The 275,795-nt window shown below is 42.8% G+C and overlaps 7 protein-coding genes across 22 annotated transcripts; 5 read left to right on the top strand and 2 right to left on the bottom strand.

Moving 5' to 3' along the window:
* Positions 1 to 4,285: 4,285 nt before the first annotated feature.
* On the top strand, positions 4,286 to 26,632 carry LOC125709474 (uncharacterized). 10 transcript variants are annotated; one of them, XM_048977977.1, is made up of 16 exons: positions 4,286 to 4,477; positions 21,192 to 21,259; positions 21,362 to 21,439; positions 21,706 to 21,786; positions 21,921 to 22,019; positions 22,110 to 22,157; positions 22,354 to 22,434; positions 22,615 to 22,740; positions 22,909 to 22,958; positions 23,128 to 23,197; positions 23,362 to 23,448; positions 23,545 to 23,643; positions 23,743 to 23,823; positions 23,915 to 24,016; positions 24,107 to 25,662; positions 26,171 to 26,632. In XM_048977977.1, the coding sequence occupies exons 1-15, from the start codon at positions 4,348 to 4,350 to the stop codon at positions 24,257 to 24,259; spliced, it is 1,353 nt and encodes a 450-aa protein (XP_048833934.1). In that variant the 5' UTR covers positions 4,286 to 4,347; the 3' UTR covers positions 24,260 to 25,662; positions 26,171 to 26,632. The 10 variants fall into 10 exon arrangements, with proteins under 10 accessions (XP_048833934.1, XP_048833935.1, XP_048833930.1 ...); XM_048977978.1 differs by lacking the exons at positions 21,192 to 21,259; positions 21,362 to 21,439; positions 21,706 to 21,786; positions 21,921 to 22,019; positions 22,110 to 22,157 and adding exons at positions 4,834 to 4,901; positions 5,004 to 5,081; positions 5,313 to 5,393; positions 5,528 to 5,626; positions 5,717 to 5,764; XM_048977973.1 differs by lacking the exon at positions 21,192 to 21,259 and adding an exon at positions 4,834 to 4,901 and having other exon boundaries at positions 4,287 to 4,477.
* Positions 26,633 to 30,519: 3,887 nt separating this feature from the next.
* On the top strand, positions 30,520 to 48,497 carry LOC125709479 (LIM and senescent cell antigen-like-containing domain protein 1). Of its 4 annotated transcripts, none has more exons than XM_048977991.1 (11): positions 30,520 to 30,821; positions 39,701 to 39,860; positions 40,888 to 40,954; positions 41,357 to 41,477; positions 42,264 to 42,413; positions 42,949 to 43,099; positions 44,685 to 44,777; positions 45,416 to 45,464; positions 45,982 to 46,057; positions 47,154 to 47,328; positions 47,695 to 48,497. In XM_048977991.1, exons 1-10 carry the CDS (start codon positions 30,718 to 30,720, stop codon positions 47,290 to 47,292), a joined length of 1,110 nt encoding a protein of 369 aa, XP_048833948.1. In that variant the 5' UTR covers positions 30,520 to 30,717; the 3' UTR covers positions 47,293 to 47,328; positions 47,695 to 48,497. The 4 variants fall into 4 exon arrangements, with proteins under 4 accessions (XP_048833948.1, XP_048833949.1, XP_048833946.1 ...); XM_048977989.1 differs by lacking the exon at positions 30,520 to 30,821 and adding an exon at positions 36,124 to 36,407; XM_048977992.1 differs by lacking the exon at positions 47,154 to 47,328 and having other exon boundaries at positions 30,522 to 30,821.
* A 2,040-nt stretch (positions 48,498 to 50,537) lies between these two features.
* LOC125709464 (E3 SUMO-protein ligase RanBP2-like) lies at positions 50,538 to 66,914 on the top strand. The gene is given in 30 exon segments (XM_048977943.1): positions 50,538 to 50,772; positions 51,225 to 51,292; positions 51,592 to 51,703; positions 51,801 to 51,953; positions 52,050 to 52,280; positions 52,376 to 52,518; positions 52,709 to 52,904; positions 53,067 to 53,367; positions 53,490 to 53,671; positions 53,827 to 54,008; positions 54,572 to 54,695; positions 54,949 to 55,110; positions 55,210 to 55,347; positions 55,432 to 55,563; positions 56,185 to 56,406; positions 56,550 to 56,633; positions 56,733 to 56,877; positions 57,018 to 57,112; positions 57,207 to 59,048; positions 59,050 to 61,273; positions 61,729 to 61,806; positions 62,618 to 62,815; positions 62,931 to 63,008; positions 63,214 to 63,407; positions 64,697 to 64,892; positions 65,076 to 65,159; positions 65,269 to 65,417; positions 65,550 to 65,823; positions 65,934 to 66,268; positions 66,376 to 66,914. Coding segments are annotated over 30 exon segments (8,700 nt in total). The 5' UTR covers positions 50,538 to 50,700; the 3' UTR covers positions 66,682 to 66,914.
* Positions 66,915 to 79,089: 12,175 nt separating this feature from the next.
* LOC125709473 (tumor necrosis factor receptor superfamily member EDAR-like) lies at positions 79,090 to 108,372 on the bottom strand. 2 transcript variants are annotated; one of them, XM_048977971.1, is made up of 13 exons: positions 108,161 to 108,372; positions 106,770 to 106,839; positions 100,306 to 100,367; positions 98,864 to 98,986; positions 95,039 to 95,220; positions 92,860 to 92,945; positions 86,965 to 87,045; positions 86,068 to 86,193; positions 85,901 to 85,975; positions 83,467 to 83,539; positions 81,847 to 82,033; positions 81,614 to 81,668; positions 79,090 to 81,259 (listed from the first exon to the last, which is right to left on the bottom strand). In XM_048977971.1, the coding sequence occupies exons 3-13, from the start codon at positions 100,354 to 100,356 to the stop codon at positions 80,925 to 80,927; spliced, it is 1,374 nt and encodes a 457-aa protein (XP_048833928.1). In that variant the 5' UTR covers positions 100,357 to 100,367; positions 106,770 to 106,839; positions 108,161 to 108,372; the 3' UTR covers positions 79,090 to 80,924. The 2 variants fall into 2 exon arrangements, with proteins under 2 accessions (XP_048833928.1, XP_048833927.1); XM_048977970.1 differs by lacking the exon at positions 106,770 to 106,839.
* A 2,283-nt stretch (positions 108,373 to 110,655) lies between these two features.
* Positions 110,656 to 219,129, top strand: LOC125709467 (E3 ubiquitin-protein ligase SH3RF3-like). 3 transcript variants are annotated; one of them, XM_048977949.1, is made up of 11 exons: positions 110,656 to 111,097; positions 111,307 to 111,795; positions 183,753 to 184,028; positions 191,373 to 191,468; positions 199,766 to 200,107; positions 202,788 to 202,900; positions 204,281 to 204,451; positions 206,001 to 206,284; positions 207,444 to 207,739; positions 214,708 to 215,045; positions 217,782 to 219,129. In XM_048977949.1, exons 2-11 carry the CDS (start codon positions 111,433 to 111,435, stop codon positions 217,948 to 217,950), a joined length of 2,448 nt encoding a protein of 815 aa, XP_048833906.1. In that variant the 5' UTR covers positions 110,656 to 111,097; positions 111,307 to 111,432; the 3' UTR covers positions 217,951 to 219,129. The 3 variants fall into 3 exon arrangements, with proteins under 3 accessions (XP_048833906.1, XP_048833907.1, XP_048833905.1); XM_048977950.1 differs by having other exon boundaries at positions 110,656 to 111,795; positions 214,711 to 215,045; XM_048977948.1 differs by having other exon boundaries at positions 110,656 to 111,795.
* Positions 219,130 to 225,871: 6,742 nt separating this feature from the next.
* septin10 (septin 10) lies at positions 225,872 to 239,738 on the bottom strand. Its single transcript, XM_048977985.1, has 10 exons — positions 239,580 to 239,738; positions 238,356 to 238,473; positions 237,986 to 238,181; positions 237,253 to 237,439; positions 234,757 to 234,918; positions 234,459 to 234,555; positions 234,147 to 234,315; positions 230,430 to 230,562; positions 228,486 to 228,670; positions 225,872 to 226,825 (listed from the first exon to the last, which is right to left on the bottom strand). Exons 1-10 carry the CDS (start codon positions 239,607 to 239,609, stop codon positions 226,810 to 226,812), a joined length of 1,293 nt encoding a protein of 430 aa, XP_048833942.1. The 5' UTR covers positions 239,610 to 239,738; the 3' UTR covers positions 225,872 to 226,809.
* A 278-nt stretch (positions 239,739 to 240,016) lies between these two features.
* On the top strand, positions 240,017 to 243,512 carry LOC125709470 (ankyrin repeat domain-containing protein SOWAHC-like). The gene has a single exon (XM_048977952.1). It carries the CDS (start codon positions 240,311 to 240,313, stop codon positions 242,105 to 242,107), a length of 1,797 nt encoding a protein of 598 aa, XP_048833909.1. The 5' UTR covers positions 240,017 to 240,310; the 3' UTR covers positions 242,108 to 243,512.
* The last annotated feature ends 32,283 nt before the right edge of the window (positions 243,513 to 275,795 follow it).

Here is a 275,795-nt window from a genome sequence, read left to right as displayed (position 1 = left end):
ACTTTTACGAGGAGCCTTTTCCCAAAGCCAGAATGAAGCCACTGATCGCCAAATGTAATTGTGACACTGATTACATTTGCACAGCTTGGCCAATGGATTCAGTTAATACCATAACGGCACACTGTGGTCAGTGAAGTCTTGACCTTAAACTGTTCATAAAACTCCATAATCTTTGTCTGAAATGATAGTCTCAATTCAAATGAGTGAAAGTGAGCCAAAAACATACATGATTGGGACAGCCTGAAATGGTGGTTGAGTGTTTCTTTAACTTAGCTTGCTCTCTTGGTGTCGTCGAACCCTAATTGTAAATGGCTCAATGAGTTGTAAGGAAAACACTGGAAATCTGCAGTGAAAAGAGGCTATTTATTTAACATGCAGTTGTTGAAGCATCAGATTGGGGTCCATCACAGCTGACAGCATCATGGAACTGACGGAAAAAATCAGACTCATCAGCATCTGTAGCCAGGGGTGTGAAATTAGCTGGGAGCCCCCAGACCCCAAACACTGGCAGTCAGTGCAGGCTGAAACACTGCATTACGTCTAGGGTGGGGCCTTTGTGCATGTCTTTCTGTTTCAAGCAAACTATTGTTGTCGGAGGTTACCCACAATATGAGGACTGCTTCTTCAGTGTGTGTGGTTCTGTGGGTTAGTTTGCTGTGCTTGTGATCAGAAACTTCAGATCCTGTGGCAGTCAGGGTATTATCCTTTGGATGAAAGTATCTGCGAAGTAAGTGAAATGCAGCCCTGTGGATGTTTATAAATGCATGTCATTCCAGCTTCACATCCCATCATGAGCTGCATATTAAACACACACCAGACCTCTATTTCAGCAAGTTACTCTGTCCCTGTTAGACCTCTCACACTGTGTGTAGCTTTAGTCTATTTACCATCTAACACTCATCCATCCATCCATTTCCCAAACCGCTTATCCTACTCGGTCGCGGGGGGTCTGGAGCCTATCCCGGAAGCAATGGGCACGAGGCAGGGAACAACCCAGGATGGGGGGCCAGCCCATTGCAGGGCGCACTCACTCACCATTCACTCACACATGCAATGTAGCAAGTCCAATTAGCCTCAGCATGTCTTTGGACTGTGGGGGCAAACTGGAGTACCTGGAGGGAACCCCACGACGACATGGGGAGAACATGCAAACTCCACACACATGTGACCCAGGCGGAGACTTGAAACTGGGTCCCAGAGGTGTGAGGCAACAGTGCTAACCACTGGTAAAAGGAAAGTGGTAAAAGGAAATTTCCATATGAAGTGATTATGATCTCTGTGAAGTCTGATGAGAAAGATGAGCTCATAATTCTTATTATTGTATTATCAGATGGAAAACAGGAAATTCATACATTTGTTCTGGTCCATTATCAGCATGGAGGGTTCATCTGTATCATTACTGTTCTATTGTCCACTGGAACTGGAGTTGTTTAAGGAATAATTACTCCCCACACAAAGTGTGTGAGTTTAGACAAACAGACAGAGTCCACTGTGACAGCATGCATGCAGGACACCCTGTGGAGCCGAATTTGTCATCATGTTCCTTGGGGCTGGGTAATCAGCACTAGATGGGGAGGGTACTGCGCCCCAGTGCGGGGTCATGACTCGCTGGTGACTCCCCCACCAGACATCGCTCAGAGAGGAGGTGATTGGCTGCAGCCAAAAAGGGGTGTGGCTTACGCTGCCCTGCCCACTTTCCTGTGCTGGTTCTGTTTTATTCGCGGTGTTCCTTAAATTACAGTCCATCCTCTTCTTGTCTATGTTTTGAACAGCTGACTGAAAGACAGTCTTCCAGCTGGAGAGGAACAAACAGCAGAGATCCAAAGAAGGCACCGGATTGGGCTGAACCACAGGCTCAGCGTTTGTGACAAACTGCAGTCACACATCTTGTTGTTTTCACATGGATAGTTTGACCATATTTGAATGGTCTGACTGTGGGATGTGACCCATATCTTTGCTCTCTTTTCCTGAGTCGATTGACCATTCTGTGCCCTAACCGTATCCTAACCCTAACCGGAACCCTTGCCCAGTGTTTGCCACATGGGGCCTGACTCCTCTACTGGTTTCTTCTGTTGTCAGACACCAAAACACCAACCAGACCACTGAATGAGTTTACTATATTTCAGCTTGTAGTTCAAGACAAACCGCCCAGCAATAAAGTGGAACACTGAGACAAATTCTCAGATATAAATGATATAATCGCCAGACAGGAATCGCGCCCCCGTTCTCTCAATAATTGATGGATATATGATTTGCCCCAGCTTCCACCTCCAACTGCCGTTCATACGACGCCAGTTTCTCGCCTCTTTGAAGCATATTGCTTGGGGGACTTGGGAGAATCTATTGGCTTTTAATTAGATCAGATCCATGTAACCGAGGGGTGGTGGGGGTGGGGTACTGGTTTTTATTGGTAGCCATTCTCTCTTATTAGGGTAGACCAACAGTTGATCAGACTACTGACTGCCACTTTGGCTCCCCCTATTGGAGGTGGCATCTATGGTAAAAGCCCGCATTGCTTGATCAATGCGTCAATGTGTCCAGTGGACATCTTCTACAACTAAAGCACTGTAGGTCCTTCAGCATCATGCCCAGGAACAAGAGAATAGATCAGCAGGGATGTTGCCTTTATAGACATCAGCTCCCTGAAAAGAAGTCCAAGGGCCCTGGGGGTGAGTCTGCTGTCCTTCAGAGAACTGAACCTGACCGGCTGCAGTAAAGCAGGCTGACAGTGTAATTAAGGAAGCTGTGGGCATGAAGATCCATTCGCCAAGTAGGAAAGATCAAATAAACACAGAGGTATCATCATTCTGCTAGTGGGCAGCTGCATGTGACACGTATGACCTGACCTGACCTGGGTACAGCATCATCTGAGGCATAATCCAGCATCCTTTCATAGCCAGAGTCTTGCTAACATTCAGGGTCACATGCTGATTTATAATACATGCACTATGAAGTCACTCTCACACCCTGTAAATGAAGGTCTAGGAACAGACATTGGATGCTCTGTGTCTTGCAGGTTTAAGATCATCACATGACATTTTATTATCCTGGGGAGTTATTTCATTTTTTCCTACTTAGTGGGCTACTGGTCAGATTACAGTAGCAACCCAAATACCATTTTGAAGAAGAGGAAATCAGCAAGACTGCTGCATGAAGGTTATTCGTAAACATACATGCCCTCACGCAGAGGCAGCCTTCATGCACATGCAAAGTGATGTGAGCATTTCCATCTTTCTCGGACCCATCGTTTGCACAAGGAGTGTTTTATGGTATCTACCTCTATTTTTGCACGAGTGTCCAGCAGTCGTTTAAAGCAGCACTAGCTATCGCTCTCCTGTTACATTGTGGCTGTTACATTACAGCTGCAGAGCGGGAACCATCTCCATAGAGATGCCTATGGATTTAGAATGGGATGTCATAAAAGTTCCTCTAGATGTAATGGCAAGGTGTCCCAATACTTCTGAAAATATACTGTGTGTGTGTGGTCCTCACAAAGGTCTGTGAATGCAATCAAAAAAGTAATGATGCCAAAAAAGTTATATTTGTTTTGGTTACTTGTGCAGTGGTTAGCACTGTTGCCTCACACCTCTGGGACCCAGGTTCAAGTCTCCACCTGGGTCACATGTGTGCGGAGTTTGCATGTTCTCCCCATGTCGTCGTGGGGTTTCCTCCGGGTACTCTGGTTTCCCCCCACAGTCCAAAAACATGCTGAGGCTAATTGGAGTTGCTAAATTGCCCATAGGTGTGCATGCGTGAGTGAATGGTGTGTGAGTGTGCCCTGCGATGGGCTGGCCCCCCATCCTGGGTTGTTCCCTGCCTTGTGCCCATTGATTCCAGGATAGGCTCCAGGCCCCCCGCGACCCAGTAGGATAAGCAGTTTGGAAAATGGATGGATGGTTAGTTGTGGTTAAGATTAGGGCTGGGTAGGGGTTAAGGTTCTTATATTGGGATTATAGTTTTGTCCAATAAAATGAATGGTGAGTCCCCATAAACATATAACAAACCCGTGTGTGTGTGTGTGTGTCGGGTGAGCATGCGTGAAATCCATTATATACATCCTGTTCAATCATTTCATTTATAGGTTGTAATTTATAGGTGATAATCCCATGATGGTAAACTTTAAATAAGGAGAGTATCGAAACATTATAACGTTTACATTACTTGAACAGATTTACATTTTATGAAATTTTATGAAAGCATTTTATGAATGCTTCCTGAACACGTTTTACACCCTTTTTGAAAGATGCGAAAAAATTATTGCTGCGCTACTATTTATTTATTTTCAAATTTGCTTTATAACTCCCGCTACAAGCATACACCGTACATTTGCTCTCTGATAGCCGAACGATGGCGTGTCTGAGATTTTTGCGCAACTTCCGAACGAGCCACTTGCTCTCTGCCGCTGGACTGGTGGTTGCGGCCGCCGGGACAGTGTACCTCGCTCGCCGATTCTGGAGAACGGCGGAGCTGGAGGAAGGTACGCGAACAGCATTCGCCTTAGTATGTGGGAAATACGTAGCGGGATAATAAAATGCGTACGGACCGAAGTTTAAAATCATCTTCATGTATTCTGTTTAAATATGTGTGTACATATGTATGTTTTTGATCTCAGGGAGCACAACGTACTAACATTCGAATACAATTATTTGTCCAATTCAGTTAAATTTCATTTTATTTAGGTCCCAAAAACTTAGACCCAAATCACTTCTCCGGAGATTTAGCAACAGCATCATGAACTGACATGACGTCTAATGTCATTAAGCTATACTAAAAGTTAAGTGGTTAGAAAAGCCAGGAGACAGCAGAGTCCTGACATTAAATATTCTGTTTCAGACCAACAGCATCTGCTGGCATTAGAGGACTCTGATGCCAGTGCAGACCTGGATCTCACGCTGGATGAGGTACATTTACACTCCGATTTATTAGCTACTAATGCTGTTCCATGCTGAAGGAAAAAGTACATCAAAATATTACTTTTAACTGGTTTTTGTCTTTGTCTGAAGATTGTTAATGAAGACAATGGACAGGTCATGACCTGGGATTTCAGCCCGTTGTTCTGTGGACCCGTTGCTGCAGTGAGAGTAAGATCTGCCAGACAGTCACCTCTCCTCTTCTGCTTGGTTCAAAATGTTTAATTTCTTCATTTATTTATACTATAATGTTTTTACTATAATTATATATCAGTATTTGATCTACTATATATATATATTTACATATTCCTGTATGTACACCAGTTTACTGTTATAATTTTTTCTGCATTGGCCTAAAAGCAGCCTTAAGGTCTTTTCTGGGTCTCACTTTCTTCTGTCTAGTACTGCCAGTCTGCCGAATGCCCGGCACCGACGGGGAGCACCACCTTCCACAGCCATTATGAGCTGAGCCTTGACATGCTGGTACAATATTCTTTTAAATTTCAAAACAGACACTGCACTGAGATATGCCTGTCATCTGATATGAACATCGAATCGTGACTTTGCCAGTTCTAAGCAGCTTTTTATTTGCTTGAAAATATATTGTGTCTCATTAGGTCATTAAGGACTCACTGGAACATTGTACCAGCGTTTGTGGCAATCAAGTTGATCTCTGGGTGAAGAATACCAGAGGAACAATGGCAGTGAGTCCGGATGTGAGTGCCGTCTCATCTGTGCTCGTTAAGACTGATGTTAAAACTGTTCTTTCCATTCACTCAGCACCACAATCTTTTCTCTGTCTGAAGGGCTTGTCCATGGTCACCATGACACTGCAGTCCGTCACAGGCTTCAAGGTGAGGGTTCCGTGCTGCTCACAGAGGTTTTTTAGGCTCAGATCGTTCACTTGTGCTGGGTTCATGTCACTTTTGGCAGCCCTCAGCATTGCAAGTTGGTATGAGAAAGTATAGTATTACTGTTTGTCCTTCCTGTGCATTTACTGAGCTCCTGAGACTAAGTGAAAGCTTGGTGTTTATCTTCTTGTGTCTGCAGCTGGTAGCTCGGAAGGTCGTGATGTACGCGTCCTTCTGCATTCTGGACGCTAACCAGCTCACCAGATACAGCGACCATGTGGTAAATAGTCACTTCTTCCATGATGTTATGTGCTCCTCTATTCTGCCGTCATTCTGAACAGCTGAAAATGTAACTTTTAAGGCATCAGTGAATGGCGGCATACTAGGGCATAGGATTTAGCAGGACGGCCAGCTCCTTCGACTGCCGCATTCATGGGTGTCAATGTTACCTTTTGAACAGCAAACAGTCTGGATGGGGAAATATTTCGGCATGATCCTGGGGCTGGATGGATTACTGTCGACGTATGAATGGAAAGACAGCAAGAATGAGGACCAGCCGACGGAGCCTTGCCAGTCTGACCATGAGGTAAGACACTGATAGTGTCCAGCACATCCACTCATACTGACATTCTGAGTGCCTTGGTTGGCTCAGTCCTTAAGAACGTGCAGGAGGCTGCAGTAACGACATTGGTATCGTACAGTGACGCCAGTGGCTTTTGCAGTGAGTCCCTGATGACTGAGTCCTGTCTTGCAGGCTGCTGATGAGGAATTGCCACCTGTGGCCAGAGAGATGCCCTGCTTATAGTGAGTACCAGTGTCTTCCCATACTTTCTCCTTCAAAAAGCCTTTGGTCTGGGGGTGGGTGGGGGGGTAGGAAATTAATCATAAAATTGGTAAAAAAAAAAATAAATAAAAAGGATTATTATTTGATTTAAAAATCAGGATTTATTTCCACATTGCATTATATTGCAGCATCTATCTCACCAGAAGAGGGTTTGCAGATGTTCCATGCAAACTGGCAGCCCTTCGCCAGGCGTTCTCAGTGAGTACATTCACACCTCAGTTACTGTTAACATTAACGCATCAGTCTTTGGTTTGTTGCAGGCTTTTTCATTCAGGAAGATTTTCTTAGTCAGCATTTTGCATCATACTGTAATGTTCCAGTAATTCTGTGTCAAATCTATAAATTCTGCTTTCGCTCTATAGACACTCATCAGCCAAGGATTTTACCAGAAAGATCTGATCCGAGCTGGTAAAATGATTCTTGGTGGACTGGCCCAGATCAACAACAGGGTAAGTGTCATTAACTACAATGAGGTAATGGTACGACAATGGGCTTATTCTCTGTCTTGATTTTAACCAATTTGTTTGTTCTTTGTTGTGACAAAGGACATCCATGCCTTTGAAACGGCATTTGAGCAGTTCCTGGCCTTCCTTGGCGACCCAGCGAAAAGAGACATCATGCAGAGGGAACTGGCCGAGGCGGGGGTAAGTCAATGTCATCAGCTAATGCCTTGGTCATTTTATGTAGAACCCTGTAAAAAATTAGAGTAAAATGACTCACTGGATGTTTCAATATTTTTTTAGATCTGCCAATTTGGATTTGTGGACGTTGCGTTGGAGTTCGTTGTCTTTTGGTTTCTGGGTGTTCGCAACGTCCTGAAAATGGTAACTAACTCCAAGATGCAGAATGACAATGAAATTTTATTCAGATTCAGCCTTATTGTTCTTTGCTATAATCTCAAAATCTCTTCCTCAAAAGGAGTCCGGCGGATTTGTGGACTATTGCTCCAGAGTCCTGGAGTCTTTCAGCCCACTCGGTGGCTGGAAGGCGAAAGACACAAACTACTGGGAGATAGTCATGGTAACATCTCACTGCCGCACTCGACAACTGAGTCTTGATTGTATGTACGTCCTCATGTTTGGTTGTAACAATGCTGTGTCGTGTCCTCAGGTCCAGATACTGTCCTTCTTAGATGAAGTCTTCTTCAAGGACACAAGCATTTTCCAGGATCCACAATATCTAGAGGAGGAAGTGTGGAACAGCACTGAAGACCATCTTAATATCCTTTTAACATGGCTGGGTTCGCTACACTCCAGCCCTTAAAACTTACTATAGAATTAGATACATAGTGTAGGTCGTTTCTCTGCCTTTTGGCAATGGTCAGGGTACATGGGGTGAGCTTGGGGTCTTGGGCTATTTTGATTCCTGTGTTTTTATTAGTCTAGACATCCGAATGGGAAACGTCGACCCCCCCGTGCGACTCCCAAGGACCTTCCCACCACACCATCGCCAGGATGCCCAGGAGCCCAGAGAGGACCGCCGTCGTCATCCGGCGCACTGCAGCTTTCCTCTGGACTTACTTGAAGGACCTGGAGAGCATCGCGGAGAGAGGGATCTTCATCTGTGAAATTCTGTCCAGTCTCCTGGGGTTCATCATGGAGGACATCACCTGTGTACAGCGGAACGGGCCTTCTCCTTCTCCTACGTGTCCTCTGTGTGTTTGGTTCAATGTGATTTTGCATTTGCATTTGCAAAGAGTGTGACATTTTTAAAAAATGTAGAAATTTAATATTACATATGTATAATACTTGTAGCAGTATTACTATTATTATTGTTGTTGATATTGTTATAATTTTTTATTGTTTTGCATTTTAGTTCTTTTTAACTAATATAACCTAATAACATTTACCAACCATTGGTGTCTTTGGAGTAAACTCTTGAGTAGAGCTTGCTGTGCTGTTCCTTGGCTTGTTTGAAGACTGAGCTACCATTCCTGTTCAGGTGTTTTCATTTGTGATCAGCAGCCATTTTGTTGGTGCATTATGGGAAATGTAGTTTGACGGTGGTGGCAACCTTAGACCTTCAACTGTTTAGTTATAACCCAACAGTTATCATCATTTTTCTTTTTTTTGTTTAGTTCATTTTATTTATTTATTTAATCTTTATTTTTATTGTCATGACCCGGCTCGTCGGCTCCTCGTGTGTGCCACGCCCCCTGATTACCCACATGTGCTTCCCTGATTGTTTCCAGCTTTGTCTGATTACTTTGCTTAGTCTTGTCCTATTTAAGTCTTGGTCTTACCTGTTGCCCTCGTCCGTCATTGTGGATTCGGTGTGGTGTATATTCCCTGCTCCTGTAATGTTAATAAACCCCAGTTTAGCCCTGATCACTGCCTGCCTGCCTCTCCTTACCTGCCGACCCGCACTATCGCCGCTTCCCGCGAACACGATCGTGACACACGGTAGTAGGGTGGGTGAATTTGGAGTGGCCACCCTATAATTGAATATGTTTATATTGTAACTTTAAAAATAAAGTTGTCCTCCGAAGGGGGGGGGGGTGGAGGTGGGTAGAAAAAAAAAAGAATTTTAATATTGTTTGATGTTAGACTTATCCGTACAGGGGTCCTCGGGTTACAAAATCTTGACATACGATGTTTTGAGTTTACGACGCTCACTCCCATGACAACCTTAAAAATATTGAGATGTGAGTGTTTTGGTTTACGCCGTTAGTGTCGTAGTTATGGACGATGTGGGCGAACTAGTTTGGTTACCCGTGGTGGAGGAATACGCAGTAACGCGGCGTACGAGTGAGTTAAGCCATCACTATGGAATTGAAATTAGACAACGTAAAGAGATCATTAAAGGAACATTAAAACTCTGACAATTTCAGTTACATTTCTGTCGTAGGAACGGAACTGTCGTAACCTGAGGACTCCCTGCAGTATATTTGGATAGTCCTGTATTATTTAGTGGTTCTATTTCTTTTTAATTATTTCTTAATGAAGGATTTGTTATTTCTTTGAATAAATTTATTTCAAAGAAAGGTTGGATTTTTCTATTTTTTTCAGTGTGAGATGGAGCTACTTCACTGAAAGGTCGATTTTTTTTCTATGTAGATTTTTCTTGATATGTATTAGTATGTTTAGTTAGTGAATAAAGTAAAATTAAAAAGTAGCCGAGTGTAGTTTGTCAGTTATTTAGCCTGATAGGTGAGAGCAGAAAAGGTACATATAATGTGTAAATGTGTCACACAAGGTACATCCCCTATAAATCCTTAAAGCGTTTACAGACTTAACATAACTGTCTGGCCAGTGTAATGAAGTAAGCTGTGGGCATGAAGGTGCATTAGCCAAGTAGGAAAGATCAAATAAACACAGAGGTATCATCATTCTGCTAGTGGCACAAATATCAGCCCATACCAACATGCTTTCTTGGAAGACTGAGGGGTCAGAGATGAGAGTAGCATTGAGGACGGCCTCGCTCTGGAAGGGGCAAACAGTCTTGCGACTTCAGCTTTAAAAGAGGAGAAGCAAAATATTTAAAAATATTTAAAAATTCAAAAAGTTTAGTTCCAATGCAATTTCATTTGCAATTAATGATTATACCCACTGACAAGATCACTAAGTTGAACATTAAAATTGCATTACTGATTAAAAAGCTCATTTTTGATGTGTTTTTGAGAAAAAAAGTAATTATTTCTTAATGAAGGATTTGTTATTTCTTTGAATAAATTTATTTCAAAGAAAGGTTGGATTTTTCAATTTTTTTTCAGTGTGAGATGAAGCTACTTCACTGAAAGGTAGATTTTTTCTAACCCTTTTTACAAATCTTTACAAGTGGGCCAATAATTGTGGAGGGCACTGTATCCATCTCTTATTTCTTCATATAGTTATTTATTTCATTATGTCATATTTATGTATTTAATTTTTAACATTTTGGAGTTCCATATTGGAGTTCCATATTTATAGAGGATGATGGCGGTAGATTGAGAAAACCCATACAGGGACATTCCACCCCCTCCCCCGACTACCACACACAAACCTACCTGGTATGAACACATGGCCACATAAATGCAGACCCACAAACATGCGGATTTGGCCACAAACACTCATACACTCAAGCATTTGAGCCATTAATGCTCTCTGAACCACGTACTGTCATGTTTCTAATTCATTCATTCATTCTTTCTTAATACACATTCCTGTTAAAAGCATATTTTGAATAGGTAAATATTTATGCTGTTAGATTCTGTGTTGAAAAAGATGGAAAAATTAAATTTAGATGCCAAAGTGCATGTTTTTGGACTGTGTGAGTTGCCTATGTTTACTTTTTAATGCCAGATTACTTCACCTGAATGCATGTACACCCTTTTCTGACAATTAGGAGTGTTGACGTCTGTTAGGTCTATTACAGTGTGGTAAGTTAATTGTCCTTTTTCAAAATATAACGCTTGCCTTCTATTATAGCTCATTGTAATTGGTTAATAGACCATACTTTTTCTGATATTAATATCATAAAAATATTGGTATTTGGAAACATCTGTGCAATTTAGATGTTATTGATCATTGGTATTAAACGCATAAACCATGGAAACTGAAGTTTTCTGAGTGACTACAGAAAATTTCCCCCAGTTGCACTTCCATCTGTTCTCCAGCAGGTGGCGAACACCCCTCTTTTTCTTTCCTTCTCTTATTGCTGTGTTCTGTTTTTTTGTCTTGTGAAATAGTTGATGTAAGTAAAAAATGTTTTTGGTTTTATCAAGACATTAAACCTTTTGCAAATGCAACCATTGAGTTTGTTATATTCATTAATGTCATTGGTATTAAACGTTATAACAATCAGCATAAAAACCTGACAAAGTCATATGGCAGTAAAAGTCTGAGCGAATAATAATAATACGAGGGTTTAGGTTGCTGCAGTCGCTCAGATGTCAGCATTAGCACTGCCAGCACCGACATAACTGCACCCTTGCAGGGTCTCAACCTCCTGAGCCACACACTGCCCCAGAAACTAAAGCTAATCCTGTGTTCGATTACCTCTCTCTGAGCCAGAACTTGGATGAAAACGTCACGAAAAACATCACTTCCCATCTGAAACGCGCCTCTTTTATAACGTTGATGTCGGACAGAATTTCGGCTTTCAGAGTGAAAAACACTTCGTCTTGAGAGGAGCCATTGGGAGGTTTAGCCATGCGCAGGCCGTGTGCCACCTGTTGTTCCCATGATTTTAGACACCCTCCTGTTCCGTCTCTCCAGTGCTGTGGCCCGGATACAGTTCCGCCTCCCAGACGGCTCTTCTTTCACCAACCAGTTCCCCTTGGAGACGAGGCTGCGGGAGGCCAGGGAGTTTGCTGCCCAGGTGTGTCCATATCTCTGCCCCATTGTCTCATTGGCCAGAGCATTCTGGGGGTGAGGTGGGGGTACCTTAAGAATGTCAGGTTAAACAATGACTGATTCCTGTTTCCCTGTCGCATTCATGGGTCTAGTAGCAGCACCTTCTCCATTTTTGCTGTTAACACCTGGTATTACAGATCTGAACAGGACAGTCAGTGTTTGTAATTTTCCTGAATGTTTTTCACACTGTCTGATGGTCTGTAGCTGTGCAGAAACATCCACAAGTCCACATTTAGATGCTTTTACCTCATTTACTTTCACAGCAAGCGGTGTGGTTGTCAGGATGAGTGCTGTGACCCGCTCGTCTTGTAACATCGTGCTCCATGCTTAGTCAGTCCTCCCAGCGTTCATCCACATCAACTTCCTGTCTCTCTCCGTGCAGGAAGTAGGGAACCGGTACGGAAACTTCTCCCTGGCCACCATGTTCCCGAGGCGGGAGTTCACACGGGAGGACTTAGACCGGACCTTGCTGGAGCTGGAGCTGGTTCCCAGTGCCTCAGTGGTGCTTCTCCCAGTAAGTGGTGTCCCCCTGAATTCCAGTGTCGGTGTCACTGCAGGCTGTCCACATTCTGTCACTGGCGTTAGAGCAGGACAGGTGGGTGTAGGCTGTCCCCCTTTAAACATGCCTCTTGGAGGGGGGGGGCTCCAGCTGATAATGCGAAGGGCCCAGCATTTAGCTTCCAGTTTCACTGTGATCTGGCCCCCCAGTGCATGGAATTGGTGGGTTGTCACTGCCCCCTGTGTACTCCCTTCTCCCCCGCATCTGCCTAGGTGAGCTGATGTCTCTAATTTGCTTGCTGTGAGTGTCCGTGTTCCCTTCCTGGTTATTTCTGTATACCTGATTCCCGGGACAGACTGCAGTTCTCAGAGAACTTGAACTGTAGGGCAATTTATGGCAGATGGATAATGTGTCACAACTACGTCACGTGGGCCAAACGCCACACTTAAGGCAACCGGGGCAATTATTAGCACTATTTTAACCCAATGGTTAACCTAACCATAAAGCCCCCCAATAAATCTTATAAGCCCCGACCACGCCACCTGATGTTACCATAGGGCACCAGGACCCTCCAATTTGGTTCAGACTGGTTGTGCTGGTATGAGTTGCTCCACAGACACCCAAACACCCGATGGTTTGTATTTTACCAATTTTACAAAGAATAAAAACGTACTTTAAAATGCCAAGGCTAGCCGATGGCATACAAAAACGTCATAAAATTTAGTCCGTTCAGGGCCCACTATCAGATCAGCGGGGCCAGGCGATGTCCGTGCAAAAGATGATCCCCACAAGCCCGGTTCCGTCCGCCCCAGCCTATAAGGACGACACAAAAACAAGGCGAGCAAACAGATTCTACCGAAGCACGACCCGCAATCGCCGTATAGGGATACCGAGAGTATCGCGGCAAAGGCACACTACCGCACACTTATCACCCCCACAGGGCACCGCAATAATCACACACACAAATCGAAACACCCGTACACACCCACTACAAACGACACCATATCCCGGTATCCACTACAGGGAGGATTGATATCCTGATTTCGAACACCCGCCACTACATCAGCCTAAAACAGATCCCAGATCAGACGCCGACCCGATATTTGGCTCTGTCCAAGCGAACAGAGTTTTCACTTAACTCGCTGCGGGGGGAATGCCCAGTTACTCTCCCCCGCTCCAGCGTCCAAGCGACTCCTTTCCCGCCAGAGCGTCTCGAGGCGCGATCGCCACTCGGGGTGTTCCGCTCTCCAGTATCGGCTCCCCTGTCCACTCTCCGGTGCGTCTTTTCCCGATGCCTCGTCCGGTGTCTCTTCTGTCCACTCTCTGGTGCGTCTTCTCCCGATGCCTCGTCCGGTGTCTCTTCTGTCCACTCTCTGGTGCGCCTTTTTCCGGTGTCTCATCCGGTTCCCCCCTTTCCTTTCTTCCAGGGTGCCTTTTCTCTAATGCGGTCCTCCCCCTTCACTTTCCCAACCAATCCCAAACATTGTTCCAGCGCCGCAATTGTCAAGGCAATTAATTAGTCCCGCGATCCCGGCTGACATACCAAAGGCACCAGGATATAAACAAAACCTCGCATGCCCATAATACCCACGTGACAAATGGACTTGCATGTATAATCATGAGCTTCACATAACAGTAATAGCTTTACGGAGAGTTCTGGGTACTTGCGTGTGGATTACACACTTTCCTGCCAGTCACATGTCCCAGAGTAGAACCAATGAAATGAGACTAGTGTCAGGCAGCCTGGCCGATTGGAGGTAACCGTTAACCAGGGAGCCCTCTGGACCAACTAAAGGTGGACAGTAACTGGTGCCGTTCTGTGACCCGTGTCCTCCACTTGCTTCCTGGCGCAGGTGGGCCGACCTGCCAACACAGTGGTGCCCTCCTCGGCCGGGGGCTTTTGGTCGGTGCTGGGCACCATCTTTTACCCCCTGCTAGCTGTGTGGAGATTCATCAGCAGCTTCCTCTTCCCTACCCCTCCGCGCCCCGGCTCCACTTCCAGCGTCCCGCCACCGCGCCCCGGACCTTCCACCGTATCGTCTGGCGAAGCAAAAAGGTGATGCTCAGATTAGCAGTTATGATTGAGCAATCCGCCACCGCACAGTTTAGGTCATGAGGTCACTTCTTGTAATCCACGCAGCACATGAAGAATGACATAACTGTACAATACCACAAAGTCAGTAGACCTAGAAGCCATTTATGCCATGTTTATTTTGTGTGTAATGGATAAATATTTAATAGCTGCATAAATTGTAAAAAAAAGAGGTTTCTGCATTTATTGTGCCTGAACTATATTCATGATTGTCATGTCTGCCCTCAGGGAACCCATTCGCAAACGAGTTTTGGAAAAGCGAGCAGATGACTTCAAAAAAGATGGGAAGATCTACAGACTGAGGACAAAAGAAGACAGTGAGGACGACAACAACACCTGGAATGGCAACTCCACCCAGCAGATGTAGCTGGCTGGCCCTCAACACTGTGCAATAACCAGTCTCTCTCTTGCGCTCTTTCCCTCTCTCTCTCCCATTGGTGGAAACTGCTTACTGGCCGCACGGTGCTCCAATACACTCACGCCCCGGGCGTCACCTGCATGGGCACTTATTATTGAGTCGTGCCCAGTAGCTTAAACTCCGCCTCCATATCTTGTCATCGTTTTGTGTTTGTGGACTGAGCTGGTCTGGAGCGCTGACGTATCCTGGCCTGGAGACCGTGGCTGTGGGTCTATCAATTGGAGTGCTTGCCTAACCATGTGACCTGCTAACAGCATATCGTAGCCATGACAGCGGTTTAGTTTAACGACGACGTAACCCCAAAGCCTCCTGGGTGGGTGTCCCTGTTTTATATCCAGCTTTCTGTTGCCCCCCCCCCCCTGCATGTATAGTCTGCTACAGCAGCAGTCTTTCTTTTAGGTGAAAATGAGAATAAATTTACAGCTCATTTAATATGAATAAAAATTCAACAAGCCACTTTGATTCCAATTTGCATGATGAGATTTAATCGTGGCAGAGAGAGCTCGTATCACATTTTTGGAGCACATTGACAAGCAAATGAACTCCCTTTACCTTGCAAAAGTGCTGCTAGATTTTAAGGTTGCTCAGCATATTAAGAGAACAGAGGGTGCCGTTACAACAGGGTAACAGGGTAACGTTGCAAAGTTTTTTCCAAGAAGAAAAGATATAATTAGAGTAAGTGATTGGAGAGACATCTACTCTGCATTATATTTCATAATAAGGTGTATTTTTAAAAATGAGAGTGAAAAACATGTGGGAAGTATAAAACTCTACGATCTTTGTCATGTGTGACATCGCTATGAATTATGTCCACTAGGTGGCTGTACTTCTTGAAATGTACTTACCAACAGAAAATGTTGGTTTCATGTAATGGAAAAGGGCCGTTTTTATCCTCCCCAGACGTAGCATGAAATTGCCTCCTCCATCTTGCGAGGTAAATTATGTAGGGCCATTCAACTGAAATTGATTTTTACAAATTAATTTTGAAATTGAAAAACATTTGTTTGCAGAACTCTCTGTGCATTATTTATGAGCAAGTGATTATTCTTGGCAATAAACTGGTCCACTGTGAGTTATTCTCTTGCAGTAAATCAGTTTGTTGTCGAACAAGAGCAGTGAGCTTGGCAGGTTACAGGTGGGTGTCGCTCACGTTTCTGTCCCCATTAAGCTGCCCTAAGGCACGTCGGACGAGATACGCTTAAGTCGCTCATATCTCTGCCTTCATCCTTCAAACCCTGAGACCAGCTCATCTTCAAAGAGCCACAGGGCACAAAGATGTGAGGCATTTAATGTGACTCGGTGCTCCCTGAGTGAGGTGTGATACAGGGTCCTGGTGTCACAGCTCTGCATGTCTGCCACACACTGTAGTGTCAGGCACACACATGTGCATCGTGCCGTCTGCACAATGCTCTGGGGTATTTATAGCCCCTGGTCCTGGAGGAAGGTCACTTCAACTCCCCCTAATCCTGCACATAGACGAAAGATGGCTTGATTTGAAATTTGCTGCGAGGCGACACACTGGACCAGAATGTCCCACTGCCGTTTATTGTTGGGGTTGTAAATCATCTCCCTGAAAGTAAACTCTATGATCCATTCAGGGAGAGGAACTCCAGTCCAGCATACAGCCCTCCCCAGGACTGATAGTGTCTTCTGTGCAGAAGAATCATCTCACCATCTGTTTTCTTGTGAGGCGTCCGGGCTGTGACTTTTACGAGGAGCCTTTTCCCAAAGCCAGAATGAAGCCACTGATCGCCAAATGTAATTGTGACACTGATTACATTTGCACAGCTTGGCTAATGGATTCATTTAATACCATAACGGCACACTGTGGTCAGTGAAGTCTTGACCTTCAGCTGTTCATAAAACTCTATAATCTTTGTGTGAAATGATAGTCTCAATTCAAATGAGTGAAAGTGAGCCAAAAGCATACATGATTGGGACAGCCTGAAATGGTGGTTGAGTGTTTCTTTAACTTAGCTTGCTCTCTTGGTGTCGTCGAACCCTAATTGTAAATGGCTCAATGAGTTGTAAGGAAAACACTGGAAATCTGCAGTGAAAAGAGGCTATTTATTTAACATGCAGTTGTTGAAGCATCAGATTGGGGTCCATCACAGCTGACAGCATCATGGAATTGACGGAAAAAATCAGACTCATCAGCATCTGTAGCCAGGGGTGTGAAATCAGCTGGGAGCCCCCAGACCCCAACCACTGGCTGTCAGTGCAGGCTGAAACACTGCATTACGTCCAGGGTGGGGCCTTTGTGCATGTCTTTCTGTTTCAAGCAAACTATTGTTGTCGGAGGTTACCCACAATATGAGGACTGCTTCTTCAGTGTGTGTGGTTCTGTGGGTTAGTTTGCTGTGCTTCTGATCAGAAAGTTGGTAGTTCAGATCCTGTGGCAGTCAGGGTATTATCCTTTGGATGAAAGTATCTGCGAAGTAAGTGAAATGCAGCCCTGTGGATGTTTATAAATGCATGTCATTCCAGCTTCACATCCCATCATGAGCTGCATATTAAACACACACCAGACCTCTATTTCAGCAAGTTACTCTGTCCCTGTTTGACCTCTCACACTGTGTGTAGCTTTAGTCTATTTACCATCTAACACTCATCCATGCTTCCATTTCCCAAACCGCTTATCCTACTGGGTCGCGGGGGGTCTGGAGCCTATCCTGGAAGCAATGGGCACGAGGCAGGGAACAACCCAGGATGGGGGGCCAGCCCATTGCAGGGCACACTAACACACCATTCACTCACACATGCAATGTAGCAAGTCCAATTAGCCTCAGCATGTCTTTGGACTGTGGGGGCAAACTGGAGTACCTGGAGGGTATTTAATTACTGGAGGGTATTTAATTACTCCCCACACAAAGTGTGTGAGTTTAGACAAACAGACAGAGTCCACTGTGACAGCATGCTTGCAGGACACCTTGTGGAGCCGAATTTGTCATCATGTTCCTTGGGGCTGGGTAATCAGCACTAGATGGGGAGGGTACTGTGCCCCAGTGCGGGGTCATGACTCGCTGGTGACTCCCCCACCAGACATCGCTCAGAGAGGAGGTGATTGGCTGCAGCCAAAAAGGGGTGTGGCTTACGCTGCCCTGCCCACTTTCCTGTGCTGGTTCTGTTTTATTCGCGGTGTTCCTTAAATTACAGTCCATCCTCTTCTTGTCTATGTTTTGAACAGCTGATTGAAAGACAGTCTTCCAGCTGGAGAGGAACAAACAGCAGAGATCCAAAGAAGGCACCGGATTGGGCTGAACCACAGGCTCAGCGTTTGTGACAAACTGCTGTCACACATCTTGTTGTTTTCACATGGATAGTTTGACCATATTTGAATGGTCTGACTGTGGGATGTGACCCATATCTTTGCTCTCTTTTCCTGAGTCGATTGACCATTCTGTGCCCTAACCGTATCCTAACCCTAACCGGAACCCTTGCCCAGTGTTTGCCACATGGGGCCTGACTCCTCTACTAGTTTCTTCTGTTGTCAGACACCAAAACACCAACCAGACCACTGAATGAGTTTACTATATTTCAGCTTGTAGTTCAAGACAAACCGCCCAGCAATAAAGTGGAACACTGAGACAAATTCTCAGATATAAATTATATAATCGCCAGACAGGAATCGCGCCCCCGTTCTCTCAATAATTGATGGATATATGATTTGCCCCAGCTTCCACCTCCAACTGCCGTTCATATGACGCCAGTTTCTCGCCTCTTTGAAGCATATTGCTTGGGGGACTTGGGAGAATCTATTGGCTTTTAATTAGATCAGATCCATGTAACCGAGGGGTGGTGGGGGTGGGGTACTGGTTTTTATTGGTAGCCATTCTCTCTTATTAGGGTAGACCAACAGTTGATCAGACTACTGACTGCCACTTTGGCTCCCCCTATTGGAGGTGGCATCTATGGTAAAAGCCCGCATTGCTTGATCAATGTGTCAATGTGTCCAGTGGACATCTTCTACAACTAAAGCACTGTAGGTACTTCAGCATCATGCCCAGGAACAAGAGAATAGATCAGCAGGGATGTTGCCTTTATGGACATCAGCTCCCTGAAAAGAAGTCCAAGGGCTCTGGGGGTGAGTCTGCTGTCCTTCAGAGAACTGAACCTGACCGGCTGCAGTAAAGCAGGCTGACAGTGTAATTAAGGAAGCTGTGGGCATGAAGATCCATTCGCCAAGTAGGAAAGATCAAATAAACACAGAGGCATCATCATTCTGCTAGTGCACAGCTGCATGTGACACGTATGACCTGACCTGACCTGGGTACAGCATCATCTGAGGCATAATCCAGCATCCTTTCATAGCCAGAGTCTTGCTAACATTCAGGATCACATGCTGATTTATAATACATGCACTATGAAGTCACTCTCACACCCTGTAAATGAAGGTCTAGGAACAGACATTGGATGCTCTGTGTCTTGCAGGTTTAAGATCATCACATGACATTTTATTATCCTGGGGAGTTATTTCATTTTTTCCTACTTAGTGGGCTACTGGTCAGATTACAGTAGCAACCCAAATACCATTTTGAAGAAGAGGAAATCAGCAAGACTGCTGCATGAAGGTTATTCGTAAACATACATGCCCTCACGCAGAGGCAGCCTTCATGCACATGCAAAGTGATGTGAGCATTTCCATCTTTCTCGGACCCATCGTTTGCACAAGGAGTGTTTTATGGTATCTACCTCTATTTTTGCACGAGTGTCCAGCAGTCGTTTAAAGCAGCACTAGCTATCGCTCTCCTGTTACATTGTGGCTGTTACATTACAGCTGCAGAGCGGGGACCATCTCCATAGAGATGCCTATGGATTTAGAATGGGATGTCATAAAAGTTCCTCTAGATGTAATGGCAAGGTGTCCCAATACTTCTGTCCATATACTGTGTGTGCGTGGTCCTCACAAAGGTCTGTGAATGCAATCAAAAAAGTAATGATGCCAAAAAAGTTATATTTGTTTTGGTTACTTGTGCAGTGGTTAGCACTGTTGCCTCACACCTCTGGGACCCAGGTTCAAGTCTCCACCTGGGTCACATGTGTGCGGAGTTTGCATGTTCTCCCCATGTCGTCGTGGGGTTTCCTCCGGGTACTCTGGTTTCCCCCCACAGTCCAAAAACATGCTGAGGCTAATTGGAGTTGCTAAATTGCCCATAAGTGTGCATGCGTGAGTGAATGGTGTGTGAGTGTGCCCTGCGATGGGCTGGCCCCCCATCCTGGGTTGTTCCCTGCCTTGTGCCCATTGATTCCAGGATAGGCTCCGGGCCCCCCGCGACCCAGTAGGATAAGCAGTTTGGAAAATGCATGGATGGTTAGTTGTGGTTAAGATTAGGGCTGGGTAGGGGTTAAGGTTCTTATATTGGGATTATAGTTTTGTCCAATAAAATGAATGGTGAGTCCCCATAAACATATAACAAACCTGTGTGTGTGTGTGTCGGGTGAGCATGCGTGAAATCCATTATGTAAATCCTGTTCAATCATTTCATTTATAGGTTGTAATTTATAGGTGATAATCCCATGATGGTAAACTTTAAATAAGGAGAGTATCGAAACATTATAACGTTTACATTACTTGAACAGATTTACATTTTATGAAATTTTATGAAAGCATTTTATGAATGCTTCCTGAACACGTTTTACACCCTTTTTGAAAGATGCGAAAAAAGTATTGCTGCGCTACTATTTATTTATTTTCAAATTTGCTTTATAACTCCCGCTACAAGCATACACCGTACATTTGCTCTCTGATAGCCGAACGATGGCGTGTCTGAGATTTTTGCGCAACTTCCGAACGAGCCACTTGCTCTCTGCCGCTGGACTGGTGGTTGCGGCCGCCGGGACAGTGTACCTCGCTCGCCGATTCTGGAGAACGGCGGAGCTGGAGGAAGGTACGCGAACAGCATTCGTCTTAGTATGTGGGAAATACGTAGCGGGATAATAAAATGCGTACGGACCGAAGTTTAAAATCATCTTCATGTATTCTGTTTAAATATGTGTGTACATATGTATGTTTTTGATCTCAGGGAGCACAACGTACTAACATTCGAATACAATTATTTGTCCAATTCAGTTAAATTTCATTTTATTTAGGTCCCAAAAACTTAGACCCAAATCACTTCTCCGGAGATTTAGCAACAGCATCATGAACTGACATGACGTCTAATGTCATTAAGCGATACTAAAAGCTAAGTGATTAGAAAAACCAGGAGACAGCAGAGTTTTGACATTAAATATTCTGTTTCAGACCAACAGCACCTGCTGGCATTAGAGGACTCTGATGCCAGTGCAGACCTGGATCTCACCCTGGATGAGGTACATTTACACTCCGATTTATTAGCTACTACTGCTGTTCCATGCTGAAGGAAAAAGTACATCAAAATATTACTTTTAACTGGTTTTTGTCTTTGTCTGAAGATTGTTAATGAAGACAACGGACAGGTCATGACCTGGGATTTCAGCCCGTTGTTCTGTGGACCCCTTGCTGCAGTGAGAGTAAGATCTGCCAGACAGTCACCTCTCCTCTTCTGCTTGGTTCAAAATGTTTAATTTCTTCATTTATTTATACTATAATGTTTTTACTATAATTATATATCAGTATTTGATTTACTATATATATGTATGTATATATATATATATATATATTTTTTTTTTTTTTTACATATTCCTGTATGTACACCAGTTTACTGTTATAATTTTTTTCTGCATTAGCCTAAAAGCAGCCTTAAGGTCTTTTCTGGGTCTCACTTTCTTCTGTCTAGTACTGCCAGTCTGCCGAATGCCCGGCACCGACGGGGAGCACCACCTTCCACAGCCATTATGAGCTGAGCCTTGACATGCTGGTACAATATTCTTTTAAATTTCAAAACAGACACTGCACTGAGATATGCCTGTCATCTGATATGAACATCGAATCGTGACTTTGCCAGTTCTAAGCAGCTTTTTATTTGCTTGAAAATATATTGTGTCTCATTAGGTCATTAAGGACTCACTGGAACATTGTACCAGCGTTTGTGGCAATCAAGTTGATCTCTGGGTGAAGAATACCAGAGGAACAATGGCGCTGAGTCCGGATGTGAGTGCCGTCTCATCTGTGCTCGTTAAGACTGATGTTAAAACTGTTCTTTCCATTCACTCAGCACCACAATCTTTTCTCTGTCTGAAGGGCTTGTCCATGGTCACCATGACACTGCAGTCCGTCACAGGCTTCAAGGTGAGGGTTACGTGCTGCTCACAGAGGTTTTTTAGGCTCAGATCGTTCACTTGTGCTGGGTTCATGTCACTTTTGGCAGCCCTCAGCATTGCAAGTTGGTATGAGAAAGTATAGTATTACTGTTTGTCCTTCCTGTACATTTACTGAGCTCCTGAGACTAAGTGAAAGCTTGGTGTTTATCTTCTTGTGTCTGCAGCTGGTAGCTCGGAAGGTGGTGATGTACGCGTCCTTCTGCATTCTGGACGCTAACCAGCTCACCAGATACAGCGACCATGTGGTAAATAGTCACTTCTTCCATGATGTTATGTGCTCCTCTATTCTGCCGTCATTCTGAACAGCTGAAAATGTAACTTTTAAGGCATCAGTGAATGGCGGCATACTAGGGCATAGGATTTAGCAGGACGGCCAGCTCCTTCGACTGCCGCATTCATGGGTGTCAATGTTACCTTTTGAACAGCAAACAGTCTGGATGGGGAAATATTTCGGCATGATCCTGGGGCTGGATGGATTACTGTCGACGTACGAATGGAAAGACAGCAAGAATGAGGACCAGCCGACGGAGCCTTGCCAGTCTGACCATGAGGTAAGACACTGATAGTGTCCAGCACATCCACTCATACTGACATTCTGAGTGCCTTGGTTGGCTCAGTCCTTAAGAACGTGCAGGAGGCTGCAGTAACGACATTGGTATCGTACAGTGACGCCAGTGGCTTTTGCAGTGAGTCCCTGATGACTGAGTCCTGTCTTGCAGGCTGCTGATGAGGAATTGCCACCTGTGGCCAGAGAGATGCCCTGCTTATAGTGAGTACCAGTGTCTTCCCATACTTTCTCCTTCAAAAAGCCTTTGGTCTGGGGGTGGGGGTGGGGGGGGTAGGAAATTAATCATAAAATTGGTAAAAATAAATAAATAAAAAGGATTATTATTTGATTTAAAAATCAGGATTTATTTCCACATTGCATTATATTGCAGCATCTATCTCACCAGAAGAGGGTTTGCAGATGTTCCATGCAAACTGGCAGCCCTTCGCCAGGCGTTCTCAGTGAGTACATTCACACCTCAGTTACTGTTAACATTAACGCATCAGTCTTTGGTTTGTTGCAGGCTTTTTCATTCAGGAAGATCTTCTTAGTCAGCATTTTGCATCATACTGTAATGTTCCAGTAATTCTGTGTCAAATCTATAAATTCTGCTTTCGCTCTATAGACACTCATCAGCCAAGGATTTTACCAGAAAGATCTCATCCGAGCTGGTAAAATGATTCTTGGTGGACTGGCCCAGATCAACAACAGGGTAAGTGTCATTAACTACAATGAGGTAATGGTACGACAATGGGCTTATTCTCTGTCTTGATTTTAACCAATTCGTTTGTTCTTTGTTGTGACAAAGGACATCCATGCCTTTGAAATGGCATTTGAGCAGTTCCTGGCCTTCCTTGGCGACCCAGCGAAAAGAGACATCATGCAGAGGGAACTGGCCGAGGCGGGGGTAAGTCAATGTCATCAGCTAATGCCTTGGTCATTTTATGTAGAACCCTGTAAAAAATTAGAGTAAAATGACTCACTGGATGTTTCAATATTTTTTTAGATCTGCCAATTTGGATTTGTGGACGTTGCGTTGGAGTTCGTTGTCTTTTGGTTTCTGGGTGTTCGCAACGTCCTGAAAATGGTAACTAACTCCAAGATGCAGAATGACAATATTTTATTCAGATTCAGCCTTATTGTTCTTTGCTATAATCTCAAAATATCCTCCTCAAAAGGAGTCCGGCGGATTTGTGGACTATTGCTCCAGAGTCCTGGAGTCTTTCAGCCCACTCGGTGGCTGGAAGGGGAAAGACACGAACTACTGGGAGATAGTCATGGTAACATCTCACTGCCGCACTCGACAACTGAGTCTTGATTGTATGTACGTCCTCATGTTTGGTTGTAACAATGCTGTGTCGTGTCCTCAGGTCCAGATACTGTCCTTCTTAGATGAAGTCTTCTTCAAGGACACAAGCATTTTCCAGGATCCACAATATCTAGAGGAGGAAGTGTGGAACAGCACTGAAGACCATCTTAATATCCTTTTAACATGGCTGGGTTCGCTACACTCCAGCCCTTAAAAATTACTATAGAATTAGAAACATAGTGTAGGTCGTTTCTCTGCCTTTTGGCAATGGTCAGGGTACATGGGGTGAGCTTGGGGTCTTGGGCTATTTTGATTCCTGTGTTTTTATTAGTCTAGACATCCGAATGGGAAACGTCGACCCCCCCGTGCGACTCCCAAGGACCTTCCCACCACACCATCGCCAGGATGCCCAGGAGCCCAGAGAGGACCGCCGTCGTCATCCGGCGCACTGCAGCTTTCCTCTGGACTTACTTCAAGGACCTGGAGAGCATCGCGGAGAGAAGGACCTTCATCTGTGAAATTCTGTCCAGTCTCCTGGGGTTCATCATGGAGGACATCACCTGTGTACAGCGGAACGGGCCTTCTCCTTCTCCTACGTGTCCTCTGTGTGTTTGGTTCAATGTGATTTTGCATTTGCATTTGCAAAGAGTGTGACATTTTAAAAAAATGTAGAAATTTAATATTACATATGTATAATACTTACTTGTAGCAGTATTACTATTATTATTGTTGTTGATATTGTTATAATTTTTTCATTGTTATCATAATTTTTCTTTTTTTTGTTTAGTTAATTTTATTTATTTATTAATCTTTATTTTTTTGTATAATCACGGTGTCATGACCCGGCTCGTCGGCTCCTCGTGTGTGCTTCCCTGATTGTTTCCAGCTTTGTCTGATTACTTTGCTTAGTCTTGTCCTATTTAAGTCCTGGTCTTACCTGCTGCCCTCGTCCGTCATTGTGGATTTGGTGTGGTGTATGTTCCCTGCTCCTGTAGTGTTAATAAACCCCAGTTTAGCCCTGATCACTGCCTGCCTGCCTCTCCTTACCTGCCGACCCGCACGATCGCCGCTTCCCGCGAAAAAAGAAATAAATAATAAAAAAAGAATTTTAATATTGTTTGATGTTAGACTTATCCGTAAAGGGGTCCTCGGGTTACAAAATCTTGACATACGATGTTTTGAGTTTACGACGCTCACTCCCATGAAAACCTTAAAAATATTGAGATGTGAGTGTTTTGGTTTACGCCGTTAGTGTCGTAGTTATGGACGATGTGGGCGAACTAGTTTGGTTACCCGTGGTGGAAGAATACGCAGTAACGCGGTTTACGAGTGAGTTAAGCCATCACTATGGAATTGAAATTAGACAACGTAAAGAGATCATTAAAGGAACATTAAAACTCTGACAATTTCAGTTACTTTTCTGTCGTAGGAACGGAACTGTCGTAACCTGAGGACTCCCTGTAGTATATTTGGATAGTCCTGTATTATTTGGTGGTTCTATTTCTTTTTAATTATTTCTTAATGAAGGATTTGTTATTTCTTTGAATAAATTTATTTCAAAGAAAGGTTGGATTTTTCTATTTTTTTCAGTGTGAGATGAAGCTACTTCACTGAAAGGTAGATTTTTTTTCTATGTAGATTTTTCTTGATATCTATTAGTATGTTTAGTTAGTGAATAAAGTAAAATTAAAAAGTAACCAAGTGTAGTTTGTCAGTTATTTAGCCTGATAGGTGAGACTGTGGCAGTATGACTATTTTAAGTACCTGTGCCTTTAAATGTGCGGGCCGATTTTGTATCGTAATTCGTGGTAGCGCCCTATAAAAATGGCAGTGGTTGGCTGGGGGTCGAATGCTGGCAAGGTTCTTCCGGTTACCTGACTTCGTGGTAAAGATCTGCATACGACGGATTTATTGGAGGCGGCTGTTTGGTAGGTGGCAGCGGGTACGTTTTTATTCCATTCTGTTTCGGCTCACTCGTACTCAACCGGTGGGTGCACGTTGCTGCGGGTAAATGGTGGGGCTGGTGACCTGTAATGGGCTTGTGTAAAATCGCCCGTAAGTTCGATTTTTGGTTCGTGATTGTGGGTTTTAATTAACTTGTTTTGCCTGGCGCCATCCTTTGCAGGCAACGTGGAGGGAGTTTTATCCGGCTGGTTGGAGATCACTACGTCATAAAGCATTGCTGCTCTGCCTGCTTTTACAGCTGCGGTCTGGATTGCCTGTCCTGCAGTTGCTGCTGCTTTGCCTCTTTGCCTCTGCTCTTGTCTTCTCTCCTTTTTGTATTGAATGTGGGGATTGGTAGCCTTTTATTCCTTGCTTAACTGCGAGGATTAACTGTTTAAAGTGAGGGATTTTATTTTGTGTGTTTTAAGATTCTTTGGGGTTGGGATGCCATTAGGGAGGAAGGGAACTTTGTGGTGGCATGTTGTATTGTGTGTATGCATGGGAGTTGTAGTGTTTTGTTTCAGGATGCCATCTGCTGTTTGACTGTTTAACCTCCTACCCTGTGTGGACCAGCCCCGAGGTTTTATTTTGTCGTGTGGATGGTGTTTTATTAATTTATTTGTAATAAAAGATTGTAAGTGGAGTCACGTCTCCTGCTGCCGTGTATAACGGACCTGAGTACCTTTCTCTTAGAGTTTCATTTAGCTTAGGAACTATTTCCCTGGGTGCAATTCCCAGGGTGGCGTAGTCGGTGTCTTAAGGGGTGGTTCCCCTGAACTCTGAGCCCAGCGCTGCGACAAGAGCAAAAAAGGTACATATAATGTGTAAATGTGTCACACAAGGTACATCCCCTATAAATCCTTAAAGCGTTTACAGACTTAACATAACTGTCTGGCCAGTGTAATGAAGTAAGCTGTGGGCATGAAGGTGCATTAGCCAAGTAGGAAAGATCAAATAAACACAGAGGTATCATCATTCTGCTAGTGGCACAAATATCAGCCCATACCAACATGCTTTCTTGGAAGACTGAGGGGTCAGAGATGAGAGTAGCGTTGAGGACGGCCTCGCTCTGGAAGGGGCAAACAGTCTTGCGACTTCAGCTTTAAAAGAGGAGAAGCAAAATATATTTTTAAAAATTCAAAAAGTTTAGTTCCAATGCAATTTCATTTGCAATTAATGATTATGCCCACTGACAAGATCACTAAGTTGAACATTAAAATTGCATTACTGATTAAAAAGCTCATTTTTGATGTGTTTTTGAGAAAAAAAGTAATTATTTCTTAATGAAGGATTTGTTATTTCTTTGAATAAATTTATTTCAAAGAAAGGTTGGATTTTTCAATTTGTTTTCAGTGTGAGATGAAGCTACTTCACTGAAAGGTACATTTTTTCTAGCCCTTTTTACAAATCTTTACAAGGGGGCCAATAATTGTGGAGGGCACTGTATCCATCTCTTATTTCTTCATATAGTTATTTATTTCATTATGTCATATTTATGTATTTAATTTTTAACATTTTGGAGTTCCATATTGGAGTTCCATATTTATAGAGGATGATGGCGGTAGATTGAGAAAACCCATACAGGGACATTCCACCCCCTCCCCCCGACTACCACACACAAACCTACCTGGTATGAACACATGGCCACATAAATGCAGACCCACAAACATGCGCATTTGGCCACAAACACTCATACACTCAAGCATTTGAGCCATTAATGCTCTCTGAACCACGTACTGTCATGTTTCTAATTCATTCATTCATTCTTTCTTAATACACATTCCTGTTAAAAGCATATTTTGAATAGGTGAATATTTGTGCTGTTAGATTCTGTGTTGAAAAAGATGGAAAAATTAAATTTAGATGCCAAAGTGCCTGTTTTTGGACTGTGTGAGTTGCCTATGTTTACTTTTTAATGCCAGATTACTTCACCTGAATGCATGTACACCCTTTTCTGACAATTAGGAGTGTTGACGTCTGTTAGGTCTATTACAGTGTGGTAAGTTAATTGTCCTTTTTCAAAATATAACGCTTGCCTTCTGTTATAGCTCATTGTAATTGGTCAATAGACCATACTTTTTCTGATATTAATATGATAAAAATATTGGTAGTTGGAAACATCTGTGCGATTTAGATGTTATTGATCATTGGTATTAAACGCATAAACCACGGAAACTGAAGTTTTCTGAGTGACTACAGAAAATTTTCCCCCAGTTGCACTTCCATCTGTTCTCCAGCAGGTGGCGAACACCCCTCTTTTTCTTTCCTTCTCTTATTGCCGTGTTCTGTTTTTTTGTCTTGTGAAATGGTTGATGTAAGTAAAAAATGTTTTTGGTTTTATCAAGACATTAAACCTTTTGCAAATGCAACCATTGAGTTTATTATATTCATTAATGTGATTGGTATTAAACGTTATAACAATCAGCATAAAAATCTGACAAAGTCATATGGCAGTAAAAGTCTGAGCGAATAATAATAATACGAGGGTTTAGGTTGCTGCAGTCGCTCAGATGTCAACATTAGCACTGCCTGGCGTGCATTTAGCCCCCCCGCCTTATTCCCTGTGCTACCTGAGGCTAAGCACTGCGGTAAGCGCTTATCGATAGATCGTGGCCTTCAGTATGTCTAATTTTGTCATCTGTTCAATTTAAAAAATGTAAATAATGTTTAATTATTTTATCAGATCTTATATTAAAATGCATAATATTATTAAACAGGCAGGTACTGGGGCACTGAATACTAAAAAGATATATATATATATATATACTAAATATGATGAATTGCTGGCAGTGAAGTCCGATGAGGTGAGGGCCAAGCAGGGGGGCATGCAGCTGCCGACGCCGTGGGGCCGCTGGTGGGCAGGAATGCGGCGTGTCTGGACAAATCGAGGTGAGAGGCTGAGCTCACCGGGACGTACATAACTTCACTTATGCCTGAAATACACCTAATATCTAGATAGCAATGACGCAAATTCAAATATTGGTAATATACACGTCAAGTGAGAAGTGTTATTCACCTTCTTCATATTTTACAGCAATTTTTTGTGAGTGCAATATCTCCGTTTGTTCCTTGTATCTGAGGTTTGCTGATTATTATGGACGTTTTATAAAGAGCTATTTAAACCCACGAAACACAGAAGTGGGCTGTTTAGCTAAATTGCTTGTTAAGGGACATTTTCATGAACTATACAGACGGGCCTTATTAATAATCGATTAAAAGTTTAGTTTTTTTCTGTCAATACTTATCCTGATGTAGTCGCTGTACTGTCCCATTTCAGTACTGTCTTTGTAATATTTTCACTTGACAGAAAGGACTATCCTTATTAATTATAACTTTTTGTAAAACCTCATGAACAATGCAGTTTAGAGTACACTAGCTGGTTAATCACATTCATATTTGTGTCCATCGATACGGAAAAACACAAACGACTACGAATGCCTCTAGCCTCTGTCTCTGTTATTGATGACTAATTGTTGATGACTCTGTTTCCTGGTGGATAAATCTTGCTAGTTGCCAATATTGCGGCATCAGTTTTCTTTTCAGGCATTGATTTGGATGAATGAGGTTGATAGGAAACAGGCAGGTTTGGCTTGTAATTAACATGTCCCTGAGCCCACCACAGGGGTCCCGTCCCCCCCCCCACTAATGGCAGGCTGTTGTCCTTCTGGTGTTTGAAGGAGCTGTTTCATTCATATTCATGAGGCCTCGGTTTGTGGTTTACTGGTGATTTTCTCACATGTGCTTCAGGCTTTGGGTGGGATTCCCCCACCACCCCTTCCAAAGGCGTGGGTGCAAGCAGGAAGTGGGCAGATGTGGAGGGAGACTCCTGGCCCCCAGGAAATCTGTCTCCTCGGCATAGGCATACTCCAGCCTGCCTGCCATTATTCTTGCGTTTGATGAATTGATGAATGTCATAAAAGGCAGAAAATGTATTCTGACATCTTTACCAGGTTTTTTTTTTACCGTAATAAGTGGACTTTTCCTTGGCTAATGTTACCGACAGCAGATACACAGCATTACAGGAGAGTTTTTTTCCCCTGGAATAAACTGCTGTTTTCATTAAGATGCTCTCATTCCTAAAACTGAAAGTGGGGGTGCATGACCAAATGGGGCTTTATTAGGTTCAGGATTTTTAAAAGTAAAGTCAATGCATGACTTTGCGCTTGAAGCAGTGTCTGGTAGTGCATTAGTTTCAGGAATGTCGGTATATGCATGATGAAAGCACTTCTGTGTGCTTGACTATAGGTTTGAAAAAAATGTGCAGTGAAGGTGTGAGACACGTGTTAAAGGCCAGGATTTTGGCAGGAACTCCAGTCTGAACTATCACATATCTGTAGAGTGGATGAGAAATTCTTTCTTTTAATATTAGGATTCCTGTATACTAGTAATCTGTCACTGGATTATCACAACCCCCTCACCCCTCCCCCCCCACTTTGTACCTGCACACCTCTGGGAGTGGGCAGTGCTGGGAGTAAAAGGGAGGGGCTAAGGAGCTGAGAAGGGAACTGCAACCGAGCCCCTGGCCTTAAGCCATTCCACTGGGCGTGTGAGCCGAAGGTGCGTCTGAAGGCGCTGTAGCCATCAGCCCTCTGCCAGGCACAGAAGATCATCTTGGGGGAACTCAGGTGTGCGTTCCTGTGCGGCTGGGGAGGCCGGTGGGCTCGTTCAGTCCCAGCCTTGTGTTCACGTACAAGGAATTACTTTTTCATCGCTGCTGGCTGGGGAAAGATGAATTTCCTCAAGCTGAAGGAGCTATCCAATTCGGACCTTTACCGGCGCAGGCAGGAGCGACCGGAGAGCTACGGAGGCCACCTTGTTCAGGATCCGTTCAGGTGAGCATAGGAGGCTTCTGTTAGCCAGCTTATGTGGTGCTGGTTCACTTGGCAAGAACCTGCCTCGGATGGACCAGTTTGATAGCATTTACAAGTTGGTAGGTTTTTCCCTGTCTCACGTTTCGAAACAAAGACATAATTCTGAGAATCCCACAGCAGTATCATTGGGAAATGTGAAACTGCCTTGCTTTAACCTCTGAAGTTGTTCACGCCGGTCTTGTGGTCTCGCCAGCCGTGTGCCGAATCCCTCAGCGATGGTTCGAAGTGAGGCGATGTAAAGGAAGCCCCAGTCAGTCTCTGCTTGAGGTGCTGAAGGGGCTGCCAGGAAACTGCGTCTGATCTCATACCTCAGTGATTGATGCTCTGTGGATTAGATGGCTAACAATCCAAAGCATGCTGGCAAAGCCACCAGCGGACTTACCTTCAGAGATGGGAAACAAGCTCTCAGATAGAGCGATTCCAAGGCAGTCTGCATACTGTAACCTCAATTTCATTGCATTAAAAACTATAATGCCTCAAAAGATGTAGTAAAAACTATTTTTATCAGGAGATATCCACGAGATCTACCTATTTATAAATGTTTATAACACTTCAGCTCCTGTTGTGAGTCTAGACGGTAAATATAAGATGTTAAATTCCTTATTAATAAGGTAAGAATTATGTATGTACATTTTAATCCAAACATTACAAAAGAAGGAACTCTTATTAATATCTTTCAATTTGCAAATAAGGATATAATATGTGGTTTGCGCATTACTTCCTATGTACCTTTTGCGATTTTTTAAAAGTTTTTGGTTTTTCCTGTTTTTTTTCCTGCTCATCCTAAAACGCCAGCGAACATTTGTCTTAAAAAGTGTCCCAACATGAATATCAGCAAGATCAATATTACTTCCACTTTCTAAATGGATCTCTTTATTAGGTTAAGAGAAGCTGTTCATTTGGAAAGCCAGTATTGTAAATACAATTTCCCCATCTTTGTTTTTTTGGTTATTTCATTAATTGGGCTTATCTACGCTACATTCAGACACCGTAAACAGTGATGCACTTCTGGTCATCTTACGGAGAAGCCTTTAACTTTTGCGTATAAGGCAGTCCACGTGCTTCCTCTTAGAGCACTCCCCTTTAAGGTGTGCTGAGACGTTTGGCTGCGATAACGCCTCGCAGCGGCTGCACAGATCGCAGTGGTGATCTGCAGCTGAAAGGTCTGTAGGAACAGGTAATCAGAGCCTCTCTGAGAGGCTCTCAGTGTCAATCTAACAGTGCCTGGGAAAGCAAACAACAGCTCAGACCATGGTTTCAGTGCCTGGCCAACTGTGATCTTTGTACCTTGTAACTGGAGACTTTGGGAGCATAACGGCAGTTATCGCATGCATGCGATTACCCAGCAAGCGTGGCCTTTGCCTTCTTTCTCTGGTATGCAGTGGAGCATGCATTCATTTATTGTTTACGTAATGAGGTGAAACAATGAGGTGCCTTCATGGTCCCTTTCATGTTGCTCAGACTCTCTTTATTACCTGTCCTCAGTTTATTATTGGCAAACATAACGATGGGCCTAGAGATGCGTCCGATTTACTCACTAGAATTGACCCCTGTGAAGTGAAATGGGATTTTACGTCATCTTGGATTTTCACATAAACTTTAATCCACTATGGTGGCAATAAAATGCACGCCGGGGAGATTTGCACAGCTGAGTTTGCAGGTAATTAAGCTGATCGACCTGCCGTTAAATCCCGCGTAGGGCAGACTTGTGCTCCGCCGAACACCGTATCATAGCTTTGTGATTTGAATGTGAGTAAAACAATAGGAGCATACCTTCTATTTAACTTGTAAGTTAAACGCATAATATTTCTTCTTGGATAAATCAAGTGCATAGTGTGTCTTTGTTAGCTCTTCATTTCACACTATATGTCTATATCTGTCCACTTTACCTCACTGCTCTGTGGGATCTTGGGATGAAGAAAGCCTCATCAGCAGTACATGGTAGATGTTTTGGAATCCTCTCTAAGATGTAGTTTACTGTGGTATAACTCCAGAAAAAACTCTTGTAGGAAATACGGTATATAATGATGGCGTGATGTGTGACATTATAGATATGTGAAGTTCGGTCACAGTGGACATTGTCATCTCTCAATAGGGGGCATTTCCATTGGTCCATTTTTAGCACATTTTGAAGAAACAGACTGAAAATTCACTCATATTCTGATAAAACCCACAAATATTGCAAAGAATGTTTTTACATTTGCTTGACCTGGTGTCTGTGGCAAAGTCGCAGAACTGCAATGGAAAGAGAACTTGCAAATGAGTAGAATAAGATGATAATAATTTCTTCTAGAGGTATTGACTTACAGAAAGCCTACTCCTTGTTGAATTGCGAGACATGGGTGTTTAATCTCACACAATGTTAAATTGCAGGTATTATTCACAAGATCGACTACTGGAAACATCCTAGTGCCGATTTCACCTTGCTGACTTGTAATTTATGCAAAACTGTTATGCAAATGCAGTTATTGAACCTGTCATTGGAGTTGGTGTTTATTTCCCTGTTTCCGGGGATTACTGCTCTGGCCATGGTCACGTGATGCACAGGAGGAAGCCCCCCCCAATGACACCAGCCCCAGTTCCTATTGGTGTAATGTGTCTGACATGGCCTCCGTACAGCAGTCATATTTAGGATGTCTAATCCCCTTGGTAGCCTACCCCCCTTCCGGTCATTACAACCCCATCAATTAATTATAGGTCGCTGAGAGGCACCAGGCTGTCCCATGTGCATCCTGGATCAGTGTTAGCTGTGCTGCTTGCAGACGTGTCAGCTGATACCCCAGAGCGGCTGCTGCTGCCTACAGCCAGGCTATTTACAACCTCCAGCAGCAACTCATTAATCACCACAACACGTTAACTCAGATGGGGACAATAAATATTAGGGTATAATCTGTTGTGATTATATAATGTAGTAAATTGATGCAGCAATTTCTTCTGTGCACACTTTTGAGATGGCATTTACAAAGGATATCTATTTGCTTTGTAAAGCATTATTGCTGATATGCAATGTTTAAACCAAGTATCTGCTGTCGAGATTTTGCTTCATCCAATCAAACAGTCCGAACTGTGAAAACGAAGCTGGATGAATCCGTCAGGCTTAATAGATAAGTGTAGATATTAATCAGAACATGATGGATGAGTGACGTTTCAGCTCCTGATGCTAAATAAACCGCACGGGGCTGCCCCTGGATGCCTTTCACTCGGGCAGGGGGGGGAGGGGGGGGGGGGGGGGGACCTTTCAGAAGCAGACTCTGTGAGGCCCCACCTGTTGCTGTGGAATGTGAGATATGCAGCCCGGAATGTGCGTCCCGCTGGTGACGATGATGCAGACCACCAAAGCCCTACTGAAGCTCTTCCCTTAGCCTTAGACCGCACTGTGTGTGACTGCAGCTGCTGACTTTGCCCATACGAGTGTTTATTTGCATTTACATGTTTATATTTAAGTAAGTAAGTAAGTGAACTTTATTGTCATTCACACCATGCAACAGTAGAATAACAGATGAACGAAGATACATAGCTGAACGAAATTGCATATCTCCAGGCTCAATGTGCAGACATAAAGAGACAAGAGCATTTGGCAACATACGGACATCACAACAAAATTCCACTTTTTACACAGAAGTAAGACTGTGAAAGACAGCATAAGGCATCACAGGACAGACACTAAATATAGAAAACAATATACATATACAGAAATGTAGAACCAGTCAGTGGTGAACATGTGATTATATTATTGCACTACATAAATAAAATGTAAACATAATACCTATTGTGGTAATAAGTAATAAGTGGTAATGTGGTAGTAATAGTAATGTGGTAATAAGTATTTAATTATTTAGAAAATGTATTTTTGTCCAAAGCAATGTACCAGTGAGGAAAGCCTGAGGTCATGGAGCAAGGTCAGTCTGTATCCCTGGAGTAGTTGGGCTTGAGGGCCTTGTTCAAGAGTCCAACAGTAATATCTCTCTCTGTAGGCCATGGGACTTGAACCCGTGACCTTCCGGATCTGTGCCTTTTAATCCACTGAGCTATTCACCTGCCCCTGATTGTCTTTAAAAATGGGTTTGAAGTGATCAGACCACAAATACAGTTTAATTATATGAGCGATATATATAGAATTATCAACTTAGCCACATGGGAATCCACTGATATAATTTTCTTTAATCCTGTAAAACCCTGGCCCTTGGATTCTTACCAGTTTGGGAGCTCTCTGGAATCTGTCTGTGGTTCTGTAAGTGGAGTATGTGATCCAGACCTAGATTAGGAATGAAGGAGGTGTACGTAACCTGCTAGAGCTGCCCATCATGACTGTCTTGTATGGGAATGTAGGGCAGGGAGAAACTGGCCCCTACCCTATAAACACAGCCACACACACACACACACACACACACACCCACGAGGCAGCTCCCAAAGCCAAGTGCCTAGTTTGGAGATGTAACACCACAGGCTGTCTATTTGTGGGAAGATGAGAGCATGCAGAAGGCTGTAACAGAGCATGAATGTCTCTCCTGTTTAAAAGTCCCATGGTAGGAGCTGCACTAACCGCAGCCGCAGTGGAGATGGATACCCGTGGCCTTTAGCATATTGACGCTACACCTATTGTACAAGAAAAGTTAAAAGAAAAGGAAAATCACGAACATGAATTGATGAAATACATAATTTGCAGTTGGAGCATTATCAGAGAGGAAAAACATTTGAGTAGAGGCTTGAAGATTCTTTCCCTTCTTAAAATGCGAATGTCATGACAGCTAACAGAGTGCTGCTAACTGGCGAATAATCGCGGCAAAGAAACTGCCGATAATGCAGCACTGAACTGAACTGTTCATTTCTGCCTGTGGGCTTCCTGAAAATGAGCAGCAGGCTGATATTTACAGCCGTGCACATCTTCTGACTGACATTAATGAAGTTCAACATTTCCGGTTTTCTGGACTCCCCCAGATCTGGACCGGTATATCTTCGCAGGATTCTTGGTGTAATGCTTTTTTGGAAGCTCATCAATTCAAGGAACAGACATATGACAACAGCAGGGAGAATTAAAACATTTAAACTGTGTAGGCTTTGAGCCCTTCCCTGCGAGTCTTTCATTCATCCATTGGTAGAGTTTAGTATGTTGTATTTTACAAGCAAGGTCTCCTTGTAATGCCCCCCCATGTGCAGCAGAGTAGGACACTGATAACCTTGAGCTCTCAGCTCTGCTTCAGACTCTTATTTTGAAGGAGTCATCCAGCCCATTCCTTACTGAGACAGGCAGTCTGATTTAACGGGGCATAGAGTGCTCTGCCCCTGGATAAGCAAGGTCCCTCTCAGTCCATCTCCCAGTCCCTCTGCTCTCGCGCATTACTGGACGTCTCGCTCCCAACGCAGGCCAGCGGACGATCAGGGCTGAATGATTTCCCAAGGAATCCCCCAGAACGGGGAGCACCAGGCGGAGGAGAACAGGGGACACCAAGTGAATGGGGGGCAGGATGAAATTCCCGTCTCCAACTTGCAGAGGAGGCGCAGTGACATCAAAGTCTACAAGGAGTTCTGCGACTTTTATGCGCGCTTGTAAGTGCCCGCCATGCCAGCCGCACGAGGGACAGGAGTAGGGGCTCATGATATCTCAGGGGTCTTCGCCAAACAAAGACTACGAGCTTGAATCTGTCAGCAATAAGTGTTCTCAAGTAGAATAGATCTCACTCTGGGTCGGATAATTAAAGTGCTTGAAGTATTTAACAAATTCCGGATAGCTGAGTGTTAGGGGATGGTTCTGAGACTCTTGATAAATTAGAAAGATGGTAACTGTAGCACGGCAAGAGAGTCCTGCTGATGAACAAGTGGCTGCTGACCTGCTTTTTATTGAGATTTCTCACTTTAATGAAGTGTTTATAGTGACTAGATAACAGATTAAATTAAATGGATTAAACAGGTTAAATAATGGAAACGTCTGGTTCATAAAACACCTTTGTTGATAAGGTAATATGTGTATTTCTAATCTCGACTGATGTTAAATTTCACAATGTATTAATTCATAATTTATATACAGTGGCCTTTGCAAGTTCTACAAATGTGTCATTGTTGCCCAGGAAAGTGAAGACAGCTGCAAAAGAATGAAAGAAAACAATAGAATTGATCTGGTAAAAGATGGGTGATAATGAAGCTGATTATCGGAAAACTGTGTAGGATGGAGTTCCAGGAAAGGAGTGTCCTTACACTGAACAGGGAGAGGCGACCAGCAGAGAGACCCTCCTGTCGTCACCAGCAGTGGGGAAACCTCACTGTGAAATGAAACCCTGCTTGGGCACAAGTCACTTCTGTTACTTAACACACTAATACGCTAATACTCATAATCTCTCAAGACACTTCCTTACCTAGAAACAATTTAGCTTTCAGATATTTCTAAATATACCAGTGGCTTCACAGGAACCCCCTCCCCAAAGACCGCTGATGTATAGAGATTCTCCAGCTCTGAGTTGAATATAGAGGAGCACCTACTGCTCTGTGATGGCTGAAATTCTTCTGGAATGAGACACAGGGAGATGCTTGCTGGCTGCAGTGGAAAAACCGTGCAGTGTGTGATCATTTCATCCGCTCTCCAGAACAGACTGTCTGGCCAAATCCTTTTATAGTCCTAATCAGCAAAGCTGAGCTGTGGATTCACAGAGGCAAGTCCTCAACAGTATAAAATGAACTAAATGCTCACATTAAAGGTTTTTCCTTCCATAATCTTTTGACAAGTCATGGCTTCTGCATTTTCACTGCATGCTGTCAGGGCTTTTGTGGTTTGGGAGAGACTCCATGTTTCTATGATCGTCTTAGAGGACCGTCTTCTGCATATTCCAAAACTGTTGTGATGTTTCATGCACCTTGAATTGCTGAGTTGATTTTCAGCGTTTAGTCACTGTTGTTGAGTAGGGGTAGCCATTAGTAGAGACCTCTCAGATTGATATTATAGCAATATTTGTTTGCTGATTTCATATGTATCTCAGTTTTTAAATAGTTTTTGCAGAAGAACAGTTCAGGTCTAGGTTTAAAGTACAGACGGGGGCTATAATGGTGATGTATTCTTCATGTGCTGTTCAATTGCACTATGTTGCATTTGGAATATATAGTGAAATTAATGAATACATTCCTTATCATGGACGAAACCTAAATTCTCTAATTCAAGTAGGTGTTCAAGTAGTGCCGGAGAGCTCCGACTCTGTGAATATTTTAGTTTCCTAGCAAACCAAACTGGAGAGCAGTTGATGAAACCAAGATTATCGACTTTGCCATACTGAACTCGCAAATATCACTGGAAACACGTCCGACATGCTAATTCGTTTCAGGCGACATCATCGGAGTGTGTGTGTGTGACCTGAGCAAGGCAGAAACAGCCTCTGCATGTTTGGTCTCTGAAATGATCTTCTGCAAATCTATTTAAAAATGTACATACAAATCAAATCAGCAATTAAGGCGTTTAGCTAGGAAATTCAGACTGGGCTAAAAAAAGAACATTTTATGAACTGTTGTGTTTGCAGTTTTAATAATATATTTTTTTAAATAATCAATTTCCTTGCTGTACCAAAATTGCATCAAACTGTGAATCCAAACAGATGGCCGTACTCATGTATAGGTATCAATTTACTGTACAAAATTCATTCATCCATCCATTTTCCAAACCGCTTATCCTTCTGGGTCGCGGGGGGTCCGGAGCCTATCCCAGAAGCTATGGGCACGAGGCAGGGAACAACCCAGGACGGGGGGGCCAAAATCCAAAGTTTGCCCATGTGAAAAAGATTCTGTACATGCTTGCTCATGGATCATAGCACCATTGCAGGCTCGTGTAAGCTCCTTAACAAAATCAGGCCATGTGCAACTGAGCAAACACATTGCTAGTCATATTTCGTATTTCTAAGACACAATATGGCAGGTTCCTACTGCATAACATTTGTGTTGCAACTAGACTGTAGTCATGTGACATGGCCCATTTCCCAAGACTGCGTATCCTTTCAGCTTCCATGTCCCTGTTACTGCTCTTTTAAAAGCGTAGCTTTGCTGCTTAGCAGAGCCATAAATGGTCTCCCTGTGTATCTGTTATCCAAGAGACAACCCAGGAATTTTGACCTTTGAAACAAAACAGTAGAACATCCTGACTCATTCTCCTTTACCTTCTTGAAGCCAGCAGAATGATTCAGAGTTTAGATTTATTAGTAAATGCATGTTTGTGCATATTTACACAGTAGTATGTCTTGTCCTGTTTATTTTTTTTGGCACATGTACCATAACCATCAGTAATTCTTAGATTTTTGAATTTTTTACTCTGGGATGCAAAAGGCTTTTATGCTAGTTATGAATTTTAAGTTTATGAAAGTGGAATTTACGTTTTCAGCAGATGGCCTATATTTTCATGATCATAGTATCAATATCTGCCATATCACCTTCTGTCAATCAGTTTTTAAAACAAAGTATACAACAATCTATTCGATTAATTCTCCTGTTCTGTTCCCAGGAGTACATGGACAAAAGTTAATGGTGTGTGTCTAGTGGCAGTAGTATAGCAGTTTCACTTCAGACCAAAAACCTATAAAACAAAACAAAAAATACAAGTAATTTTATTGAAGAGCTAATTTTGCAAATGAAATTTGAAGCAGTATATATGCCTATTACAATAAACCTTTTAATTATGTGAAATTCCCACATGGAATACTGAGCTTACTCCAGCTTTGCTAAATGTATTGTGCAAGCGTTGCGTAATCATGGTGCAGCTCTAGCAAATGTGGACTTGTTAAAACACGTGTTCTTTTGGTAAATTCTTTTCACTGCGCTAAGAAATGAAGCAGTAACAGCGAAGGTGGTGTCTTTTTTTCTCCGGTTCGCAGCAACATGGCAAACGCCCTGGCAAATGCCATCTGCGAGCGCTGCAAATACGGCTTTGCCCCGGCAGAGAAGATCGTCAACAGCAACGGGCAGCTGTACCACCAGCAGTGCTTTGTGTGTGCACAGTGCTTCCAGCAGTTTCCCGACGGCCTCTTCTATGAGGTACGCCTCCCTCCGTCCTCAGCTCACATTCTGCAGCACACATTTTGTTCCTTGTGGAATTTTTGCTCGATTAGCCTGCATGGTACTTAGTATCTGAATTATGACTGGCGTTCTGTCATGTTAATCGATAGTTTATTAACAATGTTGTTAGTGATGTTGCAGTTTAATTTTGAAAGACTTTGGTCTCATTCACAACCATCTCGGCAAGCGTTTTCAAAACCTTTCAGTGATTTTACATCTTAATTTTGCAAAACTCGGGAATGATTACCGTACAAAGAGTTCAGCTTGAGCATGTTTTATCAGAAGTCTGTTTAAATGCCAGAACACCATTAGCTTTGTTCAAATACGAGTCACGTGAACAGAACACTGAAGGTTAATTTTGGAGATAAGGAACTTGGTGTACATAGTTCACTGCCTGATGCAGGTTTTAGTCATGGCTACCGAGATATGTTGAAGTATTTATTTTGGATTAAAGATGCAGGAATCCACTTTAGGATTTAGCTGCTGTGGTTATCCTGAGTTGTCCAGGAGTTAACAGGTGGCCTGTGAGACACAATATCAAAAGGAATTTCCACTAAGGAATAGTGCTTCACAGGAAGTAAAGCCTATGGATGCAGCTCCATGGCAAACACAGATCAGTGCTGTCCCCTAGAGGTAATAAAAATGTTGCAAAGAGAAGTACAACCTGATAGATCTAGGAAATATGGATGAATGATGTAACATAGAAATACTCTGGACTATTTTTATTCATTCAGTAAACTGTAGAAATTTAGTCTAGATACCACCAACATGATTTGACTGATAATCTTGCTTTATCTCACTGTCGCTGTGTTTCTGATTTTGACATAAACAATGTATTTCCTGTGTATTGCTGCATGCCATAGTGCATCATAGCCTGCTTTTGGTTGGTTTTCTATTATGTTTTAATATACAGCCTGGTGTAATATATCTATGTTCAGTGATGTATCTGTAAAGCAGTGTGTTCCATTGGGATGACGTCTCTCTTTCACGGTTTCTGTGATTGCAGTTTGAAGGCAGGAAGTACTGCGAGCATGACTTCCAGATGCTGTTCGCGCCCTGCTGTCACCAGTGTGGTCAGTACAGGAACGCTTACACTGTGTGGTCCACCCTGATCTGTGCTATTGGATGCCTTCACAGTATCTGCTAAAGTTATGAGGTTTTATGCATAAATGCTTTTGCTCCGGCCTGCCGTAGATGACGTGCAAGTCCATCATAGGACAAATGCTAACACACAAAAAAAGGAATATTTATTGCATTAATTACTTATTGGGCATTATATTTAGGTATTTATATTATGAGTGGGAACCCAAAATATCATCAGTATCTTGTACATAATTTTTACCTTAAAGCCATTTCATGAAAGCTATCGCTACATGCATGCATATGTATCACAGATGCATTGTGTGCTTGTGTTGCCCTGTCTGTCCTGCTGCATCATCTCTCACCTTTGATTCATTCCCATTTTCGTCCTCTAGGGGAGTTTATCATTGGCCGTGTCATTAAGGCCATGAACAACAGCTGGCATCCCAACTGCTTCTGCTGCGACATCTGCCAGACGGTGCTGGCCGACGTGGGCTTTGTTAAGAATGCCGGCAGGTAAGCCCCACCTGTCAGCATAATGCACTGTCCTTACCGAGATTCACTCAGCGTAACTTACCGCGCTAACAGAATCTGTGCTAGCGGAAAGCAAGTTGCCCTTGAATCTTCCTTATGTAGGCATGTGTCCTTGAAGTCTGAAGTTCCCGGAGTCTTGAGCAATGTGTTTAATCTGAGTTGTCCTGTTACAATGGCTTAATGCAGCCACTCCTCCACATTCGTGAATCCGACATTTGCGGTTTCATTTATTTGCAAGTTGGCCATAATCAATTAAACTGGAACGCATTTGGATCGGCCCGAAAGATGATGCATAAGTCATAAATATATTAAGATTGTTTGGATAAGATTTGGATCATGCAAAATCATATCATATATTAATGTTAGCATTATTTAACATTTGTTAGTGTAAATGCATACTATATTAATATCAAAAGTTGTTTTTGATAAAAAAAATATAACTGCGGAATCTACACGTCTTAGCTTGCGTGTGCCTTTCACCTTGGCAACCAGCCTCCCTCGCACGTTAGCTGTCCTTGCTGACCATGGAATCTTGCTTTTCTCACATCAACTTTTAAATTTGTCAGTGACGTCACTTTTGCATTTTTAATGATGGGCCCAAGTGTCATTTGCGAGTTTTCACATTGATGGGGATCTTTCACCCCTAATCCTCGCGAATGAGGAGAGGTGACTGTAAAACTGCTAACTGCACACTGTGATTAATGGCCGTCCTTATTGGCTGTGGTCATGGTACATCAGTCCCTTACTTGCTGCGACCTGTTCCCATAGGCACCTGTGCCGCCCATGTCACAACCGGGAGAAGGCGCGAGGCCTGGGCAAGTACATCTGCCAGAAATGCCACGCCATCATCGAGGAACAGCCGCTCATCTTCAAGAACGACCCGTACCACCCCGACCATTTTAACTGCACCAACTGCGGGTGGGTGCCTTGCCGACCCTCATCCTGGCATTTATTTGGGGCCGTAACCTGAGCACGCTCATACATCACCGCTCTCCTGGATCGGGGCACATCGGGCACTACAAATACTGCGTGTCAGAAGCCTCCTCATGGCCCAGGCATGTCAATAAAACTAGATGTTTATGCAGGAAATCACTCCTCATTTGCCCAACTATGCACTTAACCAAGACATCTGCTGCTCAGTCACTGTGCGAAAGTCACCCAAACAGAAAACCGCTTGGTCCACATCTGGCATAGAACTTTGACAGACGTCTCTTGATCACTTGCAAATTTTCCATTACCTAACTGAACCTTTTAGTTCACCTGCTGGACCCTAAGCACAGGAAAGTGATTCAGTGCAAAAGAAAATATACTGCCATCTAGTGTTGAAAATGAGTAATGCCCTCATTCGTTTAGTAATGTCCTTTAATGTTTAGTCATTTTTAAAATACCGTATCCAGTATATGGATGCAGGCTTAATCTTCTATGACTCTAATTTCTCTTTTTTTTTTCGCAGTAAGGAGCTGACTTCCGATGCCCGGGAGTTGAAGGGAGAACTGTACTGCCTGCCCTGTCATGACAAAATGGGGGTGCCCATCTGTGGAGCTTGCCGTAGGCCCATCGAGGAGCGGGTGGTGAATGCCATGGGCAAGCAGTGGCATGTGGAGGTCTGTATGCTGCTGTACCCTCCGCTGCTTCATTACATCCCTGTCAAGTCCAGTAATGGCATTGATAGGACGCCTATAAGGACTAGAGTCCAGACATGAGAATACTTTTGGGCATTTAATGGATGTGATGTTTTTCCAGTTGTTCCTTAATTATTTGGATGTGAAAATAATAAGTAAGGGATAAACCACAACGAGGTGCATGTATATACGGAAAAAAAAATCAATGACCCCCATTTCACATCAGGCCGCATTACGCCAAGTTGGAGTTGATTATTGTCATATAACCGCACATCTCGTTCTGGTTTATCCCACTTAAACCACAGCTAATGCACAAAAACGTTTAATAGAATAAGTAACTTGCGATAAATTTTTCAGAAGTGCATGATTTCGATTAGCATTTAACAATGTTCCAGTGTGCTCTTAAAAATATAATCCCTATAAACCGAGAAAGTCTAGTCCGGCTACTGGATGCAACAAGTCCGTTAAGTTACAAAACTTGCATTTTGATCATGAAGGAAACTGATGCTGATATGAATGACTGCTTATGAGTAAAAAGTGACACAGGTGTTTATATTAACATGTGTAATGAAACATAAAAATTCACTAATATAGATTAATATAGTATGTATTTTTGTCAGGGTCAGCTCCTGTTGTTCCAGTCTGTGTCCTTTCCCTGTTTTGCCAGCGGCTGCTGGTCATCTCATCCCTCCTGTTGTCAGTCTTTGTGTTTTACCGAGTTCCCAGTTGGCTACATGGCTCAGCTCGTTGAGCACACGGCTGTCTCTGCACCTTTCTGTTGCGTGTTTGAATCCTGCTTCCTCTGTTTGTAATGTTTTGTTCCTAGGGTTTCTTTTGTATCAGTTTAGTCCTGTGATTTTCGTATTCAGTTTTGGTTTCTTGCTTTGTGCCTTAGTTGTGTTTTATCGGTTTCTGTTATTCCCAGTGTTAGATTATGTTTTCCCTGTTTCTTAGTTAGTTCTTAGTTTCCCTTTTTAGTTCCTTTGAGTTAATTAATAGTTTCACCTGTGACCTGTTTTCCCAACCCTTTGTTGATTAATCTCACCTGCCCTTTGTTAGTCTTGTTACCCCTCTGTATTTAAGTTCCTGCCTCTGTTCAGTTTTCCAGTGGTTTGTTGATTGTTTGTGAAGTTTGTATGTTGTAGCTGCCCTGGTTTATAATTAGTCTTTGTTTATCCCCATTTACTTTTGACCCCTTGTGGTCCTTTGCTTTGTAAGTGTTTTTTTTTTTTAAATTCAATCAATATAAACCCCGTTTTGTCCTGTGAGCCACAAGTGGGTCTCCGACGTCCTATCTGCATGTATCATGCCTCAGCCTCGCACCAAATCTGCCCGGGTCCATAACAATTTTATTTACCGTACAGTTCAGAAATACAATTAACGACAATAATATTAAACAAAAGCAACAATGCAGTAATAGTTTCAGCACTTCATATTCCTTTCTAAATCTCCTGTACTGCCATATTTAATAACTATAATTGCAACAGTAACCCTCATGTCTCAGCTACTCTGTCTCAATGATTCTGACAAATCACTGAATTGACCTACTGGTGCCGTGCGTTTGCAGCATTTCGTGTGTGCAAAGTGTGAGAAACCATTCCTCGGACATCGTCACTATGAAAGAAAAGGATTGGCTTACTGTGAGACACATTACAATCAGGTAGGGTTAATTTTTTTTGGGGGGGCGGCATTTATTTCCATTAAATAATAAGAGAAAAACAAGTTTTAGCAAATGACTTGCTATACAAAGTTTTGTCCACTGATATAGTATTATTGAGAACAATGATCTCATGGAACACTCTAATCAGCATGCAAAAAACTGTTTTTTAAAGTGTTTTAACTTTTAGAAACTATAATGCAGTTCTGTAAGTCTCTGACAAAGAAACAAAATTATGATATTAATTTATGATGTTCATTTTCTGTTTTGGTACCATACCGTATTTGCTACCACATTATGCTCAGCTTTTAGCTCCATGTGCCTCTTTTTAGCCACCTGTACTGGTGAAATGGGCATTGGCACTGTTAGTGCCACACTCCCTCAAATGCAGAGTTTCAAACTGCGATCTGTGACCCTGTCTTTATAGCAGTGGCGTGGTGTCAGTCATGGATGTATTATAAATGTGACCACACATTACAGGCTCCCTAGTTTAAGAAGGGTTGAAAATCCCTGCTCAGATGTGTGCTATTCTGCCCTCTATTGGTGATATAGTACTTAGCTGCTTTCAGTTCAGATCAGCTTAGAGTCAATAGCATGTAGCAACCTATTAAATTAAACAATTGCTTTCCCATGTCTTGCAGCTCTTTGGTGATGTCTGCTATCACTGCAATCGTGTGATTGAGGGAGACGGTGAGTTTGCAAAATTGATCCTACTGTACAATTAAGCAATGCATTCTTACACTATACAGTATACTTAATGTGAGAAGCTATGAATCTTTGGCAGGATTTAGCAAGTTTGTAAACCAATACACCTAACACAGTGTTTTCAGTTTTTTTCAGTAATATTACAACATAAAAATGCTGCTTCAGCAGTTGAGATGACCAACAACAGAACCTTAATTGGTTGTCTGGGTTCCACAGTTTGCTCCTTCTCTCTGGGTCCGTAACCCTGAGTCATGTCTGACTTAAATATTATCTGCATAATGGCCGAAGGGTACTAGGGTCGTGAATCATCCCAAACCAAGACTCACTTGGCCCAGCCTCCCATCATGCCCAGCAAGTTCCCATCCTACAGAATCCGTAACACATGAATGTCTAAATACAATGTCATGGGTCTCGATATTATGCATTTGTATTTAACCAGGCCAGTCATTGTAACGATGGCAACGTCCGTCAGTGAGATTAAAGCTGTGATTCTGTCCCCCAGTGGTTTCTGCACTCAACAAGGCCTGGTGTATTAACTGCTTTTCCTGCTCCACCTGCAACACCAAACTCACGCTCAAGTAAGTAATGAGGGTCATAGTTTATCTTTAAGGGGATATTGGAATCTCTTCATCGTGGAATTAAAAAAATCTCAAAAACAACGTAAGAGACAGACAAGTTATACACCCTTCAAATTGGTTCCAGCTGTGTCTGCCCGAATGCTTTAACATTTAACATTTTATTTTTGCAATTTTTTCCCAATTGCTTTAAGGGAATTAAAACCAGCCTACAATAAGAACCAGTGTTCATTTTATAAATGTGAAGGAATGTTATATTTGAATTTACGAGCCATCATGGACTACATTACTGTAACAATGTAACATCTGAGGAATGGTATTGGTCTCCAACTGACTTATTATAGATGCATGGAAATGCTGTACAGTGGTATGGTGATGAGTCATGTTATCTTCTGTATGATCTTCTATCTATTGGTAACCTGTTACAGAGCAGCATGGGGCAAGTGAGAAAAAATGGTGATGATCCATTGGCGGCTCTGAGACACATGGGGGTTTATTGAAGAAACTAAAACACACAGGACCGCAATGGGTCAGAAGTAAATGGGCAAAATAACAGGGAACCATAAATCAACATACTAGGGAAATCAGGCAGCAAAGGGATCAGGAGATAGAAAAGAAACAAGCAGAGAGGCAACACACAGTAACATGCAATGACTTACTAGAGACCACACACTCAACCAAGTAAGCTATGTGACAATCCAGAGAGCAGGCGAAACACACAAGGACTGAAGGAAGCAACAGGCAGGCGGACAGAATGGCAAGAGCAACACCTGCTGGACAAATGGGGAGGAGACACGACAGGCAGAGTCAGACGGGTGCTGAGCCTGACAGTAACCATGGATATCGACTAGATGGAGATGTTTCTCCTGGCAGTTCAAGACTGTGTGTAATAATCAGCAGGGATGAGGAAAACATTTTTGTCTTGTCTTCTTTTCGCTAACAGCACGTCTGTCAGTTCCGAGTAGCCGCCGTGTTCTGTTTTGCCTGTTTCCTAGCTGTTCTATCCGCCTCGAAGTCTGTCCTTTACATTTTCTCTTGTACTCCCCCCCCCCCCCCCCCCAACACATCCCACTCTGTCCACACCCCATGCCTGTGTTAGGGACAAATTTGTGGAGGTGGACCTCAAGCCGGTGTGTAAGCACTGCTATGAGCGATTGCCCGAGGAGCTCAAGTTCCGTCTCGCTAAGCGGGAACGTGACACCAAAGACAAGAAGAAGAAAGCTGGCATCTGTCTCTAAACCCTTCTGTCCCCAGCTTCTCATGTCACATCTTTGGTTAGTGTCCTTCTCTCTGCCTTGCTTTCCGTTTCCTTTCCATTTTCCTCTTGGTGTGTAAACGTCTATTGATGAATGTATTCATTCATTATTTCCCTCTCACAATTGTGGTCAACCCATCAGGCGACATGGGTGGCTACCTAGAGTATCACTTTTCTGAGTGGGGTGTCGACTTAGCAATCCACCTCAACAGTCCAAGACAAAGCGAGATGGCCCCTAATTCCTCTGATTCTGAGAGTCTGGGGGGCCTTTTCATACACTGTAATGCCTGCAGTCCATCGGTGGTCCATTTTGTGCATAATCAGCATGCAAGACATACTCTGTGAACCCTCTGCATGTTGTCACACTGCAACCATTTGTGTCCAGGAACAAGTTTGTGGAGTTTGACATGAAGCCAGTGTGCAAGAAGTGCTATGAGAAGTTCCCCCTGGAGCTGAAGAAACGGCTGAAGAAGCTTGCAGAAATATTAGGTCGGAAGTAAACTGCTACCTTCAAAGCGGGCTTCACTGACTAGCTTGGCTGCAAGCTCCTGTGATGATGAGCACAGCGCTGCAATGTCAATCAACTTTAACAAAAGGAGCACATTTTTCAAGATACACCTTTGCTGTGGAACAAATAACAATGGCTTTGTTTTCTCCAGTGCATTGTATCTTATAGTACTTTTCATTTGAACGTATGCGTTTATCTGATCTGGATGCAGTGACTAGTTGGTTGTGTGCATACCACAAGCTTCCAAAATATGTCACTGGCCGATGGATGCAGCTAGTAAATATTAGCAATAATTTCTGTTACACTTTAAGATTAGCTTAAATAAGCACCTTAAAGACTGGTGTTTTTTATGTAGCCTTCACTGTGGAGTATTTGCATGGTTCCAATGGATTAAATGTTTATTATTGTTTATGTCATATAAGTTAAAACCCTGTCTCTTTTTAAACCAATAAAGTGACTTAAAAGCAAATGCAAACATGCAGTTTTTGCCATATAAGGATTTCTAAGAGGTTCTATAAAGTTCAGAGGATTGTTAGAAAGATGTGATGCTAGGCTCATTTTCCAAGCTGTGGTTCTGCCACTGATAGTTGAAATGTTACTTTTTGATTCAAAATTAAAACATTCTTGTAAGTTTCTTTCTTGTCACATATCTTATATAAATAAAAGATATTTCTACATGACGATATTTATTCTTTTATGGTCTGTACTGTGATGGGCTGGCCCCCCCATCCTGGGTTGTTCCCTTCCGGGATAGGCTCATAACTTTTTTTTAAAATTACATTTATTTTTTTGTGTTTGTCAGTGAGCTTAAAGCCATGATTCTGTCCCCCAATGACTTTTGCACTCAAAGTTTTTTTTTCTTTCTTTTTAAAAAGAAAAATGTTGTTTTGGAGCATTTTAGGTGCTGTTGTATGACAGAGATAAGCCCCTTAGCAGCAGACTCTTCTTTATCCAATCATTTTACCAGAGGCTATGACAATGCAATTGTGAACAATTGCAATTTTCTAACTTCATCACTTTGAAGGATATTCTTTATCTTGACTGGCTACCAAGACATTTAATCCCCCATTTAATAAGAATACTTGTACAATGTATTCCATCCATTTTTGATATCAGCTTGTTCTACGTAGGATCATGGCACCTCCCCATCACAGGGCACACAGTGCACACCTATAGACCATTTTTTGGACTGGGGGGCGGGTTCTGGAGTACCCAGAGACAACCATAAGATGATATGGGTAGAACATGCAAACTCCCAGCACATAGTTCCAGGGTGGAGACTTGATCCCCAGTCCCAAAAGTGAGAGGCAACCATGCTAACCACTGCACCACCCCCCAGACAATATATTAAGTAATCCATCCATCCATTTTCCAAACTGCTTATCCTACTCGGTCACGGGGGGTCCAGAGCCTATTCCAGAATCAATGGGCACAAGGTAGGGAACAACCCAGGATGGGGGGCCAGCCCATCACAGGGCACATTCACACACCATACACTCACACATGCACACCTAAGTGCAATGTAGCAACTCCAATTTGCATTTGCAATGTAGCAACTCCAGCATGTTTTTGGACTGTGGGGGGAAACCAGAGTACCCGGAGAAAACCCTACGACGACATGGGGAGAACATGCAAACTCCGCACACATGTGACCCAGGTGGAGACTCGAACCCGGGTCCCAGAGATGTGAGGCAACGGTGCTAACCACTGCACTACCCCCCAGACAATATAAGTAATCGCTAATACGAAATTTTATAAATGGGTTATATTAAACACATACGGTTGCTATATTAAAAGACACAAAAGCTAGGGTTATGCCCTATTACGTTACACAATGGCACAGAAAGTCCTAATGAAATGTAGCACATTTGTGCCCTTGAGAGGTAAAGTGGGCTATCCCACAAAAACAAAGTTTTGAGAAAATGAGCTCCAAAGTTGAACGAATCTGACGCTGTGACATTCGAAACTGATTTAAACTAACTAGACAATTAAATCCGAGATCAGCAGTACATGAACTGAAAGTACCAGATATTATGTAGGATACACGCGAATGTAGATTCTGACACTATGTCATGAATTTGTTTTGCAATGTATAAGTAACGGGACAGTGGGATATGTGGTAAACCCACTTTCTGGACTACGTTCCGGATTTGGGATGTTTGGTTTTGCCAAAACTTATCGGGGTAATTTGTCGGATTTAAGGTAGTCTGGGCAAAATGTAAGTGAACGAATATAAATTCAATTTAAACTGTGGTACCTTAAATCCGACAATTTACCCCGAAAAGCCCCACTTCGTAGTACAGGCCACTGTATTCGAATCCCCGACTTGATTAAACCTGCCTGGTAGCACATGCTCCAAGAAACTGCATCAACAGTAAAAAAAAAAACAAACAAACAAAAAGAAAAACAAAACGACGCAACAGATAGTATTATATTAAAGAACTTTGCAACCAAATCGTAACTTGGTAAACAAATGTCTATGCAACTATAGGTTAAATTAAAATAAGTACAATTTGGATATGTGACGATTTTTTATATAATCTGTCATATATGTTTATTCTTTTCAACATAACTTGTAAACGAAAACATCTTATCGCGTTGACCAGCCTAACCCTACGACGTTTATGTCAGCTCGGGCTCATCGGTTTCGACCAACCGCCGACGTGTGCGAGGCGTGACGTCACCGACTGAGTGTCCGGAGTCTGCGCATTGGAACCGTATGTCTGAGTTTGCGTAGTGAGGAGATAATGGAGGCCGTTAAGTGTGTCGGAGAAGTGTCGTTATATTGAAGCTGTCCTGTAGTTTATTATTCTTTTGTCTTTCTTTTTTGGTATTTTATTTATAGAAATAGCTGAATAGACTGAAACGCGTCTCCTGAAAACCATGCGCCGAAGCAAGGCCGAGGTGGAGTGCTATATTTCGGCGGTTCAGAGCGCCTCGCCGTCCCTGAAGGAGGTGGGTTTGACATAGCCGGTAGGAGCGGCGTCCGGGGCGGCGTGGCGCAACCGGCCTTCGCCGCGCAGTCCGTTACTGGACTGGCTTTACACAGGCAGGAACGCAACTTCGGACGTTCTCCTTTTTGATTTAAACGGACGCCCTTATGGAAACCCGCAGGCCCTTGCTGTTCCCGCGTACGCTTATTACGCAGTAACCTGTATAGCAATTGACTAATTGCTCCTTTTAATAGTGTTTGCCTTTAGTTTCCGTGCTGGAATTAAAGGTATTGCGATTACGGGTTTTTAGTTGTTACTGTTATTGCATTTTGAGTTTGTTTTGTTTATCACTCTTTATTTCTGCCGATTTCTTTCTTTTATAATAGCCGAAGCTGTCACTTAATAATACTATCTGTCCATTTTATTTTACCGCTGAAATAATACGCACATTGTTGTTGTTTTTTTCCCCCGCAGAAACCCGTGAAAGGATTCTTATTTGCAAAATTGTATTTTGAAGCAAAGGAGTATGAGCTTGCTAAAAGGTATGCATGTTTATGTTTTATGAAATTCGAGTACCGTTTTGGTGGTGTTTTACACATCTGCAGGGATACTCCCCGGTGTGTTATGATCAATACCTGCATTTATGTATTAGCACATTTGAGTTGTCAGAAGTTGTACATGGAATTTTAGAACTGTTTTTAAATGTTGTCAGCCAGAGTGTTTTTTTACGTAAATTTATTTGACTTCAGATAGAGCGAGTTTGTGTTACTCCAGTGTGTGTTTGTACGTTACGGTCAATGCCATTTTCTAGATATTTAATTATTTTATGGTTCTTCTTTAGGCATGTGTCAGCCTATTTGACAGTGCAGGAAAGAGATCCCAAAGCACATAAATTTCTGGGCCAACTGTATGAGAAAGAGGGAGACATTGACAAAGCTGTGGGATGCTACAAGGTAGGTTTCCATTCCACGTTGATTGTTTTAGTGAAAGGGTACACCTCTCCCATGGACACTGCATAAAATGTCGTCTTTTTTTGGTTGTGCCCCACAGAGGTCTGTTGACCTGAACCCGGCTCAGAAAGACCTAGTTCTGAAGGTTGCAGAACTGCTCTGCAGCAAGTCTGAGCCAGACAGCCGAGCCAAATTCTGGGTAGACAAGGCAGCAAAGCTTCTGCCTGGAAGTCCAGCTGCCTTCAACCTCAAGGTCAGCTTGTGTGTGGCTGTGTGGACTGGTGTTTGCCAGATCACCTAATGCCATGGTAGCTTCACCGGAGGGCTTCTCTCCTTCACATCCCTACAGGAGAAACTGCTTAGCAGGCAGGGCCAGCAGGGATGGAACCAGCTGTTTGACCTCCTGCAGTCAGAGCTACAGCTGCGTCCTGATGATGTACACGTGAACATCAGACTGGTGCTGCTGTATTCCTCAGATGGACAGCTGGAGGCAGCGGCCAGACATTGTCTTGATACTGAGAAGAAGGGACTCCTTCGTCATAGCCTGGATTGGTACTCAACTGTCGTGCAGACACTTCAGGTATTCTCAGCTCCCGCCTGCAAGACCTGGCTTGCACTTTGTGTGATGGGGGATGTTGACCCGACTGCCTTTGTCCATGTGCCTTGTGCGCGCAGGAGTACACTGCGCAGCCCAGCGTGTCGGCCAACGCCGCATGGTGTCGGGAGTTGCAGAGGGAGCTGCTGCTGGCACACTGCAGCCTGCTGAGGCTCACACTCTCAGAAAAGGGTGTGCAGCATGGGGTAGAGGCCCTGCAGAGGTGAGGCACTGCAATCTGGTGGTATTTTTATGTGAAAATTGTGTTGTCAGATTAATTTGAGACTTTGAAGGGGAAAAAAGTTGTATTTGTAAGTGAATTTATCTTATTATTACTTAGTGTTTAGAAATGGATTGGACTCCCGTCTGTGTCAGGTCTTCAGACCAAAGTCACACTTTTGCCTGTTCCCCAGCTTTGATCACGCCATGCAGTCCGCAGAAAGGCTGGCCACAAACACCACGGATGAGCTGTCTGAGATATTCTCGGAGCTGCGAGGCCACCTATACATGTATGCTGGGGTGCTCCTGCTGAAGATGGCGCACGACAAGATGCAGCAGTGGAGGGCAGTGGTTGACCTGGCAGCCCTCTGTTACCTTCTGGCTTACCAGGTGAGAAAACAGCCGGGCTTTTGAGCGCAAGTCTTTATAGGTAGTGTTGCATAATGGAGGCTTGGACAAGCATGAGTGAAGTTTTAGTTTTGCGTGTATGCAGAATGAATTATCGATGGTGCTATTTGAAACACATGGATCAGAGCAGTGTTTTGCTTACAGGTACCCAGGTCGAAGTGGAGGCCCTCCAAAGGCGACCAGTCTTTCCACCAGCTGCTTGACCACCTCGCTTGTGACCGCCAGAGTCAGTCGGGTCACATGCTTCTGAACCTCAGTGGGCAGTGTGAGACCTTTGTGAAGGATGTGGTGGAGGCCTTTGGCAACCGGAGTGGGCAGGGAAGTCTGTTTGAGATGCTCTTTGGCAACTGGGCCGCCGTTGCCCCCTCCTTCATTGGCAATGATGACGTCGCTATTCTTGGCGCCCAGGTGCCCGATATGGCAGACCTCTTGAAGTGGGACAGTGGTATGTGCACAGTTTAAAAAAAATATATTTCTTTTATTTGAAGTGAGTGTCTTTTGTATCTTCTTAGTGTGGTGGTAGGAAATTATAATGCTAAGGCTCCCTGCTGTTTCTTGTGCTAAAAGGTGCGATTCTGTACCATTCGGGGGACCTGCAGCACCTAGCCTGGCTGGGTCTGCAGTGGACCTTAATGGACCGGCAGGTGGCCCTCAGGGATTGGCTGATGCAGCTCTTCCCTCGGCTCACACTGGAAACCTCTAAGTTAGACACGGATGCCCCAGAATCCATATGTCTGCTTGACCTGGAGGTAAGGCACAGTTGTTGTGTGTGGTTTTTTTTTTTTTTTTTTTTTTTTTTAAATATATGGTCTGTTTGGGTTTCAGCTGTTGCTGAAATGATTCTTAATAATGCCCCTATTCCTGATTTATTTGTTCTTTCTAAAGTCTTTGTGCTCTGCTGCAGGTTTTCTTGTCTGGAGTTGTGTTTACCAGCCATGCTCAGCTACAGGAGGTTTCCAGGATTGCAGGCAGTTCCCAGCTACATGAGCCCAGATGTCTCCCACTGCCTATTATCAAGCTGCTGTCCACGGACAGGCAGAGGAGCTGGTGGGATGCAGTGTACAAACTCATCCACAAGATGGCCCCGTGAGTTATTCCTGTGAGGTGGAAAGCAGGCTGGGCCCATCAAAGAATAAGAGAACCATTCTTTCTCCAGAAGAACAAATCTGGTTACAAAACTTAAGCAAATTAGGGCTGCCTGTGAGCATTAAGGGTGTTAAGAGCTAAACCGTGGTTTTGGTTTTATTTATTTTTCCCCCTCCTGCATTTAAAAAAGTATTAATTCCAAGCTATTTAGTTTTAGATGCATTCTTCTAAAAACATAAATGGAAGATGGCAACTACTACAGAGTATTTTCTACAGCTCTGATATTCTTTCTCTTTTTAAAGACCGTTGAACATTGTAAACATAAATTGCTTCGTACATAACACAAAACATAGTAAATGTATGGGTTTTTTTAATGTCAGTGTACAGATGAAGTTTAGTTAAAATGAGACCTGATACCCTTTTAAAAAGTATAATGCGGTAAGAGATGTAAATAAGAACTGAAGTCCATGATTTGTATTGCGATCCCAAGCTAATTTCCTAGTTAATAATCAAACTGAAATGAGCATGGAGAGTGCTTAGCTAAAGTGTTTGCATTTCCACAGGCCAGGGATGTCTGCGAAATTAAGGGTGACAGTCCAGCACGGTCTAAGCACCCTGAGAGCTGGAGAGAAACACGGCCTGCAGCCAGCATTGATCATCCACTGGGCTCAGCACCTCAGTGAAATGGTACTGGTCACGCCCTGCCAGTGCTATGTTAGGGGACCAGTTTTGCATGTGACGTTTCAGTGTACAGCATTTTTGTAAACTCTTTTGTGCTTCTCCTGAGTCGCTGTGGAAAATGTATACAATTTGGCTTTTTCTGTATCGCTGGGATTTTTTGTAGCATCTTTGTAGTGTATAGTGTACTTTTCTTGGATATCTGTGCAAGTAATTGTATTACATTGACCCTCTCTCTTGGCTTCTCCTCATGTTTCTGCAGGGAGGTGGATTAAACTCTTATTACGACCAGAAAGAGTACTTTGGCCGCAGCGTTCACTACTGGAAGGCCGTGCAGCCGCTCCTGGAGAAAATCAAGAGACGCAGGAGCATTCCTGAGCCGCTCGACCCCATGTTCCCGCACTTTCACAGTAAAGACATTCAGGTAAATTTCCTCCAGCCCTATAAGTTTCTGTTTTATCCAAAAGTGGATGGCTAGCACTGTTTACTTTGAGTTAATGATAACTGTGTTTCTCTGATCCAGGTCTCTGCTGTCAAAGGTTATGAAGATGAAGCCAGTATTGCTTCAGCATTGCATCTTGATATTGAGGGCAAAACTGAAGAAGCAATCACTGTGCTTGAGACACTCGACACTGTCTCCTCCAGCTGGCATCTTGCCAGGGTATGCGGGACGCTGTGGCCTTTTCAGCCGAGTGTTTGTTCTGCTGTGTTTTGATCTTGCCGTCATGAACTGGTTCCTTTTCAGATCTTTCAGAGGCTTTCTGAAGAAGCGGGCAGTGGGTTGGAAGAAACCAAAGACCGGTGCATCGCATTCTTAATGAGCTTCAGGAAACAATTAAGGAGAATTTCTCGTGCCAGTGCATCAGAAACCGAAAAGGTTAGACTTTTTGAATTTTGGCCACTCTGCTTTGCCAGGTTCATGGAGGCAGTATGGGGGAGGGAACTGTACATTTTACAAAGAATCACAAGGGAGGTATTAGAGACAATACTTGGCAGTATACCGGTTTTAATTTCCTGTACAGTAAGAATTTTTTTCCATATACTTCCATACCGTAGCATAGCTGAAACAGCTGTAATGTATTTGCCACTCGAAGCACTTTGGAGCAAAGTGCATTGCGGTGACCCCTATTAACTGTGGACACCCTTCTTACCAACGGTTATAACTGTATAACATAATTCTCCATAATGTGTTATCACAATTGCGTCACTCGCCAAACAGCTAATTGACGTGTCACAGGTGGCTGGAATTTGTATAGTACTACGTACTCTTCACAGTAGAATAAGCCACTACAAATGTATACAAATGCCCAATCGTGCAAAAAAATTAAAGTGAAACTGCCAGAATCTTGGAAAAAAAACCATCGTACAAGAATCTCACTTGGGGTACTTCAAGTACACCTTGATCTCTATAGTTTCGTTATTGTAGATTATATTTATTTTACTATCAAGTCAGTTTCTTGTCTGGTGGGAAGGTTTTGACCTCTTATGTTCTTTCCAGCTTCCTGTTTCAAGGGAGGAGGTTATGGACCTTCTGAATGACGTGAACCAGCAGCTGGGGGAGACTGAGGCTGATATTGAAGGGGTTGGCAGAACTCGGCCAATGCAATCCAGCCCCTGTCAGATGAGCCAGCTGACCGAGCCCAACATGTCTGTCTCGCACATCAAGTTCTCCAGTCCATCCCCAAACAAGAGCATGTCATCGCCCTCTAAGAGACACATGGTAATATCGACTAATGCCTTTTTGCAAGCTTTCATTTTCTCAAAGCATCTCTTAGTTTATTTAGTAAGACTGTATTTACCAACATTGATGCCTGCAAAGTTTCAGTGGGGCAGACTTCTTAGTGTGCATTTCCTGTTTAAAAGTTCTCTCCTAAGACGCCACCTTACTGGGTCGAGGACCAGAAAAATCTCCTGCAGATGCTCTGTCAGCAAGTGGAAGCTCTTAAGGTCAGACTGTTGCTTCTAATATACTACGAATATTAATCCCATTTTTTTGCCCATTTGTTAAATGAAGAAAATGTTCATTGGATTACTTGTGAAATGCAGAAAGAGGTCCATGACTTGAAGCGCAACTCTTCTGGGTCCAGAGTATCCCCTCCTCACCCCAAGGCGTATGGGGATGGGTACAGTGCAGAAGCACTTCAAGACTCATTCCCAGCAGCACAGAGCTTTCATGGTGCACCTCTTACAGGTCAGTAAGGAAAATGTCAAGCTTGGTTAATTTACTTTTACATACTTCCCACCAATTCCTAAACATTGAATCAATACCTATGGCTTTTTGTCACATTAAATAATTATAAAAATAATGATGTTTTTTTTTTCTCCCTCCAGTGGCCACTACTGGTCCTTCTGTATATTATAACCAATCCCCTGCTTACAACTCACAGTATCTTCTACCAGCAGCTACCAATGTCACTCCAACCAAGGTAAGCGTCAGGGTAATATGACTAACATTACCAGAAATATAGCTCTGTTGTGAAATATGTTGTGTTGATTGTTCCTGCTTCTCATCCCTTTCAGGCTCCAGTATACGGTATCAACCGTTTCCCGCCACAGCAGCACATGTATGCCTACCAGCAGCCCACACATACACCTCCTTTGCAGGCAACTCAACCTTGCATGTATCCCCAGGACCAAGTGTATGGAGCTCCTCTGCGCTTTGAGTCTCCTGCCACTAGCCTACTTTCCCCATACAGCGAGGAGTATTATGGCCATGCAGTTCCTCAGCCCACCACCAATCACCCACTACCTGAGCCTGGTTATTTCACCAAGCCTTCTGTTCCTGTTCAGCCACCAAAAAATAGCGAAACAAAGTCTGTGGACTTTGGCAAGATGAGCTTTGGTCAAAAACTTCCCGTTGAAACTCCTAAGATTCCTAGCTTTGGAGCAGGGGCAGTTGCCCAGTCAACACCTGTAACTGCAGCATTCAAGTTCAACTCAAATTTTAAATCCAACGATGGGGATTTTACATTCTCATCCACTCAGGCAAAAAGTAACAGTGAAAGCCTGTTAGGACTCCTGACATCTGACCTTCCCCCTAGAGCCGAAGGATCTTTAGGACAAAAGACTCCAACTCAAGACCAGGCACAGAATCAGGGTGGATTCATCACCTTTGGTAATAAAGGTGGTGTCCCTAACTTTTCCTTTGCGGATGTATTTCAGAACCAGAATAAGTCTCATCCTTCTGGGAAAACTCAGCCATTTAGTTTTGATGGAGCCAAGTCAGTTTCCAGCATGACAGCCAAGGATGCGCATGAAGAAAAAGATGTTGAAAGCGACAGTGAAAGCACTCGTGTTGAGGAAGATGAAGATGGCCCTCACTTTGAGCCCATTGTGCCCCTACCTGATAAAGTGGATGTTAAAACAGGTGAAGAGGATGAAGAGGAAATGTACTGCAACAGAGCAAAATTGTTCCGCTTTGAAACTCAAACAAAAGAGTGGAAAGAGAGGGGGATTGGCAGCATTAAAATCCTGAGGCACAGGGCATCAGGCAAGGTACGCTTGCTAATGAGAAGAGAGCAAGTGCTAAAAATTTGCGCCAATCACTACATCACTGCAGATATGGTATTAAAGCCTAATGCTGGTTCTGATAAATCCTGGGTTTGGTATGCGATTGATTATGCAGATGAAATGCCCAAGCATGAGCAGCTGGCCATCCGGTTTAAAACTGCAGATGAAGCAGCCCTTTTTAAGGCCAGGTTTGTGGAGGCCCAAGAGGTGGTGTCAAAGTCTCCTCAGAAACAGGAACAACCAGCTGACAAAGAACTTTCTTCAAAGACCTCTCCTTCAAAACCAAGAGGCAAAGAAGTAGGGTTTGGACTTCAGTTTGCAAAGAAAGAAGGGGAGTGGGACTGTGATGTATGCTGTGTGAGGAATAAGCCTACCGCAGTTCAGTGTATTTCCTGCCAGAGCCCTAACCCAAATGCTAAACCGCAGCTGGATTCAGCCACTAAGGGATTTTTAGAATCCACCTCGGGGTTCAGTACTCCGAAGAACACAAGCTTTAGCTCTAGCGCACCCGCTTTTGGGTCATTTGCTCCATTGCCTACATCTTTTAAGTTCGGGACAAGCAGTCCTGCTGCCAGCCAGTCAAGTTTTGGTGATGTGTTTGCCAAGAAGGAAGGGGAATGGCACTGTGAAGTCTGCCTAACTAAAAATGCTGCAGCAGTAGCAAAATGTGCGTCATGTCAGGCCCCCTGTAAAGTACAGGGTGACATGGCAACTGCTTTGGGGTCTGGGGATTGTAGTACACGCCCAGTTAAAAATGAGTCCTCCTCAAATCCTGATGCTAAAGGCACAGTTACAGCTACACCATCGGTTTCTGCCTTTAATTTCAACTTTGGTGGTAAAAAGTCAGTACCCGCAACCTCTAGCCACTGGGTTTCAGACAACTTTCAATGCTAGCAGTACCTTTACGTTTGGCCAAGCTGAAGACAGCTCCACTCCACTGTCATTTAAGTTTCAGGCACCTTCACCTCAGGTGGATATTAAAACTCCCAATATGGGCTTTTCCTTTTCAATGCAAGTACCTGCTCACGGATTTAAGTTTGGTACTCAAGAACCGGCTAAACAAACCTCTCCAGCTGAAAGTCAAGAAAGTGGAGGATCTGCTTCTGCGTTCCTGAAAAATATAGCTGAACAGCACAAAGAGAAGGAGTGTAGTACGGAAGTATCCAGCTCTGCACAAACAGTCGATAAGCCTGAACAAGATGACAACCCCCTGTTTTCTGGGAAGATAAACGCATTTAGTTTTGCAGACTTGGCGAAATCCTCACAGGGCGAGTTTCAGTTTGGTCAGAAGGATCCCAATTTCAAAGGTTTCTCCCGTGCTGGAGAGCAGCTGTTTTCCTCGTTTCAGCCTGAGACAAAAGCAGACACCTCTTCAGATCAAAATGAGGAGGGTATGTACAAAACCGAGGAAAATGATGATATTCAGTTTGAGCCTGTAGTTCAGATGCCTGACAAAGTGGACCTTGTCACTGGAGAGGAGGATGAAGAAGTGCTTTATAGCCAGCGTGTCAAGCTCTTCCGATTTGATCCTGCTGCTAGTCAGTGGAAAGAACGAGGTGTTGGCAATATTAAATTCCTTAAGAACAATCAAAATGGAAAACTAAGAGTACTCATGAGAAGAGATCAGGTCCTCAAAGTATGTGCCAACCATTGGATCACCACTACTATGAACTTGAAGCCCCTTTCTGGGTCAGATAAGGCTTGGATGTGGCTAGCTAATGACTTCTCCGATGACGATGGCAAGTTAGAGCAACTTGCAGCTAAATTCAAGACATCAGAGTTAGCAGAAGAATTTAAGCTGAAGTTTGAGGAATGTCAAAGGCTACTTTTAGACATACCTTTGCAGACCCCTCATAAGCTTGTTGAGAGTGGGAGAACTGCTCATCTTATTCAGAAAGCTGAGGAGATGAAGTCTGGTTTGAAAGATCTGAAATCGTTCTTGACAGATGAAAAACCAAAGCTCAAAGAAACTGAAGGTCGTGTCAGCACAACTGCTGATAGTTCAAGCTTTAAAATGAATGCAGAGGTTACTGGTACTACTTTGGAGTGGGATAACTATGACTTGCGAGAAGAAACCCATGACAATAGTACAGACACCTCAGTCTATGCTTCTCCATTAGCAAGCAGTCCTGTTCAAAGAAATTTGTTCCGGTTTGGAGAATCAACTTCTGGTTTCAGCTTCAGTTTCCAGCCTATTCTAAGTCCATCCAAATCCCCCACAAAACTGAATCAGAGCAGAGGTTCTGTTGGTACTAATGAGGACTCTGACGTGACTCAGGATGAAGAGAGAGATTGCCAGTACTTTGAGCCAGTAGTTCCTTTACCTGATCTTGTAGAAACATCTACTGGTGAGGAGAACGAGCAAGTGGTGTTCAGCCACAGAGCCAAACTGTATCGTTATGATAAAAACTTAAGTCAATGGAAGGAGAGGGGCATCGGAGACATCAAAATCCTACAAGACTATAGTACAAAGCGTGTGAGACTTGTCATGAGGCGGGATCAAGTGCTAAAACTGTGCGCCAACCACTGGATTAGCCCCAATATGAAGCTTGAACCAATGAGTGGAACAGAAAGGGCATGGATTTGGAGTGCTATGGATTTTACAGAGCCTGAAGGGAAAATGGAACAATTGGCTGTTCGTTTTAAGCTTCAAGAAGTAGCCAACTCCTTTAAAGAGATTTTTGATAAGGCTAAGAACGTTCAGGAGAGTCAGTCTTTGATCACTCCTGTCTCCCCAAGAGAAACCACCCCACGTGAAACTCGCTGTGGTGAAGCTGCTATTGCTGTTCTTGAAGAGATCATTAGGGAACGCACTGACTTGACTCCTCAGAGTTGCCACTCCATAGAGAGTACTGCCTCTACTGCAAAAGTAGTAGTTTCTCCACCAAAATTTGTTTTTGGGTCTGATTCTGTCCAAAAAATCTTTGGAAGCCCTCCATCTTCTAAAGAAAAGGTGCCTAGTGTGAAGATTACCACCACGAAGATGACCGGCGCCAGCTCATCAGCTTGTAAGGCTGATGGCACACTGTCCCAGCCTATTCCAGTCCAAAGGTCCCCGTTTAAAGTTCCTGAGAGAGGTTAGTTGGAGACTATAAATGTAATGTTTAAGGTGCTGATTCCAACTACAAATGTTTCCTTTTACCCCATCAAAAACCTTGAAATCCAACCTTCCCCCCTTCCAATTTATAGCACTGTAATACTCCGCTTCATTTATAATGCCAGTGGTGACCCTTGCACATTCCTAGCTTATTTACTGTTTGAATGCCACTTGCTCGGTAGCTAAGCCCTCATTTCTTTTAATTGTAAATTGCTATCAAAATACATTTCAAATGTCATTTGTTTTGTACAATGACAGCAATAGGAGTAATATGCTGCAATATTTAATACGCCCCACATTTCAGAGCAGTGCGGTGAAATGTGCTGTATATCTGAATACATCTTCTGGTGTTTGAATATAAAATTGCTTCGAAAGAGATTTATATTCAAATCCAGGAGTCATTTAGCTTCTCTCCCCCTCCAACTTATTTTTTAGGATTGGATTTTAGGCTTTTCAAAGATAACCCTATGGCTTTTTGGACCAGCACATCATTCAACCAATTTGAACCCCAAGGTATTTTGTCACTGCTCTGAGTGTACTGTGACATGTCACCCACTGGGCTGTCACTAGCTGGCCACTGCTGCCGGGTTTAACCAGGCTGTTTGGTGTGAAACCACACACATTTTGTGCAGATTCCTAACATGTTGCATGCCCTTCCTGTTTGGACCAAACCCACTTTGCAGTCAGAGTCCAACATGCCAAAACCAAATTTATTTTGCTATAGCAGCCAATTTGTCAATAGATGTACAATACTCCAGAGAATTCTAATGTAAGGACAAAATAAGGAAAGACTTCTGAATGGAAATTTCAAAAATGGAAATTTGCTGTACTCCAATGTAGCTTTTGGACTGACGTGATTGGTGTGTATTTGCAGTGAGTGAATGCGCATATGTATTCTGCTCAAATTCTGCAGGAGAGGAAAACTTAATTCATTTCCATGTTTTTTTTTTTGCGATAGGGATTTGATCTTAATGACTTTCAAGTTCAGTTTCTCTTGAGAGCATGGGCAGAAATTGCTGCCGCTTTTGTGTGAGCAGGCTGAAGTTTTGTGGTGAAATGCATGCATTTTAAGTTTTTGTGTGCATGCATCTGTGTGGAACTATTAAGTCGGTGTGTTCGATATTCAACTATGGAGGAGGAGGCGTGTTTCTTTAACTGACAGCTTCAACACTTCAGCTGTAGTCCTTTTGTTAGTAATCTTGAATAGCTTTTCTGGCCCAATTCAATCATTGTTTAATAGTGTCTTAAGCAAAAGTATTGCTTTCTACCTAAAGTCGTAAAAGCCTCTAAATTCTGAACATTCATTGTGTTTTGCTTTGTGAAGCTACTGCCGGTCAGGTGGCAAAAGAAGCATTTGCGAGAGGGGATGCTGTAGAATCTGCTGATCCTGAAGAGGTCCAAGTTGTTTTTGCGCGGGAACCTACGGCTGAGCAGAAGAAACTGGCCCAAGACCTTATGCTGCCCCTCACCTTCTTCTGCTACCAGAACGACCCTAGCTACTGCAGTGATGACCAGGAGGATGGTGAGGTCCCTAGGCCCACTTTGGCATCACATCATCATGGACTTGAATGAAATGACTCCTATTTGGATTAAATGCATTTTTCATAAAGATGGTTTAATCTTGCGTTTTGGTACAGATGAAGACTTTGAAACTGCCGTGAAGAAACTTAACGGGAAGTTGTATCCTGACTCGCCTCAGGACACAAGAGCCACAGGTCAGAGGATGATTTAGTCAAAAACATGTGTCAGAAGTCAGTTTTCTTTATCATCGTGCAGCTTTCTCCTATTTAGCCCAGTAGCCTTTATCTGTTTTGCTAAATGTTTATCAGTTGTACCTTTGTTTACCGTGTGTAAATTTTGATTGTCATCGACTGAACTGTACAAATGCTTTTGTGTCTAATGGACTAATATGTCCTACAGTGTCTCAGCCTCGCTTGCAAGAGAAGGACCCTGATTGTCTTGTCATTTGGGAGAAAAAACCAACCCCTCAGGAAGAGCAGAAGGCGCGACGTCTCCAGCTTCCTCCCACCTTCTTCTGCGGTCTCGGTAGCGACACAGAGGCCGAGAAGGATAAGACAGAGGACTTCGAAACCGAAGTCAAACGAGTACAAGAAGTATGACGTGCCTTAATTTAACTTCACTTTTTATGACCAGCTAAAGATTCTTGAAGTGCCTTCTAGGTTGAGGGTTATTCCCACCCATATATGTGGAGTTTGTATGTTCACATGATCCAAAATCATGTGGTTTAGGTGAATTCACACACACACACACACACACACATACGCATATTTATTTCACTATATATTATATAGTGAAAAATAATATTTCACAAGCGCACACACATGTATATATAATATACATACACACATGTTGTCAGGTTCGGGTTTGGACAGGCAGGCAGGCAACGGGTATGGAGGAGGCAGGAAGGCAAGGATGAGGGAAAACGGGTTTATTGACAGGATCGGAACGGGAGAGATGGGGCAGACGGCGACAAACTAACATTAATGACGAGTCTGGGGTAGACGGACTGAGACGCGGACTAAATACACCAGACATACCAAAAATAACAGAAAACAGCCGGGCATGATCAGGGAAGCACACGTGGATGATCAGGGGGCGTGGCACACACGAGGGTCGGACGAGCCGAGCGTGACACGCGTGTGTGAATAACATATTAATCTATTTTACATATTTGCAGTTCTACAGTTTGACATTTTTTGTGTTACCGTCTCTAACAGTTTTCTATAACTTAACTGGTCCCTCACAGAACATGCTGCAGTGTAATGATGTTTGTCTTTTGGTTCTTAGTTTGAGTTTAACTGTAATATTGGCTACTACTCGTTTGTACCAGTGTGCATATACATACTCAGTGTATAGAGCAGGGCAATGTTAATATAGACATTGCATATTATAGGGCTGGAAAACAATTATTTTGGTAGTTGATTAATCATGTGATCAGGCGAAAGGGTTTAAAGAGAAGTGCACATGCTTTATTTAAAAAATATCAAGAGGTATTTAAGTCGCAGTTGTAACTAAAGTACTTTTGCTGAAGAAAAAAAGTTGAATTCAGCCTCTATTCAGTGGTCAGTAAATTGACTTTAGGTTGCAAAAAATTCTTATTGCAACATTTGAAAAATTTTCAGTGTAATTTCAATATAATCTGTGGTGCAGTCCTTCAAAGTAACTGCAGATTCACTCTTGAATTTATTAGTTTAATTATTTTCGTATTTATTATTCCTGAAAATGATTTCATGAAGACATTTATTGATGATTTCTTACTTGGATATATAATATTTTTTCCCCTCTTTGAAACCTATTGGTTGATGTGTGTAAGTGTTGACTGTGTGTGTATATTCCCTGCATTGTTATGATATTAGGGTCCTGTTTTTATCTTGTACTTCAGGAGATGCAGAAGCAGAAGGGAGCCGTGAATGTGGAGGCTACTATCTCCAGCAGCATTAGCACCAGCGCAGATGGCAGCTCCTCTGTGGTGCCTGTCCTTGAATGTCGGCCAGATTTCTCTAGTGCTGCCCTGCCTGTCCTTAGTCCAATCGATCTGTCCACCAAGAAGAGTGGAGAGCCGGACTCTGGCAGCTCTGGTACAGCACATATGTATCTCAGCCACAATATTCACGCAGTCCTCCTGTAGTTCATTTATTGAAAATATGTAGCACAATTTTTCACTACTGTTGAAGTTCTACAGATTTTGTGCATGCTGGTCCAAGTATTTGTAGAATTTAGTTGTAATATTGCGTTCCATTTCGATGTCCTTCCTTTCACAGAACCTTTTGGATTTCATTCTGCTGGTGGGTTTTCATTCGCAGACCTGGCTAAAAGTTCTTCTGAATTTGCATTTGGGAAAAAAGGTTTGTACCAATTCTAGGTTTCATGCTGAATCTGACCCGAATGTAAGCTGAAGGGATTTCTTCAGCACCAACTTCTGTCTGCTAATGAGTCTCTCCCCCCCCAAACAAGATTCAAACTTCACCTGGGCGAATACTGGAGCTGCAGTGTTTGGGGCAGCTACTATGCCCCAAAAGGAGGGGGAGGATGAGGCCAGTGGTGATGAAGATGACACCAGCAATGTGGAAATTCACTTTGAGCCTGTTGTTTCATTGCCAGAGGTTTGGATTATTGCCATTTGACATTTTATGCACCAGGATCGGCCAGAACTGCGTAAATGCCTGACAGTGTTGGCAGTTATATCAAAGGCTTTTGGTGACATGAAGTTTCCTTTGGGGTATTCTACCCAACAGGTGGAGACCAAGTCTGGTGAAGAAGATGAGGAGATCCTGTTTAAGCAGCGGACTAAGCTGTACCGCTGGGACAGAGACCTGAACCAGTGGAAAGAGCGCGGTGTAGGTGACATCAAGATCCTCTTCAATCCTCACAAGCATTACTACCGGGTGCTTATGAGACGTGAACAGGTGCTCAAAGTGTGTGCCAACCACACCATCACCAAGGCCATGGACCTCAAACCCATGAATATCTCCTCTAATGCTTTTGTTTGGACTGCCACGGACTATGCAGGTACAGTGAATAAAATATTCTTTTTAAACACATCTTGATATCATGACTGACTTTTTGAAGTTTGCTGAAGATATCATTGGGCAAGTAATTTCATGTACATTTTGTTCCAGAGGGTGAGGCAAAAGTCGAGCAGCTGGCTGCCAAGTTCAAGACTCCAGAGCTGGCTGAGTCTTTCCGGAAGAAATTTGAGGAGTGCCAGAATCAAATATCCCAGGAGGAGACTTCCCTGTTGTCCTGTGTGCAAGAGTTGTCCCAAGAGAGCAACCCAGTGGTGTACTTCACGATCTCTGCAGACGACCAGACACTGGGCAGGCTTACCATGGAGCTCTTTGCCCATATTGTCCCCAAGACTGCAGAGAACTTCAGGGCACTATGCACTGGAGAGAAGGGTCTTTCTTACCGCAACTCCATTTTCCATAGGATCATCCCTGAGTTCATGTGTCAGGTGAGCAAGTCCTATGATGATATATGGGCATTACGCTCGACCAAACATTGAGTCAATACATTCTTGATTTAAATCACAAAAAGTAAGCGCCTTGTTTTGATTGACAGGGAGGTGACATCATCAATCAAAATGGCACTGGTGGAAAGTCCATCTATGGGGACAAGTTCGAGGATGAGAACTTCGACGTGAAGCATACAGGGCCTGGTATACTGTCCATGGCAAACCGGGGCCGGGACACCAACACCTCCCAGTTCTTCATCACACTGAAGAAAGCAGAACATCTGGACTTCAAGCACGTGGCATTTGGTTTCGTTAAGGATGGAATGGATGTACTAAATCAGATGGGAAGTCTGGGCTCTGACAATGGCACACCAAATAAAAAGATAGTCATTTCTGATTGTGGACAGCTTTAGTAATTAGCTGAATGAGCATTTTGCTAAATCAACACTTAGGGCTCTGTGTCCCTTTTTGTCAATTTCAGATGTATTTGTGTGTAAAATGTATATGGATCACTATTTTTTATAATTAGGTTTAATTGCATGTTGTAATAAGGCCGGAGATAAGTTGTTCAGAATCTCCCTAATCTTGTTGAAGTCTTAATGCATTTCAATTAAAGGATGAAACTGCTTTTGAGGTTGAAACTTGATATGGGTTGGTAGTGTCTTCTTCTGATCTGCTGTGTTCTTCTGATTTATTGTGGTTTCTACCTTCACCCCCAGTGACCTGTTAGTGGATGGTGCGCGTGCGTGTGCAAATGGTGCACTTATAGTATTTACTTGCCATTTACATGTTTTTTGTGTTACACTGGGATACACCTGCTCTGGGTCACCGTTAGTTCATCCTCAGTGGGTGGAATAGCACAAAGCCTGCGTTTATAAACTGACCAGCCATAACATTAAAACCATCTGTCTAATATTGTGTAGGTCCTCATTGTGCCATAAAAACAGCTCTGACCTGTCAAGGCTTGTACTTCACAAGACTCTGCATGTGTTCTGTCGTTTCTGGTACTAAGACATTAGAGGCAGATCCTTTGCCCTGTAAGTTGCAAGATGGGGTCTCCATCGCTCAGGCGTTTTTGTCTAGCACATCCCTGAAATGCTCGATCTGACTGAGATTTGGGGATTTTGGAGGCCAAGTCAACACCTTGAACAATTCCTGAACGATTATTGCAGCGTGGGAGGGTGCATTATCGTGCTGAAAAAGGCTGCTGCTAACGTGGAATACTATTGCTTTGAAGGGGTTACTTGCTCTGCAACAATGTTTAGGTGGGTGGTATGTGTTGAAGTAACATCCACATAACTGCAAGGTTTCCCAGCAGAGTATTGCCCAGAGTATCACACTGCCCCCGCCGGCTTGCCTTCTTCCCATAGTGCATCCTGGTTCCATCCCTTTCCCAGGTAAATGACGCAGACGCACCAGGCCGTCCACATGACGTAACACAAAATGTGACTCATCAGATCAGCCTGTAGGCACTTTCAGTGGTAGACAAGGGTCAGCATGGGCTGTCTGACTGGTCTGCAGCTGCACTGCCCCATAAGCAGTAAGCTGCGATGCAGTTTGTTATAATATCGGTCTATAATAGCCAGCATTAACTTTTTAGCAATCTCTACTACAGTAGCTCTCCTGTGGGACCTGGCCAGATCGGATAGCTTTTGCTCCCCATGCAAATCAGTAAGCCTTGAGCACCATGGGTGTAGGTACTGGCCACTGCATACCAGGGACACCCAAATCCTCCTGTGATGGAGATACTCTGACCCAGTCGTCTGGCCATCACAATTTGGCCCTTGTCAAAGTCACTCTTGCCCTTACTGCCCATTTTTCCTGCTTCCAAGACATCAACTTAAAGAACTGACTGTTTACTTGCCTAATATATAATATTGTATCGAGAAAATCAATATTCCACGCCTCAGTGGTTTCAGTGTCCTGGCTGTTTGGTGTGCATTGTGCTAAAAGGCTGATAAATTCCTCAAAACAAACCCAAGTAAATGGCTTTCCTTGATTTTACTACGTGATCCGATTTCCTTTGGTTTAAAAGGAGGCTGAAATAATTTCTTAAATTTCCTGTGAAATATTTAACTTGCTATTATTGGATTTTTTTTATGTCCACTGTGGGTAAGTGATATCGCTGTATAACACCAGGGGGCGCTCTGGTTATGACTGCAGAAGCACTTCAAGTAGTACAATTATGATGTCTGTTTAAAAATGAAAGAAGTATAGGCCCTTGTTATAGTACCAATGATTGACATTGGTCAGTGAGAATTGTTTTTGGAGAATCTGATCTTAAATGATTTAATTTTCCTCCTCTTTAGTTTCTCACTCATCACACTTAAATGAAATTCCTTGTGTGTCATGTCTTGTCCTTCAGGATCCCTGTTTATTCTTCACATGTAGTTTATTATGTGCTTGATATTTACCATTTCCCCACTGTATCTGAATTTATATTTTGCTTTTTGCAACCAATCTACATAAAAGATATGTTAAGCTTGATTTTTTTATGTGGGAAAGAAAATCACAGGTGTGGTTATGTTGATTATTTTTGTTGAGTGATTTTGCACTTAAAATCATGGACAGATGATAGATTCATTTTTTCATTCGTCTTTTATCCATCCATTGGTGTATCTATTCAAGATGTTATTCAGTGTTCAGTGAATCATAGTAAAAATCATACATTGGACATGATACAGGGAACACTGATGAATATTAGGCATCGTAATGTTGTCTGATAAATGGAAAATCAGCTGTAGATGGAACTACAAAGCTCAGATGGCCCTTTGACATGATTCTCTTCACTTATAGAGTTACTGAGAGGTCATGTCCTGCTCATTTCAATGATCTGGTTAAGGTGTACAGATCTTTCAGATTACAGCCTTGTGATTCCTTGTGGAAGGGACAAAATTATTGTCAGAGATGGAGCTTCTATTTTATGGACCAGTCTGCCATTTAGTGTGGAGTGTTTCTGCTGTCAGCGTTATAGTTTGAAGTCCTGCTGTTTTAGTTAAATACCACCGCTGTGCCTTTATATCCGTCACACTTAAGTACCAAACCGTGGAATCCTTCCTCTCCTCCATCCGTACGTGTTAATCTTCATCTGTGGTGAGCATCAGATGAATGCAAGCTGTGAGTTCAGCTCATGTCCAAGGTTACAGACAGACTTGCTGACCGTCGCTGGCTGAAGACGGGGCTATGCACACCCCTCTCTTGTTTAAGTTGAACATTCTCTGAGGATGAACAGATGCCCCCCAAAGAATCTTCTCCAAGCCGCCTTTATGTTTTACTTTCTTCTCTTCCTGTTCTATCGTTATCCTTTGCACTGCTGCGATCTATTTCCTGTGGCAAATGATGTGCTTTAGGTGAAGTATATGGCAAAGGCCATACATTAAAATAAATGAAATTTGAAACTGAAGGAATTCTTCTGTTTTATTGTTGCACTTGTTCCATTGATCTACATATATTCCCTTATATAAGCTATTTCTTCTCGAACCGATAATTTAAATGCTTCTTTAGTGTATCAGTGATTTTTTTTTGTAGTCTTTTTTCATATTTTGAGAATGGAAGTATTCATACAAGTTTCAAAGAGTGCGACACAGCGCATACGTACACTTTTAGTAAATAAAGGCACTTCCCGTGTCTGTTCCATAGCTGTTAGCACTGTTAACAGCATTCTCCTGCACTTATATCAGGTGGCATTAATCGGTCAATAGCCCCAAAGCATTTGAAATGCCAGGCTGGGTCCACAGCGCTGACATGAGGAAGGAGGTGCTCGTGTGCGGGCTTTGGAGCAGAGCGTGAGCTGCAGGGACAGGGCCAGGAGCAGGGCTACCTGGCCTGTTACTTTATGCTAATGTGCCTCCGTCGGGGTGAATGTTTATGCTGTGTATTGGGTTTCCTCGCCCCGCGCTGCCAGCACTCTGCCGCCTCGTCGTGTCTCAGCCTGCTGAACTCAATGACAGCCTTTGTTTTTTGAACAATGGCTCTTACAGCAGGGTGATTTGTTCATGTCATTCTACAGGCTGGGGGAGGCTTCAGGTTTATGTAGCTCTGCCGCAATCCCTCCCCCCCCCCCCCCCCCCAACCTTAAGAGCCACACCAAAGTGGCTTCAGTACGGACTGCAGAAATTTCCCCCCCAATCCACTTAAAAATAAGGTTCTATCTGCATATTCATAAAGGCTATTAATTAAAAAAAAACATAAAATATAAATCAGATTTCATCAGATTGAAGTGTTTGGAAAATGGCTGAATGTAAAATGCTAATGTGATCAGTTGAGATCTTCAGGCTTGTAGCTGGCGGCTTTGTTTTGTAAGCCAAGGCTGTTTATCGGACCCAAACAGCAGTAGCCTTTCTAACCTTAACCCCACTGCTGCAGTAAAGTTTGCTGTTGTGTTTGTGTTGTCATGTGGAGTCTGGTGTAGCTGACTGCAGGTTATTATATGACCTGTCCTCCGAAGCTGGGTGCACGCATTTCCTAAACATTTTGTTTTTCTGCCAAATTTCACAACCCTTTGATGTGTCCAGTAGATATAACTAGTCAAAGCAAAACGCTGCTGCGCTTCTTCCTGCAAACTTCACAGGAGGTGTGACTTTTTAATGTTATTATTTTGGAGTATTTCGGTGTAAGTTTCCTTTTCGCAAATCCCGTTGTGCGTTGTGTGTAATTCTTTTGAGTTTACTGAGTGAATTACTAGGGCCCAGTCATTTTACGGCGCTTGGTTTTGCTGAAACTCAAGTTCAGACCTTTCCTTCACTCTCAAAAAAGCACCAATTTGCGTTTTGAGGGGACAGCTACTTATCATCCTAACTCTAGGTAAATATACCTTTAAAGGTACAGAAATTGACTCATGAAAAACATTACTGAACCATTGGGTGTACATAGTTGTTATTTGTACCTTGGGTAACAGAACGATACCAGGGCTGTACCCTTTTTCTGACAGTGTAAACTACCTGTTTGCGGATAATATCAGTAATCTAGCATTTGTTGACATCCTGTAAAATCACACCCCCAGTGATTATATAGTGTACGTCAAGGGGTCATTTCAATAGCCACAAAACTAGTATTAAACCATTCAGTGAATGACGCTAGTGCAGCTGTAACATGCAATGACTCGAGCTGCACAGAAGAGGACAGCGTTGCTTTTTTGTGACAGCAATTTTGCCTGCACTGGTGCAAGTGAATTCTGACTGGTGAGACTCAGTGCTCTTTGAACAGACTGCCAGTTTTTTCAGGTCATTGTTCATTTTCAGTCCAGCTTAATTTTATCACAGAACTGGCAAGAACTGAAATAAGTTGTTAGTTTAAACCTCCATCCAAGTTTAATGAGTGTTTCACCTAAAATGCCTTTAGCTTAGAATAACTGTAACATTAGACCTAATAACCATATATAAAATTGCATAATGAAGTGAAATAATAATAAAAATGAATTATCTATGTTCCTCTTGCAGGCTGCCCCCCCAATGTTGTTTTAAGTTTTTATCATTCTCTGGTTCTTTTTGGTTTCATCTGCAGAATCCACATTTTCTGAATCCCAACTAGGGCTGCAGGGGGGACCAGAGCCTATCCCAGGAACAATGGGTGCCAACCCTGGGCAGTCACTCACAACTACAGGGCCAGTTTTCACTCACCAATCAACCTATCCTGCCTGGTTTTGGTTCATGGGAGGAAACCAGAACCCCTGGTGAAAACCCACATGAACATGGGGAGAGCGTACAAACTCACAGAAAGGACCCGGGAAAGAACCCAAGACCTTCTTGCTGTGAGGTAGCAGTGCGAACCACTCAAGCGGAATACGTAGAACCTTTAGAACATCAAGACCGAAAAAGTGTAAATTATACTTAATTGTTGCTGCTTTATAAACACGTATTATAAATATAAATAATTTTATGTTATAAATAAATGCTTAATTTTATTAAAAAATAATAATAATTTGAGGAAGACACTTCTGTGTCCTGTTGTAGTGTGTTGAGATGTCTAAATGTTGAGTTTTGTCAATTCCACTCTCTGTCCTGTTTTGTAGAGGTGAGGACTACATCACTTTCTTCTTCTGACTTTGTCCTTTGGTTCTCTGATGAGGGTCCTGTTCTGTTCCTAACATGATGTGATGTTTGGTGATCAGTGCAGGATTTCATGACAGTATATCTCTCTCATGAAGTTGTATATAGGGTTCTGTAAGTATCCAATATGATCCTTCATTGGATTAACACTGTGGCATACAATGTTACCACAAGCACATGTACAAGACAGTTAAAACCCAGAGCACAAAGAAAGACAGCGGTTTACCCGGGACTGGACAAGGATGTAAATAATGTCGCGAGCTGTGATGAGGCTATGCTCATTCTTTCAAGCGATCATATCTTCAGATGGGACCTGAATTAATGCTGTTATCAGTTCTGTACTGTAACCATCATGATTAGTCTACTGTCTCTCTCTGATTTTCTGATTTTTCTCACACCATCTCCATGCCCATAATCGAAGTCACTTTGGATTCTGGCAGATGACCCGAGGAATCATATGAGAGTGTTGTGCTCACTGTCCAATTCTTTTATCTGCTTCACGTTTGTCATCCTTCAACATGAGACTAGTTAGACTCTAGGTAGATGTATTCCACGTACTGGCTCGCATAATTTTATGTTAGTATTTTGCATGTGACATTGATGCGGCTTGGATTGCTTTTGATTTCAATTATATGGCTTATATTGTGAGAAATATTAGCATCTGTTTTTTTGAACGATTCTTTGCATTGAAACTACTAATAGAGTAGAAAATAAACATATTCCTCCATTTTTCTTTTATCTATCAATTCCTTACACAATTAAAGCATGAACTGGTACTTCTATACGGTTTGGTTATTTCAATGTATTTTATGTGCTCTAGTGCTTATTCCTATATATGTTCTAGATATGTTATAGATTTTCATACTGAATCAAGCCACTGAACTGTTTGCCCTTGGTGCGGAATGCAGTGAAGTACTCAGACATTTCAGATTTTCACGTTTTTATAGGCTGTTGATTTACGGGACTTAAGAAATATTCTGTAGTTGACTGTCGTGACAGAGCCTGGCCAGTGAATCAGTCTGCTGGAATTCTGAGAGGCAAACTCATACTTCATGGATCACAACAATTAAACTCTAATGAGGGAACAATTACTGCCAAGGGACTGCAGTGGCTGGCACCTGAGGGGTGCCCTCTGACCCCGATAACCACCCTGCTCCTGCCCCGCCTCCGCCTCCCATCCACGGTTAAAGGGCTCCCCTCATTGCCCATTAATGGATGCCATGTGGCTGGGAGGGGGAAAGCTGAGGCAGACCTTTTAGGAGCTCCGCGTGACACCTTTGAAGTCTGACCTTTATCTCACACATGACCTACCCGCCATGCCGTAAGGGAGCAGATGTGCAGCCGTCGCAGGATTTGCCCTCTGGCATATGGGGATGGACAGGTCACGCTAGAACCTGGAACCTCAGCTTCCATGCTGGTCAAGGCAATGGATTTGAAGGCAGTTCACGTCTGTCCGTATCATGACCGAGACGTGATAAGGACATTCCACCCGCATCAGCATCTCCTATCCTTTAATGGAATGACTCTGTCGGAGTTTTTGAGGCACAATCTAACATTGGATGCACACCTGAACTTATGTCTTACTCTTACTTAAACTTCTTTAATCGGCATCTTGGTGATCGTGTGGCAAACAGATATCATCTTGATTAATAAAACGACACAAACATGTAATGGATGTGTATAGAAAATTATTTAACAGTTTCCTAAGTCTTCATGAATGTTTTGTTGTAGTTTGCAACACAGACATATGTCCAGGAGCTGGACCACAGTGGTTGATCATGGATGGGATTCCTGGAGTGTTTTCACCTCTGGCCAGGATTCAATGCAATTTCTGGACAAAACATTTTCAGCTCAGGAAATGTTGTCCTATTTGTGAAATAGCATGAGTAAATAGATACAAATGTAATCCAACTTAAGTCAGTAAGTACTACATAATGTAATACTGCGTACAAGCAATCATTGTATGCTTTCATCAGTTTGTCTTGCACAAAGAAAGGAAATCTGCAATTTCCCAGAGGGCGATTACCATGGGTCAAAAATGTACACAAGTTTAATCAAATGAAGAGTTGGGAAATGAAGTATTTTAAACATGTTAAACGCTAACAATACAAACTGCAGTTCTTATTAAATCTGAAGATCCTCTAATCAGATGATGCTTACATCTGTTTCATTGTTCCACTAAGCTACTCAAAAGAGATTACAGCTCCATCAACCAAATGAAAAACAGTGTCTGTATAACTGAGTAACACAGCACTGTACTGACTACATGCTCTACCCTCTAAGAATATCAGAACAAGACTAATGCATTTGTTTTTGCTTTATGCTGAAGACGTTTTAGTTTGGAATCAAAAAAACGAATGTGAGATGAGAGTTCGGAATTTTAGCTTTTATTTCTGCGTATTTACATCCGCATGATAGAAGTACGAGACCCAGTTTTTAGGCAAAAGTATACAAAGAAATAGTCTGCAGAACAAGTCCAGTCCAACAAACAGGGGGTATTTAATTTTTGTTTAATTACGGTATGTTAATTTGGAAAGGAATGAAATGCTTCAGATCCAGCAATTCTACTAATCAAGAGAGCACTAGTATTTTCATCACTTTATCTGGGGGCAGAGAGTTTAAATTCCAGGTTAGTTTTGTTGTTTTCATTACCAAAGGCACTAAAACGGTCAACTGTACTTAGACTTCATCTAAATGGCAACTGGGATTTATTATCTCCTGGGCCTGCTGGATTGGAAGCTGTGCTGATGATGTCTATCTCCTCGTAGAAGTTTACTTACTTCATGTTTACTTAAACCATAGTTGTACCACCTTACAGTGATCGACTGATGCTACATGATTCCAGGCTGCAGCTAAGAAAATGTAGGTGTTAAATAAGGCTCAAATTCCAAAGCAGAGAACCATGTAAGCACAGAGGTAACCTAATTGATCATATTTAATCGATGATATTTAAGGCCAGTTGTCGTTTCACGTTGGTCTACTTCATCTCCATTTACTTACAAAAATTTCTAAGCTTGTTATTATAGTTAAGTATAGTTATAGTGCTAATAGTCAAATAGTTCTAGTGCTAATAGTCTGAAACCATACTTGCAGAGTGTGGAGATTAAGAAGAAATATCACACTTTAATTAGACCATTGTTAGGATGTCATTGTTATTAGACTAGATTGTCTAATCGGCTTCCATGTCATCGAGAAAAAGCAGTTTTTTCTGTTTTTGTTTAGAAAGTGACCTGGAGTCAGATGCAGTTAATCATGCTTCTGCTTTATATTTTATATGCAACTTTTTAACAACAGAATTAAGATTATATGCAGTAACTGTTTGAGGTAGAAGCTGGTTTACTTAGTTTTCTTAAAACATGTTCAAATTAATAGTGCTGCTTATGCACTGAAAAAAAAATTGTTTTGCTTTCTGGTGTTGGCTCAAACTGTTCATCCTCAGAAGTGGTTTCTGATTTTTATTGCCACATTTTGATAGCTTTGAAGTGCTACTGCAATTGCCCTGGTCAAATTGTCAAGCAAACAAAGAAAATTGGATGTCTGTAAATGCTTTTAAAATCTTTTATCCTGTGTCAAGGGTTTTAAATTTTAATTTTCTCCAGTCTGTTTTCCCTTCACTTCTACCTCAGAGCAGGAAATCATTTTCCATCATCTAGTCATTTATATTTTTAATGAGACTTCTTAAAAGTTGCATATGATTTTTCAAATGATCTGTTAGGGCTGTATTCAGTTATTCCATATAATTGAACTCTTCAGGGTTTAATGTGCTGTTATATGTACTAAAAATAACAGGGAAAATATTTTTTATGTAATCTGGCGTAAGTCGTATTTTATTGACTCTAATTGTGATTAAAAAAAAATGCTTTTGGTGGATACCTGTTATTACAATTATATTTACTTATAAATTGTTCCAAAATTTAATTTTATGTTTAACAGACTTAAAACCACTCATATTATTCTGCTTAGGGTCTTGAATTACACAGTGCAAAAGTCCATCCATTCATCCAATTACTTATCCAGGACATTCTCACTGGGGTGACCTGGAGCCGATCCCAGTCAGCGCAGAGCACAGGGCTGTGCACCCTGGATGGGATGTCAATCCAACCCAGTACAGTCTGGGAATTATTTCGTGCAGCGCAGTGGTGGGACACACCATACCTCCGACAGCACAGAATCCCCCGTCTGGTAGGTGAAAGCCTCACTACTACTCTAAAAGTATGAATAAAACACAAGCATAAATCTTTTTTTCAGACACATAAAACTTAATACTTAGTTTGGAGTGTTCTTTAATTTAAATGAATGAATTAATTCTACATTAATTTAAAAGATGATTTAAATAGCTGATAATCCAAATGCTCATATTATTATAAATTAACCAAGGGGCCGTGAATTAAATTTTTAGTTTATATATATATATATATATATATATATATATATATATATATATATATATATATATATATATATTTTTTTTTTTTACAAGTTTAGCTAGTTTAATCTAGCTGTTTTTGTTTGCTTGTGTTGGCACTGCCCCCGCTGCTGTCTGTCTCAGGTTTCCCTCCCTAAGCTGATTTGTTGAATGTGGTCATGCTATGGGATCAGTGTTGCATATTATTTTATTGGAATAATTCAATGGACTTGAATTATACGCAACCTTGTTAAGACTATCAACAGTGGAGCTTTTCTCCTTTCTCTCTACAAATTTTGGAAGATCTTCGCTTCAGACCTCCAAGGTTGTACCTTGGGGTCTGCTTCATTACTTTCTGATGTTGTTTAAATTTTACTAATGGCATCCAGTGGATTACATCTATCAAGCTTCAAGTTGACCTTTTCCTCCTACAGTATGTTGACAGGTTATTATACGTTATTTTGGGTCTAGACTTTATACATTTCAGATGCTGTTTATTTGGTCTGAGTGCACTTTAGTTTTGATACAGGTAATGGATTGCAAATTAAATAGCTACTATTCAGGGTTTTTTTCTCTGTGCTGAGGTGAACATTACAATTTTTGCAACATTCACTGTTCGCAGGATGTGAGATCAGCAATAAAGTGAGCCGAAACACAATTCTGTCTCCACCATTCTGCAGATCTGATTGGCTCAGCACAGTTGAGGTTGAGGCGGTGTGTGTGTATGTGTGTGGTCCTGTAAATGTGTGTATCCCTGCTTTCCACGAGCAAGGTGCTGCTGACTCACATGTCAAGCCCTCCTTGACCGTAACTTTCAGAGAAGAGCAGTTGACAATCTGCATTGCTTTTTGGGTCAAACCTGACCAGGGCAATAGGTACTTTTTTAAATTCTGTCAGTTATAATAACAGACAAACGTTTGAGGAATAAACCATTTTCATGATGATTGCAAAATTTTCCCCATCTACTATATTTCATATGTCTATTGTTTCCTATGTATGGCTTTATTCACTGTGGACATAAAGTAAAATTGACACATTTATGTGGTTAAGGAGTGGCCTTTAGTGTTCTTTCTTTGGTTTGCACTGACATATATTTACTCACAGGTGTTCAGCAGGGAAGCACCACCCACAAACTCGAAGATCACTCCCTGTTCTGTTGGACTTTAATGTTATCTATCCCACCCTGCACCTCCTTATGAATCCTCCCCCATTTCCCACTGCTTCTCTCACCGACTGCCAACGGATGAAAAGGAAGCGCAGAGACGCGTCTATGAGCTTACTGTCGACCGTAGCCACATGGCAGGTACCTTATGGCATGATAAATGCTCCAGACTGCTGCTCCCACAGACTGTCAACCCCTGAGTTTCCTGCTGTGTGAACGAAGGTGGGTTTTCTGTGGAGGTGGGAGTCCTCCCCAGGGGGTCAGCGGATACACTAATCGTGCCGCTGTAATTCCTGGATTTTCTGCCAAGCACACAGCCTCTGAGCTCTCTAATGAACCATGGTTCCATTTGAAATTGAACATCAGAATTTTCAAGTTGGAGGAACCTCTGCAACCACGACCTCAGAATTCAAGATGGCTGCCCCCTTCATGAACACAAGTGAAAGCTTTAGTTATATACTGTTTATTAGCACTTATGTCTTTTTGTGTCTGATTAAAATGCTCGTACACACAGTACAGTCCAACCTCTATCTGTGGACATGTTGCTGTGGTGTTTGTAATGCACAAAATACAATGTAAAGCGTTGTTATCGACTGGTATTGCCAACAATGGCTAACATTGAACCAGGCTAGAATTGGTTATTGCGAACTGGCTTTCTGACTTGTTCGTACTGGAACACGGTTAACTTGGGTGTGATGCTATTCCCAGGTCCAAGTTCTGACCTCCGAGGTAAATGGAACACAACATAAATGGGCACATGCAGTGACACGGGCCCCAGATGTCATTAAATGCCTATTCTGAGCACATTGAGTGCAACTGGCTGTGATAAACCTGTGCACTGGCATCCTTACGGACTGGACCTGGTGGCACCATTTGGGCTTCCATACTTACAGTCTGGTTCTGTGGCCAGTGCTGGATGTAAACAGAAACTTACAAATGATCTTGCTTTAGATTCAATATCCTACAAATGAAGACAGGTGACAATCTAAAGAAAGACCCAAGTACAAGATCATGCATGTAAAGTTCAATCATTTTAAATCATTCATGACTGAAACACCTGCAAAATCACTCCTGTGTAGCAAAACCAAGAGAAATCCTTCAATATTCTGTCGCCCACAAACTCACCTGTCTAAATGAAAATGAAGTGAAATCATCGTAGAGGTAATGACAATAAGCAAATACAATTACATCAAATTTTATTATCCATGAATTAGATTCCTGCAAAATTACCCATGTACGGTAAAATCAAGCAAACCCGTTCAACGATGTACCAAACTTACCCAAGTAATTTTATGTAGCATTTTATTGATACTTTTCTACTGATGCATATTTACAGTACAATAATAAGTTATATATACACTTTTGGTACATATGTGGTTTAAATTGTTATTCATCTTGTTTCCCTTAAATTCTTCTCTGTTACTCAATATGCAAATGAGGTAAGTGAAACTTGATTTGTGTCATTTTTGACAACTGACAGTACTGAAATGCTCTGATCCTCCTTAAGAAATGTTACAACCTTCCACACAACCTTCTTTTCAATAGACAACTAAAAAGTGTCGCGAGAACATGCTATAATAATGAGTCAAGGCACACGGAGAATCCAGCTAAATGTTTGGAGACCTGCTCATTGAATCTTTACAAGCCATAAAGAATCAAATGACATAGTACCTTGCTAGCTGCTCCTAGCTCACAATTAGGGAGCCATACAGCGGTTTGCACTGGCTACTTTAATGGTCAGTCTCTCTGTCTTTATTGGCTAGTGGGTGTTAGCAGTCAGGAGACTCTGCACTATATCTATAACCCGAAACCGTATTTTCAGCCAATTAAGACCAGCGGCAGTAACGAGCAGCAGTAGGAAAGCATATTTAAACTCGTCAGTTCGAGGATTTATGATGAAGAAATAAACTCAGAAGAGGTAAACTTATAAGTAAATAGAATATAATTAGTTTAGGTTCTGCTTAGCTGTGCCTGGTTTTTGAAGGCATTAGATCAGATTGTACATTTTCCTAGTGATCTAAATTATAACTGAGTTCCTGTTTTTAATGTTCCTGATGGGCTAGGATGAGTGTCCACAGAAGCTGTACCTGACTGGTACCTGGTCTGACATTGCCCTGCTTACTAGCAAGGCCCAGAAGTGTGACTGAGCTGAGCTGGTTGCATCACCGCCACCTGATTGGTTTAAATGCACGGAGATAGTGGTGTTCTGTGTCGACATGCATGGGTTATTTGAAAGGAAACAGGGTATATTATGTTCATTATTCATTATTAGTACCATCGCACATCGCAATATATTGAGGGATTTGGAACTTGTAAATTTCCAGCTGCCTACTTAATAAAAAGTACTATAGAATGGCCAAATGGAATGGATTCTAAATGCAAAATCTAACGTTAATTCCGCGAACACTTGATGCTAACAAAACACAGCGATTCTCACAGGCATGCTAGCAGAAATTAGCACTTAGTAAATCATGATGTACACCATGTGAACAGTAAATAAGAGTCTCCTCAGTTTCACGTGACTGTCGCTGTCGCTCTCCAAACCCGGCACCTCCTTTACTGAACCGACCCTTCTGCAGCAGAAAGCCAAAGCGAGCTGGAACTGTGCTGTAAGTAGTCTCTCTTTGCAGTACAGCTTGAGTATGGCCTGGTTCCTGCATTCCAGTGGAACTGTCCCATTACACTGAATATCTCAAACTGTAGGATTTATTCATACACGCAACTAACCACTGTCACAGTTCAGAAAATCCTGGAGTGAACACTGATCTGAGCGTCCTGCGCCAGAGTTTACCAACACCCCTGTGCTCCGTGTGGGACTGAAGACGAAGAAAATCTGTCAGGGGAAGAGAGCCAGATTTCCACTGTCTTTTGTTTGCGTAAGTCCGGCCTGTCTCAATAGCCAAAATATGTTGCATGGAAGGCTTTTAACAAGCAAGAAGGCCTTATGTCTTTCTCTGTGGTCCTGGTATTGCCTCTTCATCTATGTGGTACAATTCTTTATGCTGTTGGGGGGGGGGACACAAAGCTGGGCCGGACTGGATCTCACACGCTGGCACACCGAGAGGACAGGGTCATGCTGGCAGGGGGGGTCTCCTCAGCCGCACCCAGGATATTGGAGCAGAGGGACTCCACGGCATCGAGCCGCTCGATCTGCACCAGCCTGGCGAGCAGGTCAGGGATGCTGTACCCTGCCGTGCTGATGCGGTCAAACAGCTGCAGGCCGTCCGACATGCCGCCGATCTCGTCCCGCTTCAGGCCGAAGCTCTCCGCCAGGTGACGCCACGTCTTCACCACAGCCTTGTCTGTGTTGTACGTGGAGCTCAGCATGCGGCTGGTCTTCTCCAGGCAGTCGAAGGGCAGCTCTGTGGGGCTTTGGCCTGCGAGGGCACAAGGGCACAGGAGCCAAGCGTCTGAATCAGCCTGTTTAAGTGATGGAAAATGCCTAAATTCTTCATTTTCACTCCCCAGTTCAGAGATATATGAGCATATTTCAGTGGTCTGGGAGGATATCAATCAAGTTCAATTTCTTGGTTATAGATTCTGATAACAATGACACTACAGGTTTAAGAAACAAGAGCAGAGACCAATACAATCACTGTAGTAGCTAGACTAATGTGTTGAGAGTTGATGTATATTGGCGCCAAAATATTATACACTCATTTGTAGGAGGCTCCTATCTTCTGTGTATAGATGTGACCAAGAGGTACATTGTTGTGTCACCAGCCACTTACCCTCTGAAACATTGCAGGCTTTTGTATAAAGACCCAAAATCTTTTTCCTTCGGCTCTGCATCAACAGAGACAAAGAGACGCAGCTGAGAAACTCACACCGAAAACGTTGCATTCTGTAATCAGTCTCATCAGTGCATACACATTAACTAGAAAAAACAGGCTGTGATTCCAGCAGTGTTTCATTTCATTTTGTTTTTAAATATCTACTGTAGGTGGCGTGAGAGAGCACATACTCCGGTGAACTTGCTGCTGTAGTTGTTGTTGTTGTTGTTGGCAGAGGAGGATGCTTTGTCCCTGGTGAGGTGGACCAGCGAGAGCAGGCACATATCGGTGGCGCCCTGCTTCTCCAGGGCCGCCTCCTCGTCGCTGTCGATGCTGCGGCTCAGTAGCTGCTCGTTTTCCGAAGACGCGTCGTTCTCACTGCCGGACAGGAGAGAGCGGCCATTCAGCCGGAGTCAGCGCAGCTCGGGGGAAATTCCAGCACCGCTGGAAGGTCTGTGCCAATGTTCGCTGCATTGTCTGTGTGTCTACGGTTCTATATGAATGGGTATTATTTTATGCTGGCATCCAAAATTTTGACGAGTAGCTGAACCACTCACGGTCATTATGGGGTCACGTCTGTAAACACATCCAATTTTCGCAGCATTTAAAAATGATCAGATATAATAATTCAGTAATATCATTGGTTTTGACCAAAGACCATTGTGTGTCTATCCTGACAGGCCACTAATAGGTAGCACCCACCCTAACCCACCAGCATATGACAGAACAAAGAGGATCCAGGGGATAATCCTGCCTGTACTCCGCCTGTCCCCTCTCCTACCGCACGCTCAAAAAAATGCACCGGCGACGCGCACAGAATGTCATTGTTTCTCCGTCACCTGATATGTGCAGCGTTTGGCAACCCAGTCTGAATTTTAACACAGCTCATGGCATGCAGACGCTGTGTACCCTCCCCACTGGGGGGGGGGGGGGGGGGCACAGGTATGGTGTAACCCAGCGATGCTGCTAAGACCTGTTTATCAGAGTGCAAAAGGGAGGCATTCGCTGTCAGAACTACTGACCCCAGGGAGGATGCTCTGGTGCAAATGACCACCCACACATCTTTTAAAACCATCCAGGTAGATGCTCTTACATCCTGTACATCCACGTGGGCCACATTTTGGGCTGTCAGATATCGGCTGCGGTGCCGCTGAGCCTCAGTCCAAGGCCCATCTGCATATACAATCACCCCATCGCTCGAAAACCACATATTGTTTTCAGTAAAATCATTCGAGTGAACCTGTTTTTTTCCAGCCCCCCCATCTTCACATACCAAACTGCTCTGCCCACTAAAGGGACTAGCGAGAGACTCAACTGCTAGAACTTGTCCTTTGGTGACTTAATTACCAGCAGATCCCAGCGAAGATTGGCTCTTTGAGATCTTCATTCAAGTAGCAACAGACTCTACTTGTCCTACTTGCAATATGTATAACATGTTTGTGTCGTAAAGTAAAAAAAAAAAAGAGAAAACATTGATTTTTTTCCCCCCACATTCTTTGTAAAGAGCATTTTTGGTAACACTAAACTTGAGGGGGCACAAGTAAATCATAAATTTAGTAAGTGCATTAAATACATGAAGCGTTAATGGCCGATTAATGATGCATGAACATTGGATCTGTACGCAACTAAAATTTTATGGCCAATTAATTCATTAAGTGAGAGTGTACCGCTACGTTATTTGTGCTCCATTAAGTAAAGTTTTACTACATTTTTGGCGCATAAATTAACTGAATCTTTGATTATATGAGGTTATAAACCTATTGAGAAGTACACTTTAGCAGACTGAACATATTAAAGATGGGTCTGCTTACCTTTTTGGAGATTTTGGGGGACTAGGTTTGAGTTTGTCGAATTCATCCTTTTCTGCGAAAATGACCACATTTTCTGTAGGGAGAGGAAGCAGAATGGGCGGAAATCTCTTAATAGCTCCTCACAAAATGACAGCCTACTGTACAGCAGCCAAAGTATATAATGCTCACATTTCTCTGAACTTTGTCAAAAGGCAATATATTATTATAGGCCATAAAAATTCAATTAAGAAAATCAATCTATCGAAATTTCGACAAGGTAAGGCTGGTAATAAGACTAGTTGATGGTTTCCTCTACAGTAAACTAATGTGTTCAAACATGCTGTGGATGGGGCGGCATGGTGGTGCAGTGGTTAGCAGTGTTGCCTCACACCTCTGAGACACAGGTTCGAGTCTCCGCCTGGGTCACATGTGTGCGGAGTTTGCATGTTCTCCCCATGTCATCGTGGAGTTTCCTCCGGGTACTCCGGTTTCCCCCCACAGTCCAAAGACATGCTGAGGCTAATTGGACTTGCTAAATTGTCCATAGGTGTGCAAGTGTGAGTGAATGGTGTGTGAGTGTGCCCTGCGATGGGCTGGACCCCCCGTCCTGGGTTGTTCCCTGCCTCGTGCCCATTGCTTCCAGGATAGGCTCAGGACCCCCTGCGACCTAGTAGGATAAGCGGTTTGGAAAATGGATGGATGGATGGATGGGATGCTGTGGATTTGATCCTTTGTGTAAAACCATGACCAGACAGGTACTGTGCAGCAGAAAATGAAAGTTACTTCCTAAACCGGTCCTTAAAGGCACAAGTGAGTAATTGTTAACTGGGCCGAGTGAGTATCGAGTATTTCGCTGCGTTTCAACCCAGTCCCAGCTCCCAGTAGCAAAAATTTGGACCTCCTGCTGGTCCCTGAGGACCGAGTCGAAAACCACTGCAGTAGAAGCCTTTGCAGGCGGGCAGAGATTGAAAGTTCTACTGTTATTCAAATGAAGGTGTGTTTTTCCATTTGCAAAGGCAGCGCAGGCACTGGTGTGCTGAACAATACCAGCAGATCTGCAGGGTTAGGATCTCAGAACTGCAGCTGTCGTCATTTATAACATCTGCTTTTATTGTTCTAGCATGATTAAAAATCGTAAAATTGCATTAGTGCACAACTCAACTATCAACAGACGTCTTCAAAAAGTACCAAGGAATTATGAAATAACTAAATAAACCCTAATAGTTGTTTCAAATATGGTTTAAATTGTACTGAACTACCTCAAAAATTTTCCTTTTAAAGGGGATTTCCACTCAAAACTCTCCCCTGAAGAATTCCTCTCCCAAGGTAATTGTATTGCCTGCTCCTGAACAGAGAACTGGCTCTTTGTCTTCTGGAAGCCTTCTCCCTCTGATCAGGAGACCTTTGATTTTTCTCAGAAGACCATGCAGCAGAGTTTCTCATATATAGTCCTGACTAAACATGGAGTTGATGGGGGAGGGTGGTAGCTGAGGTGGCCCCTTTTTCATTGGCTCCAAGTGATGTCAATCATACAATGCAGAACATAGTTCTCCCATGCACACACAACTATAATTGTAGTTCCCAGAAAACTTCCCAGAATTGCACAACTCCTAACATTTCCATGTGTGTAAGCCTGGGGATTCCATAGATATGGGTGTTAAGAATTGAGGTACTTTATTCATCCCAGTAGAAAATCTCTTTTTGCCTATCCCATTTTCTGTTCTATGAGACACACAGACGGGAGGGAGAAAGCCTAGGGTTGGTGTGTGTGCATCACAGCACAGGATCCGGTCCACGTGGGGCTTGAACAGGTAACCTTCTGATCACTGGCCCTGAGGATTAACCCAATGAGTCACGCAGAGTGCTGACTAGCTGGTAGGTGAAAGTTCTCCCATTTCTCTATCAAAGGCAAACATGACTCATAAAACGTTGTTACTTTTTGCTGCATATTATCTATTAATATCTCCATATTATCAGTTTTTCCATTAGAGGCATAGACACTTATGGTAAAATTTTCATTTTCATTGTTTCTGTGGTTTTGCAATGGTATTTACTGTAATGGGTAATGGAGCAGAGAATATTGAAAAGAAAAAAAAAACTAAATTAAGTTATAATGTCCAGTTTGTTTTTAGAAGAATATATTTTAATATAACTTTTCTGATTAACACATGAAAAACATGACATCATAGCCATAATTATCGTGTATTTGAAGAAAATATGTTGTCGGCGGTCTTATGCCCCGCCCCCGTGCCCTCCCCCGAAAATAATTTGAAACTACCCTTGATTTTCAATCAAAACAACATTTTCAGCTTTATCCACCACTGTCACTTATATCTTACTATAAAGAATTAAACCTTTACCTTGGTAAACATTGTCTCCTCTTTGAGCAAAGTTCTGAAGGTTATGCCTGACACATTGGCCCTGATGGGTCACAGTATGTCAGTAAACATCTTACCTTGGATGTCCTTCTTCTCCTCCTGCCTGTCTGACTGAGGCTCAATAGTCTTCACCACCTGGCCAGAACAACAAGCTGCGGACAAGCAAAGATCAGCTTTCAGTATCCTTCTGTGTGTGTGTGTGTGCATGTGTGTTTAAACATATCAGCAGAGGTAGCAGTTTCACCTTGGCTGCTGGGCTTGGCCTTCAGGATGTAGAACATGATGATCAGCACTATGGCGATGGCCATGATGAAGATTATTGACATGGCAATGATGAGGGCAGTTGCCAAGTGACCCTGCCCAGTAGGATCTTCAACACAAAGTAAAAATGCATTTTATATACAGACGCTCCTCTACTTATGAACTTTCAACTTACGAACTTTCAGACATACGAACGAAGAGGACTGTACGTCCAAATTGTCTTCCTTAGCCAGCTGTTTCATGTCCGCAACATCAATTTTTTTTCCTGTGCGCCAATTCCGCCCAGTACGACTTCTGGCCGCTACTCCCGCCGCGCAGCAGCGTAGCGTGCGTACTCCCAGCATCCTAGTTCTTTGTATTTGCGTATACCATTAAAATCATGTTGAATAACGACTTATAAACATTTCAAGTTACGAACGGCTGTTCGGAACGTATCTCATTCGTAAGTAGAGGAGCGTCTGTAATCAACTTTGGCTTGCAGATAACACAGTCACCATAAGGTGAAAGTTAAAAAGGCTTTTAAAATGATGTCGTATGGATTTGCAGGTTCTATAAGATGTTTTTTAGGAGGTGGTTTGTCGCTCAGTGGCTGATTGAAAGGTTGCTGGTTCAAATCCCATGGTCAGCAGAGTGATGTCACTGTGGGACCCTTGAGTCAGGTCCTTAACCCTCAATTGACATAGGGACTGGCTGGTCATGAGACTGAAACACTCCGAAGCGACACTTTCTACTACAATAAATGCAAAGATAATATATTGCTGTTTGTGAGCTATTACACACAGTAGGTATGGTGCTGCTTGTGACTAACATCTCCCTTGCCGATTACATCACACATTTCCACCTTGTTTATGTGCTCAGCGCATTACAGCAGGTGCCCAACCTTTGTGTGGGTGTGGAAAGATGGTGGTACTGGTTGACATGCTGGTACTACGGCCCGGTGACTCCACTGCCGCCCGCATGCCTGTAACACAGAACGTGAGAACAGGATGTTACAAAGAGGGGAAAGTAATAGACCACACAGCACAACACTTACAGTACAAGTGCGACACATCCAAGGGACGTGATAACTGTGGGTCCCTCTGCTTGGCATGCCTGCAGCCTGTAGGATCAGTGCTGGGCAGGGCCAGTTGGAACCCAGATCTTAGGGTCTCCTGCTCCTCAGGTCATAATTCATATCCAGTGGACCATATCCAGATATAAAAATACTCTTTAAAATGTACTGTTTCATTCGACCCATAAACATGCTGCACCTGAGAGTCTGCTAAATCTCGGGCTCAGCATTCCGTCTGTTTTCAGCATAAACAAAGCAGCAGTAGTTATAGAGATCCTGATCAATCAAGCTGCATTACTAAGTCATTAAGTCTGAAAACAGTCTGCTTTAAGAGCTTCATTTTCCCTTATTAATGTTAAGATGTCTTCTCTTAAAAACAGTCCCAGGTAATCACATCTTTTATATCTGGTTGTGACAATTTCAGGGAGGGGAAAGGATGCAGGTAGTTGGTTCTCCTGGTAACGAAATATAAGATTAACACGGATTCCTGTTGTCCTGTTGGCACATGGCCACTGAGGACTACTCAGCAGAAATACATAAGCACAGAGTTTCCACTGAAAAAGTCCTCTGTATCTATCTGTAAAACACATCAAAATGACTTCATGCAGCACTCTGCCCATTCTCCACTTCAACAGCTTAACAATTCTGCTTCCTTCAGTTCCACTGTTTGTTACCATTGAATTTTGCTCAGTCTTAAAATTTAACGAGCCGCCTTAAATCACTGTTGGTTATTAAGAATTCTGGCAACCCAAGGCCATCGATTATTACCATCTATTAACTTCTAACTGCCTCGTTAATTCCCTTTTGTGTGAGAGTCAAGCAAAACAAGACTTGACTTAATATGTACAGTGTATATATATATATATATATATATATATATATATGAAAACCATTCTGCAGCCCAAAAAAGTTCCTTAAACTACATGAATGTTATTCTCTTTATACTGATGAATTACGAAATAAATAAGGTCACAATTATAAATTATGGGTCAATGTTTAAAACTGATGATTACAGCTTCAGTGTATAATTTAATAAAAAGAAAAAATACAGGAACGGAAGAAACAAACAAGCACATTAAACATCTAACAAATGTAAAAAAGAGACTGAAGCTTGTGTGCTGGCTGAAAGTTCTGGAAACAATTAGCGAGGAACAACATAGATGGAAGAAAGACAGGAATGAGCAAAAACCAAAATACTTCAGACAGAAACTCGCTAATATTCCCCTTTGCTTTCCTTCTGCCTCCTACACTTTTAATTATGAGACCCAAAGCTGCGCTCGGCTGTGAGCTGTTTGTAAATCATTTGGCAAGTGGAAGCTCGCCTGGCCTTCAGCAAGTGACTCCATGTTTAGCATTTTAAACCTTTTTATGGTTTGGCATTTTTAAACATTTCCGTAACGCATTTAATTACCACCCTCCCCACCCCCAAACACACATACTCTCACCTGCAAAAGCACTAAGAGAGATGAGAAGCCGTTGACATGTATATTTGCACAGCTACTCATTAAAATACTGTTGGCAATGAATTTGAAGCCAGTTTCAATGTTTTGTTTTTATATTATATATAAATCTTCACAAAAAAATCGACTAACTATAGTTTAAGATAAACTTAATTATATTTGTCATAATAATGTGTTAAGGTAGTGAAGTTAATTCAGTAATCATAAAATATAATTTAAGAGTCATGCAATGTGTTTTGAATAATAATAATAATAATAATAATAATAATAATAATAATAATAATAATAATAATAATAGGGGCGGCATGGTGGTGCAGTGGTTAGCACTGTTGCCTCACACCTCTGGGACCCAGGTTCTCCGCCTGGGTTACATGTGTGTGGAGTTTGCATGTTCTCCCCATGTCGTTGTGGGGCGTCCTCCGGGTACTCCGGGTTCCCCCCACAGTCCAAAAACATGCTGAGGCTCATTGGACTTGCTAAAATTGCACATAGGAATGCATGTGTGAGTGAATGGTGTGTGAGTGTGCCCTGCGATGGGCTGGCCCCCCATCCTGGGTTGTTCCCTGCCTCGTGCCCATTGCTTCCGGGATAGGCTCCGGACCCAGTAAGATAAGCGGTTTGGAAAATGGATGGATGGATAATAATAATAATAAACAAATAGACTAGTTCCCATTGGGTATGCATTTGGCCCTGTCCACTGTTAGATTATTACTTAATCGGCCGAAGACGCCACCAGCAGGTGCAAGCTGGGATTGTTCACTGGGATTGCTGAAGTCGCAGTCTGAATGCTATATGTAAACACACATGTTTGTATTCAAATATTTCCATGGGCATAAGCCTAATCCAATCAATGACAACCTTGAACCCTACCCAGTACCAACCTTAACCATAAGTAACCAAACAAAATTCAAGGCTTTTGTCTTTATTTTACTTTGATTGCAGTGACAGATTTTTACAGATTTTACAGATTTTTCACCTTGTGGGATATAAAAGGATGGTCCCCACAGTGTCAAAATAACAGTTTTTTTTTATCACATTGTGGGGACCTTTGACCCTCACAATGCACTATATACATACCCCCCTACACACAGGTATCTGTCGATTGCATCTGCATTTAGGACTGAGACCACTGGACACAAGTCAATTTGGGCATAACTCAACTCACTAGTTACGGGGGAGAGGCAAGACATTAAGACCGAAACCAAATTTTCAGTTTCATTCATTTCCTAATTTACGAGCCTGTGTAAAATATACATTGTTTTGCAAACTCCAGCTTGGCTCTTCCCTGCTTCTCATTGATGAACTATATATGTTTGCTTCCTTGCTTTATACGTCTTCAGTCCTGCTTCTAGAAGCCTGATACGAAAGGTCCTATTAGTGTATTACCCACCACTGAATGTTTCCATTCTTGAGATCATCCTCTGATTTATGAGGCACTGCCAGGTAAGTTGATGATCATCTCTGGCATTACAAAGTGGTTTCTCCCCTTTTCCTGGCTGGCTTATGATCAGTCCCAGTGTCTGTCGCTTCACCTTGTTCTTGTCTTAGAAATTTTGTACCTCGAGGCAACCTGCCATGTAGCCAGGATTTAAAGATAGAGACCCATCCATCCATCCATCCATCCATTTTCCAAACCGCTTATCCTACTGGGTCGCGGGGGGTCCGGAGCCTATCCCGGAAGCAATGGGCACGAGGCAGGGAACAACCCAGGATGGGGGGCCAGCCCATCGCAGGGCACTAAAAATAGAGATTTTTTTAAAATATAGTCGTCTCTTATTTTTTTTCCAGAGCTGTATGTGTGTGCATTTATATATGAATAAATGAATAAGAAGAAACAACCTTCTGAAATTTTATTAGGTGATTTGAACAAACACTTATGTTACAGCCTTGTCCATGTCCCGATTGTAGTTCTGTGTTGCTGTTTGCTATTGGTGCTCAAGTCCTTCAGAGGTGCCCTGTAGTTTGTGAGTCGGCCATATCATGAATCATATAGCAAACGCAGGGTTGAAACCAGGAGTGTTGTTAGGTCCGTTTTAGCTTGGCGTGAGCCTAGCTAAAATGTTTTTAGACCCCCCAAATAAATGTGTATTTATTGGCTTAAATCACAAATAGTTTGCCATCAGCCCCCCCCTCGTAAAAACTCAGCCCCCCGTCCGTTCATCTCTAACTATTTCCCTGGTTGAGGCAAAAGGCAGACGATCGTTAAACTTCTTTTCAGCCGCAGTAAACAATTCATTATAGAAGCCTCCTCATTAACCTGAGAAACTGGTATCGTTAGTGATGAGCTGATTTTGCTTTGGTTCTGGTTGGGTTACGCTTCTGGCCTGCTATTCACGGCTTCATAAACGGTTAGATAGCCATTTACCAAAGTACAAAACTAGACAGGATGCTGTTCGAATGATGGCAATACAATAAATGCCCTGGACAGACCCTCCGCCTACCTAATCCTTACTCTTCCTACAGCCCTCAACCTCTACAGATTCTGGAATTACTGGATGGATCAACTGGAAATGTAAACGTGAATGGTATCTTCTGAACTCAAAAGCTAATCCTAGCTCTGACATGCAACTTTGAAACTACACCTATTAATTTACTGTACATTCTACTTACATGCCAATTTGCACCAATTGGTTAGCCGTATTTGTTTGTGTATATCTTAATGGTCATGCCATAAAGTTATTTTTTGTTATTTATCTTCTTATATCTATCTAAATATATATCTAAATATTTATATTTCATTTATAATTCATTTGCACTCTGACCAACATCTTCTGTGATATAAAAGTAAGAACAGATACACCGATGGCAGATATGGGGTCCAGGAGGCCCGTTTTTTCTTTATTTCGTGTGCACAATGTACTATATTGTGTGCACATTTTTTTGTGGTCTCAGTTTGCTATGTAGTGATCTTGACTTAATTAAGTTATGCTCATGTTCTGGTTATTTGTGTCCTTGTCTAAAGAAATCATGCGTGCGAAGAAAGAAGCTGAAGCGAAATGCACAAATACTATGGGTTTTATGGTAGTAAACTTATTCGCTCAAATCTTTGTAATAAAGCTGTGTCCCTTTCCAAATTTGGACATACACTGTTAGATCTGCCATTTGGGTTTATGGTCATCTAATTCTCAATACTACACATGCTAATAAGCAATTCATTTATGAATATCCTAACCATTCCAACTTTCTTCACCTGTACTTTTTTAATGGAAAAAACTACACATGGTAGTTATTTAGTTACCATTTACATATGTACATATCATGAAGGTTCTTATGAATATGCTTTGTATTTTAATTCAGTAACAATTTATTTATTACTAGCATTTGCACACTTCAAAACGACATGTGCACAGCTTGACTGCACTTCCAAGACTTTTGGAGTGATTTGTCTCTTTATTGTCTGATTTGTCTCAAAATTCTTTACCCTTGCAATGTGCCTGCAGTGGTTGAAAAACCACTTTTACAGTTTCTGTCTCCTCACGTCCAGGTGTCTTCTAGAGCCTCCCCTAACTTCTTTTGCTGCCGCATGATGTTGCAATTTCATATTGGGGGCAATTTTCCTCAAAATAAAATAAGGTGTAGATCTTAAACGTTTTTCTGAAGCAGTAATAAGATCTATCAATACTTTTTGACTGATCACGTCCAGAAGGTTAAACGTCATCTGCTTTCACTTTACTCTTTGCTACCACTAAGCGGCATTGCTTCAATTTTGGGAAAGTTTGTTTCAAAATTTGTTCAGTTCAGTTTGTCACCAACAGAATGTGTCTACAAACATCCTTCAAAAACTTAGTGAGTAATCATGTTAACAGTGTCAAGTGTCTGAAACCGCCCTTTTCCTTTATATCACTATATGATGTTGATTCAATCTTTGTGCAATCTTTCTCAAAATATGATGCAAAATGTGCCTGCAAAGTTTGAAAAATACCCATGAAATACTGTTAACAAGTTAATACTGTTATCTTGTTAACAAGAATGCATCTGCGGCAGCGAACCAGTACAAAAACATGTATATATTCCCTGTCTGGGGAACACGATAACATATATAATACTATATACATATAATGTGATATACAATAATTAATTAATCACAATTAGTCATAAATTGTTTAGCAAGAAAGTCAATTAATTACAAAACGTTGTGTAACTGCAGCGACATATTTTTGCTTTTATAATTTATCAATATATAAATAAATTTGACTTGTAAGAATATTATACGTAGTGGAACATTGGAATATAAACTGACACAGGGCAGCCAAAGTCAACTTACAATCCTTGTTGTTTTTCGGAGCATTCTGACAGGAGTGACACACCATCCCATAGATGTTTCGTGGGCGGTTCTCCAGAATGTAATATCTGTGGATGGGGGGGGGGGGGGGGGGGGGCACAGCAAATTAAAGAAGGGCTTGGTAACGGCGTGGAGCAGGATTTTATGGACAGTTACTATTGGATAGTGCATCAGATTGTTTACAGCCCTAAATTGGACTTTTGTTGGAAGCACTTTTTTCTTTAGCCAGCTTTTCTCATTTACAGAGTTGTTTTCCCAGAATCAGTGGGAGGCTATAAACCTTCACATGGAGATTGCAGTTGCTACTTGCCACATACATGGAAAAAGCCTAATGAATCTGTTTTCTTCCCTAATAGAACTGAATGTCAATGTCCAGCTTTGCAGTAAGCAAATCCTGAACTGTATACACTTTGACCACATTGAGCCTTAACGATGTTGCCATTTGATTGCAATTCTGCAAGTACTCCTCTTGTATTATGCTTTTGTGAGAATCATTACCAACTCAACAGGGTTTTTTTTAACAGAGAAACGGCATTGATTATTTTATTGGTTATTGCTTTAATAATTGTTTCTATGTCGATGGAGCCGACATAGAAATGCAGCTATTTGTTGGCTAGAGAAGACCCGCCTGAGTATGGTGTCTGCAGCAGAGGTTGATCACTGTTCCCGTGGAAACCATTTCTCAGCCCTGGAAGCCTTCACGGATTTAGGAATTCAATACAGAAATGGAAAAAGCAGAAAATACTAAGCACTATAGTGAATGTAAATTGTGTTTTCTCTTTGGTAATTTACAACTATGGAACCAAGGTGAAAACATTGTTTTGTCACATGCTGGTTTTTACTTATAGTAATGATACAGCCTGAAATAGTACAAATCTAACTGCCATGTTTTTAAAAGACACTTTTGCAAAAACAGTTTGGGGGGAATTCCGAGTGGAATATTTAGAACCCCACCATTCAATTTTCCTAAAAGCTTGGCTGTATATATTTACTATTAAAGCGAATTAAAACCAGATCTTGTGATTTAACAGGGAACATTACAGTGCTCTGACATGGCCCTTGTGTAACTGCCTGTGTCAGAGATACAGAGGCTTTGATCCAGTACAGCCAACTCTTTTCTATTATTACCATGTCCTCCTTTGAGCACATAAGAGATGGAAAACTGAAGCTGGTACCGTGACCAATTGAATGCGTGTGAGTGTGGCATTGGTCACACCCCCCCCCCCCCCCCCACCCCGTGGCTGCATGTGGAGACGCGGAAGGTCCCGACAGGGTGGTCTGCCATGTCATCTGTGATTCATGGCTCAGACGGGGTCGCGCTGCATTTCACAACCAGCGCATCACTGCACAGAGTAAATACATGCCAATGAGCTGGAGCGCGCGTTCTTCACAGTGCAGAGCGCGTAGCACAAAGGATTCTGTGTCTGGGAATCGCAGTCCAGATTCGTGAAATTATGATTGACATAGGACTCCAGATCGCTGCGCTTTGACTTGTTTTGAAATGCTAAAGACTAAATGCAATAAGTAAACACCGAACATTTAAGTTTGCTTTGCATTTATGGTCTTTGTAATTTGAGTTTTGTAAAATAAGATTTATTGCTATAACAAGAACAGCGTCCATAGACACGCCAGCGTTGGTTTCCCACAGGCAAATGTGTGGCCATTCACTGGAAGCTCAGTCTAGCTGCTTTAATTCCTAGTCGACTCATTCACAGCATGAATGTTTGTTTTTTATCTAATTTAAAATGTCGCTTTGGACAAAAGCATCTGCTAAATAAAAATAAATGTAAATGAAAGCTTTGGTTTTATCAGTAGGGGCCCTGCTGAGTATCACTGGCTGACTATACACAGGGTCTTTTGGAAGTCTATCACTTTTCAACCATGAGTATACAGACTTAATATGGGTAAGCAGGACTTTGGCCTGACACCAATTTTTTTTTGTTTCATTCCCTGTTCTTTGTCGTCCAATTGTATGTCATTAAATACTGAGACACTTATTTTATTAACTTGTCTGCATGCTGTATACATAGGAACAGAATCCAAATGACCTATTGCTCAGTACAAGCGCAATACATCCTGCCAACATGCAGAATATTCATAAAAACAGATCTCTATGATTAGAATCTTTGGGAGCTTATTCTCGCAGTGGGGGGTGAGTTACCCTGGCAGGCAGGATCCGCACTCGGCGTCGCTCTCCATCGTTCCCGGCGTCAAAACGGTGGCACGGTACAAGGCGTCACAGTCCTTGTGTCGCCTGCAGATCTCGTACTTCCCCTTGGAGAACTTGCCCGCCGGACACGGGACACAGTCGTAGTCGTCGTCTTTCACACCGTAGCCGCAGTTCTGAAAGGGAACCACAATGACAGCAAGGCTCAGTGGAAACACATACCGTGCATAGATAGTATTACACCGACACATGACTGCAAACATCTTCATAGATGGGCAGAAAGAAGTAAATAACAGACAAACAGTGAACTATTTGCCTCCTTTGTATGACACTTTCGACAAAAGTCTGCTAAATAAATAAATGCAAATGCATAATTTTGTCAGTTACATTCAGATCCCAGAACCAGAGTGAATTACACCAGGAAATGTTTTTTGTACAAAATATATAATTGTAAACATTCCGAAAGCTACTCTCAGTGGAAATGCATTTATGTTAATAGAGGTCTTCCCATTTGAAGGGCATCATCGGCTTCAGAGATATGTTTTTTTAAATCCAATTTGCCTTGTAGATCCTGTACTAACCAAGGACTGCTTAAAAAGTCACCGTACCCTGCACACATCCTAAAAACCAGATGGAAAGATCTCTGAGCATTTTGGTTTTACCACGTTTTGGTTTTTGACAGCCACCCAGATTACATCCACAGTGTTAAATCACTTTGCAATTTCCGGTGCTGTAAGTGTGTCATTTAAAGAACAAATCCTTCAATTTCTGGTAAATTCAATTTTATTATCACAACATAGTTCCATCACTTTTGTTTAATAAATTGACTGTCATTGCAAAAATGTTACCCAGGTTTACAAAATGAGGTAGAAAAAGTGCCAACAGATAATGTTGTTTCCTGGTTTCTTTTTCCTGAGATGCTTTAAATATGAGGTATTATAAAAACATTAGGCGGAAAATATTTGTTTGATGACTTTGCCAAAGTGTGTATCGCGGTATAGGAATGGTAAGTATCTTATCTGCAGGCTGATTGATCACGGGAAAACATGACTGATCACAGGAGTCACTGTAAAGAGAAATGTTTCCTGGCCTGGTATTCATTCCCTTATAGTTCCGCTTGAAATAATATTCTTACAGCCCTGTTTTTTCCCTTGACATCTTGATATATTTGGATTTAGTTTCATACTCTTTAAAGCTTAAAATAAATAGCAAGATCATTGCAAAAGCTACATATCAGCCTTTCATCCATATTTTGTTACCTTGTATTATTGACCTAAGCAGAAATACAGCAATTTGAAGTTGTTTTAAAATTCCATGCTCTGTTACTCTATGTAATTGGATATAAATTAAGTAAATGTTAAATATGTGGACTGTTCACAATAGTTACTTGCCCCCCCCCCCCCCCTCCGAGTGCCTGAGGTGCCACAGCTCACAGTGAACTGTGTTTACTATATGAATGATGACAGCAGCATGGTATCACCTGTAGTTAACACAGGCGGTGTCACTACCTGCAGACCTACCAGGCACATGGGTGATGATGTCACTGAGATAATGACCTGACAGTCCCTGTCAAAGCTGTCGACCACAGACAGCTAGTGTCCCCCTGGCGCACAGGCATGTAGGTATTAACCACACATTTCTGGCTAGACTTTCCATGTGTGGCTCAGCAGGTTAGGATGCTGTACTTCTGATGGGAAGGAATTTTGTTTGAATCCCAGGGCCGGCAGAGTAATTTAATACTTGGGCCCCTGAGCGAGGCCCTTATCCCCCAATTGCTCTAGGGACTGTCTGACCTGCTGTATCAAAATACCAAATAAAAGTGGTTGCGAAATAAATGCAAACAGTCATCCGGGAGAGTTTCCTAAATGAGAATGCTATAGCTATTATTTAAAAATGGAATGTTCAAACTGCTGGCCGGGCTTTATGTTCCTACTAAGGAATCACGTATTAGGCCTTTAAACTTCCTTAAATCTGAATATATGTAAAAAATACTACACTTTGCAAGATTCTTTGTAATACAGTAAGTAGGGGGACAGAGCAGTTATGAACATAAGCTTGAGACCGGAAAGATGTTGGTTTAAAACCCATGGGGGCGTTTTGCGGTATCCTTGTATAAGGAATTTCTTTGGTATAATATTCAGGTTTAGAGTATAATTGCTGCCTTGTATGAAACCATGAGGTAAGCAGCTTAATGTAAATATGAGAAGCGAAGAACAAGCTGTTGGGTCTCGGCTGCCTATGTAGAGGCGGCCTGCCGTGCAGCGTGCTGCCTGCCGTCACACGCCTGGCCTGCTTTCTAATTTACATCACTTTTCATCAGCACCATTTGATGTGCAGACACTGACACTGTTTCACAGAGACTTTAAAGGCAGGAAACCTGAGTCTGGCTTTTTTGACTTACAGAGTAACAGGAAACAAACATTTTAATGAAAGGACACTAGTTCAGCACGCCTCTCCGGAGTAATTTAATTTCACAAGAAAGAATTTACCTATTAAATAATTAAGCCTAGATCATTTTCCCCAGAAACGTCTGCTCTAAAATAACTTTTTTTATTATTTAATTCACATTCTACTATATTAATTTTAATGACAATTTGGTTCAGTCTGGGGCAAGGTTGAAGCCATGGAGTCAACTGGAGGGTACCAAGGTTGTAATTATAATATATATTAGGGAGGACATTGTGAGCACATCTGAATATTGGGGTCACCCCCCCCCCCCCCCCCCCACCAGTAAATATTATAATTACAGCCTTGGTCTGGGGAATTATAACTCAATTTGTGTATACAATAGTATCAGAGAGAGTTGGATAACGGGGGGACACACAGCTTAATCAGATATAGACAATGGTTTATGTATGGGGGGGGATGAATGAAACCAAATTAAATATTGCGGGGTACATGTCCCCCCTCATGCCCCTGTGCATGTACTTGTGCCAATTGCAAAACAAAATGCACGAATATAAATTTCATATACAAGTGTAAAGCAACACTGATTCACAATATTTCTTGATTTTAAATGAGCCACGTCCTTGTTTACGTCATGTTAACGCGTGCTTTCAGTTTTGCACGTCACCTACAGTAGACCTAACACTGCAAAATGAATCAGCTTTGGAAACTGCACCTGCCTGACACCAGGATATCTTGTGCGAGACGTGACTTTAGTAAAAACAGATTTAAGAGCTGGACTCTGAGGCCTGGGAATCTGCGTGACCTGCGGAGGGGAAGATAATCTGAAGCATCATTTATGGGTTTCTCAGTAGGGTAACCCGATGATTTTCTTTTGAAGAAAGAGTTACGTTTTAGTCTAAAACAGGTTAGCGCTTCTTGGGTGGTCTGTGAAAATTGCTCTGAGGTGTGGGCCACGATTATCAAACACATCTTAGCGAAAAGACAAAAACATTCACCATTTCTCCGTTCCTTCAAAAAAGCTTGCAAAATAATCTGTATCTGGTGCCTTGATTCCCCATAATCGATAGTTTGTACATGACACCAATTACGACACTCAAATCCAGTCGCATAAATAACCAAGTTTTTGCAAGGGGATAAATCTGATTGGCATTTTTGTTTAATCTTTAGTAGATGAACAGGCTCAAAACACAATTCAGTTTGCAGCTGTGCAGTTACTATGTACTGCTGGATGGTTTGCTGAAGGAAGCTGTGGTTTGCTGGTTAAGGGTTTAAAAACAGGCTGAGGACCTGCCTGAAGCCGCTTCGGTTCATTAACTACACCACTTCAGGCGGTCTGCAGGGATGCTAAGCAGGGACGTGTGAGGGGACACGCCAGCCTTTGTAGAGGCACCGTAAGCTGGGGCTGCTCACCATGTAGGGCTCCTGGCCTGGCTGGCAAGGTGGACATGGCTGACAGCTCCCACTGGTCTGGTTGTAGAACTCATTCTCTCCGCAGCTGGAATACTCTGCTCTCAGGCAGGGCAGAGTGGACACCTGTGTGCATGGAGATGGTGAGGGAGCGGGCAGAGGTGCAGACACGCCTTAAAAATATCTCACGCAGCAGCAGCGGCTTGCTGTGTGGCTAAGTGGGTTGGAACTCTCTGATTGCGATCAGATGGTCGCTGGTTTAAATCCTGCTGGCAGAGTGGTAGCTGGCAGAGTGATTTCATTTGTGGGTCCCTGACTGAGGCCCTTAACCACCATGGATTGCTCCATGGATTGGCTGACCCTGTTCCTCAGTTGTATATCGGTTTGGATGAAAGTGTCTGACCTATAACGAAAATGCACGTGATCTGGTATGGAGATGTTTTACCCTTTTAAACCCCCTGAATTTTTTACACTTCATTAGTGGAGTATACTTCCATTTTTTATAAGCTGGACTATGTATATTTAATCGGTAGCAGTTTAAGTGATAAGGTTAAGTAAATCCATGGAGTGGTTTTGAGCTGACTTTAAGAAAACATTCAAGGTATGAAACTTCTCTCACCCTGACATACCCACAGACAGCAAGGAGCATAGCTACTGCTCAGATCCTACTATCGTCCAACCTGACCAATACCAATGCCCCCCCACCCCGCCCTCACAGCTTGTTCAAACATTCTCAGAGATACACGGTTCCTCAAGAAAAAAATAATGCTTATTTTATTTGTACCGTCTCAGCTGCATGTATTTAACAGATGCTTGAATCCAAAGCAACATGCATTTTTTTTTGCTGAATCGCAGCACCCTAACCCACATGCCGCCCCCAATCTTCAGATTTATCATTTCACAGAGAAACATAGCAACTAATACGCTCAACATGTTTGCTCTGCCTGGGTTAAGCGACAGACTTTGAGAGTTCCTGTGGAAAACACTGAATATGAACCACAATTCAGAATATCAACAAACAACAGATTAAGCTGGTCACCAACCCTGGACCCTGCACAACACGTTGCATACATCTGCAGAGCAAATCCCCTGATAAAGATATTCTCTTCTGACACTAAGTTTAAAAAAAAAAAAAAAGTTGATGCATGCCTGCCATAATAATCTCACGGCTCCCGAAGATGCCATTTATAAGTTATAATTACGAGAGCATAAAGTAAAATTAGATCTTGGGATATATGGCAAAATATTTCAAGTCAGCATCTGAAATAAAGACTGGAAGATTCACGACAGGTTTAAACTGCATGCTGATTATGATGTCAAACCTGCTTAGTTATTTGACAGCATTACGGTGAGGATCATCTAAACAGCATATCTGACCTTCTCAATCCTCTCACCTGGATCTACACGCTTCCTGCCAAAGCAGGTGAAGTTAGTGTGGAACTCACCAAGATGAAGAAGAGGAAGCGAGGCTGTTTCTGTTCTCCTTTATGAACCATCCTCCTGGCTTCTGAAGGAGAAGGAGAAATGATAGATTGAGGTAGGAGGTTATCTTGCTCTCCTTCTCCGCAGCACGGACTAGCTGAACGTTTACGTCTCGCAAGGAGACTTACAGCAGGCATCAATGAGGTCCACCGACTCTCTGGAGGTCATCAGGCACGTCTCCTGATCACCTTAGCGTTCAGGCGTTCAAGTACCTCTGTAATTCTCTACTCTACTTCCCTACAGCCTGACGTTTCTTGTTCATCGTTAATCTTCTCCGACACTATCAGACCGACCAGAAGAAAGACAACGTTTGTGCGCCCACACATGTGAGCAGAGCAGTGATAATAAATCGTCAAACAGGATTAAAACGCAACGCAGGACATCAGAGCTTCAGGTCTGATTGAAAGGCTGACTATTCATTTCCTGCAGACTGCTTGATGTGGCTACTCTGTTGCCTGTTGTATTGGCCCCATCTCTACCTTGGATACCCTAAGAGAAATCAAAGTCAGACAGCGTGACGCCGCTTTGACGGCCCGCAGCGCAAAATTAAACCCTGTTACGCGTCTCTGGAAATAGCAGAAGAAAAAAAACCTTCCTCAGTTTACCAAGAGAAGATATAGATAGAAATGTGCAGCCATTCATTTAATAAACATTCCTTTGATAAAAAAGTGAAAAAAGGTTGAAGAAATATAACACACACACAGGTTTGTAATTATATAATTATCATCTTTGTGGGGACTCTCCATCCATTTCTATGAGGAAAACTCTAACCACATCATGACGACCTTAACCCCTACCCACCCTAACCTTAACCATAAGTAACCAAACAAAATACGAGACTTTTGGCAATTTTATTTTTTTGATCGCATTCACAGACCTGAACAATGGTTCCCACAACATCAAAAAACAGGTTTTTATTACATTGTGGGGGCCATTTAGTCCCCAAAATTTAATATGAACCTAATACACACACACACGCACGCACCCACCCATTCCATGTGTTTCATAAATTTTACCACTAGCTAACTTTAATTAATTACACATTATTAATTCTACATTATTACTACTATTATTTCTACATTCCATATCCAAATAGGCCAATCGTGGAGACACACTTTTCATTAATATTTCAAAGATTGCACATTATATTCTTTTTAATGGTTATTAAATCATTAAAAGAGCATCACTGTTCTGTCCACACTAACGTGCCTAAGATGATAGATGGAGTTTGACTGGGTTCTAGTGATAATTCAGTATGTTGCACTAAGCTATTTGCACATTCTCGTGCTGGTGTTTACGGTAACGCTCACTGGGGTGGCAGTACAAGGCAGCAGGGGGACGCGTCCAAAATCTGACAATGCCGATGGCTCTTCATCCTCGCCCATGGGAAACTCGCTTTTCTTGGAAGAATCGCAGAATTACAAACAGTGCTGAGCTCTCCACTCTGACATTAACGTTCGGATGATTGCATCAGCTTTTTTGAAACAAAAGGATTTCTCATAAAACTGAGCACTGATAGGATGCCTTGGTTTATGTTACAAAATCATGATTAACTGTACGTAGGATGGACATATATATACACAAATTCAACGGGGACACCAGCTAGATTGTGAAATTTCAGTTTATGTCATTGATGTTTAAGAATTATTAACGTAACTCAGCGTCTAAAATGGAGATTATGAATGCAATAATAGGAGGCCTAAAAGCACGACTAGCTTCTTGAACTTCATAGTCAAGTCTCAGTAGTGAGCAAATATGGCCCTCAGGCTAGAACATTCCAACTCCTGTCAGTCCTTATGGACCCAGCAAAGGGCACTGGTGCTCTCTTGGACTTGGTGTACCTGTTACAGGGGGTCCACAAAGACATTTCATAAATATTAAAATATTAAAGCCCCTCCAATCCTTAGTTATTAGTCACTTAGTCCTGCTGTTGTATATTTCTAGTTGGGGGGGGGGAGGAGGGGGGCTGGTGATTTCCAGTTGGGGAGGGATCTTTGCTCTTTTATTCCCTTTCTCTGCCTTCCCCACCTATCGCTTAACACTCTACTGAATGTTGCTCCAAATATTGCTGAGGTAAAAAAAAAAAAACTATTAAATGTAGCAGATTAGCAGATTTTCCAGCATCTTTGCTCACTTGTGAAACCAAAACTTTAAAACATCGGCAATGCCTTCACTCACAGCTGCCGGCCTGAAGTTTAAAGGTGGCCCCAGACACCAACATCTGTTATGTTAATGTATACATAGCTGCAGCCATTTCGAGAAAACATTATTTTCGGACAGCATCCCAATCCAACAATCTCAATCTATCTGCCTTTTTTGATCAGTGGGATACTTTATGACTTCAGGCGCAATAAATAGAGTCTATTTGTGATAAAAATGTATACTGAGAAAAAAAAAGATATCAGGAGAAAAGAGAGACCCCAGTAAACATGAAGACACCCCTTATGCCTTATGAAGTCTCTCAATACTGTGCTTTCCCAAACCCTGTACAATACTATACACCCCTTCTGCTGGGGCAATATATAACTATTCTTCATAAGCCAGTCCCCCAGAAGAATAGGGTGATGAAAAAATGCAATCATACTGCAATAAATCATCCGATTCCGAATGCCTTCAGTGGCACATCTGTGTGCCTTTCACAGCACGAAAATATAGCCTAAAGATGTTCGCAAAAAAAAAAAAAAGTGAGCGTTATTACGACAGATATGATAATATTGAAACATCATGGACTATGAGGGAGGGGCCTGCGTACAACCTACGGGCAGTGCATTGCGTAGTGTGCTGCAAAGTATTTGTAAATTGTTACTGTGAGTAAGGAGCAATGGTAGGGTGTGTAAAATGCGCCCCAAGCCTCATGATGTGTGGTCGTTAGTGCTATATGCATTAAAAATCTTAGGGACACGGGAGAAGGAATAATTGCTCATGAATGCAATTTTTCTGCATTTGCCATGGGTAATAATAATTAGTCTGTTTCGTTAGCATATGCAATTAGAAACAGCTATTGGAGGAAAGGTGATCAAATGGGCGAATTAAATGACTGTATGTCGAAGGACACATTCCTTAAATTCCAGTTATCGGAACGCTTTACTGTTGCCTAGGAGACTGTCACTGTTGTTGCGTCATGTTCTCCTAGTAAATGGTAGATGCTTTGGTGGATGACTGTAGTGGATGCAAGAAAATACAAGTCTACACAATGTAATTACAAACTCATGTCATTCAGTTAGAGAATGGACCGGGGAGATGGATCAGGCCACACATGCAGCTACTGTAGTATTTTAGAGGACGTCTACGGAATATCTATGCGACTGTGGTCTGAAAGTCAAGTATCTTTCTTTGCATCTTCTGTAGGCTCTGAGACAATCAAGCCTTATCTGAATAAGAGAGGCTGTCTTACCCTCATCCACACCACACCGCAGTATATGCGGATTTTCGCTGCAACTCCCTAATTAGATTACTAATTAGAGGACTGATTGGCTGAAGAGTCCTCACACCTGGGTGTGAACAACTGACCTACAGGTTACCCCAAAAACCTGCATATACATCAGCCCTTTGTCAATAAGATTGGCAACCCCTGCTTTTGGGCATTAAACATTGTTTTTTCGTTTTAATATGATAAAAATTTTAATTGAAAGAATATAGCATATATACATATATAATAGCTTCTATCTGTACTTTTCTCAGTAAAAAAAATACAGAACATCAACAATTGTTGATTTTTTTCCCATTTTCATTTTTATAAAATGTAGAAAAATGACACAATTGAGAAAAACATTTCTTCCTTTCATAGTAAAGTTGTACCAGTTTGCTAAACGTCAGTGGTGTTTGGGGGAATCTAAGTTATGCAGGAAAATGACTGAGTCCCTGTGAACAGCGAACCCCAATCAACAGTTATGCTCGGCCACCACTATATTCCCGAAGTGTATCCTACCATTGCTAGAACAAAAGCAATTACTGCTGGTGGAGTTTCTGTTTTGTAAATATGATGTTCTTCATACCATATTTTTAGTTGGTTAGTTTGTTGTTTTGAGTTGGTTACCTTATTACCTAATGCAATTTTGATTGAAACACGGTCATCATAATGCGACGATGTTCCTCATTTTTTTGTAAAGATACGTAATACCTAAAGGCACCCTATAAAGATTTCAGTCCATTTACCACCTAAAAGTAATTCTGGAGAATTAAACTCTTACTAAGCTATTCGAGATAAACGGCACGATCCTTGTTAAGTCAAGTTACAAGGAGCCAAATAAAGGACAGAGGGTGTCTGTGAGATGCAGGAAAGGAATATGCTTTTGACGTGTCTTCTACAGGAAGTGAAGGGGCCACCATGGCCCCGGGCCCCCCAACCGCGGACACACGCCCCAGCGCAGATACAGGCTCTGGAGACGCGACTCCTCGGGGCTGGAATGCGCCGCCGAGCGATTGAGGAGGCTGTCAGATACCCGAATGCTCTGCCTGGGAGGCCCTGTCGGGACTTGCCATGTCTCAAAGGCGACCACAGGCTCCCGCGCCTCAGGTCATTAATCTTCTAACGACCGCATAATCTAAGCAAAATAGACAGAGTATCATTACCCTTATCATTAAGAAGCTTGAAATGTCTATTCCTTGGGGACGGATTAGAGGAGGGATATTATTACCTCTGTGTTAATCGGTACCTCTCTTCTGTTGTCAAATGAGAGTCCCAACTAAGAGTGAATTAATTGTACATATATAGATCTCATATTTGTGTTATACATGCCTTCCTTGGGATCTTCTGTTTGATATCATTCCTTTTACTTTCAATTAAATAAATTAACATTAATTAAATATCAGTCAGGTTCTCCTTTGTGAATGTGTTCCTCTGGGCTGACTGGTCACACTGTGAAGCCTCATTAATGGTTTCTGTGCCTCATGTTGTCAGTAATGATCACCATCAGCATGCACCTGCCGTGAAATGCTGCAGAACCATATTCTTTGACCTGATAATGCATTTTTTTTTTTTTGCAAATCGTGGAAATGAAAAGATCTCTTGAAAAATCTCAGTGAAGAAACCCAGTAAAATGTGATAGGTTTTCGCTCTCACATGAATACCACTGCAGCATTCACAGGGACTGGAATTTCAAAAAGTTTTGCTTCTAATATCATGTGAACACAAAGATCATTGTATTGATGAAAAGGATCAAACCTGAGTTTTGATCAAATTTAGGTTGTATAAGTCCTTCAGTTCAATGTATGAAGGTACCTAAACTTCATTAGGCAACTGAAATCCTTGCCGCTGTTAATTGAAGGTTAATTGTTTTTATATGAAATTGTTTAATGTTATATGCAGAGACCTGGGGAGAGCCGCAGTCCTTATTGTTACTGATTATATAGATAAATCAAGGGTCTTTTGTTGTTTCCATTTTAATGACATAATCTGTCCCTTTCCTCAGATTCAACCATCCTCAGTAAATAAAACCTTCAATGGCTTGGAGCAGATACTAATCCTGGCATGTTTCAAGAATTCCAACACAACACCTGACCTGTCCTTTGCCACGTTTTACCACAGCAGTTCTTCAAAATACCAAAAATGTATTTTGTGGGTCTAATTTTAACTGCTTCAGTCCTTTAAAAAAGCATTAGGTGTAAGATATAGAAGTTGTCTTGGATAACGCTCAGCTAAGCAGATGCAAACTATTTTCTGGCCTTGAATGTTTTTCCTACTATAGTAACAAAATGCAAACACATAAAAGATGACCAGTGATTGTTGCCATGTAATATTTACTAACTGACTAAACATGCGAGCCTGTCAAAGGAACTGAAACACCATATTTATATTTCTTCTAGCTGTACAAAAGGCCCATATTGTTAGTGCTACACTGCAAAATGCAGTGCAGCTAACGTTATTTGTCAGTAGCTCCACTGTCATACAACACAGAAGGCACAGAGAAATCCTGGTATATTTATTTAAATGCAAAAAAAGAAAAATAATGTGGTTAAGCTTCAGCTCAAGGAATTCCGCACTGATTTAATGTGTGTCCCTTAAGCAGAGAAACTGTGAATGTGAGTTTTCAGAGAACAGTGGCCAGTATTTCCCCTCCTAAAACAGATGAATTTGCTAAATATATTCATAGCTATGATCTTTGTTAAACATACATCAATATACAGCTTAATTATAGTTTTTCACTGAACTTCATACAACCGTAACATCAAACTGCATTTGTCTGTAAATCTGGGGACTGTCTAATTATCTAGATATTATTGAGTCCCGTTTTCTGTTTGACTTGTGATAACTGTAATTACAGTGTCTCCGTCGACTTCCCTCCGCAAAAACAAACGAAAACCACACATGAAAAGGAGGCGCAAAGCCTCCCCCCACCTTGAACTGTAGCCCCTGTCAATAATCTGTGTGTATCTCCTACAGCAGCTGACGAAAGAAGCACAAGTGCGTCTTTCACTGCTGTCTTACCGCTTGATCCCGCTGACTGCGAGCTGGCGTGAGGCCTCTTGCTCCGCCGGAATACTGCACTGAGCTTCTGCTGTTAAGGACGGCAGCAGAGATGTCTCTTTAGTGACTGTTGGGGTAGCTCTGGTTACTGACTCTAGCTCAGAGGAGAGACATACTAAGTTTTTGCTTTTGTCAGTCTGCAGAAACGTCATGATCCGTTCAGCAGGCATAAAAGTCAACAAAGCCATTTTGCGACCGAAACCCTAGGTAATGAGAAGCGTCTGTGAAATGTCTTTGCTAATTTTACGTACTAATGTCTCTTGGATGTTCAGTGCTTAATTTTGCAAACAGACCTAAAGTTATATTACATTCGAAAATGTATAAAAATGCAGTCTGTTCACTTTATTAAGCACAGGTTATTTATGTGTAGCGAAAGATGACATGGGTCTGTGCCAAATGTAAACATTTAATCTATACATTTCAGTTTCTCATATTATTACGACTTGATTGAGGACTGATTTTTTTATTGAATCAATTTACATACATGTGTTTCCTGTATGTATGTAAACTATATTTCCCCTAACTTGGAGCTTGTTAGATCTATAGCCTACTACTGTGTTTACTATTTTAAACATAAAATACTCCAACAGAAAGAGTCCGAAATGGACGGTTTCCATCGTTATTGGCATTTAAAAACAAAGAGACATCATCACAGGAGCAGCCAGACCGGGTTTGGTCTGTGTCCAGCACCCTGCAGGTCTTTCCCACCGGAACTTTGCTGAAACTGGACAATTATCCAGCACCATAGGCGATTCTATACCCTATTTAGAGGGCTTCAGCTACCCCCCCCCCCAAGTTATTAGCCCCCCAAGGGTGAAATCGCCCCTGATGAACACTACCTCGGCTGCACCGTCCTTTCCACAGGTGCGAACGGACCCGCAGAGGAAACACGGTTCGGTTCGGTTATATACCACGAACGCACCAGAGGGTCACTGTATTTGCTGTACCAGTCTTTTTCTATGCAGTCATTCTGCCAAACTGCATATATACCATAACCATACTCTTCAGAAAAACGTACACAATAAAACGGCTAAGCAACAGATATAAATCCATCCATCCATTTTCCAAACCGCTTATCCTACTGGGTCGCGGGGGGTCCGGAACCTATCCCGGAAACAATGGGCACCAGAAATAAATCCTAATATTAAAAAAATAACATTGTTATTAACAATGATGACGACCCTGATCGGTTACAAAATTTCAAAATACAATTTACTTAAATTACTGTAATGCACGAAATCGTTTAATGCGTGCACAGAATTTTAGCCTGAACACCACATTGTGGGTATCTAACATGAATTATCTAGGAAATTCCCTTTCAGTAATCCAGCCACATTCCATAAACGCTTTACCTGCAAGAGGGCTTTCCAAGGGATTGTGGTATGTATTTCCAGAAGATTTTCTATGGCGAAGTGATGAATTACTCCCACTGCTCCTTGGTGTTTCTAAGAATCTCAGTTTAAAGTCTGGAACTTCATCTTTAAGTTTTAACGTTGTATGGACTGGACTGAAATTCTACACTTATACGCAGAAATCAGCGACCGACTGTAACTACATGCATGTTCCTTATAGTTATAGCTCCTCCTAATAAAAAAGAATCCCCCTCCGCCCTAGAAATAAGTAACCTGGTTCAGGTAGAGGCGGCGGTTTGTTACTTTACCGCCATCTAGTGGCTAAACATCCCAAAGGCGCGTTTCAAACGCTCACTAGTAATGATTTTTTTAATTGAAACGCGTATGAAGGTTAGCATCGAATTTTCCCGATCCGTTTAGTACAAGTTAAATAATAAATGTCGAGGTGGATTGCCACTGAGGCCATACTAAAGTAATAAAATTCATCCCATATTTATTTGAATCACAGGCAGAATATTAAAATATACTGATTTTTAGGGATAAAATACAGGCACAGCGTAAGCAAGGTCGATTAACGGGCATTGATCAGTTGTAATGTTCTGTTGAAAGCGTCGATTATCCAACACGTTACGTGTGATAAATTGGGGCCGGGGGGGCAGCAGAGGTATCTGGACTGTATGCCAGCTGGGCCGATCAGTTAATCTTACAGGCAACATAGGGTTAGGGTGCCAACTTGCAAGTCAATTTCACTTTGCCTCTGATGGGGAGTGCTGGGGGTGATGCTCACCTTGGCTGCCACAGAGGCTACGACTAATGCTGGCTGGCAGTCAATCGCAGGAAAAATTAAAGATACAGTAAGACTAACTCTGTGTCAGTGAACCACAGAAAGATACCTATGAGGCTTGGGGAGGCCAGATTCAGAGCCCAGACGTGGATGTGTGCAGTAACTGGCCACGCACTGACCCACTCTGCCATCATAAAGGCGTCACACAGAGAAAGTTCACACTCTTTGAAAATCTCACCTGTCAATAGAAATCTTCCCGGTTCAATATAATCTTAAGAAAAATGATGAATCTCAGTATTCAGTAACCAAAATATCTCTCTAATGTGTAAACAATGACTGGCAAGTTCTGTAAAAGAATCAAGTGACAAGGTAACAGCCTCCCCATTTGCCTTACTCTAGAAGCAGAGGCTAGATATCTGTAAAACTCAACTGACACAGCCTTTAACAAATGCTATACGTCTTTTTCAATGCAGTTGTTGTACCAAACTGCATATATTTCATACCCAAGGGCATAAGTTTGGGTTGAGCATTGAGGGGCTTCAGGTTTTCACCCATTTAAAGAGTTCCAGGGTTACAAGCCCCCCCTCCCCCCCCAACACACCCACTTCCATGACCACACCCTAGTTGGAGTGCTAGTTATAGCGTTTGTTAGAGCAGGTTCAGGCATAGCTGGCACAGGGATTATTTACAGGGATTTAATCCAATTACTGTATATCATGCCACCTGAAAATCGGAATTTAAGTAACCTCTTCATTGTGCATGAAAATGAAAATAAACAAATAAACCTCAACTGAACTTGTTTCCCATATGTTATGCTGCAGGCAGTTAACCTATCTTGCAAATGCATATACAAATGCTGTATAAGGTATATTGCAAAGCACTTGTCATGTGTGTATTTTTAATTATTTTTGGTTTTGGATTAAATTATTAAGGTCAATTCATGGAGAAATTATGGCCTAATTTGTGTTTCTATCAATAGATATGACAGTTTCCAATATGTAATATGAAACTCTTCTCTTACACTTCTCAAACGTAGTTTCACTAATATACCCATGCCTTTTCTGTGCCGCTAATAGTGACACTAATTTAGATTTACTTGACACCAGGTCACTTTTAGTCCAAAAGACATAAAGGGGCTCAAAAACGCAAATTTTAAGAAATGAATTTCTTTTTTTATCACCTGGGCAGTGATAAATGTGATATTCAAAAGGTAGTTTCTGCAGGTCGCCCTGAATTAGATATCGTCCAAGGGTATTGATTCTATTATAAGCTTACTGTACTTGCACAATGCATTTGCGTAGAATTGGACGGGATGACGATAGCAAATTTGCCGCTAGGGGGTAGTGGATTACAAAACATTCACAAAGCCTTAATTGCATTGTCTGCTCACTCCGCCCTGCGTTTCTCCGACTGCTCCCGAAAGTGGTTCGCCAGCTACACGTTGGATCGTTTCATTGACAACGCTGATGGCAGGCATCAGATATGTTGATACCGATGCATTTCGACGTGTGGAGTATGGACTTCTTAAACGGTTACTCTATTATAGCTGTATGATGCTAGTCTGATTTATTTTTCCCCCTAAATTTCCATATTATTATTATTATTATTATTATTATTATTATTATTATTCATACTACTACTGCTGATACTACAGCTACAGTTATAGAAATGTATGCCGGAGTACTTTGGCATTGCGTTCATTGTACTTATTGTGCGATTCCAGGATGTTTAACTGTCGTGCACCTAATCTGCATCTGGAGTAAAGTTAAAACCCCGTTGTAGGGTTGCACCGCCAAGGTGTCGGCACCCTGGTGCAGGGTTTGTCGCACGCTAATGGAAAAGCGAATGGCAACTTTTCCCTGTCATAACCAGATAAACATGAAAATGTGACACCGGCAGGTCTACAAGTGACAACCAGCGACTACAATACCACAGCGAGCGATAATAATTCAGTAATATCGCATTGATTGATTCAAGTCACTCCTAGGGAAAGATCTTGCGCTTCTTGTCTGGCTGGAGAGGGGAGCAGAGGCGGCGTGCAGTCATTCATTCACATGATGATGTGGGAGAAGATCGGGGATCCGATGAGCAGCGGAACAAAGTCTCTGGGTTGATTTCACAATCACTGAGATCATCTGCAACATCAGACCGGGGTGAGCGTCATACCATGTCTGCGAAACAGCGAAAAAAAATACCCGATGCATAGAGAGGGGTCGGTGTTGTGGGATTTTTTTAAGCTTGGGTTTAAAAGTCTCCCAGACCGTCTTTCAGTGTAATTCCAGATCACTTTGGTGCATCGCTGCGCTGATACTACGAGCTGATGGTGTTGAATATCTGACCTCACTTTTTCCCCCCTGCACAGCTGCGTGAGAAGCGGCTCGAAGCCTGGAAAGGGGGGGGGGTTCTCTTATGAAAGTACCGCCAGCATGTACTGGTACGCCGTACGTGGACCGGGCAAAAGCGTTTGCTGGTGTCAGTATTGCTGAAAATGGACGAGTCGTCGCTCTTGGATTTACTGGAATGCTCCGTGTGCCTGGAGCGGCTGGACACCACCGCCAAAGTACTGCCCTGCCAGCACACCTTCTGCCGCCGCTGCCTGGAGAACATTCTCTGCTCGCGCAACGAGCTCCGCTGCCCCGAGTGCCGGATACTGGTGGATTGCGGTGTCGACGATCTGCCGGCCAATATCCTCCTGGTTCGCTTGCTGGATGGGATTAAGCAACGACCCAGGAACGGGGGGAGACCTGCGCTGACCGGGGTGTCTCTTGGATGTGCGGCCGGCATTGCAGGTTCCACTCCAGGGACACCGATCCGAGACCTACCGATTGCTTCTCGGGGCTCTCCGGTCAAGGTTTGTGGACTTTCGTCATTAACAACTTTGATTTGGATCTTATAGGAATTGTCCTAACTAATGTTGATCCAGATGTGGAGGTTATGCATAACTAATGACAGTTAATAAATGCGAAGTTGCGAATCACGCTATTGGTTTACTATTGCCACATCGGTGTTACTATGTAAATAGGTGATATCTGAGAAGCGGGTATATGGAAATTGGGACAGCAGGTCATGCAGAAGGAGGTAGGTGGTTGGTGTCTGCTGGCAGGTGTAAGAGAGGCCACCTGTAAGACCTGGGTGTCCCAGAGACCTATCAGTGGAGAATATCACGTACTGATATGCGTGGTTGAAGAACGTGGGCTGCTAATCTATTTCTATAGCGGTGCCTGTGGGAGTATCCATGCTTATGCAGCTGGGTGGACATAAAAGTTCTGCTCTGTCAAGCAGCCATGGTTCAGTGCCATGAAGAACCTATAGTTATGTCTGTGGGGAGCATGCTATCCTGGGCTGTTTGTCAAATGCATCTGTTGCAAAACTAAACAGAGATATTGCAGATTCAAATCGATGGAAAACACCTGCAGTTCCACACCTGATTAACATCCCAGTTTAAATTAGCCTCAAGGTGTCAGTCAGTAACCTTGCCTGCTTTATATGGGGAACCCAGGTCTGACGACGCCTTACTGAAAGGTAACCCAGGTATCCGATTGAGAAGCCACTTGCTTTATATGCTTTTTCAGATGTTGTATAAAATTTTGGTTGGTCAGATGATGCTTTAATGATATTTCACATGACAGCTGGACATTATTAAGATATTTTCAGGTCTTTCTCACTTTCCCTAAGAGAGGCTTTGATGCAAAAAAAAAACACGTCTAACAGCATATCGACGTGCTGAGCTGGTTTCGAACCCTTAAGGCCCATATGCTTGGGGATATAAGTAACTGCCTTAGTACTACATTAGCTTAAGACACAGCTGATTGATACATATATGGAATTGTTATGCTTCTACATTTACATTAGTTTTTTATATTTTAAAGAGAACATTTAAATTAGCTTGCGTAATTCTTTAACAAGTTTTCTTAATTAGAAGAGAGGTAAAGGTTGGTATATGTTATCCAGATTTTTAACAATGGGTTATAATAATAATAGCGAGTGATTGGCAGAAGGCAGTACCTATGTATTGAAATGTATTGCCTTAAAAACAAACAGTAGTCCTGTTTCTTTGGCATTTTCCCCATGGTTGCTTAGAGGAGTCAGACTGTACTTGCACAGGTGTGACGGGATTGGTGGTGATGAGCGAGGAAGATCTGTAGTTGTTGGCAGTGACCCTTCTGCTGACCGTCCCTGATTGATTAGACACCCCGTGTGGTGTGCTGAAAGTTACACGTGGTGCGCACTGCTGCCCCAGACAAGCCTTTAATTTATGCCGCTAAACTTTGCCCCTGCTTCCCCGAATCCTTTTGTCAGTTTGAAAGCACCAAATAAGCATCTACGCTCCAAACAAATGTGCACAATCGGGTATGTTTCGGAGTTGAGGATTTTCCTCTAGGATTTACTCCCAGAACTTCACTGCCTTTTGTTATGACACAAACCATTTATTGCTGTGGCCTCTGGTTTTCAGCTGTGGGGGGAAAAAAGAGAGAGAAACGTCTCTGGGGCTGACGAGGAACCTTTATGGGAGACTTTCAGTAGTGGCTATTCACTAGCTTGTGTTCTCTTGTTACTAGGGTTCATTTGCTAGCTGGACACATTCCCAGAAGGGGAAGAAGATCTGCTTAGACGAACAGCTTTATAAATGCACAGGCCCACAGCAACAGAGGGAAGCATTTCTTTCAGTGTACTATGCTCCCCTCCCCTTCTCTCCTACTTCCCACCTCCCTCTGCTGCTTGCCAGTCCGGACTTCTTTATTTCAAATCAGTAAGCAGTCCCACACATTCCCTGTTCTGCAGCTGCTGAAGAATGTTTACAGTGGGAGCTGAAAAGAAACGCTTATGTTAAAGAGTCTCTGTTATCGTTATTTAGTTTCATTTGTCAGTTAGTGTTACTGGAATTCGTAGTGCTGTTGAGTGCATATTCTCCTCAGTGGCTGGGTTTTCACGGACGTCGGCAATAGGCACGTGACCTCCTGCAAGTAGGAAAGCCAATTTCAGTTTGTAAATTTGGGGGGTAAAATGGTCCTCGAGTGGATTGCCCCCAATGTCAGCTTGACATAATCCCACAAGGAGAAAAAGCGCATTGATTTTCCCCTGGTGTGCTTTTGTGTGGCGGGTTCTCTGTCATGTTTATACGAAGACAGGAACGCCTCAGCCGAGGCCAGGAGTAGAGCAGATGCGCGAGACGTGGAAGGGAACCAGAAACCTGTCTGCGGTCAGAAGATGCCTTCAATCCCAGGCCAGGTGGACAGCAGCCATTAAACATTCACGGGCTCTTTGCTTGCTGAGAAAGTGCAGAGTGGAAGATTTGGAAAGCCATAGGGGTCACTAGCATCATGTCATCAACCGCTAATAATAATTGGAAAACGGAGACGGACTCGCCTGCATTGAAGATTGGTGTTCCTCATGAACTATCTGGTCAGGGATCTGGTATGTTAATACGAGGTCAAGAACCTGATACCTACTGTAGATTTGATGGAACTAGAGAACCATTTAATTTACCTTGTAGACGCAACACTAACAAATCTTCTCTTAATTTCTTACCTTTATAATCATTTGGAAATTCTGTCTTATACTTTAGTTGGGGGGGTATAGGTCCAGGTTAAACAAAGCAACACTGACACAGTACATTGTGAAAGAAAAGTAAACTCCACCAAAGAAAAATGTTCCAGAGTACATCAAGGGGTGATGTGGCAGTAACACATATGACTGAGTGTGTATTTTGGGAAAGGCTGTCAAGTCTGGGTGTGGAACGTGCCATTATGGCGTCTGGCTCAGTCACAGAGGCGCAGGGCTGTAAATTTCAGGAAAGGCTGAGAGGATGTGAGCTTCATTCCTGTGGACGGTGTTCAGCACAATGCATTCCATGGTCTGGGGATGGAGGGCTTTCTTTGCAGTCGTCAGAGGCTCGGGAAACATCAGTAAGGCATTCGTGGAACGTACCAACTGAAGCAAACAGGGCCGATTGCATTTGCACGAACACAGCTGAACTCACTGGAGCCAGTCGCTGAGTTTTAATCAATCACTGGAAAGACTGTCGTCAGTAGTGAGCTTAACAGCTTTAGGTGGATACACAGGTTTCTGTCTGAGTGCTTTACATGGGCCTGTCTGTAGCAACGATTGTGAAAGAGGAATTCCTTCGCTCAGAAAAAAGGAGGGAACCATCACTTGTGGCAAAAGAGGATGCCCTAAAGAGGATTAAAGTTTTATTAGTTATCAAGTGTTGCCATGGCTTTGAAGTAAACTTCACACAAATTATCTTAGCCTTTCGTTGGTGTAATTAAATCAGGCCCATTACATCCAGTAGATGTTGCTCGGCAAAGCCAGGGGGGAGTGGCTACAATGCGTTTCCTAATCAGTACAAATGGTGATGCTAGTTTGTTTGCGGGATGCTAAATGTCTGCCTCAAAGCAGGATCTTCCCCCTTAATGCAAGTGACGTGACAGTGTGTTGTTCAGTTTAAGGATTATATATTGCCTTAGCATTATAGCCAAACTTTTTATGTCCCCTAGATTGCAGGTTTGGGACACCTGGTATGTAGCACTTCACATAATGCCGTAGGTGACAATTACTTTGCTGTATATTCTGTTATATGTCATTAAGCTGCTTAGACACGTTTACACTCTGGACACTCTGCTGATTTAGGTTATATGACTTGCTTCAGGGTAATGCAGTGATATAGTATTTGGGTTGGGGCTTTTTATGAAGATAATTGCTACTTGTTAAAAGTGTAAGGAACAGGTTTTAAGTGTTGGTCAGGGTTAGTTAATTAGTTACAGACAGAGAATTAAATACATCGCTTTGGGTGCCCTTAAGTTACTGTGTGTGCACACGTGTCTATGAAATATATAAATGTTGTTATTGGATGGCATTTTTAAATGCCACGCAGATGGTTTTTGTTTATTTTTAAAGCAGAGTTTAATTCAGATGTGTGAATGTAGTTTTGTTCCATGTTTACGTAATGCTATTTTTTTTTGCAAGGCCCTAACCATTAAGAAAAGGAATAACTGAAAATAACACTCACTACACTTTTTGATATTTATTAGACCAGTTTTTTTTTTAAGACAAAAAGTCTCCTGATTCTGTAATGGTAACATTTTGCCTCCTTTTGTAAAGGTGCAAACCATAGATTCTCATAGACTTGGTGGGTTGGCAGTATTTCAGCCAATGAGAGACCAGCAGAGTTGTGGCGCATGATACCTGCACCACAACTATGGTTATGAATATGAATTAATTGTTACAATGAATAGATTAATTGTCAACACTTTTTTTTTTTACATCATGGAATTTACATGAGCATGCACACTATTCTAAGGGTGGCTAGTGATTTAGTGTTTAAATAATTCACGTTTTCTCAGCATTAGGAATGGCTGTGAGGAGTGCGATGATGTGGGAAAGGGCGGGGGGTAGAATGTCTGTCCAGCTTTCTCTGGCAGGGCGGGAGGCACCAGCATCACCCTCTAAGGTGTGAATCACGTAACTGGAACTGCAGTCTCTTTCTCACTGTTCAGTTTTTGCTTCCTCGCTCCGTTTTTGCTTCCTCGCTCCGTTTTTGCTTCCTCGCTCAGTTTTTGCTTCCTCGCTCCGTTTTTGCTTCCTCACTCCGTTTTTGCTTCCTCGTACACTTGTGATGGAGGATCGAGGCGTCTTGGTTTTCAAAGGAAGTCAGAGTCAAAGCTAGGTTAACCTGAATGTCAAATCATCCCTCCTTAAAATTACAGGCTTGGTAACTGAAAGCGCCACAAGTCGTAAATAATATAAAATTGCAGAATGAGCAGCTTGTATTCATTATATTTTTGGAAAGTTTCTTGGTCCTTAATATTTTTTTTTGTGATTAAAGAGTTGATCGCTACCGCATCATATCCTGAGATATTGCCGATGTCTTCTACATCACTAAGCCTGGGGAGGGGGGGGGGTTCAGGGTCAGACACCCATACATCAATGTCATTGTCAATTATTTTTTTCCCTCCCGCCTCCTTTTTGTTAAAATGGGTGAGCTCTAACATCTGATTTTGAAAATTGGTCAGTTGTAAGATAATGTGATTTCCTAGAACAAACGGGGTTTATCAGAAACCCAGAATATTATATTACAGAAATGGGAGCTAAGATACATATTTCACCCCAAATTAAGTTAAGGTTGCATCTGTGGTTGTAAAGGATGTTTATTGAATCAGACATTGACAAATGCTTGGACTGAACCTCTAAAACCACTGATTCAAAAGCAGATGTTAGAGACTCCGGCGCTGCTTCTCCAGATGTTGTCCTTGGTTCCTTCTGAGGAAGGAGACCAGAAGTGTAACATGCATTTCTGTTTTTAAAGGTTTAATTAGATAATCAAGTTCCCATGTTTCCAGGATGTATCTGCTGATTGAACCTACCTTGGTGCTTTTCATGTGGTCCATTTGAGCTCATGCAAGATATTGTTAGATGTTATTTTTTATTTCCTTTGTGTGTGATTAGATCCAGGACGCTTGCAGAGCCTTTTTCACAGCTGAGTCTGTAAACCTGGAACCTTCAGTATTCACATTCCCGATTGTTCATTAGCCGGTTGGTTCACCGTGGCCTCTCTCCAGCCATCATTGTTCTCGCGTTTGACTTCCTCACACAGGGTAAGTCTGGATGAAGGAGCGTGATCATCTTGCCAGACAACTTCTTGGCCCCAGGAGTACCCAAGACGCTGGATAAGCTTGTGTTAGGAGACATTTGGCCAGTTATGCTATGGAAAAGCTGATGGGGTACAATGCTGAAGGGAAGCTAATAGGTTCTGCAGAGCTGAGCTGCAGTAATAATGCCTGCGTGGAATGATGTACACATCTGTAAGGCCTAATAAGCTTGAATTGTGAAGGTGTTAAACAGGATAGTGAGTATTATGTCCTATTGAAAATAGTTAAGGAAGTGTCACAGAATCAGACGCCATCTGCAATGAGAATGTTGTATAGGATTCTCTGATGTGTATTTTTAGGTCTGCCGGGGAAGCAGGTGTAGACAGTGTTTCAGTGAGTGGATTGGGATGTTGGTCAGCTCTGACCTTTACTGTGCTCTTGGTGACGGGACCCGTGTGTGTAGAACCTTCCCAAAGAACTCCGTAGAGCCTGCCTGCCAGTTTCCAAACACTAAACGGGCCTGGTAGTTCCATAATGATGTATTTTCCTGGCATGGCTGGGGTGTACCAACTTAATTAGGAGGAAAGACTGGCAACATTACTGTTCAGTGCAATCATTTTTATTCAGTTATATGGAGTGTCCTTCTGGTCTGCTTACCAGGTGATTTCAGAAGAGAAAATCTGGCCTCGTTCTGGCTGCCGTTGTAAGTAGATGAATCGTATTTTTCCACTCCAGCTAGTGTTTTCTGTCAGATGACTAAATAGGAACATAACCTCCATGTTCAGGGCCCAAAGGGTGGTGTTCTGTTTTCAAAGGTTACAGATTCTGACAGGTGTAACTCATATTCAAGCCAAGGGTAACAAACCAGTTAAGATTTACAAAAAGCAGTCCTGTTCACATTAATCAATTATACTACTGATTAGAAGGTCACACTCATGTTCAGTTGAATGAAGTTTCCGGGGAACACTGAAGTCTGTAAAAAAAATAGAAAACGAAAAAAACATTTTGGTTGCAATTCGTCACGAGAGAGTCTTGATGGCGTTTGGCCTTTGATGATATATGGAATAATATTTGCGGATAATAGTCTTCCTGTTGGCAATTATGTATATAGAGAGCAAATGTGAATCATTTCCTGAGGCTGTCTGAGGTACGGTTTCGGCCAAAGTGTTTAGTCTAGAAAGCCGACAGAATAGAACTTGATCGCGGTAGATCAACTGAGACATGAATCTGACCCCTCAGTTCATAATCTGCCATGCAGGCTCACAGTCTATTTTGATTATATTTATCTATGATCTTTTTATGAATATATACTTTGCCTTCTTTTGGGGATTACAGAGCAATGATTAACCTTATTTGTATCCGTTGGGATGTTGGTGTCCTGAAACGTAGGTACCTTAACTAGTTCCGAAAATGTAACTATTTTAATATCTGATATGATTAAAAATGCATGTAAAGCCTGTCTGCATAACCATCTACATAAACAAAGAGTTTTCCTCAGCCGTTCTGTTTCCCCGCTATCAGAACCTGTCATATTTGCGTTAGATAAACACGCTGTTTTGATTGTACGGCATCCAGAAAGGAAAACAAAAACATCACTAGAGGCAGAAAATGTCTATAGGCAGATGAAATAAAACTGCAAATACTACAAATGTGCAAAACATGTAAGCAGCAATTTCCTTTCCTAGATATTTTAAAAGTTTCAAATCTTTTTCTAGTTGACATCCAAAAATTGCAAATTGGGTTTTATTAATCACCAAAACTACAGAGGGTTTGTATAAAAAAATACAGTATGAACCAAATTGTGGTGTGAGAATCAAGGTGTTCGCCATAGCACGTCCACGGCAAAGACATAACCACTTCATCAAATTTCGGTTTTGAACTCCCTCCTCGATCAGGCACGTAGCCAGGTAGTATAAACCCCCCTCCAACATTTGCTAGACCCCGCCTTTGAAATTCATTTTTGGCTACATGCCTGATCTGCAGGATACATTTTCGAGAGAATTCCTGTGAACTTGGTGAGTTTGTGAAATTTAATGAAAATTCCTTGCTGGATAACATGAGGTTCCCAGTATAGTAACATATGGCGAGGAATCTCAAAAGCACCAAGAAATTTGTTCTTCAGTTGCAGTCTTAGCATTTCAGATGGATTTTTCGCATTGTGGTTCTCCTCCAAAAGAGCAACATGGAGTTTATGTAAAGTCAGAATGGATCTGAATTGCCTGACCGGCTGCACCTTGCATCCAAAAATAATTCTATGTACTTCCAATATTATTTTATTATGCTACTCTGTAAGTCTTACTGTAGGTGCATGGTATGTGTGTATTAGTTAAATGTGTATTCGTGTATATTTATTAAACAAACATACTACATATATGGACAGATGCAAGCGAAGCCAGAAAATATCCATCTGCCTTGCAGGTGAGGAGGGGTCTGGAACCCATGCCATGCAGCATAGAGACATGGCTGGAGAGCAGCCTGGATGGGAGGCAGGTCCATCGTCATACAGTACAGACAGCTGAGACATACCATCTCTGGCCTGCGTGGGGAGAACATGCATACTTTACACACAGAGTGGCGGTGGTGCGATCAAACTGCAAGTGTGAGGCAGCACTGAGTCATTCTGTCACCCACTAGGAGACAATGGCCGTGCTAAATTGCTTTTGGGGGTAACATCAATGTCCACTCACTGGTTGTCTTTGTAGTTCCAGTACTGCTCATATCCTTTTGGTGAGACAAATGCTTGTGGCTAGCAGCATGTCTGTTTCTCCTCCTGTTTTTCCTTTGGCTTGGTTGTTACTAAGCTCTTATGGTATTAAAAATGGAGTGGCGAATGTCTGCACCTTGACTCACTGTGTTTAGCTGTTTTACGAGGCCTGTTTTGGACGCAAGATGAACTTCTCACAAAGCCCTTGCTCTTACTTTCTCAGTGTTCCCTTATGCACAATATTAACAGTTGGCTCCTGGCTTTTCTGGAAGACCTTTGAGTAAATCTTTTGCAACTGTTTACTTGTACTCTTTCACACTTTGTTAAGCTTCCAAATGCTTCCTTCATTCTGACGGTGATAATTTCAGGAGTCTCATATTACCTTGTCTCAATATATTCCTATTAACCATTTGATATGCTACTACACTGCAATTTCATTTCAGTTTGCTGTGTCCAAAGTACAGTTTGCTGTGTTGCAAAGTACTGTGTCCTTTGAATAACCCTGATGAGACATTGCATTGTAGCATATCACTACAAAACCATAGGGCCTAATCGTTCATGTGCTCTGTTTATGCTTATGATTCGTATCAGAATGACCCCCCAACCTAATAATTCCTGACACGGATCTCAGTAGCTAAAAAACAACAAGCTGAAGTCTGTCCAGTGTTATATTCATCATATATGCAAATAACCTGTAGATTACCCATCAGGCATCAGCTAGTTTTTGGAATTTTGGTTTTTTGTTCTAGTAAGTTATTTATTTATTTTAATTTATTTTAGCAGGATGGTATAGTGCTTTTGCTTTGTTTGCAGCACCCATGACAAGGCTGTTGCTGTGAGTGACCTTATCTGATGTGTGAAAGAAACCCACCATGGTGGAGTTTCAGAGCTGGAGGTGATGAAAACTGGCAGGTTTTTATTCTTCTGTCCGTTTTTCGCCTGTGGTTTGGTGGTGCGTCTGATGGGGGAGGGTCTAATGTTTATCACTCTGTTTACAGACCAGAGTGCTGCAAAGTAAGACAAGCCACTTTTCTGAATAATCTGTCATGGCAATGAAGTACATCAGAGGGACTCGTATGTTTGCTTGTTTATATGCACATGCATCAGAGCCGGAAAACAAAATAGAAAGACATCATGTGAAAAAAACGAAGAGAGGATGAATCAGTAATCAGAGCTTTAGGTGCCCACAGGAGTGATGTGCAGCGTCTGCGTTCGTGCCCGGGCAAAGATGCGCCTCAGCAAAGGGCCATCTGCGGGCTATTATTTCTGTGGGCATGGAGAATTCATTTCTCTGGGGTGCTTATCACAGCTGCAGTGTGAAGCACACACATGTTGCATAGACGCGTCCTTTTATTTTGGTTTTGTTTGTAATTGGTTTTGTTCAGATTTCCATTGTAATGGCAGTGTTATTAGTGTCATGTACAGTATTTGTTTGTATGTATCTTCAGAAGCTGTGCACTAGGGCTGGACAGTTAATCAAATTTTAATTTCAATTATGATTTTGGCTTCCAACTATTACCAAAACAAAATAAGCAAGATAATTATTGTGCCTCATTTTGTTTCGCGATGATGCTCCCATGGTGCAGTGGTTAGCTCTGTTGCCTCACACCTCTGGGACCCGGATTCGAGTCCCCGCCTGGGTCACATGTGTGCGGAGTTTGCATGTTCTCCCCATGTCGTTGTAGGGTTTCCTCCGGGTACTCCGGTTTCCCCCCACAGTCCAAAGACATGCTGAGGCTAATTGGCTAAATTGCCCGTAGGAGTGCATGCGTGAGTGAATGGTGTGTGAGTGTGCCCTGCGATGGGCTGGCCCCCCATCCTGGGTTGTTCCCTGCCTCATGCCCATTGCTTCCGGGATAGGCTCCGGACCCTCCGCGACCCAGTAGGATAAGCGGTTTGGAAAATGGATGGATGGATGATGCTCCCATTTTGTCTTGATTTTTGAATCCAGCGAACCATTTTTTTATTTGTGTTTCAATTGAATTATTTTTAGAGTTTAATGAAAATCTGTCCGTCCGTCCGTCTGTCTATCGGACTTTAGCAGCTGCATACACCAAAGGACTTGGGTCTCCTCAAGATATGAGAGAAGCAAACTTTTTCTAAGGCAGTTGTTTACCTTGAAATATAGGAACTGAAACTCAAAGGAGAAGTTATTATTTGCAACTGTTTTAGCAGATTTCTGCTACAGACAATGACATTGCTTGAAAGGAGAAATCAGCAAACAGGAATGGTGACGGTGCTGTCCCCCGGGGCGCCCCACTCATGTTCAGCGCCACATCAAACATGCAGTCACTGATGGCAGCAAACTGCTGGTAACCTGTGATCCAAGCAAGCATGGAGTCCCCACCCTGCATTAACTTGAGTTTCTTTCTCTAGGGATGGTTGGATGATGCTAAATGCAACAGAGAAGTCAAGGAAGGGAATCCTCATGATGTTACATCATCTACACCTTTGTGTGCCTGGTATGCACATCGTAGAGGTGTCTGGGAAGTTCTTTATGAGTGCTCTGAGATGCTGGAGGACCTTTTCGGGGTGGGGGGTGCATTCTCAGGGAAAGACTGCTACACTGAGGGTTTTGACCAAACTACCAAAAGATTTTCTGTGAGCTGTTTTATGTTTAACTCTGTTTGAAACAAATCAAACACAAATAAAATCAAACACAAGAAGAACTGAACTATTTAGCCAAGCATAAGAGCCTTTATATTTTAAAGTGTTTTGTAAAAGCTGACGTAGCTTAAAGTGTCCCCCCGACATGCATTCTGACTAGCATGAAGTATTTCAATGAACGCCACAGGAAATCCTTCCTCCCCACAGCCATCGGACTCTGAAACTACCCCCAATGTCACTCATCCACAGAATAAACTGCCCCCCCCCCATGTCTTTTAGTATATCTTTTATATACGTACTACTGCGATGTGAAATAACTGGTCTGCTGCTGCTAATTTATGCAATAACTTTTTCAGTTTCTCTGAATGTGGAATTCCTCGACATTATGTGTAATATTAATCATGTAAAACACTGACTCTGAGAGCGACAACTGTGAGCACAAAATGCACCTTATCAGACCCTATTGCTACTTAGGATTTTAGCTAATTTCACAGTGAACTGGTCACATTGCAAACTAGTTAACTAACTTAACTAACCTTTTGAAACATCTCCGAAAAATAAACATGACTTTATGTAAAAATTTGCTTGGCTAGAGAAACATTAAACGTCAGACGTTCAGAAGCATACAGACCCAGATGTTAAAGGGCTGCCATTAATAAAAAGCAGAAAATGCAGTTGAAGAGCTATTTTGTTTTGTTCGTGTGAAGTATGATGTCTAATGAAGCTCTCGATCCTCAACGATTATTAGGCTCCAGGATCAGGCAGCTCAAGTGATTTGGCTGGGCCTCTAAGCACTGCTGACCCAGACTCTGTCCACGGCTATATCCTGTGTCCTATTACACTCATCAGCCAGCATATGGAGTTAAATACTGCTATGAAAAAAAGGAATGTTTTCTATATCATGGGCATATAACTAAACAAAAGTGGGTGATAAATTTTTTTGTCATTTATGGGGGTCCACTAAAGTGTCAGTTTGAGGCTGTGCAGAACAAAGACTGGATCGTTAAATGCCTTTAACTGGATTCTTTTTGTGATGCATCAATATGTCTTCGGCGATTGCAAAAAGGGAAGTTCTCACGCTGCACTCGCACTGCAGAAACTTTATCCATTCGTAACACTTGTTCAGATCTGTCTACATCACAGACACCGTCTGTTACAATCACACCTTGAAAATGCCTTGTTTGAATAGATAAGAAATTAAAAAATCTGCTAGATGGTAGGGCCACAAAATGAGAAGACATCTCCTTATCATTAAGGATCACAGACTGGATGTTTTTTTAACTATAGTTTGTATTCCTGAATCTGGAGATCCCACTTTCCCCCAGTGATCAATCCCAGTGTAGAGACGAGTAATAGTGCGTGGTTTCATTTTCTTTGCTTGCTTTCTGTCACACAGCCCACTATAGCGAGTGCTGGTTAAGGTCCATGGCGCTGAGATCCTAGACTGCTATGTGCACTATGGCTACGGATCATGTTACGTAAAGCCGGGGCACAGAATACTGCGGCCTGTGCACAAGTGAGTGGTACTGCCACGCATGTGATCAGGCACAGTGACCTCTACCTTACCCCTCTCCCCTTGCCCCTCCCCCCCCCACCCCTCATTCCACCATAGACAGCAGTTCTCTGGGTCTCAATGACAACAAACTGAATGATCATAAATGGTAATGTAGCTGGGCTTTTCCTGAGTTACCAGACATGCTGGGGTCCTCTTAGTTGTGTACGGTGACTGCAGGTGTGAAGCAGCGTTGGTGGGTTCCTGTCACCTTTTATGCAGGAGGACAATCTCTTGGAATCTGCTTTGGTCACAGGGCTGACTGTGCCAAGAATGGCCAGCTGACCCCCCTGCGAAATAACAGCATGGCGACCATTTTTAGACATATACTTGCTTTCATAACAGTATTTTTAAGAATGCTAAAAAAAACTGTTGCACGTAGGGCTGGGCAATTTATTGAATCTTAATTTCAGTTATGATTTTGGCTTCCAGGGTGGCATGGTGGTGCAGTGGTTAGCACTGTCGCCTCACACCTCTGGGACCCGGGTTCGAGTCTCCGCCTGGGTCACATGTGTGCGGAGTTTGCGTGTTCTCCCCATGTCGTCGTGGGGTTTCCTCCGGGTACTCCGGTTTCCCCCCACAGTCCAAAAACATGCTGAGGCTAATTGGAGTCGCTAAATTGCCCATAGGTGTGCTTGTGTGAGTGAATGGTGTGTGAGTGTGCCCTGCGATGGGCTGGCCCCCCATCCTGGGTTGTTCCCTGCCTCGTGCCCATTGCTTCCGGGATAGGCTCCGGACCCCCCGCGACCCAATAGGATAAGCGGTTTGGAAAATGGATGGATGGATGGATGGATGGATTTTGGCTTCCAAAGATTATCAAGACGAAAAAAAAAAATGATTGAGATTAAACGATTATTGTGCCGCATTTCACTTTGCAATGACGCTTCCCTATGGTTTAGTGCTCTAAATCCAGAGCACGCCTCTCCAGACTGTTTTTGTTTGTTTCTCAGTATAAAGTATATTTATAGTTTAAGGAAAATGCACTGTTGAAAAGATAAGTTTTTTTTGAAAGTCCAGTAAATGTATGATTTTTGCAAAGTCGACGAGTGATCGCTGTCATATTGAGCGAAAAAATCGTGATGTTCGCATGTTTGACCTCCAAAGTCCAGTTTGTTTGATTAGTATGAGCGCTTAACAGCCTATTGTCTGCCAACTATTGTCAGCCATAAAATGAAAACTGAACCACCTGTTTCAAGTTTTACTTATGGAGAGTGTCTCTCTCCTCTTTTGCTTTTATGAATTACATGAGTGCGAATTGCCATACAGACTGCGAGACATTCTGTCCTAAAAATAGGTGTTTAGTCTATGTGAGTCATTAGTGTTGAGTCAGCCATCCCTTTAGTAGATTTTCGACACCCATGAGGATGATAAACTCTGCTTGTGCATTTATTTACACTCTTAATTCTCAGAAATGAAACTCCTCCTGTAAAATGCTGCGAATCCTCTGTCTACAGTAACATGCATTTAAGATGTAACACCAGCTCACGCTGCTGAGTTCTTAAGAGGCGAGGCGCCATAATTTTAGAAATGTTCGCAAGCATATTTTAATGTCTCTCTTTTCCTCTCACGCGGCAGCAAAGTGTTTGTAGTCGGTGAGGCTGTGAGATCTGATGATGTTTGATGTAATGAATACATTGTCTTTCAAATGAATGTTTGCTGTTTCCTGAACTAGTCGCAGAGAAAGGCGTGTCTGCAGATTCCCGATGAAGCATGTGCAGATTTGATTTTCCTTTCCTTTTTTTAGGAAAAGTATGAAACCTTAATAAATTCAACAACCTCTGTGTCCAAGGCACATCTCATTTGTTCTAATAGAGAAAAAAAAAACAAAATGCATTTCTAAGCATATTTTTCAAAAACAATGGAAATAGCCCGATTTCTGCTTTTCTTCTGTGACTTGTGAACCACATTGTACTGGCCATGGACATTATTATCCAGGAAGTGTAAGTTGCTCAGCTGAGTGTGGAATGTGCAGAGCTATTCCCTGGGTGGGCCCTCGAATCAGAGGAGGGTGTGGGTGGAGTGGAGCAGGTGCTGAAGCCAATGACAGCCCGAGCTTTCAGCTGTCCCATATGAATGATGTCATAGGGCAGCTGGAGCTGGGCTTCGGCCATTATACAATGACATCACCGCTCATGGGCTGATCAACGGCCTGGCCCACGATTCGCAGTGCGCCAGTGTTGACACGTGTTGGCGCCATCATCACCATGGTTACCCTGGATGCTCAGACGGAGAATACAATTTGGACAAAAGACACTCCTCCACCAGTTCCATTCCATGTTGAATGCCTAGAACAAAATGCATGTTCATGGAAAGTTTATGTGAGAATCTCATTGGCTTGGATGGTGAGTCAAACTATGTAATAAAGACGCTGGATAAAATCTCAGTTGATTAGGGTATTGGGAATTTCCATTTCACCAATTATGGGGCAAAAACTAACTGTTTCATCAAATCAGAAATAAAATTAAAGAAAGGAGTCAAGGACCAGAATAGTAGAGACCAGTACAGGTGCTGGCTCTGATTGACATAGCTGCAGTTACTGGAGACCAAACAAAACACGCCACACCAGATTTTATCTTTTGTGGAATGAAAAACAGGTGGAATTAATCGACATGAAAACCAGGATCACCTGACTCTTTGTTCTGAAATGGCCTGCCCAGCTCTTCTCGCTGTCATACCTCTTAAAGAAGCTCTGAGAGAGTGTTACAAAACACAGTAGACGGGTTTTGGCTCTGAACTATCCAATTATTTCCAACTATGATGGTCTTCGTTTAGGTTTGGAAAAGTCCAGTCCCTATAGGGGATGAAAAAAGAAAAACAACTCAGAGAATATTACAAATAGGCTTGAAAGCGTATCGTTAGAAAACTGTTTAAAAAAAGATTTGGGGAAAAAAGTAAACGGAAAGAAAATAAAAAGGAGATGAATATTCGTAATGAAACAAAGTAAGGAAAAAATTGAGGATGTTCAAATGGCAATTTATCACTCCTGCAGTTGGTAATTTTGCATAGTTAAGCAGTACGTGATTGTTCCTTGGTATGGCCTTCCAAATGAAATTTTCCACTTGGTAGCACTGGGTATTCCAGAAGGCCAGAAGTTAGGAGCACAATTGCACATTTTGGGGGCATTTTGGAGGAGAACATATAGAGATCAGCAAAATATTGATTTGTGTGTGACTTCTATGCTTTTATTAGAATGTATTTAATGATTGAAGTGACTGGTGACCATGGGAAACCACAACATGGACAGTACATATAGTAACAGCTCTTCATTTCAACTGCTCGTAATCCATTTTTATGACGTGGTTTTTAAATAGGCTTGTGGCCTGTAGCATTTTTAGTTGTGCATGTTTTGTCATCCACCACCTGGCTATTTTTGAAGTCTCAGATTGACCTCTTAATGTTAGGACTCTTGATCTTTGGCTAGTGGGTTATATCATTTGACTGTACGATGCCAGCAGTTGTGAGCTACTGAATTTTTCCTCACCGTCTAGTGAGTAGCTGAGGATGTATCAGCTAATTTTAAACCAGAAGTGAATTAGACGGGAAATTTTATTGACATATCAAATGGTCAATAAAAACAAGTCAAGTGTCATAGGGTTAACTAGGTGCAAAAACATTAGTTTTATGGGGAAACGTAGCTCAATTTAGCCACATAGCAAAAGTGTAGGTCATGAATGAAATCAAATGGCCACAGACTAGTGAGAAGACTAATCCTGAAATGAACCTGAGCCTGTCTGTTAGCATCACCTTCTGGAGGTCCATACTGACCTCACATGGGTCACATCTTCATTGCATTTGGCCATACCCTGTCCAGAGGTGATCCGATACGCCTCATCTTCCTCCATTTTCCAAACCGCTTATCCTACTGGGTCGCGGGGGGTCCGGAGCCTATCCCCGAAGCAATGGGCATGAGGCAGGGAACAACCCAGGATGGGGGGCCAGCCCATCACAGGGCACACTCACACACCATTCACACACGCATGCACACCTATGGGCAATTTAGCAACTCCAATCAGCCTCAGCATGTTTTTGGACTGTGGGGGGAGACCGGAGTACCCGGAGGAAACCCCACGACGACATGGGGAGAACATGCAAACTCCGCACACATGTGACCCAGGCGGAGACTCGAACCCGGGTCCCAGAGGTGTGAGGCAACAGTGCTAACCACTGCACCACTATGCCGCCCTACACCTCATCTCTTTGCCTCAATATCACCGTATATTCAATAGCTCTGGAAGTAGGGGTGATGAAGATGCTTTAGCACCCTCTGTGGTTGTTGGGGGTAATGCAACATCAGAATATTGTAGGGCGGCGGCTATGCCTGTAGTTTTTGTCAAAGAAAGACATAACGTTATGTCAAATATCTCGCAATGGCCAAGAGTTGAATTTATATTATTTCTCCAAGAAGAATACTGAGCCACAACCAAAACAACGGTTTGACAATGCTGTCACCAAGACCTCCCTCTCATGGTTCAGGTTGCTGAGGCAGTGAGAGTGGTTGTTGCTAGCCTGTGTTTTCCTGCTTCTTATCTCGTTGTTAGCTGTTGATAGTTACCGATGATACGAAAGAACTTCAGTGAAGTTTATTTGTCGTTCCCACTTTCAGCTCAAACCGTCTTCCTACGCCTACACATATTGTCAATTATATACAGTCAATTTTAGCCAAACTGTTGCAGTCCAGCCATAGCCTGCTCTGAAAATCCCTCTAGTTTTCCATTTCACTCATTTGGTACTAAATCTATGGTCTAAAAACCTTTTTGTGAAAGTCTGACTAACATGTAACTGAGTGGGCGGAAAACAGCATTAACATAAGCTCAACTGCCAGTGCCTCACGCCCGCTGCTGCTCCTGTCAGTCAGAGCTGGCCATATTAATAGCCCCGCCTGCCGGCAGCTTGTTGAGCCCCTGACTGAAGCTTGGCTGTGACCCTGTGTTATGTGTTTGTTACCTAAACCTTTTGTTGCATTTTGCTACAGACATGTTGGCCAAAGCAACGGTGAATTATTGATACCATCAATGTCAACATAATGCCTTTGTTCCTGAGAGCCACAAAACAAACAGCTATGGAATAAATTTGTGAATGAAGATGATCAGTTGGTCTCCATGGTTAGAACTCTTGGCACTAACCTTCCCTGCTGAAAAAAAAACTGAAAACTGGTTTTAGCTGGTCTAAGATAGTCTTAGATGGTCATATCCCATCTTTCTTGCTTCTTGCTTTTTGATGGCTTATCTGGGTGGGTTACTGGTCGGTTATGCTGGTGAGGTCAGCCTATCAAGCTGGTCATGCTGGAATGACCAGCTAAACCAACTACAATGACCAGCATAAGCTGGTATGAGCAGCAAAATCATCAATCCATCATGCAAAAACATACCATAAGCTGGTCAGTTGTCATAAATTGGTCAACCAGCTTAAGCTGGTCAAGCATTTTCTTTTCAATAGGCTTGTTAAGCTTTAAAATCTTTGACCAAAATTTGATCTGTTTAGCAGTCTCCGCGTCATCTGTTTTTGAAAAAGGAACCGTTTTAGGAACAAAACGTTGATATCCAAGTTTTGTTTGGGGAACCTGTATGATTTATGCTAATGACATTCAAGTTTTCATATGAACCTGCCATTGTATAAACTGTTCTCTGCTGGCGTTTTCTCCACCACTCTTTGAACTCGGGCTGCACACGGATGAACTTCTTGGTGAGAAGGAACATATGGTGCATCACATCTGTGACACGAGCGCAGAAGACTAAGGGCACGGCATTCACACTGCTATCGTGAGCGGCGCTCACGCCTGGCGGGGTGTGAGAAATTTCATTTGTGTGACTGAAGGTTTGGAGCACGCTCTATCATTTTAGCTACTGGAGGTCTCACTTGTTTTGACAGTAAATCTCTTCTTGGTGATCTTTATTTTGAGTGCAGAGACTGATGGCTGAAGTGCTTGTATTTAGAGCCATATCTGCCATGGCGCTTAAGACTGAGCGAAATGAGAATATGATTAATAGATGGTGTACAAAGAAAACAAGGTTGGTACCTAAACTACTATAAAAGCTATTTTATGTGACCGTTTTGATAGAGAACTATGAATAGGCAATTAAAGGAAAGATGTGTCTTAATGTTCAACCAAAACAACCAATGGTTAATGTGACAAGATTATGTACTCTTTCAAAGTGTTACATCTAATTAGGACAATAAATTGGATACATACAGGATTTATTTGGACCGTCAGTTTTGCTATTAAGATCAAACTCAGGTCTCAAACTGAGTTAATCTGGAGGCCATTAGCTAGGATTTGATTGGCTCTAGCAGTTTTAGCAGGCCACTAGAATTGTTATTTTGTTTTGCCGCCTTTGGTGGGAGGGGGGGGTGGTTGGGGTGGTGATAGAGATAAAATTTCAGAGCCAAATTATACCACTTCTGATTAGCAGACTGACGTTATATCATTTTCGAGCGATCGATTTTGTGGTCTTCGGGTCACATTTAATGATAATTGAAAAACCCATCGCGCACCGGTACTTTAAGACCCGTGAAATAAATCAAGTGATCTACAACATTCCATTTGCAAGTGGTGAAACTAGCTATGGCAAGAATCTGATCCATAGCTAAGAGGGGACTGGGGTCTGGGATGGGGCATACTCCTGTGTAAATGATCAAGGTACTTCACTTGACAGTCCTGCATAAGTAAATGCATTTTTGCACAGTGAATAAAACTGCAGTCTATGCCAGTCCCGTAGGTTCAGTAAAATACATCTGCTGTACACCTAAATTTGCACATAAACATGGCACTATCTTTAGAGTTCTCATTATATAACGTACATTGCTTTAAGTCTGTCCTTATCTGCTTTGTGAATACATCATGTGTAATGTGCCTAAGATTGCAGTCTGTAAGTTCCAAACCTCAGTGCTAGAGGTCAGAGCCTGACATGCTTTTGTAAACACCGGGAAGCGTCTGGGTTTGATGAAAATTATTACTTGAAAGCTGTGCGTTGAGCAGCGTTCCTTGGAACGAGAAATGCGGTCCAGGGCCCAGTATTTTCTGCTCGCAGTTTGTCATCCTGCAAAAATGCGGTTCTGAGATTTTCATTCAACTGACAAAAAAAAAAAAAAAAAAAAAAAAACAGCCAGCGATTAAAGTTGGTTTTGGCGTGAAAGTGAAATTTTGACACCCTTTATTTAATTGCCACTCTAATGGAAAGCACTTCTCAAATCTCGACTTAATCCAAAAAGTCATGCCACTAATGCAACACTGTGCCGTGTCCGTACAAATCTGGAGAACAGGCCTGACCGTCTCCTGGCTGGACTGAGTCACAGCTCTATAATTCATGGAGATATGTGGCTAGGGAAAGATCTTCAGCATTTATCATTTGAAAAATTTAAGATATAAAACACACATGCTGGATACTATGAATCTTCACATGAACTTCATTTTATCCTAAAATGGGACATAAACGTAAGTAACCCTAAGCCATGCAAAACGCATTTTGAACAATTAAAATGTGGTGGGCTGGGTTATATATGCTGGTTTATGCTTTATTCTGAGAAGCTTGGAAATGCTCAGTTCTTATGCTGATACATCATAGGGGTCCTTCATTAATTTGATGCCTCCAAATCCATCTTTTTTATATAAACCCTTATTTGAACCTGGATCTTAACCCAAGAGACAAGGGACACCCTGGACGGAATGCCAGTCCATCGAAAATCAGGGGACACCCTGGGCGGAATGCCAGTCCATCGAAAATCAGGGGACACCCTGGACGGAATGCCAGTCCATCACAGGGCACACAGTCCCACACTAAGAGGAATGTAGAGATACCAGTTCACCTAGCTCTATGCATGAGGTTTGAACTGCATTAGGGAACTGGAATCACCATGAAAATGCAGTGGGGATGCAAGCTCAGTATGGTTAGTGTTGGAATCAAATATCCTCCTTGATTCTTTAAAGATCTGCTGAGCAGTAATTAGTTTGGGCCATTTACATGTGTTTTTTTCCACATTATTTCATTTAATATGGTTTTAATTAAACATTTCAACATTGCATAATAATTAGCACATCTGGCGGTATGCTCATTGCGGTGGTGTCCCCTGCCTGGGTCACCTGTGTAACACAGCAGGGCACAGCCCTGAATGGGTGCATGGAGCCACCATGTGGGCTGACCATCGGCAAGGTTCAGTGCTATTCGAGTGCCAGGTATGAGTGGGATAGATTAGGCCTGGGCCTTGGGCACTGCGTTTAGGGACATGGGACATCTCATCTCTGGCCGGGAAAATATATAGATAGAAATGTATTGCCTAAGTATAGACCAGGGGTCTCCAACTCCGGTCCTGGAGGGCTACCCTCCAGTAGGTTTTCTATCCTACCTGGCTTCTGATGAGCCACACCTGTTCTCAAGTAAATCCCAGGAACAGGTGTGCCTCATCAGAAGCCGGGTAGGATAGGAAACCTACTGGACAGTAGCCCTCCAGGACCGGAGTTAGAGATCCCTGGTATAGACTGTCTTACCTCCATGCACAGTATGGACTCTGGATCCAGATCTCTTTATTGAAGGTGGAGAATCTCCTTCTCTGGGTTTCCCCAAGGTGAAAGGCCACAAGCAGGTGTGGGGATGTTCACAAGTTCCAGGCTGAGGTCTGCACAGCTAGAGTTTTCCCTGCTAGGCTAGAAGGTTGCCTCTGTGCATCTGAGAGTCGCAGGTTTCGAGGGCCTGTGGTCTGCTGGGGTAGGAAAGTGCCGACTAACTCCAGCAATACCGTTGAGCGGTCCAAAGAACACTTTGAGGAAGTTCTTAACTCTCTCCAGGCACAGGTGCTGGAAGCTTCTACCATTCCTGCCACTGCAGCTGAAATTGCTCGAGCAGAGGCTCCCATTGCTTGGTCAGGTGTGGATGAAATCTGTCTGGAGATGTTGAAAGCACTGGGAGCCTCCTGTGTGACATGGTTAATGGATGTGCATACGGACACTTCTCAGCCCACCTTGGAGAAGAGATGATGGTCAAACTTAGGATTCTAGGGTAAAACAGTCGATTTGTGCTTTGTGAACTTGGAGAAGGCATAGGAATGTTTGATCCCTGTATGAGTGCAGTAGGATTTCACAAGAAATGGCAGGAGGTAATGTGAGATTCACAGGTGGATGGCTTTGGTGATTGCAGTTTTCTGGGCACTGAGGAGGTCCATGGTGGTAAAATGGAAGTTAAGTTGTAAGATGGGATGTGTGATTTATCAGCCAATATTCATCTATAGTCACGTGTCTGATGATTTAAAGAATGGCCGAAATGAGGTTTCTCCGCGCAGGTGCTGGACTCACCATCCATGACAGGGTGTGGAATTGGGAGACTGGGATGGACTCTGAAATAGTGCCGCTGCTCATTGGGATGGAGAGGCCCTGCCCAGTCAGCTGCCGCTGCAAAGCTCCCTGGGAAAATCGGCTCGACGATGACGATGATCTGCTTCAGTCAGAGCCCATTCATACACATTAACTGAAATCCTTAGCAGACAGTTTTATTTGAAGCAGCTTATAACGGTTGTATTGACTTTCAGCTTCAACTTTTCTACGCAGTTAGTTTATATAGCACAATATCCACTGGCACCATTCAGGAGTCTTATTCAGGAAATAAAAGTTGGGTATGGTCTGACAGGTAGATAAATTACTGCCCTAACCGATAACTATAACCTTCAAATGAATATGTGCTTTGATAAATGGGTGTGTAAATGGTCTATATAGATGCCATAAAGCAAAATATAGGCACTGCTTCTTACATTCTAATGTCTGTGTCTGTAAAATGAAACTGTTAGTGGCAAGATGGTATATAATGTTGTCTCCAGAGACATACAAAATACTGTGTGCATCTGTCCTTCCAGTCTGTGTTACTACAAAAGGAGACATGGGGTGGAATCTCTCCCCGTTAAAGTCTGCAGGTTCTGCCATCAGTCTCTTGACACCAGACACACAGGAATCTCCATGTCACTGGGCTGATTGTTAGCAACGGCATCGTGAGCAGATGCAGGTCTTAATGAGAGCCGAACCTCTTCCTCGGTAGCTGAAGCAGTACAGATGGCTGCAGCCGCGTGAAACTGGCTCCCCATAGTTGCCCGAGTGTGTATCTGACCAGGGAAGAGCTGCATCCATATATTTTAACTAAGCTTTGCCTACCTCTGTTTTTCCTGCCAGCCGCTCATTCCGTCAGGGCCTGAATCGGCTCACGCAGGCATAATTCGAGGCTGTCCGACGCACTGTCCACATGCACGAGGTCGCCGTCCTCGCAGGCGAAAAGAGCAAGGACGGTGGAAAGTAGATTCTTGCTGTGGCCGTCTTTCACACCTCTGGCAGTTCGCTGATAAGGCCTGGATCAAGGTGAGGCTTTCATGAAGGACACTGAAAGGATGCAGGGTACCTAGGAGTTCAATCAATGCTGCACCAAGAATCATGCGGCGCTCTTAAATTAAAGGCGGATGCTTTCCGCAGGCATCTTTTGTTTTTGTGCCTGTACATTACGTTTATTCATCAATGCCAGACAGGAAGTCATCCTTGTTACTGATGTGTACCTGAGGGGCTGCGGGGACCCATTTGTACAGACAGTGAAGAGTGATGTTCATTCTCAGCATCTGTACGGCGTTGAGGCTCGGGGCCGACTGTAATCTTCATGATAAAACGGGAAGATCCGGTGTTAGCATTGAGGTTTATAAACGTCAGTGCCATAGCTCAAGCTGTGAGCCTGTCGCAGGAGATAAAAAAGGAAAATCAAAGATTAATTACGGTTGTGAAGTGGAAATTGTATTGCTGCATGACTGTTCAGTCTGTTTGGAATTTATTTGGCAATTATGAGCATCGCTAATCAACTTCAAGGCATTTGTAAGGAATAACAATGCGGACTGGCGAGAATCTGGCGGTGAGAAACTGTGAATGATTAAACTTAATTTACAGCTCCAGATGTAATTTGAGGTGATTGTAGTTTTGGAAGATGCAGATTTTTCTGACATTCTGCATTATTACCTTGAATGAGTGGAATTTGATTAGAACATCCTAAGTCATCAAAAAGGGGAGAAGTCATTAAATATATTAGATATTAAAAACGAATGTAAAAATGAAATGAATGACTTAAAAAAATATATATAATAAAAGGATTATAAGATCAGTCTGCCATTCTATCAAGTAATTTAACGTACATTTATTTTTCCTTCCAGTTATTCTTAATAATGGTGTCTGTGTGACTGTGTAATTTAAACAGGCATGAGTTACACAGACTCGTGTATTTCTCACCTTGGCCGTGAGAGATTAAAGTTTAAAGCAATCTAACCCAAACCCTGAGTCTTAATGAAAACTTCCACAATAAGTGCTATATAAATAATAGATAGTTTAATTACGACATGCGTGCGATAAGATGGCAGACTATAGGGGCCGCCGTAGAGGGATTCTCAAGCTCTGGGTGCATTTTCACCTGCCCGTTTAAAAAAAGAACTCAGGATGTCGCAGATTTGACATTTTTATTCGGTCCACTTAGCCTCTGTTTTGTGAGTTGAACATGCCATTTTAAATCAACGACCTCTGCTGATAATCACGTTACTGTCGTTCCTGCAAAGGTCCCTATTAGCATATGCTGCACATACAGCATCGCCAATGCTTCCCCGATAACATTAAACTTTTAACTCCTTCAATAATGTAATCACATCCGGGTAAAACTTTTTATTAGTATAAAATTATTACTTTACCAGTTAGAAATTGTTATTACTTTATCCGGTTTATGACCCTTTTTGCTGGGTATATGACATTAGCATGAATTATTATGAGAGCTGGCAGTTATTGCTTTATTAGTTGCAGGCAGCTCATAGTTGGAACAATGGGGGTCCGTGGAAGACAATCAGCCTCAGCTCACTTATTTCTCATTGTCTTTGCCTCTCAGGGTTTGGGAGGCATGCAGCCAGGGCGTCCTGCACATTAAACAGGACAGTGCTGGACCGTCACTTAGGGGTGCGGCTTGTTGCTGCCGCCCATGGTGTGTGAGCCAGACAGTGGCAGAGCTGCCTTCCTGACTTAATTAAGGCGTAGACAAGCCGTTCGTGGTCTCAGTTGTGTGACAGGTGCTTTCAGGAATTAAAATTCTCTGCCACTCTTGGATTTTCCTAAGTATGGAGTGAGAGGCGCATGCACGGAACAGTTTCTCTGTGTGAAAGGTCAGGGAGCCCAACAGCTATCCCATAATCCTCCTGGATAACACTGTAATGAAGATGTGCCATCCAAGAGAGTGACACATTTATCACCGTGTGGGTAGGATGGTCTATTCTGCTGCAGGGCATTAATGATGGAAACGGAATTAATCGACTGTGATTACACAGGGACTACTTTCTAAATAGCATCTGATTATGAAGATTTCAGCTAGGCAGAGGGATTGGAATAGCTTGCTCCTTAGCTGTCCCTTTCACAGTCCCCACAGTGCCTTTCTCTGTTATCTGTTTTCTTTTTTTAAATTTTTTCTTGGTCACATTTAATTATGTCTCTTAGGATTGTGTGTGTGATTACGTGTGCGTTTTCATGTGTCTTGACCACATGAAATGTTGCTTTTGAGGGAGGTATTTAAACACCAAGCTAGCATTTTGGGAATGAACTTCAGTACATGGCTTACCCAAATTACCCAAATGTACCCAAAAATTGAGACTTATGGTTCGGTATGTTCCCCCTGCTGAGCTTTGAAGGAACGACCCTGCCACACTCAAATCACACCCACATCTCAATATTCTGTTCTGTTGCATTTGCAGCAGGGATGCTGCTGGAGAGGATTGCTAATGGGGCTCTGAGGATCATCAGGAGCACGTCTGTGGTGTGGTTGCTTGGGGGGATTATGTGAAGGTGTTCTGCCTCAGTAGGGGGGGTAGTGGGAAAGGAAGCACACCGCGCTCCAGTATGTTAGCCAAGCAGACCCCAGATAGGAGGTGGAGCAACAGAACTTTGCAATGTCTGATGAGAAAAGAGTTAGTGACACCTTTTGTTTTTAAGATAGAAATGCGCCGATTTCTCCACACAAAGTGCAGCTCAGTGCCCGTCAGAAAAGTAACTGGGGTCATGGGGATGAAAGCTCACTGACATTCACATGACCTCCCACCCAAATGCTGTAACCTTTAATATTCTGACAATCATTTGCGACTCCAAAAAAAATCAAGAGGTAAGTATTTTGCAGTGTTACAATAATGATTTTTTCACGAAGAAACGAGAGAAAATGTGTTGACACAATAACAATAGCATTTAAATAATGGAATTTTTTCAAAGCTACTTGTTTCATAATTTATTATCAAAAATAGAGGCGGTAGTACCTTCCCTACCTCTATGAACTAACTGCCTTAGGTGAAAACTGCGAATAAGATGGGGTTTGAGGATTGAGGTTGGAATCCTCTCTATCTGTGTGATTATTCTCTGTATCTGTTGTGGATTTCTTCCACGTCCTCTGATTTTCTCTGCAGTCTAAAGCAGTGTCTCTTAACCCACTGCTCTGGGACCCCCAGACAGTCCATGTTTTTGCTCCCTCCCAGGTTCTAGTAGGGAGCAAATCTGTGGCCTATCTGGCAGGGAGTTGGGTGTGAGCAAAAATGTGGGCCACCTGGGGGTCCCCGAGGAGAGGGTTGAGAACACTGGTCTAAAGACAGACAGTTCTTTCAGCTGCTCGTAGCGTGTGATTTTAAGTCTTCCCTACCGCGGACTGGCATCCCTCCCAGGGTGTTCCCCTGCTTTGTGGTCGTACTGCCTGAGATAGGCTCCAAGTCCTCCTGGTTCTAAGGTTTTATCGTTGTTGTGTTAGGCACAGTGAGTGAGCCTTCCAAAGTCAATGCAATCACAAACACGAAGCAAAATATGTACAAGAGGTAAACAACATACAAAAGAAGTAAAACCATATATAAAAGTAAACAATAGGCGAACTATTAGAGAAATTATGGACAAACTATGTAAACAATAACATAACGTCCAGGAATGACAAGTGATTGTTTGTCCTAGGTTATTGCATATATTTGCTTATCGCGTAATGAATAATCCTTTCTGGAAGCTTCTGTTGTCCATTTTTGTATTAGTAATGTGCATCTTTGGTCTGAGTTCCATTCTGAGGTGGATTTGTGGTGTATTACCTGCATTGCCACACTGCACTGTACTGGATGGAAGGAATTCTGAGATAGAAAATGCATGTTAGTTAATCCTTAGGTTTGTTTTTGATCGCATAACATGTTTTTCTGTGTAAACACACATGACAGTCATACAATCACTACACTTTGTAAATACTCAAGAAATTTTTGATTTTTGTCCCCCAGTCATTGAAAAGAGGGTCAACATTTTAGGGGTTTGGGTGTTAGAATCGTACTAAAAACCACAGCTAGATCAGCACTTAAGGTGATATGCCTAACTAGGGCATCAACACCTTGGTAAATCTGCAGACGAAATGCAATGCCTGGGATGATCCAAATATAGACTCTGCTCACATCTATATTCTGGTATCCAAAGAGTTATATAGTAATATATTCACTTCTCTGTCCTGATGATCCAGGGAAATCTGGTTTTGGAAATGGATTTTCTTTCAGCAACCTTTGGCACCAAAACATATGTAAGGAAGATTAATTTTGTTAATTCTGTATGCAATTTTCCTTACCTGGCACAAAATCCACCCTTATTTTGATCCCTGTCAAGTTGTGTCACTGCTTGCTGATATAGGATGTTATTTGAGTCAGAGCTTGGCAACCATGGCTTGTAAAACTGAGGAAATCATTCAAAGCTGGAGTTTGTTGGCTTTATGCGGTGAAGAAATCTTACCTTACTGCCGCTGTAAAGCTTAGCGCAGTGGAAGATGCTCCTCCATGTTTAATACCAAATTTCTCTAATTATTCATTTAACAAGGTGTTTCCGTGCGTGGCCTCTCTCCCATTCTGAGCAAAAGGAGGTCCGACACTTGCATTTTTTATTTATTTTTTTTGCCGACGATGTTGAGCAGAAAGAAAGAGCTTTAATCCCCTTAAAGCGAATTATAACCTTCAGAGGCTGAATCTGTCTCAGTGGAGATGACAGAACTCGCTGCCTGCACACAGAAGCCAATTCCATCAAGGACATTGTGTGAGCTAATCCATTTCTTATCAGTAACTTTCAAATCCTTTTTTAAAGGATGAATCAATTATTCGTCCAGAACATTTCTTTCAACAGAAACAGAAAGTGTGCATTGTGCAAGAAGGCAAATGAGAAAATAATAACAGAAAATAGCCTCACCTACTGAGAATATCTAGCCTGCAGTTGTCTTTTATGATGTATGCTCTGAAATCGTGGCATTTAATGTGCAATTAATTATAACGTCTTCTATTTTGGCTAATGAGTCTCAGAGACTTGTGGCTACAGGTTTGGCCATCTGGCTGGTCTTCTGAACCTTGCGCCCCTCTGAGGCACATATGTGTATTGCATACATCCAAAGACAGTTTTCTATCTTACATAAGCCAACTGTGTTAAATTGTCACTATATTTATCCAACTTGTTATGCCGCTGTTGCATTACTTACTGTTTACATTCACATGTATATGAACCATTGTGTTATGTATAAAGATTATTGTGTCCAGCCCCTCTGTTTCACACTGTCCTGTGTGTTGCACTATTATTGTGTAAATTCTCCTCTTGGACCTGGGGAGTGTTTTTTCAGCTCGGTGGTCCTGGGGGAGCATTATTTTGTGCTGCTCTCTCTCTACCTGTATCTGGATGATGACAATGAAACCCATTTGGCTTGCCTTGGCTTGGCTTGGCTTGACTTGAAATGGCCATAAATGTTTCCATTCTGGCAGGTTAGTGATGCTACATGGGGAATGATCTGCATGTTAGAAAAGAGACTGCGCTTTGCCAATTACCACTCTGGCATGCGAGCGGTTGAGACTAGGTCGAAGAAAAAGTGCAATTTTAGCCAAAGCGGTACAAGCTGTAAAGTCTCTAGTACTTAAGCAGCATTGCTAGGCCGACGTTTGCTATAATTAACCCAAAATACAGTGTGAGAAGGATGCTTGTTTAATGAGTTGAGGAGGAAATCCACATTGTGGATGATTTAAAGCTGTGACTGTGGATAGTCACACATTTCTGTGGCAGATACAAAGTGCTGACAATGTGTCCTCATTGGCAGGGGCTCACTGCCCATTTCATAAAACACATCCCATAATTCCTACTGTCTGCAGTCCGTAAGAAAGGCTCTTTTCCCTGAAGTTAAACACCAAGAATATTTTGTAAATGTCAGTAAAGACGCAGATCATGATACAGTCTTTGAAGAGTTTATGCTCTTCTCCACAATTTTTTTTTTACTCTAACTGTATACAATACATGCCATTCAGAAATGCCTTAATATATATATGCATGAGTTTTAAACCCTACTGTATTGTTTAATATCATTAATATAATTTTACTATTTGACAGTGGATATTGATTTTGTTGGTGATGGTCTTCATTGTGGTAAATGGTATACCAAGTGTCTTTAATATTGATAGTTTACTGGCTATCCCACTAGGTTCCAGCCACAAAAGTTGTAGTCCAACATGGGCAGTTAACTACTATCTGGGCCTAATTAAAATCCCTTTCATTTATGACTGGTGTAAGCTACTTAGTTTGGATATGATTTTGAACGTCAATGGTTATCTCTGCAACAGACCCCATTAGCTGTAGTTTTTTTTATACTATTTTGTTTATTTGTTTATTTGTCTTTCTAAATCTATTTGTTTTTCTTTTTAATTTAGTTGGTTCCAAGGTTGAGTAACGACATCTGGCTTTACATCCCAGAAACCTGCAATTTCAGTGTAGGTCTGTAGACTTTTAATGTCCACTGTACACACTATTTCTTTTGTACTATTTCTGTGCTTCTATTTATCACTCGCTTTCTCTGTTGGTCAGCAGTCCTTTGGTGTGTACGTGCCAAGGAACGGTCGTCCATCTTTAAAACCTGATTGGGGCGGAGGATTGTCGGTGGCTTCGAATGCATACATTTGGAATATGGCTTTGGGTTGTCTGGACCACAGCTGCCTGTCATGTCATACTGATGCTAGAATGGACCTGTGCTGATTTTTGACTGCCTGTTCCACTGCTGTGCCTTAAAGTCGTGGCAGGTGCAAAGGCAGAAAATAATATCGCCCTGAGATCGCTGTGTAAACAATCACATTGTTGCTGTATGTGGAGAGAAGCAATTTCAGGGAAGAAGAAGATAAACATTTGATGGTGGGATGAGTCACCAATGGTGGTGAGCACTATCCACGAAGGTTCTAGCGGCATTTCGGAGGGTGATTGAAGACTCCTTTTCATTCTTTCTTGCCCGCTGAGCGAAGCATCATTCTTGCGTCTGTTCCAGCCCTTCTCATGCAATCCATTTTCCACTAAGATGCGATCCGGTGTGTCTGGTGTAATCTGGTCAACCAGTGTGATCCTGTTGGTGGATATATTAGCCTCGATCTGCCATTCACCTTTGCTTGTAAATAAAGAAAATGACATGTGATGCCGGAAGATGAGATCTTAAGAAATGTCTAAATTTCCTTTAAGCTGATTGTATATATATGTATTGCATGTATATATTTTGCTTTTAATTGATTCTGCATGACAGTCAGTGGAGCTGAAAGCAGACTCATCATTATAGACTTGATTAGTAATCTTTCGGCCAACTTTTGGTGACACTTTCTATGAATTCAATGTCTATAAGTAACACTCAACACATTCATAACACATTATAATGTATTCATACCATATTATAAAAATTTTGAATTGTGAATGCTTTATGAAGCTCTCATCTATATTGCACTATAGACGTCATAATGCAGTACAAAGCATCCTTAATTCTTTTACCGACCATTATAATGCAATATGGATGGTACTGGCTTTACTGACAGGAGTTAAGTATTGAGACTTTACACTTGGCTGCATGGTCTGGGAGCCGCACCAGGGAGAGAATGACCTCAAACATCCTTAAAGTAACAAATGGCCACCGGATTTGGTAGCATGTGAAGGATCCCTGAAGCACCTAGAGATTAATCTCATAGACTTTATGTAGGCAACTAGCAAACTATCAAACAGGGGGATTAGTACCCTGAGGAGAGATGGGGTATTACTTTCTGGTGTCACACACTAAGTTATTTGGGCTCATGCAATATTTCGGGCATTTAGGCGGCCAATAAGACGTCAGCATTTAAGCAACTGGTTCCTAAATGCCAACTGTCCACCATGTTATGTCTGGAAAGATTTATTAAGGAGGTTGTGACCTGAAGTGTTGGGTCAGATGGGGCCATTTCCTGGATGTCTTTGACGAAGGGAAGAAGTCATGTACAGAGGCAATTTTTACACTTGCCCCATAGGTCAAAAGTGAACTGCAAGACTGGGAATTGGCTAGGAATGAGTTAATCCCCCTGGTCCACAGGTCACAGGAGGGTCACGGAGGGGGACAGAGCGGCGGCAGTCGCGGGAATGCTGGGGGAATTTTGTTAAATGCTGTCATAGGAAACATGTTTTACAAGATTCAGTATCAAGTTGCTCCTGTTATGTGCTGCTATTGAAGGGAAAATATGAGGCTGTAATCTGAATCGGGCGTAAGGTGAAATGTAAGGTGGAATGTGACCCTAAAACATAAATCGCACCTCCAGACCAAAAACTGAACGTCTGCAGACACCTTCCATAACTAGCTTTGATTTGTCGAGAGATGACGGGTTATACATGAGGCTAATAATCAAGATCTTTCACCACATGCCCTCAGTATCTTTAAAAATGGCTGGCGGTTTAAGCCAGTTTTTTTATCGCAGTGTGTGAAGCTCATGTATAAGGGGCTGGTTTTTCGTTGGGGTGGCGGATGGCTGTTCTCTGAATATGACTGCTTGGTTCTGTAATAGTTGGCATGGCGAGATGAGGCCTCTGATTCATTCATGCCTGTACATTTTGAAACACCAATCAGCATCAGTTTACATGAGCATTAAATATTAAATGTGAAGCATGATATGAGAAACAGTCTGCATGGTGCGGTCTGTTGCTGTGTGGGTTCGGACACTGTGCCCGTGATTGGAAAATTGCCAGTTCAAACCCCAGGGAGTGATTTCACAGTTGGGCCTCTGAGCATGACCCTTAACACCTGAATGCTCCGACGACTGTCTGATCCTGCTTCATCAATTGCACCTTGTTTTGGTTAAAAGCATCTGTTAAATAAGCGACATGTAAAAGCATAGCCAGCTCTCATTTACGTTATTTCTCACAGCATGATTAACGCCATCCGCTCCTTGCCCATACCATGACAGATCTTTCATATTTCACTCGCTGTTGCGGCTAAACTTTACTCCCAGTGTTCCTCCCAAGTGAATCGATTCCTTGTGTTCGCAGTTAGAGTCCAGAAGTCTTCACTGAAGGGCGGTTTGTTGGGGGAAGAGACTGTGTGCATTTCAAAGAGGATGCTTTCGGTTTCCGCTGCCAAGCCTCCACCAAGGGGGGTAGAGTGAGGAGATGGGGGAGGGGCAGTCGCGCATTTCCAGATGAAGAAAACCGGCAGGCTAAGTCTTCAGTTCTTCCTCTGTTAGTGATGAAATAGCTACCCTCTGCATGCACAAGAGGAGCCATTGTTCATCAAGCCCTCAGATGAGGAGCGAGTGCAGAGCAAGACTGTAGCCTGAATAAATTACGCTGAGCATCGTGTCTCTGCAAGGTAGTGCTCCAGATGTAATGAACCGCGTCCCCGTTTCCCTGACACGCTTTCATGGCCGGGCACCGGCATGCTCGGCAAAAAGAGGAAAGGGGACTCGGGTGACGGTGGCCGTTTGTGGGAATCAGGGGCAGATGGACTTATCTTCTGAGGATTCCTTGGCAGCTGTACAGTGTGGGCTTGTTTATTAAGATTCATTCCAGATATGGAATGAATATTAGAGCATGGCTCTGAACTGGATGCCAGTCACTGCTGTGCTTTCAGTTCCTGAGTGAAGTTCAGGGCTTCCCTGCTAAAGAGAGGAGCGTCCCGATAAACTCCCTGTATTCCTGCATTAAGATGACCGCGACGTGAACCAGGCTGATCTCGGCCTGGCTGGCAAGGTGTCGTATGCCGGAAGACCTCGAAGGTGTCGGGCTGGGCGGGGGTGTGGCTCTAAGGAACACGGGACTGAACGGCCAGGTCCGCTGACTCGGGTCCCTGGAGGTGCTGTGGTCGGACCCTCGAGTGAGGTGCTGAATCTGAATTACGCTTCTGAAATACCCTGACACGTTGGTGGGTATAAAGTCGATTTCAGTATAATGGTAATTTAAACTGATCAGTTTGTGCCCCTTATTTGGTTCAGACTACTGCCGTGATCTACTGGACACTGCCAAACATCACACATCAGTATTTTTGAAATAGTAACACTATTATACATTTAAAAAGAATCTCCACGTAAATGCATACGAAGGTGTATATGGGCTATCCTTTGGATGTGTGTCAGAGTCGGGGTTAATGCTTCTGTGAGAGACACCTATTGCTGGCGAGGAAGGTATTATCTCCAGAAAAAAAGTCAGACAGCTTGAGCGTGTGGAGAGCATTTAAAAGATGGTAGGAGATACCGCTGTGCCCATAATGAGTCCTCACTCCCGATAAATATTGCAGGGGATAAATCCCGAATCTCCCTCTGTGTGTCTTTGAGCTCTGGGGTTAATTGAATTGGCGGCAGGGCGATGAGGCCGCGATGTGATCTCGCTGTGAGAGAGAAGCCCGCTGCCGACTTTCAGCCTCAGCATCGGAGCATCACCACAAAGCTCACTGACGCGCTTCATTCCTTCCGATTCCGGCTCTGTGTCACAATGGGTCCCTTGTGCTTTTGGCCGTTGGCCCCATCCGGTGTCGCTTTAGACATGGTTATTAAAAAAAAAAAAAAAAGTAACAACATCTCTCTGTTTTGCTGAAAATAGATACGTATTTTATTACAGCCCACAACAGTGGCCCCTGGAGAATGCAGCCTCATTGGCAGATACTGAGGGATATTTTGCATATGTCTTTAATAGCTGTATTAAGCTTTCCTCACCACATTGTTTCTGTTATTTCTCCAGATTTCTGGACACCTGTTACAGGTGCCTTGGATCTGACATCTCAGTTAATTGCTCCCCACCCATGAAATATTGATCAGTGGTCATCACACTCCGTAGATGCAGCTGGAGAAGATGCTGTGAAGGCCGTCATGCAGAGAGATTATTAAGAGTTTGTCTGAGAGATGCTCCAAAGGGTCTTTCGCATGTAAACCATCTCTGCCGTATTGAGATGCTGTTTCTGTCTAAAAAGCATTTATTAGGGCAGTGAGTCGGTTGCTTAGCAATCTGAAGGAGGATTGAGCTGTAGGTTGTCTTCTGCGTTTCCTGGGTGGAACCTGATGTGCAGCTGACTCTCATGTTGCGTTCTTAGGGCCCATTTTAGCATCTGGTGCAAGTGTGTTTACTAGCATGCGAGTGATGCAGTTGTCATTTCCCCATCCAGTGCCCATGTCCGTTTAAATAGCAAATGCACTCGTGCCCATCTGAGTGCCTGTGGGCGTGTCAGACTTAACACGAGATGCTGTCAGGTGCATTCCTGCCACATTGCTATCTTGAGGCAGCGAAAATCAATTGCGCTACTGAGCAACAAAAACCTGATCTAAAGTCAACGGCGAAGTATTTCACCGTCAAGTTATCGAGATCGCACCTACATGGGCGCGTGCACAGCACACGTACACTGCTTGTTACACGCACGGATGTACATCAGAATATTTTATGAGATCTGTCATAATGGTTAGTCTCAGGCCAACGGAGCTGCATGACATTTATGGCTCATTTATTGCATGGCTTTGTTGCAGGTGTTTAATGTTAAATAATCAAATATTTCGTAAAATATTTTGTCCTGCTCCCACCCAAATCTTATCCCGTGTCCTAGATAAAGAGGAGCCCAACAGGGCTGTTTAACCTTTATATAATCTGCTGGAATAATCTGTTAAAAATACACATTTGTGAAAAGTTTATATGGTGTTTATGAATCACGTACAACTTTATAATTTTCTATTTTCCTGATTTTCCTTGACATAGTGGTCAAGAACAATTTCGCTTAACAATTTCAGTTTCCCTCTCTGCAATGCAAATAATAGTTTGTCCTGCGCTGTTAGTGCCAGTGAAACTCTCAGTCTTTTCCAAAGCAAAGCCTCACAATGCAGGAAAAGCAGCAGCAAAATGTTTTGTTTTCCAGCAGATTCCTGTTCTGCCTGAAACGTCGCAGAGCTGATAAACCTGGTTTAACATTTCGTCCAGCAGACCCAGAAAGATGCAGTCAGTGGATTGCAGCGGTCAAATGGCAGAATTGGCTGCCCACTGAATACACACGTTTATCTATTATTTATATGCATATTTTATGTATTTTTTGTTTGATTTATTACATGTAAATTTCAGTTTGTAGTCAATTGAATTTGTAATTTTTTTTCATTTTCTGAACAGGTTTAAAGGCAATTCTAAGGGAATTTTCAGTAAAAGTGAAGTATTGAAGTAAATAAATAAAGAAAGTAAAATAAGAAGTAAAGAAAGACTTGAATGATATTGTGTTAAGTTTCAATATCATCCATCCATCCATTTTCCAAACCGCTTATCCTACTGGGTCGCGGGGGTCCGGAGCCTATCCCGGAAGCTATGGGCACGAGGCAGGGAACAACCCAGGATGGGGGGCCAGCCCATCGCAGGCCACACTCACACACCATTCACTCACACATGCACACCTACGGGCAATTTTAGTAACTCCAATTAGCCTCAGCATGTCTTTGGACTGTGGGGGGAGACCGGAGTATCCAGAGGAAACCCCACGACGACACGGGGAGAACATGCAAACTCCACACACATGTGACCCAGGCAGAGACTCGAACCCGGGCCCCAGAGGTGTGAGGCAACAGTGCTAACCACTGCACCACCATGCCGCCCCCCTCAATATCATTTGATTTAAAAAAAAAATTAAATATTTTATCATATCATCTATCCGTAGCCTGATATCAAAACTGATTTACACACAATTGTTTTACATGCTGTCTGTCATTAGATCTTACAGCATCAAAAAGATTCGGTCATGAGTATGAATGGCATATACCAGCCATGTTGAGTTCCTGTTGATCTTATTTAACTAAACACATGTGGCCTTAGAGGGCTTAACATGTACCCAGTGTATGATAGGACAAAACACAAGTGGTTCCCATTGTGGTCACTTGACAAGCATTTCCAAATATCTGATTTCCCTTTTCTCAGTTTGACATTAAGCAGTTTTATCATTTTGGTAACGCTTTACATTAAGTTCACCTTCATAATGCATTCATAGTGCATTCATAGAATATTCAGTGCACCTTCATAATGAATTCATAGTGCATTCATTATGCATTCATAGAACATTCAGTGCACCTTCATAATGCATTCATAGTGCATTCATTATGCATTCATAGAACATTCAGTGCACCTTCATAATGCATTCATTATGCATTCATAGAACATTCATAAGCAGCATGCAAGTACACCTTAACATCCTAACCCTAAATGTATGTTAACCCTTAACAGGTTTAACATACATTAGTAACAAACATTACATGATTATGCAGTTATAAGTTTGTTATTATTATGTAACGCTTGTTATTAATGTATATTACAGTTGTTAAGGAATGTTGGGATGTTAAGGTAAACATGCATCATGTTTATGAATGATTTTTGAATACTTAATGAATATATTATGAAGGTGTACTGAATGTTTTATGAATGTGATATAAAAGCATAATGAAGGTGCAGTTAATTTAAAGCGTTACCATAATGTTATGTTCAACATTCCTTAAGCAGGCACTTACATCCTTGGGCGTTAAAGATTTTCTTGCTGGCTCTGCCATCATTTGCCAGATGCTCGTGAGATTGATACAGGAGTTTCAAAATGCTTCAGAAATGTAAACATTTTGAAAGTGCTGCTGTGCCAAATGTCTGTGTTTGTTACAAGCCAATCAAATATTTTGTCGTGCCCACTTTTGAAATGAGTTAAATAAGCATTACATGATAAGCCCATACATGCACAAGCAGGCAGAAGCCAGAAAACTTGGGTCACAGAATTGTAAATAATGTTTTTGAAACGTTAATAATGATTGTTTTTTTTTTTTTTACTGCTGTATAGAATCCTCAAGTCCATTAAAATAAGGATTTCACTGTGAAAGACCAGCATGCGATTAGAAGGCTTCAGCCTAAGCACTGACTGGATTAGACAGGCTAGCTTGCCGACTTTGAGGCCCGAGGGAAGGTCGTGAGCAGCACAAACTTGAAATATTTTAGCGTTTGATGTGTATATTTACTGTGAGGACTAGAGGTACTGACCTCACAGGGAACACGGGGATTTCCCAGCAACAAAAAGTCAAAGAGGTGAGAAAGTGTTACAGATTTAATTTATGATTTCCCCCTAAAACATGATACTGTAAAATATGAGCACTGTGCTGAAAAAATGTAAAAAATTTACATTTGCATAATAAGATCGGGTAGTTTCAAGCCTTTGTTCTTAATGCCACCCACTTCCCTGTCATATCTCCTTTATGTACTGAATATCTTCTCAAACACAGTGAATTGACAGCTGGCCTACTTCTAGGTCTCGTTCACTAATACTGCTCCAGTGGACATGCTGGCATCCTGAACAGACATGTTCTTCAATTTGCATTGCCTGCTGGCTATTATTGACTAATGTTAAATGATTGATCTCGTATATTAATTAATAGTTGTGAAATATCGAGGGATGCAACCGAGGCGGTGTCAAGTGGTATCTTTGTTTATCCAGGGTGTTCCGATTTCCACCTGAGAACTTGGAAAGCCGCTAATCCTACAAGAGTCCCACATGCTTCTGGCAAAGAATCCCTCTCTCTCTTTCTCTCTCTCTCTCTCGTTCTCTCTCTCTCTTTCACTCACTCTCTTTCACCTGTGTAATGCAGCAGCCCTCCTTTGAAAGTTCTGGTGAACTAAAACAGGTTTGGGGTAATAATCTACTTGCAATTTACGTTCAGTATTTCATCCATAGCCCCTACAAGTTTCGAACGAGTCATCTTCAGGTTTCGTGCTGTGTGTGCAAGTTATCAGCCACATCCACAATAAATACTCATGAAACCAATCCAAAATTTCGACGTCTTCCTTTGCCAGTTTTATCTGACTTACTATGGTTCTCATCCTGGTCTTACACTGACATTTTATCCTCACACTACATCGTTTCTTTTGTAAGCAATGAAAGGAATTTGTTTTACTATTAACACGATGCTGATTCATTCACCAACACCTCAAGACTCTTCCAAGTGGGATTATGAGAAGTAATGGGAGGAGCTGGTCGGCCCGGAGGGCTTAATGAAGATTGCATTAGCCTAACATCGTTCAAGGAGGTTAGCTGGTCCATTTCAGGCATATGCTTAGAGTACACTTATTATGAAAAATGGCTGCTCAATGATTAATCAGGAGGAGACGGTACTAGGATTCCTTGAGATTACAGCATTGTATTAATAGGTTTTCAGTTACAGAGAAATTAATCTTTTCTTCCTGCTAATAATAATCTCTTTTTCTCCTTGGCAGGATTGTTTTTCACTCCCAGACACAGCCTAATGCCGCCCCTTATCCCTGTTATATTGTTCACATAGTAAGTGATTTATTTCATGTGCAAATGACTGCCGAAATGAAGATGCTAAATGCTCTGATGGCTCACGGTAGCCATGGCTCATGCCACATTCCAAGGTCTCTTTCTGGCCATAACAGGGCAAACATTTCAATGGAGATCCCGGTTCTTCCCTTGGAGGGTGTGTCTTAGGAAGTAATGACTGCCCTGGGTCTGTAGCATCAACAAGTAAAGACAAGCAAGAAATACAGGCTCTTGTTAATATTGTAAACTAACAGAAACTCACTTCAGGAACTACCTGTGTTAATATATACATGGCCCGGGTGGCTCTTTGTTAGCAGCTAATCAATGTCCGATGTCTACGTTCACTTGCCATTTATCATTCCCAAGTCTATCTTTGCCTTGTTATCGATTTTGTGGTGTAATTGTTTTCAGAGACAAAAACCATTAACTGTTATTATTTAAATGTCTGTTAAATGAGTTTTTCGTTGGATTAGCAGATGCATTAAAGCGGATCAAGGAAATCTGCAGGATACGGCTGTAAACATGCTACATGTTGCATGCATTCTCATTAGCTTCTTGTGGTTTGCATGCTGAACAGTGCTGATTAATATCCATGTGTCCTCTGCAGGTGGTGGAATGGCAAATGGAAAGCACCATTTCATCAGTCATACCCCTAATACTAAGATTATTGGTCTGTGGAGAAATGCATCATCACTCGGCTGGGATTCTTTACGCTTATCAGTGCGCTTGGTAGTATGAAATTCTTCTTTAGCTGATGATACCACTGGACAACTTTTTGAGCAACTTTGCCAGGCAGTGTTGCTGATCAATGTTGCTTGGGCACCTTCCCATCGATATTGGGCAAGAAATTTCTATTTGAAAACCTTTGATCAGCAGTGGTAACTTCTCACGATCATCCAGACACAGGTGAGTTGCCCATTGTCTCCCCTGGTTTGCTGTTGCCCGGCAACATTGCTCAAAAGGTTGCCCTGGGAATCATCAGCTCTCTGTGTCAGAAGGTCAGAATACGTTCCAAACATCAAGCTAGTTTGATTTGGAATGTATTGAGGATGCCTTAATAATAATCGATACTTTATTGATCCCCGTAGGGAAATTGTTTTTACTCCTCCCACAACTTGCTCTTTTTCATAGAGTAAGTTGTCTGCGAAGGGCTGCCACCTGTAGCAGCGCCCAGGGAGCTGGGGGTTAAGGGCCTCGCTCAAGGACCCACAGGCTGAGGCTGGCTTTGAACCTGCGACCTTCTGATTACAGGCACACAGGCTTAGCCCACAGAGCCACACGCTGTACTTGTCAGTGTTCTTGATTGGTTACCTTTGTTAAAGGCAGAATGGATAAAAAAACAGGATAAAGTATCAGATATGCCATGAATTTATTGGCTTCATTCTCGTTGTGCCATACAATACGAATTTCTCGAATGGTTCCAGAAACTCGTTCCAGTGTTATTGATAATTTTTTTAAATGAGACTAGAACTGCAAATAGACCAGGTTAAGATGCACCAAGCAGTGTATGACTGCTGTGTGCTGTTAAATTATTAAGGGTGCTGTGGGAGGAAAGGGAAGTAAAACACCCTTTTCTTGTAGATATTGCTGGGTGGAATGTCAGTTTTTTTCAGGATGAGCTGAAGATATATTTCAAAATTGGTGAATCTTTTTATTTCTCCATCTACTCTACCTGAAACCACTAAATTGTTTGCACAGTACAATGGTTTCTTGTGAATGCAATAATGTAAAATTTTATTACAGCTAAATATGAAGAACTGTAACAGAATATTGGCAATCACCTTCAGATGGAGATATATCTTTGTTATTATGGAAAGTGTTTATCTCAGGCTGAAGAATGTTGCCAAGCTGTTGCTGTAATTTCTGGTTATAGCTTAAGGACATGAGCCTGTTAGTCAAGAGTAGAACTGATCTGGGAACTGTGTGCAAAGCGTACTGGAGCCAAGTGATTTGGAATCACATTCATTCAGGGCTGATCTGGCATTATGGGCTTTAGGATGCTCAAAGCCAACAGGGCAGGAAACAGCGGATTCTCCTCTTCTGCATGTGTTGGCGCGTCTCTGTGTTCGCGTGATCATGCAGCCGACGGGGCTCTTTGAGAGCAGCCAGCATGTGTGTGCGTGTGTGTGGTGTGTGCGTGTGTTTGGTGTGTGCGTGTGTTTGGTGTGTGCGTGTGTGTGGTGTGTGCCTGTGTGTGGTGTGTGCTTGTGTTTGGTGTGTGTGTGTGTGTGGTGTGTGCTTGTGTTTGGTGTGTGCGTGTGTTTGGTGTGTGCGTGTGTGTGGTGTGTGCCTGTGTGTGGTGTGTGCCTGTGTGTGGTGTGTGCGTGTGTGTGGTGTGTGCGTGTGTTTGGTGTGTGCGTGTGTGTGGTGTGTGCGTGTGTGTGGTGTGTGCGTGTGTGTGGTGTGTGCGTGTGTTTGGTGTGTGCGTGTGTTTGGTGTGTGTGTGGTGTGTGCCTGTGTGTGGTGTGTGCTTGTGTTTGGTGTGTGCGTGTGTGTGGTGTGTGCGTGTGTTTGGTGTGTGCGTGTGTGTGGTGTGTGCGTGTGTTTGGTGTGTGCGTGTGTTTGGTGTGTGCGTGTGTTTGGTGTGTGCTTGTGTTTGGTGTGTGCGTGTGTGTGGTGTGTGCTTGTGTTTGGTGTGTGCGTGTGTTTGGTTTGTGCGTGTGTGTGGTGTGTGCTTGTGTTTGGTGTGTGCGTGTGTTTGGTGTGTGCGTGTGTTTGGTGTGTGCTTGTGTTTGGTGTGTGCGTGTGTGTGGTGTGTGCTTGTGTTTGGTGTGTGCGTGTGTTTGGTGTGTGCGTGTGTGTGGTGTGTGCTTGTGTTTGGTGCGTGCGTGTGTTTGGTTTGTGCGTGTGTGTGGTGTGTGCTTGTGTTTGGTGTGTGCGTGTGTTTGGTGTGTGCTTGTGTTTGATGTGTGCGTGTGTGTGGTGTGTGCTTGTGTTTGGTGTGTGCTTGTGTTTGGTGTGTGCGTGTGTTTGGTGTGTGCGTGTGTTTGGTGTGTGCGTGTGTGTGGTGTGTGCTTGTGTTTGGTGTGTGCGTGTGTTTGGTGTGTGCGTGTGTGTGGTGTGTGCTTGTGTTTGGTGTGTGCGTGTGTTTGGTGTGTGCGTGTGTTTGGTGTGTGCGTGTGTGTGGTGTGTGCGTGTGTTTGGTGTGTGCGTGTGTTTGGTGTGTGCGTGTGTGTGGTGTGTGCTTGTGTTTGGTGTGTGCGTGTGTGTGTTGTGTGCTTGTGTTTGGTGTGTGCTTGTGTTTGGTGTGTGCGTGTGTGTGTTGTGTGCTTGTGTTTGGTGTGTGCGTGTGTTTGGTGTGTGCGTGTATTTGGTGTGTGCGTGTGTGTGGTGTGTGCTTGTGTTTGGTGTGTGCGTGTGTTTGGTGTGTGCGTGTGTTTGGTGTGTGCCTGTGTTTGGTGTGTGCGTGTGTTTGGTGTGTGCGTGTGTGTGCTGGCACTGCTCGTGAGATCGTGCAGCTGACCAGCCCTCCGAGCGAAACCTCCCTGCTCCTCGCGTGCGAGATTGTGCGTGGGTGTGCGCTAGCTTGCCGGTCTTAAGACCCAGATTTAACACTAGTTCGTGATTCATCCTGAAAATGCTGGCCTTTTTGAAATGACCAGACAGCTGTGTGTGTCTCTCACTCCAGCAAGCTTCTGTGAGGCTGCAGACCCTTCACACGACACTAAGGCCTTTGTGGAAATCACTCCCTTTCTTTCCATCTGTGGGTTTGAGTCAGAATGGAGCACGCTTCATATTTTTGTGCTGTTTGACATGTACTATAAATTTGCCATTGCAAAAGGGCAGGAGCCGCGACAACAGATCTGTAATATGAAATTGATAAATGATAAATTCTCGGGTCCTGTTTTTTGAACCTCTGGGCATGGCACCCAAATAAAGGCTCAGTGTAATATCTAGCCAAAAAAGACAGATAGAATTGTTATCACGGAAATCACTAGCAGGTCTTTCTTTCTTTCTTTCTTTCTTTCTTTCTTTCTTTCTTATCATTATCATGCACTCATGACAAAAACAACTATAACTAATAGAGAGGATGGGCTGGCCCCCCATCCTGGGTTGTTCCCTGCCTCGTGCCCATTGTTTCCGGGATAGGCTCCGGACCCCCCGCGACCCAGTAGGATAAGCGGTTTGGAAAACGGATGGATGGAACTAATAGAGAGTCTGAATCACTTCACGACAAATGCTGAGGACTTATGTTGTTATGCTGGATGACTTTAAGAGTTGAGTGTCGCAAATGCTGGAGGTAAAAGGAAGGAGTTGGAAGCCTTGTCAGAGTTGACTTTGGTGACCTGCATCTGTTGGTGATGTTGTCGTGATGCAGGCCGTCGTCCCGCATCATCATGCTGGGTAGCTCGTGGAAGCATCATCTTTCCCTGGGGGAATTTTAAAAACTCTCTGTGTTTTGGTTTTTGACTTCTGAACTTGATAATCACGTCTCTCCTGCAAGCGCTTGGTGTGTCTGCCATTAGAACAAGGAATATCTTTCACCGGGTTTATGTAAGGACTCTGGTCCGATGGGGGAGTGTTGTCTAAACCTCTGCTTAGGTACCTGTATTTTTTTCCAAGTGCAATCAAAGCCACGGCAGAATGCAGTAAACAAATACTAATCCAACTAAGAGGGACTGGCTGGCCATGGTCTATTGTTACTGTCACATAAATGTTTTTCCTTCTGCCTCTGATGCTCTGTTTGGTGTGGACCTTGTGGGATGAGCGTTTTGTGTGAATCAGTAATTATGCGAAAGAAATGCAAAAGTTCAAGCCTACACATTTGTTAATGATTAGGACGTTGTTTTAGGATATGCCCACGCATAACTGGAAACGTGAAAAAATGGATCATTCCAGATGGGTTCTTCCACAGTGAATTTTTATTCCTCTCATACTGTACATTTCCACTGAAACTCTGATTAAGTGTGACAGACAGTGACTGAATGGTGCTTCGTGAATAATTTTTTTTGTAATTTTCTCTGATGTCTTATTTTGCATCAAAAGAATCCAGACCAGCAGATGTTTGTTTGCTGTGTTGAATCATACCTTCTTTAAGGTAGTCTAAGCAGTAGTATTGGTATATTATGACATATTTGTTGGTTTTCATTTGTGATGATTGATGATGATGATGATGATATTATCCTGCTATTCTAATAATTGCTTTGAATTCATCTTCAAAGGAGGATTATATTCAATTACTGTACATTTTATCTAAAGGAGAAACGGCTTTAAAAAGTATTCAACCCCTTTGGATTTTGGATTTATTCTTTGGTGACCACAAAATACTCCATAACATCAAAGTGAAAAGATAACCTTTTTATTACCTAAAAAGGATTGCATTTGTGTTCAGCCTCTTTTTTAATGGCGTACCTTAATTGTCTGTTGCACTTGACTGATTTCAGTAGTTTCATAATCTCTTAAATGGGGTGTAAATGTATCTGCAATTAAGGTGTTTCACATTCTTTCACCTTAAATGCACCAGACCTCCCTTAGTTGGTTGGAGCAATATAAGCCAAAATGAAATCATGAAGATCCGTGAATCAGGGATGAGATGAGTGGAATGTTTTTTGTAGCCTCAGGGACAAACTTGTGGCAGTATAATATTCTGAGAACGCTTTTGTGCATCATAAATTTGGAAAGTTTATGAAAATGGAAGGCAAAGTGGATGGTATAAGGTACAGCAAACACATTCCAAGAAACCTGCTGCTCCCTGCAAGAGAGCTAGGATATTTAGGAAAAAGGACAGTGACTCCAAGCATGTCGCAGAAGCAACATTGGAGCAGCTTATAGGCATACAAGTTAATATCCTGGAGCAGCTCATTCGAAGTTTGGACCTGAATCAGTTGAGAATCGGTAGGAATTAAAAAAAATATATATGCTCAACAACAGTCCTCCTTCATAGCTAACAAAGCTTTGGCAATTTTCTGAGGAAGAATGGGTGGCCACCCAATGTGCGGAGCTTGGAGGGACTTAGCCGAGTGGATTCTGAGCTGTAAAAAGCTGCCAAGGCTTTTTCTTCAAAGCATTCATTTAGAAGGCTTGCTATGTATCCACTCAACTGTGTTTGTGATTTTAAAAGATTGTTTTTCACATCATATTGAAAAATACTTTATTAACATCAGAGAGAAAAAAAAATCTATGAATTCTGTTTTGATGTTCATGACGTGGCACAATAAAAATGTGAAACATTCCAAAAAGGTGAATTCTTGTACTTTATAAAAAAAGAATTTAATTACACACCTTTTTCAATAACCCAGAATTCTTTTATTTACTTATTTGCTTCTCTGTTGTGCTCCCTAGGAATAGATGAGCTGATCTGTACATGTGGTCAGAAGAACATAGTACTCTGACGAGAGCTGAGCTTCAGCGATAGAATTCCTGTGTACCTTTCTCTCGTTCGATATATACCTGTATTAGCTTTAAGGAATAAAATACAAATCACATGTTAGGCCTTCACCCAATCGCATGCACTTATGAAACATAAGAACATTAGAAATGTACAAACAAAGGCAGGCCATTCAGCCCATAAAGCTCATTTGAGGAGAACGTAATGAATACCTCGTAGCTCAGAGTTGTTAAAATCTTATCTAGCTCTGATTTAAAGGATCCCAGAGTTTTAGCTTGCGCTACACTAGCAGGAATTGCTTCCTCAAATTCATCTTACGTTCTCCCTCTAATTTCAACTTATGGCGATGAGTTCTAGTATTTAAAGGATTTAAGGATAGCTATTATGTGTTTTTTCACTCTGAAACACATATATGTAGATGTCTGAAGTGTATGTGTGGTTTGTGTGAGTCCACGTGTGTTACTCTTTACGCATGTCTTTTTTAAATTTATTGTTGCTATGAAACTTATTTTCGCATAAAGACTGAAACTAGGTTTTTTTGTTTGTCAGCACATTTTTTTCTAAATATATCATCGTACCTCATACATAATAAACTACTAGAGTGTGAGCTGTGGATTTAAATGATTCCCATTCACATTCAACGATAGAGTAACAGCAAGTTTAGCTTAAGGTTTAAAAAACCGAGATTAACCGTATGAATCAGTTTTTAAATAAACTATTTTTATTCCTTTCCGGTGACATTTTGGCAAGCTTGTGAAAATTTCTGGATTCTTTCCGTGCAACAGGACATTCACTGGAAGGCTCCCAAAGCAATAAATTTAGCTTTGTGTGTCTCTGTAGATTATTATACTACCATACTTTAAATCTTGAATTGCAAATCATTCTGCATACACTGATTGCTGTAGGATGGCTGTAATATAGCATGAACTCAGTCTTAAATATGCGGATAGAAGGTTCGGGATTTTTCTGGCTCGATATTTCTTAAAAATAATTGTATTATCTGGAGGTGTGGTCACCCACTTTATCTGAGAATGTGACACAGCCTTTTACAGGGACAGGATAACAGCAACAGGATAACAGCGACCTGGCAGGTAAGATCAGCCTCTGTTTTTGAGTTTAAGGGTTCTGCTTGGTTGGAGCATATGAAACAGATTACCCATCAGACGACCTAAACATTAAATCACAATATGTTTTCTTAATTTCTGGTTTCTATGGTTTTAGTTTTCAATGTAAATGTCTCTGGAAACAAGTGTTTATATCTCTCATTTTTTAACACATCTCATTAAAATGTTTATCTGCTGGTGGTAATGTTACTTAAATACCCCTTTGTTGTATATCAGTTTTTACTTTCTTTATCATTGCAGAACAATTAGCCCGGAAGGTCAGCTGCTCATAATTTTAGTTTTTTAATATGTATTGACATATTTTGGATATCATAATATTTCTCATAAAATATCCAGCTACTGATTGCTTTTTATGAAACTGGGGTCACTGCACCCTATAGCCTTGGGACCCACTGAGAACAGTGTAAAGTACTCGGTATTTCTAAGTGAAGGTGTACCTGTACATAAATACACATGCTCTAAGAGCTGCGTGAGAGTCATCAGTTTACTTGCATGCCATTGAAATGTGGAAGGATTCTGTAGTATCCAGTGGAAACCGAGCTGGGACCTGGTTCTGAATTGCAGCTATGCTGTACCTCTGCTATCATGTGTCTCGTGTATCGTGTATTTGGACTAGGCATGCGTAAAAATGACATACTTTATGTAGAAATATGTAAATCCCTGGGCACCCTGAGAGATGATTTATGGGATGGGGATTTGAGCTACGCAAAAACCAGGTTAAGAGGCAGCTGCCTGTATAGCGGAAGCTGGAGTGTTTAAAGAAGTTGAAATAAAATGATTAATATGCAGTCCTCATGGTGGACCATAGCATGCCTCTCAAACACATGGAAATTCTTAATAGGGTTTTGTAAATGCTGCATTTTCACTAGGAAATACCATGTTTAATCAGAATCAAAAGCAAGGGTTTCCAGCAAGGGATTCTTTGTTGTTTACCGGAACTGATGTGAATGAAAATATGTAAGACTCAGTGTGTGCAAAAGAAATTAACTGCAAGGTTCATTTGCTCATTTGATTAGCTGTATAGCTGTCAATTGTACATATAATAGGGTTCCGAGCTAACTAATAAACAAAGCACAATTTTGGTGACTCCTTCCAGTAATATGGTAAGGAACCAGATTTGTTTGGTCTATACCAAGCATAATGCACCCTACCATAGTATGATATGACCTTGCGGGAATTACACCTCATTTTGGAGAAGGTTATGTAACCACTGGAAAACATTATTTGATTCATAACTTCATTCTGAGACAAGTAGTCTATAAAAGAAAAATTACGACCATGATGACTCAACCTAGATATGGACGTCCTTCAAAATGATCTAGCGGATGAACAGTAAAACTCATGATGGATGTCCAGAAGAGCCTAAAGACCGTCTTCAAGGATGTGCAAGCCTCTCTTGTTTGCAGTTGATTTTAATACTTCGCCCGTGCAAGGCAAGTTGAACAGCTTCAAGATTAATGAAAGGTTAGCCAGGCAGAAACATCAATTTCTGGGCCACTTGAGATCTTAATTAGTCTTGATAAGGCCCATAATTGAATGACCTGGTTAAATTTAACATTTTTCATACTTGATTAAAATCATTTAAATCCAGATGTGTGATCTGAAAAATAAGTGTGGTGATGAAAAAATTGCTAATTTGTTTCAATTTTTCGCAGTATACATGTATTTGTTACTTTCCAATTAAAATTAGTAATACTGTATTTATTAATAGTTAATAAATGATTTGTAGCCATTGAACAGTTCTCTAGGCTGCCAATTTGGGGGTCACATCTCAACCCCCAGCACATTTCTTTTCATGGATACATTGATTTCCTGCCATTGAAAAGCATTTAGGTGAACTGGCATCTTCAAATTGCCCACAGTGTGTCTATGCCTTTGAAATGGACTGCTGTTCCACCCAAGGTCTCTTCTACCTCATGACCTCCTTCTACCGCTGACCTTGTGGTTGATCTCATGGTTGTCCTTATGGCCGACCTCATGGTTGTTCTCGTGGCCGAACTCATGCCTGATGTCATGGTTGTCCTCGTGGCCAACCTCAAAGTTGACCTCATGGTTGTCCTCATGGTTGTCCTCATGCCTGACCTCATGGTTGACCTCATGGCTGACCTCATGGTTGTCCTTGTGGCCGACCTCATGGTTGTCCTCGTGGCTCACCTCATGGCCGACCTCATGGCTGACCTCATGGCCGACCTCATGGCTGACCTCATGGTTGACCTCATGGTTGTCCTCATGGCCAACCTCATGGTTGACCTCATGGTTGTCCTTGTGGCCGACCTCATGGTTGTTCTCGTGGCCGACCTCATGGTTCTCCTCATGGTGGCCCTCGTGGCCGACCTTATGGTCGTCCTCGTGGCCGACCTCATGGTTGACTTCATGGTTGTCCTCGTGGCCGACCACATGGCCGCCCTCATGGTTGACCTCATGGTTGTCCTCATGGCCGACCTCATGGTTGACCTCATGGTTGTCCTTGTGGCCAACCTCATGGTTGTCTTCGTTGCCGACCTCATGGTTGACCCCATTGTTGACCTCATGGCTGTTATAGACTGATTGCTACCCTATGCTATAATAAAATGGATTAATATAACTAATATGAAGTTACCTATAAGATTTTTAAGAGTTACGAATAATCAATGATATTGACTGATATAAGTTTATGTCCCATACTGGGTTGTTCCCTGTCTTGTGCCTATAGGCTCCAGACCTTCTACAACCCTGAAAAGGACAAGCAGGTGGATGGATGGAAGTTTATAGGGTCAAAAATCTTTATAATTTTAGTTTTTTGCTAAATAATGCTTTACTTACTGTATTGATTCTATGAATTTCTCATGCTAAAACAAACAGCAAAAAACTCAGTCTTAATATAATATGAATATAAAACAAGCCACCTTAAAAACCTTGTAAACTAAATATCTCTGCCAGGCTGTAATACTTGCTCATCATGCAGATATTGGCATCTGTATACCAAGAATAATGAAAGGAGGCTTAAATGAACTGTGCAGAATTTAGTGGGTTTAAAGCACTAAGCTATTATGCAAAACTTGCATCAGGGATTTTTTTTGATGTTCATGTAAATGTAGGTGCGGAGGGTCACTGCTTTACATTAACACTTATCAGGGTCAGCTGTGGCAAATAGTTCTTAGCTTGATAGCAGTGATACACCTTCATCTTGGCAATAGATGATCACAGTGACAACAGCACTTCCAGACTGCATGGAGGGCAGGGGGAAACCGTACGGATGGACACACCGGAACGAAAGGTGGTGTAGTGCCGGATGGCATTCGGCATGCTGCTGAGACAAGGACAGTTAAGGAGTGTTGGGAGTGCTCCAGATGTTCATGAGATGCTAAGACTGAAGCCAGTTTTTATGTCTAGCTGCTGGTGCTTCTGTGAAGAAACGCAAAGCTGAATAGGAAGTATTACTATCGGAACACAGAATGCATGGGAAGCTATATGGGGCATGAATCAAGGAAAGCTTGATATGGTAAAGATAGGAATGGATCCTTACAACTTCAAATCCAGAATATAATATAATATAAATCCCCCAGCAGGGTTTCCCAAAAGTGCTTAACAGAAAATAAAACAGTCAAACTTAATGAACAGAAACAGCAGTATCACTAATTGACATACAGCAGTTTACAGCAGGGGTGGGCAGTCTTATCCAGAAAGGCCCGTTATGTTTGCAGGTTTTCGCTATAATTCCCTAATTAGATTACTAATTATAGGACTGATTGGCTGAAGAGTCCTCACGGCTGGGTTTGACCAGCTGACCCAAAGGTTATCCCAAACACCTGCACACACAATGGCCCTTTGGTCACCCCTGGTTTAGAGTAACTAGTTTATATGTTTACATATCATCCATTACCTTTAAGGAAGACATTGAAAACCAATTAAATGATGGACATATCTGATAGAGAACCAGAGTAGGACTAAATTCCAAGAAATCATCCAAGAGGGATGTCATCCAAGTAGATGACTGAACTCACAGTTGAACTTGCAAAGAAGAAAAGAGAAGATAGAATCGGGAAAGATGAATATTTCTTAAAAGTGAGGAATCATGAATTTCTGGACAATACCAGGAAAGACAACTAATATTTCAACAAAATCTGCAAAGTCATTGAAGAAAGATTCCAGCAGTAAGAAATATGCTGCAGACTGGAAACTGGTGGAATGGAGATGGAGGACATAAGAAAAATATGTACTGATTTATCTCTTACATCAGGACTGTTATAATATTTTCTGTGATTCTTCATTGACGTAAAAGCTAGAATCTGAACAAGCCAGACAGGAAGGTATTTTTGCCCTTGATCTTTGGTACCTGTGATGAATACTGTGATAGCAAGGAAAGCAAACAAGTGGATTCTTCATCAATTCAAACCTGATTTTTATATTTGAAGCACAAATGATCAGCTTCATTCTTTTTGGCATATTATGAGAAGGCCTAGCGTCCTGGAAAAGATCTTGTTGCTTAGAAAAGTTACATGAAGGATAAACTGGACGACATCAAAAAAATAATAGTTCTGCATGTTTAGTTTTTCATGCTTTGCCCACTACCACACTGTAGATGTTTTGGTGGGCTAACCCACAGCAATAAAGGTGTTGCATCCAGGATTTATAATGGGCTTTCCAGTGGATGGACTTTTGCATAAGGGGGCGGCATGGTGGTACAGTGGTTAGCACTGTTGCCTCACACCTCTGGGACCCGGGTTCGAGTCTCCGCCTGGGTTACATGTGTTTGGAGTTTGCAGGTTCTCCCCATGTCGTCGTGGGGTTTCCTCTGGGTACTCCGGTTTCCCCCCACAGTCCAATGACATGCTGAGGCTAATTGGACTTGCTAAATTGCCTGTAGGTGTGCATGTGTCCGTGAATGGTGTGTGAGTGTGCCCTGCGATGGGCTGGCCCCCCATCCTGGGTTGTTCCCTGCCTTGTGCCCATTGCTTCTGGGATAGGCTCTGGACCCCCTGTGACCCAGTAGGGTAAGCGGTTTGGAAAATGGATTTTTGCATGATTAAAATCCAGTTTGCTATATTTGGTATATTTTTGTGTGTGTGATGTGGCCCGTATAGCTAGGAATATTGGCAAGACTGATGTCAGCCTGAGCAAAACTGAAGAAAGCACAATCTTGTGTGATTAACTCAAACAAAGATGACACTTATACCAGAAAGGGTGATTTTCCTTTTCCCTTTCTAAGGCAATCAGACCTGTTTAAGTGAAGATTAGAGCATTTTTGTTAAACTTTAGGATGAACGTTACTAGGAAGAACTAAATACTGTAGTTTGTAGCTTTTTACACAAATAAACCTGTTAGCACCCTTACTGTAAGAGTTTTGAAAATTACGCTCTAACGGATTTTTATTGAAGTGTAAAGAGTCAGACTTTTAATGGACAGAAAGGAATGCAATGCCTTTTGTGGATAATTTGCTGCAAAGCCTTTTGAGTGTAACCATAGACATTCCAGTGTCCATTCCTCTGGTGGTCAAGTGTCAACGTGTAGTGAACTGTAGGTCAGACAATGTCCTTGGGACCAGGAAAAGAGATTATCCTCGATGAGCTGCCTCGCAAGCTGACGGAGAGCCGATCTGAAAGCTAAGGAGGACTTGCTGGCTGTTGGCCTGGTGTCTAGTAGAGCTGGAGGCTGTCCCCAGAGGCCCTCTGAAGGTGGGGAAGGCATGACATCATGCAGTAGCTAACTGATAATGTAATTTGTGCTGAAGCCTCTATCTCAGAGACATACTTTATGGTGAAACCTGTCTCCATGACATCAGCCTGTCTCACCTTGCATCATACACTATGACAACTGCAGAAAGAAACCCAATAATCAATGGTAGAGCAGTTGTCATGGTTTCATGGTGCCTGCTGGAGAAAGTATAGATCATCTTCATCGCTTTTCATATGCATGAATTCATTTACATTTAATTAACACAATCAGGCATATCTGTTAGTCTCCATGTGTGCAACATAAAATCTGCTTCGTAGTGAGCAGTTTCCTATCTGTTCCTTTGACTAGGAATTGTAAAAGACAAGGGATTTTTCTTCAATAGATGAATGAATTGCAGTCAAATGAACAGTTCAGTATAATCAGCAACCAACATTAAATTTTTTTTTTTGTTTTTTTTGTGTGTAAGATCTGTCGATGTACTTATACAAGAAGATATTTCTATAATATTATTATAAAAGGCAAGCAGTGTTTCTTCATTTGAATGTAAGGCAGAATGGTGATGTCCAATTACACAATCATATGGCAAAGGTCAGACGAAGGATGTATGGTCACATAACATTAGCATTACAATGCAAATATTATCTATTACCTTCTTACAGCCTTGGTGGGTGAATCAGAATATGGAGAGCAGAGATCATGTTAAAGATGGGCAAGGCACTGCCTCCAGTTATTAATTTCCCGTTTTAGTCAGTTAAAGTTTCACCTTGGACCCAAAATGTCATAATTTCCAAATTGTTTGTTTGCCTTTGCAGCTAAATCCTCCAGGTAATCTCCTATCAGAGAAACCCTGGAGATGTGTCAGGATTTGGGTGCTAGAACTGCCATCGACTGTGACTCTTCCTCCTGTAATTGGACCCTCTGTATTGTGTCAGAGTTGATAGCTATCATAATATATAATGAGGCGTCGATTGGCTGTAGCGGGCATTTTCCTTAAATTGGCCATAAATCTTGGTGGAGTCTCTGTGCCGAAGGCTAGGTGATAAATGGAAGCTCATGCTATAGAATGCGTCAAGTGTTTATTACATGCGACGTAAGCTAATGGCTGAGGAATTTACATTTAATTAAGTACTGCCTGCCCGTGGGTGAACTGGGAATGCTACACCGCCATGGCAACGCAGCACAGACACATTCCAGTTTCATTTAGAATAAAAATCCTGCATCTGTATGTCACTCTGAAACTGATTAGTACTCCCAACACACTGCTGAGTTGCTGTCAGCACTGCACATTTGATAATATTTGATGAGGACGGAGACTACCGTCATTGATCTGTTAGCTTGTATTCCTTGGTTTTTTTCTGCTATTCTTTATTCTGTTTTATGTGTGAATGAACTGTCAGATGAAGAAACAATTTCATTACACCATCACCTCAGAAAGTACAAATGTGGTTCATTAAAATGCAATTGCCAAGGTTACGTTTTGTTGCAGAATGCAAATTTATAGCAAAAAAACGTTCACATTTTTTGTACGGTTGCTTAAGTGACCTTTTAATCCACAGGGTCTTAACATTTAATCCCCTTATACAGATGGAAGTTTTGCATTGCAGAAAATTGGGGAAAAGTTCCATCCTAGAACTTAAACCTACTGTCTTTAATTGTCAGGTACTCTGAATGACACCTACAATCTGTATGCCTTCTGGCTTGCTACCACATAGATACACACCGTTTGTTAACTTTGATTTTTGATGCGTCTTAAAGTGTTACTGCGTTAGTTTAAGAATATAAATTAAATAGCAAAATATGAATACTATTTACATACACTTTCTGCACATTTTCTGAAAAAAAATCCATTTAGTGCAGCATAAATCTTGGCTTGATATTGAGGTTTACTTTAATTCATAAAATGTTAACCATGTAACATTATAAAAGATTTCTACAGATTACAAAATGTCAAAAGATCCCAGCATAGAGGGTGCACTTGAATTGTTGATTCCCGTGGTTTCTCTCTTCTGGGATTTTTCTTTATAACATTCATGCATAACCAATCATTCCTCCTCTCACCTGATGCATTGCAGTCCTACCCCTAGCCCTCAGCAGACACAGTATGGAAGTCTTTGCTCCAGCATGCTAATGCTTTCCAGCTGCTAATCAGATGAAGATTCTGGCAGCAGACAAGGGCGAGTTCCTACTGAGGTAACTCCAGAAGTGTCTGCTTTCTGGGCAGCAACATCTCAGGGCTTTCTGTGGGCTAGTCATCCATCTCCGCACAGGGAACATGGGCCTTTTGGGATCAGGGCTGCCCCAAAAAGTGCCTGCTGAGAAAACAGCATTCCCTCAGCAAAGGCTTTTGGGAACCGTTTTAACGGGCATTGACCCCGTAGGGCCACTCCGACGCTTGGCTCCGCATCCACTGTAACAGACTATCGATAGCGGTCACGTTGCCGTTCTGCAGTGTTGTGATTTGGGTGTTGCAGTGCAGCTGTTCATTTTTGGGTGGGTGTGGAATCCTGAGTGAAAGAAGCACATGAAACTCCAACCTTATAAGCATCATGTAGGAGATGCATGTTAAATCTGTGTCTCAGTTACTGTGATGCCGTTAAACCAACATGCCTGCCAAATTCCTGGGCGTCCAGTATGTGTGAATGAGTGATGGTCTCGTTCCTGCTAATGTTCCCATGTGTTCATTGGGAACTGGCCAAGCCCATATGTGCCTTTCCCCTGCATGCCGCTTGAAAGGGTCCTTAACAAGTCTGGCCTACAGTGACACAGTTAGTTTTCAGTCATGATCGTCTCAGCTTCACATTTATGTATTAAACAAACACTTTTTATCCAAAGTGAGGTACACTGAGCCGCGGGGCAGCGTGCAGCTCAGTGGGCTAAGCCTCTGTGCCTGTGATCAGAAGGTTGTTGGTTCAAGCCCACCCTTGGTACATCTGTGGGTTTTTGAACACGGCCCTTAACCCCCCAGCTCCCTGGGTACTGCTATGGGTGCCTGCCCTTTGCTGACAGCTTACTTTCACCTACAGCAAACATGTTGGGTCAGGTATAAAGAGGATTTCCCCATAAGGATCAATATAGTATCATTTATTAAAATTCAGCAAGCAGGGAGCAATTGGGATTAAGGGCCTTGCTTGGGGATTAAACTTCTGACCTTCCCATCACTGACTACAGCATCTTTAACCCTCCATCCCACATACTACAGGTTTACCCTGATTCCGATGCATGGTTTTATTGCTTGATGTCTAGTCAAAGGGCCAAATGCGGCTTAAATCTGGGCTGTGGCCCCAGGAGACAGCAAGGATTTCTCTCACAGCATCATGTTACCCATTTTCCATGATACTGCCCTGCAGGCAAAGGTGGAAAGTTCAGGTTCACAAATGACAGAAAGGTCCTGAACTTTCCCCCTTTGCCTGTAGGTTGCTGTAAGGAGTGGTAACTAAAGGTTATGGAAGGTGAATATTAAACACTAGAGCAACATGGCAGATACTACCTGTTGCCTGCAAGAATTTTATTTCTGTCAATACAGTGATGTACTGTGGTTATAACCTTCAGAGATAGTGAGACTGATCAGTACTTCGTGTTAGACTGAATGGGGAAAAGATGGAATAGAGTATAGATACTGTAGCCAGTTGTACTGGGTGAGGTAAAAAGCAACCACACATTCATAAATGTAATATGTCTGTTGCGGCTGGGTTGTATCGCAGAAGATACATTTGCTGAGAAGGAAAACCTTCGCATGCAACTCCACAGCTTTTCTCCTGCAGCCTGATGCAATTAGAACCAATACAAGCTGTGTTTGTGACAGTCACATTACGTTAATCTTCAGACAAAGTATCATGTGTTAGCGTGTCACAGTACAATGTCATCACGCAACATTTGGCCATGTGAAGAGCAAAGTAACACACATTTGGCTAGATGGTTTCATGAGAAGCAAATGGTACGGCTGTGATGTTATCTATACTCTGTAGCTGTTGAAAAATGTATTCATTTTAATTACCGCTTTTAAAATTGCATTTTCTGTCTTTGTGATGCACCCAAAGGCCCAGTTCTGAGCTATGCTTCTGTGTATCTGTATATTAACAACTATTACATAATATACAGTATAATGCATTCCATTGCCTCAAGAAGTTGACCGAGGTAAGTGGTTAGAAGATGGATGGATGGAGGGATAACATATAATTGACCAGAATCCCCATGGAACACGTTTGACATCTTGTTGAGTCCATGCCCCGATTAATTGTGATGAATTGTTCTAAACAGCAAAAGGCGGTGCGATATTGTATTAAGAAGGATGCCCAAATGTGTCCTGCATTCACTGTATATAAAAACAAACATTATTCAAAGCTTGTGGGCTACGCACTGGTTTTAGGAAAATATATTTGAGATTTGACTTGGCAATCAGTCATATTTTTTCCACTCTGTGGCACAAGTAGGTAGTTTCGATGCATTGCATTCTTTAGAGAATAGATTATTTTTATTTTATTGCCTTAATTCAGAGGGGGGAAAGTCGTGTAACATTAGAATATAACTGTGAAGTGGGTGTGGTTCATTCGGCATTGTGTAATGCTGGAAGAGCAGAAGGCAGAAAAACGTGACATGGGAACAGGGCCCTCACACAGTGACTTAAATTATTAAAATCATTAATAGGGGCATTAATTTTGTTTCCTTTCTCTTTTAATTGTGAATTGTGGGACCGTCCTTCCATTTATTAAATCCAAGGTTATACGAGTCATCCATTTGTGGTGAGTGTTTGAACAAAGCGCACTGGTTGTTGCTGTAAATCGATGATATGGATCTCAGGCTGATGCAGACATCTCTGCTGTTCTGGGGCGAGAGAGACTCAGGGAGTGCGAGGGAGGGAAATTATTATTCTTATTGATCTTTTCTGGGCTGCTTGGCAGGGGCGATGTGGCTGTCTGCCTGAGCTGTGCAGCCGCACTCCTGCCGAGCAGCTGCTCTCTAACGCCGTCCAGATTCTCCATGGGCTAGCTTATGGCACAGGAGGACTGGAGGGTGGAGGGTTAGGGTTAGGGATCCTGTGTGACAAATCTTCGATCCTGGGGGATAGTCACTGCTGAGCAGGCTGGTTCCAGAGGTAGACGGAAGGCTGCCCACCATTGCTGAGCAAATGACGATCTTCTCCGCACCTTTAGTTATAACTATGTCTCATTTCACATTCTGTTGGATGTGAAAGTATCGAGCGTGTTGATCTTGTCCATAGGTTATAAGCACATATCCTCATATGTCTTTAAGGCTTGAAACAATTGCTGTGGCTTGACCATAAAAATGAAATAAAGCATTCAGGCTTATGCTTCCCAGCGGAGAGGCAGTGAAACACGCCAAGCCTGTAATAAAAATAGAATTTTGTCTGTTGATGTGAGACAGATGTAAAGGAAAATAACCCAACAAATCTTTAGTTTTGCCTTGAGGTGCCAACCGCAAGAAATTAAAGCAAACAGCTCAGTGGAGAACTGATGTTGGTCTGGATCTGTTGCACGCCTAGTAGTACTTGCAGTATTCTTGGAACTGTGCTATCAGACAGTTTTCCATATGTGTTGACAGAAATCATCACTCATGTGGGGTCTTCGGCGACAGACTGGCATTTTCTCTTAGAGATACCGTGTCTCATGTGTTATCCTTGCCAGGACAGGCTCAGGATCATCACAGCCTGATCTGTGAGACAGTATTAAAAATGGAAGGAGGGAGAACTGCTGTCGTATCAGAGGTTGGTATGGTGGCCCTAACTGACTAGGAGGGGACTATATTTGCTGGAACCCATTATAGGCCTCCAGTGAGCTCACCAGATCCTGGTGGGGACCTTCTGTGAATCTGCAACGTGTAAAGGATTTATCACACAACTTTGATGTTCTGAGGCTGGGGACAGAAGATCCCTTACCATCTATAGCAGGCACTGACAAGGGGAAACACTAGGAAACTTTTAATTGCGCCCTCACAATGTTATAGTGCATCATTTTTGTGATTATAACATCGCTTTATCCCGTACATGTTGGAGTACATTAGCATGCCCTATGGGCTGCGTGTTAAGCCCTTTAACCGACACACAGATTCTGCTGAAGAAAAGCGCAGATCTGCAAGGTATTAGTCTGTCAGCCAGGACCAGCGATTGTATGTTTTTAAAGTCATTACTTAGTTGGAGTGGAATCAGGAGGTTTGGGAGATGTGACATCTGGCCAATGTAGTATTACAATGAGCCCCGTGCCATGTGTGCCACATAAATAAGAGAGTGTCCCAGAAATATTGTGTAGCATTTAGTTAAATTGGTTTTATGTCAGTGGTGGGAAGGAGCTCATCTTACGAAATTGCCTGTGTAAGGAGAATATAAGTGTGTCTTTGTAGATGAAATGTTATTACATGGTAAATGATTTTACGGTTATTAGCCATCTAAATAAGATCTTTTAAACATGCTTTTCTGGGTTCAACTACATAAAAAGTGGAGGGGATTTTTAAGAACCTTCCAGAGAGAAGTGAAGCGTTTTACAGCATAGGCTGTGATGTCTCATTCTGTGGATACAGTTCGCTAGGGATGAATGTTCTGGAAGAGCAACGAACAGTTCATAAGTGCACAGTCTCGTACTATAGGTGGAGGTTAGTAACTGGGCACTGTGAAGAGGCTATAGGAGAACTGGCTCTGGGGTGGGCTTGGGTGGGCGGGAGGTTACCATAGTAGAGTTGACCACATGTGGAGAGCATTTCAGGCTGGGGTTTACTTCCTTTTTATCAAGACGTGACCTGGTGTTAAGCCAATGTGAAGATGTTATATCATCTCTGCAGGAGGATCCGGTCAAAATGATGTGGCTAAGCTGCCGTGTAAAGTGTGAAAAATGTATTTGTGCAGCCGATATCTGCTACTTGGTGCTCTTCAACATTTGTAGCTGTATTCATTTATTGGGGGGGGGGGGGGGGGGGGGGGAGTATAGTACACATTCTTTGCTGCTTCCTTCCCAAATTAGATCTTTTTATCTCCTTTTTAGATACCATGCAGAGTGAATCATCAGCAGGATACTTGTTTGCTGGATTACCAGTCAGTAGAAGCCATAGTGTCAGGAATTTCATATGGCAAAAGCTTTTCACAACTGCATGTGACTGGAATTTTACAGCTGCTAAGCAAGGTTTTCTTCTCCAGTGAGAGAATGAATGATAAATTGCATATGATGTGGCCGTGTACTGTACAACGGTTATTGATGACTAGAAAATGATATAATCAGAATATGCAGCATTGTTAGAGCTGTTTGCATGCAAATTCTGCACGTCAGCTTCTCTGAATCCATTTTCTGAGCTCACTGGTGATGAGGAGAGAAAGAGGGAATCCTGCATTCTGTGATGTTTAAAATGCAAGCTGATGAAAGCATGGAGAGCTGCGGCAGCAAGGAAACTGAAGTAATCGAGACAGTTGTGTTGCAGATTATCTCACCGATCCAGTTTTTTGTGATATAAACAAACAGAGAGGTAACACTAATCTGCTGGGCTGCTATTATCTCAGCCTTTTACATTAAATTAATAGTCTGTAAATTAACCTGACAAAATCAGTCAGGCAACATGCTTGGGAGGATGTCAGGGCATGGAATTTGAAAGCGATTTGACTGGGAATAGCCACAGTTTATTTTTATTTGTGGGTTTCTTTCAGAAAGCGTATAATCGGGAGCTGCATAGCTGCTGCAGACAGTGATGGATATCTCTTCAGTCGCATTTGGGTTTGTCACATCGTTGAAATGTGGCTCCGCGTCGTTCACAGACGGGAGACAAGTAGGAAACGAAGCCGGGGGGGACATGACTTACAAAAATGACACGAAGATAGAAGTCGGGGAACATAAGGCGACCGTTTTAATTTCCGGAATGCTGTGTGGGGGGAAAATGAGTATTGGGAGTGTGGGGATTGGGGGGGGGGGATAGCTGACAAGGGGGATGAGTTGAGCATTTGGAAGAGGATCAGGTCGCTGACAATCTGGTCTGAGAATCATCTCATATCCTAAAAAAGAACCCTTTGGGCCCTCCAAGGACTGACTGATGTGTCGACACCTGTTTCTGGAAAATTCTCCTTCTAACGAATGACTAAGTACGCACATTCCTTTGTTTGTGAATGAATTTTGTGTTCTTTTGTCCATCCCCCTTTATCTCTCATGCAAATTGACCAAGGGGGAATGGTGGGGGGGGGGATTCTGTGAACAGAATATGGATCTTGAAACTCTCAAGTCAAAGTCGACCTTATTGTCGTTGTGCAACAAAATGACAGTAGAATAGAATAAATAACATAAAAAAATACCTTTAGTATGGTGCAAGGGTCATATATGCATACAGTATGTGTATATTTATACCAGGAGTTTGGCAGTTTGCTGACGTCGCCATACAGCAGTGTTCAACTCCTAGCTCCTTATATGTGCAGTTGTATCTACATGTAAAAGGAGTCCGTTCTTTTGAAGCTGAACTGTGCTATCGATTGCCTTTTTTATTGCTTATTGTGATTCCAGTCCAGAACTGCACCTTTGTTGATGTAGTTTAGGTGTGGCAGACCTGGTGCATTTAATTCCAGTTTCTAATGTTGTCGTAGCAGAGTTGAGAATTGCACCCACTCTTATGGTCCTGCTCGCCGGATGTGTGGCTCTGCATGTATTATTCATGGAAAGTAGGTCAATGAAGCAGCGAATCAATAAGCAGCAGGGCCTGAAAAGCCAGTAGCTCCGAACTTCCAGCTTCCTCTTTGTTTGTTAATGAAGGTTTGGTCCTTTTCGCACAACGTGGGCCGTATCTGCGCAGGCAAGGCAGCATAATTACTTATATTCAAACCAACCATTTCCGCTTTTCTCAGAACCCTCACCGTTTTATTTTCTTAAATGTTCATAGCCTTAAAATATAATTAACTGAATGCTCTGAAGGTTAATTATAGCTATGCTGAGAACATTAGCTACTTTTTTTCCAGACAATAAAACCCTCCCCATTTGACACGGACATTTTATGTTTGTGTGTGTGTGTGTGTGTGTGTGTGTGTGTGTGTGTGTGAGAGAGAGAGAGAGAGAGAGAGAGAGAGAGAGAGAGAGAGCGCGAGATTTTACCCCCGTACTCCCTGGGACCCCTCATTTGTGGCTTGGTGTATTTTTTAGTGATTTGATAACGTGGCAGATGGGGAAAGGTGGCATTTTATGTGTCATCCAATCACATGCATGAAACCCCCATACACTGTGAATCCAGTGTAGCTTTTAATTGAGATTTCTCTACTTTTAGAAGCATGGGGGACTGGCACTGGGTGTGCTTTAATGGGAAGCCATTAAGAGGTGTCTCACTTCTCTTCCGAAGTCAAACTGAGCCTTCTGCAGTGGAGTTTTAGCTGTGCTCTGGAGAGAAGGAGATATTCTGCTAGCCGCGTTACCGCTAGCAGGCTGAGAACAGCATTCTGCCAAATGATCCATTTTGTGGATGAGGCCTGATATCCTGCCTCCTTAGAATCTTCTTCCTCTCCTTTGCTCCTCTCTTTCTGCCACCACAGTCACATCTTGGGTTCAACATGGCAGGATTTACTATAGTGGGTTCTGGACAAGCTCTGGTGTCATCATGAAGTTATATGCCTGCTGTGTGGATCGTTTGTTAAACTGGAATGAGAGTTTTTGATTTTAATATATACATTTACATATTTAGCTGATACTTTTATCTAAACCAGAGTAGAATCAGGGTTATCAATTCCCTGAAGCAATTGGGGTTAAGGGCCCAGCAGTGAAATCACTCCAGCGACCATGGGATTGGAACTGGCAACCTTCCAGTTGCACAGTGTCCCAACCCACGGAGCCACACATTGCCCCAGCTCATTGCTCATTTGTGTGAGACTGAACATCTGTGTGATTCTCGGTTTTAGTGAACGGTAACTTTTTTAGATCAGTTGTAGCATGAGCTGCATTTTGGCTCAGCGAAGCTCCGCTATTTATAATGCTGTCTACCATATTCCCCAGCCATCCACAGTGAGCGGTGGGGGGGGGGGGGGGGGGGGAGAATGGAGGTTTAGCATTAAACCCTCAGTCATTTCGGCCTGCTTTATAGCGCCCTACATACAGACAATGTTTCTTGTGTATGTGTGGGGTGAGAGAGGCCACAGATTAACCACATCAGCAGTGTGACTCCATCCTTCTATTAAACTGCAAGGGTTAGGCATGTGCTGCTCATCTGCAGACCTCTGTCACATCAACCATCTCATTTTGCTCCCAAGGCAAAAGGTCTCATTTTAAATGGGTTTTGATTGTTTACTGTGTTATATGTCAGGTAGCTGTTTTCGTTGTATGCATAAATATGTGCAGGGTGACTGTAGAGTAGAATGTTGTAGAATGTATTGTAAGGTAATGTCACAATTTAAGTTTGTGTTTGATTTTGTGCGTTTTCACCTCAATATATTCAGTTATTATTATGGTTCTTTGCGGCTGGTTTTTGCTTGATTACAATAATTTGTGTGAAAACCTTTTAGCTGTAGTATGATGGCATTTTTATGTCTTTATGAGACTCGTTAGTGCGGTGTGACGACTCAGAGGGGCATCAGTGTTGCCTCATCACTTTGTGATGTTGGATTCGTATCTAGCTGCCTGCCTTATGCTTTTCGAGGCTTTTCCAGGGTCCTAAGACATGTCAATGGAGTATTGACTAACTTATTAGTCTGGAAAGGTGACACATAACCTTGTTGATTGTCCTTGAGTGTATGTGTGTGTATCTGTAAGTGGAACCCCACCCAGGATGTCTCTCTCTGTGTTACCCTGGACTGGCATTCCCACAGACCTTTTTATATGACATGTCGTGTAATTATGTCTCAAGACTGAATCCCAGGTCATGGACAGACTGGAAGCAGTGATGAGGAGGAGAATGATGGAGAGGGCCAGAGAGAGACCCAGATGACATGGTGGATTTGTTCTACCACATAGCTTTTTCTTGTATGTAGGGTTGAGGTTTCTGGTTGAATAGAAGTACAGAATGATCGCGTGAAGGAGCTCTGGATTGGCTGTCTGACTCCCATGGCTCGCTTCCCTCAGAGCCTGCTGGGGCACCCCCCAGGCGAGGAAGCGTGCTGTTAGTAAAAGCAGAAGAAGCTGCGTGTGAGAGGCGCCAGGCTGCAGACGGAGCGACTGGGCCAGCATTGGCCTACAGCGCAGGAGGAGCATCGGAGCAAACACGGCCATCACCTCACCGGCTGCTCCTCGCTGCAGCGTTTTAGCCCTGAATGGCATATCTGCATCATACGTTTGAAGAACATCTGCCAGTCCAGTACAGGTGCAGTGGAACTGCAAGATGAAAAGGGGATTGTCCCATTCCAAAACGTGTAATTCCAAAAGGCGTCTGTCCCATTCCAAGAGTTATTAGTCATACAGAAGCAACAACGTTATCATTAGCCAATGATATGTTTTGAACTGGTGAGTGACCAGGGAGGGGGCACGCCAGGGCCCAATCATCTTTCAGCTGGTGCCAGTGCCCTTGTGCTCATATACATAGAGGCAGCGCTTTCGTCTAAGACGTTTTAGGGAGGCAGAGAAAGGTCTGGAGGGGAGACACATAACCTTGTTGATCGTCCTTGAGTCTCCGGAGGTAATTAACGAGAGGCCTGGGTTTAACGCTGTGTGCAGCTTCCTGATTACTCATTGGCAAGTTGGCCCCGGCGAAGCACTGTACTCAAGGCGTTAACCCTTTGACTGGCAAGCTTATTGTCCTCTCTTAGTGCAGTGCATGTTTAACTGCAATAATTTCAAATTTAACAAGTGTTTTGGCATTTCTTTGGGAAAACTCAGTATAAGGGCCTGCAGCATAAAGTGTAGTAATCACGCCAGCAAGAATAATAGCTGCCTTTATTTAACAAATTGTTCCCTTTTAAATTCTGGCTCAGGCTTGTGGAAAAGGCACCTGGTGCTACTTACTTTCTAAAGTATATGGAGTGCTGCTCGCCGCCATCGGCTGGATTCTGCGTGTTGGCGTTCAGGGGAGAGTGGTCCTTGGGTCTGTGATGAGAAACAGCTCTGTGATCCTTCATTTGCATAAATGTATCTTATACGTATTTTTTGCCGGCTCTTCCGGATCTTTAAGATTTCTCTTTTGACTTTAATTGGATTTTGTATTTGCCAGTACATTGCCGGGGCGTTTTACTGGCTGTGAGTAGGCTAGCCTGGCTGTTGTATGGTTATGTGGGTGGTGGTGCTGGGGAGGGTAAGGGGGGGGGGGTCACCAGGAAGGGTGGTGTTTTGGCTTTACGCTGATAATCATTTTCTCCAGGGCTGTCGGAAATTAACAGGCGCACGTTTGTCGGGAAGATTTCATAAGGGTGGACAATCTTATATTAAAGATGGCAGAAGTTGTGAGGTTTGGATGGGAATGTGGGGTGTGGAGATAAGGATGGGGGTGTTCAAGGCAGCACACTGAGTTAGGTTATGAGGGGCAGGAGGCATTGAGGCCGGAGGGGCCTCTTTGATGCTTGACCCATATGTCTCCTCACTTTAAACAGGACCATCCCAACAGAAACTTACCCACCCTGCTTAAGCAATGTGAACCTCAAGCAGCACTCATTTGTAAGTGCTGGAGTTGTCATGCGGCGCGCAGGCATGGACCGAGGAAGCAGGAACAAGAGTTGAGAAGTCGGGAAACCATGGGGTTTAATCAGTAAGGACACGATTTGGAGACGACTATACAACATAACGTCAATGACAGGACTGGAGAAAAATACTCGAACGCGGACTAATACATCAGACTAATTAACAACAATGAGAAACAGCTGGCAACATGGGGATTCCACACGAGGTAGGGAGGGGGGCGTGGCACACGGGAGGATCGGACGAGCAGGGCATGACAGGAGTCATGTAATTGGTGGAAGCTGGAACCCTGATGAGGTCTAGCTTCTCACTGATATAGTAGGTGAGCATCTCCTCAGCCATGAAGATGTTCAGTCCCACTGACTCAACTTGGAGCTCCACCATCCTTGGTTGGGAGTGGGAGACTGACCCGTATGTCTCTGCTTGGCTAACTATGCAGAATCAATGGATCCCTTGAAAGGATGGAGACACTGACCCTGGTTTCATCTGGCTACCAAAACTGCTTCCCCTTATTTGCCATAAAAAGTGAGACGTTTGAATTGATCAATGAGCTCGAATGGGTTTTTCCTCTCCTCTATTACTGCCGAAATACAGCAGCTGGGTCCCTGAACCTGGAAGATGATATGAATCTGCCTTTTCGCGGCACAGAGTGAGAGAGCCGCATGTCAGGCTTGATTTAATGTTTGCACAGCGCTGTGCCGAGAGACAGGGCACTCTGAAGTGCCGTCGCCTGGCGTTCTGACCCGAGGCGATCGGGCAGCGATTGTGGAAGATGGCTGTAGTGGACCCGTGAAAGCAGCCTGTGGGTAGTCGTCTTCGGACGACAAAGCTTAAGAGGCAGAGCCCTGCGGTGCTGGAATCATAACCCGGTGGTGTGTGGTGCTCAGACTGGGCCTGAAAGCTGGTCGGGGACTGCTGGGAGTATCAGGGCCTGCTGGTGCCTGTTACGGCCTTTCTGCTGTGTCTGCGTGATGTTCTCCAAATCCATGGGGTACTATCAGTCACTGAGTAACACCCTCAGTCTTCTTTTAAGAGTCTCCTCGGACACACAGCTTGATGTCGTGCTACTTTTGAAAAACTCGTTTACCGTGATAACAGTAATGAAAATGTGTACTACAGTATAAGCAGGTGCACGTGGATTGATTGAAGAGTAACTACACCAAGCAAGCCCCTTAACCCCTGCCGAATGCTTCAGGGGTGCCGGATAAATGGCCTGACTCTCCATTTGGACGTCAGATTTTACTCTCAACTGTGTGCGTGTCTCGAAGGTGGGCAAGATGAAAAGAAACATTCCAACGTACTTGTGCAAATGGCAATTAAAAGCATCATTTCATTCAGTTTAATGCACTTTGGAAGTGACAGCAAGCCATTGCGGTTTGGTGAGATGCTGGTTTGAAGCAGCGCCATTCGTTTAGCCAACAGTTTTATCAAGGATAATTAATTAGCTGCTCAGCCGGAACGGAAAGCCAGCATGAAGCAGCGGCCCCCGCCAGGGCCCCTTTTGCGGAACGCCTCTTTCAGCCAATTAAAGGCCAAGGGGAGGGAGACCTTCTATTTTATTTTTTTGGGGCTCCACCCATCAAACTCCAAAGCACTGGAAGGTGAGTGTGGGGGGATCAGAGGCTGAAGGGTGCAGGTGGACACTGTTGGGGACACAAGGCATGCTGGGTATATCAGCCACCTCCCTGTATAACACTCAAATGAGGGGTTGGGGGTGTATGGGGATGCCCCAGGGGCAATTGCACACACTCACAGTGCTGCAATTAGCATACTGCTGTGGGCAGTTGCCCGGTGCACATTGTTGCTAAATACGCCCCCAGCCGCGTTAAAGCTGAGCAGCTGCTGCGTGGTGTTCTTGATGCACGGCCCAGCCACTGCGCTACCAACCCACTGCCCCTCGCCACTGCTCCCATGAAAAGCTGTCAAGGGAATGGGAGTCAATCCTTTCCGGATCATATTAATTGTTTGGTGTGTGTGTAATAATCGCCTTAGTGACAAACTGAGTGCCGTGGGATGCAGGTGTGGACCACGAGTGTGTGTGTGTGTGTGTGTATGTGAGAGAGAGAGAGGCATCTCACCAGTAAACAGTCAAACAGAGTGACTACACTATTGTTTAATGGTTTTATGGCTTCCGTTTTTGGAGTAAGACGTAGTTTATGTTTAATACACAAATGTTGTGGATGATTATGATTAGGGGGTTGTGTCCTTTTTTTTGGTTGAAGAAATTTGATGAAGATCCTCTTGGGTCTCCCTTGGATGACCTGGGTTGTCGACTTGTACTGTCAGGACATTGGGATATCCTCTGTCCACCTGCACTGTCTGTATGTTTGGACGAGCTCTGCCCATCTGCACTGTCAGGACACTTGCACCTGCTCTGTCTGCCTGCTCTGTCCGCCTGCTCTATCTGCCTGCTCTATCTGCCTGCTCTGTCTGCCTGCTCTGTCCGCCTGCTCTGTCCGCCTGCTCTGTCTGCCTGCTCTGTCCGCCTGCTCTGTCCATCTGCAGCATCTGCCAGCAGATCTGCCTTTTGGGCTGCACTACCTGGCTGCATCAATCTGCTCTAATGAAACACTTATGCCTGCTGCAGGCTCTTCGCCAGAAATTTTGGAGAGGGGGGTGGAGTCCTTTTCCGTAGATTTTGTTGGCTAGGGGGGCAGATGCAAATTTTGGGAGGGGTTGAAACCTGTAATTTTACTATTTGGCTCCATGCCTGGCTTGCTGCCAATGAAAGACACAGTCACAGCTACTACAGAATGTCAGCGATCCCACTGGAAACTGAGATAACATTGATAACATTCTGTCTGGCTGACTTCATTAGTCCGGCAGGTAGCATTTGTATTTTTATTTACTTCACTATTCGTCTGTTCTTGAAATGCCCTTGCTTATTTGCTGCACAGATGCAGGATTTTGTGTCGTATGTGTGTGTGTGTGTGTGTGTGTGTGTGTGTGTGACCTTCAGGTTACGGACTTTGCATCTTAGAGAGCCTGTTTGCAGGGTCGGCGTGTTTACCTGCATCTCGCCTGGAATCGATTCATGACACTCTCAAAACAGCTGCGCTTCACAGCCTCTAAGGGGTTTTCGTCAGCCCCTCCAAGGTGATAAAATCACCTTCAAGTGGTGTAACGCGTCTGTCTGACCAATGAGCGGGCTACGCCATTTGTCAGACCACGGTCTTGTTCTCTGTACTCTCTCCAGCTTGACGTGTGCAGTACCATGGATGCGTAGGTTAATTTATCTAACTATCTTGGTGAGGTCGGTCCGGGTTTTTTTCCTGCTTTCCACCTGTGTCAGTCAGGAATTGCTTTCAGAAGCAAAAACAGCAGGTGGAGAGTGAGGTGTGACAGATCCGTGCACGTGACTGTGAAGTTTCCATGACCGCACATGGTGCCACTGTGGCATGGGGGGAGGGAGTGCCCCACTCCCCCACCTTCCGTTAGGCAGATTCTGTGGTGTCAAAGTGCCTTTCAAACGGGTGCGAAAGTGAGAAATCTCAGCAGCCGAGGGAACCTGTCAGGGTGTCAAAGCTGCGAGGTGTGTGTCATTCGCTAAGAGAGAAGCCGAGGCCCCGCTGGAAGGGCACTCTCCAAGAGGGAAGTGGCACAGAAATGCCATGTAGCGCCCAAGTGCCCAGGCTCCTCAGGAAAGCTCAGAAATCAATGTAGCCAGCAGCACGTGGCTCCACTCACTCCTCAGCCTGTCAGTGGATGCTTTAATTTTTTCCCCATATTGACCAATTGAAGGTTTCCCTCATTGGTATATTTTTATCCACATCTTTTGTAGTTGTCCAAAATATTTCAATTATTGCTTTTGTTATCGTGTTATTTGCTTATCGTGTTATTTGCTTATCGTGTTATTTGCTTGTATCACATTATATCATGTTTTTGTGCATGCCTACAATTTTTGTTGGAGATATTCTTATTTTAATATTACAGACATTATTTTGATTTACCTGAAACCTCACAAATGTTTATTGTTAATAATATTTTTCATTATTATTATTTCAATAACCGAACATTCCTTTATCTTGTAGTTGATCTGAGCCATTTATGTATCTGTACATCTGTGTTTGAGTACAGTACAGAGCAGATATTTTAGTATATTAAGATTAATATATGTAAATAAATACCCCACAACACTAATGGCTTTTAATGATTATGTCTGAGTTAATATTAGGTATCTACTATATAAATATGGTGCATAATTGTGGAGTTTAGGGCAGGGCACGGCTGTTCTGTGTAATGTTTCACTCGGCAGATGACTAGCGTGTACGCTTGTACCCACATGACACTTTTATTAGAGTATGTGTGTTTCATGCCCTGCTCTGATTTATCTGTCATGTTTTTCAGATCATTACAGCATCAGACTCGTCATTCATGCCTATTTTTGAAATGAAGACAAATTAACATGCCGGGCTACAGCACGGCCAGCTTTTCATTCGACTCGAAAATCTGGTAGATTAGAAACACACCCAATGGTTATGAATTCGTGGAGATTCGCTTTCATTTCCCTGGTTGAGGATGTAAGAGATGTTTGGCAAGAGCCCTCCGGGTCTTTAAATTTGTGTCTGTGCATCCTGTATTTATTTATTTTATTTATTTAACAGTTGCGGAAACTTTTGTACATAATAAACATAAATGCCGCGCACACCCAAGTTTGTAAATTGGTATTATGCACGTGTTTAAATGGGCAGATTTAGGAACAACGAAGATGCTTGTCTGAACACCAGAGCAGCTCTTAAACGTCACTGATTGGTGGAGCTGGCTGTTCATTGTGTCTTTAACGGCACACAGTTGACAATGTAATATGAAGGTGCTGTTAGGGGAAATGGTTTCTTCCGCAGGATACGATAACCGGTGATAAATTCTGACAGCTAAAACAAAGCCGGATGTAAAGGTGGGACATTGTAAATTTAGTATATTATACAAAATGTAAAAGGTGTAAGTGATTAATGACACTCTGTAACATTTTGGCCCACTTATGCTGTCTGATATCGCTGAACTCACTCTAAGTGAACAAACTAAGGACACCAGGAGAAATGACACTTCATATCATATATTCATATCAACATCATATTTTGCCCAGAGGGATGATTCCATGGAAATATCTGCTAGATTAATATTTAAAGGTCCTTACAGAATAATTCAGATCAGCAGCGCACTAAGATATTAGCTTTCCTCGTTGCTGGACTGCTTATGAGTTCTTTATCATCCCTACTCTAATAGCCAGAAAAGTGGGATTTTTCCAAGGAACATAGTATTAAAGGAATATTATTCTGACAGTATGTCTTGGGAATTCTGTAGGACATTATATGTGATATCATGGAATTATTCATCCCAAGTAGCAGATTTTTTTTGCGGGGCATCAAGTTTCACACATTCCTGGACATTCATGTTTATAAATGAATTATGAATAATTACCTAAGCTTCGAGGAAACTATTTATAACAATATGTTTACAGCCTTTCTGGTGCCATAGTGTGCCATCTGTTTTTCTATCTTTTGAAACATGATGTTTGCATATTCATGCAAACAGGTCTGTTCTATTTATATATTAAATATGTTATGTTTGTAGGAGGTATGAATAAGGATTGCTGCTTTCACTCTTAAACACACCTGGCTTGGTTCTCCCATCTCTTGCCACTGGCACGAGATACCAGTACCCAAGAACACCCCAAGTGCCCCCAAGCCTTGGTGACCCCCGCCTTGTCTCCACTGCCTCTTCCATCTCCAGCAGATCCCCCCTGCCCTCCTCCACCCCCCAAAAGAGTGCCTGCTAAAGTAGTTTCTGGAAAAGATGAGGCGCATTAGCATCCCATGATGTGTACAAAGCAAGCTGAATGTGTTTTCTTACAGTGTGGCTTTTATTCTCTGTGATGATCTGTCATCTGTCTCCCATTTTCTCTCTCTCTCTCTCTCTCTCTCTCTCTTGCTCCCATTCTTATCACTGTGACTCTCTCTCCTGGTGCTACTTCCCTTTCTCCTCCCATCTCTATCCTCCCCTGTCATAAGTAGGTCATAAGGAGCCCGTTGACCTTATTTCCCCACTGCTCCTTCATGAAATCAGACTTTGAATTTTAAATGCAGATGGCCTGAGGTCAGGCGTCTCCATCTGAGGAGTCTGTCCAGCTTGGATGCAGAGCTCCATCTCCCTTACGTCAGAGATGGCGCACGTGGCCCTTGGTCTTGTGAAAATATTCCGAACAATGCTTTGCGGCAGTGGGATTGTTATCAGCACATTTGGCATTTGTAGAACAGTAAGTCGGGTGGGTGGGGCATTGACATTAGTGGAGGTCAAGCAGCAAGGCCATTCAATCAGATGTGTCTCATTACTGGTAATAAAACAACTGGCCGTTGTTGTGTTTCTTGGGCCAGGCCAGATACCCAGAACCTGATGCCCACATCCTATGCCCATTTTGTCCTTCTGTGTGCTTCTGTTGTTCTCTTGCTCACTTGTCACATGGTTCTGTTCACCGTGTCTTACATAAGCACCGTACACGTAAGTTTTAATTTGTAAATGATATCAATGATGTGAACTGGGTTAGAAACAAACACACATGTTAAAAAAACAGTTGTAGTATGTATCCTCCTCTTCAGCGCTTGTAACTAGATCGCCTTTGAGGGCTGCTTCTAAGTTCTGTTTATTTTTGCACAGCTTCTAAATGCTTTTCAAGGACAAATTTCGAACTTGTGAGATTCCAGATGTACTGTATGCTGTTTGTGTACAGAAGCAAAGGTCATCCTGCGGACACTGATGCACCTGTTGTGCCCACTGCCTGATGGGTATCGGTTCTCATAGGAGATGAATTGTTTTGGCTGTACACACACACACACACACACACACACACACACACACACACACACACACACACACACACCCAACTTGGTCTTTCTATCTAAATGGGGTTATCCAAATGGGGACCTGAAGAAGTGTCCCCAAAAGTAAGGAAGTTTCAGGTTCTACTGCAGTTTGGGGACATTTTGGTCCCCAAATATAATCTACGCAGACCTACACACACACACACACACACACATATACATTAAATTAATAGTTGAAAAATTTCTATGTTCTTCCTTGCTGGAAACATGTTGAGAATTCAAGACTTGAACATTTTTTGAGGGATGGAAATTCTACTTTCCTGGGGCTGGATCTAACCATGTCCTGGATATCCATGCTGATACGAGACGTTAAGGGAACAGAAGTGATGGCTGTCTGTAACGGAGCATTTCTCACTCTCGCTCAGCTGGAGGAACTCGTCAGAATGGTGTGTGGCCAAGGGAATGTGAGGCTGGTCTTCTGTGGACATGTCCAAGATCCCACTAGGCAGCTGTTAGCCCTGTCACACAGCGCGCATTAGCGCGGTAATGAGGCTAATTGTCATTGACCTGTGCAAAGAGCAGCAGAGATAAGCCATATCTGCTTGGCCAACGTACAGCTACTTTGGGAACGCAGACAGAATGGGGAGGGATTCTCCGTCTTTGAATTCTTTCTTGCTCGCTGCACGGTGAGGGTAATTCTCAGCCTGGTTATTCATTTTGCTCCTCTTTTCCTTTTTATTTTGAGGAGTGTAGGCGGCAAGAAGGAGGTAAGCTGTCACAGGTCTGACAGAGTCGTTTTGTCTCCCCCACACTTCAGTGGCTGTTTACTGCCTTGGAGATGAGCTCTGTTCATGAAGAAAGGGGGAGTGATAGCTCAGAGTGTTGGCCAGGGACCTGCATGGTGGCGTGCTCTTCAGCACTAAGGAGTCTTTGTGGTTGTATGGGAAAATCAAATGAATCGTGAATGATTTTACTCTACTCTTGGTCCAGCCCATGACAGATGCTTTATTGTGTCAAGCACTGCTTCCTGTTTAGTGGCAGTTTTTAAACCATCTGTGTAATTATTTACACTCACGGGGCTGTTATCTTCGGATGTGGTGTGAAATTCATTCTAATTGTAGTTCGGTGAAAGCATGTCTTTATTATTTTACAAGAGTAAAATAATAAGATAAGGATGATGCTGTCAGTCTCCTAGACTAAGGTGAAATCTAATTGGACAACATATCCTGCAGCAAGTGTATGGGTTCTTCTATGCATCAGGCCTAAGTCCAGTATTAAAAATTCCTTGCCCACTTTTCTTCCAGAATGTTCCGCAGCTGCCTTGTGGGAAGGCTTTGTACAGCTATGAAGGCAAGGAGCCGGGAGACCTCAAGTTCAACAAGGGTGACATCATCATCCTGCGCCGGAAAGTGGACGAGAACTGGTACCACGGCGAGCTTAATGGAAGCCACGGCTTCCTCCCGGCCAGCTACATCCAGTGCATCAAGCCTCTGTCACAGCCCCCGCCCCAAGGCAAGGCACTTTACGACTTTGAAGTCAAAGACAAGGACCAGGACAAGGACTGCTTGACCTTCACTAAGGTAGTGTTTTATGAAGATGCATTTCTTGAGTTTCAGAAACACCCAGACAGTGTTACAGCTTTGGAACCGACATCATCTATGTTTCTACATCCATCACACAGTTCCTCTGTCTTAGGTAGAAATGGGCTGAATGTGATGTTGATTGATCCCCTTCCTCCCACACCATGTTTCTTTCTCCCTCCGTACTACATCCGAGTCTGTCAGAATCTCCCTGCAAACTCCCTCTCACACTCTCGGCTGCCTCTCTCTCTACCTCCCGATGGTCTTCCTGCTTGCCGTATAAATCTGTGTTCACCTGCACCATCGCTCTCATTAAAGGCTCATTAACTGGCAGCCAGTCTAATCGCACGTGGTGCTACCCGTCAAAGAGGCGGTTAGTCTTATTAATGAGCCTCGACTTACAATACCGACTTAGCGTATACACCTGTACAAATAATAATGCCAAGGCTGAGCAGTTTTTTACCGCTCGACTTTTTGCCATATCACTGCTGCCTCGGTGTTGCCGTTTTTAGCAGAGGTAACTTTCAACTTGGTTTGCATTTTTCCTCTCTGAGACTGGCGCCGTGTGGTGGGTGGCACTCACATGTGGGCACAAGGGTTCAATGAACGGCACCTTGCTTTCCTGAAACATCCACGTGTTCTCCAGCAGGATTTATGCCTGTCAGGACGTCATCGGCTCACCTTGACTTCCTGCCATTTGGAACACCTGGGGAAACTGCTTTGAACTTTAAGAATACCTACAAACTCCCGGTAGACAGCTGACCCTGCATTTGACCGTCCTGAAGCCTCCAGCTGTGAAGCTCCACCCGCTTGAGTCCCTGTTCTAGCAATATACTGATTCCATGCTTCTAGCGTTACTGTACCTAGAAACACATGCGTCCATTGCGGTGATAGACAGGCTGGTAATTCTCAGACCTGTCAGTGTATTCATTAACATGGCCTTTCTGAAATATTTCAATTTAAAAGGGAGAACGGCAGGTCTTTTCCACCTTTCATTAAAAAGCAGCGATTTGCAAAAGCTTGACTCATTTTTTGCAGTCTAATTAGTTTTTTTTGTTTGTTTTGTTTAGGCGTAGTAGCCCGAGAGAAGACACTTGCTGTTCTGACCAATTAATTTTAAGCCTTCCACAGGTCAGGTCACATATTGAGGTTATATGTTAATTTTACTTAGTATACAGAAATGTTGGAGGGCAGAGTGGTTGTTTAAAACACTCTTCGTAATCTCTCCATTTATGACAGTCATACCCAAGGTACATTAAGTGCCCAGCAGGCCTGGTCCCAGAAGCGGAACATTGTATGATGTGAATAATGTCAAGCAGGTGTTCACAGCAAATTGATGACTTTTATCAGTCTGGAAACTCTACCCCCCCCCCCCCTTCCCCACTACATTGCCTGTCATTGGGGAGCTACATTTGATTGTTAAATTGTAAATTTCTGGCGTCAAGCAGCTTATTTGTATTCACTGCTGTTTCAAATTCAAAGCATATCATTTGTTCATTCTGTTATTCTCGGCTTATCGGGAGTCCAGGATATTCTGCCAGCGTGTGTCCCTGCCACTCTCCTGCCATTTAACATTCTCAGTGCACTTCCTCCTTTTCTACCAGAGGAAAATGGTATTTGAGTAAGGGGGCCCAGTGCAGGCCAGATACACAATATTCATGAAGCTCTGATAGAGCAAATCAAAACTAAAAAAACACACACACTCGAAAAGCACACTCCAAGCAGAATAGGAACAGTGTTCTGAAAAGAGTGTTCTGGACAGAACAGAAGACTTACTAAACAGACTAGCCACTGAAAAGAAAGGTTGACAAATGCTTGGATTCTATGGTCTGGGTGTGGGCAAAATTCTGCTTGTGCCCCCTCCTGGCACTGTAGTGTAAATGCTAAAGTTCATCTGTATGTAAAAATTTCAAATGGGAAAAAAGTGAAATCTAGAAACCTGATCACACATCACATGTACCAATAAACGCCCTTTAATCACCTGACCTGTTCAGCTTGAGTTTAAATTTTGCTATCTATTCCTAAATTCTAAATTCTCCTTCCCTTTACTATGCTTACTCTAGAAACGTAATTCATACAGTACTGTGCAAAAATGTCTTAGTCCGTCAAAGAAAATGATATTTAAATGATTTTCATGTTGGTGTAAAAGTATATTATGTCTGTTGAAATGTGATAGCTTGGCCTTTTCAAAACCTCTGCTAAAATCACCCCAGTATTTGCAGCAATCATCCAACACAGGCACGTAGACACATAGTGAAATTACCGGTTAAACACCCCCGTAAAATGTGCTGGGAACCCCCCCTGCTGGCTTTTTTCTTACAGCTTTTATTTGGAGAACCCCTACTCCCCGTTAACTATGATTTAGGTTTATTCTCAGCTGCTACCCCGGCAGGCAGACGCTTACTTCCAGCCCCGCACGTAAAAAGACGATTAACATAGGGAGTGCTGAGCGCAGAAGCGCGGTACGGCTTTGTATGTAAACTTAACTCATTAAAGACCTTGTATCATAACCAACAGTTCATAAAAAAGTTTACAGTATGTGACATGGTGGAATTTTATCATGTCATGTCGATTAAGATTATCTTATTTGATTGTGCAAACAGACTAGCCTGGTTAGTCAACAGCATAGCAGACATAAAAAGGCTGATAAGGCAGCGGTACGTAGCGTTTGTGTCGGCCACGATTCTCGCCCCATCGTGTTTGATGGTACTGCATAAGAATGAGTAAGAAGCCTGTCAAAAATGAGGCCAGACCTGGCATTTATTTAGAAAATGCCATAAAGTAAGTCACTCAATTACCAGAAACTCTGAATCATTTATTTCATAAATAGTGCTGGCAGAAAGTTCCATTTACTATACCAAGAAGAGATTCAATGAAACTCCTATATACAGTATAGTTCTATGGGTCTCTAGGAGAAGGGTGTTGCGTTTGTGCAAGTGAGGACATTTGTGAAAGAAGACAGGGTACAGGAGAGTGATGGGGCATCATAGTGGACCGTGAGGTGTTGTTTCCACAGTTAATGGCCTGACAATCGTGACGGAATCTCGCGAATTTTGCATAATTTTAATAATTCCGCGTGCATAATGCGGCACTAAAGATGAATAATAGTAAAATGGGAATATTCATTTCACTTTATATTTTGTAACTATAACAGAAATATTTTATAGAAAAAATACCTGTATACAGTTCTACAGAATCGCCATATAAGGCGCCGTGACGTCACACATCTAAACCGATATATATGTATGAAATGTAACGTATACGCGGACTGACTGAGGTGCCCCTCGGGAGAGGGTTGGGAAATGAAGCGGTGTTCATCTAGCCATCCGACTAGATATCAGTAACGTTTTGGAGAACAGAAGAAACTCTTGTTAGTTTTTACTCTTAATTTGCACGTTTTAATATTCAATTGTGTGTTCTTTTAAGCAAATCTGCACTTACTGGCCAGATACTAGCTTTAAGCCCTTTGGGTAACTGTATTTCGGTTAGCCACACAGACATATTTTCACTTCATAAACACTTACCAGTACAATGCAGATGTATTACAATGAAACATTTCCTCTAGTCTAGACTCATAACAGTATATCTTCGTGAAAAAATTATGTCCGAGCAAATTATTACTGGTTGTTTTCTATCTTTTTAATTATTTATGATTTTTATAACTTATTGTTCAATTAGGTTCTATTTGATAAGTAACGTCTTTGAATACAGAACATAAGGACAGATACAATTTAATGTCAGTAAATTATTGCGCACTAAACTTTATCAAGCAATGCAAATAACGTGAAGCATTCGTGTATAGCGCTATATTTTGTGTTAAAAGTACATTAGTAGTGACGGTATGATATTTTGATCTAACAGACCAGTAGTCTTGAAATAGTTCAGTGACTTTGACCAAGAACTAAAATAATCTACATTGAAAATAATTTTCTGATACTTTCCCAAATGTATTCATCTGCATCTTTCTTTGGAAATATGTTACATGAATGTGCTTTTGATATTTCGCAAACCGGTTATAACCACCATCTTGCACCAATTGTGCGCAAGTTAATTTAATTCACAGAAGAGACTCAAGCATCAGCACGAAGGAGCTGCTGCTTTATTTGATTTTCTAAAAAACATCTGTGCGGAACTGGGCTGCGGCGCTTTCAGACTCACTACAGTGGCCGCAGCTCTGGACGTCACAGTCAGGGAGTATTTCTGCTTCTGCATATATTTAACCAGAAGCTAGAAAATGCATTTTTCATGAGAATTTAATTGGAATTGCAGTATTGTAAAATGTGTTAATTTGCAACAGAGGCCATGTTGCCAGACAAATTATACTTAAATTGATTTAAATGTTTCTTTCATTTGAGAATAACAGATGCGTGAGAATATAACTAACTTAAAAGCTACATTGATGTGTGCACGTTTGCTGCATACATGACTACAAACGACCCATCCAGCACTAGTTACCGCAATCGGAGAGGACTGGCGTATGAAAAACAACGCACTGCTTTTCTGGCATTAGCAAACTCTACCTGCGGCGGATATTTCAGGTTTCGGACTATAACCGTTTAGTTCTGTTCACTCCCTGTTGATTTAGTTAAACTATGAAACGTGGGAGAGCCGAACTCCTGGCGAGTGTGATTTTCTGCTGTGGAGAATTTGTCAAGGAAACGGGCGTGACGGCAGCCGCCGATGCGCACCTCCGGACGGCATTTCCTTGCTCTGGGGAGGGGTCCCGCTGTCGCTGGCTTCTTCCGGACTTTAAGGGTGCCTGGAGGTTCAGCTTTAAGGATGCCCTCATCATGCACGCATGTCAAAGCTGTAGAGCACATTTACTGGGCACGGTAACCCAGCGCTTCATTCACACAACAGTTATTTAGACTTGTAAATGGCAACAACAGCGAAAAAAAAAGAAAATGCATTGATAAATGTAATAAAACAATCCAATATTTAACAACTGACATATTTAATTACAGGTTAAATGTCACCGATGCCAGAATTTTGTATAGTATGTGGTCTCATGAAATAGAACTAATTATATACATCTAAAAATATGCCTGTCATAAGAATTATTAATAAAATGTGTTAATCTGGTAAAATGTGTATTTAAGGGCACCTTAAAGATCATGTAAGATAAACTTTCTTTGGGATACAGCTGTTGTCCCCCAGTTTTCTGACTTTAATTTTCTGACCTTCAGAAAGGTGTTTATTTCTGGTATATGTACTAAAACTACACACTCATCTATCTTCAGGCTGCTTTTGCGCTGTGGGTCACAGGGGGATTGTTTGACCCATCTCAGGCAACATAGCTCACAATGAAACTTGTGATACAGTGTGTGTCTATATAATATATATATAAGCTGATAGTGACCTACAGTACTACATTCTCAGTAATTCATGACGCTTACATGTGCAGCTGGTGAGAGTGAGAGAATTTCCACCCACTTGAGACTCTTTGACCCCTGGTTAATCACCACTGATCCCTACTAATATTAATCCAATATTATCATTGTGACGCCCGCTCCGTCCGCTCCTCGTGTGTGCCACGCCCCCTAATTACCCACGTGTGATTTCCTGATCGTGCCCAGTCGTGTCTTGTTTCCTGCTGCCTTGTTTCTTGTATTTAAGTTCCTGTTGTGTACTAATCCAGTGTCTGTCATTGATGTTTCCCGATGTCTGTTCTCGCCCTGTGTCCCTGCCTTCGTACCTTAGAATAAACCCCGTTTTCCCGTATCCCGCTTGCCTGCCTGCTCCTTCCGCACGATCGCCGCTCTGCTCGCGATCGCTGCCGCCGTTCCCGTGACAATCATGGCACTCATTCAATTTTAATACCAATATATGATTATACTAATAAAGTTTATGGCATGATAGTTATTTTAAGTGATCATAATTTTCCTGTAGTCTGTCCAAAGACATGGGGTGTTTCTCAACACCAAGAACGCCGAGATTGCGCTTGTGGTCTTTGCAAGAATGGTCCTGCTAACTTAGCCCCCAAAAACGAACTTGGGATGCAATGAATCATGGGATTTTTTTTTCTCTTTAGAGAGGATACTGTACAAGTGATGTATCCTTGATATTTGGGGTGGGCCAAGAACGACATCTAGAGATTTATACCATCCTCCATACTTCTCTTTTGGAGTATTGGAACTGATTTTCGGCAATGGAAGATGGCGTCAAATGGCTCGTCAAGTGCACATTGGTGGTCAAGCACGCATACCAAGAAACATCTCATGTATGGGGGGGGAAGGGGGCATGTTTCTAGCATATATGAGCCTGTGAATCACTTTTCATCAAAGTTCTGCCTTGTTCTGAAGGACAGAGCAGGTCCCACAGCAGTTGGTTTCCCCTTTGCATCATCTGGGAAATATTTTGGTCAATCATAAATGGTCCAGTTTCGTGAAACTGGGTCAGATTCAAGGACAGTAAAGCACAATTGTCGCACGTAGACTGATTTAGGATAAAAGATATTCTAGCAAGCTAGTGTCGAAATGTTAATGTGGCCACTCCAGCAAGTAAATGTTGTAATTGCCCTTGGCTATGAATAATTATGTTGCTGGTTGATGAAAGTCAAGCTAAGAAAGCAGACCAACACGTAATTAATCTAACAGCACTGTGTTACTCAGACACCACCAAGCATGAAGACTCAAGGATTGCAATTCATTTACTTAAACAAATTTAATTAACCAGCCATAGTGCTATAGTGAATGATTAATAGGAATAAAGTAATGTAGCTATGCGTTAATTTGACATTTGGTCAAGATCAATGATGGACATTAACTGGTGTCATTTATTTGAAATGTCTTCGGGAGAAAGTTGGCACATATTGAATGATGTGATAATAAATTACTTGCCCTTTACTGACAAACATATGGGAATGAAAACGGAAAAATGTAAATGTCATCATTGTCATGTTATGCCGTGAACCTTGTAAAATTAATGAATGTTTGTTTGTTCTTTTTTATACAGGCTATAGATTATTTGAGAGATTTAACATAGTTTTATGATTCTTTACTTCTAGTTGAAGTGTTGACTCTCTTTTTTAATCAGTCCACTCATGTGACACATATATTTTACTTCTGTACAGTCATTTAGCACCCACTTACACTATCACTGTAACTGTCATACCATGACTGTCGCACTATAACTGTTGAATCATGACTGTCGCACTATAACTGTTGAATCATGACTGTCGTACTATAACTGTTGAATCATGACTGTCGCACTATAACTGTTTCACCGTGCCTCTTACACTGCGGTGATTGTATCATCAATATCACTGCCATGATTATCGCACTGTGACCGCTGCCTCTTATTTGAGTAACAGTCCTCTCACCCATGTGAATGATTTACCCACAGGATGAAGTTCTTACTGTGATTCGAAGAGTGGATGACAACTGGGCAGAGGGTATGCTGGGAGATAAAATCGGCATTTTCCCCATTTTGTATGTGGAGGTAAGTGTTTATACCTCCCCGTTCTCGACTTTTTAGACAGATCGTGTGAATTTTCTGAGTTGGCTTAGATTTCTGGTGTAAGTAGTTGGTTCGGTTTCCTTATGGATTCCGGCGTTTCCACTGAAGTGGCCCCCAAAGTCTCACAATGAGTGTTTCATTCTGGCCGCCTCCTCTCCGAGTCTATTAACTTTATCTTGACCTCATTAACGTTACATGGCACAGCCAGAGGTGAAAACGTTCTAATAAATCAAGAGGAGATGACCCGCTATCTTATGTACCATTACCCTCCTGCCGCAACCATCCACATGTGGGCCTTCGGTGGTGCCTCTCATACACCTGTACCTATTTCCGTGGGAGAAAGGCAGGGAAATAAATGAGCAGAGGCTTTAAACCGTCAAGGAGATTTATGCCCTGCGGGTATGTGGCGGTGCCGGAGGTTTTATTGAGAGGTATGAGCCAGGCAGGAGTGTCATGTCAGGAGAACAGGCCCGTCATGAAGCGTGCGAAGCGGCGCGTCAGACGTCTCGCGTGTTGATTTACAGGGAGCGAGTTTCCCACGGAGCTCATACGGGGGTGGGCAAGGAGAGTCAAGGGGAAGGCCGTGGTCTGACATGTCAGACGATATCTATTACAGTGGAGTGCTTCGGCTTTCCTGGGGCCCAGCACACCCTAACCTGTGCCCACTGTGAGCGCTGGCCTGTGAGGCGGAAAAGCAATGTGGACTCCTCTAGTCGGTAGGGCTGGCCCGAGGCATAAGCGAACTAAGTAGCTGCTTAGGGCCCAGCGGCCACCAGGGGGCGCCCCCATATGATCAGCCTGTCAGAATAGCAAGGAAGATGACAAATGACTGGGTTAATCAAATTTTGCTTAGGGATACAAAAATGGTTTGGCCGGGCCTTTGTGCTATGGGGCTATTGGTCAATATCGTGCGTGAGGAAAGAGGTCCCTTTAAAAACAGCTTATTGGTGTCTTACAGCCATTTAGGTAGCTGTACATTCATTTGTGTAGAGAATGGAGCAAATATCTTCTCAGAGTTTTGTCGACTGGGATAAAGATAATCTATAGGTACGATCATCAATTATTGTTCTTATGAGACTGCTTAGATCATAAAGCTTCGGAGATATTGCTAATTCTCTTTTATGTAGCGCTGTTTAATGATTAAGTTTGACTTAAGGTAAAGTGATTTTTTTTTTATGACTGGGCTGTCGCTTTATTAAAATACAGCATTTCACGGTATCCATCCAGTCTTGAAATCACACAAGTGGAGTTTATATACATATTGAAAGTCACTACATTAAGCTCCATTAAAATTTGATGGCCCCGTTATGGGTGATGGTTGCGACTGCTGTGCCAGATTCCTTCCTGGGACGGGCTGGGCCTAAGGCTTTGACCCATCAGAGCTGTCACACACTCCGGTCTGACACTCCCTGTGCCCCCCACCACTAAATATTCAATAAACAGTACAGCCCTTGTTGTTCCTTGAACATATCCAGAATTCCCGAGGAGACATGCAGTGTGAGGCGTTGTGAGGCCCGCTGTTTGGAGAAGTGATACAAAGGAAACATCAGGATTAGGAGTATTTCATACTTCATGTATTACATTTGATCATTTAATTGTTGTTTTTGATTTACTTCATCTGTGTTTACTAGGAAAGGTATATTTCCATCCATCCATCGATTTTCTGAAACCGCTTAATCCCAACTGGGGTTTTGGGGGGGGGGTACTGGAGCCTATCCTGGGAACAATGGGCACAGAAAGGTATATTTCTCTTTGCATAAACGTATTCTTGGTATAATGTAGTGTGACATACACTCACATACAGAATACTAAAAGCTGTTTATCCTCAGAAAACGACCTTTCTGCGCACTTCACAATAACAAAATCATTTCCGTTAAACACAAAGAAAGTCTGCTGATTCTGCCTTTGTTTTTTGAGGTTTATATTGTTTAAAGCCAGTACAATCTGAAGCTATTTACCGTCAAAATAACCAGCATTAAATGCACCCAGCTGGAGCTGAAGGAAAAAAAAGAATAATACCGGTTTTCTTTTGTTGTGTTCTTGATGTTTAGTTCAGTCCTCCCATGCTCTCCCCAGATGTTTAAATGGTGTAATTATTGTTAGGAGGTCCGAGTAAATCACTGGGACACGGTTCTGTCTGGCTGCTTCCGAAACCGAAATTCCCACAGTGCCCCTCGCTGCTGTTTTTTGGAGCCAAAGCTGTTAACTTTCCATCAGCCTTTCATCCCCGGAGCCTGGACCCCGGGCCCACGGAGTGCCGGCTGGGGCTCTGCTTTAACCTGCAGTCTTTACCCAGTTCCCGGCACAGGAACACCTCGGCAGCGATTGCAAGCCCACCCGTAGTTTCCGTGCGGCAGGTGCGCTGCTTTGCGGAGAGCGGCGTGCAGAATAGCGCCGATCGTGTCTGACATATTGGTGATCGGTGTGAAATCGGGAGCAGCCGAACGCCTCACGGTTCGCTGAGGCTTAATTATCTTTCGCAAGGAGGCAAATTAATCGTGAGAACTGTATATTCACATCGATGTACTTCCGTTAGATTGGCCTCTTTAGATGACTCTTTGATTGAGCTGCTCTGTGTTATCTCCTTGTTATCTAGTTATGTACGACGAATGATGAAAACATAATACAGATTATACAGAAAAACGATAGAGCTGAATAAATTCATTGCATCATGTACATTTCAGGTCTTATCAGGGTGTAATTTATTATGCATTAAATCATTTTCTATACGATCACCCTATCCTAGCAAATAGGGTCACTCCGGCATGCGGGTCCATAGCTGGGCGCACATGGAGACTCACCTTCACTTAGCTGCCTGTTTCTGGGCTGTAGGAGATACTGTAACCTGCGCAAATAGAGTGAGAACATGCCAACTCCACACTGGCAGAGCCAGGGATGGGAATCAAGGCTCTTTCTTATATTTACAGTATTGTGAAGTAGGGTTAGTCAGTCAGAGAAAATGGTGTTTAAATGAGCTTCATGTTTGTGTAATGGTACGATTTTGTCTGTGTGTCGCTCGGCCATTTCAAAACCTCTCCTGAAGTCACCGCAGTCTTTTCTGCAACCGTCCAACACACCCATGCAACCTCAACCACTACCCCACCTTATGTGACTAATCAATACCTCACAGACTTTTTAAAGTAGTATGATTGATTGATTGATTGATTAAATTGTGAACCACATGTAATACACCTGGATACGTGGAATGTCTAAGAGGTCTCCGAGGAGGGGTTTGGGAACTGAAGCGGTATCAGTTAGTTTTTTGGAGAATAGAAGAAATTACTGTAAGTTTTCATTGTGTTCCTGTTAATTTGCATATGATTTAATGTTCAGCTGTTTCTTTTTTGAGCAAATATACACTTACTACCCAGATTAATAGCTTTAGACCAATTATTTTACTAAGACTTTTGCACTGTGCTGTATGTGTATGTATTACCTGTTATTTATTACATCGTTTCACGTGCTGTTGAGAAAGCACGGTTTGCCAGTGTCTGTAATAATTAAAGCCTTGGTTTGAGGCCGCACAATGAAACCACTCTGCTTCCGATCATGAGCACAGAGCCATATATCTATACAATATGTACAGTGTTCATACATACTATAGATATACAATGTTAAACCTTAAAAACAACAGTATGTATTTTAAGGTTTTTTTGGCACCTAGGCTTACCCTAAAAGAACACATTAACGAACTGGGGAGATTAAAGAGACCTTGACATTTTTGGTCGGCCTTTTTATTATTCCACACTTCTCGTGGAGTATTTGAATGAAATGGCAAATATCTAGAAAGGTTAAGAATATATTATTCATAGGTTTGTTGTTGCAAAGGGACGGCTCTTATTTCACCAGGGGGGTGTTCTCACTGTGACTTCTGACAGTATAAATACAATTCCCACTGGTAGAATCCCAAAAGGTTATATATTTTTTTTTTCAAAATAAAACTTCCATTTCAGGGTTTTGGCTTCAAATGGTTTGTTTGAGCACAACTTCTGAGAGTGTCAGATGGAAGATTTAGGCCTCTCGTGGAAAGGATTTTTACAACTTTATTCTTAAACCGAAGTTAGATATTCCCAAAAAGGCTATAGCAAAGTCAATAGTCACTGAGAGCATTTACAGGTGAATGTGAATATGTTTAGATGTCTTGATTAATACTGATATTAATCAATTAATGTCCCACTAAATACCACCTTAAATTGCTTACTGTGTGAGTGTGTTGTTGTCTACCTGTCTTGAAATTAACACTAATAATTTGGGACTTAATCTAGTCATCTTCTGGTTATAGTTGAAATTCTTCAAGCAATATGCTACCTTGACCAAATCTGCTTAATTGTTGATCATTATTTTTAACGGCCCATCATTCCTGTGGTATTCATTGACATTTCTGTGTTGATTTGTTAGGTAAAGCTGATTTTTTGAATGCTCAGATTTAACTTAATTAAGTCTCCGAGCAGAAGCTGCTGAGGGCACATAAGCCACCATGACCCGTGTTGTTGACATGGCACTTCCAGTGTAAAAGTTCAGCGCTCCTTAATGAGGCCCCATGTGACCCCATCATGTACCAGTCAAGACCATGTGAAAATGTAGACAAACCGAATGAATTAATCGTCATATACCTGACACCCTGGGGGAGCTGCCCTGCTGTGTAATGTGTGTCTAATTACATTTAATTATACAGGAATTTTTACATTACACTAGTATTTGGCCTAATGATTTGCTCCTTAACCTTGCCTGGTTAAAAATGTCTGTTTATTTAGAAACGTCTGTTTTAGAGCATGTTCATGCAATTAAAAGAAAATGGTATTCATTTGAGCGCCGCTCTGTGAGTGCCCCCTCTGATCGCCATTTACTGTAGGTGCCCTCTATTCTGTTGTGAGCTTAACTGCTCAGAATTTCAGCAAGATTTGCTGGGTTGTTACACTGGCATTGAGACAGAGCACTCTAGGCTAGAATATGGCACGGCTTGGAATCTAGGTTTGTTAGACAAGTTAATTGTCTGTGATTGTGTTGTGTGAATGAGTTTTTTTTTCTTTTTTGGTTTCTGTTTTTGCTCAGCCTCATAATTGTGCAGCGAATTAATAATTGAGCGTGGTTTGCCCCCAGTTGCAGTAACCACTACTGAGCAGCCAGGCAGGGCATAACTCTGTGGTAAAACAAAATGAGGTGTTTTGATGCTCACGGTAGCAGAGGGTCTCTCTCCTTTGCTTTTGTCCTGGCTGCTTTTTAAATAGAGATTCTACTCACTTTACGGTGGTTCAACCTATGGATTTATGATAGACGTAAGAGCAGCGCACATTTAATAGTTAGATTTCAATTTTGATCTGATATCGGCTACGATACTTTCTACTGATACTGTGTGATGGCATCATCTACGCTTGCAGTCACTGTAGTAATCGCGAGCAGAAACATCTCATACAGTGTTTAACTACATATTGTAGGGTGGGTTTTTTTTTAACCAAATAAACTTGTATTCATTTATTTACTTTTCAGTTACTGGTATTTAGGTGGTTACGGTCATTATTTACTCAGTCAGTGACAGTACTCACCTCAGATGGATGGATGGATGGATGTAGTGTGAAAGTCTGGTATGGGGGAGATGGTTCTTATTCATGTTTTTTAAGCCACCGCTTTATAACCCGTGAGACACCCCCATAAGTCCCCCTCTAGAAGAGAGCATTAATGATTGTTTAGACGTAGCTTTGTTGTTTGCTATGACACCCTGGTACTGAGCAGAGACATGACAGCTCTCTGGGTTCAGTGATCGGGTATCTCTCTTACTGTGTCTGTACTGTCGTTTTATTATCAGCTTTCTGCATGCCCTGATCTTGGCTGGGAAGCATTGCTCTGGGATGCATTGCTCTGGGATGCATTGCTCTGGGATGCATTGCTCTGGTGAACTTGAGGGAATGCTTCAAATTTAAACTGCACTCATTTGGAGTGTCCATCCATCCATCCATCCTTCTGTCCATCCATCTCTATCCATCCATCCATCCTTCTGTCCATCCATCTCTATCCATCCATCCGTCTGTCTGTCCTTCTGTCCGTCCAGCCATCCATCCATGCATCTTCAGACTGCCTCTCCTGGTGAGAGGATGGCAGCATGTTCGGCAGGTCAGATCAGATTTCTCTTGTCAAGGCTACAGGCTACGGTTAGATCACGGGGATTCCCAGATGTACCCGGACCAGGTGGGAGATACCCACTGACTAGTATGCTCAGGATCTGCCACAGGGCCATCGTCCAGTTGGGTGTGTTTGGAGCAGCTCTCTTGGTAGTGGACCAAATGGTATCCTTATGAGACACCTGACCTACATCAGCTGACTCTTGCCAATTCGAAGGAGTAAGGTCTCTATTTTATGCTCCCTAGAGATCTCCAAACTCCACACTCTGTCACAGAATCTGGCAACCCTGCAGGAGAAATTTCAGACGTTTTTACTTGCTCTCTTGTTCTTTTGATATTGCCGACAGCTTATGACCATTGGTGATGACAGCAATGTAGACTGACTGCTGAACCACGAGCATTAGCAGCTACTTCCCCATCATGGAGCTGTTTCATGCTCACAGAAATGGAGCCATCTAACCAATCTATGGTGTGGGGTTTGTGGTATTTAATGATCCACAAAGTGGTAGCAGTGTCCCCTGAAGCTGACGGTCTTGGTAGGGCCTCTCTAGGTGAACATGCCCGTTTGGAGAGGCCAGAAAACTACCATCCGAAAATGACCCGTAAGGTACCGATAAATTCCAGCGTATTCTGCCTAGATTATGGCTACCAGGCCGCTGGGTGCGGTTCACCGGCAAGTGCTGGGCTGCTACTGTAACCAAGACTGGACTACATGAAGCCATCTTGGGGGCTCACCACCAACAATGTATTCGGTGGGGATCAAGTACAAGGTCCTTTGGGAGTGGCCCAGGTGAATCAGAATTCAGCAATGATTTAATGTAGCATCTAGAAATGTCTTTGGTCTATATATAAATTGTTAAAATGCAGCTTTGACTGGAAGTCTTGTCTTTTCATGCGTTGCTTAAGGTATGGTGCTCATGCAGGTATCTGTTGGTGTATCTACTGAAATGCTGCCTTTAATTCTTCAGGGCTGTCTCACACCTCTTCTGTGATTGAACACATTTTGTTCTTTAAGTGGATACTGCCATGAGCAGAATGTAAAATCCTTAATTAGCATTTCACAGAATCTTCACTCAAAATGTGGAAAGAGAATTTTTCTTAGGTCTGGGCATGTGCTGACGTTTATTTTTTTCTGGGGGGGGGGGCTTTGGGTGCCTATGGAGTTTTTTTTTTTTCTTCAACAAACTTGAAACATTTCCAGAATAACCGCTGGATGGTAAATGGCAAGATAGTGCTTTTAAAACTGGCCTCTTAATTCAAAACAGGATAGTGCCGAAAATGGGTTGGCATGGTAACTCAGCGGGAACACGGTCATTTTCTGCAAATGGTCATTTTGAGAGGGAGCAGGCTTGAACCCCAACCACAATTTACCCGACTGCACATGCTGCAGTAAGAGACCTTTGACTTTTCTGTCTCGAATCCTCTTTCCATCCATCTATCCTCAGGTGTTTCCTGTCTTTGTTGAAATCATCAGACGGCTATATATCAAATCTGTTTTTTTAGCCCGGAGTTTCAATTGCACCTTTAAAATAACTTAACTCTATTCCCACCCCGAGCTGATAGTTCCATAGGAGGTTGGAGGTGGTACTACATTAACCTAAATCATATTGCCCACGCCAATGTTGCTGGTAACGAATTGCTGAAAAGCTTTCCAATTATTTCTCTATAGCAACCGCTGCACAGCTGTCACACAGCACAAGCTAAACCAAATGATTCAAATGCGAGTCTGCCTCCGGTTGAAATGAGTCAGCTGAGAGTGGCACTTAACTCTGAAAATAACTCTGAACGGTGGAGTACAGCCAAGCATTCCTGTAATGCAAAAGGCAGGGGCTTGTACCAGAGTACAATCATTATCAATTTAAGCAGCCTGTTTTATTAGGCTAATCCATAGCAAAATGTGAGAATTTGATTCGAAACCTGGATTTATTTCCAATTTTGTGGTTCCTCTCTATAGTAGTCAGTTAGGGACATTTATATTTTCCAGACACTTTCATCCATAGTGAATTTCAATAGAGGGAAAAGTTATAATTTATGTGTGCTTGCTAGGACTCAGACCAACAATCTGTGCGTTGTTAGCGAAGTGCTCGAGTTGTTGAGCTGCGGGATTTGATCTGAATTCCTTGAGCAGACAAGCAATCCTTCTGTCTCCTTTGTCCCCTGCAGCTGAACGAGACAGCCAAGCTGCTGATGGAAATCGACAAGCCGAGCCCGGTACCCGGGGCGAGCGGCCGGCCCGGATCCTCGGGGGCCTCGTGCTCGAGCCCCGGCGCCCCGCCGGACAACAGCAACCCCGCTAGCGCCATCCACCGGCGGCCCGACGGCAAGAAAAACGCCAAGAAGAGGCACTCGTTTACGGGACTGAGCATCACCCAACGCACAGCCCAGGCGCTTAGCAACCGGCACTCCATGGAGATCAGCGCGCCGGTGCTCATCAGCTCGTCGGACCCGCGCGCCGCCGCCCGCATTAGCGACTGCCCACACCTGTCCTCTAGCGCCCCCACGGAGGTGTGTGACTGAAACTGCAGAAGACTCCTACCAATCTCTCCCATGTCAAACTCGGTCGCTTATGGATTTGTTACCTGGTTGAAATCCCAGAAGGGGTTCAGCCAGTGCTGTGTCATTAAAACATCCAGCTGTGTACATATGGGTCTTATAATCCCGTCACAGTGGATCGAAACCCCTGGCTGGGCCATGAAATGAGAATCGCGCAAATGGGATGTTTAAATGGCCGCACGAGCCGTACTTATTTCAGCGGCAGTATTGCAAGCCTGTCCTGGCTGACCCCTCTCCCCTTGCAGTAAATGCGATATGGCTGGAGTGAGAATGTAGCGAATTCCATTCGCCAATACAGCCCTCGTTTGAAGGTGGGTCTGGCCATCTGGGCCAGTTTATTGCCGTTATCATTCATTTGTTTGGCTTACTGCTGTAACTAAGGTGGCTGTTTAAGGCAGCACATGCATCATGGCCTATCAAGAGCAAACGCAGCGGCATGCTAGCAGTCCGGTGTATAGATACTCCCCCCCCCCATCACAAGGGGAGGGTCCTCGGCTCCAGTTATCCGGTTATTTTTTGGCAGCCAATTCCTCAATTACAGATTTCCCGTGTCACTATTTCTCCACAGCCCCTTCGCTCTCGTCGCCTTGCCGTGGATGTGATAAGAAACCAGAATCAGGTGGATTCTTTTCCCCCTGTTGCCTGGAAACATCGTATTGGTCTTATCACAGAGGCATGAAACTGCAGTAATAAACTGTTCAGGGCTGCTGCAGATGAATGAGGTGGACATGAATGACATTCCTGTGGAGACACGTGGGTCATTAGGAAGGACGATCCTCACTGCTGCTTTCCCAGAGCCTGCTGCCTGCTTCCATTATCTCTTCCACAGAATGTCAGGTCTGAACATCTGAAACATCTCAGGCGTACCCCGATGTGGACACGAATATTCCCAGACTTCACTCTCATTAGATGCTCTGGACCTTGTAGAGAATATGGGGAATGTTTAATGCTGAACTCTGCTCCACCTCGGGTTCCTCAGCTGCTTCCTCTGGTCCTCCTCGGTGGTTTTGAGAATTCCTGTCATGTCTGAGAAGATCGTCAAGGGACAGGGGTGTTAGGCAGTGATGTGTTTTTGATGGGAAAAGGCAGTTTTGTGGGTCGACCCTGACGGCAAAGGGGGAGTGGAGTCACGAGTGGAGAAGCAGATCCAGCTGTCTTCACGTGGCACGTTGGGCTGTGTTGCTAGGTGATGGAGGTTGGGGCTCGTCACTCAGAAGTGTGGTTACGTCACACCAAGGGCTGTCAGAGAAGACAGCTTCTCAAAGGTCCAATTCTTCCCCTGTAATGTGTGTTTTGATAATATGCCCATAAACCCCTCAGAATGAATCATGCAGTTTCCTCAGCACACACAGACTGTTGTCATTTAATCCTGGCTTGGTGATTCTATTTGATACGACTTGAATTCGGATGCACATGAATGTACTTTAAGGGCCCCATCAGAGACCTGGACTTGTTACTGATCTGCTGTACTAATTTCAGTCCTGTGCGTGCATGCTGTCGGGCCCCAAATGAGGGAACCTCGCGGTAATGAGAGGAGCCGCCGGTATGTTGTCTCCTCACAGCGTGCCTTGGAAGGCTCAGCGATGCCCCCTTCCTGTAAAGCAGGGCAGATTACGTTCCCAAGGCAGCCCCTTTGCACTCAAATAGCATGCAGGGTAACTTTGTAGACACAAATTATTTCATTCGCATCTGCTGTCTGAATAATATTACTGTCTGTAATGAGTTCTAATATGGGCAAAGTTCAGCTGTAATTTGCATTGAGTTGCTGCCAAGGCACGCTATAGATCTCCGTAGCTTCTCCTCAGCTTAGGCCTGTTTGCAAGTGCAAACGAGCCCTGGGTTGCTGAGGAAACCTTCATTCATGAGATTGATTGCCAAGTTTCCTCATAGCCAGTGAGCTGTCACATCCATGCTACAATTAAACTGTCGGGCTCTTTGTGGTCAGCTCTGCATTTTTCTGCGAGCATTAGACGAAGACTTATGTTCAATGACAGCTCTCCATCTCTCTTAGTGCAATTCACACTTGGAAGTTGCAGACACTAGGGACTTTGGATTGCTGTGGCAGTTCGATGGATGTGTGTTCCTGTGTTTTTTTGCTTACTGTGGAGATAAGGAATGTTTTTTCTGTACATTTACAGTCACAGAGAGCATCTTTGATTCATTATTCATCATAATAATTTAAGCTCTACTAGCACTGAGAAGACAAAGTGGCAGAATAAGTGTAGTTTCTGCACGAGGGACTTTCAGGATGAGGCACTGCCTGTTAGACTATAATATGTCAGATGTGACCCCGCTAGTTAAAATACACCTTGTTACCTCTAATAATCTTTGTCCGCTTTGTGCTTTTACATCAGAGCCTAGTGAAAAGGTCAGTGCCCAGCAACTATTTGCCGTCGGTAAGTGTGGGCAGCAGATCCTTGGGTCCACATATCCAGTACTGCTGCACATAATTCCCAGGATCTGGAAATCATTGCTTCACCCAGGCCCCTTTAATGCCCAGCCCCTCCCACCTGGGCCATCTTCTGGGCCCCAGACTGCTTCCTCAGTCGCCCAGGCAAAGTCAGTGGGCCTCCAGATTCCCCTATTGTCGCTTACCTGGTAATGAAGCGTCCCCTCGTCCTTTGGCTTGCAGGACTCCTCCTCGTTCGCCACGACCTCATCATCGGCTGTGGTGGCCCTGCCCAGAGTCACCTCAGGGTCTGCGGACCTGCTCGCCGCCGCCAAGGTCCAGCTGCCATTGAACATGTAAGTGGCTCCTCGGCCCATGAAACTTCACTGCGTAGACACTGTCAGACACGGGCAGCGTGACCAAAGCACATTACACACCTTCCACTCTTTCCACGTGTCCGGCTGGGAACTGTGTGTCGTCATTACAGCACAGATGGCTTGTGGGTTTAATATGTATTGTCTTCATTATTCATTTTTCAGACGTTTGTACTATTTATGGAGATAATTTGCTGCATTTTGAGTGTAGAGACGCTCTTGTTGTTCTAATTGTGCTAAGGAGCATGAGGAACTGACTCACAGTTACAAAGGCCTCACCTTTTCCAACACAAGTTCTCCTCGAGGAATGTGTATCATTTCCATCAGCGGGATCTATTTCCGGGATGTTGGGGGAGGAAATACAGGCAACGGCTGCGGATGCTTCCGTCCGCTTGCCACCTCTCTTCATCACCGGCGTCCACCCCCACCGCTTGCGATGGGAACCTTTCTGTTGCCATAGTTACCCCAGAGGTTTTGCTCACACCTACGCTCTGGGACCTCGTGGAGGACGCGGCAGTTATTCCTCTGCCTTTGCTGTATTATGAGGTCGCTGCCAGCCACTATGGGCACGGCTGTGTGATGAAAGCGCTTTGCTGCGCGCAGACAGTCAGCTCTGATTATAATCAGGGTGTGTGTGCCGCCCACAATGCCCCGAGGGCGACAACACGCCACCAACACACTTCACCTGCTCTCCCTGTCCCTGCTGTTTACATCTTTCCGAACCATAAATCAAGCATTCCTTTTTAAAAATTTGTCCTGGACTCTGTTTAAAAGCTGTCACATTACCTTAAACGAAAGGTTTATAAAGCCAATGATTTGTTTGTTTCTAGGGCATGATGATAGATTTGTCTATTATTTCATTACCATGGTGATGCACATTTTATTTTTGGGAAAGTGCAGGGTCACTAGTCACTGGAGCAATTGGGGACTCAATCTCAGACCAAATGGTATAATCCCTCTGCTAGGTTTGGGATTTGAACAGTTGACCTTCTGATCAAAACCGCATTGGCTTATCCTGCAGAGTTACACATCATTTCCAAGCGCTACTAGCCTTTACACATCAGTATTCAGGTTGATTTATGTTAATTGCAAGTCCCTATTTGGGTTTTGAACCTACATGTTAATGAGCTTAATTGCTTGCAGCTTTTGTCCATATCCACCATGCTGCAGTATAGAGCTTGTCCTTGTCTGTATTGTGTGTTTAATTCATTCTCATTGACCTTCTCTGCACATGTGAAATTACGTTTGTCAGCTGACTTGCCCTACATGACCTCCTGACCCCCTATAAATACCTTTCTGCACGTTCCTCTGACCTCCACCTCCTTCCTGTATCCCCCCCTCCCCCCCCCCCATTGCTAACAGATACCTGGCCATGTACGCATACAGACCCCAGAAGGCCGACGAGCTGGAGCTGCGGAAGGGCGAGATGTACCGAGTGACAGAGAAATGCCAGGACGGATGGTTCAAGGGCACGTCTCTGCGCAGCGGCGCCTCTGGTGTCTTCCCTGGGAACTACGTCACACCTGTGTCCAGGTATGCAGAAAAGGAGACCAAATTCTGGGCAGAAGTGGTCATGAGTAGATGAGTATGCAGTAGCAGTGTCCTAAGGTGGAATTCTATTAACATCTCGTCTCCGAAAGTTAAATAATATACAAAGAGGGACACCTTAAACCAGTGTTTCTCAACCCGGTCCTTGGGAACCCCCAGGCGGTCCACGTTCTCGCTCCCTCCCAGCTCCCTGCCAGACAGTCCCTGAGCACCAGTCTGAGAAACATTTAATGATGGGTGTCAACATGGTGACTAGATTAAGTAAGGAATAAGTAGCCCTTCACCGTACAACCAATGCAAAGATAGATCCCACCTGGTTGTGACAGTAGGAAACATCTGGAAAGTGCAGTAGCTTCAGGAATGGGCTGCAGCTGCAGGCGGCTATCAGGGACGACAATCATTTTCAAGCATGACTTGGACAATTAAAATGAGTGGAATCTGTCTCGGGAAAATGCTCAAAGAAGTGGAGCTCTCAATTTATCAGCAAGCCTCAGAAAATGTCATTAAAATGATAATGAATCCGAGTAGGAGAAAGTCCTCCGGTGTCTCTAAATGCACGCTAAGGCGTACGACATGGGCAGGTGGGACTGGCAGATTGGGTAAATTCAGGTTCACATCGGAATCTTCCCCTTGCTGGGAAGGAGGCGAAAGTGGAGGTATTCTCTGCTTACAATAAATCTGTGTAGGTGGACAAGGCCCGGGAAGAAAATGTGCTTTTCTGGGAATGGAGCTGTATGAGACAGTGGAAGGCGGGAAAACTCAGCTAAGCTCAGAGGCAATCCAGATAAAAAAAAAAAAAAGAACAGTAAACGATTCATTTACTCTAAAAATGAGCTCACAGCGAAGCGGGCACCTGGGTTTTTAGTGATTCTGCATGACGAACACGGCTGAACTTGCTAAGTGCGCCACCTGTTTTGCGTTCCGGAGATTGATGTGAGAGACGGCAGTGCTGATGAGGCGCGTGAGTGTGTGCGTGTCTGTACCAAAGGAAAGCTGCTTCATCAGCACTGGGGACTTTGCTTTAATTTTGACGTGCTGAGGGGCCTGTTCCGCGTCCCTCCTTCTGCTAGTAGGTGTAAGCAAATTCCACATGTTGCAGCTAATAACTTCGCCTCCCGTAGCAAGTAATATTCCTCCTACACACTCTGTTTAATTAAGGAAGGGTTAGCGTTTAATCCCCAAATCCACTGAAAATCCGCCCTGTTACACAGATTCCCTTGAATGATTAATTACAGCAGAGTTCCTGTTTCTTAATGGAATAAGGTCTTTTAGAATGGCAGGTGGACACAGCAGCCAATTAGCACTTTAGCCTGAAACTGTAGGATGCTAACAAGCAATGTTTGCCCATGGGGGGGGAGTCTGTGGCTTTAGCTGGGGCTAGTGTAGGAGCTGCATTAGTGTTAAACTGTAATAAAACCCAGTTCAGCAGTTGTGGGACAGTTTGGTCTCAGGTAAATGATTTCCTTTGTTGCTTGATTGTGATTGGTCCTTTTCATATAATGATTGATTATTATTGGTGCTCTTCTGTCTGCAGGGCCCCCTTCGTGGTGGGACAGTCCCGCGTGTGTCTCTCTGGGTCGGCTCAGGCCGTGAAGGTTAACCCCAGCTCCCCGGGGTCCGCCGGGCCCTCCAGCCCGGTTCTTCTAGGCTCGGGGCCGCGCTCGTCCACCCCCCAGCTAGCCAGCCCTATGGGTCCTTCCCAGTCCGCCTCCAGCTCCCCGCAACTGCAGCCGGCTGCTGCGCACCTGAAGAACTGTCTACGCGCGTCGGGGCAGCAGGCGGCTGGATTGGGCCAATCGCGCACACCCATGCAGCTGGGTAAGTCAGGCAGGGGGCAGTGCGGTACATTCTTCTCTTCCTTAGATGAATGTATATCCTCCCAGAGCTTGCAGCATCAATGGTAACATAGAATAAAAGCTGTGTTTACCTCGAGCAGAATACTTATATGATGTGTGTGGAGTAATGGGAGTACTGGGAGAGTGGGGTCAGTCACTGCGCAGCTTCTTCCATGAGCCTTGCGAAGCTGTGAAAGGCTCCGAAGCTTTAATGCAGCTTGCAGTTGGGGTCTCCCCAAAAGCTCCATGAGCAGTAATTACGAAGTCGGAAGCAGCCTGGCTCCTGGCGGCAGGCCTGCTCCGGTCACAGGCATACCGCTAGCTTTTAGCGGCTGCCCCAGTTTCTGGCGCGCTGTGCTTAGTGTAAGCCTTTGCGGGGATTTAACGGCTATTGGACTGGGGGTGGGGGGGGGGGGGGGCTTAGCTGATGGTCGGCGTTCTACGAGTTTTCGGTGTGAAATTTCCGTGACTTATTCTCAGTGAAAATGGGAGCAGGTGTAGCATGCCTTAGCATCTGCTGCGCGCGTTAGCATTTTAGTGGCTCGGCATAGTAAATCCAAGCACTATACAGGTGCTAAGAACACAATACTGAAAATGTTTGATGTCGACAAGTCCGTAACAAAAGACATTCGCGCCGTTTCATATTTAAAATATATCTTATTTAAAATGGCTTTACAGACATATTCCACAGCTAATACGTCCCTCACTGGAAGCGCTAAAAGTACAAGTGGATTATTTGACACGATTCCAATACTGTTGTGTCATGCAGGCTGTGAGTTTTTTGGTGTTTTTGGTCATGTTGGTAAGCCGTCCATAAATCCATGATTCCCCAGCATACACGCACACGGGCATCATGGAGTTTAACCCGGCACTGAAGCAATCGACACACCGGCCCTCGCATTTCTTGGGAAACACAGGAAAGGCGTGACGCCCGGGTTGCACACATTAATTTCCTGCTGTGACGGCCCACCTAACCTTCGTGGACGGCAGTGTTTCGGATAGATTTGTTTTGCGGCGTGCCGATGTCTTGGACTGGAGCGTGTCGGCTGCCTGAGGGGAGGGCATTCTGCTCGGGATGCTGGGCAGGTTTCCCCGGTAATCTCAGAAGCTGAGCTCTTTCTTTAATTTTCCCACCCTAACAGTGCACAGCCCCCCCTTGGGCAGCCCCGAGCGGCCAGCCACAGCCGCGGCGCTTCCCTCTCTACGCCCCCACAGCTCCCCGGGCCCCTTGGCGCGCCCCCTCTCCGTGGCCTCCCCCCAGCACGTCCGCCCTGTCATCCCCCTCACCTCCGCCGCGGCGGCCATCACCCCGCCCAACGTCAGCGCCGCTCACCTCAACGGGGAGGTGCTGGCCAGCCCCCTGCGGCCCCCCTCCCCCGGGCACGCACAGGGGGCCAGCGCCAACCCGGCCAAGCTAGACGAGAAGAAAGCTGAGAAGGTAAGCGCCTTTCACCGTCATCATAGTCCTTGACTTCTTGCCACTGGTGCCTGGATCTCTATGGCAACGCGCATTCCGGTACCCTTAGTTACACCTTGTAGCCCGGTTGTACACTATGGCTCCTACGGTCAGCCATTTTTTTAGCTGCAAATGCCGCTGTCATTGTGGCCAGCCTTGACCAGTCCTAATAGTTTGCCGTTATTGGAATGAGCCGCTCTGACAGCTGTAGATGTATTATATGAATTACATGGGTTGGTGGAGACGGGTGGCTCAGGGTAATTCGGGAGACAGGGACTCTGTACAAAGTTCATGCCGCTGCGCTGATCGGCCTTAAGCACCGGGAAACGTGATTTTCTGCACGTCGCTCTGTTTCCTCGCCTTTCGCCGGCTCAGGTAAAATGTTCACGCCTGGGGAGGTGAGAAGTTTGCCGAAACCTTGTCAGTTTCACGCACAATCTTTCTTCAGAAGAGGCGGCCTCTGTGTTTACAGTCGGGCTCGGTTCTCTCTTGTGGGGGTGCCGCCTGTGAGCAGAGAGGGTAAGTAGTTTGGGAGCCCCAGCGTGGGGCGCGGGTGACAGTGCGTGTCAGTTCTGCGTGGCGCGCAGGGAGGGCGGGATGTTGTTTGCTTTGGGCTTCCCTGAGCACCAGCTGAGCTCCGGGGTGTTAGCGAGAGAGCCATCTGATTCAAGAGGAGTTTCTCCTTGGGATGCTGATTGAGGATGCTCTCTGGGAGCAGGGACAGGGCAGACGAGTGGGTACAAAGGCAGGGCTAACGCGGGCCCGGCCTGCCACTACAGTGTCCGTCCTGCTGCATGAGATCCATCACTGTTCTGTGAACTTTGGGTTGGTGCTTCACCCTGCATTCATTATTAATTAGGGATAAAGAAAATATCGATTGAAATAATTTTCATTTATGTTCAGCTAAATTCAGGAATAGTATAGTATTCATGACGATGTTTCTAAATGCACAGATGTTGACTTGTCCCAATGAACGATATGATGTTCTTTACAATGATCAGTGAGTCCATCGCAGGAGACACATGTACATTACATATTATTTAGAGAAGCAGGTTCACCAAATGTCTTTGGATTGTGGGAGGAAGCTGGAATACCCAGAGGAATCCCACCGAGAGGGGATGGAATATGAACCTCCAATCCTGGAGATAAAAGGCAAATTGCTTTTATTGAAAATTTTTAACTTCACAAAATATCAAATAGCTGCAATAGTGTTAGTTAACACTAGGATTGAACAATATATTGTTTGGCTGATTAAATCGGCCGAGATTAAGGTTCCACAAAACTTTTCGACATTGCCGTATGGATAAAGCACCGATCTCTTTAAACATTTATGGTGAGAAAAGAATCTGGGAAAATGCTTAGAAGTTATGTCTCTTGAACATACTGTCATTAGCCTGGGATTATCAGGAAGTGGAATGTGCAGATCCACGTACCTATATTATGGAACTGCTACTACATAACACTGCTGTTTTGCTCTATTGTTATTGTTGCGTGTGCATTGTTTCCTGTATCATTGTTTCCATTGTAAAGCATCCTTGAGTGTGAGAAAGGCGCTATAAAAATAAAACTTATTATTATTATTATTATTATTATCTACTGTTGAGCTGAGCAGAGTCTGTGGTAAAAATGCAGTGGACAGACATGCATAACGTGAGAGATGTAGCACTGGATGTAGATTTCACCAAAGCAACAAGCAACTTAAACATACGAATTCCCCAGTTTTCCTACGTGGAAAGAGAAGAAGGAGGTGGTAAGAAGGCAATTCACACCTAACTCACCTAAAAGGAGACGGAAGAAGAGTAAGACACAAAATACACAGTGTACAACGGGAGAGGGGGGGGCAAGTTTGTATGACCACTGAACATGCATCTTCCAATTTCTTGTCCTGGTCAGGGTCTCAGGGGACCAGGAGCCTGTCAAAGGCAGCAAAGGACACCCAGCTAGGGGACACCCTGGATAGGATGGCAGGCCGTCACAGGACACATACACACAAGGACTCATATTCAGTTTATAAGTCATAAATCCCTTCAGGATTTCGCCATTCTACAATTGCGGAAATTCACCGACTGCAGCGTTTCTTCAAGAAATTTCCAAATCGACAGCCTGCTTGCATCCGGACGTGTGATGCACCATCGCCGAGCGCATTCATGTGTGTTTCTTCCTAGGCGTCCCTGTGGGTTAAACCAAAAAGTCAACACCTTTCATTTACCAACAAAAATTACTGCAAAAGTCCACAGAAGACAATTCCCAGATGTTTTATACAAAAGTGGAGGCGACTGCTTTGCGTACCTCTACAACACTGTGCAAAATGGATGCATTGTTTGCATTTTAACCAGAAGCATCGGTCACATCCTGTGAGGAAGATGCTGTGTTTGTATCCGGTTAAGCTGAGGTATTGTAAAGAGCAAGACGATCATAGTCAACTAATAGTCGAATAAAAATATAAAAAACATTGTAAACAATGTCAAGGTATTTGACTGATTTTATTTGTTGCTAATGTTGAATTCACAGTTTATTTTACAAATATTTCACTTACTGGAACAAAAAGATAGTATTTTCTTTTATATATAAATCATGGTTCCCGAATGCAGAAAACAAATAAAAATGAGCACTGAAATGTGATTTTTTTTATTTGATATATAAAGAAATACACACTTCTCAGCCTTCCTGGGAAAGTCTATTCCGGGGTACTGGAGAGGAGGGTGGCATCGATAGTCGACTCTCGGATTCAGGAGGAACAGTGCGCTTTTCGTCTTGGCCGTGGAACACTCAACCACCCGTGGAACACCCTGCCTATCCAGTCTACATGTGTTTTGTGGACTTGGAAAAGGCTTACGGAAGAGTTCCCCGAGGTGCCCTGTGGGGGTGCTTCGGAAGTATGGGGTTCGGGGTCCACTATTGTGGCCGATTCGGTCCCTGTATGAACGGAGCAGAAGCTTGGTCCGCATTGCCGGTAATAAGTCGAACGTGATCCCTGTGCATGTCCTGTTTGTAATATTTTTGGACAGGATTTCTAGGTACAGTCAGGGTGTTGAGGGTGTCCAGTTTGGTGGCCTCAGGTTTGCCTCGATGTTTTTTGCGGACAATGTCGTCCTGTTGGCTTCATCTACTGGGGACCTTCAGCGAGCTCTGGGGCGGTTCGCAGCTGAGTGTGAAGCGGCGGGGATGAGGATTAGCACCTCCAAGTCCGAGACCATGGTGCTCAGCCGGAAACGGGTGGATTGCCCTTTTCAGGTCAGGGAGGAGCTACTGCCTCAAGTGGAGGAGTTCAAGTATCTGGGCGTCTCGTTCATGAGTGAGGATATAAGAGATCGAGAGCTGGATAGACGGATCGGAGCGGCGTCTGCAGTTTTGCAGGTGCTTAACCGGTTCGTCGTGGCTAAGAAAGAACTGAGCCGGAAAGCAACGCTCTCGATCTATTGGTCCATCTTCGTCCCTACCCTCACCTATGGTCATGAGCTATGGGTAATGACCTAAAGAACGGGATCGTGGATTCAGGCATCCGAAATGAGGTTTCTCCGCAGGGTGTCTGGGCTCTCCCTTAGAGATAGGGTGAGAAGTTCAGATACCTGGGAGAGTCTCAGAGTAGAACCACTGCTTCTCCACGTCGAAAGGAGCCAGTTGAGGTGGTTTGGACACTTGGCTTGGATGCCTCCTGGGCGTCTACCTGGAGAGGTTTTCCATGCATGTCCTACAGGGAGGAGGACCCAGGGCAGACCCAGAACACGCTGGAGGGATTATATCTCTCGGTTGGCCTGGGAAGGCCTCGGCATCCCCCCCGAAGAGCTGGTAGAGGTAGCTGGAGAGAGGGAGGTCTGGGTATCTCACCTGAAGCTGCTACCCCCGCGACCTGAACCACGGACAAGAAGAAGGTAATGGATGGATGGATGGGATGGAAGGAGCAATACACAAAGAAACTCTTCAGTGGAAGGCATTTTCTTGAATTTGCAATTTTATCAATTTGTTTTCTGCAAAAAAGAGCTCAGCAGGATGCATTGCAGATTTTGAGAAAAGCTGCTATGCAGTGAAGCATTTTTGGCCTCAACAATCACAAAAAGAAAAGAACCCGACAGAAACAGACCCATAGAGCCTGATCTACAGGCAGTTTATAGACACCACTTATTGCTTGTCTTTGCACTGCAGCCTAAAACCCACCTAACACAGGAAGAGCATGAACACTCCACACACACAAAGTGGATTCAAACCAACAGCCCAGAAGGTGGGAAGCAACAGCGCCACCTGCTGAGCCACCATGCAGTCACCGGACACCAAAAACCAAATATACAACACTAGTGCAACCAAAACGGAGCGGCAAACTCAGATTGTATAATCATTAATAAAATCATATGTAATATAAAAAAAACCTTGCTCGTGATTGACTGATAATGGACTTTAAATGTGCTCTTGTTTGCGAGTTCAGTATTATAAGACTTTATGCTATTTACTTATTTTGAGGTGAAGTTATGTAATGATTTGTTTTATACTTCATATATATATATATATATATATATATATATATATATATATATATATAGTGGGGAACTAATTAGCACAAGGATTCAGTAATGTGATTCAAATTGTGCAATGCAATCAATTTAATACCAAACGAGTCAGACCAGGAGAAGATGGATGGATGGATGGATGGATGGATTAAATTAATATCTCATCACACCTGCTAAATTACAGCTCCACTAAACTGAAACCCACCATACGGAGTAAGTCATGAACAACTGGCACTGTGAGACTGAGATTTCACAATTTGATAAATGGATATTTACAGTATTAGCGCTGATTCTCGCAGATGATTTGGCTAACGATGTGCCAGGAGTTTCTGCCTGGATTTCCACATAACCGGCTTCGGTGTTTGCTCTCCCCTTGTGATCTGGTCTCTCTGACAAGCCATGTGCTGCTGGCAGCCGTGTCGTTAGAGATTTTGGGCCCCATAAAAGCGTATCATATTAGGCACCAAGCCCAGACCAACCATATAATGTTCCAAATTTTTTAAGGCCCCTGTCACTCAGGGGTCCTTGGAATCGTCCTGGCTGCAGGTAAATTTCCCATCAAGCACCTGGATCAAAATCCCTTTGTCCCAGTGACCAGATTCTTCCCTCAGGTGCTTCTGTTCAGTTTATTTCCTGGTTGAGTGTCGTTGCCGGAGTGGAATTCAGAAGAATGGTGGGTGAAGACACAGCAGCACTCTGTATGAATGCAGAGCCGGACCCCCTTACATTGTTACCGTGGGAATCTGAAGGGAATGACAGTCCGCCCCAGCTGTTTTAATAATGGTCCGAATGAGCAGAAGTCAGCACTGGCAGTTGCTGTATAACTAATTGTAGGGATGTCAGGCAGTCAGGGATGTGGAAGTGAATGAAGCTTATGCCCACGTTCGTCTGGAGTGAGGCGTGAGGCTGCCCCCTGTGCTGACAACCAGCCTGACACGTTCCCCGGTGCTGATTATTCACGGATAATTGGCTCCTCTGCAGCAGACAGTCACCCAGCTCATAGAGAGAGGGACCTCTATGACCAATGAGAGGGTGGTATTAGTTTCTGTTATGTGTGTGGCAATTCTGCCATAAGTCAGCAGATGGCATAGTGATTAACAAACAAGAGTCCTGTGGTCAAATGGGTGCACATTCCAGGCCTGTATGAGGGAGCGTGGAAGTACTGTTGTTATATTCATATTGTAAGCAACAATTATTAATTACAAATACAATTGCTATAGTAAACATAAGTATATGTAATATACAGAATAGAATCTCCAAGTGAGAGATTGGTAAAATAATCATGATAATCAGTAGGGGGTAACAGAACCATCCACCAAAGAACAGAAGAAATCGATCACAGGTCCTTTATAGTCTCCTGATAAGTCTTCCGTGACGTTAATTATACAGGCTATAAACATGCACTGTACAGAGAATTAATATCTGTGCTGTGGATGCATGGATTTGGAGAACACCTGCAGCTCCCTGTAATTACAAAGGCCCACAATGAATCAAAGTTACTATTACAATTTTATGTTTTCATTTGTCTTCCTTGCTGATTTATTCGCAGAGGTATAATTTATTTTCATCGGAAATTGATGTGCGATGTGGTTTATATCTCAGCCGTGTTTCTGACACATTACAGGCGAGGGAAGAAAAGGTAAATATGAAAATTGTAATTTTATGCTACTTTGTGGTTATTTTATATTAAATGTGGAAGTCATTATTACATTATTGGGTCTATGGTCAGAAGCACTTAACAAGGTTTACAGTGGGGTGTCAATGATTTTGTGTACACTCTGGCCCCACCCTCTTGAAGTGCTTTTTAATCCCATTGGCCCCCCAACAAATCTTACTTAACATGCATTGTGGGTAGTGTTTTTTTGAGCGTGTCACTTGACTTTGCTGGCCAAGATGTGCAGAGAGACAGGCCCTAACTGCAGCCAAAGCAGCCTCCTGTCAGTGGGAGACCAGAACCCTTTGAATGTGATAAATGTAAATTTTGTCGTTATTCCTGGTGCTGATGAAGCCTTGTCATAGCTAATGTAGCACAGGTGGGCGCTGTGTTCTTCGTCTGCTTTGAATTAGAGTTTGGAACAGTGCTCTACCCTCTCTGTGTACCTACCATACTCCCTCCCTGCGCTGTTTGAGCCAACCTTTCCATACATGTTTCTGATTCTAACCCTTTCACTGTAACTGGCCCAATAGCAACAACGTTTAGCAATAACGTAGGACTGGGGAAAACCCCTTTTATCCATGTCTCCTACCCTGAGTTTCTTGCAAATGTAGCAAGTGTTCCATGTCTCTGTGATAATGAGCTTATATTTCTTTATATTTGTATCTGTGAGTTTGCTCAGGGTGGATTGAATATGCCCCTCTCTCTCTCTCTCTCTCTCTCTCTCTCTCTCTCTCTCTCTCTCTCTCTCTCTCTCTCTCTCTCTCTCTCTCTCTCACTTTCTCTCCCACCAGAAGGAGAGAAAGGGTGGAGGTTTCTTGAAACTCCTCTCTGGTGCAGCAGCCAAGAAGAAGTCCCGCTCCCCGCCGTCCGTGTCCCCGACCCACGATCCCCAGCCCCAGGCCGCCGGCGATATGCCAGCACATGGGGCTGCGGGCGCCTCGGGACCCAGCCACGGACGCGCCGGCTCCTGCCCCATCGAGAGCGAGATGCAGGGCGCCATGGGCATGGAGCCTCTGCACAGGAAGTCGGGCTCCCTGGACCTCAACTTCTCGGTGTCGCCGCCGGCCCGGCAGCCCTGCTCCGCTTTGCTCGCTCTCCGTCCAGAACCCAAGCCCCTGTCCAGAGAGAGGTCAGTGCCAGAGCTGACCTCACTGCCGCCCCCACCAGTCTCAGCTCATACACCTCTGCCATTCTCTTTGTGCGATATCACCAGATTTTGGCTTTTGGGGTGGACTTCTGCAGACCCAAACCCTTAGATATCTCCCAAGATTTAGGAAAAACATCAAAGAATTCATACACACTATTGAATGCATATTATATTAATGCAATGGGAGAAAATCATTGCTCTGTTACTCATAAAAATCAGCACTGCCAGATAATTATGAGTCCTACAACGCTTTATGTCAAAGTGACCCTGCCGATTTTGCTTTATGACTATGACTGTATTAAGGGGCATTGCTAGGGTTTCTTCACTTAGTTTAAATAGTGTGTCCTCGTTCATTTTCATTAAAATCAGACTCCCATAATAATGGCTTAGCTCCCCTTTTCATAATCACCAGTGACGCTCCTGACTGTATTTATCTAGTGGTGGAAGGTCTGCAGAAGAGGATCATTGTAAAGCACCTGCTTTAATTAATTCTGCTGTTCTGAGATTGAAATGAGTACATATGCCCCCCCCCCCCCCCCCCCCCCCCACCCGCCCAAGTCAATGTTTCTGCTTCCAAATGCAAAAACAATATTCCAATTTTCATAGGACAATGTAGGCAAAATGAACTGGGCTAAAAAACCCTAAATGTGAGATACCGCCTTCCAAGATGGAAAAGTCATATCCTCCCATCCCAGCCCTCCCCAAACTCCACCCAAAACACACTGCCGCACGCACTCGTGTGATCTGGGGTGAAGAAGCTGGCTCAAGCGCTTCGATATTTATGCACATGGTCCCTGTGGGTGGCTGCTGGTTGGACAACTTTACTTGTAACAAAATGTGGTCTCTCTGAGTCTCAGTAGGGGCTTAAATGCTCCAGACAAATACCAAAGTATGTATAGTGTAAGTCATTTAATTTCAATGTAATTGAAACATTCAATTGATCAATCCTGGCATGTTATTATTTATGCGAAAACCATATTGAAACATCTGCTGCCCAATCATTTGGAGCCACATATGCTAGTGTTGGGGCCTTGATGGTTCGGTCGATGGCTATAATGGTTCCCTGCAAATCGCAGTCTGAGCAGATAAATCTATGAAGATTCAGCCGCACTCACCTTTTGTGGGTTGGCACTTAACGCCTCCTCCACACAGAAACACAAAGACAGCAGTGCCTGACTAAACCCATGCAGTGTCTTCATCTTTGCTCCTGTTATAGGACTCGATTGTAGGTCTTTTTCTGAGAACCAAGGTCCAGATAATTTATGGCTGTGGGGATAAGAAAAATCATTAATTGATTTTCTTTTCACTGCATGCTGGAGGTTGTGGATGTCAGGTCGAGACAGTACAGATATTGCTTCACTTTTACTGAAGTAATTACAAGGCTGAAATTTGTGTCCCTCACAGGGAAATCAATGCAGAAATGATGTGCTGTTCTTTCATTTGTGCTCAGCTACGTCTGTGGGATATAATATGTGAATGTGAGATGCACATTAGGTTCTTCATTGGGCTTTCTACTCATGCTTGACCTTCTACTGAGATAGATTTTACTAAAAATCTTCTTTGACTGCGGTTCATATCTCAGCTGAAATTAAACTTAATCAGTGTGATTGCCGAGTGAGTAGGTGGTTCACTTGATATCACTGTGCTGTAGCAGCCCAGGGGTGTAGCTAGTAATTCTGGGCCCATGACAAAATGTCACTTTGGACCCTCTGCAAGGATTGGCACCTTCAGTGTGAAGATAGAATTTAGAGAATCTGCAGAGTTTCCCCTTGGTTGATTTCAAACAGCAACCTAGATGGTGGCTCTGGGAGGAGGTGGAATTTGGAAGGAAGTATTGAGTGTGATGTGGATATGGATGGAGGCTGTGGTAGGAGATGTGGGATTTGTAAAGTGTTTAAGGTGATGTGGATATGGATGGGGTTTGTGATGGGAGATGTGGAATTTGGAAGGAGGTATTACGGGTGATATGGATATGGGTGGTGGCTGTGCTAGGAGGTGGAATTTAGAAGGAAATGTTGAGGGTGTTGTGCTTATGGATGGAGGCTATGGTAGTAGATGTGGAATTTGGAAGAAACTGTTGATATGGTGTTCATATAGATGAAGGTTCTGGTTGGAGATATGTTCACAGTTGGCAGCTATGAGGGTATGTTGATGTTTGATGGTCTTCAGTGGTGTTGAATATAGCTTCACAGTATTACAGTGGTGGGAGTAGAGTTGGATTACTGGACTGAGATGTCAGAGATAGGGAAGAGTGTGGAAAGTCTGATCAGACATCCACTCTGTGCTATGCAGAAGATGCTAACAGACTGCAGGAGACAAGCAACAGATGGTGACACATGTTTGGTGTGTAATGCCAGACTGACAGCCTGCCGCCCTGCTTGGGATATGGAACACTGTGCTACCAAAGACATAACAGTCTTACGAGCAAGGAAATGAATTGGCTTCCCAGTGTGCTTTCCCTTAAAAAAATGTATATTATTCAGATTTAGGAGTATATGTTAACAGCAAACAGCAACTACAATTAAAATCCTCTAACTGGAGATTTAAATAAGTACAAAGAAGCATTTCATTTGGGCACAAAGTGTCTTTATCATTCTTCTCCTATCACAGCTCTGCACATCTCTCCTTCTGTTTCCGTAAATGACTTATTTCTTCTTTATGCGTATTCCTTCCCAGCTGGGGACCTTATTTCAGGGGTGTCCTCCTCTCTTTCCCCAGGTACCGTGTGGTGGTGCCCTACCCCCCCCAGAGCGAAGCCGAGATCGAACTGAAGGAGGGCGACATCGTCTTTGTCCACAAAAAGCGGGAGGACGGCTGGTACAAAGGCACCCTGCAGCGCACGGGTCGCTCCGGCTTATTTCCTGGCAGCTTTGTGGAAAGTTTCTGAGAAGTGATGGGGGGGTTGCGGGGGTGGGGGGTTCGGTCCATTGGAGATCTCAAGCAGGGGGGGTTCTCTTCCAGCGAGCTTTCAAGATAGACCTTCACAGTGGATGCCACATGGGGGTCCCTTGCTCTGCAACCTTCAGAAGCAGGAATCCAGCCGCCCCCCCCCCATGGTGCTGACAATAGTCTGTAGTCTACTACAATAGTCTATATATATATATATATAAAATGTTTTCTACACCATCGAGATTATCTCTACAGATTTCCATTCAGAGACAATGGCACTGCAGCAGAAGGAGCACAATGATGCAAAAACAAAAAGGAGAATCATTATTAATCACTGCCATTGCTAAATGTTAATTTTTTCTTCTAAAATGTAAAGCAGAGAGGACTTCTTCACCGGGGTTGCTGTAATCTCCTCCACACGTTCAGATCTGGGCTGCAGCTGGCGGTCTGACCTCACTGACATGCCCAGAGGCCACTGTCCGTTCAGCGGTCTGGCTCAAGTTAGTGCCTTCCATCTTTTCAAAAAGAGCGCCCCCTTTTGGTGGTGGAGTGTACCTAGCCCTCTGGTGTGGCAGACCTCAAACTCTTGATAAATGTAAAGTTTCGGTTTTCTTCATCCGTTTTGTACTGTCGCTTTATCGGGAAGCAGCTACAGTGAATCGCGGACGTCTGCATGTCTGCGTCTGTAGCGCCATTAAGCCCTTTTTTTCGTGCCGTCACTTTAGCGTCCCGCAGGTCTGCGTTTCAGCTTCAGCCGTGCAGGGCGTTGAAGGGTGCCTCAGGATCTGAGCTCGACAAGGAAAATGGAGATCGCTGGATCGCTTCATATCCGTTTGGCAGCGGCAACATACATATTTTCTGAACAATAGCATCCCTGATAATCCTCATCGCCTAGCGGTCCTTAACTCAGAAGCCAGTGACATCGGCAGTCAGGGAAACTGGGCAAGATGAAGTGTAGCATCGCTGATTAAATTCAGCGTAGGGTATAAGAATATCCTCAGTTTATGAATAACATCTTGTAGAGATGACAGGTTTTTTCTCCACCACGCAACCCCCCCGGGGGGCACAATCCGGCACGTACCAAAGCTCAGTGCCGAGCTCCTACGTCTCACCGTAAAGCACAATTTTGACTCTATCATGAATTATTAATCACTTTGGTCTCTCCCCCCCGCCCGCACCTCCCCCCCCCCCCCATCTCCCCGGCGGATGTCTGGAGGCCGCGGTATTTTATCTCCCGTCGGCAGTGAGCTCACAGGACGCAGCTCAAAGTAAGATTTTGATTCAAAGGCAAATGATGGAACACAACAAGCCTCAGATCGTTACTTCATCAGTTGCGCCCTGTTGTTATATAAGAGCTCAGGCTCTCGCTGTACATGACAGTACCTGCGCTTGGGGGGGCGTGACGAAACAGACAGCAGCTTTGGCGTGTCTCACCCCTCTTAAGCAAATGAGCTCTTTCATTCAATCGCCACGAGGCCTTTCCGTAGCGTTACGGCGGCGGTGCTGGGCGGCGCCTCTGGAGGGAGGGCCTGCGGCGAGATGGAGCCGGCGTGCTCGTCAGCGCTTCCTCGCCATGGAAGCACCTGACCACGAGAGCCCATCATTACCGCCGGCTTTTATCCTTAAAGAACTGCCGCCTTGCAGCACAGCCTAGGGGGTTCCTAGCTCTGCCTGATCGAGGGACTCATATGGTCGTAAGCCCCACCACCACTTGGTTAGTACATGTCAGTAGAAATATACTGAGGAGTCCGATTTTAAGGGTTTTTGTGTCCCTTGACTGGGTTAAATCTTTTAAGAATTAAAGCACATTTGAGTTTGACTTGTGCACAGTATGATTATGTTCTCTGAAGAGTCTGGAAGAATGACCTTCCTACAGTGATGATGGCACAGGCATCTGTGATGACCATTTCCTGATATGATCCCATGATGCATTTCACTGGCACCACTTCCAGTACAGCCCAGTGCGGGTGTCTGAACGAGGTCGGACCTGTTTTCTGATGGTATAGTTCTGTCTGAGTGAGTAATGGAGTTGGGGTGATGTTTTCCTCCCCTGCGACAGCACAATCTGTGGGAGACCAGGAGCGTCTGTGAGAATATAATCCGTTACCCAGTCTCAATTCCCCGACTGAATTGATCTTCTCAATGGAGGTAACACTGACCCTTTCTGATCCCATGGGTCAAAGTGCAGGAGGTCAGTGCGGAGAGCTGAGGGTCTATTTATGTGAGGCCACCTTAAGAATGTGTTATGCACAGTAGAATTATAGTCCTCAGGTGTACGGGAACATTATTTAAGATGGTATTATCTTATGGCTAAAACCTGGAAGCACTCTTTCTTATCCATTTATGCACCAGTGGTGTTTTTAAGCATCCGCTCAGTCTCGTGCCAGGGGTGCGATGCCTCCTGGCGTCGTGTGTGAAGCACATACTCACCTCTTCATCCTCACATTGATCCTGAAGGGGCTGGGGGGCAGATTTATGCAGCTGCTGCCCATATCGTTAAAAAAGAAGAAAAGAAAAAAATAAATCCCCGGATTTTCCAAGGGTTTCTGTGCCATTCAGGGTTGTCCCACATTTGTGCTCAGTTTTTACATGTGTATGTGGTACTAAAAAGAATAAAAGTAAAGTTTAGTCCAGTATGAAAAGTCATGCTTTATTGATTTAAAAGACTTTATGTTACTGCCAGAAAAGGAAAAAAGATATATATATATATATATACATATATATATTGTGTGGCAACGTTTTGGCATGAGGCTAAGGAACTCCAGGTTTTTGAGGCTGTTCTGTCAGTGCTGGTGGTCTGTCATTTAGCCTTGCGATCGTGTGCACACTGTCTTGTACAATAAGCTATGGAGTGTTGTTTTTAAGTACAGTTTAGCAATAAATGCTATTGGTTTAAAATGCAGTGCTGCTTGGCTTACTTCCTCATGGCAGGTTCCTGCTGGGGTGGAGAAGGTAAAATAACAGTTCAGTCCTTCAGAGGTACCAAAAAAGGCTGCGTGCAAATGGGGCATGTCAAAGGCCCATTGAAGGTCACACACATTTGGACGCCACCACCTCGGACCCTGTCCCCAAGGTATTGGTACTGTCGTCGCCTTCGTACAGTTCCTGCATGTAATATATGCCTACTGGAGGTATGTTTTAGCTGGGAATATATGAGTCGTTTGTGGTGATTTACGGTTAAGAAGATACTGACTGATATCTGCTCTGTTCAGTTTGCCGTGGAAGTACGTCTGCTCTTGCACGTACAAAAGCATTATTTTTCTGCGCAACAGCCTTTGTAAAATTAAGCAGAATTGTAAACACCTCGCAATCACGCCACCATATTACACTGAATAATTATTTTTGTTGTTGTTAGTCAGCAATGTTAGTTTTCTCTTCTTGGTCAGCATGTGTAAATATCACCACGTGTATGAGATGCATGGGGACAGCCGTGATCATATAAGGGTCAAGGAAGTGCATGTATTGGCTCTACACTGTAACCATGGTGAAGATGGGCCATCCCACCAACCTGAATAAGAGGGGGAGAGGCTGTGGATCCTGTGGTTCTGCGCTGGATCATGATTATTCTTATTCCTCTAATTTTACTAACAAGCTGTATGTTGGTTGCTTAAGTTACTTCAGTGCACTACCCAGAGTATAAAATGACAGGAATGATGGGTAACATTTTCGATGAATGCAATGTCAATAATAATCAATGAACACAGTCATTACACATTTTGGTGGATACGTATATTATAAACATGACTACACATATTTATAAAAAGGCATGAGACATTATAGCCATGCTTATTATGCATTTGAATGCTTTAGGAAGCTCACATCTATAATGCACTATAAATGCCTTCATAATACAATACATTGTATCCTTAATTCTTACGCCGACCATGATAATGGATTAGGAAAGTATTTATAGTTCATTATGGATGAGAGCATCATCGGTGCTTATTAAGTATTATAATATATTATAATATAAAGGGGACAGTGTGTGGTGCGGTGGGCTAAGCCTGTGTGCCTGTAATCAGCAGGTCACCGGTTCAAACCCAGCCACAGCATGTCTGTGGGTCCTTGAGCAAGGCCCTTAACCCCCAGCTCCCTGGGCGCCATTGCGGGTGGCAGCCCTTCGCGGACAGCTTACTCTACATAGAGCAAGCTGAGGGAGGCATAAAGACAATTTCTCCACGGGGATCAATAAAGTATCAATTAATCAACACTGAAATGCCTTATGATTGTCAATGGAAGATGCGGTAATGCTTTATAAATTCTTATACTGACTACTATAATGCATTATGATGCTATGGTGCATTATACATGACAACTTTAAGTAAAGTGATAAGTTGGGAGATCAAAATCTAATACTGAATGTACTAGTTCACGAAATAACAGAAGAATGACATCCATTCAGCAGAATATTTATGTAATGGCAGGCCAAGTCCGTATTACTAAAGGGGTATTATTTACAGTCCCTTGTAGAATAATTTATTTTTTATCCATTACAGAGTTGCAGCTAATTACACATTTCCATTAATTCCATGTAGGCCAATTTGTATTAACTCCACTATTTCAACCACATTGACACTCAGCTGGGTTTGTTCTAGAATAATTGAACCAACAGATCTTGCCTTACACCCGGAACTTACCGTTTTAACCAGCGAAGCTGTTCACCGTTATCCTCAAGGAATTAAATTCCTGGACACTTCTGGTCTAGTAAAGCCAGGCAAAAGAACTACTCCAGACTAGCTGTGTAACTGTTATTGCCACAAGCTATCTCGTTATCTCGTAGAATTAATTCTTAATTATGCAATATAGATATACACATAATTCAGATATTTTTTCATATATAGTAAAAAAAAATCCATGTGGCAAAATTAACAATTGTCTGCTAAAAAAAATCTAGGTGCTGGACATTAGTGTGTTTCCTTTTGTTTAATAGATGGTTTTTGTTCAAAGCAACATAAAAGTGAGGATCAGATAGCAGCACGAACTGGAACCTCTGCAGCAGTTGGGGCTAAGAACTTTTCTCAAGGGCCCGACAGTGAAATCACTTCTCCTAGCTATGGGATTTGAACCAGCAACCTTTCGATCACAGTTATAACCCTCAGAGCTGTACACCAGGGTCTGTTTCATGGTTGTTCTTATTGTACTTGAATCGGTCAATTTTATTGATGCTAGTTTTGTTTACTGGTCTTATGCTTGGCAGAATGAGGCTGTGGAGCTAATAAATGCTATACATGTGACATCATTCAGTTCCAAGAAGGTAAGACAGGCGACTGGACATAAAGTTTTCAATACCAAGCATAAATTGTTCCAGAGAAGAATTAAATTTACCATTTCCTGATCAGTTACCTTCTTCATTTCCCACCATAAATAGGCTTGAGAGAAAAATATTTTGTGTTGTAATTCAGATCTTGGCCTCGTCCTTCAAGAAACCAAGAAGAAAGAACAAAATTTAATCAACTCCCCCAGTGTGCATGACGCTGAAAAGCTCCTTCTTGAAGAGCTATCATTGATTCTGCTGTGAGAAATAAATGGCATCTCAGACGCATCGCAATCTGTGAATCCACCAAGAAATAAAGTGAGGCTACATTTTTAACTGAATACCCACTGATATATGTGCAACGGCTGTTGTTCTTTTAGCGACAGCCGTCGTCCACCTCATACATTTTTGATTACTGCCATCAAAGCTCTAATTTTCTAATAACAGTATTTTTTTCTTATATATTTATATTTTTGTGTGTATTTATTCACAATTTCATTTAAATTCATGAAATATGCAATGGCATATTATGATAACATTTGACCAGTAATGAAAAGGAGTATAATAGTTAAATGACTGTGGGTCTTTACTCTGACCCGTTTAGTCCGCAAAAGCCCGTCTTTCCTCTTCTCTTCTGCCTGTTACCGTGGTAACCGGTTTTCGCTTCAGATGGTGCTGCAGTTTAACATCTGAATGTCTGCACTATCTTCCTAACTTTAGCAGGACCAGAAGAACGAGTGACATTTTGGAAAGTCTGGAATCAGACTCGCATTTGTGCCCCCGTCTCACGTGGCAATTTTCCTGTTTTCAGGCAAACTGCCTCATTTGTTTTGCTATGTCTGTAATAGCGCCTACACAGGTCTGCCCTGGACCCATTATCTGCAGCAACACTAAAAACCTCTAGAACTTAATAACTTGTTCATTGTTATGTTCATTTATAACCATGTAAGTCATATCCTATTCTCAAAATGAGCTTTATATATTGCTATGAAGATATTGAGTTTAGGGCTGAAATTCAGCCAATTTCCATATAAGGTTTTCTTTCGAGGGAATTTTCTATCTATTGGCTTTCAGATTTGTTCGCGAAATTATTCGAAGCAGAATTTTAATTCTTCAATGTCTCCTTACGCCCTTTTGCACCATTTGTATTCGCGGCAGTATTTAGTTTTATTTCAAGATTCAAATAATTCTTTGACGCCCTCTAGTGGTATTCCACAGTACTGTTGCGATATATTTTTATTAATATTATCTCCCACGAACTAAGCTTGTTGCCCTGTGGATATCGCACGAGTTTTTAAACTACAAAATTCCAGTCATACCTGCTCAACAGAAGAAAAAAAAACAATTGTGGTCTTTCCCAATCTTGGAATCTTCTTTCCCAATTCTAGTCCGGGAGATTGTCCGCTTACGTTGGTCTCAGCTAAGCTTGCGATTGAATTCTGGCACTATTAGGAATGGATTGGTCAGATCTGTGAGAAAATGTTATATGTTGTTGTTGGCCAGGCTGCAGTCTGAAAAAGGTTCAGTAACAGTCATTTCCTACGTGGCAGATATAATAACCACTGATAAATCGTCTGCTAATGAATTCGTCAGGATTCCTGTCCATACTAGTTTCCACATGTTTCAGACGTCATAAAGCATAATATCAGCACCAGTGCCTACATACACCCCTTAGCTCTGTAAAAGCTATGAGCCAGAATGTGTCTGTTTTTTAGATATAAAAAGCAAAAGCTCAGAAGGAAATGACTGCTGGTTCCATATTTCTTCAAGTCTTTAGTGAGAGAAAAAAGTATGTATGGTTCTCAAAAACTACTTCCTCGGGGACAAAGGAAAAAAAAAACACTTTTCTCCCAACAGCAATCAATTCTGGTGCCGCGATAATGCGTTCACTTCCTGCAGCTGGCTCAGAAATTAACTTTGAACTTTTCAACATAAATTTATGTTGAAAAAAAATACGCAATTAATTAATATGACTGAAATGTCACTGGGTTTGTAGCAGATTTTAAAAATAGACATTTTCTGCAGATTTCATTGCTATGATTGTAAGTTAACCTTTTTTAGATAATTGCTTTGTTATACTGAGTGGAAATATGAATAAATGCAGGTAAGACGGCCATTACATGGCGTTACTGCAGGTGCAAAGAACAAGCTATACACAAGAAGCGGACCACTTACTTGAATAAAATTAGTTTAGCGGTTCTTTTACTTGTGAATTAAGACAAATTATTGTCATTAAAATCCCAAGTCAGTATTTGCCTTTTGGTGGAAATAACATGACTAAATACAGATAACATGCTATTACATAGTGTTACTGCTAGTGCAATAAGTTTTATATCAGAAGTGAACTTCTTACTTGATCAGCAGCAGATAAAGAACAGATTTACTAGTGAGTCAGTTCACATCATTAGACATGACTGATCCAAACAAAATTAAATTTCTATAGCACTCTAAGTTTGAACTTACTGCTTATTAAAGGATTATAAAGTTACAATTTAAGTTTCAAATTTGTGACATTACATTATTACACCTCAATTTTAAAGATTGTCATATTAAGTGCAGAGTTGTAATAAAACCCATAGGGGGTGCTAGTGGGTGAAAGGTTTGCAGGATTCATATTTGAGTTGGGTTTGAATGGTTAGGTTCTTGCCAACATGACAACAAAAAATCCAAGAAATAGAATTTTATTTTACTCACAATACCCCTATACCTCCAACACTGCTTATACAAACATGTTACCAATAAAGAGTATAATTTGGTGAATAACATTTTAATAGCATGAATGTTTTTATGAACCATGCCATTGTTTGGTAATTATTACAGCACAAAATAAACACTTAAGGTAAACGTTTCAGCTGCTAGTAAAATACAGCAGCAAATTAGAGTACAAAAGGCACTTAGGAAAAGTCTGAATGCATTATATTTAAGTGTCTATTAATAATTTGCATAGTATGAGTATAAATGGCAATTCAGAGGCTGCCTTTTAGAACGTGCAGGCCCAACATTAAAATGCCATTTTAATAGTTCTTTGGTTAACATGACACAAGAAAATGAAACAAAAATATTGTAAATAAAGGCATACAATGTTCTTTGCATCCAACATCCCTTAAATGATGTTAAGCATAATGCATGAACAAAACAAATCCTGATTCATTAAAAAAGTAACAGTTTGTTGCTTTTCTTACAACAACCCAAAATAAGTGAAGAGTAGAGGTACACACACAGGGTGTACCTCCCTACACAGGATATCCAGCACTGCTAACCCTGTTATCAGGTCCATTCTAGAGGCTAAACGGAGTGGAGGAAAAATCCACTGTCATGGCTGCATGTTACAGTTCAAGACCATGAACATGCTCTTATTTGACGTAACCAAAGAAAGGGCACCATTACATCAGGTCAGGGGCTAAGACAGCCATGCTAGCAGCCTCTGGGGCAATGGCTTAAAGGATCGGGGGGGGGGGGGGTACACAAATAACAAGGCACTAGTGTTATAAAAAGGCAAGAGTAATCCACAGCTTGGCACATGAAGCAGCGAGGATTAGGGCAGCAACAGGTGCTATTCTGTTATTAGAGAGCCGAGTGCTGGGTGCAGCTGAGCGTGTTTCTTCACATAAAACCGGAGCTAAAAGAAGGGAAAACAACAACAACAACAAAAAAAGCTTTTAACATCCTTCATCAAGGGCTTAACACTTTTATCTCTATTCCTCTCCCGTAGCCCTGTTGCTCCTGATACCACAAGCATTTTATTCATGATTCTTCACACAGTACCAAGTGTGTATTTACTCTCCAGCACAGGGAGGAAATTCAGGGCTTGTTAACTGACGCACTTCAAATATATAATGCGTATGTGTTCATGGAAAACAGATGGCAAGTTGAAAAGAATCCGAATAAGGAACCTTATTCTGTGATGCACTGCTGGTGGGGTCGGGGCAGCAGGCTGTCCTGCTTACATAGCCTGTCTGCATACGGTGTATGTCCTCTATGATGGACATTGGGGGGTGACAGCTACGTGTGCCCATCCGATTAGTTGTATGGACAGTGGTAAAAGAAGCAGCTGACACAAAAGACATGGGAAAGTAGAGTCCAATTCAGACTTATTTCACTGCACTCACTCACACAGGCAATCAGTCAGGTGACTGCCTCCAAGCTGAGAGCCAATCAGGAAGCTGAATTATTAGCTGGCTGAAGCCATTTTGCAGGAGGCCTGCTATAAGTCATGGCTGAACAGCAGTGTCATGCTTTCAGATTCGCCAATTAGATTCCAGACACTGAATGGAACCAACAGCGATATTTAAAGCTGAAAGACCAAAAGAACTTGCTTTGGGTGATGAGGGTTAATATATAAGGAGGAAAATTACCTAGTAAAACTTACACAAGTTAACAATAATAAATCTTTATGAGGTGTGTTTTAGCAATGTATAATTCTGTTTAAAATACAAACAGGGAAGTGAGACAATTTATACTGTCCCTGGAGCAGAGGACCAGTGTAGCCTAATTCAGTGAAAAGGGCAAGTTCTCACCAACTACAGATTTCCTGCTTGTGAAATGAGTTTGGTCCAATTCAGAGACTAAGGGTGAAAATACATAGGGCAACTTTTTAGGCAATGTTGCCCGCAAAAGTTACTCGACCCTTTCCCATTCATATTGGGCAACAAATTTCTAATGGAAAATCTTTGATCGGCACTGAGGAAATGTTTGTGACCGCTAGGATCCAGATGAGTTGCCCATTTTCTGACCTGGTTGCCAAACGCCTCGCAACATTGCTCAAAAAGTTGCCATGTGCATCATTACCTTAAGAGTATGTCTATTAACATGATTGTGACTGGCCCCCTAAGATGAAATTATGAGAATTCATTTCAAAACCAAAATTACTGCGTGCACATGCTGACAGTGGCCTGAAATGTCCTATTACCATTGGCTATAATTGCTACCGTGTAAATTGCTATGGACACTTGAACCAGCATCAGCAACTCTGACCCAAGTGAGCACAATTTTAACATCCTTGGACAGACTTGACTATTAAAACAACAATGTTACCAGAGGTTTTCCCACACACTGTAGGCCCTCTATACATGGCCACAAAACCTAAAAATAGTTTATGAACAGAGTGCAAAACACATGTTTTATAAGTTATTTAACTTAGCATCAACATGGTTACTTAAAGACTCAAAGAAAGCACCAAGATCAGATATCTATACAAGGCCTTTTTTCTTTTGCAGGAAGCAGCATTTTAACTTCATTAATATTATCATTGTTATTAAATAGGGACTGGAAGCACTCACTTCTTGCGATCTTTGTCTTTTTTAATGTTGGCATTAGTGTTAAAAGCCTGAGCCTGAAGCAGCTCAGTGGCAGCTTTCTTCTTGTTGAAAGTGTTGATCTCATCCTCTAGCATCCTCCTCTTCTCATCCAGCTTGCTTGTCTCGTCATGGTGAAGTCTCTTCAATTGCTCAAACTTGGCCTGCAACTGAATTTAAGATAGAAGAATTGGCTGCAGTTCTAAATATGACAACAGGGTGGCAGCAGCTGATGGAAACCGCTCTAGCCATCCATGTTCCATAACTACTCAGCTAATCAGGGTAGAGCCTGAAGCCTACCCCAGGATACAGGGAAAAGGCAAGGGACACCCTGGACAAGATGCTAGTCAGTTTCATGGGAAATGTCACACACACTAAGGCCAATTTAGACATATAAATTTTCTAAACTACATAACTATGGACTGAGGTATTAAACTCATGTAGACATAGAATAACATTAATGTTACACCTTCAGGTTACTTTGGACCCATTAAATGGAAGGTGGGCATATGTTTCTAGTGAACTATAGTACTAAATGTGCAGGGTTTTAGACAGGCATGCGAGTTTGTCTTTTGTAAACCAGATTTTTGGGATAATTTTAGTCAAAGAAATATATGTTTTTAGAAATTTGAGGAACTGTTATTCAGAGTTTCCACGACTTTATGCAAAATTTCAAAAAAACATTATTTGTTCAACACATTCAGGAAAAGCGTTTGCAGTTATGTGACCATCATCATGGCATCACACCGTTACAAACATGTACTTTGTGTAGAGGAACCAGGTGTTATGACCTTGCAATCATCCTCTGGATATGGACGTACCTTCCATTACATATCATTTTACAGCTATGTATGTCGTTTTTCTCTCATTCAGATACACACTATCAAAAAAGTATAGTTTAATTTCCATCTAGACTAATAATGCTGAGCTGAACAGTTATTAACCAACTAGACTATCTTTTCTAGCCATCACCAAAATTATTAATTTATTCGTTACATTAGCAATAACAATAATTGAAACAATAATTAAAAACAATAATTGACTTATAAAAGTTAGTGCTAAAAGGTGTATTATTTGTGCGTGCCAGTATAATTACCCTAATGTGGCATAAGTACAAGTGACACAAATGTAAGAACAGAATTAACTTGAAGTACCCAACATGTTATAAAAGAAGTTGAAATATCTGACATCCTTTGGTGTGTGGCAACTGCATGCAATAAGCTAGAAATGACTTTACACCTATTGTGCTACTGTTTATTTTATATATTAATTGTGTTCCTTCCAGCAACCACTTAAATAACACTAACACACACGCTCTCTCACACACACCTTTTTGTTTATAGAATCTAATATTTCAATTTTACACATTCTATAACATGATAGGTACACTTCAAGATATCATTTATTTCTTTTGTGACATGTGTAATTAATTTGTCTGTTAGCACAATGATAACTTTATAAAACAATGATAAATTTTTACTTCTCTTGTTCCAATTTTAGCTATTGATTTACCGGTAGAGCCACGTTCCTACCCTCACCTATGGTCATGAGTTCTGGGTAATGACCATAAGAATGACATCATGGACAGAAATGAGCTTCCTTTGCAGGGTGCCGTTGGGAGGGGCTCAAAGTAAAGCTGCCACCCCTCTACATCAAAAGAAGCCAGCTGAGGCGGTTCGGACAACTGTCAAGGATGCCTCATGGATGCCTCCCTGGGGAGGTGTTTCAGGCATGTCTAACGAGGAGGAGACCCCAGGGCAGACCCAGGACATCATGGAGAGATTACATCTCATGACCAGCCAGGGACCGCCTTGGTATTCTCCCAAAGGAACTGGCTGGGGAGAAGCGGTCTGGCCAGCTCTGCCAGTGACCGAGACTTGGATAAGTGGTAGAGAAAGGATGGACGGATGGCTAGTGATAATAAAGCACCTCTCTTTCAGCCTCCTTCAGCTCCATTTCCTTCTCCTTAACTCTCTGGACAAACATCTGCCTCATTTCTTCCTCCCTCTTCTGAAGCTCCCCAAGGAATTCTTGTCGCTTGGCTTCGTATGTCTGCTGTAGGCTGCAAGACAGAGACTCAGCATAAAGTCATAGTCTAGGGAACTGACCTGCATACAGTACATATACAAAAGATATACAGAACTCAGGCAAATTGAGATAACTTAGGTTCATTGAGATAATGTACTTGTTATAACAAGCTGCAAGGCCATTTTAATCAATGAATCAATGAAACATTTGTGTGGCATGCACGTAAAAATAAGTAAACAAGGTGCATTCTGCACTGACATCACTGGGCGTAGAACTGGAAGAGAGAATTACTTTGGCTTTTTAAGAGCGGGGTTTGTCTTGGGTGGTGTTTGATACACTGTGTGGAAAAATGAAGTCCGCGTCACAAACCACGATGACTCAACCCTTGATCAGCTCCCTTTAAAACCCAAATTAAACCATGGCAACTGAGACCAAATTATTCCATGTGTATACCATCTGAATGTACAGTTGTGACATGCACCGCTCCTGTTTTAGAGGGGAAAAAAATCAGCATAAAGTATAACTTTCTCACATTGATCAGTGTTCTGTTGCACCAAAGGCAAGAATCCTCCTGTCTGCAGAAACAGCAGCAGTATTTGTTTAATTCCAAAATGGAAGATAAAGGAAACTTGAGAACCTGGAATGACCCTGGAGGTTCATCCCCCAAAGCAACCAAAATCCTTCCAATAACTGAAAATACCATAAAAGGCCAAACTTAAAAAAAATAAAGAATAATCCTGTGATTCTAGGTACTACCTTCAGTCTTACCACTTGAGTTCACAGGGATTTGATAAATGCTTAGAAGCAGTTTGAAACATCTGAAGAATGTCTGGCTCCATGGGGTTAAGTCAACAATTGTCAGGGCCCTGGTTCAACTTAGACACTGATCAGAAGCAGGCATGGGCAGGGACAGAAATTGGGGGGGGGATGTTCTTTTGTTAATTTACAAATACCATTTCTTCATTTCAAACAAAATCAAATTTCATGAGAATCCCCCCCCCCTTCCCATTTCGATTCCCAGGAAATGTTACTTTTAAAACAACCAACTCAGTGTCACGGTGCTCAAGCCTGCACATGCTAGTACAATGGGAATGATGCAGCTGTACCTGCTGCCAAATTATTTTAAACCAAGACTAAAAAGACTGAACTTAAAGTCATGGCGACAAAACAAACTTCAGATTCACACTAACTCCACAGGACTGACATGCTCTACATCAGCTATTCTCATTTTTTGGACCTGAACACTCAGCATAACACATTAAGCACCTTTAAAGAATCAAACTGTTGGCCTAAGCAAACAGTAACTAACTGTTCATTAGTACAGCAAAGGGGCCTTCACAAGAAGATATGTACCTGACAGGACCTAAATTTGGGTCACAGCAAGTTCTGAAAGGGTCGCGAGGTACAGTTGGAAATGTAAGCACCAGCAATTCATCAGAAAGCTCCTATGCTGATCCACGATCAGATTTCCCAGCCCCAATCCTACAATTAATCCTGCAACTGCTTCATCATAGCATCAATTTAATCCTATTCTTGATATAGGGCCGTGACTGAGCTGGCATGGTAAAAATCGGGTCACAGTGCAAAAAAGGTTGAGAACCACTGGCCTACATTACATAGACACAAATTACATTATGCTTCAATTGCTATTGGTACAGGTAGGGCTGTGCAATACAACCAAAGGTTCATATCCCGATACAAGTCATCTCAAATCCCGAGAATGATATATATCACTACTGCACTTTGTATTTATGGGTTTTTTTTCTAGAGATCAGCTGAGGTAGGAATTGGACAAAAATCTGCAAATAAATAAGAACGAGGTAAAAAAATGTAACATGATCCACAAATATGCAAAACCCCTTTCTAGTGTACAAATCACTCTGCATTTGTGTGGATGTGATTTTACATAACACAGACAAAAGGGTAAAACAAACGATACAGGATAATATGAAACTAGAGAGATTTATTTCGTCATGCGATATATATCGTCATATCGCACAGCACTAGGTACAGGTACTCATAGAGTAAAGATACGAGTACAGGCGTATAGGAATTATTTAGTTTCAGCATCTCACCTTGCTCTCCCTTAAGACATAGACACAAATATAGAGGTGAAAATTAAGCTTTTTTAAATTAAGAGCCTTGCTCAAGGGCCCATTGGCAATGTGACTATTCTGCTGACCACAGGATTTAAACCAGCAACATTCCAATCAAAGCTACATAGGTTTGTATGCAGAAGTCACTATAATCCATGAGTAAATAAAACATTAATCAGGCTAAATGGCAATCAAAAGGTATCAAGGCTGACAAAACAGTGAAAAATCAATTCCAACTACCCTCCATATCAGACTTAATTCCTCATCAGTTGTCAGTGGTTAGTATCTCAGGTGGAAAAGAATGAATTTCAGATGACCTTGCCTTCAAAATGAAATATACTACATCCACAGGAGAGTGAGGGCACATTTATTCAGTACTTTTACTTTATATTTAATCCATGCAGAATTTTTCTGACTTCTACAGGTTCTTGGAAAACATCTGAATTATTAATGGGAACATCCAAATAACCAGAGAATAGCAGAAACATATCACCATAAGGTGGAATCCACTAATCTAGAAATAAATAATAATAAATAATAATAATAATAATCGATACTTTATTGATCCCCGTAGGGAAATTGTCTGTACGCCTCCCACAACTTGCTCTTTTTTCATAGAGTAAGTTGTCTGCGAAGGGCTGCCACCCATAGCAGCACCCAGGGAGCTGGGGGTTAAGGGCCTCGCTCAAGGACCTTCTGATTACAGGCACACAGGCTTAGCCCACAGAGCCACACGCTGCCCCCCCCCCCCCAAAAAAAAGAAAGTATATATGCAGTAAATATACTACAGAAATAATTAGCAAAAAATATGAATTGTTATATCTTCAAATACAGTGCTCCCAGCAAGTCCTAGGGCACACACACATTTCCTTTTATTGTCAAAATTTTTATTACTTTTGATTCTTTTCTTGCCATATTGCTATTAAATCGCAATTGCAGTCATTGGCTCCTAAAGGGATATTAAACACAAATGTTTGGCGTTTCATGTTATTGCAAAGGTGTTACTAATTAAAGAGCACCAAAATGAAACTGCTTGTCATTGAACTTTTTAACTCAGAATAGCTCTTTTAAAACAATAATTTAAGTTTCAATCAATTAGTACTTTATTTGCAGTTAATGATTTACTTTAAACTACTAATCCATCCATCCATATATTTTTGTAAACAAAAGAATAACGATTTTGTTATATAACCAATAAAAGAGCAATATTTTTACCAAATTAAGTAAGTGTCCTAAGACTCTGTGAGCACTGTAAGTACATGCATAAGCTGCAAAAACACAGGTGGTGTGTCATACTCTACCATCTGAAGTAGTGCCGAGTCTGCTATTTAAGCAATTATCATTTTTGAAGAGTAACTCACTTTAACCACTAAACAGTGGAACATGTCTGGATGCCATTTTTGTACCTGAGCACTCAGCATAACACATTAAACACCTTTAAAGAATCAAACTGATGGCCTAAGCAAACAGCAACTAACTGTTTATTAGTACAGAAAAGGGGCCTTCACAAGAAGATACGTACCTGACGGGTTTGCTCTCAGCATCCGTGTCCTTGAAGCCCATCTCCTCCAGCTTGCAGCGGCGGTACAGCTCATAGTGACGCGTGTGTGTCTGCTCCCGCAGGTCCTCCATGTTCACGCAGATCAGCATCTCGCGCAGCTTCACAAAATCGCAGTGATTCTCATTCTCCACTGTGGGGGTGGGTGGGGGGTGGACAGGGTAACTTGAGTAACAGCTCTTCCAATGTCTCTCTGCCTTCACTGGGACAATGGGCAGCTGTATAAACAGAAACGAAGGGCAGAGGCACACTGGCAGAGCACCTGCCAGGACTGACCTTGCACCACCCCCCAAGGGTACTGCCGTGCTTTCACCATTTTGTTCCCTATCTTCACTTCTTCAGTGCTCCCAACAACAGCGAAGGGAAGATGACCCTGCAAACAGCAGACATGCCACCAGAAATGCCACAATTCATGACATCTAGGTAGGTTACTGTATTGAATCTCATACTAAAACAATGCAGCATCACAATATCCAGAACATAACAGGGCGGGACTTTCCTGAAAACAAACTAGTCTTACATTATATTGTGCACCAAGAAAGGGAACAAGAAGGAATAGCTTAAACGCACTTACATTCATGGCTGTATTGATTTTGGACACCGTCTCATCATCAATAGGGAACTGGTAAATCTGCACTCCATTGCTCACAAGTTCACTCATTATCTTGATCTTGAACTTGTGAAGCTCGCTTTTTGAAATGGTGTCAGCTTTGGCAATGACAGGAATAATGTTGACCTTCACATGGCAAGGAGAGACAGTGGTGATTGATAAGAGAATTGATAAGAGAATTGAAAATACAAAAATTACAAGAGAAATAATGCATGCGACCATCCGTAACACTCAAGGAGATGGGAAGACAAAAAGCATGACTAGCCAGTTCTCAAGAAGGCTGTATGGTAACGAGGTATGGAAGTGGGCCAAGGTAGGGCTCAAAACACCCAAAGTTACCCTCACTAAAAGAGAAGTACGCTGGTTGCAAAAGAATAAGATATTGCTATTAAAAGAGTCGTGAAAGTAGGACAATGCAATTACCAAGATAATTAGGCCTAGTATTCACTCACTCAAGCATGAAGTGTTCAACAAAAGTGCCATTTGCTCATTTTAACAGTGTAGACATATTACAGTACAAGTTTCAAAACAATGATGCTTGTTAGTTGCTACTATGCAGACAGGCACAGTCCTGTTTACATGGATTCACTAGATGACTATGATTCAGAACAAAGCATTCGAAATTACAAAATCAAATCACAGGTTGGATTATAGGGATGTGAAGTTATGCCAAGAAAAAGCACAAAAGAAATATCAATGACAGATGACAAAGGTTCCTGAACCTGACAAGGGCTGAACAGTAAAGGTTTCTTTGACTATGGTTTCTCTTGTTATCAGCACAGATGACCCAGAGGTCATAATTGTAATATCAGATGGGGCACCACCCAGTCCACAGCCACGAGTAATGCCTCCCAGATAAGTAACAAGCCTGGAAAACAGACAAGCAGAGACATCACAGATCTTGTTGGATGCATCAACCGGAAACCCACCATTATGAAACGGGCAGTAGTTTGGTCTCATACCCTGGTCTCATATGCAGAGTGTTAACAACATAAAACAAGGAACCAACAAAAACCTAAAAGGCTGCTCTACAACCATTCTGCCCGAAAAACTATAAATGTTTCAAAAATAAACATGGTCCAAAAAATGTAGGTTGGGGCCAAAAGTTTATTCTTTGAGTCTAATGGCAGAGACTTCATAGTAATTTCACAAGAACTTTTCAGAACATGTAACATCTAACATCTAATCCTCTTGCCACAAATGAAAGTCCTCAAACACCACACTACTAGTTTAACATACATGCAGGCTAAATGAAGTCCAGAGCCCTTCAGCAAAGCACATAGTGCAAGCTAGGATTCACCAGGGACAGCCAATCCTAACGGGGGGGGGGGGGGGGGGGGGGGCATGCGCGTACACACACAGACAAAGATAGAGAGTTATTTGAATGGTATGTGGGAAAAGCCAAAGACAATCTAGGAACCATGCAAACACTGCCATCCGAAAGAGTCAAGGGTACACTATATTATTCAGAAAACTTCCACACAAACATTTATTAACTATTAGTAATGGCAAACAGAAGAGCACAAGAACAGCAGCAGAAAACATATGCAAGGTCAGGGCTAATTCCACAACAATGTCTAGGAGTAGAAACATGCAATACTTCTACAAGACCAAATGTTTCCATTGATAAGCATGAAAGATTATGCATTCATCTGCTGGGACAATATTTTTTGATTCGCTCTTAAATATTAGAGATAGTAACCTTTTCAATTCAACAATTGAACAATTTCACGCAATATAAGGATATTTATCCACTCTTCTGTTCCAAACTTCTCAAACTGTATAGCGTAAGTTAGGAAATGGTCTTGCCAACATTATAAAATGGGATTAAGCTCAGTACTCTGAACCATGCAAGGACATCAAAGCTTTTTTAAGTTAGAGTTACTCTGCCAATGAGATTTGGAATGTTGTCCAGTTGAATGAATCTTCTACCACAGTTTGAGTTTTATGAACGGCTATAGGTTTTTAGATTTCTCTAAATAAGATTTCTCCTTATTTCTCAATCACTAACATATTAGCATTCTAAAGGTCCCACAGTCTCACTGGACAGCCATTTGACATTCTGCCAAATATTTTCAGTTTTTACCATGGGGTGTCTAGTGACCTCTTTGTAGTGATACGAGTTCTTTCTTGTCATTCTAACATAAAGATCCCATTAAGGAATGCTTCTGATATTGTTGATCCGCAACAATCTATCGTAGTTGTCATTCAGTGACAGCTGGCTTAGCAACATCTGGCCAAGACCAGTCCTTGTTCGTTGGTAACAAGTCTGAATGGACAGCTTGACTTGCAGTCTGGTGGTAGTTTTGCATTTCCCCCCACTTTTTACAACAGGCTTCACTGATCTATGAGATCTGCAGTTCCTTTTGAAATGATTTAATTCATCATCTTAGATAACAAAACAAAAGCTATACATTTGCATACAGGTACACAGATAACTTTTATCCACTGATGACAGACCTTGCTGTCCAGCTTCTTCATCGTGACCAAATCCAAAGACTTCAGGGAGTGACCGGAGGGGGCAATGAAGTACAGGCAGGCATGGATGCGCGAGTCATGGTAGTTATGGAGGGAGCGCTTGATTTTTAGCTCTTCCTGTAGGTAGGACTCAAACTGTGTGTCTATGTAGTCCACAACATGCTGGTAGCTGCAGAGAAACGCCAAAAAGGACTAATTAGAACTGAGAAGAGTGAGAAAATTGGCCCTGAAATACATCTTTGTTCTCGCCGAGTGGAACAAGTGATCACAAGACAAAGTCTGATAACTGTAAAGCAACAGCATCAACAACAGTATTTCCAAACAATAACTAAAGTACACTGCTATACTTAACACCAAACCATCTACTGGTTCGCAATATAAAACTTAATATACGTTTCAATCCAATCCATTTTATATAGAATAGCTGTTGCAAAGAATATAAGAAGACCAATGCAGACTGACAGAGAAGTTAATGTGATACAACAATAAAATGGTCGTGTGGGTGAGGGGGGGTTCCGAAGATGACAAATTGAAAGGAATTTAGTAAGGAGGTCTTATAGGAGAACAACTTCTGAGGGTCTAAGGCCATCTGGTGTCCCAACGCCCTAAAGCATGCCTATACAAGAACTTATATACCGGTAAGTCATAAAAGTGTCTAAGTGCCTGCAGCAAACATAAAAATGAATCTTAAAAACTGCCTAATGGCAGCACGTGCCTTTCTTGCTTATTCATTTGGTCCCCAAAGCCTACAGTGTTGACGATGGTGAGCTTCAGCCGGACATTGCTCTCCTGCAAGTCATACGTTTGAGCTCGCAGTTTCACCTTGGGCTCAAAGTGGGAGGACTCAAAGTTCTCGAAATTTGTGTTGAAAAGTGTGTCCATCAGAGTTGATTTGCCAATACCGGTTTCACCTGACACAGAAAGACAAATTTCCTTTAACATAAATATCACTTTAAATGTACCCAGTGTTTTAACGATAACAAAATATGCTACCACCATGCACACACAGAAGAATTCTTTTAGGAACGAGAAACATTATCCATGTCAATCAATGCTTGTCTTTCTGGAATCAAGAAATTCCTTACCAATGCAGAGGATATTGAAACAGAAACCTTGGGATGTTGATTTGTTGACAAGTTGATCTGGCAAGCTGTCAAATCCAACATGACCAGATAAGGACAAAGGACGAGCATTTTTATCTTGCTGGAAGGAGAAAGAGAACAAAAACTGGCTATTATTTTTAAGTAATCGGTCTTGTAATTGGGTTTTTACAGGCTGTCAGATCTAGGTCTCACAATGACTTTGCATACAGCAACTGCAAAATATTTAATTGTTATAAATTTACTTGGTATTACGTCCAGTCACCCCTTGTTTAACGCAGCATCACTATCATTGTACTGGGTGGATTTGGTAATATATCCGAAAGATATTATTATTACGACCATAAATATAATAATAGAAAGCGACTAAAGAAAAACTGAGAACTGCAGAACATGTGTGGGTTTAATCACGAAACTTCAGCATTAACAATCAGCTAAGACTGAAAAATATATAACCTTCTTGATTTAGGTATTTGCCTTATTCTACAGGGCACGGGCGCACATTATTTTTCCTATCAATCCATTTCTATCTGCGTTTCGTGAACAGGGTCGCGGCAAGGCGACCAGTCTATCCCAGGCAGCACAGGGTACAAGGCTGTGGCACACCCTAGATTGGACGGCAGTCCGTCGCAGGTCACATACACAGCATAGGCGATGACTGTAGGAGGAACTACGGAGAGGCCAAGGAAATGCACATAACTGAAATGAGTCACAAGTCCTACTTATTTGTTTGAAGACGTTGTTCTACACCTACTTTTGTAATTATTTTAAAAGAAAGCAATGTCCACTCTCCCCAAAAAGGTGACTCAAACACAACAAAATACCTTAAATAAACTGCCAGTTTTAAACAAACGACAGCAATACTTTTACTCCTCACTAAAGAGATTTTTTTATATATAAATCTCACAACAGCAAATTCCCCAGTTATTACTAAAGTCGGAATCACATTGCCCCGCCTCCGGACTTAAAGGCCTCAGCGTTCCAGCTTCGTTAGCCGGCGCTCCCTACACAACACACAGCCGAGTCGGGTTTAATATGTCGTGTTCCCCCCCCCCAGTGATTAATATAGCGAGTACTGGTCAAAACGTCTGAGAGGAAAATGGTTCGCCTTAAAGCTAAAGACTGGTTAGCTGACCGCGTTAGCCCCGCAATTCTGAGGCGTCCCGAAGTTAATCGCATACATTTTTGAAAGCATACTGAAATACGTACCATCTGTCGAACAACGTCAGGTGAAGTCATTCTGAAAGATATTAGGAGTTTATAAACTTCGTTATTAATTATCTAAATGGAAAAAAGTGTCCTGACTAAACTTCAGGTTGGAAAAAAATTTACACAACTGTAGTGGTTGGAATGTACTCTCCATACCATGACGTTAGTGGCCTCCACAATGACTGTGTTTGTACAATATTAAGAATTATAAAATTAAATCAGTACTGTATAACTGTTTGAATTTTGTACAATTAGTATATTTGATATGGGACAAATTACACCTTAAAGTAGCGACGATTGTCATCGTTATGATATTTATATATTTCTAAAAACACCTACTATTTGAATGGTACATTCCATATTTTTTCTAACTCGTTCCGGAAACGAGCTCCTTATTCAGAAGTTCGGTAACTCAGGCAACTGTGAACGCCTCCGACGTTTAAACTTTCGGGTTCCGGTGTATGGATGTCGTTTGCGCAAGTCTCAGTGCTCGTTCGCCCGGCGTGGGTGTGCCTTGCTAAGGGGCGTGGATCACTACTGCTTTGAGGACGCCCATTTCAATAAGATTGCGCGTAGGGTGGTACCTAACCATCAGCCCAGGTTATCAGACTACAGAGACGCTCAGGATAAATCGGTGTCCCGATGTTGCGGAATCTGGCAGAAGTGCTGCTTATGAGCGGGGCAATCTGGGTAGTAGTTCAGCGGCTGCATCCCAGTATCCCACGTTCCCAATGGCGACTCAGTGCACCCAGGAATCTGTTTTGCAGTTTTTGATAGAAAGGGGCGGGAGGGTGAAAAACGTGGAGCTGATCGATCGATTCAAATCCTTGTTCCCCAGCGATCCAGCGCAGAGGGCGCTGGCCAAGGAGGCATTTAAAACATACGTGGATAATGTGGCTTTTGTTAAAGCTGAAAGCGGGGCGAAGTACGTTTGCCTGAGAAAAAAATACGCGGCCTCGGTGAATCGCACCGCTGAAGGAGCAGATGGACAGCGCAATGGGAATGATGGCTCCCAGTCGACTGGAGTCCATCCGCCTAATCCCACGTCCAGTTCCGCGGTTCAGGAGATGCCGAATGGAACGGAGTGCGGAGCTGACTCTGGCAACGGACAGTCGATTAAAGAAACACCCACGGCTTCGATAGACAGTCTGGGATCTGTAGATGAGACTCCACCGTCGAAGAGTACTGCACATGTAATTCAGTGGATCAGCAGCCCTGGGGAGAATGGATTGATGAAATCAGTAAGTGAAGTTAACAGGGACACAGAGGGGGCAAGACCTGGGGGAAGCTTGCATGGAAGTGAGCATTTTACTTCTGACATTCATGTAACCGTGGTTGATTCAACTGCTTTATCCATGGACACCAATAAGAAAGGCTTTAAACTCAACACATCATCATCGTCAGATAGCGGTACACTTTCAGATATACCTGCCTGTAAGTCTGAGGATGATGCATCTAAAGGAGGAGCACTTTGCATGGACGGACCACCCACAGAGACCCTGTGCATGCCAGAAGGTGCACAGGGGGAGAACGAGGAGTGCAAAGATGTGCCACCAACACAGTCCATGAGCAAATGGCAAGCCACCCGAGAGTTTCAACAGAGCCAGTTAAAGGATACCTTGGGTGATGGGGCAGATGAAGGGGTCCCAGACTCTACCGATGAGGGCAACACACCCAGAAGCAGCCGGAGGAACTTCATAGAGCTCATGATGAGCAGTTCTCCCCAGGTTCGTCGCAGTCTGGCGCTCAGAAATTCCGCGAAGCACAGGGATGCTTTTTCTTTGAAGAGTGACAGCGACTCTGCCTCCCTTGATGAGGACAGTGGCAGTGCGATGTTGGATCCCTTAGAGCATCAATGGATGATGTGCGCATCTGATGGGCAGTGGGACAGCCTGAGCCGCCTCCTGACCTGCGAGCCGACCCTGGTGGTGAAGAAGGACTTCGTAACTGGCTTCACTTGTCTGCACTGGGCCGCTAAGCAGGGCAAACAGGAGCTGCTGGCATTGCTGGTGAACTTTGCGAAGCAGCACGACGTTCCTGTGAACATCAACGCTCGCTCCAGCGCTGGTTATACCCCCCTGCACCTGGCCGCTATGCACAACCACATAGAGGTGGTGAAGCTGCTGGTGGGGGCTTACGATGCCAACGTGGAAGTCAGGGACTATAGCGGCAGAAAGGCAGCCCACTATCTGCCCAGCTGTGTGTCCGACGATGTCCGCGATATCATCGGGGCGTGTGCCGACTCCGACTGCGAGAGCCCTGAGACTGTAGCCGGGAAGTGGAGGTTCTCCAAAGTTCTCCAGACCAACTTCAAGCTTCTGAATCACCCAGAGGAAGACTCGTGTGATTTTGTAAAGCCTAAGCCTCTCTACCGGAAGCCTTCTGTTGGCAAAATGAAACCCAGGCTGCAGAAAATCAAGTTCAAGACGCAAATCGTCCACAGCACTTCCTTCAGGGAGCCTGAGGAAGGAGATAACGAGCCTGCAAGCCCGCTGAAATCAAGACCAAAATCAAACCTCTTTGGTTGAGGATGACAAACTGAAAATGGAATCGCACTATATAGTTTTTTTTCTACCTGCCTGTTAGTGAGTATACTGCAAGCAGGGAGCCGAGGTAAATTCTGTAAAGCAAGTAATTTGATCATTATATTGCAATCTGTTAAATTATGCATGTATCTGCATTATTACTTTTTCAGTAATAAATAGCAGCCAGAAAGGATTGGTTTAGAAGGTCAAGGGTTGACGGGTAAATTACAGGAAAGGTGATGTTTGGAATAGATTCTGGGTGCCTTAGATTAATGTACCCAAGATGCAACTCCAGACAATAACAAACTGTGAATCTTCAGTATATTTATTGTCGCCAGAAATTGTCTAAATTTGAACTGATTTAAATGATGCCCACTGAATGTAAAATTAGGATGTTCTGATAAAACTCATTCTATCAAACTAAGGAACTGCAATAATGTAAATGTTTAGTGTCTAGTTTAGAGTGTAAATTTGAGAAATTGTTACTTTTTTTCTATAAAACTGTCATTTTTAAATTCACCCCTACATTCATATGACTACAGGTCATATGCAGCAAAATAGATGGATATTTGTATAATGATTTTCCCCTCCGATTTAAAATCTTTAAATTTCTATGTTTGTAAAAGTTCAGTTCATTGGAAATTAATGGAATTAATAGATTAACATTATTTGGCAGTTATTGATCAGGATGAGAAAAGTATGATTATACTGGCAAAAGTTTCGCTTTAATTAATAAGTTGTGTAATGCATTTTATTTACTTTTGGTTTATGCACTTGAATAACTTTGGGGAAAATGAAAAGATTTAGGAGTAACCATCAGTATTATTCACTGATGACTAATACATACTTGACTGACTACTAATGGTATAATGGCAACTGATGAGGTTTTTATTTACTTGCTTGTTCGTATATTTACAGTTTATGACATAGTTCTTTTCTGCCGAGGACCTTACAGATAACTTGAGTCCTCTTTTGGGCTTTTTTTGTTCTCTGTTATGAACCAGGAAAGTATTAATTGTGGAAGATCACCAATGTTGCACAGTGGAAAGGTACTATTGTTCTCCTCTCTGTTATTCTTGCATGCCTTAGGTGTTGCCTACAGAAAAACACCCTGACAAAACAGGTTCTTGTAAGTGAAGCTGCTGTATTTCCCAAGTCTGTGTTGTTTTTGAATGTCTCTCCCAGTCGATATACAAAGACGGTACTGGATAAGCATTTGAAAGATGAATAGATAGATGCATGGATGAATAGTATATTTTATTCGCCGTTGTTAAAGGCTAATTGCTAAAGAATCTTTAGCGATTTGCTGCATTTATTTGTGCAAGGTTTAATTTAGGACTTGATATATTTTTGAATAATTTCCCGGTGCCTTTTACATATCTGGTACCTGTCTGACATTTGCTTTATGGGTGGGTGGGTGGGTGGGTAGGGTGATGTTCAGACACTTTTCCAGAAGAGCAGAGTAAGCTAGACTTGCCAGGACTTGCTGCCTGGTCCTGTGTATTACAGTGTGTTTGCACTGGGGAAAATGCTGCGCGAAGCACATTCACTCCCACGCTGTACTTTGTGTGCTGCCATGTTGGGTTCTTGGGTCATAGATATTTTAAAAAGTCCTTTAATCACAGTAATTTTGTTTGAACACATTGAGTATTGTGCCCTTATTAAAGCAATTTTCTAACATGGATTTAGATTATTAACATTCCGACAGCCTCCTTATAGCAAAATCTATTGGGCTGGAACCCAGATTTTTACGATTGTCTTGTTTTACCACTTTAAAGTCATTATATATTTTGTAACGTTTGGTACGTAAACCTTTTTTGGTCACAAATTACCTGAAATGGGTTTTGTTAGGACATTTATCGCACACTTTTTTATAATAAGGGTTGGAGTCCCTGTTAGAAATGTAGGTTTTCAAACAGTGAGACCCCCACTTGATGACACTACTTGATTCTGTGTTAATCACATGACTGAGCAGAAGGAAGGGATCTGGGGATTAGGTTGGTACAATGTTTGTTATAAAATGTTTTCTGTCAATAGGACCCACAACGTCTTTGTATGTATTTTGTGAGCTATGTACTATTAAGGTGGAAACAGTCAATATAAAACACTAATGAAATAAAGAGATATCAATCACTATCAGACTTTGCCTATAAAAATAAATTATATTGCTTGGTATATTGCATTGTTTGTTTTTTTCCCCTCTGTGATATACTTGAAGTGCCCTTCTGGCCTATTGCTTATTGTAACAAGATGAAAATAATCACAGTGTTGGTGATGTAAAGTTGTGGTAATTACTAGATGTGTCTTTCTACACTATGATTAAAAACTGACACAGGCTTTTTTCGTAATTCCGCTGGCTTGTGTCTCCTTAGTGTATCTAAATTATCCTGAATGAATTGATAATGCACCGTAATTGTCTTCTGCTTAAATTACAAGTGCCACTCTGCCTAATCTACATTTATCATTAATAGGGCCCTTAACAGAGTATCTGATGAAACACCATCTGCCAGCTGTTGTTTGTCATCCAAGAAGAGAATATAGAATAGCCATGCCTCTGTGTGTGTGTGTGTGTGTGTGTGTGTGTGTGTGTGTGTGTGTGTGTGTGTGTGTGTGTGTGTATGTATACACAGAACTATGCAAAAGTCTTAGACAGCCAAAAAAATTTTCATTTAAATAACATGTCATGTTGGTGTAAAACTATGCTGTTACGCCTAGCAAAGTGTGTCAGCTTAGCCATTTCAAAACCTCAGCTAAAATAACCTTATTATTTCCAGCAACCATACAATACACCCGTGTATTTTTTGACTAATTAAGTTAATTAATTAAGCGAGCTGGTGGTGAAATTTAATAAATACATAGAATGGTTCAGATGCCACTGAGGAGAACAGAAGACATTTTTAGTTTTTATTGCGTTACTCGTAATTTTCGTATGTTCTTATGTTAAATGATATTTTTTGTTCTAAGAAAATGTGCACTTACTACCCAGATAAATAGCGTTAAACATTTCTTTTTGAAGACTTTTGCACAGTACTGTATACACACACACACACACTGTGTAAGACGTACATATTAACATACTTTTTTATTAACCTCTTTATTGCACAAGTACAGGTTAACATTTTAATAGGGTACATCAATTGTTTCATACTTTTTGTTTAACATTCCCTCCTTCCCCCACCAGCCGAGGACTGGACCAAAATTAACATTATCCATTAACATTTAGAGCAAAAAATACAATAGTTAGCAAAATGAGCCATATAACCAGCCAGGCAATTACACTTACAGAACCAATAACTAAATACATTAACATAAAAAGGAGAAAAGCTTTTTGATTTTGTTTCTGGTCCTAATTGTATATGGATTTATGATCAGAGAAAACCTTAAGACATTTTCAAACTTTCCCATTTTGTTTGAGTCAAAACTCACAATGTTTAATATTTTGATCTTAATCTGCGATGCTGATTCAGTCAATGCGAGAAAACAATTTGTTTTACTGTATCCTTTACTGTATCCATAGTGTATCCTACAGATACAATGTTAGCTCAGAAATAGTCAAGCATTTATGCAAAGTGTTTTGAATTTTTTGACCTCCCCACATGCAGATTTGTTGAGTTTTCACTCCCCCTTAATAAATACCAGGCAGTTTCTCTGACAAAAAGCTCTTTCATGTGACACTTGGATGCCTGGGCTTTGCTGCCTGACTTTGTGGGAGCAGTGTAAGGTCTTCCTGGATGATTCATTCTCAGTACCGCATGTGTCTGTGCTCCGCTAGTCCTGTGATGTGCTACTGGCTCAAATTGCTACTTAGAAATGAGGAAGGTAGATTTCGGGCATCATACCTGTGACAGTAACAGGATGATGGCAGATTCACAGTCATGAAGTGATCATACATTATCCTCACTTCACTGAGGTTCACCTACAGTACTATCAATCTGGTCACTTTTTACTATATCCAGAATTTCTACTCTTTCGTTTCAGCCTTCTTACATATATATAACTACAACAAATGAAACCTTCATTGTGTATATTCTGTGAATGCATAACACAAGTAATGTGTACAGCCTGATACACACGGCCATCAAAAATCATTGCCATATGTCTTGACACATACTTAGGTGGGCAGATTTTATATGGGAAAAACACAAACAGAACATTCTTCAGTATCTGATGGATCTTACAGAGTGACAGAAGCCTTTATTTAGCATAGCTGGCATCTTTCTGGGTCCCATGGCTCCTGCAACCTACTTAACCATTCACAGGAGTTACTGCTTTTTAAGCGTAGCCTCATCTTCCCATATAATACCTCAGTGCTCCATAATGGCTGTGGCCCTGATTATATAAATTCAAAAGCTTTACTCTGCTGCACACAAAAACCATATTTAATGCATAGTGCTGAATTCCTTATAGTTGCCTGGAGATGCAGCACATTTGGTTGTGTTCTGAAATGCACTGAGCAATGCTGTACCTCTGAATATCAGATGTAAGTGTAGCATGTGTGTAGTTTGGGTGAGACCTTTCCGTTTGACCTACCTTTAACTCGGTGTCCCCATTCAGACAAAACTGCATCAACGGCTGACTGCCCCTGCTGTGGACAGTGACCTCATTTGCACATGAACCTCTCTGTCTCGTTCGAAGGGTCATACGACTTTGGGAGTCACTCTGTGCTATTTGGACAGATCTGGGGAGGGGGGGGGGTTAACTTACCCACGCTTACCTGCTTTTGGCACAATTTCCCACAGCATGATGGAATCAGAAGGACCTGGAATCTTATAATACATAATCCATTAATATTGAGATGTGACTCAGTGTGATTGATAATTGTTCAAGTTTGTCAGATCAAACACTTACTAATATTAATGGTCATGTAGATGTGGGTGAATTGATTTAAAGTGACAATGCTGCACACCCCTATACTAAGGTTTTTAAGTTTGCAGGCATATATCACTTTTTGTTCATCTATTTTTTAATTTTTATAAAAATAGATTGCGTTTATCATCCTAGGTACAAAGTCCAGGACATAATTTTAAGTTCTTTGCCAATCTGACGTCACGGATGATGTGAGCTGTACATAATTCAGTGGGATTCAATGGAATTAAACTCATGGGATGTTTCTATAGCAACCAAGTGTGACAATGAACCGTCCGCAACATTCAGAATGTTAAAGATAAATTAATTCATTTCTGGATATTTAACAGGATCAGTTTAGGTTGGCTATTGCTCTTTAATCCACTGGACACTGCATTTACCTGTAAATGGAATGTGACAGTGATATTACTCGACCTCAGTATGTCATGTTCCTGGCTGTTTCGTGTATCGAAGTCTGTTCTGGATTGGTGGGTACAAAGGAGGGTATCCTGATGGCTCAGTGGGTTGCAGGTTGAAGGTTCCAATCCCACCTTTGTTATCTGTGTTTGACGTTTGCATGTTCTCTTTGTGTTGTGTAGGTTTCCCCCTACAGTCTGCGGACATGCAATTGCTCATAATGTATAAGACTGTGTTTGTGACTTTCATCCCCTGCTATTGGAAGGTATGTTACCTGTGACACGCTACAGGCCCCCACATGACCCTGAACTGGATTAGCAGTTGGAAAATGGAGAAGAGATGCTTAATCTCAGGTTGCCAGTATAGGGTATTCCTTAATACAAAGAGTGCAAAGATTGTACTTGTGTTCTTGGCAAGAGTGTTCTTGTTAACTTGAACAAACTTGAGTCGCAATGAATCATGGGATTGTTCTCGTTAATGAGGAGGTCACCATGAACAGAACTGTCTTCCTGCCAAAGGTCAGCTGTGAGCTATAGCTTCACACCCACCACTTCTTCCCCCAAGAGATGACGGTTTGTAAAGAATGCACACTGCTCTCAGTGCAACATATTTACAGTATCTACCTATTTTATGATCATCAGCAGGTAATTCTGCTTTTGTACCTTTAACACATGTCTATAATAGTCTTTAACCAGGACACTTTTATCAAGTTTATTTCCAAATTTCTTGCTTACGATGGCATTTTGCATCAGATACTGCCCTCTAGCTGCAGTATTGTAAAATAGTTTTTAGGGATTGGGACACTGTTATCTTCCCAAGGTAGATCTTGTACATTTGACCCTGTATGTAATAATATTGAGTAAATTCCAGTACAAAATGGAAGATAAATATATTCCGTAATTTTATGCATGTGAAGCTGTCTTAAAACTGAATGTGTTTAGGAGGTATTTACTTTAAGATAAAGATATAGTGAAGGGAAAAGTTGTAATTGTTCACACACCACAGCACAACAATGAAATGTGTCCTCTGCATCTAACCCAAATGTTAGATTCCACAGCATATAGCATTGCCATTATTATTAGGAGTACAGCCGAACACATGTGCATGCAGTCACACACATATTTCTCTTCGTATCTTTGTGGGGGCTCTCCATTCATTTCAATGGGAAAAACCCTAATCCCACCAATGACAACCTTAACCCCTACCCAGCCCTAACCTTAACCACAAGTAACCAAAAAAGTCTTTTGGCATTTTTAGTTCTTTGGCTGCAGTCACAGATCTTTATAAAAATTGAGTTTCCCCTTGTGGGAACCAAACACCAAAATAAATAGCAGGCTTTTATCACATTGTGGGGACATTTGGTTCCCACAATGTAATATATACAGTACAGGCCAAAAGTTTGGACACACCTTCTCATTCAATGTGTTTTCTTTATTTTCATGACCATTGGTAGATTCTCACTGAAGGCATCAAAACTATGAATGAACACATGTGGAGTTATGTACTTAACAAAAAAAGGTGAAATAACTGAAAACATGTTTTATATTCTGGTTTCTTCAAAATAGCCACCCTTTGCTCTGATTACTGCTTTGCACACTCTTGGCATTCTCTCGTTGAGCTTCAAGACGTAGTCACCTGAAATGGTTTTCCAACAGTCTTGAAGGAGTTTCCAGAGGTGTTTAGCACTTGTTGGCCCCTTTGCCTTCACTCTGCGGTCCAGCTCACCCCAAACCATCTCCATTGGGTTCAGGTCCGGTGACTGTGGAGGCCAGGTCATCTGCCGCAGCACTCCATCACTCTCCTTCTTGGTCAAATAGCCCTTACACAGCCTGGAGGTGTGTTTGGGGTCATTGTCCTGTTGAAAAATATTGTTGATTGTTGATGCATGTTGGGCGGCGAAGGCTAGTCCGTGTGATCCGATCCCGCTGGAGAGCTGCTGTAGGGCAAATTGCTGACAAAGTTAATGCTGGCTATGATATAAAGGTGTCAGAGCACATAGTGCATTGCAGCTTGCTGCATATGGGGCTGTGTTGTCACAGACTGGTCAGAGTGCCCACTGCCAAAAGTGCCTAAATGGGCACGTCAGCATAAACATTGTTGCATACCAAGTACACCTCTTCATGGCAATGGTATTCCCCAATGGCAGAGGCCTCTTTCAGCAGGATCATGCATCCTCCCACACTGCAAAAGCTGGTCAGGAATGGTTTGAGAGACGTGACAGGGTGTTCGAGGTATTGACTTGACCTCCTAATTATCCCAGGTTTCAATCTGATCGAGCGTCTGTGAGATATGACCCTTGAAGGCCCCACCTCACAACTAACAGGACTTAAAACGATCTGATGCTAACGTCTTGGTGCCAGACACCACAGCAGACCTTCAGAGGTCTTGTAGAGTCAGAGCAGCACGAGGGGTACCTACACAATATTATTTTTTTGATTGGTTTTAATGTTAAGGCTGAGTGGTATGTATTAATGTGTGTGGGTCATGTGAATTGTGGGGACCAAATGCCCCCATAAGGTGATAAACACCTGTTATGTGGACTTTGTGGGAACCACCTTTTCAGTCCCCATAAGGGGAAACTCAGCTTTATAAAAATCTGTTACTGCAAAGAAAGAACTAAAAATGCCAAAAGACTTTGCCATAGAAATGAAGGGATTTACTTAAAGATATGCATACAAATATAATGTGTGTGTGTGTGTATATATATGTATAGAAAATAAAATAAGATGTCACTAAAATTGAACATTTGGAACAGTGTCCAGCACTGTACTCCTGTTGACACCAAGCAGGTCCTCTAGCTATATAATTTGAAAGCAAGGAGTTCCACTCTGTTCCCCTAATGAAGGCCATTGATAATGACCTCTGCTGCGGCCAGTCAAGCAGAAAACTCCTGCAACTCTGTTGGTTTAATGACGTTGAATAATATTATTGTTAAGGTTATATTATAATTTCAAGGGTTACTCTATGAGTGCACTGTCTGCTTTTTTACCCAAAAATGGAAACATCACGGAGGAATATTGGAAGTGAGGGGAAAATACTCAGTGGCCTCTTTATAAAATGTTAATTATTCTCAGTAATTAGCTGAGATTGGAGGTTGTGTAAAGGAGACTTGCAGATTAGCTTCAGAAATCAAGACAGCATGGTTAGAGGGCAAACTTCAGTTTTTCTTTTCTTAATGACTTTTAATATTTAATATTTAACTCTTTGTTCTAATCTCACATATGTCTAACTGCATTGTATAATTCCTTGTAGATAGGGATGAGTCAAACATGAAAAATATAGAGGGTGGGACACATGGGGAGAGCAAATAGGCAGGCAGAAACTACAGGAAAATATTTTTATAAAAGGAACATTGCAGCTTTTGGCCTAGTGCTTGATTTGGGCCACGGTGGGTGGTGAGGTCAGGGTGAAATGGCTTATGGGTAATAAGCCAGACTATAACTTGGGGCCTTTCTAAATCTGACTTGGAAGAACACCAGAGGTGGCAATTGCATGTCCAGAAAGTAAAAATCCAGACCATGATTTTGTTTCAACTAACCAGTTGAGTACTTTATGACTGTGACTCTTTATGCTCAACTGGTTGGTTGAAAGTAAATCATAGTCTGGATTTTTACTTTCTGGACCTGAAATTGCCACCTCTGAACACATTAATATACCCTAGTAAAACCTGGAAAATTGAAAACACTCCCATGCAAATGTCATCTCCCGATCAGTGAGAATATTCCGCATCAAATATTGTATCTCGTTCACCTATACTTGACTGATTACCTGAGTGACTGCAGTGTCTTTTACTTTATTCTTCAGTATTATTATCTATCATAAAAATGAGTTTACACAGTAATTGGTGTTGCGGTTGGGGCTATATCTTCCTCTCTTGTGATTGGCTATGGAGCAGCACCAGGAGGAGGCGGAGTTTACAGAGCTGCACCACCTGGATGGATGCTGGTAACTACAGAGGCAGCTGGGTGGTGTTGGGAAAGCTGGTTCTCTCTCCGGTGAGAGTCCATTGGTATATGATACCAATTTTGTTTGAGAATAATAAAATGAAGGATTTGAACAGTGGTCACATTTGACATTCTGCTTATGCTTTTTTTGTGTTGATTTTTCTGTCGCCAAAGCTTGTGGGAATCATATTGCTGGAATGAAGAGGTGGGGAAATAGAACATTTACCATCTGAAGTCACTCTAAGGCCACTTTCCTTTGCATGCCACAATTAGCACCTCTCCTGTCCTCATTGACCTCATAGTTACTGAAGCTATAAATGTGTGTTCCTCTCATAGAGCAGTCCTGGAATGTTGCCACTTGTTCCCAAAATGCTCAGACAAACAGTGTATGAACCCCCTGTAGATACCCTGAATGAGTCTGGGCTGCACTTGGGCACAAGAGCATCAGATAAATAAAGGGAATTTCCTTTTGATGGGAGATCTTCGTCTTTCTGGAAGCCCAGACAGACTCATACCCTTGTTCTCTTTCTCAGCTGCTGTACCTATTATTTTCAGTGATGATTCCATGAGAAGAACCATCATCTTAGCTGTCACTATAAATACCTCTAATTCCAGTAAAACAGAACTGAAGGAACTGCTTCACATCATCAAAGAAATGACCCAGTATGGAATACACATTTGGAATATGGATGAACCATTATTCATTATTTTACGGCCATTTTTAGGACCAGTATGGTGACACAGGTCTCAACGTCGTCTCTCTAGCCATTAAACACAAAATGATTGAAAACACATCATTACTAACTGCAGAACAGGGCAGTTTCAGGACTGGAATCACTCCTCAGTAGCACACACTGGGGATGTCAGAACCCCATCCACATGACTGAGCTCAGTACATTCTTACCCTTCTCCCCCTAATGTCGTCCAGCCAAAGGATAAAAATTAATAAGTTATGGACGATGTCTGCATACTGCTTACGGCTGGTGGGAATGCATGGCAGAGCTGTCTCCTGAAATATCTGTAAATGCTAGCCATACTCCAAGGTTACCAGCAAGCTTCTGGGCATCTCTGATGCACATCGGCAGACCCAGCCCAGCTCTGCCCCAGGTCTAGATTGATCTAGTTTGAAAGTGCTTGACATCTGGGTCCTTGAGTGTGATGGGATATCAGCTTATGCCCCATTTTTACCCCCCCATCTGGTCAACCCCAACAGTTGCTTGGATTATGCAATTCAACTTAAGTGCTCTCTGAGTAATGTAACAATAAAATGTTGATAAGCCACTTGAGAACCAAACCACCTAGGATTTCATATTGAAAACGATGCCATCCGTTTTGTTTACTGTTGGACTGCAATGTAATCACAATATGATGTTGACTCTAGTTCATTAATCTGTCTTTTGTTATTTTTATTTGGAATTGGAATACATTCTGCTGGATTCAAGCACACATTTCAAGTTCAAATATTGTGCCTGCAGTTTTTTTCTATTTGCATATGATATTTCTGTCACTGATTATCTGAATTATAGCGTTCTTTTGATCGCTTTTTTGTCATATTTATTGTATTTATATTTATATTTTTTGCACTTGGAGTTTGGAGTGCTGGAGTTGGCTGCAGTGTTTACACTGCAGAGCATTAAACAAAAATCCATTTTACATTGTTGTGGTACAAAGTGTTGTGGTACTCAGATCCCTCTGTATTCCTGTCTTAATGCACTCTAATACATTTTTCAGTTCCAATGCCATTGTCCAACATCTGCTTAGTAAGTGAGAGTATATAACAGGAGACAACACACTGCAACTCTGGGCAAGGTATGGTAGCATCATTGGGCCTGATTAGAAGCCAACCTTGTTGGGTATTCTGCAGATGTTTATTTTAATCACAGTATTACAACAGCCCAGGAGGACCACTACAGTGACACAGCAGCGCAAAGCACTGACCATGTGAGCTGAAGACTGAGGAATGAAAACAAAAACAGATTTAAATTCAGCAGACTGTGCCACCATGAAAGCTAATGTTCTGGGGAATTGATGTAATCTACAGGAACCGAAAAATTCACTGGCACTGTGAACTCAATGTGATATCAATGTTTTTCCATAAAATGATATGCTCGGATGATCAGATTTTTGAATTCTCATTGGTGGTGATCAGTATGTTGTTAAGCTTGCATGTCCAATGTTGTCCATTAGGTGGCGATGTGTCTTTGCTTAACGGATTCTTACCGTTCTCTGAAGTCCAGAACCCCTGACTGTGCTCACTGAGTGATCTCTCTGGTCTGCGCCAGCCCTGATTCCTTTGTTGCGTCATAGTTGAGGAAAGTCAAGGGCATTTTGTAAAGTGTGAGGAAAATACAGGCCTCCCCCTACGATTCACTGAAAACAGCAAAATGTATCTGTGTCTTACATGTGCCGTGGTGTGAGACAATCCAAAAGGCCAGGTCATGTGTTCAAGATAAATTATAATAATGCTCTTAAAAGTTAATAACAGAAAATTACAGCTTAATCTCTAAATATAGCATATGGAATCATTTAAAAATTACTCAGATTAATCCCAGCCTGTTTTTGTTTTCTAGTGTTGTGAATAAATTTCCTAAAAATAAAATCTCTCTAAACCTTAAACTGAATCTTGTAAGGCCAAAGAACGAGAAAGAAATTAAATGGTTGCTTAGCTGGGTACACAGGGGATGTGCGTGGAGGTGAGGAAGTTAAACACGCCTGCTTTAATCTGCCTCCTTACACTATGCCCGTCGCCAAGTGATGCCAGAGGCAACAAAGGGTATTACTTTCAGTGAGAGCAGCTATTAAATCTGTGAACTGTAAGCCCTCTTAAAATCATGGACTAGAGGAGGTCTACTCTAAGAGGTATTGAATAAGAGATTAGCATTTACATTTAGTTGCAAAACTGACACTTTTGTACAAGGTCACCTTCAGCTATTGCCTTTGCGTTACCCTCCAACAGTAATTCAGATTAAGTGTCTTGATTAATACAGTTGGACCTAAAGAAAAGACGTTCAGATGACCCCTTGAATGCTGCGATAACTGTGACAGTGACAGACAGCTGTAAATTAGCCATGGGTGATAATCAAAATCACAGTGTAGGGTGGTTAAATTGGACCAACGACATTACTATGATCACTCATCTGCTGGTAAGATTCCTTCATCTAAGTATGTCATGCATTTTACATTATAAAACTAAATACTTACATTATAAAACTACTGGTACTATAGACATATGCACCTTGTTCAGTTTAGAAAGACAAGAAATGTTTGTTCAATTTAAAAGACCCAAAACATATGAACAAATACATGTATGGTCATAATATTTCATTTGAACCAGTTTATCTCTCAGTAGTTTTTGTAATAATGTTGCTATAAGTGTAACAATTGTGCCTAAAGTTGCTGTAAATACCATGGAGATATCATCACAAGAGATGCAGCCAAAAAATAAAAGTACGTGGACAAAGGTGAGCTGTTTGTGCGCCGCACTGGGTGAGCAGCATGGAATGGTCTCGCTCTGCAATCCACGTGGTGGGTCGTAACAGACATTTGTCTGCGGCAGTGCGGATTGCAAATATTTCACATGAAGATAAATCTCCAGGTACTCGACTTCTCCTGACTACCTGTTCCTGCAGGCAGTAGGTTGCGATGTACCTACAGCCACTAGGGGAACTGGAGCTCGGGGTGTGCAGGCTGAAAACCAAAGAGGCATACTGCTCATGTGGTACAGTGTAAAGCCGTTTCAAAAAATATCTTCCTACACAAACTGCTGCTATTATTCCACATGATACTACTTTGTCTATGCTCAGGATGTGAAAAACAACATAATCAAGATGCTCTGTAAATAAGAAGCCCACTCTGGATCTGGATCATAGAACCATCCATCCATCCATCCGTTTTCCAAACCGTTTATCCTACTGGATTGCGGAAGCAATGGGCAGGAGGTAGGGAACAACCCAGGATGGGGCCCAGCCCATCGCAGGGCACACTCACACACCTACGGGCAATTTAGCAACTCTAATTAACCTCAGCATGTTTTTGGACTGTGGGGGGAAACCGGAGTACTCAGAGGAAACCCCACGACGACATGGGGAGAACATGCAAACTCCACACACATGTGACCCAGGCGGAGACTCAAACCCGGGTCCCAGAGGTGTGAGGCAACAGTGCTAACCACTGCACCACCATGCCGCCCCCGCATGTCGAACCAATCACAAAAAACATAGATATTAGAGTTCTAGACGCTAATGTCTTTCGCTCATTTATGAGCAACTATGGCAATTTGCATCCTGTCAGTATTCAGATTGTCTTTTCCAATGTCTGTTTTGATATAGTCTACATTAATCACCTTTGACCTCTCAAAGACTGCATGAAGGTTCAAGGAGCATATTGTGTCAGTGGAGGGTAAGAGGCTTATGCCCTACAAAAGTGTCTTGGGAGCAATTTACACTGCCCTTCAGCATCCTAGATATAGACTCCTAGAAAATCAATACCTTTTTATAGGAGAAGAAGCTTTTTGTACAGTGAGGATTCATTGAAGTGCTAGATTTGATGTCAAGCTGACAGAAGCTGCAGACTATTTTTTTTTTGTTCTGTTTGAACCGGAGAGGGTATGCAGGGCGAGCAACGGGACGATGATTCAATTGCTGATTTGCATCGCCGGAGATGGAATGTTAAAAGCGTCCTCCACCGTCATTCAGCTGTGCTGTTTTAACGCTGTATTCCAATTTATAAGCTATAAGGTATATTAGGATAATGTTATTCAAGGGACAGTTGCTTTGAATACTGTTGCGTATTCACCAGCATTCAGTATTCGTTATGATTTTTTTAAAAGCCTTTTTTCCTGAATAGTGTAAAAAAAAAAATATGGATTTTTGATGAAAGCTGGTAGCTTGGTGCAGATACTCCGTGCCTCATACTCATTACTGACCAGGCCAGAGATTGTAAAGCGAATTATATTTTATAATATAGGCCAGTATGAAGAGATGGTCCTCTTATCAGCCCATGACTGCAGAACTGCGGCAGAATCCGAGGCGGCCTGGGTTAATGGAGATATGTCAAAGAGCTGCTACTTTTTCTCTGCAAGAAAAATGACACAGGTTTTTATTTAAAAAAAAAAAATGGATTCTGGTGTGATGCTAAGGGGAAGGAAGAAAAACCGGAAAGGTATGAAATAAGAAGGTGGGCCGTGAATTTCGACAGCGCGAGACGTGCTTTTCAATAGATGTAGCTAGAATCAACACACCGTATAACAGATATTCCAATCATAGCTCTGAAATTGCAGTTCAGTAAGCTCCTCTCAGAAGAGTATTTTTTATGTATGATTGTTAAGAGTAGGACTGAATAGTGATTATGCCATTTGTACTATAATGACTCAAAAGTATCTCCAAAAAAATTCCCAGAGGCTGCTAGAAATACTGCGAGCCAAACTAGAAGAATTCATAGAGCATCAACCTGCTCGTGATGCTGATATGTCCTACAGACCAAGACAAGAGCGGCTTCCATTGGCAGCGTCTTCTGTACCCTGACCCCAAAGAGATTTCTGAAAGGGGGGAATTATTCAGAATGATTTCAATGTTTGTTCTGTGTGCCTTTAGAGGACCAAAGACACCATTATGCCAAATGAACGCTGCAAAAAATAACTCACTGACACATTTCTGTTATGATATTCCCGTTCCTTCTCTAAGATCTGATTAATTGCACTTCAAGCACTTTGCTTATGTCTGAGACCTGACCCGCAGTGATAAAATCTGTGCTATCGCCTCAAGGTGCTTTTTCTGTTTTAGTAGCACAGAGCAGCCTGGAACCAGGGACAAAACCTCCCCCTGCAATCTTACCGTGGGGGTGGGGGGGGTCATTGTTTTCCAAATATATCTGCAAAAAAAAGTTGTAACCCTGAGAAAATTTTGCACCACCCTGAGGCAGGTGACATCACAGACGAGCCCAGAGCTGTGGCCAGAAGCCTAATATCTCTGTAACCTTGTACTTTCTCTGCCTTCCTAATAGACACAAACACTGAGTAACACAGGATAGATATTTAAATAAAACATGTCCATCCAATTACTCTCCTGTAGTGACTGGCAGGGCTTCTGTTGGATCTCTTCAAAATTTTAATCAACTGTCCCAGTCGTCCTGTTATCCTGTGACCAAAAAAGTCGGTAAATTCCTCTTCAGGCGCTTCTTAGTTAAAACTAGGAACAATCAAAGCTGCTGTTTCTGGGAGTTCAGTGCAAATTCTTAAATCACTCACCATTTTGGCGTAAAACGAGATACGTATACAACCTGGCAGAATGACAGAGATAAGAAAATTCAGATCAATCTTTTTCTGGGAGCTGCTACCTGAAAAGTGGAATTCCTTTTGTAATGCACAGACCCGCATTAAATAAGTATATAATGTTCTTGGTTCCTCCAGAAAGACATCTGCACATTGCTCAGAAGGATAGACAGGGTTCTATGTGAATGAAGAAATTTGGTCATAGCATTTTCCATTTTTAAAATGAATTAATGGCAGAATATTCTTAGGACCTATGAACAAACATAGGGGTCATTTAATATGCAATAAATCAGTCCCCCCTTTGTGATTCTTGCTTTTATTTTGTTTAACTTTGTAGTGGGGTACCCTGAATGTCTTTCGTCAGTGGTATCCATTCCTTATGGACTGCTTCGTTTGGTATTTCCTGATCCTTGGTCCTCTCACCAATTAGATGAGGCAACCCAGACAGATAAACAAGGTGTCTTGCTCAAGGACCCATAGATATGTTACTTTTCTGCGTGAACCAGCGATCTTCCAAACACAGGCATAGAGGCTTAGCAAATGCTAACCCAGTGATGAAAGCTCATGCGAAAGGCATACGCATTTTGAGACAAGGATACTGTACATTTATAAGAACCAGCTGCTTATATTTGTATTTTTATTTTGTAGATTAGCAGTTTCTGTCCACAGCTACATTCTTTTGTGGCGTTAAGAAGGATAAGGGTTTTCCTCGAGGGTCTTGTGGAACTTGACTCTTCCTGTTTTGAGTCTATGCACATCCCACTTATTTACTCATTCTGATCTTGAGATGCCCAATGCTTGAGTAACCATGGTGATAGACAGTGAGTGTTAAATGGAGGGGATTCTCTCTAAAGCCCTGTGAATTTGTCCAGAAACTGACTTGCATGCATAGATGCTTAGATATTGATTAATGCCTAACCAGAGCTTAAATGATTTCATGCCGATGGACAAATACACACTCAAAGTTAAGAGTGCATTTTTATTTGGAGGAATTATTCAAGACAGAAGACAGAGAACGCAAGGACAAGCTGTGCTAACCTCCACTCTCCCCACCTGCATGTCACATTAATGCCACAGTCACGTACACACTTGGAGAGACTCTGCTGTGCAACAGGAAAATTCATGGGCCCTGTTGGTATACAGGTCTGTTCAGAGGTGCATGGATGGGCTAGGAAATTAAAGAAGAGATCAATTCAATTTGATTCTGATATGGAAGGTTCTGTGTTACATAACAGCTCAAACAGCACATACCTGTCACTTACAGTACTTTAAACATTCAGGCCAACCGTTAAATATCCAAGCCAAGTTAGTGCGAAATCTTTAAATGTTCAGACAATAGTATCCTCGTATTTTTAGCATAGTCTTGATGTCCTGCATCTGATAAATCAGGGTTAACCAATTCCACTTCTGGGGGGGCAGGTGGTGCAGTGGTAAGCACTGTTGCCTCACACCTCTGGGTCCCAGGTTCGAGTCTCCACCTAGGTCACATGTGTGCGGAGTTTGCATGTTCTCCTCATGTCGTCGTGGGGTTTCCTCCGGGTACTCCGGTTTCCCCCCACAGTCCAAAAACATGCTGAGGCTACTTGGACTTGCTAAATTGCCCATAGGTGTGCATGTGTGAGTGAATGGTGTGTGAGTGTGCCCTGTGATGGGCTGGCCCCCCATCCTGGGTTGTTCCCTGCCTCGTGCCCATTGCTTCTGGGATAGGCTCCGGACCCCCGCGACCCAGTAGGATAAGTGGTTTGGAAAATGGATGGATGGATGGGGGGGGGGGGAGAATTCAACACAGTTCTCAGATTTCCCTGCTCAAAGACTCCTTAATAAGGCAGATACCTGGTTTAGATGGTGTGTCTAAGCAGGGTAATACTGTATGTTGGATTCTGGCCCTTCTGGATTGAAATTGGAGAAATCTGCCATACAAGGTAACTTTCCAAATGAGCAGATCTGTTATCACTGCAATGTGCTCACAGACACCACAGAAGATAACTGTGATCCTCCTGACCTCCATATTATTCTGTAGATGGAAATCAGTGAGGCTTTATTTAAAGCTTAACCTTGATGAGGTATATCTCCTTTTAGATTTTTAAAATTGTGTCCCTTTAATATATTTATAATTGATCAGACCTACCATGAATAACGTGGTGCAGGGGTTTGCATGCCTCTATGATTCTAGGAGCAATGTTGCTGGGGGCAACTGGCCCTGTTAGGGTCTCCCAAGGCAAATTGGTCCTAACTGAATGGCCAAACTAAGTATGATTCATATCAACCATCATGAGAGATAATACCAAGGAATATGTTACCCCACCCAGATTGGGGAGACCCTGAAGCCAGACCTCAGCTTGAAGGCAAGCACCTGGAGACTGTGCCTCCAGCTATGGGCCTAGCTAACATGGGTTTGCCCCCCTGTGGGCCCACCACCTGCAGGGGGAACTGTGGAGGTTGGATGCAGTGTAGAGCGGGTGGCAGTTGAAGGTAGGCGCCTCGAAGGATTGATCGTCGGCAGCCAAAACTGTCTCTCAGTACATGGAACGTAACCTCTCTGGTGGGAAAGGCGCTAGAGCTGGTGTGGTAAGTGGAGAGATACCATCTAGATATAGTTGGGCTCGACTTGGGCTGTAGAACCAAACTCCTGAGAGGGGCTGTACTGTATTTCACTGTGGAGTTACCCATGGGGAGAGACGCAGGCCAAGGGTGGGTCATCTTATAGCCTCCAGGTTCGGTGTTAGGGTCGCCTCCCTTCCACTTTGAGTTAGGGGAAAGACTCTGACTGTTATCTGTGCATATGTGCTGAACACCAGTCCAGAGTATCTGGCCTTTTTGGAGACCATGGAGGGGGTGCTGGAAGGTGCTTCTTCTGGGGACTCCATTGTTCTGCTGGGGCCACATGGTGTAATTGCAGTGGAACCTGGAAGGGTGTGAGGGCCTGCCCAATTGGAATCCGAGTGGTGATCTGTTATTGGACTTCTGTGCTAAAAACAGTTTGTCCATAACAAACACCATATTCGAACATAAGTGAGTTCATAAGTGCACTTGGCACCGGAGCACCCTAGGCCGCACTTCAATGATCGATTTTGTAATTGTATCATCGTATCTGCGTCAACATGTTTTGGACACTCAGGTGAAGAGAGGAGTTGAGCTATCAACTGATCATCATCTGGTGGTGAGTATGGATCAGATGGCAGGGGAAGATGCTGGATAGACCCGATAGAGTCAGACGTGAATTGTGTGTGTGCTGGACTCAGAGGGGGACTTGCCCATATCTAAGACTGAAGTCACTGAAGTAGTCAAAAACTCTGACCAGAACTTTGCTGACACGCCTCTTCAATATTGCGTGGATTTTGGGGACAGTGCCTTTGGCTTGGCTAACTAGGGTGGTGCTCCCAAACTATAAGAAAGGGGACTTGCGGATGTGTTCCTACTCCAGGGGGATCACAGTACTCAGCCTCCCTGGGAAGGTCTATGCCAGGGTACTGGAGAGGAAGGTCCATCTGTTGATCAAACCTTGCATTCAGGAGGAACAATGCGGATTCCGTCCTGGCTGCGGAACACTGGACCAGCTTTTCACCCTCACAAGGATACTGGAGGGTTCATGGGAGTTTGCCAAACCAGTCTATATGTGATTTGTGTATTTGGAAAAGGCATCTGATCATGTTTCTTGGGGGGTCCTGTGGGGGTGCTTAAGGATTATGCGGTCCATTGGTGTGAGCCATCAGGTCCCTGTACAAATGGAGCAAAAGCTTGGATCGCATTGTCAGCAGTAAGTTAGACTCGTCACCGATTCCGTTCATAATTTTTATGGACTGAATTTCTAGATGTAGCCAAAGGGCAGAGGGGGTTTGGTTCGGGGGCCTTAGGATCTTGTGACCTGCAGCATATACTGGGGTGGTTTGTAGTTAAATATGATGAGAATCAGCAGCTCCAAGTCTGAGGCCATGATTCTTGACCAGAAAAGGGTGGATTGCCCGCGCTGGGTGGGGGATGAGTTGCTGCCCCGAGCGAAGGAGTTTAAGTACCTCGGGGTCTTCTTCATGAGTGAGGGAAGAAGGGAGCAGGAGATGGACAGTAATGCAGACACTTTACTATTCTGTTGTGGTGAAGAGGGAGCTGAGATGGAAGGCAAAGTTTTCAGTTTACCAGTCAATCTACGTTCCTACCCTCACCTATGGTGATGAGCTATGGGTAGTGACCAAAAGAACGAGATCGTGAGTGCAAGTGGCCAAAATGAGTTTCCTCCGCAGGGTGGCTGGGCTCTCCCTTAGAGATAGGGTGAGGAGCTCAGACATTCGGGAGGGACTCAGAGTAGAGCTACTGCTCCTCTGCATGGAAAGGAGCCAGATGAGGTGGTTTGGGCATTTAGCTATAATGCCTCCTGGGCGGCTCCCTGGGGAGGTGTTTCGGGCATATCCTACAGGGAGGAGCCCCCAGGGCAGACTCAGGGCACACTGGAGAAATTAACTACTGTTCTTAATCTGAATCGGACTTTCACTTTTGTGATAAACTCTTGCTCATTAATATGAGGTGGTGGGTTAGGGAGTGGCTCTGGGGGTAAGATCACAGGTGTGTGTGAATTTGTAATTGCAACCTTGCAACTAATTATTCTAGCTTATGGTTACTCAACCTTGAATGTGGAGTCTCTAAAACCCTCTCTGTAAAAGTTCACTTGTATCAGCAACAATGTTATACCTGCATGTTTTGAACCAGAAGGACCTGGTGCCCACTGCATATGTTTATGTAATTAATTAAGAGTACGATATCACATCAGTGGCATGGCGTGTAAAGAATAAATATTAAATGCTTGTAGCATTTTTTCTTTTGCTCAGTTTTTATGTTATTAGATTATAAAATACTTGTACTGAATTCACTCTAAGTCTCATATAGTAAATAGTTAGCTGTGCTCACATATGCATACATTTCATCTGTCATTTTAATAGTTCATGGGGAAAAAAATGAAAAATGATGAATGCATAAATTGTACAACAACAAATTAAAAAAGCGCAGTACATAATAAATTATTCCAGGCAGCCCAGGGCACGAGACCTGGTACATCCTGTACAGGAAGCCAGTCCATTACAGGTTGTACACACGTACATACAGTAGCTTATAAAAGACTGAAAAACTCTTAGGCAATCAAAGAAAATGTTTGAAGCTATTTATCTGTGCAAGTAGTAAGTATAAATTTGCTCAGAAAAAAATAAGCAAAATTTACCATTACAAAATTTTCAAATTAACAGTAAGATAAAGAAAATGTAACAAGATTTTTTCTGTTCTCAAAAAAGTTACTGATATCTTGTGGGCTGACTAGATGAAACTCTCCACAGGGACACCCTAGCCAATTCACGGATTTCTTAAATCATCACCTGCACGATTAATTAATTTAATTAGTGAAATGACTCAATGAGGTATTGATTAGCCGAATAAGGTGTGCGAGTGGCTGAGTAAAAAAAATACATTTGTATTGCACGGTTGCTGCAAATGCTGGTGTTGCGACCGGTGACAGACAGGCAGGCAGAAAGCGGGGAAGGACGAGGCAGGCAGGCGAGGATTCAGGACACGAGGGTTTATTATGGGGACATACAGGGCAGACGGCAACAAACGTTAATGACGGATCTGGGGAACATGGATCGGAAGAGCTGGTTGTGGCACACACGAGGATCGGACGAGCTGGGCGTGGCACACACGAGGATCGGACGAGCTGGGCGTGGCACACACGAGGATCGGACGAGCTGGGCGTGACAACTGGGGTGAAATGACTAAGCTGACTCTAACTTTTACATAATATCACACATTTATACTGACATGAAGACCATTTATAACTCATTTTCATTGATCGTTTAAGACTTTTGCACAGTAATATACACAAATACACACTAAAGGCAGATTAGCCAATTCACCTGAATGTATGCCTTTGGATGTATGAGGTGACAGTGTTATTCACTGCATAATCATAGCACAGTGTTTACTTACTAAAGTACTATGTATGTTCTGTTTTAACATGTTACTATACTGTCAATTTCATTCTACAACCAAGCACATTTTATTGATCATCCATCCATCCATCCATCCATCCATCCATCCATCCATCACTTCTTATTCAAGACAAATGGCATGTGGCATTCAAATAATGATGGACTGGTATAAATAGGCCCACAGTGTGCCAAGAACACAATCCTCACACCATTATACCACCACCTGCCTGGCTGGTTGGGTGCATAAATTCATGCTGCTGACTCCAAATTCTCACCCTACAATCTGTGTGCCTCAGGAGAAATCAATATACATGAAACCAGGATATGTTCAGCTGTCCAGTCTTGGTCAGCATGTGCCCCACTACAGCCTCAGATTTCTGTTTCTGACTGACAGGTGTGGAACCCAACATAGTCCTCTGCTGTAGTAGCCCATCTACCTCAAAGGTCGAGGTGTTGTGCATTCTGAGACACTCTTTTGCTCATTGTTGCACTGTTGCACATTTACCGTAGCCTTCCTGTCAGCTCAGACCAGTCTCCTCTGTCCTCCCTCAGCAGCAAGACATTTCTGTCAGCAAAACTGCCACTCACTGTGTTTTTTTTGTTTTACACACCTGTCTGAGGAAACTCTAGAGACTGTTGTGCATGAAACAGCAATTACACACATACTTAAACCAGCCCATCTGGCACCAATAATCACTCCATAGTCACAATTACTGAGATCAACCTTTCTTCCCCATTCTGGCATTTGATGTGAACGATAACTGAAGCTCCAGACCTGTATCTACGTGATTTTACGCTTTGAGCTGCTGTCACATGTTTTGCTGATTAGATAATTGCTTAAATATACTGATTTACAGGTGTTTCTCATAAATGTGTTACTTACTGCTGAATACTTCAAAATATTGAAGTGTACAAGGAGTAATTAACTTCACTTTAACATTTTGTCCTAACAAAGTGGAACCAGGGCAACCTGGAAGCCTGGTAGCTAGTTCCTTGGGTACTGTCTATTGAAGGGGTGATTTCACTTTGATTGGATGGTGCTATAGGTGGAAAAAGTTTTAGGAACTGACCATCAAGAATTAAACTTACAAGAGTTGTAAGGTAGTTAGGGTAATAAATACATTGGGGATCTATGTTTCTATATAAGGAATGTCCATAGAAATGGTTACAATTACCCATGTTCCTGTAAGAACGAACAACGAACAAACGCAATGACTGGGATGTTTATGGAGAGAAGAGCATCTAGTCTCTTTGTATAAATTAGAGCTTGGGCCACCTTTCCATTTAAGCTGTTTGTTATTAGCCCTTGTGTATCACTTTGCTTCCCTTGAAATAAATTCCCATTATTCCAGAACCAATTTCTGCAACACTATACATATTCCTCATGATCGTAGAAGTAATTGTGCTCTCTGTGGTGTCACTAAGAAGAGATATGTGATGGTGTTAGGGTGGGGGGTGATGGTGAAGCTTTGCTGTTAGAGGGCAACGGTGAAGCTCGCTGTGATAGTGCAGTAGCGAAGGTTGTTGTGAGAGGCCAGTGGTGAAGCTTGCTGTGAGAGGGCGGTAATGAAGCTTGCTGTGAGAGGGCGGTAATGAAGCTTACTGTGAGAGGGCAGTAATGAAGCTTGCTGTGAGAGGGCGGTAATGAAGCTTGCTGTGAGAGGGCGGTAATGAAGCTTACTGTGAGAGGGCGGTAATGAAGCTTGCTGTGAGAGGGCGGTAATGAAGCTTACTGTGAGAGGGCGGTAATGAAGCTTGCTGTGAGAGGGCGGTAATGAAGCTTACTGTGAGAGGGCAGTAATGAAGCTTGCTGTGAGAGGGCGGTAATGAAGCTTGCTGTGAGAGGGCGGTAATGAAGCTTACTGTGAGAGGGCAGTAATGAAGCTTGCTGTGAGAGGGCGGTAATGAAGCTTGCTGTGAGAGGGCGGTAATGAAGCTTACTGTGAGAGGGCGGTAATGAAGCTTACTGTGAGAGGGCGGTAATGAAGCTTACTGTGAGAGGGCGGTAATGAAGCTTGCTGTGAGAGGGCGGTAATGAAGCTTACTGTGAGAGGGCGGTAATGAAGCTTGCTGTGAGAGGGCGGTAATGAAGCTTGCTGTGAGAGGGCGGTAATGAAGCTTACTGTGAGAGGGCGGTAATGAAGCTTACTGTGAGAGGGCGGTAATGAAGCTTACTGTGAGAGGGCGGTAATGAAGCTTACTGTGAGAGGGCTGTAATGAAGCTTGCTGTGAGAGGGCGGTAATGAAGCTTGCTGTGAGAGGGTGGTAATGAAGCTTGCTGTGAGAGGGCGGTAATGAAGCTTGCTGTGAGAGGGCGGTAATGAAGCTTACTGTGAGAGGGCGGTAATGAAGCTTACTGTGAGAGGGCGGTAATGAAGCTTACTGTGAGAGGGCGGTAATGAAGCTTGCTGTGAGAGGGCGGTAATGAAGCTTGCTGTGAGAGGGCGGTAATGAAGCTTGCTGTTAGAGGGCGGTAATGAAGCTTACTGTGAGAGGGTGGTAATGAAGCTTGCTGTGAGAAGGCGGTAATGAAGCTTGCTGTGAGAGGGCGGTAATGAAGCTTGCTGTGAGAGGGCGGTAATGAAGCTTACTGTGAGAGGGTGGTAATGAAGCTTGCTGTGAGAGGGTGGTAATGAAGCTTGCTGTGAGAGGGCGGTAATGAAGCTTACTGTGAGAGGGCGGTAATGAAGCTTACTGTGAGAGGGTGGTAATGAAGCTTGCTGTGAGAGGGCGGTAATGAAGCTTACTGTGAGAGGGCGGTAATGAAGCTTGCTGTGAGAGGGCGGTAATGAAGCTTACTGTGAGAGGGCGGTAATGAAGCTTGCTGTGAGAGGGCGGTAATGAAGCTTACTGTGAGAGGGCGGTAATGAAGCTTGCTGTGAGAAGGCGGTAATGAAGCTTACTGTGAGAGGGCGGTAATGAAGCTTACTATGAGAGGGCGGTAATGAAGCTTGCTGTGAGAAGGCGGTAATGAAGCTTACTGTGAGAGGGCGGTAATGAAGCTTACTGTGAGAGGGCGGTAATGAAGCTTACTGTGAGAGGGCGGTAATGAAGCTTACTGTGAGAGGACGGTAATGAAGCTTGCTGTGAGAGGGCGGTAATGAAGCTTGCTGTGAGAGGGCGGTAATGAAGCTTGCTGTGAGAGGGCGGTAATGAAGCTTGCTGTGAGAGGGCGGTAATGAAGCTTACTGTGAGAGGGCGGTAATGAAGCTTACTGTGATAGGGCAGTTGTGAAACTTTGCTGTGAGACTTTGCCTCCCTCCCGGCTGCCAGTTGCACCTACTCTCCGACCACTCCAGGAAGAGAGACGGAGGTCACCCCGGTGCTTACCACCTACTGAAGCCTCCTGTTCCGTGCTTATCTCACCACCATAGCAGAAGCAACAGTGTGGAGCTACTGTATGATAGCAAATAGAAGCCCTCTCCCCAGAGATTGAGGAGGTGACAGTTATAGGGGAGATATTTGGTGGCCTCCAGGAAGAGGTGAGAGTGCTGTGAGGCTTGGAATGCTCTGGCCCCAGGTACCTGGTCAGTCACTGGTATCGGCTTTGGCCCAAGGGTGGCGCTGACTCTTCATCTCTCAGAGGGGAAGATGGAGGCATACTATGCGTGGTGGTTGCTCAGCCTCCCATCTGTCCGACATCGCTCGTCCAGGCACCTCCCCTTCCGTTCACCTGACAAGGTGAACCGCAAAACCCTGCTGTCCTGCCACCCCTTGGCACCCTCGCATTCTGCAGTCCCTTTGCCGGCATCCAGCCCTGCTGTCCCCTCGATGATACTCCTGCGGTCCAGATGGGTCCTGCCTCACCGGTGCATGGGCCCAGGAAGATCCACCAAGGATGGTGTCCCATTTCCTGGGGTCCAGAAGGCATCCCAACCAAGCCCCGCTCCCGTTTGACGCTCTTCCATTCTTGGCCCATTATTCCTTTCTCTGTTGTTTGGTTAATGTCACTGGTCATTGTTCTTGTCAGTGTCCATGTGGTTCCTCATACCTGTCTGCCCTGTGTACTGTCACGCCTTGACATCTGACCCTCCTGTTTCCTCCCTAGCATGTTAATTGTCTGTCTTACCTCCTGTTCATAACCCTCATGCAAATCACTCCCAGCTGCCTCTTCTCTGCTCCTTCATGTGTCTAAGTTCCCCAGGCCCAGTCACTGACGTTAAACCTTTGTGTTGCTCGTACCTTCCCTTGTTCCTGAATTCCCTGTCTGGATCTTTTTCCATTCCGTATATTTCCTGTATTCCCTCCTTGACTTCAAATAAAACTCCTTTTTGTTTTGCTTCCACGCCTGCTTCCAAGTCCTTTATCCCTCATCACGTGACAGGTTTTCTGTATATACAAAATCAGTAGTGTAAAATATGTCATTTTTAAATATATGCAACAAATTCTAAATCTTCATATGATGAAGCAAAAATGAAATATGCGTCTTCCATTGTAATTATATTAAAGTACCTTGATCTACTACCAATTTTGCATAGACATTTTTTATTAGTATATAGGCTATTAATTCATATTAATATAGAACTCAAGAAAGAATCAGAGAGCTGAGGAACATAGAAATGTGATCTCTGGAACCACTGAGTTGTCAGTCCAGGAGGTGAGTGTCCATAAGGTCCACACTGCAGATACACAGGCTTGATCTGTACCCTTCCTACCTTAAAAACCAGAGTGTTTTCCTGCCCTCCCCTCCCACAATTCCCATATTTCAAGGTTCACTGCCTTCTTTGATGTGATCTTTTGTTTGAGGAAGATTTGTCATTGTTCCAGGGAAGAGGGTGACTCATCCCTCACCCTGGTAGTTCACATGGCCTCATATGTTTGTCTCATCAATAGTGGAATGGAAACAGCTGGCTTTGAAAAATGAAATGTCTTCTTTTGAAGCGGAGGTCGGGGTAAAATGTTGAAAATATTTAAAAGCCTAAAAACAGATCGTAAACAAACTATGTATCAGATGAAAAAGATCCTGCTAACAGACAGTATACTCTTATAGCGCTTTTATAAAATAACATGTTATTATAGAACAATGTTTTCCAACATTCCTTGCATTCAAAGGATGTTCAGGTGCTAATTTTGAGTTTTGCTGACATTGACAGAACCTTTGTTAATATGCGTTCCATTAACGTTCTCTGCAAATTTTGCGAAGATCTTCACATAACATTAACTAAAGTTTTGTGAAGGTTCCCTCTTAGCTGTAATGGCATTAATAGCTGATTATTCTGACTATTTTGATTTTTGGTTGCAGAATTAGTTGCATGTTCATTTAATTAACCATCAACCTTCCCCGCCCTTAGCAATCACGTGTCCTTTGTAGTTCTCTTGACACAATCAGTAATCTAGGGGCTTGAGAGGTGATGAGAGCACTACATGCAATCATTTATGTTTGGGGCTGAGACAAACCTGAAATGATTAAAAGGACAAGGGGACACAATATGGCAGACTCCAATTGAATTTCTTAAGTACAATAACCCTGTTCTCTGACAAAAGACTTCAAAATTTAATTAAATCTGCAACTCCTGCCAAAAGCTATTTTTCTGTCAATGTAGGACATTTCAGTTATTCATCCAAGAGCTTCAGTAATACTGCTATCGAACTCAGGACAATGCCATGTCATGCTTCCAGGTGCCTCTTACTGGCCTGGGGCCTTAAATTGACATAAACACATTTCAGGACAGGAAGCACACACACTGGTATCTGAGCAACAGTCCGACAAATTGGTGAGGAGATACAGTCATTAGTCTGATGGATGTCCGTTTTCGATATGGAAGAACCCAGCTTCATCAATTTATCAGGTTTGAAGTGCCCCGAAGCTCTGGATGTTCAGTTTACCCACTGGTGAGAAATAAATCTGTCTAAAATACAATATTATCATTATGAGGATGGGATGTGTGGCCACATAGATCAATAATTTTATGCCAAACATATGCCAAAAATAACAATACAGGCCCCTCTATAAATAACATCAATGCTGTTGAAGTTTAGTTCTATTCAATGAACTTAAAGCTTCTGAAAGAGACTTTATCCCAAAGTAAAATGGCTTGTTTGGTTAACAAAAGATGACATATATGGGTTTCCAGGTTAACGAAGAATCTCATTTTACCTGGCTAAAGTGCTGACCCAGATAAATTCCCAGACACATTCATCCCACTAAGCTCTGCTATCAGGGGAGAGTTGAGGAATGCTTCCAAATCAACACAAGTTAAAAATAAAAGCAGCTTAAAATTAGGGACAAACTAAAAATCAACGGGGATGTTCAACCAGTCAAAATACATTAATCAGAAAATTTCACTAATTTAGATCAGGGCAAAAAAAAAAAACACACACAGCCAGGACCAAACCAAGAACATTTACCCAACAGCTGCACATCTTGACTAGGGTTTCATTAAAGTCGGCATTTCCAACATGTAAGATAAGATAAATCTTTATTATTCTCCGGGAGAAACTTGTCCAGCCGCACAACAAAGGTAAATTGAAACACAAGAAGATCCCTTCCCTGAATTATCAGCAGAACACGCTCCCACTGATCACAGGGTAAAACCCTCTACAAGAAATATGCCTTCATACTGAAATGATCAAACACATCCGTTTAGGCTTTCTAATGACTCACAGTGCAAATGTAAAAATAACCAGCAAAAAACTCCGTTTAGTCTGTTTCTGTGTGTAACTCTGATAATGTGTAAGTGTATATGTATAAATATTGCATATGTACTGTATCTGTACGTAGGTGAATCACTCATCGGGTTATCTGTTAACGTGACAGTTATTTAGAAAGCAATTATGATCTAACAGAACATGAATATTAAAAACTTGCCAAGGGTCACTGAAGATAATCAAAATCTCTTTTATGCTATTTGATAACCGTGTGGTCTCAAGCCCTACAATACCCATCAATCAGTCAGCCGCAGCTTCCCAGCAGCATACGCACATTATCGCCATTAACGTCGGATAACTTGACACTTGAATCACATCATGCTGGAGTTCCAGTAAAAACACCAGCAGCCCTTACAGACAGGTCATTAGCTAATATGAATATTTGATTATCTGCTATACAGTCAAAGCAGTATTGTGCAATATCATATAGCATCGGTTTAAACCGCTGTTAGCATGTGGTGGATTATTTCTGAGGTCACATTGAAACTCATGGCTCTTGGATTTGATACGCAGGGTCTCAAAGTTTGATATCACCTACATAGCAGTCAAAAAAATAAACTTTAAAATAAAAAAAATTAGGGTGCGGCATGGTGGTGCAGTGGTTAGCACTGTTGCCTCACACCTCTGGGAGCCAGGTTCGAGTCTCCGCCTGGGTTGCTTGTGTGTGGAGTTTGCATGTTCTCCCCATGTCGTCGTGGGGTTTCCTCCGGGTATTCCGGTTTCCCCCCCCAGTCCAATGCTGAGGCTAACTGGAGTTGCTAAATTGCCCATAGGTGTGCATGGTGTGTGAGTGTGCCCTGCAATGGGCTGGACCCCCCATCCAGGGTTGTTCCCTGCCTCGTGCCCTTTGCTTCCAGGATAGGCTCCGGACCTGCTGTGACCCAGTAGGATAAGCGGTTTGGAAAATGGATGGATGGATGGATGAATAAAAAAATTAACATTCAATACTACTCAAGATAGTCATCCGATAGGAAACACAGTATCTGAGGATCGTTACCATAAAACATGTTTTAAAAGTTAATATCATCCATCCATCCATCCATTTTCCAAACCGCTTATCCTACTGGGTCCCAGAGGTGTGAGGCAACAGTGCTAACCACTGCACCACCATGCCGCCCCAGGTTAATATCAAAAAAAGAAAAATATTTTGGAAATAAGACGTGGATGCTCAGTGTGGCAGCCTGAGTGAGCCTTATACATTGCAGGAGGGTAAAGCCACAGAAAGCTCAGTTGTCCCAGTTTTGCCTGCTCCTTTTCCTATTCCATTGGTTTCGCTCTCTTCTTTCAGTCAAATGATGAAAAGCTTCTAAAATTCCTTACAGTACTACGTATGATATGTTATTAATTAGCTGAATGACGATGGTTGCACAGTCATCCAGTACAGCTTGCCTCCAGAAGCGATTCAAACCAAGGGCCTCTTATGATCCATCCATCCATCCATCCATCCATCCATCCATCCATTTTCCACCGCTTTTCCAGGGTCGGATACCCAGACCTCCCTCTCAGCATCCCTCTCCTCTAGCTTCTCCGGAGAATACCAAGGCCTACCCAGGCCAGCCGAGAGATATGATCTCTGCAGTGCATCATGGGTCTTCCCCAGAGCCTCCTCCTGGTTGGACATGCCTGAAGCACCTCCCCAAGGAGAAAATCAGGAGGCATCCTAGATAGATGCCTGAACCAGCTCAACTGATTCCTTTTGACGCGGAGGAGCAGAGGCTCTACTTTGTGCCCCTCCCTGCCTGAGCTTCTCACCCTGTCTCTAAGGCTGAGCCTAAACACCCTGTGGATAGCAGGACCATGCCATCCTCAAAATGCAAAGACAAGATCCTTAGGCCGCCAAACCAGACCATCAAAACCCCTTAGCTAATGCCAAAAAATAAGAATTATGAACAGAATCGGTTACAAAGGGCAGCCCTGAGTCCAATACCAACTGGTTTCAAGTCTGAATTACTGCTGGCAATGCGAACTAAGCTTTCGCTCCATTTGTACAGGAACCTGATGGCAGACAACAACGGACCCTGTAGCCCATAATCCTGAAGCACCCCCACAGGACCCCCCAAGAAACATGATCGTATGCCTTTTCCAAATGCACAAATCAAATATAGACTGGTTTGGCAAACTCCCATGAACCCTCCAGTATCCTTGTGAGGGTGAAAAGCTGGTCCAGTGTTCCGCAGCCAGGACGGAATCCGCATTGTTCCTCCTATATCTAGTCAGTATCTCACTACCCAATGCACCAGCTGAGGCTCCTTTCCCACCAGAGAGGTTACATTCCAGGTACGGAGAGCCAGTTTTGGGTGCCGATGATCAGTCCGTCGAGGCCCCTGCCTATGACTGCCAACCAATCTACACTGCTCCCGACCACGATAGTTCCCCCTGCAGGTGATGGGCCCACAGGAGGCTGAACCCATGTTAGCCCTTTTTCTTTGTCCTGGCTGGGCCCCATGGGTGGAGGCACGGCTATCGGGTGCTCGCCTTCGAGCTGAGGCCTGGTTTCAGGGCAAGGCCCCTGTCTCGCTAATCTGGGCAGGTTAACATATTCCTTGGTTTTATTCTTCCTAAGGGTCGATACGACCTGCATTTAGTCTGGCTGCTCTTCTGCAGTCCGCCCTCGGTATCTACAGGGAATTGGTTCCAGAACCCCCTGCAGATACCAAAATCCATGGATGCTCAAGTTCCTTATATAAAATGGCATAGTATTTGCATATAACCTTTGCAAATCCTCCTTGATATTTTAAATCATCTGTAGATTACTTATAATACCTAATACAATGGAAATACTATGTAAATAGTTGTTATACTGTATTGTTTAGGGAATAATGACATTTTTAAAAAGTCTGTACATGTTAAATACAGATGCAGATTACAGAAGGGTATGCCTTGGATTCAGTATAGAGCTCGGTGTGCGGCAAATTCACACGTGAATATGGAGAGCCAACTGTGTGTGTGTCTGTTTGTGTATGTAGGCTATCTCTGCGACAAATTGATGTCCATCTAGGAGAAGTGAGTATGTAAAATGGATGGATGGATGGATGGATATATATATATGTATAATTTCCGCCTGGCTTACATGTGTGTGGAGTTTGCATGTTCTCCCCATGTCGTCGTGGGGTTTCCTCCGGGTACTCCGGTTTTCCCCCACAGTCCAAAAACATGCTGAGGCTAATTGGACTTGCTAAATTGCCCGTAGGTGTGCATGTGTGTGTGAATGGTGTGTGAGTGTGCCCTGCGATGGGCTGGCCCCCCATCCTGGGTTGTTCCCTGCCTCGTGCCCATTGCTTCCGGGATAGGCTCCGGACCCCCCGCGACCCAGTAGGATAAGCGGTTTGGAAAATGTATGGAGGGATGGATGTTGTGAAGTCAGAAAATACAGAATATAACAAACATGAAGCACCTGGAAATGCACAGTGTGAAACGACGGTTCCTCATTGGTTTTCTCCTCACTCTCCCCAGATTACATCCAACTGGCTCTTTATCCTTGAAGTAGATCTATTAGACCAATGTGAGCCAGCTGGTCATCTTTTTAGCACAATTTCCTCAGTGCTCCTGTCTTGCCACAATCTATAATGTCATAGTCTTAATCCCATATCACCTTCTGCCTGCCCGTGCATTAATATAAACCAGAAATCCTCAATGATCATTCAGGTAAACAAAATAAATTGACATGACAACTAATTAGTTCAGTGTTCATGTCAGATTCATTAAAATTTAAGTTGTTTTTTATTCAGGATAAACAAAATCTCTATTATTGCCTACAGTACCATGAAAAGTTTTTTCTCCTACACTGTATGCAGAATTATTAGGCAAGTGTGTATTTTACTTGTATCTTCTCATCCGACCAATTCTTTCAGTCCAGATGAATCTCTAATTAAGAATCAACTGTTCAAAAACAGCAAAATGTTTAGTATTTGGTCTGTACTTTCTGTGTTGATAAAAATAGGAAATCATATGCATTTTCCTGTGCAGAATTATTAACCAATTCATTATTATTATTAAAATTGGCCAAAGAGGATCTTACAGAGAGCAGGAAAAAGAACAAAATAGTAAAGTGCCAGTCAGAGGGATGCAAAATTATCGAAACTGCCAGATATTTGAAAAGTGATCACTGTACAATCAAGTGATTTTTTTTGCCAACAGCCAAAGAGGACTGAAGAAGCATACAGTATAGAGAGATGACACATTTTCAAAACTGCAATCTGAACAGAATCTCCAGAAGTACTAGGTGCAATGTGCCGAATGTCATTCCTAAGGTCATTAACACTGAAATGTGACGTCCACTCCATAAGGCATGCAAGGTGTAACATTAAGAATCTCAAGACTGATGGTACAAAGGTTTTTGGGACAGATGAGATGAAAGTGACTCTTGATGGAGCAGATGGATGGGCCAGTGGACGGAGATCTTCTTCAAGTACCAACAAGGTGGTGGAGGAGAGATGACATGCACTGCAATTATCAGTGATGAACTTGTCAGACGTTTGTCTGACTTGCAGATGGTGTAAAAATTAACCACAAGATCTACTGCCAGTTTCTAGAAGATACCTTTTTTCAAACACTGGCACAAGAAGAAGTCAGCAAATTCTGAATTCTTTTTTATACGTCTGTCCAACTTTTGCTTAAAATTATGTCCAGGAATAGTACTTGCCTAATAATTCTTCACACAGTGTATTTTGAATTTCTCACATTGTATTTGTGAAAAAATTGTGTAGGATATGTAAGTGTAATGCCGATCGAGAAGGGATGAGGAAGACCCCGGAATGCAGAGGCAAAATGGTTTATTAAATAAACCGGGTGCAGACAAATCCAAAGCGGCAATCCAGAATCGTGGTCGGGTCACAGATGATGGTTGAATACCGTGGTGTTCAGTCCTACGTAAAGAGACGAGACAGGGTTCTGATGGGACAGGAGGAATGGGACCGGTGAGGGAGTAGGACAGGTCAGGGCAGGCAGGGCAGGACAGAGTAGGCAGGTCGGAGGAATAGACGGGGCAGGCAAGGGAGGCAAGACAGGCAGGAGGCATCAGGCAGGACAAACGACTGCGATAGTGCTTAGTAAGGCTCATACTGAATGACAACAATACTCAAGCATGACGGTTCCGCTGGTCTTAAGTAGCGGAACAATCAGCTCTTGATTGCCTGCTGGTGCGTGGTCCTGCCCATGTGGGTGTGACAGTAAGCATATAGGTGAAATTTTTCATAGCTATAGAGGGAAAGGTAATCAAACATACAATCGTTAGGTATAAAAAAGAAATTATTGCCACTAAAATGCTCCACTGAGATAAATGCATCCATCATATGGGGCAAGGATAACTTAGTAAAGTCCGCTTAGTAAAGTCCTTCTTACTGGATCATAATGGCTCTGACAGTTATTACTCCCATGACTACAGTGATGCATATGAATACCTAAATAGATCCTGGGCCAACACTTAAAATTCAAAAGTTAGTATACTGATTAGTGTACATACTTTCTTTATCTTCTATGTCTCCACGAGACTGGCTGCATTTTAACTCTCAGTTTGACTGAATAAAGCTGGCAAACATGATTTATTTCTTACCCTTTCGGGAAATAGAAAATCCATTCATGCATTTTTTTTTATCCCACTGGGT

Source organism: Brienomyrus brachyistius, chromosome 16 (genome assembly GCF_023856365.1).
Source record: "Brienomyrus brachyistius isolate T26 chromosome 16, BBRACH_0.4, whole genome shotgun sequence".
NCBI classification, from domain to species: Eukaryota; Metazoa; Chordata; class Actinopteri; order Osteoglossiformes; family Mormyridae; genus Brienomyrus; species Brienomyrus brachyistius.
Note: the sequence above shows the minus strand (reverse complement) of the source record. Positions and strands in the feature narration are given on the sequence as shown.

What these genes read in the sequence shown, in the direction of transcription:
- LOC125709474 (XM_048977977.1), top strand. Translation starts at nt 4,348, where the DNA reads ATGGCGTGTCTGAGATTTTTGCGCAACTTCCGAACGAGCCACTTGCTC. An exon ending in CAATGGCGCTGAGTCCGGAT is followed by an intron (nt 22,020 to 22,109) that starts GTGAGTGCCGTC and finishes CTCTGTCTGAAG; the next exon opens with GGCTTGTCCATGGTCACCAT. An exon ending in CCAGATACAGCGACCATGTG is followed by an intron (nt 22,435 to 22,614) that starts GTAAATAGTCAC and finishes CCTTTTGAACAG; the next exon opens with CAAACAGTCTGGATGGGGAA.
- LOC125709479 (XM_048977989.1), top strand. Translation starts at nt 36,247, where the DNA reads ATGATTTCCCAAGGAATCCCCCAGAACGGGGAGCACCAGGCGGAGGAG. An exon ending in GCCCTGCTGTCACCAGTGTG is followed by an intron (nt 40,955 to 41,356) that starts GTCAGTACAGGA and finishes TTCGTCCTCTAG; the next exon opens with GGGAGTTTATCATTGGCCGT. An exon ending in GCAAGCAGTGGCATGTGGAG is followed by an intron (nt 43,100 to 44,684) that starts GTCTGTATGCTG and finishes GTGCGTTTGCAG; the next exon opens with CATTTCGTGTGTGCAAAGTG.
- LOC125709473 (XM_048977971.1), bottom strand. Translation starts at nt 100,356, where the DNA reads ATGGTTCATAAAGGAGAACAGAAACAGCCTCGCTTCCTCTTCTTCATC. An exon ending in GGCCAAGCCCAGCAGCCAAG is followed by an intron (nt 85,976 to 86,067) that starts GTGAAACTGCTA and finishes GCTTGTCCGCAG; the next exon opens with CTTGTTGTTCTGGCCAGGTG. An exon ending in ACAGCAGCAAGTTCACCGGA is followed by an intron (nt 81,669 to 81,846) that starts GTATGTGCTCTC and finishes CTGTTGATGCAG; the next exon opens with AGCCGAAGGAAAAAGATTTT.
- LOC125709467 (XM_048977949.1), top strand. Translation starts at nt 111,433, where the DNA reads ATGGACGAGTCGTCGCTCTTGGATTTACTGGAATGCTCCGTGTGCCTG. An exon ending in ACTGCTTGACCTTCACTAAG is followed by an intron (nt 184,029 to 191,372) that starts GTAGTGTTTTAT and finishes ATTTACCCACAG; the next exon opens with GATGAAGTTCTTACTGTGAT. An exon ending in GTCCAGCTGCCATTGAACAT is followed by an intron (nt 202,901 to 204,280) that starts GTAAGTGGCTCC and finishes CATTGCTAACAG; the next exon opens with ATACCTGGCCATGTACGCAT.
- septin10 (XM_048977985.1), bottom strand. Translation starts at nt 239,609, where the DNA reads ATGACTTCACCTGACGTTGTTCGACAGATG. An exon ending in CAAATGAATAAGCAAGAAAG is followed by an intron (nt 237,440 to 237,985) that starts GCACGTGCTGCC and finishes GTTTCTCTGCAG; the next exon opens with CTACCAGCATGTTGTGGACT. An exon ending in TGAAGGAGGCTGAAAGAGAG is followed by an intron (nt 228,671 to 230,429) that starts GTGCTTTATTAT and finishes TCTTAAATTCAG; the next exon opens with TTGCAGGCCAAGTTTGAGCA.
- LOC125709470 (XM_048977952.1), top strand. Translation starts at nt 240,311, where the DNA reads ATGGCGACTCAGTGCACCCAGGAATCTGTTTTGCAGTTTTTGATAGAA.